This window comes from Rhinatrema bivittatum, chromosome 5, assembly GCF_901001135.1.
Source record: "Rhinatrema bivittatum chromosome 5, aRhiBiv1.1, whole genome shotgun sequence".
Taxonomy (NCBI): domain Eukaryota; kingdom Metazoa; phylum Chordata; class Amphibia; order Gymnophiona; family Rhinatrematidae; genus Rhinatrema; species Rhinatrema bivittatum.
The window spans coordinates 99,520,206-99,808,563 of record NC_042619.1 but is presented as its reverse complement, the minus strand read 5'-3'; the positions used below and the strand labels follow the sequence as shown (position 1 = coordinate 99,808,563).

The 288,358-nt window shown below is 43.0% G+C and overlaps 1 protein-coding gene across 1 annotated transcript; it reads right to left on the bottom strand.

The window, feature by feature from the left end:
- Positions 1-64,761: 64,761 nt before the first annotated feature.
- RXFP2 (relaxin family peptide receptor 2) lies at positions 64,762-277,906 on the bottom strand. The gene is made up of 17 exons (XM_029603167.1): positions 277,813-277,906; positions 235,367-235,513; positions 221,180-221,285; positions 215,741-215,812; positions 206,427-206,498; positions 185,820-185,891; positions 170,622-170,693; positions 166,776-166,847; positions 160,784-160,855; positions 156,776-156,847; positions 156,114-156,185; positions 155,944-156,012; positions 150,216-150,287; positions 144,797-145,026; positions 131,503-131,913; positions 113,668-113,886; positions 64,762-65,018 (listed from the first exon to the last, which is right to left on the bottom strand). Exons 1-17 carry the CDS (start codon positions 277,904-277,906, stop codon positions 64,762-64,764), a joined length of 2,181 nt encoding a protein of 726 aa, XP_029459027.1.
- Positions 277,907-288,358: the final 10,452 nt, after the last annotated feature.

The window sequence follows — 288,358 nt, the reverse complement described above, 5'->3', positions numbered from 1 at the left end:
AGCCGCTGGAGATTTTGAGTGCTTTGTCCTTTTGGTTTCTGTTGGAAACTTTCTGCCACCGTTCCTGCCCAGGAGTTGGATGTTCAGCCTAAAAGATCAATTTAACAGCTGAGAAGAGAGTTGGAGGAGAAAATGATTTCATCTGGAGATCCCACTCAGAGGTTTCTACCCTTGGAGAGAAAAGATTGTGAGAATTGGAGTTTTGGGAGAACATCTGTGACTTCTGGTATTTTTTCTACTTCTGTGATGGAGAACCAGTTTAAGCTAGGGGACCCCATTTCATTCTAGAACCCTTCTTTCCAGTACCTTGGACAGGAGGGCATCTCCTTGTGGCCTTAGGCAAGTCACTTTACCCTTCACTGCCTCAGGTACAAACTTGGAGTATATTTACTAAGCAGCAGTGATAACAAGTGATTAACACAAAAAACAGTGTTTGTCACATGAAAAATGCTATTTATTGTGTGATAATCTGATGCAAATTCAGTAACGCAGCTTGCCAGAAATATTCCTAAATCCCACCCCTTTAAGCCAAAGACAACCCCCTGCTCCAAATACCCCCCGAAGCCATACACCCCCTTATACACAACAGTTTATCTGGTAGTCTAGGGGATCCCCACCCCCATTTTATATTTCAGACTCCCTGGTAGTCTAGTGACTGCCCCACCCCCACCCCCAGACCCCTCTTACCTAAAAGAAGATACCCTGGTGATCCAATGGCAGCCCACTACACTCACAGGCTTTAGATCAATCAACACCATATTTCGAGCAGGGGTGTTGACTTTGGTTTAAAGAGAAGCGGTTTGGGTAGGGAGGTAGAACATTGCCATAAGACACTTTGCTCTACTTTTAAAACTTTTTTCTTCTCGTCTGCCTCTACAAGTGGCGGGAGTGGGGAGAGGGGGTCTATCCAGACCCCCAGAGAGGGATTTAGGCACATTGGTGGGGGCGGGGCAGGGGTTTAGAGGCCCCATGGCCTTTTAAGATGATGGTTGGCCTGGGCAAAGTGTTTTTTGCCTCTTTTTTCCTGTGGTACTTTTCCTGGGGAGGAATCAAATATCGCAGGAACGCCCCCATGATATTTTGCCCTTCCCGCGTTAAAACATTGCTGCATTGTAAATAACCTCCTTAGACTGCAAGCCCTCTGGGAATAGGGAAATTCCTCTAATACCTGAATATAATCTGTTAGTTAGTGTAGCTGGGTTTAAAAAATGTTTGGATTAGTTCTTGAAGGAGAAGTCCATTAACTGCTATTAGTCAAGTTGACTTAGGGAATGGCCTCTGCTATTACTGGCATCAGTAGCATGGGATCTACTTAGTGAATGTATACTTGCCAGGTTCTTGTGGCCTGGTTTGGCCTCTGTTGGAAACAGGATGCTGGGCTTGATGGACCCTTGGTCTGACCCAGCATGACATGTTCTTATATTCTAATCTACTTTGAAGTGTCTGAAAGATGGAATATAAATAAGTAAATAAAAATAAATAAATCTCAGATCCCTTCCACCCTGAAGGCCGCTGATAGAGATTAAAGTGAATTTGGATTTGATTTTGGGACGTGAATGTAACAGTGACAAAATGTGTCTGGTGCCAGTTTGTCACCATTAAAGAAATAACCCAGTAAACTTTCTGTTGGAACACCTAGTCCAATACTTTCATACATCAGATACACCTACAGAGCTGAAACCCCCAGCAAAGGTTTTCACCCTGCTGTTTGGGTTCTGGAGGACTAACCTTCCCCCTGACTCCCATTGGAAAATTCATCCCCAGGGCTGTTGAGGCTTTGTGAGGACTTAACCCTGGGACTGAGTGTGCCTTCTGCCTTCTCAGCACGATTTTAAAAAGGGTTTCACATATATAGAAATATAGCACATGAAATTCCCATTTGTGCACGCAAAAACGTGCACAATAATACATATAGCCTCTTTAAGTGAAAAAAGATTTTCTAAAATGTTATTCCTGAGTCTACCCCTTTTCAGCCTGTTCTCTGTTTTCCAAAAAGATACCTCATATATGAGCATGAATAACCAGTAATAAACAGTGTACAATGCAAGATGTTTAGGATAATTTCTCATGGTCTCTTTATAACAGAATATGATAAAGTAACTACAGTAGTTGTTAAATGCCTATGAACTATGTTTCCAAATCATATTTTATATTTACCCTCATTACTTAAATTACTTCCTCTAATCCTGAATGATTTTTACCTCAAATGCTTTTCTCTCAATAATAAATAGATTGGGAGGAAGTAATGTCACAGGGCTGTAAGACAGGGCCCATGATAGTTTGTATACAACGTTGAATATTATTGTTATAAACATATTGACATTAAATAGAATGTATTTCTCTCAATAAAAATTTCAGATTACCAAAAATTATAAAAATAGCAATTATTCAGGGAGGAAGACTCACATCAGAGATTTCTTGATTTTTTACTTCAAAGCAGCAGCGTACCTAGAGTATTTGGCACCTAAGGCAGCGGATAATTCTTTTGGCACCCCCCCCCCTTCACCCAATATATAATTTTAAAGTTTCCTAAACATCGATAAAATATTTCAAACAGCAGACACATCAAACAACTCCCAATAATTAAAACTAACAAGGATTTTAAAAATCTCCTGCTCTCCAAATCTGTCATCCTAAGATTGATGTAGACTGGGGGTACGCATGCACACACACACACACACATGCATACTTCCTTTGTGTCTCTCTCACAAGCTAACACATACACACCTTCCTCTCTCTCTCTCTCTCTCTCTCTCTCTCTCATACGCACACATGCAGACAAAAACTGAACTGGAAACCTCAAGCCAGATTCTGTATGCAGTGCAACAACGGAAAAGCAGAAAATCACTAGTCCTCAAAACAATACAATCAAGAAATAGTAAAATCATACTAAAAGATATACATTTCAAAACAGCTGATGAATAGAATAATATTCACTAATTAGAAGCTCTTGTACAAATTTTTAAAAATTTGCTAAACATCGATAAAATGTTTCAAAACAGCAGACATCAAATAACACCCAGTAAAACTAATAAGGATTTTAATAATCCCCTACTCTCCATACCTGCCACCCTGAGATTGTCATGAACTGGGGGTATACACACACACAGACACAAACAAAGTGGGGCAGATTTTAAAAAAGTATGCGCGCGCGTACTTTTGTTCGCGCAACTGGCGCACGCAAGGCTGCGCAAAATCGGCAGCCTGCGTGCGCCGTGCCACGCAGCCTGCCTCTGTTCCCTCCGAGGCCGCTCCGAAATCGTAGCGGCCTTGGAGGGAACTTTCTTTACTGCACCCCCCACCTTCTTTCCCTTTCCTTCCCCTAATTAACCCGCCTCCCAGCCCTAACTAATTGCCCTCCCTACCTTTATTTCAAACGTTACGCCTGCCCAAGGTGGAGTGAATGAGTAATAGGCTCATTCACATGCATTTGCCTGCTCCAGGCAGGCATTAATAGCTGAGCGATAAATGTGCGTCTGAGACGCACATTTATCTTTTTGCATTCAGAGTGAATGAGTAATAGGCACGCCTCTGCTTCAAAGATTGATCTGCTCAAAACTGTCTTGATGAAATAACTGCTCTGCCATCAGTTAATATTCAAGAGCTCAATTTACCTTTTTATTCCGTGATTAATGGATCTCTTAATTCCTTATCAATCATCTGGAAACAAATTTGTCACCTGAAATGACCTCTCCCCAATATAGACTTATTGCTTATCCTCCTTTGATGGCCTCTACTTTTTTCTTTGCCTCTATTAATAATTAATTAATCTTCCCATCTCCATTGAATATTTAACCATATCGTCACTTTGCTTCCATTGACTGTTTCAGCCTGCCACTGCTAGTATGATCTCAGTGGGCCTAGAGAAGTGTTGTTGCCTTTTGCTAATAGAATGAGCTCTGCGAGGCAAGGGAAATATAATGATGCTTTCCTGCCAGCAGCATGAGTCCTGCAGACCTCAGGGAAAGGTGCCATCTGATTCCCTGCAATTTATATAAATCCACCTTCGCACAGAGAATGTGCCACTCCTTTGTGTCACCATTATGAGCCCTGAAAGACATCTAGAAAGGTACTATTGATCTTTGCTGTCTATATAACTTGGGTAGCTTCCAGGGAAAATTGAAACTGCTTCTTACTGGAAATATGATCTCCAAGGAGGCCCAGGAAAATAAGCTGTCTCCCAAGGCCATTATCAAACCTTTGATTGGGACAGAAATATCTCACCAGAAAAGTTCCCTCAACGTTGGGATGGAGTCAAACCAACTCATAAGGCTACATCATCAGAAAGAAGTCTCCAAGAAATAGGGATGTGAATTGTTTTTCTGACGGATGAAAATATCGTACGATATTTTCTCATCCGTCAGGTATCGGGGGGTCCTCGAAAGCGATAGGAAAACCCCACGAAATTTTCATGTGGTTTTCTTATCGTTTTTGTGTGGGGGAGGGGGCGGCGGGAAGAAAGGGCACACAAATAACCCCCAAACCCACCCCAACCCTTTAAATCGAATTATTTAGAATTCCCCACCCTCCTGACCCCCCCAAAATTTTCTAAAGTACCTGGTGGTCCAGTGGGGGTGCCGGGAACGATCTCCCGCTCTCAGGCCGTCGGCTGCCACTAATCAAAATGGCGCCAATGGCCCTTTTCCCTTACCATGTGACAGGGGCTATCAGTGCCATTGGCCGGCCCCTATCACATGGTAGGAGCAATGGATGGCCCTTGCCATTTTTTAAGATGGCACCGGCCATCCATTACTCCTTCTACCAAGAAATCAAGCAAAGGAGCTGGATATGAGTAGTCCCAATTGTACTAGAGACAATGGTGTGTTTCTCTCAGCTTGGGTCATGAGAAATGTAGTTCAGCATGCTAAATTTCCAATGAGGCAACTAGTCATTTGAGTCACATTCCTGTCCATGCTTGTCAGTTTAGTCTCTCTCATCTACCAAGTTGTACTTTGATATGAATCACAATTGCATAAAAAAATTCAAACTTCCAAACTTTAAAAAACAGAAAATAATCAGCTAAAAACCTAAAAAAGAATGAAGAGTATATCCAAAAGCAAACAAACCCAACAGGATAAGCTCAGTACAAAATGAAAAATAAAAAGAACCAAATCAAACATCAAAACAAATGTTTTCCTACAGGTTGGTAAAACAAGTAGAGACTCCATTATACAGTGGAAATTATATTGACCTCTCAGAAGGGAAAATGACCAATATAGGCAATACTGTCCTTAATATTTGGATAATACTTTTCCTAAATACTACTGTCGCTTAGGGTTCACATTTGATGTGTGCACATCAAACCCAAACTGTTCATATATGACTTTAAAACTGCACATCTATGATTGGTTAAGACCTTTTTGAAAAGGAATCCAGACTAGATTGACACGGATTCTGGAGCAACCAGTGGAGTTTCCAACTGTACTTGAAGTAGAAGATGACAATTATGGAGAGACATTTTCTATACTTGGTCCTTACATTAGGTAAAAAAGCCATTCTGACACATTGGGCCAGTGGCTCCCCTTCCAATATTCCATTATGGGAACAGTTGATGATTGCTTATTTTTACAATGATTTGTAATACTTTAGGTGCTGAAAATCAGCATAAGCAAGTCGAACTCTACATTTATGGACCAATTTTTGTAAAATCCTGCCAGTGGAAACTCAGTCTTCGATTGCAATGTTTACAATACTACATAGTTAATCAAATATAAGTAGTATGTTTGTGTTGCGCCTAGAGGTGGACCCTTGTCCTGAGGCAGTGAGGAACGGCTCCCTGGTCGGGCCCAGGAAGCACCTGCCACCAGCAGGCAGAGCACAGGAGGAGATAGAGGCTAGCTGGAGCTTCACCACTGGAAGCCTGAGGTCCCCCCGGGTGGAGCCCTTGGGGACCCGGGTCACTTGGGCTTAGGTGGGCCTTGTAGGGTCTCCCGGAAGGAAATAAGGAGGTGTGCGTGGTCGATGTCAAGACTGGCTTGAGGAATCAATGAAGGCCAGAACAGTGTCTGCGATGACAAGGCTAGGAGCAGGGCCAGGCTCAAGGAAGCAAGGTAGGTGATAGCAAGGGTCAAGTTCCAAAGGTCAGTCCGAGAGTAGTCAGCCAAAGCAGGGGTCAGGTTCCAGAGGTCAGACGTGGTCAAGGATGCAGGCAAAGGTCAGGATCCGGGCAGCGATCAACATAGTCAAGAGCAGGCAGAGGTCAGTATCTGGGAAGCGATCAGCGTGATCAGGAACAAGCAGTGGTCAGTACCAGAGAGTCAGTCCAAGAGGTACTACCCGGGAAAATGCAGGAACAGACGGACGCTGGAACAGACAGACGCTGGAACAGACAGACTGCTGGAACAAGACTGGAACAAGACTGGAACAAGTGATGAGACACTGAGGCAAACTAGTACACACATGGTGTCGACCCGATTGCCAAGGCAAGTAAGTGCAGGCAGGAATTTCCTGATATACTGTGCTCAATTAGGGCACGCAGCGGAGCTTGGACCCACCCTTGGCCCTTTAAGGGGCCTGGCGGTCCGCACGTGCACGCCTAGGGGCGGGGCCGACACCACGGAGGACGCCAAGCTCCATCATGAGACTTGGTGCATTGAGGAAGGCCCGGCGACCACTGCTGCGGGATGCAGCGGCCTCGAGGAGCTAGCTGCAGCCGCGGAAGAGGCCGACCTGAGATCTGCTGAGGAGTTGGAAAGGTAAGCAGGCCTGTGTGTGGACCGAGCACGGACAGGGCACGCAACAGTTTGCTTGTGTGCATGGATGTGTGTGTGGGCACTGACCAGCATGCAGGGGTATGGTGCATGGGGGAGGAAGGAATTGCTGTGTGGTTTTATTTTGGGTTCATTTGGGGTTATCTAAAACCAAGATATGTATGGATTCTTTTGTGCCATTTGCTTAAAGACTGGTATTATGCGATGTTCTAGTTGAGCTTTTTTGCAGTTATTACTGTGTGAATATGTCTCTTGAATAAAGATTAAGTTTAAAAAAAAACTGCACTTCTTGCCATATATATACACAGTTCACCAACAGACCTCGTTCCCTCTATCCAGAAATCATCTACAACCCAACGTCAAGAGAACTCCTTAATACGTGGTCAATGTGCGGTGGCTTATACCTAGGATAACCCTTTATGTGGTTATCCTGTTACTCAGCCATCGTAATTTATTCTTCAATTATTTTATTCAAAACTGCTTTTTAATTTTTTTAATTTTTATTTTGGTTTTCTGTGCTTCTTTTTTTCTCTCTCTCTCCCCCCGGCGTTTTGTCTGACCCACTCGATATTTATCACTTCTTTATTAGTATTTATCTAAAAGCTTGAAGGCTATTAATCACTTAATGCCACTCACATGGGTCTGGATCCGCCCGCCCAACATTGGCCATGTTTTGGCAGCGTACTGCCTGCTTCAGGAGCCGTGGGGGCAAATTGTGATGTGTCCGAAATTCAGGTCCACCAATAATGAAGCACATCAATTTTCTTTAAAAGACAACAATAGTCAAAGAAGAATATATAAAACATATTCTCAAGCAAACTTACTTTGAAAGAGTTAGTAAAATTTAATCCCCACCACTATATAGGTTTATATATACTCACTGTTTGTAATATGTAACACAAAATAATTGAAGAATAAATTACGGTGGCTGAGTAACAGGATAACCACATAAAGGGTTATCCTAGGTATAAGCCACCGCACATTGGCCACATATTAAGGAGTTCCCTTGACGTTGGGTTGTAGATGATATATATACACAGGGCAACATATGACAGTTGTAAAATTCAAAATGCATGTCATGAGCATATTGCAAAGCTGAAACATATATATAAAATTTTACTGAACACAGTATAATAAATTGATAATTTATGAATCACATTTAGCACAATTGAAAAACAGTAGTGAAAATCCTACAGCCATGCAATCATTCATTTTGGTAACAAGGCCTATAAAGGTGATTTTAAACTTTCTTTATGTAAAATGAAATGCATTTTCAAAACAAACTCCTGTGCCAGAAATTAGATACCGGTACTTCAAGGGACCAAACCTGAAAATAAAATTCTAAAAAAAATAAAACGTGCAACCAACCAAACCATTGCTGGGCTTTTGGGTAGTGCCCATAGACAGACTGTTGAGGGTTATACACAAGAAAATCCCAGAATACCTTAAAGGGCTGGATCCAGAGATCTGGCCTGGTGCACCTTAATCTTCAGACCACAGGGAATCCTGGTCCGGGAGGAGGCCTCTGGGAAGGTGTATATCTACCAAGGCTTAGGAGGGAAAAGGAAGCCTGGGCAATCAGGAGGAGCCATAAAAAAGCACAGACCGAGAGACTATAAGTTGTGATACTGCTTCTTTGTTTATAAGTTGCAAAGACATGCAGAGTTGTTTTTCTGTTGTGAATTAGTAAAAGTTCATGAATATCCAGCCACAGCCTAGCCTGCGTCTAATCTCTGGACATTCTGTCTGCACACAGTGCCACACAGACCAAGAGGAATATGGGCCAAACAGCCTTGTGGATATTTTTACAAAGGATGTAAGTCCATTAACTGCAATTAATCAAGTTGACTTAGGGAATAGCCACTGCTATTACTGGCATTAGTAGCATGGGAGCTACTTAATGTCTGGGTACTTGCCAGGTACTTGGTAACCTGGATTGGCCACTGTTGAAAACAGGATGCTGGGCTTTATGGACCCTTAGTCTGACCCAGTATGGCAACTTCTTATGTTCTTATGTAAATAGTTCAGATGGGACTATGCCGGAGAAGAATTCCAAGTGGGGATGTCAGTGTTAAATCTCATCTCAAGGGAAGAAGAATGGGAGATCATTTTTTCAGCTATGAAGTTTTTATTGAAGATTTGGAGGAAGAATTTTGTTTTTGATAACCTCAATTTTGTAAGAGCCTGTAAGCCAGTGGGCTTTTACATTGCTCCACTCTGACTGCTGGAAACCACAGAAATAAAAGTTTAGTTCTGTTGAAGATACCTTTTCATGTGAGACCCTCTTTTATCCCAAGGTGCAGGCATCTGTCCTCATGGAAGGAGTAGGGGTGCGGACAGAAGGGTCACAGAGGGGAAGGAAGTGAGTTATGGTGCTTTTCCCTATCCAGCTTGAGAAATCCTACCCTTACGTCTCTGTCAGGCCCACTACACTGTCTGCTCGACCCAAGAGAGACTGGTGCTTAGCTCTCAAATACACATCAGACATTTGCATATTTAACTGCACCTGAAACACCCTTAGCTTTACTTAAATAAATTTATTTCCCCAGCTAGAGAAGTGGAATAACCCAATATATTCCTTTGGAAGTCTATATAATGAATTATACCTGTAGGGGATGCATGAAGAGCCAGAACGTGTGCGACCCCTATTAGCCCCCGCACACTGAAGTCTTTAGAGGCTCAGAATGTCCTTGGAGTTCCTTGCAAGTAGAGAGAATGTCTCCTTGCCACCAGCAAAGCAGCTGTATGAACGTTTACATACAGCTGGTTTACTGGCAGGAAGGATCTACAGCCTGCAGGACAGAAGTAAAGAGAGGAATAGCTCCCCTACATAGCTTTATCATGCTCGAGGATTTGGAATGCATCATGAAAATTCAGTGGGATGCCATACCCATCAATAAGTAAAATATTAAACAAAGTTAAAGTCTTGCTGGTTAGTCCAATACCCATTTAATATTAGCTGTCGGGATACAACTGACGGAGTTAGTCTTGCTTCTCCAATCTGGCTGCACTGCTCTCATGCCCACCCCCATGTTAGGGAAGACTGAGCCACTATTGGCCAGCTTGGGGAGTACATGGGCATATCAGCATATTGGCATGTAGCGGGCCAGAAGAGGAGGAATAAAAGAGGCTTGGGGGGTTTGAGACAGTTAACACTCTTGCCTACAAGTCCCCTGAAGGACTGCAAAATGGGATATGTAAGTAAATTTAAGTTATGGCAGGAGCAGGGCAAATTCTTCTGCCCAAAGGCCACACTGAGAGCCTGCTCCTGGGGGTTGGGGGCCCTCCAGTGACGGGCCAGGTAGCACAAATGGGGAGGGGGGAGAGGGGAGAGGAGGGAGTTCCAGCCGGAGGAGTGGGTTGAGACGGGAAGTTCCTACAAAAGTTCCAGTCTGACGAGCTCAGGCCTGAGGCACACTCAGCAGCATCACTTCTGACCTGCAAATGTCACTTTCAAGTGGTCCTCATGTGCTCTTAACACCTTGGACTTGGTCCAAATCTTTGGCCCATAGGCTGCAGTTTTCCTACCACCGATTTATGGAATGATATTCCTGAAAAATCTATAACTCTACTGATATGGGAAAAATAAAGAGATTGCAGCTCTTAGATCCTCAGTGGTGGCTAGGTAGTGATAAGCTGCTAGATGTAATGAAGCTGGGAATCGTTGAAAATCGTTTGGTTCCATTCAGATGGGTATTTCCTAATGGCTTGGACTTAAGTGTACAAGTGGAAAATTGAGACGGATGTAGATGTAAAGGGAGAGGAATTGAACTGTTATAATTTGATGTTCTGGAAACAGATGATGCTTGTGTGCAGTTATTATTATTGTTCTGTTATTGTGAGGCTAAACCATTTCCCCACCGGAGGCCTGAGCATAATTGACCAGAGCATAATTTGTGTGTGATCATGGCAGGCCCAGGAGCAGTCAAATAAAGTATCAGTTACACACCCTTGGCCACTAATCAATTTTTCAAAACCTTTCTACCTGCTCCAATGAGATACACCAGAAGTAAAAGGTTACGCTTCCACATCTTCAATGTATTCATTTAATTTTTTTTATTTATAGTCTGCCTTTAGGCACTTTAAAGCAAATTATATTCAGGTACTCTATGGGACTGTTCCAGTATCTTTCTAAATATTATTCATCAGATTCTATTTATTTATTTATTTTAAAATGTTAATTCTGTTCATATTCAAGAGTTCAAGGATTACCTCAAATACATACAACCACTGCTTATTATGTCTGTAGCTCTACTCAACATAAGCAATGCTATGCCAAAAAAAATTTAACAGGCAGTCCCTGCTTGGCAGAGCGTACAGTCTAAACAAGATAAATGTACAGTTTTAGCATAATTTAATGATGTTTTCTTGACTAAAATTGTCCTGTCCCCAGAGTGTATTTGTATGTTTCTTTGATTACTGCCACCTGTGTCATGTTGTGAGATTGCTTGGCTTTCATTTCCTACAGAGTATAAGCTTTCTTTATCTTGATTGGTTATTGTTTGAATGCTTCTGAACATCTTATTGGACCTGTTCCTGCTTTCTCTCTCTCCCCCTCTCTTTCTATGTTCCTCTCCTCTTCCCATATTGATCCCCTGGCCAAAAGCAGTCTGGAGCATGACCAAAATCTTACCTCCTAGAGCAGTGGTTCCCAACCCTGTCCTGAGGACCACCAAAGCCAGTCAGGTTTTCAGGATATCCACAATGAATATGCATGAGAAAAGATTTGCATGCACTGCCTCCACAACATGCAAATTTTATCTCATGCATATTCATTGTGGATATCCTGAAAACCCGACTGGTTGGGGGGACCCCAGGACAGGGTTGGGAACCACTGTCATAGAGGGTCTTTCAGTTGGAAGAAGGCTCTTGGCAAACTAGCAGCCCACCCTCATCTACTAACAAACTCTGAGAAGCATCATCTTCTCAACACATCCATTATTAACCGACAGCTAATGTTAGCTTTCAGAGAAAACTTATTGCAACTGTAACAGTCTCTTCAATCTGTGTGGCTACCTTGGATACCTTCTAATCCACAGTGAGTGTTTCTTCATTCAAATAAATACTTTTTGGTAAAGAAGAATGAGTTTATCTGATATATGGAGCCAGGTAAAAAGTTTAACTGTCTCTCTAGGGGCTCATTTTCAGTTCATTTTCAGGAGGATTATTTTCCACAAATTTTGGTTCTTGGATTAATTCGTTTTCATTCATGAGAAAAAAACAAATCAAACAATTAAAAAAAAAACCAAACAAACAATGGCCAAAAACCTAAAATGATGTCTCCCGGGGCCTCCCACCTGCCTGCCTGAAAAAAATGTAAGAGTCGGGATCCCCTGCCAGCCCACATTTTCCCAGTCCAGTGGGGATCCGCCAACTTTGGCTGAAGCCTTGGCCTTGCGTAGGACGAGGGCACAATAGGTCACTGCGACCTTGATCAGAGACTAGGTCCTGAAGCCTGGGTCTCGGCCAGGGCCCAGCACAGGCCCAACACCACAACCTGACCTGCAGGCTGGGTCCTGACGGTGGGGCCTCGGCCTGGAAACAGGCCCGACACCACGACCCGGAGGCCAGGTCCCAACGCCGGGGCCTTGGCCCAGACCCACCACAACCCGACCAGGAGGCCGGGTCCCAATGCTAGGGCCTCAGCCTAGGCTGGGGCCTGCATCTAGGCCCGACACCATGACCCGACCTGCAGGCTGGGTCCCGACAGAGGGGCTTTGGCCCAGACCCAGGTCTGACGCCGCAGCCTGGAATCTGGGTCCTAACATTGTGGCCTCAGCCCAAGCCTTGGAGCCTCTTCTTTGTCCTCTTCATTCTTCAGCACTTGCAAGCCAAATAAAGCCCTCTGCTGGAGTCACGCCAAAGTTAATTCTGGCGCATTCACCCCAGCAAATGGCGCCATTTTGATGTATGGCATTGCTCTGGGTCAGGTTACCAGCATCAGGACCCAGCCTCCAGGCTGGGTCCTGATGTTGGGCGGGTCCGGGAGCTGGCCTCTGGGCTGGGTTGCAGTGTCAGGCCTGGGTCCGGGCCTAGGCCCCAGCATCGGGACCCAGCCTTCGTCAGATACCCGATGGATAAGGTAAGTTTTTGGGGGTTTTAATTTTTGGGGGTTTCGGTTGAGGCTCTGGCATCGGCCCATGTCTTTGCTGAGACCCCAGCATCACACTCAGGCCTAGGCCACGGCCCCTGCTTTGGTTCTCAGCCTATGCCCTAAGCAAGGCCCTAGTTTCGGGCCTAGGCCAAAGCATCAGTGTCGCATTTGGGCATAGGCCACGGCCCCTGCTTTAGGCCTCAGCCTATGCCCTAGATGAGACCCCAGCTTTAGGCCTAGACCTAGACCCGAATCAGTTTAAAACAAAATGAACGAATAAGATTTGTTTCATTTGGAGGGACCCCCAATTTGTTTCGGGGTCCCCCAAATGAAACAAATTAGCCTTATTTGTTGCATTTTGTAGTTTTGTTTTAAACGACTGCACATCCGTATTCGTCGAATAGTATTCTATATGTCTCTGTACCTAGAAATCCATTATTACTAATTTAAAGGGGCCTAGAGTCCCATCACTAGCTCACCAGTGGGAAACATATTGTGGACTAAACCATTTGCTATGGCAATCCACAAATGGCCACAGTGATGCAGTTCTGGGTTGGAACAGAGAATCCCCAAGAACATTCTGGTTAGAAGTTGGAGAAGAGTGAAGTCCAGTCGCCCAACCCACTGAAGAGTTTGGGAACGGTTACAAACCTGTTTTTTATCCCAGTTTTCCAGAATTTCATTCCAGTGAATAGCACCCTTTCTTAGAGTGGAATCAGATATGCCCCCCTCCCCCCCCCTAGTTTAGTGCACATAAGTGACTCACCCACTTTAAGTTACTGCTCCCTTGCATTTCTGCATCCGGAATGTAATTCTCTGCACTTTTTACATTTAATTTTAGTTGCTAACTCTTGACCATATCTTAGATTACGCCTCATTTTTATACTCCATCTGAGTGTCTACCCTGTTACAATTCTTTGTATCATCTGGAAAAAAAAAAAGATAAACCTTTCCTTCAGACCCCTCTGCAATATCACTTATAAAAACACTGAACGGTATTGGATCCCGGACTGGTTATGAAGGCATTTCACTGACAAGAGCATAAGAAATGCCATGCTGGGTCAGACTTAAGGTCCATCGAATCCAGCATCCTGTTTCCAACGGTGGTCAGTTCGGGTCTCAGGTACCCAGGAGATCCCATAAAGTAGATCTATTTCCTTTTACTCATTCCCAGGGACAGTAATAGCTTTCTTTACTTTACCTGCTAATAATTTCATTTCTTACATACTGCCCCACCAAAGTAAAATCTACCCAAAGTGGTATACAACATTTTTTTTAAAACAATGTTTTATGGACTTTTCTCCAGGAATCTGTCCAAACCTTTTTTAAACCCCACTATGCTAGATACCTTGACCACATTCTCTGGCAACAGATTCCACAGCTTGATTGTGCCCTGGGATTCTAAAAATCCCCCAGGCAACACAACGGCAATATTATAGATATATGACTAAATCTGTATCCAGCTCTTCCGTCTGAGCTGATTATCCCATTTGTGCAAATGGGATTGCTATTATCCCTTTCTAACAACTTTTGAGAAACCAATTTAAGTATGGCCACTGATAATCCAACTTTTAACATTTACTCAATTTACCACTGATCTCTTTGCCCATCAGTCAACCACCTTCTAACTTAGTTGACCACCTTAGGATCAACCCCCTAGCCTACTCAGCTTATTACCTTTCTGAAGTTCAAGTACACCATATGCAGCATTTGCCCCGATCCAATTCTTTGATCGCCTTGTCAAAAATATTGATTAGATTTGTTTAACATTATCTTCCTATTGTAATTCCATGCTGTCTTGGATCCTGTGGCTTGCCAAAGAGAAGATATTCCACCAGCCTTCCCTTTAGTAATTATTCATTTACCCAGCTCAGAAATTAGATTGTAGTAACCAGCCTCCAACCAATTACCACTTTTATAAAGAGGGATGATGTCAGCCCATCTTCAGTCTTCTGTGACTATTCCTGTCTCCAAAGAATAATTAAACAGAACTGTCAGAAGAGCTGCCAGAAGCTCTCTAACCTCCTTTAATATTCTAAGATGTATCCTGTCTGGCCCTATTGCGTTCTCCACTTTCAGCTTTGCTAGTTCCATGCAAACTGTCTTCTCTATAAATGGACTTGTCTTTACCTTTTTACCGTGCATACCCCTGCAATCTGTAGGCCTTCTCCAATCCCTTGTTCAGTGAGCACTGAACAAACCTATTTCATATTTCCGTTTTTCCTTGTCACTCTCCACACCTTTCTCTTTTTCACAATCCCACCCCCTCCTTTCATCGACACATCTAAAAATGTCTTGTCCCCAGCTTAAATAGCTGCCTTAGGTATTTGTTCCACTGTTAGCACCTTTGCTACCCTTTCTAGCTGACCTGCTTCCCTCAGCTTTTCCATATATTTTCCCTTTGAATCTCTTGAATGCAGATCTTTTTGCCCTTTTTTTCAGACACTTCTTTTGAAATTCATACTGGTCTCTTTTCCTGCTTTATTGTAATAGTGGAGGAGTAGCCTAGTGGTTAGAGCAGCAAGCTACAAACAAGCCAAACCAATGTTCAAATTCCACTGCTGCTCCTTGTGACCTTGGGCCAGTCACTTTATCCTCCATTGCCTCAGGTACAAACTTTAAATTGTGAGTCTTCTGGGAATTGCCTACAGTGCCTAAATGTAATCTGCTTTAAAGTGCTAAAAAGCAGAATATAAATAATAATAAAAAAGTATGTTGCTCTTTTTAAATTCAGCTCTCTATTCTTCTCTTCACCTAAATATTTCCACCTACAGTCTCTTTAAGTGGCTCTGAATGTGTCTGGTAAGTTATAGAAATAAGTGATAGTGCCATACTCTCATCTTAAAATTGGTATTCGAAGTCCAAGACTGATCTTTATATGACCAATCTCCCCCTTCACCCCCACCCCCCTTGCTTTTGTTCTCATATTAAACCACACTGTCAGATGATCAGGTCATTGCAGCTATGACACTGGAAACAGTTTCTCCATTTGTAAGCAAGTTTGAGATTCAATACAATTATTCCTCATGTGTTCCATTAACAATTAACCAAGGAGCACCCCTAAAAGAGTATCCAGAATTTACCCTTGGTCTGTTTCTGACAGATTCTAAAAATCCCACAAGCAACCCAACACCTCCACTTTTTCATGGCAACCTTATGGATTTCAGACCAAATTTCTATGCAGCCAGACCAGATTTTGGGCTGGCTGAGCTGGGAGCACTACCAGCATCGCTCAGACCATGGCAGGAATGAAGCAAAGCCCATCCCGCTGCAGCCTGAAGAGAGGCCCAGCAGCAGTATGCATGCAGGGCTGGTGCTTCCATTAGGCAAACTAGGCAGTCGCCTAGAGCGCCAAGATTTTCGGGGCAGCAAAATCCTGCCAAACAAAATGTGGAGGTAGCAGAATATAAGAATTGCTAAATAAAATATCTAGATGGGTGCTGTACCACAGCCAATACAGTCAAAGAAGAGAGTGCTCTGCTGGAGCCACTGCCACCAGTAATTAAGTTGGGGGGGGGGGGTTGAATGACCAACGATTCGCCTAAGGTACCAAATATGCTTGCACCAACTCTGTGCGTACGCCGCACCTCAGCCCCCCGCACCACCTGGCCCCAAATCAGATATGCTGCAGAAGTAGGAGCCATAACAGTTTCTCCTTGTTTGTGGCCTACGAGTGTATTTAAAACTCGCGGGGTTGGTTGGTCCTGTATGAGGTCAACATAGAGGAAATGCCATGCCCACAAGTTTTGAATACACTCTTGGATTCAACAAGCAAGAAGGAGCAATTGAAGGGCTCCTGCCTTCCTCCTCCAATACAGAAACATTGAAGATGATGACTCGGTGGAGCCGCCGACAGATCCTATGCAGTCGACAGTTGAAGAAAGAGGAACGAATGGCCTAGTAGCACCACCAATGGATCAAATGCCATCAATGGCTGAAGAAAGAAGTGAGGTCCGGCCTGTGCATGCCTGTGCCTGCTTGCCTAAGTATGAGAGAGCCTGTATGTGTATGTTAGTGAGAGAGAGAGAGGGAGCCTGTCTGCCTGAGTGTGAGAGCCTGTGTGTGTGGGAGATAGAGCCACCGAATGTGAGAGAGCCTGTGTGCATAATGTGTATATGAAAGGAAAAAGAGCCATTGAGTGTGAAAAAGAGGGAGAGAGAGTCACTGAATGTGAGAGGTGCTCTGTATAAATGTGTGTGTGTATGTGAGGGAGGGAGAGAGAGAGCCACTGAGTATGAGAGGTACTGTGTGTGTGAGGGAGAAAGAGAGTCACTGATTGTATAAGTGAGAACTTCTGCATGTGTGTGTGATGGGGAGAGAGCCAGTGAGTGAGCATGTGTTTATGTGAGAAAGTGCACATGAGAATGAACATGTGAGTTTGTATGTGAGAGAGGGAATGAACATGTGTGTTAGTGTGAGCATGAGAGAGAGGATAACCTTTGTGTACCCTCCACCTCTATCACTAATCCAGGACAATCTTAAGATGACTGGAAATCAAAAGTTCCCAGGTATGGAGAGTGGAGGATTTATTTTATCCCTATTACTTTTAATTATTGGATGTTATTTGATGTTTCTGGTGTTTTTAAATATTTTATTGGTGTTTAGTAAAGTGTAAATATTTGAATATGAATTTTTAATTACTGGCTGTTATTTTGTTCTTCAGATATTTTGAAATATTTATTGTCGTTATTGGTATGGTTTTACTATTATGATTGATATTTTATATTTCTTGATTTTGTTGTTTGATGTTTTCAGAGGAACGGTGATGTTTCTGTTTTTCCACTGTTCCACTACATACATAATTTGACTTATTGTGGTTTCAGTTCATTTTTTGTTTGCAAATGTCTGTTTATTCTGTATTGTGAGGGTCTGTCTATATTGTACATGTGTGACTGAAGTGTGAGGTATTCTGCCAGCTTGTAGTTTGTGTGTAGGGATCTATAGCAGTAAGTACAGACCAGGTCCTGGAAGTTAGCATAATTGACTTAATCCACAATTAAAAACAGCAGAAGCTTCTATTTTCCTCTTTTCATGAAATACTGAAGCACAGAATTCTGTAAATCTCCGCCCAGTTTATTCTCTAGTAAATCACCTCTGCCTTGACGTAGTTATGCTGCATTAGGACATTCATTCAGGGAAGGTTTACTTACGGAGATCAGGAGTCACAGTTTTTAACAGCATCAGAGAAACTTCCAGTGGAAGGACATTCACCATGTTTGATGAACAGAACAAGCCTGCTGGAGGCTGGTAGGTATGGGAGGGGAGAGGGGGCTGGGAAACAAGCCAGCTGGGGACTGGGAACAGAGAGTCTGTGTGAGTGTGATAGAGATCTGCAATGTGCTATAATTTTGAAGTTCCCATATGATAATTTTGTGTTTCATTTGGGTGGGGAGGGCGCCCTCAACAATTTTCGCCCAGGGCGCCTTTTGCCCTGAATCCAGCCCGGTATCCGGCATGTCAGCTTGCGCCGACGATCCCATTTCTAACACAATTTTTATGGAACCAGCTTGAATGTGACCACCAGGTCACGTCTCACCTTTTCCCAGTTTTGTAGCTGTGTCTCGCCCTCATTATAAAAGGGGAGGTCCCATATGCAGATGTGGCAGGGGTGAGAAGAGACACTTTGGAATAGAGTAGATAAGAAGACTCTTACAGAAAGCAGCACTGGAGGGCATCCTGCACTCTGACAAGACTCAGATCACTGTCTGCTTGAACCACTTGCTTTCCTTATAGGAAAATGTCTTTTGCATTTTGATTGTTTCTGGTGAAACTGTACTTTCTGAAAGCAGCAAGGGCTCAATGCAAGCACCTGTGGTAACTGAAGTGGAATCAACACAGCAGTTAAAACTGCAGGGTCTCTGGCAGTGTCCGAGCAATCACTCAGGCCAGATACTCTCCCGCCATTTAGGCCCAATGCTACCTCATCTCCCGAGGCCCTGGATTCTTATTTCATGGGGATATTCTGAGGGTGCAGGAACTGACAAAAATAACCGTTTGGCGAATACAAAATTACTTCTTTACCAGAGAAGCTGCATCTAAAACGTCACTGCTGAACTTGGAGGACTTAGACTAAGGATCTGAGCCCAAGATTTGGGAAAAAAAAAATCACTCTGGGGACAATTTGGCAGGCTATCATGGAAGCGAAATGTTTTAATCCTTAAATCTGGATTCCTTGCAGAAATCAGTTTTAGTATAAAAGCTAGAATTTCTTCTCAGCAAGAAGGTCAGCATTTAAAGTTAAAGACTAAATTCATGAAAGCTGCTAAAAACTTATCATAGACAATGCCATGGTTAGAAAACAATTAGAAAACATGGAAACCTCTCTGAAATATAAAAATCACCGGTGACAAATTTTCCCAGGGTTAAAAATACTTATCTGAATATCTCCAAATCCCTTAGGAGTTTTTTCCACCTCATGTTAAGGCATAATTTTTGCCTAGGAAGCCTCACAACAACTTAAATCTAAAATAACTGACCTTAGAATTAACCTTTCTCCAAGAACTGTAAACATATCATCTTTTGACAGTAGGAAAAGCTACCTTACTTTTGATTCACAACCTGACAGAGACTGGATATTGAGATTCTCTCTTACATAGTAGCATACATAGTAGTAATGATAGCAGAAAAAGACCAAATGGTCCATCCAGTCTCACCAGGCAAGCTTCTTATGATAGTAACTGCCATGCCGTGCAGGTTATCCCAAGCCTTATGTTAAGGGCAGCAATATTTACAATCCAAATCAAGCAACTGTCAAACTCATAACAAAATTACTGCTAGCGATATTTTTACAGGGTGAGCAGCCTTTTCTGATAATTCAGACAATGTTGTTGCTTGAACATGCTTTGCTTTTGGTCTTGGCCAAAGAAACAGTCCTGCGCTTTTTACCTAATGTCTGCGTATGAGTACCCTGGACCATAAAAGTCAGGGCCCAGCGTTGGTTGTCATCTGAATCCAATTCCCCTCCCCTCCCCTCCCCTGCCATCAAAGTGGAGAGAGATGCTGCAGTTGCGTCAAAATCATGCCAGCAAAGGCCTTCTGTTAGTAGTGGCTGCTGCTCCATGCTGGTTACTCCCCATGAACCCTTTTTTTTATTTTTCAACTCTAGCCTTTAGGGATCCACAGTGTTTATCCCATGCCTTTTTTAATTTGTTTACTGTTTTTGTCTTCATCACCTCTTCCAAAAGGGCGATCCATCACCCTCTCCATAAAGAAATATTTCCTGACGTTGGTTCTGAGTCATCCCCCCTGAAGTTTCATATTGTGACCCCTAGTTCTACTGTTTGCTTTCCTCCAGAAAAGGTTCAAGGAACAGGCATCATTAAAACCATTCAGGTATCTGAAGGTCTATGTCTTATCTCCTCTGTCTCTTTTCTAGGGTATACATATTCAGATCCTTTAACCTCTCCTCATAAGTCTTCTAATACAGATCCCACACCATTTTAGTTGCCCTTCTCTGGACCGCTTCTGTCCTTTTGGAGATACGGTCTCCAGAACTGAACACAGTTAAGGTGATACCTCAAGGACCTGTACAAGTGCATCACCACCTCCTTTTTCTTACTGGTTATTCCTCTCTTTATGCAGCCCAGCATTCAACTGGCTTGTCACATTGTCACATTGCTTCGCCGCCTTCAGATCGTCAGACACTAGTCTTTCATCCCTCATCACATAGAGCTCTTTTGGATTACTGCACCCCAGATGCATTACTCTGCACTTCTTGATACTGAATTCCAGCTGCCAAATCCTCGACCAGTCTTCAAGCTTTCTTAAATCACGTTTCATTCTCTCTATTCCTTCAGGCGTGTCCACTCTGTAGCAAATCTTAGTATCGTCCGCAATCAGACAAATTTTATCTTCTATCCCTTCCGCAATGTCGCTCACAAAAATAGGGGTAGATTTTAAAAACATAAATGCGCGTGCCGGCACACGCATGTTATAAAATCCATGGCAGCGCGCACAAGGGGGGAGGGGGTTAGAATTTTGCAAATTTCGCACAGCGATGCATCGCGGCCTTCCCCAGTTTTCTCCCAGTCCACTCCAATTAAAAAGCGGACTGGGAGGGAACTTCCCTACCCTACCCCCCTTCCCCTCTCTTCCCCTCCCCCTATCCCATCTACATTTGTTTTTTTTTTATTTTACCTGTTGCTCCTCCATAGGAGCAGTAGCAAGTTGCGCGTGCCGGCACCCTGCGTTTCCCCGGCACAGTGGCAAATGGCCGCTGTACCGGTGTCTCAAGCCCTGCCCCTCCCCGCCCCCCCAGGCTGTCCCTTTTCTTCGGCCCAGCTCTTGTGCGTGTGGCCGGGCGTTTGGCCGGGCCCCTCTAAAATGCACATAGCGCACGCAAGGCCCGGCCACCCGCATAATCCCAGTTTTTTCACTTGCGCCGGTCCCAACACTGATCCCTATGGAACTCCACTTAACATGGTTCTCTCTTCAGAGTAGGTTCCATTTACCATTAATCGCTGTCTCCTGTCAGTCAACCAGTTTGTAGTCCACGCCACTGCCTTGGCACCGAGTCCCAAACTTTTCATTTTATTCACAAGCCTCCTATGTGGGACCATATCAAAAGCTTTGCTGAAATCCAAGTAAACCACATTGAGCGCTCTTCCTTGATCCAATTCTCTAGTTACCCAAAAATAAAGAAAAAAATCAATCAGATTTGTTTGAAGGACCTTCCCTTGGTGAATCCATGCTGTCTCGAGTCCAGCAACCCACCAGATTGTAGATAGTTCACTATCCTTTCCTTCAGCAGCAGCGTCTGTTAAGCTCCCAGTGTCTGGTCTTTAAAAGTAGTGTAAAGGAGCCTATGGAGCTTCATTAAGGTCTGTCTTTCTCACACTGGAGGACATGCTGAGATGGTCAGAGTAGTGAATGGAATGAATCATTTGCTATGGCACAATGAAGGGAGCTGGTCAGAGAAGTCAGAGAATATTCTGGTTTGAAGAAAGAGGTCACAGAGGGAGAAGGAGAAGGTCAGTCTCATGTCTCCCCAAAGGAGAGGCTCCAGGATCCAGTAAGAGGTTAAGTCGCTGGTGGTACCTCTGATCCACTCATGCTCAGTCTTTACAATCATCGAACTCTGGTCTATTAGAAGTTCCTTCCTTCTGCTTAGTGTGTCTAGATGAGGTTCATGAGCAGACGTTTTCAGTGCCAGGTCCTAGGCTATGGAATATTCTTCCTTGCCCTATTAGAAGGCTAACGTGAGTCAACACCTAAAGAGAGCAGCAAAAACTTTTCTTTTTAGTCAGGCACATGGGGGAAGTTAAATGCGTGAATCAGTTGCCAGCTAGGACCAGAGATATCTTGCCATTGTAGCCATACTTCTTCCAGGGGCTGCCAACGTGGAGAAACTTTTGTTGTGAGCCAGGGATTTTTTGTTTGTTTTATTGTTATGCTTATTTTATTTGCTTTTATCTATTTATCATGTTCGCAGTACTCTGTTTTAGCATTTATGTTTTATTATGCTCACTGTATTGTTTTATTTTGTGTTTTAAGTACTATATGTATTTCCTATAGTTCTTATTTTGTTTTTATACTGAATTTTATATTTATATATTTATTATGTATGTAATATTGTGATCTGCCTGGAACACTGGACAAGAGCAAAATAGAAATCTGTTAAATAAACAAATATTCCCACAGTGAGGGAATAAATCTTTTTCTCTGGGTCTGTCTCTTATGGAAAGAGAAGACTTTGATCTGAGTTCTGTGGGAGAATGAAAATCTGCACAGGAGTACTGAGAAATGAATGCATGTGCCTGTCTAGGGTTTCCAAGCAGAGTGGAAAGGAGACGGGAGAGAGATGCCCATCCGGTGCTCTGACAAGAGTCCAGAGAGGGAAGGAGAGAAGCAGAAGAGGAGACAGATTCAATTATTTGGAGAATCAGACAACAAAACGATCCATAGGAAGTCAGGGATCCCAGCATCTGTCCAAAGGATCCTTAAACCCCAGGAAAAAAAAAGAGTGAGGGAATCCCAGGAGAGTTCATAAGAAGTTCATTAGAAGCCCCTTTTGCAATTTCAATACCTGTTGGAGGAATTGCTACTGACAAACTGTACTACAATTTTCAATTATTTGGAACACCAAAACATCGTGTGCAGTGTCTCTCCTTGGTACTACACCAACTACATGCCTTGGGACTGCAAGTTAACCCTTCCCCTCCATTAAAGAACCCAAGCTAGGGTTTGGGAACATGAATCAGGTACTCCGCTGATATCAAGCGGTGCCGCCCCAGCAATGGGAAGATGCACGAAGGTCGCTCAGGTCCCTAAAGAAACCTTCTATCTTGCAGAGATATCTTAAGTCCATCTTTCTCACACACACCTCCCCAGCTCCTTTAACATACCACCTCCTATCACATCCCTGCCATGATGAGCCGGGCTAGCAGGAGGGAAGAAAGCGGCAGCACCTCAGACCATGTGTCTCTCCTCTGCTCTTTAAGTCCAACTGGCAACTGCTGCTTTGAATTGCGCAGCAGAAAACAGCAGTTGGGCCCTGGGTGGCAGAGGACAACACGGCCAAAGGTGCTGCCGCGGCTCTCCTTCCTTCTGCTACCTTATATCAGGAAAGGAGGAATCAGCGAGGAGGGGAGGGGGGAGGAATTGGAAAAACAACAGCAGTGCCTCCACATCCCCTATCCAGATCACCCCTCTCCCCACATTGCTCATGGTGATTCGGCGGCCACTGGCATGGAATGGAAGATGCCAGATTTTGCAGGCCTTCCCACAGCATCGCAGGAGACCAGTAACCCTGACTATAGGAAATGAAGGTAAAATAAGTTTAGAATGGCGTGTCAACCTTAAAAAGCGCATTTTAATTTTAAAAAAATGAATTGTTATCATGTTAAAATTGCTTTGGTTAGCTGTGTCTTGGTGCATGCTACAGGAGCTCTGAATGCATGTGAATGTTAAAGAGTTGCTTAGTTGGAAAGGGGGGGAAGTGCTGCAGTTGCCGTATGTGTGTGTGTGTGTGTGTGTGTGTGTGTGTGCACGCACACTTGTTACAGTAGTGCTGGGGGGGGGGGGGGGGCTGCAGTTCCTCAGAGGTGAGGATTATTGTTCCTTCGTGAGGGCTGCGTGTATGTGCTCGCTTCACAAGGTTTCACACTCTTTCACCCTCTCCTCCCACGCCAAACTCTTTCCCTCTGCCCCTAGCATCCTCTCCACTTCAACTCCATGCTCTCTCCACCTTCCCAACTCACTTCCCTACACTCTCCCCTGCCAATCTCCTGCGTCCTTTCCCCTTCCCCACCCACTCCCTCATGCTCTCCCTCGCCTGCCCCTGGCAGCCCGGCACAGCAGGCAGCACTCAGAAATGGCAATGGAAGGGCCACGTGCACACAGCCACCAGCTCCTCCTTATCTTCAGCTGGCTGGGCCTGGGGAACCTCACCAGCCAAGCTGCTCTGGCTGCTGGCATTCCTAGGTGATTGGTTTGTCCGCCAGCACTGTTGGTCCCCATCTGTGATGTCATTGTCACAGATGGACAAACCACATACATAAGTGGTTTTTTTTATTGCTCAGAAAACAATGATTCTATGTGTAGGGGGAGGGACGAAGGGGGGGGGGGGGGGTCAAGGAGAGGGGACACACAAAAATTGTGAGTCATGATAACTTGGCGCTTTACTACTAAGGCAGAAATCGGAATGAAATTGGATACATGGTTCAAATGTTATTAGAAGAAAAGACTCATAAGAAATAAGAGCATAAGGCTTGCCATGCTGGGTCAGACCAAGGGTCCATCAAGCCCAGTATCCTGTTTCCAACAGTGGCCAATCCAAGCTGCCAAGTACCTGGCAGGATCCCAAGGGGTAGAGTCCAAGCTGCTTATCCCAAGAATAAATGGTGGATTTCTGCAACTCCACCTTAATAATGGTTAATGGACTTTTCCTCCAGGAACTTGTCCAAATCTTTTTTAAATGCAGCTACACTAATATCAGACATGATACTGTTTTATGGTCCGTTTCCCTAAGCCAATAAAGGAAAACTTTAATTTATTTTTTTTTGCGGGGGGGGGGGGGGGGGGAGGGGAGAAAAGATACTTTGACACTTTTTTTGAGCTGGCAGTTTCCTCCTGCTACTTTAGGCTTTGCTTTCCGCTCAGTTGGAGCCAGCCTCTACTAGGCTACAGTGCCCATCAGGATTTGCAACAGCTCAAGTTCCATTCCCCCCTCCCCCTTCACTCCCCAATCTCCATCCTCTTTCCTCCTGTCCGTGGCCAGGGTCCACAGATTAAGGCTCACTCTGGAATCTTTTACACGTGTCCCAAGTCTGGCCACATCAGAACCATAAGTGTTACCACCAGAGTCTGAAGATTCAGGGCTGGTGTCATCATCACTTACTGATGACAAATCTAGTGACCCATTTATTGAGGCAAAGCTCCCTCTACATGTGTGCCCGGGATCCTGGAGCTGGAGTGCTTCTGGATAAACGCTGGAAGTCTGGAGCATTTATAATCTTCTGTGATGCTAATGATGCGTTCATAGTTTCTAGCATTTCATGGCATGCTACGTGCTTCCTGTGTTTGTAGGCATCCCTCGCCTCCCAATGCAAAGTTAAGCTGGTTTCTAGCTCCCTTCTTCCATCCCTGCTCTGGCTTTGAAGACCAGCACTGTACAAGCATGCCTGCCCATTGCTTCACCAGATTCCTGACTAAGCATTGCTTTAGGCTGATGAAAAGTCACTTTCGCTCAGTGGGCTCTACAGGCACCCATCCTTTCCCTTCTGCTGACAGAAGTCAGCTAGGTGGTCACTGTGCCCTGCACGTTGCACATCGGTGTCCGTCAGTCTCTCCCCTGGCCAGAGGAGGTGGTAGTGGAGGCAGAAGAGATGCATTCAGAGGATGAAGAAGGGCCCCACTGCAGATGCAGCATCTCAAAGAACTTGTGTGGGATCCTAACACTTCGGCAAAGAGCTTTCTGGTAGATGTGTGGTGTAGAAATGTCGTTCATAGCCGATGAGATTTTTAGATGTTAAGAATGTGCATATTGTTGACCTCTTTTCCAGGAGCGTCTGTACTGAAGGTGCCATATGGCATTGCATATAGAGGCTAATGGGGCACTTCTTTACCTTGCCTATACTTTTCTGATGCTACTTTGGCCTAGTTTAAGTATGTGTGGGCTGTCAGGCCACTCATCCATTCACAAGTGGAATGGAGCTTTCTCAGAATAAAAGATAGGTGTGTTTGAATCTGAGGAGTTCATGTTATTTTTTTTAAAGCCAGGATAGCTCTTCAACAATTACAATAATGGTAGAGATCAGGTTTACACCTTGTCTTATAAAGACTGCAGCATATAATGCTTTAGAACATAAAACAGTGCCAAGATGGTCATACCAAGATCCATCAAGCCCAGCATTCTGTCTCTGGCAATGGCCAGTCACAAGTACCCATCAGATACCCAATAGACTTTCCTCCACTGTGGCCCCCCCTTCCCCCGACCCTCTGAGATCCCCTCACTTACCCTCCCGGTTCCTGGAAGATCACGGCCTTGCAATGCCTCAGGATGCTTCTTCCTTCTTGGCTGCCAGTGCCTGAATGACATCATCAGGTACCGATAGCCAAGGAGAAGGAAGCAGCCCACATGGCAAGGCTGCGATCCTCCACGAACAGGTCTGGCTGCCGGAGCCCATCCACAGCAGCCAAAGAAGAAATCCAGGCTGCAGGAGAGCCTGACCCTCTGCAGCCAAAGAAGTAGTACAGGCCTTCACATGAGCTGAAAATGAAGCCCTGAGAGTGCTTTCCTGCCTGCGTGCATGTTTGGGTTAGAGAGTATCCTGCCTCTGTGTGGGTGTGTGTGTGTGTGTGAGTGCCTTCCTGCCTGCCAGCCTGTGTATATGTCTACCTGAGTGGATATGTGTGTGTGTAAGAGAGTTCAGTGCCTTCCTGCCTGCCTGCATGTGCATGCATGTGAGGGAGTGCCTGCCTGTGTGTCTACCTGCATGTGTGTATGTATAAGAGAGAGTGCCTTCGTGTCTGCATGCATGTGTGAGAATGCCTGTGTGTGTGTGTGCGCACCATCTTGCCTGCCTATGTGTGTGTGTGTGTGTGTGTGTATGTGAGTACCTTCCTGCCTGCCTGCGTGTGTGTGTGAGTGCCTGCCTGCTTGTATCTGAGAGAGTGCCTTCCTGCCTGCCTGCGTGTGTAACAATGCCTGTGTATGTGTGTGCGTGCACCATCTTGCCTGCCTATGTGTGTGTATGTGAGTACCTTCTTGCCTGCCTGCGTGTTTTTGCCTGCCTATGTGTTTGCATGTGTGTGTGAGAGAGTGCCTTCCTGCCTGCCTGCGTGTGTAACAATGCCTGTATGTGTGTGTGTGCGTGCACCATCTTGCCTGCCTATGTGTGTGTATGTGAGTACCTTCCTGCCTGCCTGCGTGTTTTTGCCTGCCTATATGTTTGTATGTGTGTGTGAGAGAGTGCCTTCCTGCCTGTCTGCGTGTGTTTGTGTGCGTGTGTGAGTGCCTGCCTGCATTTGTGTGTGTGTGTGTGCTCCTGCATGTGTGTGCATGTGTGTGAGAGAGTTGCCTTCCTGTGCATATGTGTGAGAGTGCTTGCCTGATCTGTGTGGGTGAGTGCCTGCCTCTGTGTGTTTGTGTGACTGACTGCCTGCCTGAGTGCATGAGTGTCTGAGTGTGTGTGTGTGTGTGTGAGAGAGAGAACATGTGGGGAATGAATTAGAGAATGAATGAGTAAGTATGTGAGTGTGTGAGAGAGAGAGGATAAAGTTTGTGTGGCCACCTTCCCTGCATTCCACAACATTTTCAGGGTGATCAGCCATCAAAAGATCCTAGAATGGATAGCAGAAGATTTTTTTAATCTTTACTAGTTTTAATTTTTGTATGTTATTTGATGTGTCTGCTGTTTTGAAATATTCTATTGGTTTCTGGGGAAATATTAAAACAGTTATGTGAGATTTAATTATTGGATGTTATATTCATTGGCTGTCCTGAAAAATGTATTCCTTTTATTAATATGGTTTTTCAGTTATGAATGGGCGGAGCTTGGTTGTCCCCTCCCCCCAATCAAACAGGCATTCTGCTGCGCATGCCAATACTTGATCTATTTCTTGTATCTCACACCCAGGGATAAGCACCGGCTTTCCCAACTCCTCCTGGCTAATTAACTGTTTATGGACTTTTCCTTCAGGAATATGTCCAACTCACTTTTGAACCCTGCTGTGTTAGCTGCCTTGACCTCATCCTCTAACAACAGATTCCATACCTTGATTGTGCGCTGAGTGAAAAAATACTTCCTATGATCCGTTTTAAATCTGCTGGTTGCAAGTTTCATGGATTGTCTCCTAGTCCTAGTGTTGTTTGAAAGGGCAAATAACCATTGGCTATTTACCTGTTCCACCCCACTCACGATTTTATACATTTCAATCATATCCCCTCTCAGTCATCTCTCATCCAAGCTAAAAAAAAAAAAAGCCCTAATCTGTTTAGCCTTTTTCCATAAGGGAGCTTTTTCATTCTTTTATTGTTTTTTGTTGGCCTTCTCTATACTTTTTTTTTTATATATATCTGCTGTGTACCTTCAAAAGCCACTAATGGTAATGTTTGACCTGTAATAGTCTGTTCAAGTATGAGTATGCTGCGGTATTTCCCCATTAATTCCTATTATGCCAAGGTAGCAAAGTGTTTTGAAAACATATGCAAATGAGATGGTGTGGCGATTGATGGATGGGCAGGTGTTTTTGGCATCTTGCCCTTAATGCTAACGTCATAGCCCGTGCATCATCAGTGCGATTTCCCCGCCTTTTCAGAGGGACCTGATTGATTCTGCATGTCAGAAAAGGGATGAGGGTCATGCATAGCATAATGAGTCTCATATTAAGTTTGATATGCTCGTTATCACCCCCATTATGCCCCACTCTGCTGCTATTTATCCTGCTATGCCAGGAGTGGCCAATTCCGATCATCAAGTGCCACAAACAGACCTGATTTTCAGAATATCCATAAAGAATATGCATGAGATAGATTTGAATGCAGTGCCTCCACTCAGGGGCGGATTGGCCTATCGGGGGATAGGGCATCCCCTGGTGGGCCGATCGCTCCAGTCACGTGGTCTGCCGTGCGCGGCTGTGACAGAGCCGCGCTGGGCAGACCACGTGATGTGTCCTGGGCCGGCCTGGGCGGCGAATACCCGGGCCGGTCCGACATCGTGAATCCGCCGCTGCCTCCACTGTATGCAAATCTATCTCATGCATATTCATTGTGGGTGTCCTGCCTGTGGCTAGAGTTGACCCTCCCTGTGCTATGCAGTCTCTGCTCTGAGTTTATTCAGGGCTTCTCAAACCTGTCCTTGGGACCCCCCACCCCAAGCCAGTCAGGTTTTCAGGATATCCACAATGAATATGCATGAGATAAATTTGCATACCATGGAGACTCAGTATATGGTTTATGGGCTCATAGAAAGTATCCACTGAGCATGTAAAATCGATGGACTACAAAGTTAAATAGTCCATTCAAAAGAAAACTTTTAATAATTTCTCACTAGTTTACAGTATAGACCATTTTTAGCAACTATTTTGTCAGCTTTTTTTTCATGCCCAGTACTAAACTTCTTTGTTAATAAGGGTGCAAGTAACTATTTTAAAGAAAAGTTAAAGATCATGTAACAATATTATTTCCACCACAGATAAATAAAAAATCAATAAGCAACTGTAAGGGATTGTTTTTTAATCGGCCTCACTGAAAATATTTTCTTTTAGGGGGAAAGAAAATCCATAGCAACTGCCTTACTGCCATTATTCAGCTCAAAGCTATTTGAAGTAGTCACATTAAACAACAAAATCTAATTTGTTGCCATTCTGTGATGCATGGATCTGCCACACAGCGTGTGCATCTGGCCAGAGAAGACAGCAGCACCGGGGTAATGTTTTCTGCAGCCCCTAGCACTTACCGGAAGATTTTTTTTTTCAGTGCACATTTAGGTGAATTGTATTAACCTTTTGTCCTTTTCACACCCTGCGCTTTACAAACATCCATATTCAATGTATGAAAGGCTCTTTCCTTTCTATCAGGCTCGTTTCTCAGCCAGCAGCATCGACAGATAGAAAGGAGAAAGCATCCAGAGCGCAGACAATGAGGAGAAAAGGGGTCAGGATGGAGCATCTGTCAAACTTTCTCGCCTATGAATACAGCCCCAGCCCCGGCTACATGCACTGCCCCGGAAAAAAGAGAATCCATCCACACACGGGCGGAATAAGGCAGACCACACCAGAATAAGATGCAGGGAATTAAAAGGAGACCAAAACAATCTTTGTATGGGCTCGCCCTAATCAAGATACAGCCCCCACGGCTACACCCAAGGAGAAAGAGAAACATGCGCTGCCCCAGCACCCCTTCTCGGGCGGTCCGCCCAAGGGCAGCCACCTGCCGGGGGCGGGAGCGGAGACCGGCGGCGACCTGCGCTCCGACGGAAGGGCGCCATGCCCATCATGGCACAAGCTACTTACCGCTGGGGGTGAGGCCAGGTTGGCGGGGCTGCATCTGCCGCTCTCGCTCCCTCTGCACCCAGCTCTGGCCGCTTCTTCACGGTTTCTGCTGCTGCTGCTGCTGCTGCAGCTCCTCCTCCTCCTGTCCAGTCCGCTCGGCGCGGCTGCTGTTGCTCTGCCTCCCTCCCCCCACTCCCTGCCGCTCGTGGCAGCTGCTCCGCCGTCACTCAGGGCTACACCTGGCGCGCGCTCCGGAGCTGCCGCGAGGGCCTTGTGTCTCCGGGGCTGCGCTTTGATGTCAGCCGCAGGAAGGCTCCGCCCGGTCGCCGGAGCTTCCTCTGCTGGGTGGTAACGTCAGTTTGGTGTGCGGGGCACGCGTGATAGCCGAAGGCGCCGGCATGCTTCCCTTCCGCAGGGCAGACCCTGGCATCTCAGCCGGCGCTTGCTTTAGGGCTGCCGCGGTAAGGAAATGTGTGCCCTTTATTGGGTGACTAGCTAGACTAGAGGATTAGATCGAGGGTGCACTGGATGTGGTTTGCTTAGATTTCAACAAACTTGTTCCTCTGTTGAGATTTAATTTTCTCCCCTACGCTTTTCAAGAGTTTACAGTCTTGTGTGTCCATTGCCTAGCCATTTCTGATCCAGATAGGAGGTAAGCCAGTGTTGCCCAACATTTTCAAACGCAAGGCACATCTACATTAACAAAAATGTTGTGTGGTACACCAGCCTCCACGGAGCAGGCATTGTGAATATAAAGAGGACTCATAGCCAAAAGAACTAGAGAAGCAGTGAAAGACCCACAAGTCTTTCTTCCAAACATTAAAACAAAGAGAAAGAGAGACTGGAGACATAAACCCATCAGGATGGATCAGCTCCCTTGGCCTGGTGCAGACAGCTAGCTCAGTTACATACATTGGCTGCACATGTGGCTGCTGGAGATCCTTCATTGCTGCCAAGGCCAGATTTATGTTGTCTGTGCTTATAGGTACGAGCATTGGGTGGACATTCGTTTCACGCTATGCGCATATCTGTAGTATGTGATACTACAGATACGCAATACAGAACGGTGCGCTCAGCCGAGTGCACTGTTTAGCCCCTGTTTGGCCACGCGTTTTAGACGCGCTATTATTATCCCTTATACTGTATGGGGTAATAATAGCGCATGGAAAACGTGCGGCCAAACACTCCGAAACCAACAGCACTCATCACATGCAAATGCTTGTTGATTAGCCTATTAGTTTTTCCCCCGAAATACTGAAAGTAAAATGTGCTTTCTGTACACCCTCCAACTTTTCTGTACACCCTCTGACTTAATATCATAGCGATATTAAGTCGGAGGCCCCAAAAATAAAAAAAACCCAAAAAGTTCTTTAAAAAAAAAAAATTTGCCCGCCGGTCGCAGGTTCGAAAACTGACGCTCAATTTTGCCGGCGTCCGTTTTCCGAATCTATGTCTGTCAGCAGGTTCGAAAACCGACGCCAGTAAAATTAAGTGTCAGTTGTCGGACCCGCTGACAGCCGCCGCTTCCACTAATAAGGAGGCACTAGGGACACGCTAGTGTCCTTATTAGCATGGGCCCTAATTTAAACACAGAATCACGTGCCCAGGAGAGGTGCCTGGGCATGCGTCAGGTTTTTTTGAATCGGCCTGTGTGTAAGTTGTGCATGTTCTATGGTAAGCTATGTGTATACTAGAGATATGCACATAACGTGAAATGAATGACCAATGAATTGCACATGCCTGTTGAGGGAAGGGTGGTGTTGTCCGCCCCTCCATGGAGAAAAGAGACAATTCCTCCCCCTAACCCCCCCCCCCCCCCAACAAATACTTCCCCCTTATCTCTATATCATGGTGCAGGCCCTGAAACAGAAGCAGCTAGCACAGCCAGAAAATTCAGCATGTGGCCTCCTGCAGACCTCATGCACAGACCATCCTGTAGTGCCCACCCCCTTCTCCCACACAGGTTTCCTTTTACTAAGGAAACCCATGCAAGGGGAGGGGCGCCACAGGGCCAGTCAGTGGGTGAGAGCTGCAGGATGTGTGCTGAATTTCCTGTCTGTGCTTGCTGCTGCTGCTGCTGCTTCGGTTTGGGACCAGTATTGTGACATAAAGGTGAGGGGGAATATCATAAGAGGCAGCAGGCCTGCATTTAGACATGCAGCAACAGCAATCCAGGCTGAATGCTGCTACGCCTAACACTCAGAGTAAGTCACAGGCAATGCTCAGTGCATGCTGTCCCCAACTCACTCAGCCTGGGATAGGACAGAAGTTGGAAGGACTCCGAGATTCCAGCTTGGGACAGGGAAGATGGGGAGCAGCTGTGTGCAGTTTGTGTGCTGCACAAAATGGGGCCCAGCTTTCCATGTCCTGCATGCTACCCATTAATTACCACATCCAGTGCTCATGCTGTAGTTAGGAAGAAGAGGCATGTATGCTTATACATATTCTCAGAAAGGAGCTTCTACACGTTTGAGAGTTACTGCTGATGTTTCTTGTTGCTGTGCGGTAATGAGAGCAGAACCCAGATGCTGGCCTAGCTTCGAGCATCAGACAATGGTGACTTTTCTGTGGCACGCTTGAACGGGTCTGAAGGCACACTAGTGTGCAGCGAGTGGCACACTGGTTGTGAAACGCTGAGGTAAACAAATGTGAGTTATACTCTCCACTTTGGATAGTTTTTTTTTAAGCTGGTTCAATCATGAATGCATGTGAAAAATGCAGGAAAGAATAGTAGCTGGGGCTGAAGCTATTGCTCCAAGTGTTGCGGGCTGGGGCCTCACTACTGCTAAGAGTCATGAGGCCTTCGCAATCTGTTGCGAGTGCAAATGGCGCTCTGGAGTGGATGTGAGTTTGAGCCCAAGCCCCTGGGCCATGGCACAACCCCAGGGCAAGGCTCAAAGGTACATGCCATGGGAGGCGAGCGCATCTGGACATGGGCTGGCCTGGAAACACTTGAAACTTGGGACACTTGGAGACTCGGAACACTCTGAGACTCCGCTGAACCTGCACATACAGGAGTAAGACCCAGTAACACAATGCTGGTCTCTGGGGTAGCCCTCTAGTCTCTCGAAAACTGTTTTGGACCTGCCGCATGGGAACAGCTTGTGCATCAGGATAGGCAGAGGTCGAGGACAGAAGATGACTATGGAGACATGGACTTAGACAAAAGTACTTAGACAAAGGCAGAGCAGACTTGGAACTTAGATGAAGGCACTGTTATTGTTTGTAAGGTTTAGGGTGGACCCTTGGACACTGTGGCTGCTGACCACGCACACGGGGGGGGGGGGGGGGAGGAAGTCCCGTGAGGGGCCACAGGCCAGGCTCAGCTTTAGGACACACAACACATGGGCCGATACAGTAAAATCGCGGGAGAGCGGGCGCTCTCCTGTGCGCGCAATACAGTATTTTAATTTATTTAAATTAGGCTCGGCGGTAAAAAGAGGCGCTAGGGACACTCACGCATCCCTAGCGCCTCTTTTTTGACAGAAGCAGCGACTGTCAGCAGGTTTGACAGCCGACACTCAATTTTTCCGGTGTCGGTTCTCGAGCCCCCTGACAGCCACGGGTTCGGAAACCGGACACCGGCAAAATTGAGCGTCCAGTTTTCGACCAACCAGCCGCGGGCCCATTTTAAATTTTTATTTTTGTTATTTTTTTACTTTTTTAAACTTTCGGGACCTCTGACTTAATATTGCCATGATATTAAGTCGGAGGGTGCACAGAAAAGCAGATGGGCCCAGCTGGGCTTGTAGTCCCTCAGGGCTCTGGAACAGTGATCCCACAATGGCTGTGCTGTAGTGAAGAGAAACTGAGATAGTGAGTACAATGAAGTATATGCAGGGTTCTGGACTAGAGCCTCGTTGGTTGAGTACTCACACAGCGGTTTCTCTTGGTAGGAATCACAGGAGCTGGAGTAGAGGCAGGCCCTCGAGGAGCGAGTACCTGGTTCCAGGGAACAGCTCTGAGAGAGAAGTAGATAGTAACTCACTGATGGTGTAGGCAGCGGTATCTTCCAGGCAGAAGTGAAGAGAATTCACTGAGTATGAGAGGTTTTAAGAGTGAAACGTGAAAAGCATTGTGGATGTTTAGTCCGGGTGGTAACTTCAGATTGTAGGTGATGTTGCCAAGATGTCGGAGGATTGGAAATGGTCCAACGTAGCGAGGAGCGAACCAAGTGGAGGGTAACTTCAGTCTGAGATGTTTGCTAGATAACCAGACTTTGTCACCAGGCTTGAAGACAGGCGCTTGAGAATGGTGAGCCGTCACAGAACTTCTTAGCGCAGTCACTCGCTTTAACTAGCATGTCTTTCGTCTGAGTCCACAGGTTATGGATTTCATCAGCAGTAGATTGAGCTGCTGGGGACGTCACTGAGAGCTTCAGTGGTAGTGGCGGTGTTGAAGAGCGTCCATATACCACTTCAAAAGGTTTTGATCCAGTTGATGTTGCTGGATGAGAGTTGATGACGAATTCAGCCCAAGGTAACAGTTCAGCCCAGTTATTCTGACAACAACTCACATAGGCTCGAATGAACTGCTATAAGGTTCTATTCATCCATTCTGTTTGGCCATTTGATTGCGGATGATAGGCTGAAGTGTAGTCTAGAGAGATGTCGAATAACTTGCACAAGGCCCTCCAGAATCTTGCCGTGAATTGAGATCCTCGGTCTGAGACAGTGTGTCTTGGTAGGCCGTGAAGGCAAAAATGTGCGATATGAAGAGCTTCGCAAGCTCCAAGGCTGAAGGTAAGTCAGGCAGAGCCACGAAATGGACCATCTTGCTGAAGCGATCGACTGTTACCCAGATGGTATTCATTCCTCCAGAAGGGGGTAAATTGACTACAAAATCAGTAGCGATGTGCACCAGGGCTGTTCCAGAACTGGCAGTGGTTGCAGCAATCCCCACGGTTGGCCAGAAGCAGGATTGTGTTTGGCACAGTTGGTACAGGATGCCACATAGGATAGGGTATCCTTTTTGATAGTAGGCCACCAATAAAACTTCTGGATCTTGAGCAGGGTACGGCGTTGACCAGGATGGCCAGCCAGCTTGGAATCGTGCGCCCAAAAGAGCACTTTTTTCCTGAGGTGTTTAGGCACGATGGTCTTACCAACGGGCACAGAATGTGTAGTCGCCAAGATGACTTTCTTCGGGTCAATTATGTGCCGAAGTTCTTCAGTCACATCCTCCGAGAGAAAGGAGCGTGACAAGGCATCAGCTCTGGTATTTCTGTCGCCGGAGCGATATTTAAGCACAAAGTCAAAACGATTGAAAAATAAGGACCATCTAGCTTGTCTGTGGTTAAGACGTTGCGCTTGGCGGAGATATTCTAGATTTTTGTGGTCCGTGAATACGGTTATTTGGTGTTGAGCGCCTTCGAGCCAAGGCCGCCATTCCTCGAATGCAAGCTTTATTGCCAAGAGCTCTTTATCGCTGATCCTATAGTTCTTCTTTGCCAGGGAGAAAAGTCGTGAGAAGAAAGAGCAGGGACATAAGGCTTTAGAGTCTCCAGTCTGGCTCAATACAGCCCCATGCCGACATCAGAAGCATCAACTTCTACGATAAAGGGTTTGTTGGGGTCAGGATGCTGCAAGCATGGTTCCATGGAAAAGGCAGTCTATAGTTTCTCAAACATGGAAATGGCCTCCGCAGACCATTTTGAAGCGTTGGCACCCTTGCGGGTCATTGCGGTCAAGGATACTGTTAAAGAAGAGTAGTTCTTTATAAAGCTTCTTTAATAGTTGGTAAACCCCAGGAATCATCTCAGGGTCTTCAGGCTGGTAGGTTGGGACCAATTTTTGATACTTTCAAGCTTTTGAGGGTCCATCTGGAAGCCAGCTTTAGACACGATATAGCCAAGAAAAGGCCCTGAGTCTTTATGAAATTCACACTTGGAGAGTTTGGCGTAGAGCCGGTGTTCATGGAGTCGTCATAGTACTTGCTTGACATCCTCTAGATGAGTGGGCAAATCCTGGGAAAATATCAGGATATCATCCAGGGATGCCACGACACTCTTGTACAGCAGGTCACACAGGATGTCGTTCATCATGTTCTGACATATAGTGGGTGCGTTGCACAGGCCGAAGGGCATAACTAGGTACTCAAAATGGCCGTCTCGAGTGTTGAAGGCTGTTTTCCATTTGTCACCACTACGAATGCGAACTAAGTTGTAGGCCCCCTTCAGGTCGAGTTTTGAAAATATTTTGGCCCCGTGAAGCCGGTCAAACAGCTCTGAGATTAAAGGCAAGGGGTTGCGGTCTTTAATCGTGATCTTGTTCAGACCTCGGTAATCGATACAAGGACATAGGGTACCATCCTTCTTCCCCACAAAGAAGAAGCCTGTGCCAGCTGGAGACTTCGATGGTCTAATAAACCCCTTCTGTAAATTCTCCTTGATGTATTCGGACATCGCCTTGTTCTCAATCGCTGAGAGTGGATAGACACATCCTTTAGGAGGGTCAGTATTGGGTTTCAGTCTTATGGCACATAGGACCTATGCGGAGGAAGGATGTCAGCAGCATCTTTGGAAAACACATCACTAAAAGACGCGTATTGGGGCGGCAGTCCTGGCATCGCTGGAGTAGTAGGCATGCAGATGACAGGAGCAATCTCCTTAAGGCACTTCCCATGACAACCTGGGCCCCAGCGGGAGAGTTCCAAGGATGCCTAGTCAAATTGGGGTTGGTGCGACTGCAACCAGGGTAACCCCAGGACAATAGGGTGCATGGCCTTCTCTAACACAAAGAAGGGAATTGACTCAATATGGAGAGCTCCGGTGTGGAGAGTTACCGGTACAGTTTGGCAAGTCACGTCACCCGGTAAGGGCTCTCCATGGATGGAGGATAGGAGTAGTGGAACCTTCAAGGTGACAAGGAGAATCCTCAGATGTTCCACTAGGCGTCAAAGAATAAAGTTGCCTCCTGCCTCTGAATCCACCAGGGCAAGAGTTTGAACCTTAGACGGTCCGCAGATCAAGGAGACTGGGAGAGAGAGTGGAGGAGAGGGTGTAGTAAGGCCTAAGAACAGTCCTCCTGCAGGACTTAGGCCCGTCCGTTTCCCAGACAAATTGGGCATGTTGGGATATCGTGACCAGTCTGTCCACAGTACATGCATAGACCACGCCTCTTCCGAAGTCTTCTCTCTTTGGAAGTCAAATGTCCACGACCAAATTGCATCGGTTCATCTCCACTGGCAGCAGGAATTACTGGAACCATCCGCGGTGCAGGTTTAGCACTAGCCTCCTTCTGACCAAGTCCTCTATTAGGCCGGAGCTCTTTCACCTTATCACGAAGCCAGTGATCAATCCTAGTAGTCAAAGCCACTAGTTCATCCAGCGAATCAGGTGTTTCACGAGCGGCCAGCTTGTCTTTCAAGCGAGTATCCAGGTCTCTGAAGAAGAGGGTCTTCAGGCATTTGGGGTCCCAGCAGAGTTCTGTAGCAAGAGTCTTAAACTCTATTGCAAAATCAGTCAGTGGTCGGTTGCCTTGCTTCAGGTCCACCAGAGCAGAACCGGCAACGGTCACTCGAGCAGGATCATCGAAAATGGATCTAAATAAGTCCAAAAATCCATCTATGTCCTGCAAAATAGGATCCTTGCTTTCCCACAGTGTAGAGGCCCAAGACAAGGCCCTTCCATCAAGATAAGATAGAATGTAAGTAGTCTTGGAAAAAGCTGTGGGGAACAAAGAAGGCTGTAATGCAAAATGCATGCAGCACTGGTTTAAAAAGCCCCTGGTCTTCTGAATCTCTCCCGAGAAATGAACTGGAGCAGCCAGCGGTACAGCAGTCTTTAAAGTTACTTCATGTAACTGACCTTCATTGCTGGAATTAGCGCCTTGGGTCTTCTGTGTCTGCAGCTGATGAAACGCTGAAATGAGTTTCTCCAATGCATCTTGCTGTTCAGAAATGTGCCGGGCCAGGCCCGGAATGGCCTGCAGGGCATTGAGCTGTGCCAGATCCATGGAGTTAGCAATTTATTATTTGTAAGGTTTGGAGTGGACCCTTGGACACTGTGGCTGCTGACCATGCCCACGGCGGGGGGGGGGGGGGGTCCCGTGAGGGGCCACAGGTCAGGCTCAGCTTTAGGACACACAACACAGATAGATCTTTTATTAACAGTATTGAGGAGCCACCAGAGGTGGCAGTAGTGAGAAGAGATGACACCTGGCTGGGCTTGTAGTCCCTCAGGGCTCTGGAATAACGATCCCACAATGGCTGTGCTGTAGTGAAGAGAAACTGAGATAGTGAGTACAATGAAGTATATGCAGGGTTCTTGAATAGAGCCTCGTTGATTGAGTACTCACACAGCGGTTTCTCTCGGTAGGAATCACAGGAGCTGGAGTAGAGGCAGGCCCTCGAGGAGCGAGTACCTGGTTCCAGGGAACAGCTCTGAGAGAGAAGTAGATAGTAACTCACTGATGGTGTAGGCAGCGGTATCTTCCAGGCAGAAATAAAGTCCAGGCAGCGAGCCTGGGAACATGGGCCCTCGAGGAGCGAGTACCGGTTCCAGGCAGCGACCTGAGAGAAAAGCGGATACCCCAAATAGAGTAAGTACAATAATGGAGAGGCTGAGTAGCTAGGTACGGAGAGTGAATCCCATCCATAAGATGTTCACCAGTATGAATACCTGTTGCTAACTCGATTAGCTAGCAGTAGTGTAGGCTTTTTGTATCCGGGATGCATGATGTCATCACAGGGGGACGCCCCTGAGGTTCGCGCCAAAGAAAGTATTTGAAGCAGGGTCGAATGGCGCGCGCGCCCTAAGGCAGCTGGACAGCATAGCGGGAGGCAGCGCCCAAGCCAGACCGGGAACGCCAGAGAGGATGGCAGGCAGACGCCGCGGCAGCCAAACATCCGTCAACCGCGGGAGGAGTCGCCAGAGAGGTAAGGAGAGCGGAGTGGAGACGTCGGGCAGCAACAGTCGTAACAGGCACTGAAGATTTGGAACTTAGACTTGAGATGGAGGTCCAGGCTAGACAAGGGATCCACAGAAGCTGAAGACAAGGATCCAAGCGAGGAACAAAGAACTAGGCTAGGAACTAGGAACAAGGAGATCCGTTGACTGGACAAGCTCCACAAGACCGGAACGAGGAAACAAGATTATCAGAATGAGGATGGCCTCCAAGAACTTGAACCAGTGGGAATGCACTTGAAGACTTGGATTCAAGATTTGAGCCGCGACGCACCTTACACAGCCGCCATGGCTGGTCACTTTCCATGTGCTGGCACATGAGGAAACTCAGCGACTTGGCTAGGACAAGGAACAAGAACCTAGGAACATTGGGGACAAGAACTTGAACTCAGGAGCTGAAGACTAGAACTTGGACTGAAGTCAAATACTTGGGTTGGATATCAGGAAACAAGATTCAGATTTGAAAATCTTGCTGTGCTGACCAACCACGAAATAAACTGGTTAACAAGTTGTCTGGCAAGCTTAGGAGTGGAATGGGGCATTCACATCGGTTTTCAGCATTATCTGGCTAACAGCCTGTTGCTACAGAAACCTATGCGAGGGGAGGGGCACAACAGGACTAGTCATCGCGTGAGAGCCGCAGGAGGCTGTGTGCCGAATTTTCTGGCTGTGCTTGCTGCTGCTGCTTTTGTTTTGGGGCCAGTACCGTGACATAAAATTGAGGGTAAAGTTATCTGGCTAACTTTACTGCTGAAGAGCAGTCCTATAGTTAGCCATATAAACTTATAAAGCTAATTTTGTCCTAGCTGGGTATATTCAGTGGCGCCCAACAAAGTTAACCAGGTAACTTTATCCGGCTGACATTAAGAACATAAGAACATTAGAAAATGCCATACTGGGTCAGACCAAGGGTCCATCAAGCCCAGCATCCTGTTTCCAACAGTGGCCAATCCAGGCCATAAGAACCTGGCAAGTACCCAAAAACTAAGTCTATTCCATGTTACCATTGCTAATGGCAGTGGCTATTCTCTAAGTGAACTTAATAGCAGGTAATGGACTTCTCCTCCAAGAACTTATCCAATCCTTTTTTAAACACAGCTATACTAACTGCACTAACCATATCCTCTGGCAACAAATTCCAGAGTTTAATTGTACGTTGAGTAAAAAAGAACTTTCTCCGATTAGTTTTAAATGTGCCCCATGCTAACTTCATGGAGTGCCCCCTAGTCTTTCTACTATCCGAAAGAGTAAATAACCGATTCACATCTACCCGTTCTAGACCTCTCATGATTTTAAACACCTCTATCATATCCCCCCTCAGTCGTCTCTTCTCCAAGTTGAAAAGTCCTAACCTCTTTAGTCTTTCCTCATAGGGGAGTTGTTCCATTCCCCTTATCATTTTGGTAGCCCTTCTCTGTACCTTCTCCATCGCAATTATATCTTTTTGAGATGCGGCGACCAGAATTGTACACAGTATTCAAGGTACGGTCTCACCATGGAGCGATACAGAGGCATTATGACATTTTCCGTTTTATTCACCATTCCCTTTCTAATAATTCCCAACATTCTGTTTGCTTTTTTGACTGCCGCAGCACACTGAACCGACGATTTCAATGTGTTATCCACTATGACACCTAGATCTCTTTCTTGGGTTGTAGCACCTAATATGGAACCCAACATTGTGTAATTATAGCATGGGTTATTTTTCCCTATATGCATCACCTTGCACTTATCCACATTAAATTTCATCTGCCATTTGGATGTCCAATTTTCCAGTCTCACAAGGTCTTCCTGCAATTTATCACAATCTGCTTGTGATTTAACTACTCTGAACAATTTTGTGTCATCTGCAAATTTGATTATCTCACTCGTCGTATTTCTTTCCAGATCATTTATAAATATATTGAAAAGTAAGGGTCCCAATACAGATCCCTGAGGCACTCCACTGTCCACTCCCTTCCACTGAGAAAATTGTCCATTTAATCCTACTCTCTGTTTCCTGTCTTTTAGCCAGTTTGCAATCCATGAAAGGACATCGCCACCTATCCCATGACTTTTTACTTTTCCTAGAAGCCTCTCATGAGGAACTTTGTCAAACGCCTTCTGAAAATCCAAGTATACTATATCTACCGGTTCACCTTTATCCACATGTTTATTAACTCCTTCAAAAAAGTGAAGCAGATTTGTCATCACGGGATCCACATTACCAGCTAGCCAACATCTGAACATGAACCTCTTAAGATTCACTGGCAAAAAGTGAGAAGTCCACTTTACTGAAACTTGCAGGGAGTTTTGTTTCTTTGAGAATTCCAAACCACTTATCCTAAATATTAGTAACAGCTGAGAATGCTGTCTAATTTTTTTTTTACTGAAAGGCACCTTGAAGATTGCTAGCACTTAAATTCTAACTTCAGCCCATGCACTAAGTTCTATTTCTTTGAGTTCCCTTGGTGTTCTGTTAAACAGAAAATTTAAAAACTTTCTTGTACCAAAAAAAAAAATTATATAATTTTATAATAAAGTTAGGGCATGAGCATGCGAAAACAAAAGCAGAGTTATGAATTTGGGATCAGAAATTCAAGGGAGCAGTATGAGGAAAGGAGAGGAGACTTGTAGCTTTTGCAGTTTGCTTTGTGCTTCAGTGGAAAGCTTCATTTGGAGGAAGTGGAACATATTTCAGGCTTGACCGGCTGCAGTAAGGAAAGTGATCCCAGAGTTGAGGATGTGTTCATTGGAAGACTGCAAAGCACCTAATGCACGATCTGGAACAGCAGACAGCCAGTGAGCATAGCATTCCAAGTGCACTGGACAGATTACTATCACTGGGTGAGCCAGTGGCGTAGCTACAGGTGGGCTTGGGTGGGCCATGGCCCACCCACTTTGGGCTCAGGCCCACCCAACCAGAGCAGCAGTGTCATCACGGGATCCTATCCCCATGATGACGAATAAGAGGACTGGAGCTGCAATGCTGTTGTGGTATCCTATCCCCATGACAGCGAAGAGGAGGGCTGGAGCTGCAGTGCCATTGCGGGATCCCATCCCTGCAACAGCGAAGAAGAAGGCCAGAGCAGCAAAGCCGTTGTGGGATCCCATCCCTGAAATGGCAAAGAGGAGAATCAGAGCAGCAAGGCCATCGCGAGACCCCATCCCCGCAACAGCAGAAATAGGAGTTTGGCTATGCATAATAAAAAGGCCATGTGTGTGTGTGGGTGAGAATGGGAGTTTGAATGTGTGAATGTCGGTGAGAATGGGAGTTGGGTATGTGTGGGGGGTGAGAATGGGAGCCTGGGTGTGTTTGTGGATTAGAATGGGAGCCTGGGTGTGTGTGAGGATTAGAATGGGTAAGAATGGAAGCCTCTGTGTGTGTGTATTAGAATGGGAGCCAGAGTGTGTGTGTGGGGGGAGTGAGAATGGGAGTCTGGGCGTGTGTATATGTGAGTGAGATTGGGAACCTGAGTGTGCATCTGTTTGTGGCTAAGAATGGGAACCTGGGGGGTGTGTGTATATAATTATAAGAATTGGAACCTGGATGTGTATCTGTATGTGAGAGTGGGAGCTGGGGAGTGAGAGTAAGAGCTTATGTTTGTGGTAGAGCATGTAAGAGTGAAAGTTTGTGTGTGTGTGTATGGCAGAGCATATTAGAGTGAGAACTTGTGTGTGTGTGGAATGTGAGAGTGAGAGCTTGTGTATGTGTGTGTACAAAATGTGAGAGTGAGAGCTTGGGAGGGAGAGCACATGAGAGTGAGAGCTTGTGTGTGTGAGGGAGTCTCTGAGAGAAAGCATGAGCATGTGTGTGTGTGTGTGTGTGTGTGTGTGTGTGTGTGTATAAGGGAAGAAGGCAGTAGGAGAAGTAACAGAACGAGAAGAGATACTCTGAAAAGGATTTAGGAAATGACTGATAATGGAAAAGTGGGAAAAAAAGAGACTAGGACCAACTGATTAGAAAAATACAAAGATCAGACAACAAAGGTAAAAAAATATATATATTGAGATTTTAGCAATTGGACTATGCTATCTTTAGGAATGTGCATGTCTTCTATTTTTGTATTTTGCTCTTTCTTCAGTAATCCACAGTTTAGAGTCTAGTTTCTCAGGCTTTCTATATTGGTTTTGTCTGTATGTTTTTGTTTCTAATTTGTAGTCTCTTATTTCTATATTAGGTAAAGGTCAGTCTCTGTTTTGCATGTGTGTGTGTGTGTGTGTGTGTGTGTGTGTGTGTGTGTGTGACTGAAGTGCAGTATTTCTGCTAGCATGAGTTTCTCTGTAGTAGTCCAGCTTATTCTGTTATTCCAGTAGGAGATGTATTAAAATTCTAGGGCCTGATGTATTTGCATTGCTGCTTTTTCATAAGGTTACTGTTATTTGAGTCTTGAGAGTCAGTGCTGTGACTGTATGAACATAAGAACATAAGAACACGCTATACTGGGTCAGACCAAGGGTCCATCAAGCCCAGCATCCTGTTTCCAACAGTGGCCAATTCAGGCCATAAGAACCTGGCAAGTACCCAAAAACTAAGTCTATTCCATGTTACTGTTGCTAGTAATAGCAGTGGCTATTTTCTAAGTCAACTTAATTAATAGCAGGTAATGGACTTCTCCTCCAAGAACTTATCCAATCCTTTTTTTAAACACAGCTATACTAACTGCACTAACCACATCCTCTGGCAACAAATTCCAGAGTTTAATTGTGCGTTGAGCGAAAAAGAACTTTCTCTGATTAGTTTTAAATGTGCCACATGCTAAGTTCATGGAGTGCCCCTACACCAATACCTAACCCTCACCTCGAGTTACCAGGTGGGCCTACTATAAGGATATAAATACCTATCTAGGGAGAGGACACTATGGCTAGTCTCTCTCTCTCTCTCCCTCTCTCTCTCCCTCCAGGAAATACATCAGGTCTGGCACTTATCACAAAGTCTGAAAAGGTTAGCACTAACTTAGCTCTTTGCATAGGCTAATTTCAATGAACTGTAAATTAGCATAAACCACACCCCTTTTGCTATCACATGCAATACTTATCGCAAATCCAGGCCTTAGATTGTAAGCCCTCTGGGGATAGGGAAATACCTACAGTACCTGAATGTAAACCGATGTGATATCTCAGATCGAATGTCGGTATATAAAAAATAATAAATAAATAAATGTTATGTTTGGTTATTGCATATATATGTTACCACAAGAGCCAATCAGAGGACTATCTCCAAGCCTCCTTTGGAGCAGTCAAGAGTTCAGTCCAGTATTTACCTAATAACCACCACCTACAAACAGGAATGTCAAGAGATAAGACGGTCTAATCAGAGGTTTCCTTTGTTTGTACAAGGATTTTCAGATAAACTAGCTGATAGCAATGTTTGACAGCCTTGCAAGCAAAGCAGTCTTAGGTCCTAAACATACAGCAGGATATCTAGAGTCCTTTACTCTTATTCAACCATTTTTATATGTTATTAGAACAAAAGTTATTTTCAAAATGGGTTGAGAATTATACCTACAGAATTGAATTCTTTTAGCCAAAAGAGATATAAGCCTTCACCAGATTTGGCCTACAATGGCAATTTCAGTAAGGTGAAACAGGAGAGCTTTGTGATCAACGGTGTTGAATGTCAGGGACAAGTGAAGGAGTATAAGGGCGGAGTCCTGTCCCCTGCCTGCTTGCATGCGAATACCATTGAGAAAGGCCACCAAGACAGTTCTGTCCCATGATCCTTACGAAACCAGGATTATAGCATTCATTGCATTAGCTTAATCTCTAAACTATAAAAGTTGATTATAGACTACTGTCTCGTGTCTCCACTGTCTTCCCCACAAAAGGGATGCTGGAGATCGTCCGAAAATGCTTTAGCACCTTTGGGTCAGACCCGTGTTTCTTCAGTAATGGCTTTACTATTGTCTGTTTCAGGGTCAGTGGTACATAACCACTATTCAGTGAAGAATTAACAACATTTACTAACCAGGGAGACCCCTGTTCTTTTGCCTCTTTAATGAACTCTCATGGAATAGGGTCCAGAGAGCAGGTATTGGTCTTCATGCCCTGAAGGATCTTTCCCATTTCTCTCTTGGGAACAAACTTGAACGCAGTCAGTGACAACAATTCATTAGGCAACCTCCGCTTCTCTGAACAAGAGCAGCACAACTGTAGGGATGTGAATCATGTGATCGATCGTCTTAACGATCGATTTTGGCTGGGGGGGGAGGGAAATCTGATCCTCATGATTTTTTTTGTTAAAAAATCGTCAAATCGTAAATCGGCGGGAAAACCGGCACACCAAAACAACCCTAAAACCCACCCCGACCCTTTAAAACAAATCCTCCACCCTCCCGAACACCCCCCCCCCCCCCGGGAGTGGCGCCGGCGCTACTTTTGCCCTCACTATGTCATACGGGTCATATGACATAGTGAGGGCAAAGGTAGTGCCGGCGCCATTTTGAATATTGGCAATACGGCCCGAGTGCAGGAGGTCGCTCCCGGACAAGTCTTGTGGGGGTCAGGAGGCCCCCCCCAAGCTGGCCAAAAGTCCCTGGGGGTCCAGCGGGGGTCCGGGAGCGATCTCCTGCACTCGTGACGTCGGGGTGACAGGAACCAAAATGGCGCCGGCGCTACCTTTGCCCTGTCATATGGTAAGGGCAAAGGGCCACCGGCGCCATTTCTATTAACGCAGCCGTGGCCCGAGAGCGGGAGATCGCGCCGAGCCCCCCCCCCCCCCCCCCCCCCACTGGACCCCAGGTAATTTAAAACATTTTGGGGGATTTCGGGAGGGTGGGGGATTTGTTTTAAAGGGTCAGGGTGGGTTTTACTGTTTTGGTGTGCCGGTTTTCCCGCCCTCCCCCGATTTACGATTTTTTGACGATAAATCGGGGGAATTGCTATTGTATCGCGGCTCTAACGATTTTTGATGATTTAAAATATATCTGATGATTGTTTTAAATCGTAAAAAAATGATTCACATCCCTAAGCACAAGTACTATTGATTGCTGGTCCATCAATCCTAACTTTCTCAGGCTGAGAGAATCACAGATTCTAAACCAATTTGGTGGTGCAGTGGGGAAAGCACTGCAGCATGAATATCTGTAATTGTTTTCCTTAAAAAAAGAAAGAAACAAACAAAAGAGTAAAGTCATTGGCCCTCAACCAATTTGGTTTCAAATCTGCTAATTAGGTGGGCTATGGCACACATAAAAATAAAACATGAAAACAGCGCCCATCACATCAGCATAGCAGACAGACACAGACAACTTGCAACCATACATCCAAGCTACAATGCAAATAGATGACGACACATGCAAAGGAATGTATTCATGAGGTGATCATAGATCACCTGATGCCATTTGTCTTCTGGAGCATCATATTTTGTAAGCCCCTCTTTCAATCATTGGGGTAACCAGGGAATGATGCACTCTCCTTCCTGGTATTCAGGAAGGAAGTTTCCCTGACATATTTATTTAGTTATAAAACTTAGATACTGCATAATCAGTAAGTATTATAAAAGCAGTTTACAAGTAAACATCCCAAATAGTAAACAAACATAGGGGGTCATTTATCAAAATGCGCTAAGGCTTTTTCGCATGCGTTAAGGGCTTAACGCATGCGAAAAGCCCCGTCAACACATGCGATAGGCCCTTACCGCATGCAAAAACGTGTTTAACGCATGTGATAGCACCATATCGTATGGTGCGATGCAAATATGGAAAATAGGAGGAGTTAGGGGCACGGGAGAGGGTTGGGTTTTCCTGGTTGCAAAGAGCTATCGCACAGACTTAACGCTGATTTTAACAACACCTTTTTGAATTGCGTTAGGCTGTGCGATAGCTGCCGTGACCGGGCGGTAAGGTTTTATCGCCTTGCGCGATGTCTCCAGCAAGGCCTATTTAGAAGAATTAAAGCTCCTTGTATCCCTATGGTAGGCCCACCTAGTAACTCGAAGTGAGGGTTAGGATTCAGTGTAGGGGATTAGGGGCCCCTTTGACATTCAATGTGAGACGTACGAACAGAACAGTGGTCTCTTGTGAACATCTGATGGCCTTTGGAGTGGGGGAAACTCACTCCAAGATGAGATTTGGGTAATGTTCTCTCCACCTAGCTTGATGTTACCCAGGTAGAGAGTCCATCAAGCTAGGTTGAGAGAACATTGCCCAAATCTCATCTTGGAGTGCGTTTCCTCACGCCGAGGGTCATCAAATGTTCACAAGAGACCACTGTTCTATTCATACATCTAACATTGAATGTCAAAGTGGCCCCTAACCCCCTACACTGAATCCTAACCCTCACTTCGAGTTACTAGGTGGGCCTACCATAGGGATACAAATACCTATCTAGGGAGATGACTCCTATCACAAAGTCCAATAAGGTTATCACAATTTGCACTAACGTAGCTGTTCACATAGGTAATTAGCATAAAATGAATATTTGCATAAACCATGCCCCTTTTGCTATCGCATGTGATACCACATTTTGATAAATCCAGGCCAAAGTTAAGTAATAAAAAAAGAATCAAAATATAAAATCATAACATAAAATGCAATAAGATACAAAGAAACATTCTGGCTGGTGCCCCAGAGGAAAATAATGATAGTGTCTGGGCCCTGATCAGTCAGATAGATCCAAACACAGTTTATCACATAACTTTGCAAAGGCCCATTGTCCCTGCTTATTCTCAACCTTCCAGCATGTATCAGACACATCAACAGTATGTAAGAGCCCTAAACTTTACTCATAATTCAAAAACATAAAAGAAATTTTCTTACAGGCAAGGGGAAGTGAACCCTTCAGAGCATGTCCCTGGGGGTCCCTCTAGGGTTCAGAGGAGTGGCCATTTCCTTATTATTCCATCAAAAAGGAACAGCATGTGATCCCTGTATTTGTATAGTGCAAGGGTCTGCAACCTTCTAGAGAAGAAAAGCCAGTTTTAGATTTTGTCTCTGACCAAACTATATTGAGAGATATATCACACAATATTAATACATCCCCCTCACATATGCATGATATGTGCATACATATAGGGTCATTTTCAAAGCCATTTCCACCCATAAAAGACTGATTTATGTGTGTAGATGGCCCTTTAAGCATGGTGAGATGACAATCCGATGAAGTTTGGTGTGAATATTATCATGCATGTACGCCCTGAAGCAGCTGTATCCAGAGTGAAACTTGGCCATGTCTGCGTTGCATGGATAAATACTGCTCGTTGGATTCAAATAATCTGAGGTGTTCTCCTTTTAAAACTGACTGATTGCATTGCTACATGGGGGTTAAGCGGATTATACGAATTACTACATTGCGGGAATTGAAATGGAGAAATTATGAAAAAGAAATTTTGAAAGTGAAATTCATTGAAAATATAAGAGAATGAAATAAAATATTTTGATGCAAATACTGTCTGAGGTTTCCATTTCAAAAATAACAGTAGTTGTGCTAACCCCATGCATTTGATTGTAAGAATCATCAGATTAAAAAAATAAATAAAAGAAATATAACATAAAAAATAAAAATCAATATTAAAAAAAATGTGTGTTAGTAAATGTAGTGACCAGTGCGCTTGATATTATTGTTGCAATGATTAGAAAATGTGCAAGTCTTTGCATGCAAAAAGTATGTGTGACTCAATTTTGTGCATATTTTTTTGTAAACACAAAAAAATAGGCATTTTGGGGAGTATGAAGTTGGGGCAGAGTTTGAATGTACATTCATATTTCTGTTTTAAAAAGTATATGTGGAAAGCCACATGCATAAGATATGCCATGCCAGGAACAAGTGTTGTGTGAGGGAGTCTATGTGCATGCTTTCCAACATTTTTCAAAGTGAAAATATGTGCTTGATTTTGCTTTGAAAATCTGTGGACAAGCTGCAAGTACCCGCAGACTTTCCCAACTTTAAAAATTACCTTCCCTGAGGGCAATTTTCAAAGTCATGTCTGCAGGTGTGACATTGATTTCCCATGCTAGGTTGAGAGAACATTGTACAAATCTCATCTGCTAGGTTGAGAGAACATTGTACAAATCTCATCTTTGTGTGAGTATCCTCACGCCGAAGGACATCATATCTTCCTAAGAGTGCACTGTTCTGTTTGTACGTCTCACTCTGCATGTAAAAATGGCCCCTAACCCCTCCACTACTATCTAAACCTCACCTCGACTTACTAGGTGGGCCTCCTATAGTAGCATAAATAGCTAACTACTAGGCAGGCCATCTAGATACTCTCTCTCTCTCTCTCTCTCTCAAGCCATTACTGTGAGTCCAAACTCCTCCTATTTTTGTCATTTGCATCGCACCATGCATTATGGTGCTTTTTGCATGTGAAAACACCATATAGCACTTTGATAAATGACCCCCTTAGATTGTTAAGCCCTCTGGGGATAGGAAAATACCTACAGTACCTGAATGTAATCCACTTTGAAGTGCCGAAAAGCATAATATAAAAATATAAAATAAATAAATAAATACACAGTATGCTCCAGATGGTCCCACTACAGAGAGTGTTTGCCAGCTGCTGGTGCAGGCCTTCTGGGTTCACTCTTGAGGCTGCATCAACTATGCTGCAGCACAAAGGGCTCACACACCCAGGGCCGGTGCAAGGGGATTAGGCACCCTAGGCACCTTCTGCTTTGTGCCCGCCTACCGTGGTTGCACCTCCCACCCGGTTGTGCAACCCGCCCCGGTCACACTGCCACCCCCTTGGTATCGGCCCTGTCTCAGACTCCTATCCCATTCTTGGTTTTCTGGGCTGTGAACAGGTTGGGCGCTGCTCATGGCCCACCAAATCTCGACTCTTCTTTGACTCCGCCACTTGTGGCCCCACAAGGCTTGTGCCCCCTAATGGTCAATGCCCTAGGCCCAAACCTAGTTCACCTACTACTTCCGCCATCCCTGCACACATCCACTACCCGTCACAGTTTGTTAAAGCCATGAGCTCGGCGGATTTGTTGCAAGCCTCCACCATCTCTGGACTAGCACTCCAGCTGAAACAGCAGCAAGACAAACTACAGGATTTGATGATCATGCAAGGCCTGGCTTCCCAATCCATGGCTTCTATGATCACACCTACTCCAGAGCTTCCTGACTGGACCACTTGCACCATGCTCCATCTGCCTTCCCGAATGATTTTCTGGGTGCCTTTCTTTCCCTCAGACCAGGTGCAAATTACATTCTTTCCCTGTTGGAAGGGTTTGCCCTAGCCTGGGCTTCCCCCCTCTGGTAGCATGACAACCCACCTTTGGGGAACCTGAGCAGTATCTTGAGGGAGTTCCGGCCGATATTTCATGAATCTGGATGGACACCCTCCTTGGCCAGATCCGACAAGGCTCCAGGACTGTAGGTGAATATACCATTCACTTTCAGATGCTCGCAGTTGAACTCCAATGGGGCAACAACAACCTTATCACCATCTTTCGTCAAGGGCTATCAAAGACGATCTAGCAGGACGTGATCTACCCAACACCCTGGAGGGCCTGATCAGCTTGGCCATACGCCTTGACCTCTGTTTCTAGGAGCAAGCCTATGAGAGAGGTGCAACCTGATGTCCAATCTGGTTGGCTCCCAGTTGCAGCATCCTGTAGTTACCATGCCGGTTCCTGAATCCAGTACTCTCCCTGAGGAGCCCATGCAAGTGGATCACTTCACATTGACTCTAGAAGAGAAGCAGAGACTGCTCTCCTTCCAGCAGTTTATAAGCAAACAGTCAGTAGGACTGACAGCTAGCACAGGTACTGAAACAATTATTCTTGAAGATTGTCGACCTTTTTGGAAACTGTCTGGGTCATCTCTGCCTTTTCCTTTAAAGACAAAAGGGACCATTTCTTCAATAGCTAGTTGGATTTTTTTTTTTTGTAAGCAGCATTTTGGAGCTCATTTATTTCCACCCACACAGTCATCCCTCCAAACAAGCTTCCTTTATTATTCCTATAGGCGCTGCATCCTTTTCTAGCATTTTTCATTTTAAAATCTGATTAAATGGCTCCACATGTGTTATTTATTTTACCTCTGAAATCTCTGTCCTCTCCTTGCTTGTTGTGTTTGCAGTTTTCTTCTCTGGTTTGCTAATTGTTGCTGAAAACATCCATCATAAATAAGTGAAGAGTTACACTGGACATTTTCAACACTAATTAGCAAACCAGAGAAGAAAATTGCAAACATGATAAAAAGTAGAGGACAAGAACTGGCAACTGTTAAGTAAAAAAGAAACTTAAGAGTACTCGTCATACATGATCTGAAGGTTGCCAGTTGGTGTAATAAAGGAACAGAGAAATGAACAGTCTGCTTGGGTACAGGAAAAAGAAGGTAATATTATTTTGCTTGAGTATTGAGTTCAGTTCTGAAGGCCATACTTTTATAAAGACATTGAAAGGACAGAAGCAGTTCAGAAAAGGGATACAAAATTGGTAGAAGGCTTGTAAATAATATGTAAGGGGGCGGATAATTATAAAAAAAAGTTACTAATTAATTCCTTGTATTAAGGGATTGCAGTGAACAGGATTGGATTCAATGTGTCTTGGTGACCACTACATAGTAGCAGGAGGTCAAAATTTAAAGGAGCAAGCTTTGTTTAAACCTAAAGTTTATTTACAGAAGTTTATGTTAGATGTTCTATCAGCAATTTACTGTAACAATCACAATAACAATATCATTTATCATAATTTCTATTACAGAGAGGAACACATCACTGCTTAAATATCTGTAAATTTCTCTTGGAATCTTTAGGGAAAACATTCAGAGAGCAATGTTTTGTGTTAAATTATCTGGGTCCAAAACAAAATATGACTTACATATTCCAGAGATTTTGTAGCAGATGCCCAGGCTATATTGTGGAGTCCAGCAGCAGGAATTCTTAGTGCTGTGACTTTGCAGAAATCTAAATTTTCTTTCTTTTCTCCTGGTGCACCTATGTGCAGCTGCTGGCTTCTAGTCTCGTTGCTAAATCTTCTGTGCATGTGTGGATCTGCTGTGCATATGAATCTATTTTCTGTCAATCTGCAAGTCTCTGTGTCTGTGTTCTTTTTATAGTATCTTCTAAGACTGAACAAAGTTAGTCACATGTTTATGTATTTATTTGAAGACATAGCCAACACTAGTCCAACTGTCTTAATAAAAAGATACAACAATAACAGATTGAGTTCAGCATGCTCCCAGGCACCTTTCCTAGGGGCACCATGTAATATTCAAATTAGGGGTCACATTGTCAAGGAGACGCTAGGGGCGCTTGAGCGCTTGACAGCGGGAGCCTGTGAGCGGTCAGGTGTCCACCAGTTTAGGAAACGGATGCCGAATTTATCAGCATCTGTTTTCCTAATCGGTGCACAGCTAGGGGTTCAGGAAATGGATGCTTGTTAACTGAGCGTCCATTTCCTGAACCTAACCACTTTTTAAAACTGTTTTTTAATTTGAAAAGCAGCATTTTCTGCTTTTCTGTACAACTTTTGAGAGTGTTCAGCAATTAACGCCTACTCTAGGTGGGAGTTAATTTTTTAGCATAAAAATGTGCGTTTTAAGGCACACATTTTTTTTTTTTTTTGCATTGTGGGTGAGTCGCCAATAGCCTCATCAACATGCATTTGCATAAGGAGATTAGGTAGCGCCTACACGACCCACGTCCAACTGCGGGTTAAACAGTGCGCTCGGCTGAGCACACTGTATTGCATCGGCCCCTCTATTTTTGATCCTTTGTTGGTAGCCAATGAAGGTTACACAGAATCAGAGTGGTGTGATCACAGAGGTCAATGCCTGTCAGGGTAAGAGCAGCTGCATTTGGGGCTATTTGAAGTGATCAATGGATTGTAGCTGGAACCCCAATATACAGGAAGTTACAGTAGTCCAGCCCAGAAAATAATAGTGCCTGCACTATTGATTAGAAGTCACACCTTTGCGTAGTCTGCAAAGCTTAATAAATGTCACTTTGAGAATAACTTTGACCTGGGCACTCACTAATAGGCTCGAATTGAGGATAATGTAAACCTAGGCAGTAGCATATATGCCCTGACACTTTGCACCCACTGCTGTTGCTGTGCTGTTTCACCCCTCCCTCACTGCTTGTTCCTTCCCATGCTTCAAGCACATAGAGAGACCTCTAGCACCTATAGTTTGCATTTTAGCTCCCTGGCTGTGGGTGCATGCAGATACAGGACAGGGGAGACATCCAATGGGAGAAGAGGAAGGCCTGCTGCAAGGGTATTGGAACTATTCTAGTCTTCATGCTTAAATTATGCTTAAAAAAAAAAACCCAAACCCACCTGGCATCAGTATCTTAAATTTGTGATTTTGCTGAGATGAACATTTTAAATATTTTAAATTTTTTTTGCTTTAGTATTTGTTTCTACCCACTTTGCTAAATTTTATTTTCCAGAAGAGGGATGCTTAAAATTGAGTAATTTCATCTTTCATCCAACTTTTCAAAAGTTGCGCTACCAGCACAAAAGTTGAGGTGTATGTATTATCACATTTCATTTTTTTTTTAAACTGGCAGATTCCAATCCTTTCTCACATACACAATACATACACACACACAGAAGCACCATTCCTTTCTCATACATCACATATACACACACACACACACAAGCACCATTCCATTCCTTTCTCACACACACACACACACACACACACATACACACATACACACACACAGAAGCACCGTTCCTTTCTCACATACACACAGAAGCACCCTTCCGATCTAAGGCCCCCAGCTGAACAGCTGGTCTCCGGCGGCGGTTAGTAGCACCGGTGTTCACTTCTTCGGCCCCCGCCGGCCTCGATTTTAATTTCTTCGGCCCCCCCGGCTTGGTCTCCGGCAGGCGCCGAAGAAATAAGAATCGAGGCCGGTGGGGTCCGAAGAAGTGAACACTGGTGCTGCTATCCGCCGCCGGAGACCAGCTGTTCAGCAGGGGCCTCAATTTTAATTTCTTCGGCCCCCGCCGGCCTCGATTTTAATTTCTTCGGCCCCCCGGCTTGGTCTCCGGTGGGGGCCGAAGAAATTAAAATAGAGGCCGGTGGGGGCCGAAGAAATCGAGGCCTCTGCCGCCGCCGGCCTTGATTTTAATTTATTCGGTCCCCGGCGGGGGCTGACTAGGAGGCTCCCATCTTCATTTCTTTGGCCCCCGCTGGACTCGATTTTTAATTCTCCGGCGGGGGCTGGCTGGGAGGCACTGTAGCTGGGCTGAGGAAGAGCCACACGGTCGAGACCACATGACCAGCTAGACCGGCCCACCGGGGGAAGCCCGATCCCCCGATAGGCCAATCTGCCCCTGATGATCACCCTATGTGAGGATATGGAAAAAAGAGTATCGATATGTAGAAAATAGAATTAAAATAATCTGGGGGAAGTAAAGGACTGTAGTCCTTCATTTTCTCATTAAGGAAAATCACCTAGAACTTTTCTCCCCACCTCCAAGGTGCCAAGGAATGTGGCAAAACCAGCAATAATTTATTGTTTCCAAGTATATCATGGTTTAGTAAATACTGTGAGAATGCTTAATTTTATTAAAATTGTTGATGTATATAGTTTCATGAAATTACAAATAAATTCATTATGGGCCGGATTTTCAAAAGGTTACGCGCGCCGGGCCTATTTTAAAAAGGCCCGGTGGTGCGCGTAAAGCCCCGGGACACATGTAAGCCCCGAGGCTTTACAAAAGCGGTGGGGTAGGGCGTGGGCGGTCTAGGGATGGGGTGGGGCGGGGCCAGAGGCCTGTAACACAGTGGCCTTTGCCACTGTGTCGAGGGATTGCCTGCCGGCGCATGCAACTTGCGCCTGTCCGGAGGCAGGCGCAAAAGGTAGGATAAAACTTTTCGGGGGGGGGGGGGGGGTTAGAGTAGGGCTGGGGGGGGAAGGTTAAGGGAAGGGGTGGGAAGGTCAGGCTAGGGGGAAAGGAACGGAGGAAAGGCAGTGCTGCTCGGCACGCGCAAGGTGCACAATTGCCTGCGTGCGCATGTTATAAAATTGGGCGTACATATGTGCACACCAGGTAGCGAGCGCACATGTAGGCCGCACGCGCATGTTATAAAATCTACCCCATGTGCCTAGAAATGGAATAAGGTGCAAAACAAGATCATAATATATCTTTATTAAACAGATCAATAATCTTTTTGCACATAAACTAGTTTTTAGGCATTAAAAATGTCAACACCCTTTTGTAAATAGCCCCAAAGAGGGTTTTGATATTGCAGGACTAATGGTTCACGTCCCTTCATGGTCATTGTACAGGACTATATTTACTGGAAGAATGGGCATCCAAATAGTAGATGAAATTCAGTATGGACAAGTGCAAAGTGATGCACATAGGGAAAAGTAACCTGCTGTTACGCCCGTCAGTTGCAGACGGCTGTGACCACTTCTGCTCACCTCTTTCTTCGCTCCCCTGACTCCGTGAAGCAGAATGGCAGCCTCCGCTAGCTACCTACGACCTGCCTATCACTTCCAGGCCTCCGGGTCGGCCCAGACGCCGCCGACCGCCTTCTTGCCATCAAGGCTCTCTAGGCGCGCGCCACAGTCCAGTCTGCCATAAAAAATGTTTAAGAACCATATCACTGATGCCTTGCCTGTCCACACAGCCATCAATCTCAGGGCTTCCACGACAATATTCCTCCTTCCAGGATATATTTTTGAAGAAAGCTGCAAACGTCTTACCTCCACATTGCTCCTTTGATTGCACAATCAATCTGCTGCCCAATACTGAGCCTCCTCAAGGAAGAGTCTATCCACTTTCCTTAACCGAAACTCAAACCATGTCTGAATACATAAAGGAGAATCTGGCCAAAGGTTTTATTCGCCCCTCCAAGTCTCCTGCTGGAGCAGGGTTCTTTTTTGAGGAAAGAAAGATGGCTCTCTCCAGCCGTGTATAGATTACCGCAGATTAAACGAAATTACATAGAAGGATCGCTACCCTTTACTACTAATTTCCAAACTGTTTGACAGGCTCCAGGGGGCTAAGATATTCACCAAATTGGACCTTAGGGGCACTTATAATTTGATCAGAATACAACAAGGCTATGAGTGGAAATCCGCTTTTAACACCCACGACCATTTTGAATATCTGGTCATGCCATTCAGCCTATGCAATGCGCCTGTGGTGTTCCAGCATATGATGAACGAAATCTTCAGAGACATGCTCTACAGTTGTGTTGTGGTTTATTTGGACGACATCCTGGTTTTTTCACAAGACCTTCAAAGCCATTGTCGGGACGTCATCAACATCTTACAACATTTAAGGTGAAAACAGTTGTATGCCAAGAAGGAAAAATGCTCTTTTCACAAGGAGTCCATCCCTTTTCTGGGCTATGTGGTCTCTAGCCAAGGATTTCAAATGGATTCACAGAAGACTAAAAGCATCCGAGACTGGCCTCAGCCACTGGGTCTCAAGGCACTCTGAAGATTTCTAGGCTTCACAAATTATTATAGATCCTTCATCAACCACTACTCTACGCTAACCGCCCCACTCATGGTCATGACACAAAAGGGAGCTGATCCACCTCAATGGTCACCCGAAGCTGTATCCGCCTTCCAGAAACTTAAGGATGCTTTCTTGCAAGAGCCTTACCTGCATCATCCGGATCCCCGACGACCCTTCATCGTTGACGTAGATGCTTCTGATGTCAGTGTTGGGACTGTGTTCAGCCAGCATTCTCTTAACCACACATTACATACATGTTCCTTCTTTTCCCGACACTTTACCCCAGCTGAGCGCAATTATGAGATCCGGGACAAAGAATTGCTCGCGATCAAGTTAGCATTTGAGGAGTGGCGTCCCTGGCTTGAGGAAGCACAGCATCAAATAACCATGTACATGGATCACAAAAACCTCGAATATCTCCATTACGCCCAACGCCTGAACCACAGACAAGCCTGTTGGTCGCTTTTTTTCACCCAATTTAATTTCCTGCTTCGGTACCGACCAATGGACAAGAACATGCGAGCAGATGCCCTCTCTTGCTCATTTACTATTGATGATGTCCCCTGATGTTCCTCGGCACATCATCAATCTCATGAAAGTACTCCTCTCCACTACTCACACTGTGCCATCCGGGAAGACGGTGGTCCCCCGGCCTCTTTGCAAGAAGATCCTCAGATGGGCACATGATTCACTGCTCTCTGATCACCCCGGGCAAGCAAGAACACTCTCTACACTTCAGAGGTACTATTGGTGGCCGACCATGAAAAAGGATGCTGAGGCCTATGTGGAATCTTGCCCCACATGTGCTCGCCAGAAGCCACTGACAGGCCATCTATGGGGCCTCCTACAACCTCTCCCGGCACCTAGCGAGCCATGGACACATATATCCACGGACTTTATTATAGACCTACCCTCTTCCAGTGGGAACAATACCATTTGGGTCACCGTAGACCGCTTTTCGAAGATGGCTCACTTCGTGGCATTACACGGCCTGCCCTCAGCTCCAGAGTTGGCCAAATTATTCATCAGACACATTTTCCATCTTCATGGACTTCCAAAGCACATCCTCTCGGATAGGGGCGTCCAGTTCACAGCCAAGTTCTGGAGGTCTCTGTGTAAGAAGTTTGTAATCGCCCTGGACCTTACATCAGCCTATCATCCACAGGCCAATGGACAGACAAAAAGAACCAATCGTACTCTGAAGCAGTTCCTCCAGGTGTATGTGAATTCCCATCAGAACGATTGGTCTGAGTTGTTGCCAAGGGCCGAGTTTGCCTTGAACTCCTATCAATCTTCAGCCACAGGATCATCCCCTTTCCAAGTGGTGTACGGACGTCAGCCTTTACCTCCTCTTCCGATTCCTCTATCTATGCCCTCTCCAGTGGCACAGGCTTTCACTCAAGAACTGCACCAACTCTAGGAGCATACCAAGCAATTGCTACAACAAGCAGCTCTGAAGACAAAAAAAATTCTACGATGCTCATCTCCGGGCAGCTCCTCAGTTAAACCCGGGTGACAAGGTGTGGTTCAACACCTGCTTTATTCATCTAAAGTTGCCTTCAGCCCGCTTTGCTCCCAGATACATCGGGCCTTTTTCTGAACTTTGCTGGCTGGGGCCGGTCACTTACAGCCTTCGCCTACCCACGTCACTCATAATCCACAACGCTTTTCACATCTTGCTGCTAAAACCACTTATCCTATCAGAGTTCTCAAAGAAACCTCCTGAACCGCAACCCTTAACTTCTGAAGACGACATCACCTATCAGGTTGAGGACATCTTAAATGAAGGAAGCGCGGGAAGCATTGGGAATATCTGATCTCGTGGGAAGGATTTGGTCCCGAAGAAAACAGTTGGGAGCCCGCAAAAAATATCCTTGACAAGGAGTTAATTCGACAGTTCCATGCTTCTCATCCTGGAAAGCCAAAACCCCCTGGGATATGCAGATGAAGTCCTCAGAAGAGATGAGAGGGATCCGCAGAGCAAGGAATTAATTCGACAGGAGGGGCCATAACCTACTGTTACGCCCGTCAGTTGCAGACGGCTGTGACCACTTCTGCTCACCTCTTTCTTCACTTCCCTGACTCCGTGGGGTAGATTGGCAGCCTCCGCTAGCTACCTATGACCTGCCCTATCGCTTCCAGGCCTCCCGGGTCGGCACGGACACCGCCGACCGCCATCTTGCCATCAAAGCGCTTGCCATCAAGGCGCTTACACAGCCCGGTCTTATCCACATCATGGCGGGAACCTCGGGGGCGTCCCTTCCAGATGATGTCAGGATCTGTGGATATTTAAACCTGCTAGCCCTTTCCATAGATAATTTGGCAAAGAGTCTCATCCTTGCTATTTCTCCCTTGCTTCCTGAGGATCCTGCGTTCCAGAATCCAGTTCCGACTTGGACATCTGAGGTACCCACTCCTCGGGGGCCTCTCTCTTGTCCTGGCTATCTGCTCCTCGGAGGACCTGACGCCTGGAACTCCATCTGCTCCGTTTCCTGGACTTCTTGGAACCAACTTGCTCTTTTGTGAGTACTCTGCTTTGCGGATCACTTCCTACCTACCAAGTGCCTCTTGGGTTTACCCCGCACTGCGGGACATTACCTTTGCTACAGAGAACTCCGTCAGTAGTGCCTGCTCTACTACACTATCAAGGACCTCATAGATGCTTCCCACTTTGTGGACCGCTACTAGACTGACTGAGGACCCTCACTGGTGTACCTCGTGCTGCGGGCCATTACCACTTCCACCTTGGGCCTATACTGTGCTCCTCGCTCTGAGGATCCCTCTCACCTCTTCTGAGGGCTTCATCTGCATATCCTTCTCTGCGGACCTTACCATCTCTACCATGGACATCATTGGTGTACCCTGCCCCACGGATCACTACCATCTCTATCAATGCCTCTTCGGTGTACCCCGCTTCGTGGGCCACTACGATCACTACAAGAGACCTCTCCAGTGTTCCTGCTTCAAGGACTACTACCAGCGCTATGGAGGTATTCCCTCAGGGCACTACCTATCCCACTGACCCTGTGTCTCTGGGTCTGGGTGACCATCTCTCTCTGGCACCTCCCTCTCCATGGGTAGTGCTTCTATCGCTTTAACAAAAGACTATATTCATTCTATGCCTTTCTTGGCTGAGACCTAGCCTCCCGACAGTGAGGCTCACGGGGCTCCTCCCCATGGGCGGTGACACCTCTCACTTTGGCCCAGGGTTCACACACCATCTGATACCTCAGAATCCTAATACCCGCACTGTAGTTACATGATGTTAGGTTCCACATTAGGAGTTTTCACCAAGTAAAAGGATCTGGGCGTCATCGTGGACAATACTTTGAAATCCTTGGCTCAATGTACAGAGGTGGTTAAAAACAAATAATGTTAGGGATTACTATTAGGAAAAGAATTAAAAATAATGTCATCATACCTCTGTATCGCTCCATGATGAGACCGCACCTAGAATATTATGTGCAATTCTGATTGCCACATCTAAAAAAAAGATAGAGTTGAACTGGAAAAGGTAGAGAGAAGGGCGACCAAAATGATAAAGGGGATGGAAAACTCCCATATGCGTAAATGCTAAAGAGATTAGGGCTGTTTAGCTTGGAGAAGGGATGGCTAAGGAAGGAAATGACAGAGGTCTATAAATCATGATTGGATTAGAATGAGTAAATATGATCAATTATTTACTCTTCCAAAACATTCAAAGACTAGGGCACTCTCCATGAAGTTAGCCAGTTGTACATTTAAAACAAATAGGAGAAAATTATTTTTCACCCAATGCACCATTAAGCTCTAGAATTAATTGCTGGAGGATGTGATTAAGGCAGTTAGTGTAACTAGATTTTAAAAAGGTTTGGACAAGTTTCTGAGAAGTATACTAACTTTATTGACCAGGTGAATTTGGAGAAAGCTAAATTGCCGAGAGTTAGCAAAATGGGATCTATTTACTGTTTGAGGTCTTACTATGTCCTTGTGACCTGGATTGGCCACTGTTGGAGACAGGATACTGGACTTGATGGACCCTTGGCCTGACCCAGTATGTCAATTCTTATGTACAAGCATGATTCATTTATACTGAATTTCCACAGCATTAGCTAGTACTACTACATACATTCATTTCTTTATCACATAGACTACTGAACACATATTTCACTCCCACCAATCTTGTACACTACCACAAATAATGCAATTTGTACCTGTTTGTCATATGCAGCATCCCCCCAAAAAAGATCTGATAATAGCTAAGATCACACAGTACAAATATTCATTTTATTGCACAACACAGAAATGAAAAAGTTAAAAATATGCTAAGCTTCTTGTTTGAGGGCTAAGGGGAAGGTGACTGGGTTCCTTTCTGCTTTCTCTGCTTTCTCTGCTGCTGCTGCTGCTGGGAGGACAGAGGGTAATCTTTTTCTGTTCTTGCTGAGGATACTTTTTCTTCTGTAGCAATAAGAGTTAATAGCCATGCAATGAATTGGAAATGCAGCCCAAACTGCTCTCATTGTCATATACATTTCCTTTCACAACTAACTCCCTAGTTACAACTAACCTCCCACTGCAATTTGGGCATTTTGTTGTCCAGTTGAAGTTTAAGTCAAAATCCTGGGGATTTGGATACCCTGGCTGCTCCCCTACACCAGCAACATAATTCTGGCTTGTCCCACAATGGCTAGAAAAAAACTAACGACAAATGCTGGATTAAAGTGATACAGTCCAAATCTTAATGTAGTTTGTAAATCAATAAATTTCTTTATTTGTAAGCGGCAACTCCACTGTATAACATCGGCATGATTTTTCTACCAAGAAATTTATTGATTTACAAACTACATTAAGATTTGGACTGTATCACTTTAATCCAGCATTTGTCGTGGATTTTACATTTTGCTGAATGCTGGCTTCCGCTTGGTTGCTTGTAGAAAAAAACTAACGCCAGGAAATATATTTCAATCAAGGAATAATAAAACCAGTGTGTGTTAATTAACTATTCAGGATATCAAACACACCTCTGTTCATAGACAGTCGGTATAAGAATGCATAGAGAGATATATCAACCATAGGTAATTTCTCCTATCCTCCTTTTGCATTTACTTCACAATACGATCAAAGATAATACTGCAAATACAGGTAATTATGAAGGTGGGCATGAGGAGTCTTCAGAGTACCTCCTCAGGATCTTGACAGTAGCATTCCAACAGGATGATGGAGATCAGCTAGTCATGCTAGCCCAGTCACTGCCATTTCCATGCTCAGCCAGGTTATGAAGAAAATCATATTTAGGGAGCCAGGACAGCACTGCAGAAGAATGTAAAGGGATCTTGTGTTTTTTTGACAGAGTTGTGCCAGATGGGCTAAAGGATTTTGGTTAAGTGCTGTCAAAATAAAATAACCTTGATGTGTGAACTGACGTCTAACTCACTTGAGAAGTGAATGATGGATGTGCATGTGATGTGTATGTGTTTGGCTAAGTGAGTGGCCCTCCTATTTAATGATCATTTATGTTGAAATGTACTCAATAGCAGAAGAAGAGCTATACAACATTTGGAAGAGTTGAGTATGAAAAGATGTCTTCTTAGTGGCTCTTAACAGAGGCTAAGATGAGACACACGTATCATTAGACATTCTTCTGTATGCAGCTATATCTGCTACTTTCTGGATACCAAGGTTGACTATATTCCCTCAATACATCTAATATAGCTGTACTATACATAACAGAAAACAGGCGCTATATGCCTCTCTGAGATAGGTCATTGCTTCATTGAAATATGTGCCAAGAGATGATTGTGGTATCCTAGTCAAATTCTAATCTTTCCCTACCTCTGGATTCTTTTTCTTGGGGTAATGCAGATTGTAATGAAGCTGATAATGTAATTCACAAGTTGATAGATGAGTAAAAGGGGTTTACTTGGTTTTATCTAACTCTGTGTGTGTGTGTGTGAGTGTGTGTGTGGAGAGAGTCATATAGGATTTGAGTATTTTTATTATAACAACAAATACTGATGTATTGGACATTTTTCTAAGACTCAAACGGAATGAATTGAGCCCTCAGTATTGAACAGATATAAAGCTCAGTAAAAAGAACGGAGATGAGAGTTTAGATAAAAGATCTCTTTGGGGGAAGGTGAGAGAGATGGGGGAGGGAGAAGGGTGTGGGGTTGGTTTAAATATGGAAACTCGGGTGCTCATCTACCCAGTATGATAGAGGACCAAAGAGAGAAGATAATAAAACTAATCTGGCTAAGAAGCAATATTCAGCAGGCAGTAAAACGTGAGCAACTGACAGATGAGATAAATCCTTATCTGGTGCAGTATGGATAGGAACAACCAGGCAATCTGGGTGAGTGAATTGCTCCTTATCTGCTGTCAACTACTATGTTACTATAAATGATCATAAGATGAAATTCTATTCAACCAGAACACATGTAATATTAGGGATGTGAATCGTTTTAGGACGATTAAAATTATCGTCCGATAATTTTAATATCGTCTTAAACCGTTATGGAACACAATACAATACAGATTCTAACGATTTATCGTTATAAATCGTTAGAATCGTGAGCCGGCACACTAAAACCCCCTAAAACCCACCCCCGACCCTTTAAATTAAATCCCCCACCCTCCCGAACCCCCCCCAAATAACTTAAATAACCTGCGGGTCCAGCGGCGGTCCGGAACGGCAGCGGTCCGGAACGGGCTCCTGCTCCTGCATCTTGTCGTCTTCGGCCGGCGCCATTTTCCAAAATGGCGCCGAAAAATGGCGGCGGCCATAGACGAAAAAGATTGGACGGCAGGAGGTCCTTCCGGACCCCCGCTGGACTTTTGGCAAGTCTCGTGGGGGTCAGGAGGCCCCCCACAAGCTGGCCAAAAGTTCCTGGAGGTCCAGCGGGGGTCAGGGAGCGATTTCCCGCCGCGAATTGTTTTCGTACGGAAAATGGCGCCGGCAGGAGATCGACTGCAGGAGGTCGTTCAGCGAGGCGCCGGAACCCTCGCCGGAACCCTCGCTGAACGACCTCCTGCAGTCGATCTCCTGCCGGCGCCATTTTCCGTACGAAAACGATTCGCGGCGGGAAATCGCTCCCTGACCCCCGCTGGACCTCCAGGAACTTTTGGCCAGCTTGTGGGGGGCCTCCTGACCCCCACGAGACTTGCCAAAAGTCCAGCGGGGGTCCGGAAGGACCTCCTGCCGTCCAATCTTTTTCGTCTATGGCCGCCGCCATTTTTCGGCGCCATTTTGGAAAATGGCGCCGGCCGAAGACGACAAGATGCAGGAGCAGGAGCCCGTTCCGGACCGCTGCCGTTCCGGACCGCCGCTGGACCCGCAGGTTATTTAAGTTATTTGGGGGTGGGGGATTTAATTTAAAGGGTCGGGGGTGGGTTTTAGGGGGTTTTAATGTGCCGGTTTTTCGATTTTTCGATTTTTCGATTTTTTAACGATTTTCACGATTTTTCACGATATTTTACCCCCCCAAACGGCAACAATACGATTCCCTCCCCCTCCCAGCCGAAATCGATCGTTAAGACGATCGAGGACACGATTCACATCCCTATGTAATATAATGCAATAACTATTGCCACATAACTGTTATACAGCTTATAATATAAATTCTGTCATATATATAGTTTGTTATATAATGCACTCTTAACAAAGTTGTTACAAGGATCTGTCATCTTCCTCACTAGGTCTCCCTGACCGTTCTTTCTTCTTGCCCCGTTCCTTACGAATTCCCTGTTAGATGTAACTTTATCCTTCCATCCTATCTGTTAAGTTTTTTGTACCCTAGTTGTATGTAAACCGATGTGATATTCATTTGCATGTCGGTATATAAAAGTTCTAAATAAATAAATCATACAGTATTAAAGATGCCTTTGTTTTCTGCCTAGCACCTCATGATGTGTTAACTGTGTGTCACAGGACTGTTATGCATCGACACGCGATACTTTCAGATGAACAACTAGTCTTGATGTTTGAACTGTAAAAGAGACGATATGTAATCTTCCATTAGTTCTTTGCCAGCCAGTCATTTGCAAGGCATAACTGAAAAACTGCATTTTGGTATTCTCATACAAATCATATACAGTATACTTTAAAACATAACATGCTGTTGAAATGGTTACAGCAAGAACTGTATGTTCATCTCCCGAGGAGATACGTAGATAGCAGCACAAATGTCAACAAATATTTTGATGTGGTCACTTCACAAAGAAATGTAGACAAGTACAATATGTATGGATGTGTCCTTAGTCTCTCAAAAAAGTCACTCATGTTGTTGTTATTGTATCATCTTCAAGAGTTATTTTATTAAGACATCCAGGCTTCAGCGAAAGGGGGTCATCTGTCCATGCAACTGATGTAGTTAAGCTTTTCCTTTCATATTTTAAAACATACTTCCTTTGATGCCTGTTCAATACCTGCCTCAACTTCTCCTTAAAAAATCTGGTGGTCAGTGTGTAGAGGATTGGGTTTAAAGCACTGTTAATTGGCAAAATAAATATAACTATCCATGAGGTAACTGTGCCTGGAAAAGAAAAAAAAATGACAATAAGAACTTTTGCAATCTAAGGCTAATGCACTAAAGCTCAGTATGCACACTAAGGCCATTTAGCATGCAAAAACATAGCATATTATGTACTAAGAGGAGCAATAATCTTAAGGTTTTATGTGGGTAAACTGTTTTTTACGTATGTGTAATCCCATCCTGGGAGGCAGACTGCACTCCAGTGGGGCCATAAAAGATTTTATGTCTCTTCGGGGTCGGGACCTTGGGCTAGCTTGAATACCCCATTTCATCCCCAGGGGTGGATCCTTTTTAATGGGGACAAGGAAGCTCTTTCAAGACCCGGAGTGCTAAGGGTGCCTCTCTTGTATACCCTCATCCCTGGGAAGGGGGTATGTGTTAACACCTTGTCAGCCATTTGTCCCCAAAAACCATGCAGGAGTCACTGGGTTAGTGTCCAAAATAAAGTTCCTTACTGATGGGCAAGCAGGTTAAAAAATGGCAGTCATAACAAAATCCTCAGCACCCCAAATGTCTTTTCTCTTTCTCCCCTCGATCGGTGCATGACTTTCCTTATCATGGCAAGGGAAACATCCACCCTCCAGGGCTTGGCTAAGTGGAGTTCCTAGATGGGCAGGGGGTCCTTTGATTGGGCAGGAACAACCCCTTCCAACTGGTAAACTGGTAAAGTAGTCGCTGCAGAGAAAGTCCAATTTTTCTCTCTCTCCCCAGGGAGTGAAGACTCCTGATGGGTTTCCTCAACAGCTTCAATTTTGCTCTTACTCACAGTTAGGCAATCTTCGTTTATTCTCTTGTTTCTCTCTGTTTTGCTCTGGATCCCAGATGGGAGGGATCCCCTGGAAACAGGCAGCTTGCCCTGCTCCAATGCAGGAAGGAAGAAGCAGCCAAAAATCTTCCTCCTCGATCTCAAAACTGAAGTCCTTTCCCCTTCAACAGAATTTAATAATACTAATACTGGAGTTCCTCCCTGCAGCAGGTTGCCACCATACCTCCTTCCTTGCTGAGGGTATGGAGGGGCAGGACTTCCCTAACCTGGACAGCCACCTACATAGGGTTCTCCGTGCCCTGAATCCAGGTGGTACTCAGGGTCTCACAAGGCTCCTACCATGAAAAAGTGTCACAACCCAAAACAAATCACCCTAGACGGGAAATCTCAACAAGCCAGGGAGTGTCCTGGAAGGAATACCCTCCTGGCCCTGAGCAGTATCCTCAGGCAGGGTTTGCCTGACTCCTCTGACTGGGCTTGAAAAACCAACTCAGAAAAAAGTTCCTAACTACCTCGTAACTTCAAGCAAACCATAAGGGACTACTCACAGTCTCTCTGGAGAGAGCTGCTTAAGAAACCTTTCTATGGGGACGGCCATTCCAGCACCCTTAAAGGGAGGGGATACATTTGAAAGGTAACCACCCCCATTCACTAATCTATACTGCTCTAACTAAAGTAAGGGTTTACCCAGATTTTAATGGTAATGACGCAATCTCATTATTGCTCCATCGTCCCATCTATGTGGGTATAATTACATACATGTTCATGCCTCGCTTACTTTTACTACCCTATAAAAGGGGTAGGGACAGGTTAGGGGATGGAAATGGCCCTCACTCTCAACCATAGTAAAACAGAATTTCTCTATATAGGCAACAAATCCTCACCTGAATTTGACCTCCATCTCAATAATTACATAACTATCAAAAAATTATACTAGGAATCAATTTAGACTCCGAACTTTGTTTTAAGAAATACGTCAACAACTTAATAAAAGAAGGATTCTACAAGCTTCAAGTACTAAAGAGGATCAAACCTCTTCTTCACCATCAAGATTATCGTATAGCTTTACAATTCCTCTTGTTTTCCAAATTAGATTATTGTAACGCAATACTCCTTGGCTTACCTGCTTCCACTATTAAACCTCTTCAACTTCTACAAAATGCTGCAGCAAGATCATTCAGCAACAGCAGAAGATCAGATCACATTACTCCAGTTCTCAAAGATCTTCATTGGTTGCCAATCTCTTACAGAATTCAGTATAAAACTTTATCTCTTATCCATAAAGCTCTATATAACACAAGACGATATGAATGGATATAATATTTCATTTCCAAGTCCCAAAGAGAAATCTGTGCTCCACTAACACTGGTCTCCTTGCTACTCTCTCCCCAAAATTATCCCGCCCCAACTCAACAAGAGAACGCAATAGCCGGCCCACTTTTATGGAATACATTCCCCACTGATCTAAGACTTGAGCCATCATCACAAACATAAAAAAAAAAATCTAAAAACATGGCTCTTTAAAAAAGCATTTATAACATAATAAGATGAATCACCGCTCTATTTAACTTATTTGCTCCTTATATTTTCTTTGTTTCCCTTTCTTATTAATTAATTATCCCTCCCTTGTTTTACTATCTCCTCTTCCACTACTTATTTATTTTATTATTTTATTTATTGTTTTTGTTATACCGAGTTTCATGACAGGCATCACATCAACCCGGTTTACAATTAACAGAGTGTGTAAAGCATAACATAAAGTAAAACAATGTTCTCAATAAGAACCTTGAACTTTAAATACAGTGTATCAGATAAAGGATGTGAGAAAGTTACAATAAATCAGGGAAATCAACTTGGAACTGGAAAAGGGGAGAGATTGTACAGAGCAATATTTACATTTTGGCCTATTAATATAATAGAGTAGCATAGTGAGTAAATAAGAATATGTGAGTAACTGTGGCGATACATCACTACTTATTACAATGTAACCTTTTTCTTCTTCAATTTGTTATATGTAAACCGATGTGATGACATTTGTTGAATGTCGGTATATAAAAAGCAAACAAAATAAATAAATAAATAATCAGATCTTCATGTATAATGTCTAGTGCGTACTTTGCAGTGCTTTAATGCATGTTGGTGGGATTTTCAAAATGAAATACCATAGTTTCCCTGAAAATGAGTCTAAATACCCACAGGACAGCATGCTCTTGGGGAGGTTCAGAACTGCCCACCCAGACCCTAGCATACACGTTTAATGGGATCCCAAAGTGGTTAGTGGTTAAATGCTATACTTAGCATTTACTTATTTTAATTAAGGAATGCCATATGCTCATTAGTGTAGCAAGTACATGGAAATAGTGTGATATGCTTTCCTTCACCCACTATTTACCATGCACCCGCAACAGCCTAAAACTTGCCTCAGATCAGATGTTGGTGTGTCCACAGAGCCGGCACACTAAAATTTAATACTGGAGGCCTTTGAGTCCCATTTTCTCCCACCACCAGCACAAAGATGAAAGGTCCTCTCAGGCCTAATATGTCCCTCCACCCCACTCCTCTGGAGCAAAGATGAAGAGACTTTTGATCTCCATTCTCCCCCTTCGCCTCCTGACACCAAAGTAAGAGGCCAGAATGCCCCAATCCCTCCCCACCCTCTTCAGACACAGCATCAAGGGGCCTTTGTGCTCCAAGAATAACCACATGTTGCTTCCCTCCACCCGGAAGGTCCCTCTCACATCCTACCCCTTCCAATGTTGACCACGGAAAGATCTGGACAGGAAAGGGCAGGGCTCACTCGAACATAAGAACATAAGAACAGGCCATACTGGGTCAGACCAAGAGTCCATCAAGCCCAGCATCCTGTTTCCAACAGTGGCCAATCCAGGCCACAAGGACCCTGGCAAGTACCCAAACATTAAATAGATCCCATGCTACTAATGCCGGCAACAAGCAGTGGCTATTCCCTATTGATTAACACCAGTTTAGGGACTTCTCCTCCAGGAACTTATCCTGTCCCCCTGTTTTAAAATGGCACCAGATAGATGCTTTTATGCTATTTTGCCCTTTGATCCTAAATCCAGGAGAGAGTGGTGAGGGACAGGATCAGGGCATTTCAACTCCTTACTGTGGTGTATGGAGGGGTGGGGAGGATCAGAGATTGGAGGCCTCTTCATTTTTATGCCAGGGAGAGTTGTGTGTGTAGTGGGGACAGAGCTTGGAGGTCCCTTTGTCTTTGTGCTGGGGTAGGAGGGGGAGAGATATCACGCTTCAGGGGCCTGTTCATCTTTGTGCTGGGGGAGGGGAGGATGAAATCCCCTGTGCTAACCAGCCCTTTAACTTTGGGATAGTTAGTGTGGAGAATTTCTGATGTGCACATAGGAACATTTTGTTACTTATTGTGCATATTAAAAATTTGCAGGCATTATTGTGGAGGTTTTTAAATGCATACAGGAAAAAGTTTGGTGCATTGCCTGTTAAGTGACATTTACCATGCACTTAACATTTTTACTAAAATGAGTTTTAGTGCATATGCTACTAGTGTTTATTTTATCCCCTGTGGTATATACATTTGGGAGTAATTTTGTAACAGCTTGCATACATTTTAAATCAAATACTCACATACATAAATTAACTCATTTTAGTAAAAATGTTAAGTGCATGGTAAATGTCACTTAACAGGCAATGCACCAAACTTTTTCCTGTATACTTTTAAAAATGCAAAACTATGAAGGTAAGTATAAATCTATCCCCATCTCCACCCCCAGAAATGCCTTCTGCTCACTGCAGGTAAACTCATGCACATATAGCCCACACACATGCACGTTTACCTGCATATTTGTGGGCAATATTATAATTGATCATTTCTGCAGGAAAAGCACAATTTTAGCTATGGAAATACCTTTAAAGATTATCCTCCCAAAGTATACAGAGTTACGTTATCATTAGGATAACATTTTGTAATCCTTGACCCAGTATATTTAATAGTTTCCATTGACTGACAAAGTCCAGAGTTCAGTTATAGGTGGACTAGCAAATAGTAGGGATGTGAATCGTTTTGGACCCCCAGGTAATTTAAGGCATTTGGGGGGGGGGGGTTCGGGAGGGTGGGGGATTTAATTTAAAGGGTCGGGGGTGGGTTTTAGGGGGTTTTAGTGTGCCGGCTCACGATTTTAACGATTTTCACGATACTTTACACACCCAAACGGCAACAATACGATTCCCTCCCCCTCCCAGCCGAAATCGATCGTTAAGACGATCGAGGACACGATTCACATCTCTAGCAAATAGTAGGGATGTGAATCGTATTTCTGACGATTGAAAATATTGTATGATTATTTTCAAAGTCGTCAGAAATCAGGGGCTCACCGAAACTGATAGGAAAACCCCATGAAATTGTTCATGGGGGTTCTCTTATCGTTTTGGGGGAGGGGGGAAAAACGGCACACAAAAATAATCCCTAAACCCACCCCGACCCTTTAAAACATCTCCCTTAGCTTCCCCTACCCTCCCGACCCCTCCCCCCCAAAACATTTTAAATTACCTGGTGGTCCAGTGGTGGTCCTGGGAGCAATCGCCCACTCTCGGGCCATCGGCTGCCACTAATAAAAATGGCGCTGATGGCCTTTTACCCTTACCATGTGACAGGGTATCTGTGCCATTGGCCGGCCCCTGTCACATGGTAGGAGTAATGGACGGCCAGCACCATCTTTAAAAATGGCGCGGGCCATCCAGTACCCCTATGAGAATACCCACTGCTGTTACTGGCATTAGAAACATGAGTGATCTATTTAATGTTTGGGTACTTGCTAGATACTTGTAACCTTGATTGGCTACTGTTGGACATAGGAAGCTGGGCAACTTCTTATGTTCTCAGATCAATAATCAGAAAAGTGGAGAGCAGACAAGTTATTTGGCTAAAATTGGCTAGATAACTTGTTACATATATCCAATGGGACAAGTCTCCCACTGAAAACATTTGCCTAACATTATCTGGCTTACTTTAGATGGATAACTTTAAATATAATCGGATATATTCTGAATATAGTCGGGTAAGTTTATCAGCATCTGGGTGTTTATTTTATTTATTTACTGTGATTTATCAACTGCACACTCCAATGATCATAGTGACTTACAATATTAAAACATACATAAACATAAAACATAGATAGGCTCACTTTAATAACTTATTGATTAATTGTTCCATAAGCATGCTGGAAGAATCATGTTTTTAAGGCTTTAAAAAAAAGGTTTTAGTATCCGACATTACTCTTAAGTGCTCCAGCATTGAGTTCCAGATGAGCGACCCAGCTACTGAAAAACCACACTCTCTAATTTAAGGAAGTCTCTTATTTACCGAGCTCAGAGTACGTGAAGGGTATACGGTAAAAACGTATTTCAGTCCCAGCTATGGTACATCTGAATTATTAATTAGTTTCTGAATCAATATTAATACTTTATACATAATTCTTGACTGTATTGGAAGTCAGTGAAGGGATGACATTACAAGTGTAATACGATCATACGCTCTATGCCCTGTTAACAGTCGAGCAGCAGAATTTTGCAGTAATCATAGTGATCTGAGGGTGCTGTTTGGAAGCCCAAGCATCAGATAGTTGTAGAAATCAATTCCCCAAAACACTAAAGTCTGTTGAAGATGAGCTTTGACGGGAATGATAGGGAGGATATCGGCTGATAACTAGATAAAGCATTGGGGGTCATTAGCCTAGTTTTTTAATATCTGCCAAATTGATGCTTTTTTTAAATTAAATCTAGAAGCAATGCTTCCAATAGTGATACCTGGATAAGTTTAATCCTACTCAGCTATATTCTAAATATAGCCAGGCAACTGATCTAGTTCCCTATCCCCCCAAAATACTTCACTCTTGTGGGTTGCACTCAATGTCTCCTCCCTAAACCCAAGGCCAATTCATCCTCCACAATATTTTAAGTAAAGTCGCTGAACCCCTGTTTGCTTCCCCCACTCTCACCACCAATCCGCAACCTTAATTGCACCCTCCTCATCCTCTTGGATCTTCCAAACCCCAGCTGGGAGAAAGGTACAGTCTTACCTGCTTCTGGCTGCTTCCAGTATTTGCGCTGAGTGGTAGGAAGATGTTTTTTGGAGTGGGTTGGAAGGATTTCTACAGAGGAGTTCATAGCTAGTTTGTGTAATAGTGCATGTGTTGCGCTGGAGGGAGCACTGGATTCTTGCTCCACTGAGACTAAGAGCCAGCTGGAAAGATGAGAACCCCCTTATCCAAAAGGGGAAACCTGCAGCCAGAGTTGTATGTGAAGGTGAAAGGTATTTTCCTGTTTCCACTGAGGCTAGAACTAAAACACAGGCTCTAATGGAAATTGAGAGGAAGATTCCTAATGTGAAAGATCTTAAGCAACATAAGAATTAAGTAACCACTCTTGAAACTCCTGTGAACTATCTAAGAAGCTGATATTTCATTTGTAGATTTGTAGTCTCTGCTGATTTTTCCTGTCCTTCTGATGAACTTTAAAATTGGATCCTTTAATAAATTCTTTTTCTTGTTTGGAACACCAATTTTTGTGTGGACTGTATTTTTTCTCATGATCTCTTAAGCACTGCAGGTAATCTTGCTCCCTACAGCATGCATCTGGGACTTGTTTTCCAGGGGCTTCACAGAGTGGGTCAGTGCTCCACAGTCTCTATGTGACCAGGAGCGGATTGGCCTATCGGGGGATCGGGCTTTCCCCGGTGGGCCGGTCTAGCTGGTCACGTGGTCTCGACCGCATGGCTCTTCCTCAGCCCAGCCTCAGCGCTTCCCAGCCAGCCCCCGCCAGAGAAATAAAAATCGAGGCCGGCGGGGGCCGAAGAAATGAAGATGGGTGTCTCCCAGCCAGCCCCCACCAGGGACCGAATAAATTAAAATCGAGGCCGGCGGAGGCCGAAGAAAAGATAGAAACATAGAAACATAGAAATGACGGCAGAAGAAGACCAAACGGCCCATCCAGTCTGCCCAGCAAGCTTCACACTTCTTTTTTCTCATACTTATCTGTTTCTCTTAGCTCTTAGTAACCTTTGGTTCTATTTCCCTTCCACCCCCACCATTAATGTAGAGAACAGTGATGGAGCTGCATCCAAGTGAAATATCAAGCTTGATTAGTTAGGGGTAGTAACCGCCACAATAAGCAAGCTACACCCATGCTTATTTGTTTTACCCAGACTATGTTATTCAGCCCTTATTGGTTGTTTTTCTTCTCCCCTGCTGTTGAAGCAGAGAGCTATGCTGGATATGCGTGAAGAATTAGTTTTTCTTCTCCCCTGCCGTTGAAGCAGAGAGCTATGCTGGATATGCGTGAAGTATCAGTTTTACTTCTCCCCTGCCGTTGAAGCAGAGAGCTATGCTGGATATACATTGAAAGTGAAGTATCACGCTTATTTGGTTTGGGGTAGTAACTGCCGTAACAAGCCAGCTACTCCCCGCTTTGTGAGTGCAAATCCTTTTTTTCCCCACATTTCCTCTTGCCGTTGAAGCTTAGAGCGATGTTGGAGTCGCAGTAACCGTGTGAATGTTTATTGAATAAGGGTATTATCTCCAGGCAGTAGCCATCATTCTGGCGAGCCACCCACTCTTCATTGACGTCCTCTTGACTTTATGGATCCACAGTGTTTATCCCACGCCCCTTTGAAGTCCTTCACAGTTCTGGTCTTCACCACTTCCTCCGGAAGGGCATTCCAGGCATCCACCACCCTCTCCGTGAAGAAATACTTCCTGACATTGGTTCTGAGTCTTCCTCCCTGGAGCTTCAAATCATGACCTCTGGTTCTGTTGATTTTTTTCCGACTGAAAAGGTTTGTTGTTGTCTTTGGATCATTAAAACCTTTCAAGTATCTGAAAGTCTGTATCAAATCACCTCTGCTCCTCCTTTCCTCCAGGGTTTACATATTTAGATTCTTCAATCTCTCCTCATAAGTTATAAGATGGGCACCTCCCAGCCAGCCTCAAGCGGGGGCTGGCTGGGCAGCGCCCATCTTCTTTTCTTCGGCCCCCGCCAGCCTCGATTTTAATTTCTTCGGCCCCCCCGGCTTGGTCTCCGGCGGGGGCCGAAGAAATTAAAATAGAGGCCGGCGGAGGCCGAAGAAATTAAAATCGAGGCCCCCGCTGAACAGCTGGTCTCCGACGGTGGTTAGCAGCACCGGTGTTCACTTCTTCGGCCCCCGCCGGCCTCGATTTTAATTTCTTCGGGCCCCACCGGAGACCAAGCCAGGGGGGCCGAAGAAATTAAAATTGAGGCCGGCGGGGGCCGAAGAAGTGAACACCGGTGCAGTGCTGCTAACCGCCGCTGGAGACCAGCTGTTCAGCTGGGGACCTTAGATCGGAAGGGTGCTTCTGTGTGTATGTGAGAAAGGAACAGTGCTTGTGTGTATGTGTGTGAGAAAGGAATGGAATGGTGCTTCTGTGTGTGTGTGTTATGTATGTGAGAAAGGATTGGAATCTGCCAGTTTAAAAAAAAATGAAATGTGATAATAGATATACCTCAACTTTTGTGCTGGTAGCGCAACTTTTGAAAAGTTGGATGAAAGATGAAATTACTCAATTTTAAGTATCCCTCTTCTGGAAAATAAAATTTAGCAAAGTGGGTAGAAACAAATACTAAAGCAAAAAAAAAAAATTAAAATATTTAAAATGTTCATCTCAGCAAAATCACAAATTTAAGATATTGATGCCAGGTGGGGTTTGATTTTTTTTGAAGCATAATTTAAGCATGAAGACTAGAATAGTTCCAATCTGAAATGGTTTTGCTATTTTTTTTTTAAGCCTTTAGAAAATGTATATTTTTAAATGATTAAGACTGGAATCTTCCCATTTAAAAGGGAAGTTGACTAAGGATGTCTTTCGGTTCCATATCTCCCACATGAATAATCATATGACTGATAGTTTGAAGAAAGACACTTGCTTTATTGACTGAAAGCATAAAACAAGAGAAGCTGTACAGTGTGGGTGGCTGTCCCTTGGGTGGACAGAACCTGAAGGAAGGGTGTCATTTCGCCTTCTGATAGGAATGTGGTTTTCTTATTTAATGGTTGGGATCATCACTTTCACTTTTAGTAAAAGTGAAAAATGCTGCAAGTCTGAAAGCAAGGTGCTTCTGTGAGAGTGTAATGTGAATGTGAGACAGGGAAGGTGCTTCTGTATGTGTGTGGTGTATATGTGAGTCAGAGAGGGTGCTTGTGTGTGTCAATGTATGTGTGCAAGAGAGATGGAGCATGTTTTTGGCTGGCTTGTGGCTGTGAGAGAGGGCATGTGTGTGATTGAGCCTGTTTGTGAGATAGAACATGTGTGTGATTGAGAGCTTGTGTGTAAGTGAAATAGAGAGAGCAAGTGTGTGATTGAAATCCTGTGTGTTAAGAGAGAGCGAGAGCATTGTGTGATTGAGAGAGACTAGCGAGAGAGGTGACCTGTGTATGTGTGAGACTGATCAGGGAGATGACTGGTGTGTGTGTGTGTGTGTGAGAGAGAGAGAGAGAGAGAGAGACTGGTTGGGGAGATGATTGGTGTATGAGAGACAGAAACTGATCTTGAGGGTATATCTGGTGTGTGTGAGAGAGAGAGAGAAAAAACTGGTTGTGGTCCCTAAGGAAGAGGACTGTGAGGACAGCTTCAGCAGCTACTGCTGCTTCTGGTGTGGCCTGCAAGGGAAAGGAGTAGGAGAACTGGAGAGGGTAAGTAAAGGTGGCTTTTAAGTTCATTTTTCTTGATTGACTACCATTTTAATTATTGGGTAGTATGTGATGTGTCTGCTGTTTGAAATATTTTATTGGTGTTTGGTAAAAGTTTCAAAATTTGCTTGAGTCTTTAATTACTGGATATTCTATTCATCAGCTGTTCTGAAATTCTTTTTTTAGTATGATTTTATAATTGTGATTCATGATTTATATATCTTGATTTTATTGATTGTTTCATGAGGAATGGTGACATTTTTGTTTTTCCATTGTTGCACTGTATAGAGTCTGGCGTGATACGTTTTACAGTTTAGTTTTTGTCTGCACATTTCTATTTATACTTTATGTGGCTTTATTCTATATTTGGTGAGAGTTTGTGTTCTGCATGCAAAGACTGAGATGAAGTATTCTTTTAGCATGTGCTTTCTCTGTAGGGATCTATAGTAGCTTGGCCTGTTCTGTTTTCCTGATAGGAGGTGTTTTGATATTTTAGATTCTGGTGTAATATTTGTGGTGTTCTTTTTCATAGGTGTGGTTGTTATTCTTTGAGTTTTGGCAAATAGTACTGTGTTGATACAGGAGGACCATGCCGAAATATAGGGGTGGGTACATATATATGTACAGACCCGCCGGGGTAAGGCCATTTTTTCCTACACGCCTTCCACACGGCAGGTCCACAACCGACCACGAGACCGCAGCGCCGAGATGCCCGCTCACCTAAAAGACGCTTTGCAGGCCCTTGAGCCGGCCTCCGGGCTCCAGCCAATCGCTGTAGCACCTCCTCCAACCAATCAGCTACAGCACAGAGGGGGTTTTAAATTCCTCCCTCTCCGGCGCCATTCTCCTTCTTCTTCGACGATCGTGGCTGGATTGGCCTGCGCAGTCGGCGCCTCAGGCCCGCCGGGGTAAGGCCATTTTTTCCTACACGCCTTCCCACGGCAGGTCCGCAGCCGACCACGAGACCGCAGCGCCGAGAAGCCCGCTCATCTAAAAGATGCTTTGCAGGCCCTTGAGCCGGCCTCCGGGCTCCAGCCAATCGCTGTTGCGCCTCCTCCAACCAATCAGCTACAGCACAGAGGGGTTTTTTAATTCCTCCATCTCCGGCGTCGCGCGCCGAAGGAGCGCCCCTTTGTCGCGCTCCTTCGTGCAGCCCCGTAGGGCAGACATTATTCTAGCTATCTCTGCCTTTCTTGCTCTCCCTCTGCTTCAGACTTCTCCAGGAATCTGCTCCCTGGCTTTCTTACCACTAAGCTTCTTCCCCATTCTTAAAATGCACTCCTTCAACATCCCCATTATCAACAATCACCTCAGAAATAAAGAGAAACCACCTCCGTTTCACACCTTCCAGCAGAAGAGTCTAATCCCTATCATTATTTCTCCTTTCACACAACTCCTTGGTCTCTCCCTCTTCACCCTGACCCTTTTTAATGCCCAATCACTCTCTAAAAAATCTCACATACTTAATGATTATCTCTCAGAGGCCAATCCTGACATCTGTGCCATCACAGAGACTTAGTTAAAATCCAAGGACTCAGTAATTATTAATCAACTGCCCACACAAACATATGACATATTCTCGATTCCCAGACCTAAAAAAAGAGGAGGCAGACTTCTACTTGCAGCTAAGAAAGGCCTAAAGATAACCCTGCAACAATCAAGCCTAATTTCTAATCTAGAATGTGCGTATTTCAAATCCAAACAGCTCCAAATATGCCTGATCTACGCTCCGCCCAGAATTCTTGAAACCGACCCATCTCCCCTCATTGAATACATTGCCAAACACATCACCCGCATTAATAATGGGAGACTTCAACCTTCACGTAGACTCGGCCATACGCTCCTCCAACTGTGAAACTCTCTTATCATTGCTTCAGCACATGGGCTTCAAACAGATCATTAACAACCCAACTCACAAAGCAGGCCACACTCTGGACCTGATATTCATTAACGAAGGTATCTCTCTCTCATCCTCTCCGACATGTACACCAGTATCCTGGTCGGACCACCAAATTATCACCACAGCCCTCAAGACAGCAGACACCCTTCCCCCTTCCTTCCCTAAAACCACGGTTCTCTTCAGGAAACCATGCTCTTCATAAGTCCTAACTAATCACCTTGCCAAGGACTGCCACAGCTAGACCTCTCAGATGCGAACTCTGCCATCAACTCTTGGCATTCTATCATCAACCAAGTCGCAGACCAAACCTGCCCCCTAACTACTAAGGTGATTCACAAAGCCCAAGACAACAGAAAACCTTGGTTCACTCCTCAACTGAAGGCGATCAAACTACACCTCAGAAATAAAGAACATATTTGGCGTAGAAATCCTTCTCCCATGACTCTAGCAAGCTACAAATCCATCCTCAATATCTACAGGAACACCATCTTCAAAACAAAGAAAGAATTCTTCGCGAAAAAAATTCACCACTTCATCTTCGATTCCAAAGCTCTTTTCTCCTACATCTCTGCCCTCACCAAACCCCTGCCACCATCCATTCCAGATGACCATGCTCTCATCAAAGCCACAGAATTGGCCAACTTCTTCGAAAACAAAATTATCAATCTTACCAAACAGTTTACTACACCCAACACCCCCATCCCCCATTTGATGACACCATCACATCAGCAGACCGCAAGGTTAGACTCCTTTGAGACCACCTCTTCTCTCGAAGTGGAAAATATCCTGAAAAAACTCAAACCCTCATCCCATCCTCTAGACTCCATCCCATCCAACCTCCTCATCTCAATTCCAAACACTATTGCTAAGCCTATCGCAAAAATCATCAATTGCTCGTTAACCCAAGGACTAGTGTCCGATTCTCTAAACAGGCCATCTTGAAACCTCTCCTAAAAAAACCCAACTTGTCCACTTCAGACCCAGCTAATTTCCGCCCCATTGCCAACCTTCCCTTCATCGCCAAGATCATGGAGAAAATAGTTAATAAACAACTCACAGAATTCCTGGAGGAACACAAGATCCTGGTACCCTCACAATATGGTTTTCGTAAATCTCTAAACACCGAATCACTTCTGATCTCGCTCACCAACTCCATCATCGTGAACATGGACAAAAAACAATCGCACCTACTGATTCTACTTGATCTTTTGGTTGCCTTTTCGGTCAACCATTCAATTCTGCTAGACCGGCTCGTGGATATTGGCATCTCGGGTTCTGCCCTGGACTGGTTCCGTTCATTCCTCAGCAATAGATTATTATTGATTTTTACCTTGAATGAACAATCACACCCAATTAGATCCAACTTGGGTGTCCCTCAAGGTTCGGCCCTTTCACCAACCCTCTTCAACATATATCTGCTTCCTCTCTGCCTCCTCCTCACCAAGCTGAAAATCAAGCATTACATATACGCGGATGATATCCAAATTCTCATCCCTATCAAGGAATCTTTACAAAAATCCCTTATTTTTTGGGACAGTTGCTTCCAGGAAATCAGCTCACTCCTCACTAAGCTTAACCTAGTCATCAACAAAGACAAGACCGAATTCCTAATCATCTCCCAAGATGAAAACCTCTTTACTAGGGAGACAGCCTATCACCCAGATGATCAGCCACAGGTCGATAGCCACTCTCTACCTAACTTCCCTTCAACAATGCCTGACAACATCAAAAACACCTCTTACGTAAGAGATCTAGGCACGCTCCTGGACAACCAGCTGAACCTCAAAAGGTTTGTCAACAATACGACGAAAGAGTACTTTTTCAAATTACAAGTTCTTAAAAAGCTCAAACCCCTCCTGCACTCCTATGATTTCCACTTAGTTCTACAATCAATCATACTCACCAAAGTTGATTACTGTAGCTGCTGTTGCTTGGGCTCCCGGCTGTTACCATTAAGCCACTACAGATGTTACAGAACTCAGCCGCCAGGATTTTAACGAATTCAAAAAAGAGGGATCACATCACACCCATCCTTTACAACCTCCACTGTCTCCCTATCAAATATAGAATTCTCTACAAAGTGCTGACCATCATGCACAAAACCCTACACAACCTTGCCCCAATCGATCTCACCTTCCAGGTTCGCCCCAATAACTCCACTAGACCGATTAAAAGAGCATACCAAGGCACTCTCTTCGTCCCTCAAGCTAAAACGTCTCTAAGGAATAGGGCCTTTTCTACCGCAGGTCCCACTCAATGGAACACTCTCCCACCAGACCTCCGACAGGACCCCTGCCCAATCTCCTTCAAGAAAAAACTAAAAACATGCTTATTCAACATTGCATTTCCCGAACCCGCATTTTAGCTAACGCACTCTCTCCATTTTCGCAACACATCTCTGCTCATTTCTCTTCACAAGTATGGTTTGTTATAAGTTCTCTCTCAAATTTTGCTTTTATTTTCTCTAACTCATGTTCCCTTGAAGAGGCCCACAGATACCCTTTGGTCTTATTCTCCTTGTCTTTCCTCTATTCCCAGCCCTCTGCACATCATCTTAATTCCTCCACCCTAATGGATCCAAACACAATTAATTGGATCGCTTATTGTTACCTTTATTACTATGTAATTCAAATTGTTTAACTGGTTAGTTAACTTTCTGAATATGTTATCCAAGTTTTCTTAGACGTTCATGGTTCCATGTATCGCCTTCAGGCAAGTTTTTGTTCATTGTAAACCGGTTTGATTTGTATCTAATGCAAGAAGATCGGTATATAAAAACTAAAAATAAATAAATAAATAAATTTATATACGTATCCACCCAAAGTGAATGAATCTCAACTAGGTAGACTGGATTGGTCATTTTGGTCTTTATTTGCATTCATTTACTAAGTTACTCTGATCACTACCTCTCATCTATTTCCATGAGTGCCTGTGAATATCTTTAGCTGCATGGAACAGAGCCAGAAATGAACTTTTTTTTTCTTTGCCAATTGAGAAGGAGGGAAGACAAAAGTAAAAATTTCATTTTAAAACAAGCCCTTTCTTACAGGTGAATTTTCAAAAGGATTTATATGTGTAAATGTAACTACTATCGTAGCAATTTTCAAAAACCATTTACACGTGTAAAGTGCACTTACACAAGCAAATCCTAGGGGCAATTCAATGGCATATATTAGAGATGTGAATCGGAACCGGAATCGGTTCGGATTCCGGTTCCAATTCACTTGTGGGTTTTTTTTCATTGGGCCCGATCGCGGTTTTGTTTATCGGCTGCGCCCAAGCCGATAAACAAAAACCCACCCCGACCCTTTAAAACTAATCCCTTTGCCCTTACCATGTGACAGGGTATCCGTGCCATTGGCCGGACCCTGTCACATGGTAGGAGCACTGGATGGCCGGCGCCATCTTGTGCTCCTACCATGTGACAGGGGCTGACCAATGGCACCGGTAGCCCCTGTGACATAGTAAGGGCAAAGGCTATCGGCGCCATTTTGATTACTGGCAGCCGATGGCCCAAGTGCAGGAGATCGCTCCCGGACCCCCGCTGGACCACCAGGGGCTTTTGGCAAGTCTTGGGGGACCCTCCTGACCCCCACAAGACTTGCCAAAAGTGCAGCGGGGGTCGGGAGGGTAGGGGAAGCTAAGGGATTAGTTTTAAAGGGTCGGGTGGGTTTAGGGGTTATTTTTGTGTGCCGTTTTTCCCGCCCTCACCCAAAACGATAAGAGAACCCCCATGATCAATATCGTGGGGTTTTCCTATCGTTTTGGGGAGCCCCCGATTTCTGAAGATTTTGAAAATATCGTCCGATATTTTCAATCGTCCGAAGCCCGATTCACATCCCTAGCATATATTGTAGCAATTTTCAAAAGCTCACGTACATGGGTAAAGTGCATTTACTTGAGTAAAATCCAGTTTTACATATGTAACTGCTTTTTTAAATCAGGCCGTCAATGAATTTACCTTATTCATAAATAATTTCACTCTTCTCCGTCACAATACACAGCACTGCTACTTCCCCAGCAATCAACCTAGCCTCAAGCCTTGGAAAAATATTGACTTCTACTTCTCCTCCAGTCCCCATATCTACACCCTTGATGAATCTTGTTGTTTGTTTTCCCTTCATGATATAGTCAGATTCACCTATTCCTCTCTCATTCTACAGTCTAAATCCTAAGCTATACACTAATCATCTCTCATCTGTAACCATGTTCTCTCCAGTCTCCTGGTCTCACACAGTGCCCTTAGGTGATCCATTAAGAGCCAAGCAGCAGGAATTATTTTGCTTCCCCACAAATTTGTGTTTTTTTTACCCCTTCTTTGAGTCACACCATAATCTTTTCAAATTTAGAGGCAGACATATTAACAGTTGAAAAAAAATTGTAAATGTTGCTTTGCATGCAAAAATAGCAAACAGTGAGCATTATTTGACATTTTAGCAAATTGTATTTGCAAACTATTTCTCCATTGCAAAAAATAACATTTTGCACTTAAGTTTATGTGTGCAAAATTTTATTCTAATTAATAGATTTGCTGTGATACAAAATTATGCAAAGCAGTTCATTAATTATTAGTGCGTAGCAAGCCTACATGTGAAGTTTGCTTTGTGAGCCCAATTTTGCATAAAAAAAAAAAAACTAAACTAGTTTTGGGGGTTTGTTTTTTTTTTTCAAAACTTTCCATAGCAAAATTATACTTGCTATTTTTCTACCAGATTTATTTGCTTATAAGTACAGTTGGAAAAATAATGCAATTTCACAAATTTTGCACAACATTTTTCTTCCTTCATCACCCTTTTATTCTTATGCTACAAAGATTCTTCATCTGTTTGTCTGGTATATAAATTGGAATAGCTTGAAAAATAACCCTTTCAGAAATCGATAGACGAGATAGAAGCAGCAGATATACAGAGTGCTAGAACCTCTGCCCAAGCAGGCTATGATTATTTCATTGGTATTCAGCTTCCTCAGGGAACATGAGTGCTGTACAATACAAAGATATAAGGAATGGAGCTCTTAAAGCAATATGTGGCTTTCCAGAGAATGCAGAGTTATTGTTTTTTTAGATCATGGTAATGAAAAATAAATCTACACTACACAAGATGTTTTAAAAAGGCACTGAAAAATACAGAAACAGCCACTGAAAACTAGACATTTCTGTGCCCAATGGAAAGTAAACTCTTTGTGTTTCCCTTGCAAATCACACAGTTGCTCATGAGCGTCTCCTGCCTCCCTTCCCCTCACCACCCATCCTCCCTCCCCTCCCCCTCCCCCTGCTGCTGTTCATGAGTCCTCTGCTATCCACTCAGCATCTCTCTTCCGAAATGGCATCACTGTACCAGGTGACCCTGGGCCCTCTCTCTCTGTAAGTGCACAATTATAAGCAGGGCTCCCGATTTTAGCTTTTCTAAACTGTAAATTTAGGTGCTTATTTTCCTGATATTTAGGGGTTCTTTAGGGGTACCAAACATCAGTCTTTATCCGTATTTTCAACTATACTATTGTCAGATACCTTTTCTGGTCGAATCAAATACCTACATTTGTGCAGCTGAGGAGTCATTAGCATGGAAAAGGCACAGAAACAAAGCGGGGGTAGATAAAAGAAGGGTAAGAGAGTACTAAGTGAACTAGTGTTTTTCTGCTGTTTATCTAATAAATACCTAATTCTTTTTTTTTTGCATCAGGGGTGTTTATTGGGGGTTTATCGGTTAAAACCTAAAATCTGAAGCCCTATTATGAGCTACAGCATACTCACAGTGGCACTCCCTTACTCTGTATATGAGCCTTGTGTCCATATAGGAGAAGCTACTCCTCGGACCTTACTGATTCTATCTCTACAGAGGAGTTCCCACTGAAACTACTGAGGAAAAGTACTGAAACCACTTTGTTCATCCATTGTACCTGAAGACTGGAGGGTGGCCAATGTAACCCCAATATTTAAAAAAGGCTCCAGGGGCGATCCGGGTAACTATAGAGCAGTGAGCCTGACTTCAGTGCCGGGAAAAATAGTGGAAACTATTTTCAAGATCAAAATCGTAAAGCATATAGAAAGACATGATTTAATGGGACACAGTCAACATGGCTTTACCCAAGGGAAGTCTTGCCTAACAAATCTGCTTCATTTTTTTGAAGGGGTTAATAAACATGTGGATAAAGGTGAACCGGTAGATGTAGTGTATTTGGATTTTCAGAAGGCGTTTGACAAAGTCCCTCATGAGAGGCTTCTACGAAAACTAAAAAGTCATGGGATAGGAGGCAAAGTCCTTTCGTGGATTACAAACTGGTTAAAAGACAGGAAACAGAGACTAGGATTAAACGGTTAATTTTCTCAGTGGAAAAGGGTAAACAGTGGAGTGCCTCAGGGATCTGTACTTGGACCAGTGCTTTTCAATATATATATATAAATGATCTGGAAAGGAATAGGACGAGTGAGTTTATCAAATTTACGGATGATACAAAATTATTCAGAGTAGTTAAATCACAAGCAGACTGTGATACATTACAGGAGGACCTTGCAAGACTGGAAGATTGGGCATCCAAATGACAGATGAAATTTAATGTGGACAAGTGCAAGGTGTTGTATATAGGGAAAAATAACCCTTGCTGTAGTTACACAATGTTAGGTTCCATATTAGGAGCTACCACCCAGGAAAAAGATCTAGGCATCATAGTGGATAATACTTTAAAATTGTCGGCTCAGTGTGCTGCAGCAGTCAAAAAAGCAAATAGAATGTTAGGAATTATTAGGAAGGGAATAGTTAATAGAACGGAAAATGTCATAATGCCTCTGTATCGCTCCATGGTGAGACCGCACCTTGAATACTGTGTACAATTCTGGTCGCCGCATCTCAAAAAAGATATAGTTGCGATGGAGAAGGTACAGAGAAGGGCAACCAAAATGATAAAGGGGATGGAACAGCTCCCCTATGAGGAAAGGCTGAAGAATATGTCTGAGTAAGATAACCAAGAATACCCAGACTCCTCTGCTGTACTAGCCTGTCAGAGGTGAATGAACTTTGAGATACTTTCTGACTATCACAGATTCAAAGGATGCAGAAGAGTTGGGAAACTGGTAAATCCTGCAAAGCTTATAATTACAGGCCAGGAAGGCATCAATGACTTGCAGAGAATCTCTGAGACAGATTTGCTGGCAACAAAAGGAGAGAGGCCTATTTTAATGGCCACATTTACTTCACAATGCAGGGATACTCGTTCTGCAGGAAAACAGGATGCAAGCCTTTATCTTGCAGATATTGGTTTCAATGACCTGAAACCACTTTGAATGAATCCTGGTGCCAAGCTCTATTCAAGACCCAGACTGGGAGGTGTTTACAATAAACAAAGAAGAACAACAGAAGACAAGAAGAGAATACTTGCATCAAAGCCAGTATGATACAGGAACTTGTTTACATTGGGAGGAGGAACAGGGTTAGAAGAATTCTTAGTTGAGGGAGGTCCTCACAAGCATTTCCTATACAGGATAGAATGTCATGACAAACAGTATCATGTGTTTGTGGGCGGTTACACTTTTCTGGAAGCTTCGAGAATGTTGGATTTTAATTATATAAGTCAGAGCAGGGCAGAAATTCATTGAGATGCTACTTATTACAGATAGAGGGCAGATTGCATCTCACAAGAACACTTGTCTTTGCATGTCTTTTGAAAAAAGCCAAAATAAACTAAATTTTAAAACCTCTTGCTGAATTGCAGTGTTCTTGTGCCCTAAGCTATGAGTCCCAAAATTAGACATTTTGGCACCCCAGATGGGACTCTAATAACTGTTGTTATTATTAATTATTAATTATTAATAAGCTGTAGTATTGCTTTTGGCGGACGAAGGTAATACTAGGTTCTTGAAGGGTAAAAATTGGCTTGCCGTTCAAAGATTGAGTTACCCAGGTACACTGGAGGCTTATCCCGGAGAATTATGAGTTCAGAGCAGATGTGGAATGAAGTTGGATCTGTGAGTATGTAACAAGAAAAAAAAAAAAAAAAAAGGAAAAATCTGTAAGTAGCAATGTTTTTATTTTATTTGTTGTACAGTGTATATAGCTTGTGTGTTATATCAGGTTTAGAATACTTTTTGCAAATTGTTCTTTAATATATGTTAGGGAGACAGGACATGAGTTGATGATTTGATTAAAATCTAACTTAAGTTCTGGTATTTTCAGATTGAACAGTTGAAAAACAGAGGGGTAGCCAGCACTAGTCAGTCTGGGGTCTTTTGTTCTTAGACCGCATGGCTTGCGCTCAAGCAGTTTTACTTTCACTTTTACTTTACATCGGGGGAGCGGCTGTTGTAAGTGTGTAGATTCAGAAGGAGAAAGAGGGAATAAGATACAATTGGTAAGTTGAAAGTTTTACAATTAGTATGATAAGGTGTTTTTCGTTTAGTGGATTTTTACCAAAGTTTAGTTGTTAAACAAAAACAAATGCGGTGCTTTTAAAACTAGAAACTGCATGGCTGGATATTATAGTTTACAGCTGTCTGTGATCAGAGGTACATAAATGCCTCCAGTTTATTTTAGTCTATGAGATTTATTGTTATCAGTTCATATTTAAGTTTGCTTTGGAGTTAATGCGTGATTGCTGTTAGGGTATCATTAACCAGAGAAATGAAGTTTTTTCAGTTTTTTGGTGTTTTGCTTCTCCCCCCTCCCCCTCAAGGTACAGGGCTGACTGATGTAGCCATGGCTGGCCACAAGGACTCTTATGTGCACTGTAAACGTAGAAAAAGAATAACCAGCCCAGTAAGCTTTTTAGTTTTTGGTTTTATTTCCTACCATTAATGCAGAGATGCTCATATTTGCATCTAAGTTTTTAGAATTGTGTGATTACCGAGAGTTTATTGTGCATTGTGTTTCATTTCATTTGGTAAAGACGAAAACATGAACTTGTGTTTATTTAAAGCCATTCATAATTAGATTTGATTTATCATTGGAGAGGGATGTATGGTTTTGTTCTTTGGTCAGGGGTATAGGCAGAGAGATAGAAAGGAAAACAATCTATAGATATACTACAAGAGAGCAACTTTATTTTAATGAAATGATTTGTTTAAGGGTTTTATCACTTAACAAACCTATGCATTGAGGGTAACAGTTGTTTGGCGGGAAAGGAGGTGAACCCCCCCCCTTAGGAATGTGGTTGAGAAGAAAGGAAAAAAAAAAAAAACACCTGGGAATGAGTCACTTTTAAAATGGATTTTATAGTTCTGCTGAAAGGTTTGAGGTTTAAGTATGTTATAGGACAGAGTGCACAGGTGATAGAAGAGGGACTAATGAATTGATCTGTTTAATGTGAAAACAGAAATTTGTGTTGAAAGTATGGGGAAAGTGAATATTAGGGATGAGAGATGACGTAATGTTAAAGAGGGAAAAGATCTATGCAGATGCAGAAGGCTGTATGCTGAGAAATTTAGACTGTTTTGGGTAAAAGGAGAGAAAAGATATAAGTAGGTTGCATTAAAATTGTGTGAAGATATGATTTATTTTAAATTAAACACAGGTCAGAAATAAACGGACGGCACTAATATGCATGACCTTTCTGCGGCAATATGTGTTAAGTACGTTAGTTCTTAGTTTTGATTATATCTCACTAGCTGCTAACTTTTAGACGTAAGGGAATGAATTAGGTGGTTTATTTTGATGGGAGTTCAGGTATTACATGTTTGTATTGTGGACTGGTTAGATGATATGTAAAGGAGAAAGATTGTGAGACGGTGAACAGCAGAGAAATAAGCAGCAATGTCTATTATTCAGTTATGTGCCAGTAAGAAAAAACTTTTGGTTAATGCATATTAGTCTGTGCCATCCTTTTATTTTGCAGACTTCTGGACTCCTAGCTGATATGTCTGTGCTTTTGGAAATGATTCGTATTTCTATTTAGGGTATTTACAGGATTTGGTAGTAAGAACTTTGGGGAACATATGCATATTGGATGGAAATAAATGACTTCTAATTAAGTGCAAAGTTGTTTGTTTTAAGTTTTTCTTTTAGAAGGCGAGTTAGGAGTTTACAAGCATAGGAAAACAAAAAGAGATTTTAGATTTGTAAAAGGAAGTAGCTCTTATCACAGGGGACAGCGCCTCCTAGGGGTGGACCATCAGAGAAAGGAAAGTAGCTTTATGACTGTTTTTTGCTGAATTAAGGTATAACAGTAGTTTGACTTTTAAAGAACCTGTAATGTCATTTTTAATTTTCATTTTAAACATTATATTAACTGTCATATATTAGATTTCTTTCCAGGGTACCAAAGCACAAAGCGCATCTGTCTCTATGCTATGGGAGATGAAGATCAGTTTTTTTCCAGTTTGATTCCTTTTCAATTTTTTGAATAGATCTATTTTAATTTTCATTCTGAGTTTTTGTTTTCTTTTGTGGATCGATCCAATTCTTTTATATTTTTAAAATACGTTTTTCTTTTTTGAGCTCAAACGTTTGACATGTTGTCTGTTCTATGTTACATGTGTACAAGGATGAATGAATGAATGAATGTATTATGTGGTCAGTGCTGTGACATATATGTTTTAATGTATAGTCTGAGTATTTATGTTTGTGGTTTGGACCATTGCATGATGTTTTGAAATAATGTGGGGATTATTTGGCAACTTAAATATAGGGAGTACGTGACATAAAAGTATTTTCTTACTACTTAATCGGATTTGTTGCACTTTTATTTAGGTTTGAATTCATACACATGCATCTAATCTAAGGAGCTAAGAGATTCTGCCTTGACATCATCACTGAATCCTACTAAAAGAACTATATACGCCCTGAATGCAGAAATTATGGTCACAGACTTTCTTACATATTATATGGACTGCAAGGCTTACAATTTATATCTGATATTTGTTTTTTTTTATGTTTTGTGGGAATGACTTTATGCAGAATTTGGGTTCTTTCATTCTCTGTCAGCACTTAGATGTTCAAGTTAATAATATTATTCGAAGTGATGCTGTTTTTATTAGTTTGTATGTCCCAAGTTAAGTAATATTTTCCAGTCTTAGATTTTATAATACTTATATGCTGAATCAGTTAAATGCATATGTACTAGGTTTTTCTATCTTTATCTATGGAAGCTGCTTTGATCACATAGAGGGTGATGTGTTTCATTATGATTCAAATAGGATAATTCAGGGTTCAAGAGGGAGATCTCTTTATATTTCTCTTTCACACCAGCCTAAGTTATAAGCTATTTCTATTCTTTGGTTTTGCAGCTTGCACTTAGGATAATCACTTTGCTGATCTTTAATATCTGAATATTCTATCTCTTATTCTAATGTCTTTGCTGAACCCTTCTTTGAATATCTTTTCTTATGACACTATGTACTAGATTTTACCTAATGACTGTTTCACTCTCTTTCACAAAGATTTCTGTTCTCCTTGAAACAAATACATACCTTACACATGAGGAGCTCTGCTATAGGGATTTGCAACATTCTATTACTATATCTTTCGGCATATTAATTGCTCATTGTTCTTTTCTTTTTATTTTGGTCCTTTCACTATAAACTCTATCTGTGACTTATAAGTTAGTGGGTTTCTATTTAGGATTCCAAAGGGGAAGATATAATTTTCCTTATTTCTGTCTTTTATTTATATGACATTCCTTCCTTCCCTGTGTAAAATCTTACACTGATGGTTTATCAATTCTGTAAAGTAGTTCACATAATATGTTAAAGACTTTCTCACAGAGTTAGCTTTCATTTATTGTTATGATTATCCCCAATATATTTAGACTTACCATCATTTGAGAAGGGTATGAGCCCCATTTCCCCTAGAAGTATCTGAAGACGAAGCAGTATTACTAGCCATCATCTACCTTAAAAAAAATTAATACTTGCCCTACACAGTTGTATTATCTCTTAGACATATGACTGTCACAAGTGAATGAGGACTGTCCATACAGTGAGTGCTTTCACTGCTACAGGTTGTTGTCCTAATACTGGATAGCACTATAAATACCCTACAGAATTAGTATGATGTTTCAGACTTTTGCTATGCCTTTGCCTATCATGCATATGTTTTGTATTTGATCTTCCATCACTACAGCATATGACTAGAATATGTCTTATGCTTTGCAACACTTTTACATCATGTATGCACAACACAGTATGAGTTTTTCTATAGATTCTTGGTTTTCTTCTATGTTATTGGTTTCTTTACTTTTCTGGTAAGGTGCATTGATTATATCCCTAGTTGCCATTTTAATGAATATTATCCTGGGTAGTTGTTCATAACAACAGTATTCATTGAAAAGATTTGCCCAGAATACCTAGTATTATATGAAAAACACAGTATTTTCATACTGGTCTCTCTGTGTACTTATTTTTACATGTTATACCACTATTATGTACTTACTTGATTCTGAAAGATAACATATGTGATCATGTTATTATGAAGTAGGTCCTTTTTATAATGTAGGTATCTGTATAGCTCCATTATAGAGCTAATAGTTACCTAGTGAAAATTAGTTTTGATGTTATTTTTTGATTAACTAGTGAATGCTTGTGGGAGCATCCTTCATATTAATTAAGAATCTAGAGGGACACACACCTATGCACTACACCTGATAAATACCAAGGTTAGTGGTTAGGCTACATTTTTAAGTTCCTCTGTCATGGCTTTTCATCGAAGACTGATTGATGTGACACCTATCCATTTTAAGGTGTCCCATAGAGGGAAATGAAGAATATGTCTGAGTAAGATAACCAAGAATACCCAGACTCCTCTGCTGTACTAGCCTGTCAGAGGTGAATGAACTTTGAGATACTTTCTGACTATCACAGATTCAAAGGATGCAGAAGAGTTGGGAAACTGGTAAATCCTGCAAAGCTTATAATTACAGGCCAGGAAGGCATCAATGACTTGCAGAGAATCTCTGAGACAGATTTGCTGGCAACAAAAGGAGAGAGGCCTATTTTAATGGCCACATTTACTTCACAATGCAGGGATACTCGTTCTGCAGGAAAACAGGATGCAAGCCTTTATCTTGCAGATATTGGTTTCAATGACCTGAAACCACTTTGAATGAATCCTGGTGCCAAGCTCTATTCAAGACCCAGACTGGGAGGTGTTTACAATAAACAAAGAAGAACAACAGAAGACAAGAAGAGAATACTTGCATCAAAGCCAGTATGATACAGGAACTTGTTTACATTGGGAGGAGGAACAGGGTTAGAAGAATTCTTAGTTGAGGGAGGTCCTCACAAGCATTTCCTATACAGGATAGAATGTCATGACAAACAGTATCATGTGTTTGTGGGCGGTTACACTTTTCTGGAAGCTTCGAGAATGTTGGATTTTAATTATATAAGTCAGAGCAGGGCAGAAATTCATTGAGATGCTACTTATTACAGATAGAGGGCAGATTGCATCTCACAAGAACACTTGTCTTTGCATGTCTTTTGAAAAAAGCCAAAATAAACTAAATTTTAAAACCTCTTGCTGAATTGCAGTGTTCTTGTGCCCTAAGCTATGAGTCCCAAAATTAGACAAGGCTGAAGAGGTTAGGGCTGTTCAGCTTGGAGAAGAGACGGCTGAGGGGGGATATGATAGAGGTCTTTAAGATCATGAGAGGTCTTGAACGAGTAGATGTGACTCGGTTATTTACACTTTCGAATAATAGAAGGACTAGGGGGCATTCCATGAAGTTAGCAAGTAACACAGTTAAGACTAATCAGAGAAAATTCTTTTTCACTCAATGCACAATAAAGCTCTGGAATTTGTTGCCAGAGGAGGTGGTTAGTGCAGTTAGTGTAGCTGGGTTCAAAAAAGGTTTGGATAAGTTCTTGGAGAAGTCTATTAATGGCTATTAATCAATTATACTTAGGGAATAGCCACTGCTATTAATTGCATCAGTAGCATGGGTTCTTCTTAGTGTTTCGGTAATTGCCAGGTTCTTGTAGCCTGGTTTTGGCCTCTGTTGGAAACAGGATGCTGGACTTGATGGACCCTTGGTCTGACCCAGCATGGCAAATTCTTATGTTCTTATGTTCTCCAAAGCTGTTGCTCCTTTACTCCCTGTGAGGAAAGCAGATGTGATGGGACAGAGAGTGCTCACACAATACGCAGGCAGAAAAGAGATAAAAAGCCTGCCTCTGAAATTCTGAATGAACTTAAAAGGAAAATTGCCAGAGCTGCAGGTTGGGGATATTAGTCCAGCTGGACTACAGTAACTGACTGTTGTGAATATGTCTGGGTATCTAGTCAGGGGCATAAAATATTCAGTTTTCTTACCTGTTTGGCAGAACAGAGATTGGGTATTTGGAAACTGGTTGGAATCTAGCATGATGAAATCCTAACAGAAGGAAGTGAATGGTATTTTTGGTCATCCCCTTTTCACTTGGATTGTTTGAGGAAACCTCACAAAGCTGAACTGTTGAGTTGTCATTCTCTGGGAGGAGAGTTACACCAAACTGTGAGTCTCTTGCACAGAGGAATGTTTATAATCTGTTTGTTGCCTGCCAGATATAGCAAGGATTTGCCATTGACTTTCTCTTACTTAAAAGAATTTAAGACTTATTTTGGACTATTTGCTTGCAAGTCTGAAAGTAAAGACTTGCTAAGAACTAAATAGAGTTCTCCGATGTAAATGGTTGAGGGCAGGCCCCTGTCTAAGAACTGTGGAGTTATTTATACCGGTTTGTTGAGGAATTGAGAAATCTTTTGGTGTCAAAAAGGATTGCTATTATAAGACCCTAAAATTCTCAGACACTGGCTCCAGCATTTATTGCCATCCCAGCCGGCAAACACTCCAACCCTGCAATTAATGTGCAATTAATGTGCAATTAATGTGCTTCTTTAGTACAGCTCTGTATGTGCAATTAGCTGATCTGTTTAATTGTCTGTGCATCTGTTATTTCACATTAGTTCCTTAACTACTCATGCATAACTCGGACTTTGCACAGCAACAAGGTCTATGTACCCACATATCACAATTTAGACTACCCCTCTAATTATTCAAGATATATACTCATGCCTTAAACATCCTTTGTATTTATCCACGTCCTGTTGACGAGTTATTATTATTATTATTATAGTCTATGTAATATTTAATTTGTATTATTTATTTATTTTTATATGATATGTTATATGTTACTCATATGTTAAGAAACCCTGTTTAATGTAACGCCTTTATTGCGACAGTTTTGTTCTATGTAAACCGACCTGATTTGATACTTGTATTGAGAATGCCGGTATATAAAAATCCGAAATAAATAAATAAATAAATAACTATAGCATATCCAGTCCGCAAAGATGACACTAATTGCGTCCTTATCTGTAATATTGAAAGGATAGGTAACCCTTTCTTCATCTCTGTTACCCTTCCCATAAAAAGAAAGATGAATTTTCAAAGCTTTTGGGGGTCATTTTCAACAGCCTGCATAGCTGACTTTTAACGATTATTTTCTAAATGATTTTATATGCATCAAGTTTACTTTGAAAATACTCAGGTAATTGGCTGAGAACAGACATTCACTTGCTTAAAGTTACACCTCTTCCTCGGGGGGCATAACTTATGCACATAGGAGTAGATTTTAAAAGGCGCGCGCGGGCGTACATGTGCGTGCGCTACCTGACGCGCACACATGTACACCCGACTATAAAATCGGGGGTCGGCGAGCATAAGGGGGTGCACAATTGTGCACCTTGTGTGCCCCGAGCCACGCTGCCTTCCCTCGTTCCCTTAACCCATAGCCTGACCTTCTCACCCCTTCCCCTAACCTTTCCCCCCCTAGCCCTACTCTAACCCCCCCTGACCTTTGTCTTACCTTTTGCGCCTGCCTCTGGGCAGGCACAAGTTGCATGCGCCGGCAGTCTGCCGGCACACGATCCTCCAACCCAGCGGCCTCTGGCCCCGCCCCTGCCCTGCCCATGCCCCACCCCTGGTCAGCCCCTTTTTGCAAACCCCAGGACTTACACGCATCCCGGGGCTTTATGCGCGTTGCCGGGCCTTTTTAAAATAGATTTCGGCTGGGAGGGGGAGAGAATCGTATTGTTGCCGTTTGGGTTTTAAAAATATCGTGAAAAATCGTTAAAATCGTGAGCCAACCCCCTAAAATCCACCCCAGACCCTTTAAATTAAATCCCCCACCCTCCCGAACCCCCCCCCCCCAAATGCTTTAAATTACCTGGGGATCCAGCGGTGGTCCAGAACGGCGGCAGTCCGGAACGGCCCCCTCAATTGAATCCTTTTGTCTTCAGCCGGCACCATTTTGCAAAATGGCCGCCGCCATTTTGCGGCTGCCATAGACAAAAACGATTCGACGCAGGAGGTCGTTCCGGACCCCCGCTGGACTTTTGGCAAGTCTTGTGGGGGTCAGGAGGCCCCCCCAAGCTGGCCAAAAGTTTCTGGGAGTCCATCGGGGTTCAGGAAGCGATTTCTTGCCGCGAATCGTTTTCCGTACGGAAAATGGCGCCGGCAGGAGATCGACTGCAGGAGGTCGTTCAGCGGGGGTTCCGGACCGCCGCTGAACGACCTCCTGCAGTCGATCTCCTGCCGGCACCATTTTCCGTACGGAAAACGATTCGCGGCAAGAAATCGCTTCCTGAACCCCGCTGGACTCCCAGAAACTTTTGGCCAGCTTGGGGGGGCCTCCTGACCCCCACAAGACTTGCCAAAAGTCCAGCGGGGGTCCGGAACGACCTCCTGCGTCGAATCGTTTTTGTCTATGGCCGCCGCCATTTTGCAAAATGGCGCCGGCTGAAGACAAAAGGATTCAATTGAGGGGGCCGTTCCGGACCGCCGCCGTTCTGGACCACCGCTGGATCCCCAGGTAATTTAAAGCATTTGGGGGGGGGGGTTCGGGAGGGTGGGGGATTTAATTTAAAGGGTCGGGGGTGGGTTTTAGGGGGTTTTAGTGTGCCGGTTTTCCTGCCCTCCCCCTTCCCCCGATTTACGATTTTTTAACGATAAATCGGGGGAATTGGTATTGTATCGTGGCCCTAACGATTTTTGACGATTTAAAATATATCGGACGATATTTTAAATCGTCAAAAAACGATTCACATCCCTACTAAGTACCCACTACCCTCCTTCAGTCATATTTTCAAAGGGAAACCCTGCATGGGGCTCTCCCTTTACTTCTTTGCCCCCTAAAATGTTCATCCGGTGATGGAACTTAGTAATGATTTCATTCCGGGTGACAAAACTTGAGTAATGCTCACTGTACATAAATTTCTTTTATTTTAAACACAGGTATTTTACCATTTGACACAAACATCTATTTTTGCTGCTCTACAACTTTCCTGGTAAGTACCAAATTAAACTTATGAGAGTTGATAAATTACCGTCTGAGGAACTTGCTAGTATTGCGCATTGTGCACGTCCCTTAGAGGTTGGTATTCAAAGGCTTTATCTGAGTAACTTCTGAAGTTACCATGACAGAACTGAGATTTGAAGATTTCCCTCTGCTCCCTGTCTAACTTTTGTTTGGGTTAACTTGTTACCCACACAAAATTTACCCAGCTACAGAGCAAGGACCTGGGGCATATTGGAGGCATGACTTAGATTTGTCTGGGCAGCACTGAACCTGAGCCCTAAACAGATAAAATTAGCTGGGTAAATCTGGTTGGAATGGAAAAGTACCTGCCCTAAATTTTCTCATTCACTTGCCCTGCTAAATATGGACCTCCTGCTGTTTAAAGAACAAGATAGTGAAAAGACGTGGTGGCAAACAAATATTGATTCGCTAAACTAAACACTGCATTCAATACAGTTCTCTGTGAAAAAAGAGACAATAATATACTAAAAACTACCAGCAATGAATAAGAGGATTTCTCTAGTGGCATCATAAACCATGAGAGCAGAGCTTATACTAGAGTTCTATACTAGACAAAAAGCCCATCAAAATTGACAAGATTATAAACAGTTCACTTGGCTCCTTTTTGGCTTCTCTCCGTCCTAACTCCCACCATGGTGCCTTCCAGGTTCATAGAAACAATCAGGCAGATCAAATAAATGTGCGCAGAAAACGGACGCTCAGTGGTGAACGCCCGCTTTCCTAACGTGTGCCCTGCCATCTCTCCTGGACGCACGACCAAATATTTAAATGAGGGGTCATGCTAAAAAGGAGGCACTAGGGACAAATGTGCATCCCTAGCGCCTCCGAGGCATTGGGTGCACAGGAGAGGTGGCTGTCAAGTGGGTTGGGAAAACGGAAGCTCAATCTACGAGCGTCCATTTTCTTCCGCTACCAGCACATACATGCACAAGGTACACGGACTGGATTGTGTATCTTTAGCGTGTGTATTGGACGTCCAGATTTTTTTTTCAAAGACTTTTTTTTTTTTTTTAAATAAATCACTGCTTTATTTGGTTCCTCCTACTTAGTATTGCTACGATACTATTAGGAGGAATCAAAGAAAGCGGGATTTTTCTTTTTTTTAAATGCGCCCTTGCGCATGGCATACCTTAACGCCAGCCCTGGGCCTGATAGAGCAGGACAACATAAAATAAACACAAATAAGATTGGCAGTGTGGTAAACCTCAATCAGTTTTCAGAACAGTGTATTCGTGATGAACTAAATAAACTTAAAGTAGGTAAGGCGATGGAGCTGGATGGGAATCATCTTTAGAGCTGGGAGTAGTTCCGCAGGACTGGAGGGGAGCAGAGGTGGTTCCTATTCATAAAAGTGGAAGTAATGAGGAGGCTGGGAACTACAGGTCAGTTAGTCTGACCTCTGTGGTGAGCAAATTAATGCAATCGTTACTAAAACAGAGGATAGTTCAATTTCTGGAATCCAACTGATTGCATGGTTTTACTAGATGTAAATCTTGTCAGACAAATCAATCAATTTCTTTGATTGGGTAAGCTGGATCAAGGGAGAGTACTAGACGTAGTGTATTTGGATTTCAGTAAGGATTCTTTGACAAAGAATCAAACAGGAGACTTATAAATAAACTAAGTTCCTTTGGTATGGATCCTAGAGTGACTGACTGAGTGGGAGGCGACAAAGGATAGTGGTAAATGGAATTTATTTGGAGGAGGGGGATGTTACTAGTGGTACGCCTCAGGGATCTGTTCTGGGACCAATTCTTTCCAAATTTTCATGAGTGACACAGCAGAAGGATTATCAGGAAAAGTTTATCTTTTTACCAATGATAGCAAAATCTGCAACAGGGTAGATAGCCTGGAAAGTATGGAAAACAAGAAAAGGGATCTAGCGAAGTTCAAGGAATGGTCTAGAGCAGAGCTTTCCAAACTGTATGTCGGGACACGTTAGTGTGTCGCCTGCAGTGTGCAGGTGTGTCGCGCAAGCCCGGTCAACTCTGATGCGAGTTTGGGCTTTTTTTTTTTCTAGAGATTCACTTTTTTTTTTCAGTTTATGGGTTGCTTATTATTGGGTGATTTTTGCTGTCAATCGCGTTTTTTGGGGGGGGGGGGCTTGGTGGGTGGAACGAGCACAGCCATCCTTGCATTGGCTGCTGCTGCCGATGAGGCCTGGCCATGAAGAGTACTGACTGCAAGCAGCAGTGTCTGGTGATCATGGAAGGGAGTGAAGCACTTAACTGGCAACAATCAAAAAGACGAGGTACATGAGTGTGGGGGCCAGACATGTGCTGGGGGGAGAGAGATGAGTGAGTGGTGGGCAAACGTGCTGGGGGGACAGACATGTGCTTGAGGGGGAGAGATATGAGTGTGTGGGGTACAGACATGTGCTGGGGGGAGGAGAGAGATGAGTGTGTGGGGGACAGACAATTTGTTTTATTATTGTTTCTCATAAATTATAACAATAACATGAATCTTGGAATATATATTTTTAATATAAATTTAAGGTTTTCATGAGATAGGTTGTGTCGTGAAACATTTTATTTATGTATATATTTAAGGAAACATACATAAATTGTCGAAATATGTTTCGTTCGTTTAACCTTTAACCTCTGGTTTACTAGTAGACTGAATTACTGTGTCCCGAAATTATGTTTGTCTAAAAAGTGTGTCACCAACATGAAAAGTTTGGAAAGTTCTGGTCTAGAGACTGGTAGCCAAGATTTAATGCTAAAAAATGCAGAGTACACCTGTAATGCATTTAAGGTACTGATGCTAGTAATAGCAGTGGCTATTTTCTAAGTCAACTTAATTAATAGCAGGTAATGGACGTCTCCTCCAAGAACTTTACCAATCCTTTTTTAAATCCAGCTACACTAACTGCACTAACCACATCCCCTGGCAACAAATTCCAAGACAGAAGTGAAATTCTTCAAAGTTCATAAGTAGAGCGTCATCTGGCGATAATTGTATCTGATGAACTTAAGGTGGCCAAATAAGTGGATAAAGCGACAGCAAAAGCCAGAAAGATGCTTGGCTGCATAAGGAGAGGAATGGTCAGAAGAAAAAGGAAGGTGATATTGCCCCTGTATAGGTCTCTGGTGAGATCTCATGTGGAATACTTTGTACATTTCTGGAGACCGCACCTTCAAAAGCATATAAACAGGATGGAGTTGGTCCAGAAGGTGGCCACTAAAATGATCAGTGGTCTTTATTCTAAAGCATATGGGGATATACTTAAAGATCTAAACATGTGAAGGTGGTGGAGACAAAAACAGTATCTTGAATTCAAGAAATCATAAGATAAATACAGTGGATCTCTGATAGAGTGATGGGAATTGTAAGAGCTACATAAACTGGATGGATGGGCAGACTAGATGGGCCATATGTTTTTTTTTCTGCCATAATGTTTCTATGTTTTTATTTTAATTTTTATTTGATGCTACTGGACTTGTATCACATTGTTATCCAAAAAACAACAAGAATCACACATTTATCTATCAAAACCCAGAATATGATGGCGGATAAAGCTAAGTTGCTAACTTGTAACAGATGTTCTCCATAAATAGCAAGACAAATTAGCTGTACAAGTGAGTGATGTATCCATTGGTGCTGAGGTAGTTTTTCTGAGCATACGCAGGTATTCTTATGCAGCCACTGCTACGTAAGAATCCTTAATCTTTATAGAAAGCAAACCTTAAACTCAAAGGAGAGGAGGGTGAGATTGTATGGGTCATTTTTCCTGCTATCTAAGGAGAACACCTGTTACAGGTAAGCAGCTTAACTTTGTGGGCAAGCAGGACAGGAATCCAGGAATCAGCCACACAAACCCCTAACTGGGAGTTGCATGCAAGTATTGTTGTAAGGCCAATATTCAAAAGCATTTAGATGAATAATTTGAGCTATCTGGCTAAATACTGACTTTTCAATATTGTGGATACTTATCTGACTAAATTTAATCAACCTCATCATATTTATTTAAAACCCTCCTTACCTACAATGCTCAAAGTGGTTCACATAATATACATTAAAACAAATAACATTCATAAAATACAATTTCAAAATAACAAATAAACCAATAAAACGTTCCACCTAATACCTCAAACTTCAATAAAAAGCGCTGTACATAATCTAATCCACAAAAGCTTGTCTAAATAGCCATGATTTGAACTGTTGTTTAAAAATAGATAGTGTAGGTATAATGTTTTACAGCATTGCACCTCTAAAAAAGAAGGCCCATTTCCTTGTACAAGATAACCAAGCCTGTTTACAATCCATTGGACCCAGATTCTAAAGGCTGAGAGGTCATATATCTTAATAACTGTGAACTAAAAAAATCAAGACCAAAACGTTAAACTGAATTCTAAAAAGTACAAGTAATGAGTGCTACTCTTTCAGAATCGGAGAAAAGTGGTCTCACTTTCTTACCCTTGAAATCACTCTGACTGTTGAATTTTGAATCAGTGGAAGCTAATAATGCACAGTTACAGGTAGACCCACTAAAATAATATTATAATAGTCAATCTTAGGAGCAATTAATGCTTGGATTACTGATTCCAAAGATAGTCTTATTAAAGACTCAAAGTTCACAAGGAACTCTCAAAATCAAATATGAGCTTCTACAGATTGTACTATTATGTAAAGACCTAGATAAGTCTTCATCAAAAATAATTCCCAAACTATTCACACAAGATTTCAAAAGTAACATTTCTCCATTCGATATTAAAGAAAGCTCCATTTTTCACCCACCATCAGAATTTCAGTTTTTAAGGGATTCAAACTCATCCAAGTAGAGTTCATCTAAACCTTTATTTATCTAGTTCTTCTGATCCTTAACCTTTGAATCTAAGGGGATGAGTAACTGAAATGAAAACCATACTCATTCAGCACATAAGTCACAGGTTTAATATAAATAGTAAATAAAAGAGGGGATAAAATAGAGCCCTGTGGAACTTCACATTCACTCTTCTGCAACATAGAATAAACATCTCCTAAATGATTTACAGCAATTTAAAACAGTATCCATTAATCCTAAATTTCTCAGTCTACACAATAAAATATCATGATCCACTATATCAAAAGCAGCACTGAAATCTAATAGGATCAAGACTATAGAAGAACCACCATCCAACAATATTAACATTTCATTTAACAGAGTCACAGCTACTGTCTCTGTGCTATGTTTACATCTGAACTATGCTTGACATGGATCCAGATAATCAACTGACTCAATACATTCTGACAACTGATTCGCCACAGCCTTCTCAATCAAGTTAGAAGAAAAGGTAAGCTTGAAACTGGAAGATAGTTTGATAACTTTTTCATGCTGATTTCTTAAGAACAGGCCTAACTATTGCTACCTTCAAAGAAACAGATACAGAACCTTCCCCCAATAAGAATCTGAAAAAGTTATTATCTGGCTGGTCATTCATTAAAATGCGATGGATCCTTATCGCGTGCATTAGGGCGTTATCGCATGCAATAATGCCCTAATGCACGCGATAACTACCACATCGTGACGATAAGATTTAAATTAGGGAAACAGGCAGGGTTAGGGTGGGGTTAGAAAAATTGTGATTCCAGGACTGCTGCGGGCGATGATGTTTTAGACATTATCGCCGGCAGTAGTGCCGGAAATAACACCACCTTTCCCATAGGCAATACAGGGGCGACGGTGTGCGCCGCAGCCACAATCGTGGCGGGTGAAAACACACTGCTGTGATGTGGCCGGGTGCACACCATCGCCCCCCCTCGTCCTTTTATTTTCACGACTCATCGATAGCGGAACGATGAATCCCGGGGTCATTTAGAGGCATTTTGAGAACATTTCAGGGCAGAGATGAGTTAGCCCATCAACCAGTACCTTATCAAATCCTTTTCTGCCACTGGGATTATAGCACACTCTGCCATTCCCAGTGGTTTCCAGCATTGTTCTGACAGCAATGCTGTCACCCATCTTTCCTGTCAGGAGTAAAGGGATGGCAAGGAAAAGACCCATCCTGGAGATGAACATATGGCTGTGTGGATGGTGTCAACAACAAGGCTTTTTTCCCTTGGAGAAAATAAATAAATAAATAAATAAATTATGTACCAATATTCAATTAAAAAAAAAAGTCAAAATCTGAAAAGAGTTCTTTTCCTTACAGGCTTGCCAGCCTTGTGAGGAGGGTTTTAAATTAGGTTCTTTGAAGGATGATGACGAAAGCCCATAGGTAAGCAGCATGAATAGTATCTAGAACGAAGTCTTGGGAAAAGGAATGTGGATACAGAGTCTTGTATTTATTTTATTTTATTTATTTAATATATATTTCTATACCGGACTTCACGAATGGACTTCACATCAGGCCGGTTTACATGGAACTTAGGGGATTAACAAGAGTAACCAAACAAGAAGGCTGAAACAAGCAAAGTTACATAAAACAAGGGCATTGAACTTGGGGGCTAAAGGAGCCAGGAAGAAAGGTAGAATGGAATTTGCAACATATAAATAATAATATAAGACGGGTTATGAGATTAGTGATTATCTCATTCCTTGGGCTGAGTCCGAAGTGGCATTTTGACTAGGGGAAGGCTTGGAGGAAAAGCCATGTCTTCAGTTTTCTTCGAAAGGTATTAAGGCAAGGTTCCAGTCTTAGGTCAGTCGGTAGTCTGTTCCAGAGGACAGGGCCTGCTGTGGAGAAGGAACGTTCTTTGGTGGTTTTTAGACGGGTGTATTTTGTAGGTGGGACTTGAAGGGTTCCTTTATAAGCTTCTCTGATGGGTCTTTCGGACGAGTGTTGTTTGAGTGGGATCTGAAGGTCTAGTGTGAGCTGTTTGTGGATAGATTTGTGGATTATAGTGAGAGCTTTATATAGAATTCTATATTTTATTGGCAGCCAATGTAGGTTTCGGAGGATGGGAGTAATGTGAGCACAGTGGTTGGTGTTGGTTAGGATTCTGGCTGCTGCATTCTGGAGCATTTGTATAGGTTTTGTGGCTGAAATGGGGAGCCCCAGGAGTAAGGCATTGCAGTAGTCAGTTTTCGAGAATAACGTGGATTGAAGGATGGTTCTGAAGTCCTGAAAGTGGAAAAGAGGTTTGATTCTTTTTAGAACTTGAAGCTTATAGAAACAGTCCTTCGTGATATTATTAATTGATTTCTTTAAATTCAGATGATTGTCTAGAATAACTCCTAGGTCTCTAGTTTGAGAAATCTGTGGGTCCAGAGCTGTAATGTCGGTGTTGGTCGAGTGTTCAGGGGAGATAAGAAGGATTTCCGTCTTGGATGCGTTTAGAACCAGGTTCAGGCTAGAGAGGAGGCTTTTTATGGACTTCAGGCAGTTTTCCCAGTAGTCAAGCGTTTTTGGCAGAGAATCTTTTATGGGGATCAATATCTGAACATCATCTGCATAGAGGTAGTGTGTTAATTTTAGGTTTGTGAGCAGATGGCAGAGGGGGAGTAAGTAGATATTGAAGAGGGTCGGGGATAAAGAAGAGCCTTGTGGAACGCCTAGCGTTGCTTTATAACTTGGTGATTCTCTGTTGTTGACTCTAACCTTGTAGCTTCTATTTTTGAGGAAAGAGTTGAACCATCTGAGGGCGAGTCCAGCGATTCCAATGTCTGAAAGATGGTTTAGAAGAATGGCATGGTTTACCGTGTCAAATGCCGCTGAGATATCTAGGAGGACCAGTAGGTATGAAAGCCCTTTGTCAAGACCCAGGAGGATGCGGTCTGATAGGGAGATGAGAAGGGTTTCTGTACTGGAGGATTTCCGGAAACCGTACTGTGCGGGGTATAGTATTTTATGTTCCTCAAGGTAGTCAGAGAGTTGTGTGTTCACAATTTTCTCTGTGAGCTTTGCTAGAAACGGAAGGTTGGATATGGGTCTGTAATTGGAGAGTTCTTTTGTATCCAGGTTGGGTTTCTTCAAGAGGGGTTTGAGAGATGCAGTTTTTAGCTCATCTGGGTAGTTTCCTTGGGTTAGGGAACAGTTTATGAAGTTAGTCAGTGCTCTAGAGATGGTGCTGGGGATGAGAAGCAGAAGTTTAGTAGGGATGTGGTCCATCGGATGGCTGGATGGTTTCATTTTTTTAAGGGTTGATTCTATCTCCAGGGTGGTTGTAGGTTCGAAGGAGTCGAGGGTGGCTTTAGGGTGATGGGTGGGATCGGAGTCTAGAGCTGGGGGCATTGGGTTAGTGGGAAGCAGTGCCAGTGTGTTTGTGATTTTATCCTGGAAGAAGCGTGCTAGTTCATTGGCTTTTGATTGAGCCTGTTCATCAGGGATGGTGGGGGCAGAAGGTTTTGTGAGTTGGGATACGAAGGAAAACAGAGCCCTGGCATCATATTGTATATCGTGGATTCTGCTTGCATAGAATTCTTTTTTTGTCTGTAGAAGGGAGATCTTGTAGAGATGGAGGGTCCGTTTGTAATCCAAGAGTGTTGTGGTGTTGGGGTTATTACGCCATAAGCCTTCTTTGTGTCTGAGGTCTAGCTTCATCTGTTTAAGTTCTCGGGAGAACCAGGGTTGTTTCTTTTTTTGTGACCAATTGATGATTTTCGTCATTTTAGGGCAGAGTTTATTGGCTATTGATTCCGTGATATTGCTCCAAGAGCGAAGGGCCGCGTTGGGGTTGGAGACATCCATATTAGGTAGATCTTTGGTTAGATGTTCACTAAGAGTGTCGGAGGGACATGCTTTCCGGAAGTGGATAGATTTACAGGTAGATACACTGAAACAGTAGTAAATTGGATGACATTTAAAATACTGAATAGAAATTGGAAGACTGTGAAATGGGGAGAGAAACGGGAGAACTGAAAAAATCTTTAGGATGAAACAGATAGGAAACAAGAGAGAAGGAGCTTGAAATGGTTGTATCTACTCAATGCATGTTGGATTTTGTCTTCTGCCTTTTTATTGGCGCTCCCATGTTCCCTTTGAATTGGTGTATTATTACTGAAAAAATGCTTTGGGTACATGTGTCAAGATAGGCAAGCCTTTGTTGAACTGAAAAACAGGATATATATGTGTAATCCCCCAGATGGGGTACATAAAATGTTGACAGGTTCTGGCACTCAGTGTAGCTAAGGGCCAGTCTCTTGGAAAGGGTTCAGAAAACAAAAATGGTCAAACAGATGGTGTAGTAGACCCATCCAGAGTCACCACAGGGGCAGGGCCGATGCAAGCATATCTGGCACCCTAGGCGAATCTTTGGTCATTCACCACCCCATCCCCAAACTTACCTTAACCCATGCTATAGTTACACAATGTTAGGTTCCATATTAGGTCGGTTCAGTGTGCTTCGGCAGTCAAAAAAGCAAACAGAATGTTGGGAATTATTAGAAAGGGAATGGTGAATAAAACAGAAAATGTCATAATGCCTCTGTATTGCTCCATGGTGAGACCGCACCTTGAATACTGTGTACAATTCTGGTCACCGCAACTCAAAAAAGATATAATTGCGATGGAGAAGATTCAGAGAAGGGCGACCAAAATAAGGGGAATGGAACAGCTCCCCTATGAGGAAAGATTAAAGAGTTTAGGACTTTTCAGCTTGGAGAAGAGACGGCTGAGGGGGGATATGATAGAGGTGTTTAAAATCATGAGAGGTCTAGAACAGGTAGATGTGAATCGGTTATTTACTCTTTCAGATAATAGAAAGACAAGGGGGCACTCTATGAAGTTAGCATGTGGCACATTTAAATCTAATCGGAGAAAGTTCTTTTTTACTCAACGAACAATTAAACTCTGGAATTTGTTGCCAGAGGATGTGGTTAGTGCAGTTAGTATAGCTGTGTTTAAAAAAGGATTGGATAAGTTCTTGGAGGAGAAGTCCATTACCTGCTATTAATTAAGTTGACTTAGAAAATAGCCACTGCTATTACTAGCAATGGTAACATGGAATAGACTTAGTTTTTGGGTACTTGCCAGGTTCTTATGGTCTGGATTAGCCACTGTTGGAAACAGGATGCCGGGTTTGATGGACCCTTGGTCTGACCCAGTATGGCATGTTCTTATGTTCTTATGTCCTTACTTACAGGCGGCAGTGGCTCCAGCACATTGCTCCCATCTTTGATGGTAGGATTTTGCCACCTCCAAAACCTTGGCACTCTGGATGACCTGTTATGCTCAAAACATCTCAACACAGACAGTCCTTCTCACAAATAGTAAGCCACATTCCCCATTACATCAACATTTCATTCCCATCAAGTACTCACTTCCGGGACCCTGGGTATTCCCCATTCCTGATCCCATATTTTCATATGTCCCATGTAAAGGACATCCCTTACATCATCCACACTCTGGTTAATCAGCTACCTTTGATTCTTATGGTCCTCCACCAACTGTGGGGCCAACTTCTTCTCCAACTCCTCCTGTATCCAACCTGAACTGGGTCGCTAGGCTGATTCCCCATGAAAGAAAACACCTTTTGCGCCTGGACATATCCCTTGGAGGGGGAAAGCCCCTGCAGGGCCCACCATCTAAAAGGAGAGTTCCTAGGGATCCACAGCCCAACAGGCTTCTTCTCTCTACCCCAAATCCATGGTGAAGCACTTGTTTCTCCCCTGCCAAAATGGGGATGACCATTTATAGTCCTAAACCACTCATTGAAAAAGATCTTTCGTCCACCCTCTTAAAGGAAAACTACCGTACAACCCCATTTGTCAAACAGTCATCTGAATTTTTCCCTCAATCGATTTTAGAGACATTACTTATATTATGGCCCTCTTTACAATCCTGCTGCTATCTGGTGGCCATTTACTAAAATTGCAGGCATCCTTAATAAGGACCAAAACAGCGAAACATAAACAAATATTTAAGATTAAGTAAATAGTCAAAAACTTCCCTTAATGTTTCCATGCCATGCACTGGTGACAGGGGCCTGTCACAAATGCTGTCCAGAAGAACATGAGTAAAGAATAACCATAGACTTTGACAGAAAATAAGGAGCATGATATCGATCTAGTCTGCCCAATTTATCTCCTGTTACAAAGGCATAGACCACCATTAATCTCTGACTTTCTTATCACATCTTCTCCCTCCACTCTTAACTTTTGGAGTTAAAAGTGATGGATATCGTTAAGTCACATATTTTTAGATATAGAAATTAGAGTTGGGTAGAAATATTATGCTGTGCAATGCTTTAATCAGTGAAGTCTAGAAGAAGCATCTTTTCTATAGAAAGTCCTTTGCTCTAAACCTCCCCACTCTTTTGAGAACGGATTATTTTTCAAACACTGACATCTTTCAGATCCCTGTTTAATACTTATTGATATACTTTATAAATTGTATTATAATTATTATAATATTACAAATTTAAGCCATTTAAGTGAGTAAATAGTGATTTACACTGATAAATTGGCCTGCTTGATAATTGCTTTCCCTCAATCCCACTAAAAGTGTGCATGGTCTTCCATAGTGACCATACTTTTAGCCGTACTGCAAAGAGGTGTTTCCAGAAGTGTGTTTAGGTCAGGGGAGAAAAAGAATACATATAGATTGGATTTACGAATCTCTGCATGTCATTTTCCACTGAAACTTCACCTGCACAAGAAAGCAGGAGCAAAGCCCATAGGTTCTTTTGTGCCTGTAGATAAGTTTCAAGGGGTAAATGCACATGCAATTTCCCTTTGAAAATTCAGAGCAAGGTAGGTGAGTATAAAGCACCAGCACGTTTTGCACCTAGGTGGGGACAATGAATATTGCCACCTTACTCTATTAACAAGCAGGGCTGAATTAGCTATGACACGTGGGTGACATCAAGGGACAGCACTGGATGGACCCATCTCTTTAGCTCAGTAGAGTTTCCTTGTGTGCACATTGCCTCACAAGCCCCTCAGTCTCTTTTAGACCTCACTGTAGCACGGACATGTGCCCTCTCTCTCTCTCTCTCTTGTGAAATTATGTTGTTTATTGGCTGAAGGGCCTCCATTATTTTACATTTTTATTACTACCTAGGCAGGGCCTCTACACTGTATTCTGTAAAAAATAAATAAATAAAAATAACTATTTTCTTTTCCACAGGTCTTGGATCCATGTCTGACAGACACTCTCCTAACATACTTTTGAGTTGATCAGGAAGACCTCACCCAAGGCTCCCCCTTCCTACTGTACCAGATTCCAAATCAGCTGTTGTCTCGGGGTTATGTGAAGAAGAAATATTACCAACCAGAGCCTTTAAATGTAGGACCTTCCACTGCTGTCGATGCAATAGCATCCAGGACAGTCGACGTGGACAATGCCATAAATGCAGGAGTGTCCAGCATGATTAATCTCACCACACCAACTTGATGCCTCAGCACTATTGGAGCTTCTGCATCATTGGTACACTCAGTGCCACAGCACCATCAGTGACCTCCATGCAGTTGCATCATTGGTGCATCTACCATTTGTATATAGATACATCCTGTCTCCATCAAAAGAGATGGAGACAGGATGGAAGCAGTCCTGAGAAAGCTAACCAAAATGGTGTGGGGTCTGTATCGGAAGATGTATAAGAAGAGGCTGTAGGATCTAAATATGTATACTAGGAAGAGAGAAAGTACAAGAGAGATATGATACAGAACTTCAGATACCTAAAAAGTATTAATGATGTGCAAACTTCAATCCTATTCTGTTGGAAAGGAAACTGTAGAACTAGAGGTCACGAAATGAAACTCCAGGGGGACAAATCAGAACCAGTATCAGGAAATATTTATTCACAGAAAGGGTAGTGGATGCCTGGAATGTTTGCCTCGAGGAAGTGGTAAGGACAAAAATGGTGATTGACTTCAAAAGGACATGGGATAGACATTATGGATCCCTAAATACTAGATGTTGGAAATGAAAAAGGGAGCATGGGGGTAGCCTGTAGGAGTTGCAATTACTAACTTTAACAGAAGGCATGGGGTAACCTGCACAGATGGGCAGTTACTACCATGAGCAACTTGCTGGGCAGACTAGATGGACCATTTGATCTTTATCTGCTGTCTGTTACTATGTATCAACGTGCTGCATGTGCACCATGTTTGACTTTTCAAGCGGAGAATTCACCGTGAACGCGCCCATGAGACCAGATAATGCAGTTGGTCGCATAGTTCTCAATGTGACCTTTCGTATACAGTTATCCCAATTGTGAATTAGAGAGAATATAAGCCCCTGAGGCAGCCGTTTTCAAACGGCGAAACTCGGCCTGAGTCGGGCAAATTTTGTGTCTCCGCTTCAATAAAGGATTTCATAAGACATCAGGCATCTATCTTCTTTGTTCATCCATTAGCGCTTGGTGCATCTATATTATTGGTGCATTAACAATATTGATGCGCTCAATGTTTCTACATCATCTGTGCATCTGCACCATCAATGCACTTGGATGCACGGTGCACTCAAAGGCATTGATGCATCTGCCCCATTGGTGGATTCTAAATATCTGCACCAGTAGGGCATCTGCAACTTCAGTGCATGCCATACATCTGCATCAGTGCTTCTGCATCATTGGTGCCCTTGATGCTCCCGCATCATCAATGCATCTGCGCCATCACAACATCTCTATATTGGCACATTCGATGCAGCTGCTCCATCTGTGCATCTGCACCATTGGTACACTCGATGCCCCTGCTTCATTGATGGTCTCAATGCACTAGGGATGTGCATTCGGTCCCTACGTATTGGCAATCCGCAACGGATGTTGCCATATTCGTTGTATTCGTGGGGAAGCGAAACGTATCACGATTCCCCATGAATACACAAATCTTCGCCGAATTATTCGGCCGCCTAAATAAATCAATTTAAACAAACCCCCCACCCTCTTGACCCTCCCCCCCCCAAGACTTACCAAAACTCCCTGGTGGTCCAGCGGGGGGTCCGGGAGCCATCCCCTGCACTCTCACACTCTCAGTGCTGGTTTCATCATGGCGCCGATCGCCTTTACCCTCACCGACGGTCGGTCCCTGTGACATAGTGAGGGCAAAGGCGATCGGCGCCATTTTGAGTACTGGCATCCGACGGCCGGAGTGCAGGAGGTCGCTCCCGGACCCCCGCTGGACATTTGGCAAGTCTTGTGGGGGTTCAGGAGGCCCCCCAAGCTGGCCAAAAATCCCTGGGGGTCCAACGGGGGTCCCGGAGCGATCTCCTGCCCTCAGGACATCGGCTGCCAGTAATCAAAATGGCGCCGATAGTCTTTGCCCATACTATGTCACAGGAGCTACCGGTGCCATTGGTCAGCCCCTGTCACATGTAGGAGCACAAGATGGCGCCAATGGCCATGTGACAAGGGCTGACCAATGGCACCGGTAGCCCCTGTGACATAGTAGGTCAAAGGCTATCGGCACCATGATGAAACTGGCACCAAGGGTGTGAGAGTGCAGGGGATGGCTCCCGGACCCCCCGCTGGACCACCAGGGAGTTTTGGTAAGTCTTGGGGGGTCAGAAGGGTGGGGGGTTGTAGTTAATTTTAATTTTAGCTGGGACACGAATAGAAATTGCCGTATTAATGCATCGGGGCGCCATACGGCCGAATGCAACGTATCTGCTCCCCGACGAATCCGAATCCCGAATGCAACGTATGGCGTCCCTCTGTACATCCCTACAATGCACTCTGCATCATCCAGCTGTTGGCACATAAGCTGTGGCTCCCAATTCAAGATTTCATCTCTACATCAGAAAATGCCAAAGCCCATTGCCTGACACAAGTAGTCCAGATATATCTCAAGAGGATCATAAGAGGATTTTGTTCAAGTCACAATAAAAGGAAACCCTACCACAGGGGGAAATCTTGTTATGTATATACATAGAAAGCCTTTTCTGTGTTATCTGCTTGACACTTTACATCCTGGACATCCTCATTCAAAAGGCCAGAGGCATTACAAGTTGACAGACTATTTCCAGGAATACCCCTTTTTTCTTCCTCTGACATCAGCAAGGTTCCCACCTAGCTTACCATCTTATTTGGGCCCATGGTCCCCCTAACCTTAAGTTCTTCAGAGACCCATTTTCTCCTGATCAGAGAAATTGTGATCCCTGTCAGTGGATCTCTTCTGCCAAAATTCTGGATGAAAGTAGTTGGAGTCATTCCGAGATTTTTTCAAAATAGCAGTGATCCCAATGCTATAGTGGTTCGCTGACCATCTTGGCCCATTAAAGTATGGTAAACATCCTTCCAAAGTTATTGGGGAATAAAATCCTCCAGAACCATCTGTAAAATGTTCATATGGTTACTCATCAGCCTCAAATGGTCCAATGCTCACATGACAATAATAAGCAGACTGCTATTTCTGTGTAACCTCAATTCAGTGTGTGTGCTGAATCTGGATAGGACCATAAAAACAAATAACCCTGTCCTAATTCCAAATCGTCTACAGTTACCAGTCTTTGCTGCCTTTGGGTGTGGGATCTTTTCTAGAGGGGGAGGATTTCCTTCAAGGCCCAGGCATGTAAGTGGAATCCCACTTCAGAAAATCCACTGGGAAGGTACTGTTGGGAATGATATACCCCTATACATCTGGTTAACCCCAGAGCTAGGAGCTAGGGCCATCTAGTGAAGACCTAAGGGGTCTCTACACCCGTCTCCAATGATATTCTGTTTCGGAGACTAAGAAGCGGCACCCATCCCCAGTTTTTGAAGGGTCTTGGAGCATAACTGTCTCTATCAATGGAGAATAGTTTTCTGCTATTCCTTGAACGTTTGCCGAAAAATCACCAAGGCCCGTTGAGTCCTCAAGGTTACAGAATTTAGTTACCATTAATGGGTCTTTCAATTTCCAGTGAATCATCATTTTTTGATCTCCCATTTGGACCACATCTCGGGGGGAAGTCGTTCCTTCGCCAATAAGAGCTAGAGCTTGCTCCTCCTGAAAAGTATGGCATGTAATTCTACTCCCACTATCCTTCTCATTTTTAATGATATAGAACAATTGAGTTTAATCCCCATTTTACAAAGGCTGTTCATGGCATTCTTCTGGGAGAGGTTTACGATGAATGCCCCTCACTTCAGCACTTCATCATGACATGTTTTTTCAAAGCAGGGAGGTGAATGAATGCTCAGAAGCCAATAGAGTGTTACCATCTGGCTTTTTGGTTGCTTGAAGGTCTTCTTTAATTTCTTGATGTTGCTAAGAGCATGCTTAGACCACTGAAGAATGTGTATCTGCTTATGCCTAGACAAATGGCTAATGTCTAGATTGGTTAAACTCTTTCAACCCTCATGCCTTAAATGTTATTGCTTCAGGACATGGATAGATTTGGTGAAGGAAATTAAGTTCTTCCCATCAGATCGAGTCAATAATACTTCTTTTGAGCCACATGGTGGTAGCAGGGCTTGTAAGCCCTTTACGACCCTAAACCTGAGAGCTCTCCATCAGCTTTCACTGGATTCATTCACATTATACCTATTATACGTTCTTTATATTGGTTCTGGAAGAGGAACATGTCCCTTCTCGCATGGCTAAACCTCTTGGTCTGGAGAATGCTCCCTTTTTTGGGTTTCTCCCATATCCAATGTCATTGATTCCTTCCATTTAGGGACCACAATCTATAATGGAACAAGTTTCTTCCAGATAAACCTCTTGGAACTGTGAACATTCTGGTTGCACTAGAGGTATTCTCCCATCTCATGCAAAGAATGGGATAGTTGATCCAAACTGATAGTCAAATGGTAGTCTATGAAAGCAAGTAAGGAGGTACAGGGTCCATGATCCTCTGCCATAAATCTCAGGAGATTAGGTATATGCTTTTGGTCTCAAGGCCTTTCTTCATGGAACAGACCTTCTCAGTATCCAACTCATTAGTGGATCACCTGCACAGGGCCTTCCAACCTAACAGACAAGCCATCCTTTTGGGCCCTTGTCATTAAGAAAGTTGAATAGTTGATTCCATCCTACAGAGCAAATACAAATCCATTCAAGCCACTTTTGAGCTAACTTTGGATGCATATCTATTGTCTTCATTTTTCTACAACTGCAGTTAGTGGCAAGAATCCTTCAGAAGTTCATAGGTTTGGACTAGCTTTTCTTCATTGTCATAGCATGATCACTCAAGGTGTGTCTTTTTTTTCTCATATCTCTTCTGGTAGTCGATCCTCCTGATTTCTCCACAAGTTGAGTACTCACTCCTATCACAGGGGAAAAGTCATCATACCTGTGAATATTCCCTTGCTCAACCTGCGAGCAAAGGAGTTCAATGCTCAGTAATTCCCTTTCACTGTTCAAAGAGTTCCATAGTATCTTCTATTTAACGAGGAGTCTGTATCCCAAAGAGGAGTATGGATTTAGAGGACAGATATTTTCATCCAGGTACCAGGCGGGTTCTCTGTTTATCTTCACCTGCTGTAGCAAGAATCTGCTTCAGTACTTTCTTTCCCTTTTCACCAGCATGTCTCAATGCTTCATTAATGATGTTGGTGCCTTACTGCCACCACGGCTTCCTTTTTTTTTTCTTTTATTTGTTTAAATTTTAACTATGTATGCAATTTGCTGTAAATTGCTTAGGCCTTTCTGTGTTAAGCGATTAACACATTTTTATTAAATACAAATAAATACAAATCGAAGTACATGAAATCCCGCTCTCACTTCATTACTGTATATCTCAGTTTACGGAGCTTTTACTGGCACTTAAATCCTTCAGTCTCAAAACCTCCTTTGTTATGCAACCTCATGGTCAAGCTGCTAAAGTTGGTCTCTTGAAGTATCTTACCTAGAATGTGGTGTTCCTGGTCATGTCTTTGACTAGATGAGTCAGCAACTGCACTCTTTTCATAAAAGAATGGTGTACCACATCCATCTTGAATTTCTTCTCAAGTGGCCTTTGGTTTTCCCCAGAATCATGTCAGTCACACTGAGGATACAAGGTCTTTCATTCGTTCCTCTGTGAGTGAGCTATGCAATATTACTGGAGCAGACCTCTACCACATTGCCAGGTTTATCAATTGTCTGTGTTCTATGAACTCATTGATCTGTGGGTAGTAGTAGCCATTCATTGAGAGGTCAATATTCAAAGCCATTTAGAAGGATAACTCACAAGGTATCCATCTAACTCCAAGTTATCCATTTAAATGTTTAGTTTTGAATATTGACCTGGATAGTGTGCTATATCACACATTGCTGTGCATTCGCTAGCCTTCCAGTTACATATTTTGTCAAGGCTCATCAAGTCAGAGCCATACATTTTTCTTGCTCTCTTGCGAGCTGTCTCCATAGCAATCATTTGGAAAGCTGTGTCTTGGTCGAAATGTTCTGGACAGCCTATCCAGAAGAGTCAGTATTTTTGGACAAGCAATTTGATGTAGCCTATTTGCTAATAGTCTTCTCTCCATGGTGGGATCCAAGTTGCTTTCCAGTAAGTGCTCCACTGCAACCCTCAGCTTGGGACTCCCCGCGTGTCATAGCTAATTTAGCCCTGTTTGTTGCTGGAGCAAGCAAGTTTGCTTACTGTAAATGGTGCTCTCTGTAGATAGAGGGATGAGATAGCCATGCTAAATAGCCACCCCCTCCCTGGAGAGTTGGTTATCTAGCTAACTCTAATATTGACTGACATGCTTATGAGACAACCTGTGCGGGAGAATTCCCACACATGTTCAGTAGTAAAAGCTTCACTGAGCTAAAGGGATAGGTCCGTCCAATGCCGTTGGATGATGTCACCCATGTATCATGGCTAATTCATCCTCTGTCTACAGAGAACACTGTTTATGATAAGCAATCTTGCTTTACAACTGTGTTTTACTTGAATGCTAGGACTTTGCTTGCCATGCAGTGAATATGCATTTTGATAGCTCAGTTTGGTAGCCTGTGTGATTAAGTTCTTTGTATGAAACTAGGATGTATTTCAGCAGCCCTTTGTGGGAATGCAGTCAACCAATCAACAGATTAAATAGGAAATGTCAGTGCTCTGTTTTTCTTAGAGGTCATTGGAAACACATATCCTTTTAACCTAAGAAAGCTGAAACAACTGTGAGGCCCAAGACTTTATTTTGATAATAACTAAAAATCATTAGTAGAAAGAGGCATCAGAAAAAGCAACTCAGAAAGTACAAGGCCATTATGCATTTCCTTTTTGCATAGTACTTCAAAATTACCTGGAATGTCAATCTGTGAGAGAGAGAGAATCTTTAGTAGAAACACAGGGATCCAGCAGAGGGCATCAGAGAGCACAATGAAAAAAAATCTGTTGGCAACAGCAACATCTCTGTGCCTGACACTTCTCTCTTCTGACATCTGAAGACCAGTTTTTTGAATGGAACAAAACATGCTGACATAGGAGAACACTATTATGATGAAGGCTAGCAGGTTCACACCTATTGGGGAAAAAAATGTTTTAGCATTTTGACAGATACTGTAGAAGCATACTTAGTATTGAGGGAGGCCAATTTATAAACTGGCCCTGGTGCTTGGAAGCCAATTCTTTAAAAAATCTGCTGGTGGCTAGTACTGCTGAAGTTTCTTTACCTCATGCACTTGGCAGGTGCAAATGTACTTGGGAAGAAAGCAGGCACAAGGATTTCAAAATGAAGTCCCCACGCGTACTTTCCTGTCTCCCCACCTCCCACCCTCCTACCTGTTCACTTTCAGCACAGGTAGAAGTGTGTGTGCTGCAGTGGCGTAGCCAGAACTGAATTTTTGGGAAGGCCCAAGGTTAACATGTGTGAGGAGTAGACTTATAGATCTAGTTTCTACTAGTTATATTCTTATCGATAAATATTGCCTTAGCATGTACCCTGAATTGTCTGTAACAGCCGTCATGCATAATGAGTGATATTTTAAAATATTTTAATTCTATTATATTAAGCACTTTCCAACTTTAACAATGCACTATTAAAATAAATTTGTTATATTTATTGTAATTTATAAATACCCACTATCATGTAAAAAGTAAACAAAGAACATTTAACAGAAATATCAGATCCAATCACGTAATAAAACAAATATCAATGTGTTTTTTATAATCCTCATTCCAAAAATGCAGAGAATATCATAACTACAATAAAACAGCAATAACCATAATAATAATAAGATTTTAAGATTTGCAATGGGAGTAGAACAAAACTAGGACATGCAAAAAAATATATATTCAAATTCTGATGTCACCTTAATGATAGCAAAACAAACTCCCTCCACTGCCAAATGCTTTGTGAAGTAGCACAAAACCCTACAAAAAAAACAAAGAGACAGCTAGAACCTTACCATACCATACCATAACAGCAAAAATTTCCAGGACTCAAACAGCAGTAACCTTAGCTACGAAAAGGCAGCATGGTAAACATTACACCTGGCAGTAGAACACTAATACCCTACCTACTGGGCAAACAGAACAAGTCAGAATGCTTCAAATCCCTACAAAGAAACAACCTACTAGTCAAAATACAGCACCTCTGTTACAAATGCATATCCCAGACAGCCCTTACCTAATATGGAATAAGGGACTACAAATTAGAAACAGATACATTCAGACAAATCTGAAATGGAAAGCCAGAGAAACCAGACTTTGTGAATTCTAGAATACTGAAGAAAAAGCAAAATATAAATATATAAGACTTGCACATTCCCAAAGATGCTATATTCAATTGCTGAAAGGCAAAATAATTTCTTTTTTACTTCTGTTGTCTGATCTTATTTTTCTCCTTGGTTGGTTCTATTCTTTATTTCTCCTTGTCAGTCTTTTCCTTATTCCTTTTCCAGGGCCTCTTTTATTCTTTCTGTTTCTTCTCTCTCTTCCTGTTTGCATTCCTTCCTCCTTCATATACACACACAAAGACTCTCTCTCACATGAACTCTCTCACACATAAGCTTTCTCTCGCATAGGATCCCACTCTTGCATGCTCTTTCTCACATACACACAGACTCCTACTCCCGCTAAAAGACTCCCATTCTCATATGCTCTCTCTCACATGCAGGCTCTAACTCTCACATATTCTTACACATAGGCTCCCATTTTCACAAACACATAAGATCTTGTTTTCACATTCTTTATCGCTCGCTGGCTCCCATTTCCACATACACACACACACACACACACAAGCTCTTACTCACACATACATCCACATACAGGCTCTTACTCTCACATGCTCTTACATGCATGCTCCCATTCCCACAAATACACACACACAGGCTCTCACTCTCACATGCTGGCTCTCACACCCATTCAAGACAAACACAGGATCTCACTCTTACATGCTTTCTCACACACAAACAAACAGGCTCTCACATGCAGGTTCCCAGTCCCATACATATGTACACACACATACTTTCACTCTCACATGCAGGTTCCTACTCTCTCTCACACACACAGAGGCTCCCACTGTCACATGCTGTCTCTCACACACATGCAGACTCTTACACCCACATGCTCTCTCTCTGTCACATCCCACCAAGCAGGTTCCCATTCATCCCCTAGGCAGGTTCCCATTCACACACACACACATACACATTCCTGCAGGCAGGCTCCCATTCATATATACTTACCCCCAGTCAGGCTCCCATTCACATACACATACCCCCTAGGCAGGATACTATTTATTCACTTACACACAAAAACACAGGCAGGCTCCCCATTGGGAGCAGAAGGGGAAGTCCAGTCTGCTGCTACTCCTTGTTTACCTTCTTCGTGGTATTCAAAACTCGCAGGGTTAGCGCTTCCTCTATGTTGATCTCATGATGCAAAGATCAGCATAGAGCACTTACTGGTCACACATGTTTTGAATTCCACAGGGCCAGAACACTTGAAAGAGCAGGAGAACAGGCTCTTTCCTGGTGAGGTGGTTATTTTTTTTTCTTTGACCACCAGTGGGATGGGGTGCACTGGTGCCTCCACTTCTTGGTTATTGTTGGCCTCCCGGGCTGCCTCCTCTTCTCAGCCATTGGTGGGATGGGGGCCCACTGGTGGCCTCCGAAGCTGCCTCCTCTTCTCAGCCACCAGTAGGATGGGGGTCCACTGGTGGCATCCTGGACCTGCTCCTCTTCTTGGCCACCAGTGGGATGAGGTCCATAGTTGTATCCCAGGCTGCTTCTTCTTCTCAGCCACCAGTGGATTGGAGTCCACCAGCAGCCTTCCGGGCCTGCTCCACTTCTTGGCTGCCAGTGGATGGGGGAGATTTCATTCAGTCAAGTCCCAACCTAAACTCTATTGAAATGTTGTCACAAGACCTGAAGCGAACTGTTCATGTAAGGAAGTCCTCAAATGCCACAGAGTTAAAACAATTCTGTATGGAAGAATGGGCCAGAATTCTTCAAAGGTAATGTGAGAGACTGATCAAAAGTTACAGGAAATGTTTAGTTGAAGTTACAATTGCTTAAGGAGATGCCACCAGGCATCTGAATGAAGGGTTCACATACTTTTTTACAGATGATATCCTGACATAGGAAAGTTATAGAGTGCCCATGTGAGTTACTATATATTGGGCAGATAAAGCGTTGTATTCGCATATGACTACTTGAGCATATGAGTTGTATTCATACGGGAAAGGAAAGTGCACTCTTAGTGATCCATTGGAGGTCTGCGGTATTTCGGGTTGAGGAACTAAGATTTTTGGTGATAGGTCACATTTGGTTACAGTGTGGTGGTAACATTTCCAAAGCGCTGATTCAGAAGGAATACTTTGGAGCCCAACGGGCTCAACCAAGACATTGAGTTGAGTATTTTTGTATGATCTCCTGTGTAACATCAGTATATCAGGTGGTGGGTTGGCTTATGTGTTCGGGCCAATCCTGGCTCATGTATTTTGAAAAGCAGGCAAAACAGAAGCAAGATAGACCAGTTGCCTTAGCTTCTTAGCTTAGGAATATTTATTCACATGTATTATGAAATAAAAGTTGCTCAACTCTGGCTGAGTTTCGCACAGCAGCTGCATCAGGGGCTAAAAAATAACCAAACAATACATAAATAAGAACAAGAATAAAAACATAACAATTATTTGAAAAATAAATTGAAAAACAGACATTGACCACAGGGTATGCATCTGCAAGATACAACAAACTCACATAAAGAATAATAAATGATAATAAATAATAAGTAACCAATAAAATAATCATACATTCAAAAGCACAAATATTCAAATAAAAAGATTACCTTTATAAAAACATATATCTGGAAAGAGTGAAATGTGAAAAAGAGTAATAGGAGAGGAGGTAAAAATACTGTACCTTTTTTTAAAGAATTTTTTGGTCTGAATTCATTTTGCTAGATGCCAATTCTGATCTATTAAAAGAAGTACTGGACTAATAATAAAAATTAAAATCCAAATTTAAAAACCATTAAATAATAGGGAGACTATCCATATACAAAAAACAAAAATAGAAGAGCAAAAATATATAATAATTTCTAAATAAATTAATCAGGATACCAAACAACAAATATGTATTGTAATTTGAGGCTTGCTAAATTATAATTGTATTATGTGCATATAGAAACCGGCATGAGGTTTTGTGTGAAGCAATGAGTATTAGAAAAACGTAAAAATTATTACTCGCTAGGCTTAAGGCAAAGAAAATACTCCACTGGTGTGCTGTTTCCAAAAGTATTATTCAGGAGCTATCAGATTAAAGATGGGTTAATTATTGCTTCATTGTAATAATACCACAATATAAAAAATGTTGAGAACAAGTCGGGAAACGGAAGTTATCTGGACTTAAATGTAAGCAAAATGACAGCGCAGGTAGAACGATTAGTTATACAAATTAAAAAACCGGCATAAAGATTATATTAACGGATTCAAAAACGGCATAGAGGTTATATTTAGAGGCATTAAAAGAGAGATCATAACTTTAAAGGAACAGACGCATATTCTAAAGCATTATTTTGAGCACGCTCTCATGTAATAATGTATTTACTCACTAAAGCGCCGCTATAGATAAACTTTAACAGTGCGCTATGTTCAATTTAAAAAACTTATTTATCACATCATTTTATCCAACTAAAAAAAACATTACTTACATTATGCGCAAACAGCTAGTATCTCCAGCATAGTTTGTTTTGTATAACGAAGATGAAGCAGGAACCGGAAGTTATTTAAATGTTCCCCTGTCGGGATTAGTGATTGACAACCAAGCGAATTGGCAGCGCAGGTTAACCGACAAAAGGAACTGGCAAAGAGATATATTACAATTCCAGAGTGCATTGAGGGAACAAAATAAATGATGACTTTCAAGAAAAAAAGACTTTTAGGAAAATGTAAATGGTGCACTATGGGGGTCATTTTCAAAACCGATCGCACGTGAAAAGTGACTTTTCGCTTGTGATCACTAAATGGGGGTGGAGTCGGCCCCAGAAGAGGCGAGTCGGGGTGGCACCGGGGCCAACTCTGCGGAGACATCACTGGTGGCGAAAGGTAAGGACCCTTATCGCCGCCAGTTTTGCGCCAAATAACTACACCTTTTATGGTGTAGTTATTCAGTGCGAAAGCCGGCAGCCAGTGCACCGCAGTGGTGCGATGGCTGCCAGATTTTGCAGGCCCACTCCCCGTTTCGCCCCCCCACCCCTCGTTACCGCTGGATTTTCTAAGGTCTGCGACCTTAGAAAATCCAGGCTTATATATCATAAATACAAACTATTTAGGACCTGCTTTAGGTTTCATGAATTTTTATTTAAATTTTAACCTGATGTGTTATATTTTGTATATTTATTGTATATATGCTTAGCAAACCGGGAAATGGAGGGTACCTCGGCCAGAGTTAGGCAACTTTTATTTCATAATAAGTGCGAATAAATACTCCTAGGCTAAGGCGACTGGTCTGTCTTGCTTCTGTTTTGCCTTCCTGCTTTGACAGACCATCTTCCGGTCTGCTTTGTGGGACCCTCCCTTCTGTTAAAGAAGCAGGACATTCCATTCTATTTAAAAAGGTATTGGGTATATTGTGTGCATGCTCAGCGTTCAGGTGTGTGTCGCCATGTTTGATATTACTGGAGTGGTATAATAGATGCTTAATCGCTGTGATAAATTTTGTAAGTAACGGTTTGTTCTTAGGTAATATTAATGGCCTGTTAAATAACATTTATTGAAATTTAGTTATAGTACAGGTTTTAATAGTGATTTATATTTCTAATAGGTTGACGGTCACTTGGGTGTTTGATGGCGTGAAAAATGTGGGTAGACTGTGCAGTCTATATAAAAGGTTTGAGTATTTTTAATGTTTGTTTTTTTTTGAGTTTTTGTTTTTCTTTATTGTGTAGATTTGGTATAGAGTCTAATTTATTATTATATTTTGTTTACAGATACTTTGCCATTCTGTCGTGTTAGAAATAAATAAAGGTTGAACTATGTGATTACACATGCAGCTGTGCTATTAAATATATTTGAACATTTTTAAATAAAATATGGTGTGGTAAGTTATGTTGAATTGTGTGCATTTATATGTGTGTCTTTTATAATGGTGTGTTATTGAGTCCCCTGAAGAAGCTGGCTTTGTCAGTGAATCTAGGGTCCTTAGTTAGAATGTGGGAACTATTTTAACTTTACAATATTGTAATATATATGTGTCAATTTGGAATAAAATATATGTGAAGATGTATTATTAATAAAGTATTTTGTGAAATATTCAGGCATCGGTTATTTGTTTGTGAATTTGTTTTGTTGAACAAATAATCAAAATATATCCTTCTGGTCTGAGTTATTTATTCAATGGGGTTATCTTTCTTATCATGGTTTAAATTAAGATGCAATCATGATTTGAGTATAAATTGTGCTAAAATACAGATCATCCTAGGGGTTTCACAAACTTTTTCTCAGCACTGTATCTTTGGAGAAGAACTATTTTGTACATTTTTGTAATTTTGAACTGTTTTTCTGCATTTTGTACTGCCAGACTTCTTATTTTTGCCTTCAGTAAAATCAGTTTTGTTTTGGATCACAACTCATGTTGTATGGACTTTTTTCAAGAGACTGAGTGTGATCCCCTTGGGCCTTATAAGTTAGCCTGTCCCCCACAGTAGAATCTGGATTCTTGAGCTGCACTGAGTTGAATAGCATAGTGCAGCATCTGAAGATTGCCCCTCGTAAAAATGGAGTTACATAAAAATCAAATCAAATTAATCTTTATTATCGTCATATAACACCATAAGGGTCACAGAGCTTAGTTGGTATCTACTTACTGCCCCTTCCTCTGGAAAACCTAGAGGTCTGCTCACAGAAAACGAGTTCATATTATTGTGGCTCATATGTTTTCTGCACCACTGACCCCTCTCCAGCTGGCCTTCAGCCATTGGTAGTGGTGGTGCTGCTCTCTCCAGCATCCCCCCCCCCCCCCACTCCTTCTCCCTGCTAGACCAGCTGCCTTCTCTCTAACTGCCTTTGCTGTATTGCCAGATATCATCTATATAGAAGCAGCATGCACATCTGGTAATCAAACCTATTTCCTGACACTCATGGGATATATCTGTGATGATTTTTAGAAGGTTCCATCAAGAACCTGCAACAAATTGTGACCTTAAGCATTAATATGGGCTCTAGAAAGGTGCTTTAATTTTTTACGTTAGAGACTGCATTAAAATGTGCAAATTTTAATGCACATTATTTTTTTGCTATGATAATAGGTACTGAGGCACTTTACATAATTTTATATCTCATTAACTTATTATAATAAGTTTGCATTAATGAGACTGCAGGTGCATTAACATAAATGCAAGCGCATTAGCAGGAGCAGATTGACCTATCGGTTTTTCGGGCATGCCCCGGTGGACTGATCAAATTGGCCACAAGAACTCTGTTTTCAGTGTCCCCTGTGGTCCGGTTAACATATAAAGAAGGGTTCAGAGGAGCCACCACCAGAGCTCATCTGAAGAAAGAGGGGAGGCAGCAGGCCACCAATGGCCAAAAAATGAGAAGAGAGGCCATGGGCCACCTCCAGAGCCTAGGCCGGTGGAGGCCACAGAAAGGGTAAAAAGGCTGCTGGTGGTGGCAGAGAAAGGAAAAAGAAGTCTAGGCTGGTGGTGGCTGAGAAAGAAAAAGAAGTCGTGGGCCATCAGTGGTGGCCAACGAAGCAAAAAAGAGACCGCGGGCTACTGCTGGAGCCTAAGCTGGCGGTGGCCAAAGAAAGAGAAAGGAGGCCACTGCCCAGCCTGACAACAGCTAAAAAAAAGGAAAAGAGGCTACAGGCTGCCACCGGAGCCCAGGCTGGAGGTGGCCAAAGAAAGGGAGAGAAGAATGCAGCCCAGGCTAAAGATAGCAAAGAAATAAAAAAAAGCCGGCAGTGGATGAAGAACAAGAAAAGGCACAATTTGTGTATGTGGCAGCTAGCTTGGGAGGTGGGGATGCAGCCAGCTTGTGTTTGTGTATGTGTGTGTGGCGGTAAGCCAGCTTGTGTATGGGGGGGGGGGGGAAGCAGCCTGCTTGTGTATGGGGGGGGGCAGCCAGTTTATGAGTGGGGAGCAGCCAGCTTATGTGTGTGTGGAGGGGGGGCTGCCTGCTTATATGCGTGTGTGTGTGTGTTTGTGAGAGGAGTTTGCATACGTGTGTGAGAATGGGATGAAGGAGAACATTTGTGCACGCCTTCTCTCCAGCTAATCAATGACAATTTTAGGATGACTGGAAATCAAATATTCCCAGGTATGGAGATCAGGTTGTTTTTTTTTTTAAATCCTTACTAGTTTAATTATTGGTTGTTTTAGATGTGTCTCCAATCCCAAAAACAAATTTCAAAAAAATGAGTTATGAGTTTTTACTTATTGAATATTCTATTTGTAAATATTTGTTCTTTTGTTTAGTATTGTTTTACTATTATGTTTGATGTTTCTTGGTTTTATTGTTTGATGTTTTATGAAGAATAGTTATGTTTCTATTTTTCATATATGTGTTTGGCTTGTTGTGGTTGCCAGTTCAGATTTGTGTCTATGTACACTTTTATGGTCTAGATTTTCTGTATTTTTCTGTGGTCTGCCTGTGTCAGACTGAGGTGAGGTATTCAGTTAGCTTATAGTTTCTGTGTAGGGGTATATATATATATAAATCACCAAAGCTAATGATTTCCAAATTATCCCTAACAACTGAAAAGCAGGTCATTAATACAAACTAAAAACACACTTTGAAATGTCTCTATGCCAATACCAGAAGTCTAAGAAGTAAGATGGGAGAGCTAGAGTGTATAGCAGTAAATGATGAGATTGCCTTAATTGGGATCACAGAGACTTGGTAGAAGGAGGATAACCAATGGGACAGTGCTATATCAGGGTACAAATTATATCGCAATAATAGGGAGGATAAACTTGGTGGGGATGTGGCACTTTTTGTCCGGGAGGGTATAGAGACCACAGGATAAAGATCATACAAGAGACTAAGGGGGTCATTTTCTATGCGGATCGCATGCAATAGCTAAATCGGGGTGGGTTCTGGGTGGCGTTCGCACTGGAAGGGGAGGAGTTGGGGCTGCACCGGGGTGGACGCTGCAAAGACACCGCTGATGGCGAAAAGGTAAGTACCCTTTACGCCACCAGTTTCACGCCCAATAGCGCCACCTTTTACGATGGCGCTATTGGGTGTGAAAGCCGGCAACGATCGCACCGCGGAGGTGCAATCGCTACCGGCTTTCACAGGCCCACCCCCCGCTTCGCCACCCCGCCCCCCCCATTACCGCCGGATTTTCTAAGGTCTGCAACTTTAGAAAATCCAGGCCTAAATGCTCAGTAGAATCTATATGGATAGAAATCCCATGTGTGCTGGGAAAGAGTATAGTAATAGCCTGTCATTGTGGTTTTTAAAAGAAATACAACCGGTCTTCTCAATCATTCACCATCATTATCAAAATCTTTATTTCAAAAACTATTTTTGTTATGTGTTTTTCTTTAAAAATTTTTGTAATCAACTCTCATCCGTAAGAAATATATAAACAGCAGTCTCTTTTATCAGAATGGTAAACACAGCCCTACACGGCCGGTGTTTCGCAGTACATTGCTTCCTCAGGGGCATATGAAGATAGTACAAGAGTCTTTGCCGCTTTCAAAATGGACCCGAAGTCTCTGTAATCTTCTTCTCAGAAGAGAGGTTCTGAGAAGAGAGGTTCTGAGAAGAAGATTACAGAGACTTCGGGTCCATTTTGAAAGCGGCAAAGACTCTTGTACTATTATCTTGGATATAAATTTTTAGATTTCAATTACCCCAATATTGACTGGGAAATGTAACATCAGGACTTGCTAGAGACATAAATTTCCTCGATGTAATAAATGACTGCTTCTTGGAGCAATTGGTTCAGGAACCAACAAGAGAGGGAACTATTTTAGGTTTAATTCTTAGTGGAACGCAGGATTTCATGAGAGAAGTAACAGTGGAGGGGCCACTTGGCAATAGTGATCATAATATGATCAAATTTAAACTAATAACTGGAAGGGGGACAATAAGTAAATCTACAGCTCTAACACTAAACTTTCAAAAGGGAAACGTTGAAAAAATGAGGAAAATAGTTAGAAAAAAACTGAAAGTTGCAGCTGCAAAGGTTAAAAGTGTTCAACAAGCATGGACATTGTTTAAAAATACAATCCTAGAGGTGCAGTCCAGATGTATTCCATGCATTAAGAAAGGTGGAAGGAAGGCAAAACGATTTCTGTCACGGTTAAACGGTGAGGTGAAAGAGGCTATTTTAGCCAAAAAAGCATCCTTCAAACATTGGAAGAAGGATCCATCTGAAGAAAATAGGATAAAACATAAGCATTGTCAAGTTAAGTGTAAAACATTGATAAGACAGGCGAAGAGAGAATTTGAAATGATGTTGGCCATAGAGGTAAAAACTCATAATAAAAGCTTTTTAAAATATATCCGAATCATGAAACCTGTGAGGCAGTCGGTTGGACCATTAGATGACCGATGGGTTAAAGGGGCTTTTAGGGAAGATAAGGCCATTGCAGAAAGACTAAATGAATTCTTTGCTTCCATGTTTACTTATAAGGATGTTGGGGAGATACCAGTTCCGGAGATGGTTTTCAAGGGTGATGAGTCAGATGAACTAAACCAAATCACTGTGAACTGGGAAGATGTAGTAGGCCAGATTGACAAACTAAAGAGTAGCAAATCACCTGGACCAGATGGTATGCATCCTAGGGTACTAAAGGAACCCAAAAATGAAATTTCTGATCTATTAGTTAAAATTTGTAACCTATCATTAAAATCATCCATTGTACCTAAAGACTGGAGGGTGGCCACTGGCCAATGTAACCCCAATATTTAAAAAGGGCTCCAGGGGTGATCCGGGTAACTATAGACCAGTGAGCCTGACTTCAGTGCCGGGCAAAATAGTGGAAACTATTCTACAGATCAAAATCGTAGAGCATATAGAAAGACATGGTTTAATGGAACACAGTCAACATAGATTTACCCAAGGGAAGTCTTACATAACAAATCTGCTTCATTTTTTGAAGGGGTTAATAAACATGTGGATAAGGGTGAACCGGTAGATGTAGTGTATTTGGATTTTCAGAAGGCATTTGACAAAGTCCCTCATGAGAGGCTTCTAAGAAAAGTAAAAAGTCATGGGATAGGAGGCGATGTCCTTTCATGGATTACAAACTGGTTAAAAGACAGGAAACAGAGAGTAGGATTAAATGGTCAATTTTCTCAGTGGAAAAGGGTAAACAGTGGAGTGCCTCAGGGATCTGTATTAGGACCGGACCTTTTCAATATATATATAAATGATCTGGAAAGGAATACAACGAGTGAGGTTATCAAATCTGCGGACAATACAAAATTTTTCAGAGTAGTTAAATCACAAGAGAATTGTGATATATTACAGGGGGACCTTGCAAGACTGGAAGATTGGGCATCCAAATGGCAGATGAAATTTAATGTGGACAAGTGCAAGGTGTCGCACATAGGGAAAAATAACCCTTGCTGTAGTTACACGATATTAGATTCCATATTAGGAACTTTCACCCAGGAAAAAGTTCTAGGCATCATAGTGGATAATACTTTAAAATCGTCAGTTCAGTGTGCTGCAGCAGTCAAAAAAGCAAACAGAATGTTAGGAATTATTAGGAAGGGAATGGTTAATAAAATGGAAAATGTCATAATGCCTCTGTATCGCTCCATAGTGAGACCGCACGTTGAATACTGTGCACAATTCTGGTCGCCGCATCTCAAAAAAGATATAGTTGGGATGGAGAAGGTACAGAGAAGGGCAACCAAAATGATAAAGGGGATGAAACAGCTCCCCTATGAGGAAAGGCTGAATAGATTAGGGCTGTTCAGCTTGGAGAAGAGATGGCTGGGCGGGGAATATGATAGAGGTCTTTAAGATCATGAGAGATCTTGAACGAGTAGATGTAAATCGGTTATTTACACTTTCAGATAATAGAAGGACTAGGGGGCATTCCATGAAGTTAGCAAGTAGCAGAATTTAAGACTAATCGGAGAAAATTCTTTTTCACTCAATGCACAATTAAGCTATGGAATTTGTTGCCAGAGGATATGGTTAGTGCAGTTAGTGTAGCTGGGTTCAAAAAGGTTTGGATAAGTTCTTGGATGAGAAGTCCATTAACGGCTATTAATCAAGTTTGCTTAGGGAATAGCCACTGCTATTAATTGCATCAGTAGCATGGGATCTTCTTAGTGTTTGGGTAATTGCCAGGTTCTTGTGGCCTGGTTTTGGCCTCTGTTGGAAACAGGATGATGGGCTTGATGCACCCTTGGTCTGACCCAGCATGGCAATTTCTTATGTTCTTGGCTTGTTGTGCTTTCCTTTTAAGAGGTGTATTTATATTTTGTAGGGCTTGATGTAATATTTGCAGTGTTGCCTTTTCATGAGTAGGACTATTATTGTTAGTGTTGGCAGTTAGTGCTGTTTTAGTATGTAAAGTTTACTATATTGTAATTGTAATTTACTTTACTTATGGCTTTCTGAGGGTGAAGGCCATACCTGATGTATATTACAATATCCCTAATACTATATGAGTTCTGATTCAGGGTTTTCTGGTTGGCACCACAGCAGTGCATGGAAAGATAGTATATATGTTGATATATTTACTTCATAAAACTGTACTTTGAATATCCTGGTTTCATACAAAATCTTATTACAAATGCATAATTTTTAATTGAGTGGGAGGGTGCAAGGCTGTAAGGTTTGCTTAGGATGATTAATACCCCTGCACTCGCCCTGGCTGCACAGGCTCCTTGTAGGAAAGCAGATTTCCATATGGAGCTACGCTATTAATGGCCAGGCTCTCCCCAGTCATGGCTGCAGCAGTGATGCATATAGTCTTGACCATGGCTTAATTTTCTTTTTCTTAAACCCTGGAGGAAGTAGGCAGTAGGGATCCCTTTTGGTCACCCCTCCCCAGGAGTAGGTAGGCAGAGCAGAGTCCAGGGAACCATAACAGCAGTAGACTGCGTAGCACACAGTCAATGAGCATGTGTTGTAGTGGGGGAGGCCCTGGGAAGTGAAGGCAAGCTACTGTCTTAGAAAGGGAGGGGGTGAGGCTTCTGTCTGTGGTGGCTGGGCTGAGCTCTGAGAGGGGCATACTGAGTGGTCGTTTTCCTAAGGTGCATGCATCCACATCCCCTATGTATTCGATGCAATATTTAAATGAGAGCGAAAGTTGAGCGGTGTACAAAAAAGGTGCACTAAGGAGAAATGCATGTTTCTGGTGCTCAAAAGTTTATTGCATCGGGTGCACAGATGTCTAAATTGTGTGGTCCTAGAAAAGTGCATCACTTACATAAAATTACAGCAATCTGCAATGCCTGTTTCTCAAAAGGAAAGCAATCACCCACATTTTTTTAAAGATGTCCTTTAGTTAATCATCATGCTCTGCTCCACTACTCTCTATATACATTTTTTAATTTTTGTTTTAACTCCAAAGAACTAATTCTTATCCTAATCTCTCTAAACAACCTTACCCTACAAGGAGCACATTTATCACAACACAGAGGATCACATTTTTTATGTTTCTCATGAGTTCTTACTCCATCTCCAGAGCTGGAGTTAATTTTCCATTGTAAAAAATTATATGTTGGGCGCCCAGCCTTTGGACGAACTTTCCTGCATCGGATAGAAATAGCTAATGTCTTCATTGGCAGGGTCAGGGTTAGGGTTTTACATGGAATTTAAATGCCATGGGTGCTATCCGATATGCTTTGGATGGGGCATGCATTTTAGATGCACTAATCTCCTTGTTGCAATGGATGCTGTTATTGCACACCCGAAATGCGCTCCCAACAGTGAATAAACCCATGTGCTAGGCTGGGTGCACCTTATTGTATTGGCCTGTCAATTTGTTAGAAAAAATGTGAAATTTATGTTGGAGATTTTTTTTCTCAATTCTACCAGATCACATGATATACTACTTTTCAATGATTAGCTCGGTGTGTTTTTGGGAGCTGTTAAAGTACGTGCCACACAGTGCACAAGTGAGTCATAGATACCTCATAGGCCAGTTTTGGAAAAAATCCCTCAGGCTGATATTTGTCTGCAATCCGCCCCTGCACATTAGCATGCAAAGCATCTACGTTAAATACCACAGGCGGTGAATGCATATTAATACATTCATGCATGCCAACAAATTAGTATATTAGATTCCTAAGACTCATGCTGGATGAGTTTACCTTAATCATTAGTCGGACATGGATTTTAGTGAAGATTTTGGTTATTGACTCAAATGGAATATAAGAGACTGCACCTTTGTCTGAAGATTATTATCCTTTGTTTTAAGTTTTCAAAAGTAAAAACACAATCTGGGAATTGCAAACCTTGTGTGTGGACTGTTTTTTTTCTAGAAGAGGATTACTAATGCTCTGTTCTCATCAGAAGGACTCAGAAACATTGTTCCTCACTATGGAAAGGAACCCTAGAGAGCCCAACTCATAATAAGAGAGCAAAGCGACTACACCATTAATGCAGATTTCTAGCCTGCCACATTAATGCAGCTGTCAACTTGTGAATTAACTGACAATTTTAATGCCAATTAGTACATAGAAACCTTAATGGGTCACTAAAGAAGAGAAGCCTGTTAATTTATAGCTTTAAACAAGCTCATATAATTATGTACAGTCTGTGATAGGGTGAGGCAATATGATGAACAAATAAAAAACCAGGTTAAAAGATTATTGGAATCAGGAGTCCCTGTCATTCATTCTGTTTGTGAGGGGTCAGCATGGATTAGGTAGGCCATAGACGTGACATGCTGGAGCCTAGGGAGACAGGAGACAAAAATTTCCATAGCTGGTGAATATATCAAAACTGCCAGAAGGTCACGTTGATTATGGCTGAGATTTGGCCTTCCAGTATTAGGGGAGAGTTGATTATGACACCAAAATTCTTCACTTTGGGGCTTATTTGCAAGGATATGTCACTGAGGAAAACTGAAGGACGATGTGCTCATATATAGAAACTTAGAAATGACAGCAGAAAAGGACCAAACGGTCCACCCAGTCTGCCAAGCAAGCTTATGGTAGTATCTGCCGTACTTATCAGTTTCTCAGACTGTAAAAGTCAGTGCACTTGTTTATTGCTATCTGAGTCAAATTTCCCAATATCTCTTGCCGTTGAAGCACAGAGCAATGTTGGAGATACAGTAAAAGTATCAAGCTTATTGGTTAAGGATAGGAACAGCCACATCAACAAGTTACTCCCATGTTTATTTGTTTCCCCAGACCTTAAAAGTCAGGGTCCTTGTTGATGCTGCAGAATCCAATTCATCTTTCCACCCCCCCCCCCCCCCCCCCCCCCCCCCCCGCATTTGAAACAGAGAGCAATGATGGAGTTGCATCAACAGTATGAAGGCTTATTGGTTAAGGGTAGTAACCACCACTACACCTGCAAGTTATCCCTATGCACTTTTCTCTTCATTTCCATCCTCTAGTCTTTAGGGATCCACAGTGTTTATCCCATGTTCCTTTGAATTCTTTCACTGTTTTTGTCTTCACCACCTCCTCTGGAAGGGCATTCCAGGCATCCACCACCCTCTGCATGAAGAAATATTTCCTGACATTGGTTCTGTTCTACTGATTTCTTTCCACTGGAAAAGGTTCGTTGATTAAAGCCTTTCTGGTATCTGAAGGTCTACATCATATCATCCCTGCACCTCTTCTCCTCCAGGGTATACATATTCAGGTCCTTCAGCCTCTCCTCATAAATCATTTGATGGAGACCCCCACCCCCACCATTTTGGTTGCCTTTCTCTGGACCTCCTAATGATCTTATAACCATGTGACTTATCTTGCACTGCATGACGATGTCACTGCTAGCAGATGAAGAGCTGGCAAAGCACCTTGGTGATACACCTTGGGGTATATCACCCCTTTAGTGTCTCTTCAGGGATCACATTAGAGCCATGAGGGTTTATGTTTAAAAGGGAGGTTTTTAATTTGTTTTAGCTGTGTGATGTGGCTTGATGTTCTCTCTGATGAGAGTAGGAAGGGAGGCGGGTTTGCATTGTATTTTATGTATGTTATTGCTTTGCTATGCAAGCCATTTTGGTATTTTATGATACAAACTGCTCTGGATCCCTTCTTGGGCAAAGATCATTAAATAAGTGTTAATGTAATGTAAAAACTGCCACTACTATGGCAGTCCCTGCCAGACCCAGAGCAGGATAGTCTCAAAAGAAGCTTTCTCCCAGCCCTTGAGGACAGAAAGATTTCTCTGTGCCAACCGAATGTGACATATCAAGATCTCAATGTACTACATGCAACCTAACAAACATTACACCCACTATTATTAATGTTATTTTGATGTTGAACCTCAACTCAATATCTTCTGTTTCCATTGCTATGTCTGTTATTTTAGTGCCTGTGTTATTAATGGTATACTGTTTACTTGCTTACTCTATTATGACTGTTATGTTATTAACATTATACTGTTTATTTGCCTTCACTATTATGACTGTTATTCTGGTATCTCTGCTATTAACGTTATACTGTAAACGTTGTTACAAATGTAAACTGGAGTGAAGGCTTGTACCAAACCTTGGTATAGAAAACTCACAAATAAATAAGGTATTAAGGGCCTCATTTTCCAATATCGCATTGGTAACGCATTAGGGGGCGTTTCCAATGCAAATGAGGCTTCTTTTGTGCAGCGGGGAAACATCGTGTGCGGTGATGTTTTCCCAGGGCGCGAGAAAACACCCAAAGAATCATTGCAGCACATGATATTTGTCAGTCAGTATCCAAGAGAGGGTTATCGCACAAGATATTTGTCAGTATCTGAGGACACACGATATATGAGAGAGAGAGAGAGAGAACCTTACTATAGTGCCTATGCCCTAGACAGGTATTTGTATCCCTATGGGAGGGCCACCTACTAACTCGGGGTGGGGATTAGGTATGAGCATCGGGGGTTGGGGGCCACTTTCGCATTCCACATGAGACGTATGGAAAGAACAGTGGTCCCTAGTGAAGATTTGCTGGCCGTCGGAGTGAGGACGCTCACTCCAAGAAGAGGTTTGGGCAATGAGGTTTGGGCAATGAGAATTGCCCAAACCTCTTCTTGGAGTGAGCGTCCTCACCCGACGGCCAGCAAATCTTCACTAGGGACCACTGTTCTTTCCATACGTCTCATGTGGAATGCGAAAGTGGCCCCCAACCCCCGATGCTCATACCTAATCCCCACCCCGAGTTAGTAGGTGGCCCTCCCATAGGGATACAAATACCTGTCTAGGGCATAGGTACTATAGTAAGTCTCTCTCTCCCTCTCTCTCTCTCTCTGAAATAGGCTGTCCAGAAATGTCATGCTTCACTGCACATGATAACTGTTTATTTATCGCGTGCGGTAACTCCCTTTGAAAATGAGGGACAAAAGAGGAGATAAAAACAAAAATATATATATAGCTTTTGGTTTCCCCATTAGCTCAATGAGAGTACTTAAACTGGTGTTTAAGAATTTGAAATTCAGATTACTAAGAGAATCAAAACTAGCAAAATAGACTGGAGCATTGTATTGATTGTAGAACATTCAAATGTGGATGTACACAAAGAGGCTCACACAAACAAGAAGAAAATACTTACCAAGAAAAATCCCAAGAGAATATCCTTTACCTCCAATTTCTTCTGTTTGATCAGAATACATGGGGAAACACACTCCATTTTTTCCATAATAATTTCCAAAAAAGTCTTCATTCCAGAATGGAATTATAGCTAGAATAAATCCAGCAATCCATATGCCTATCAGGTTTATCAATGTCTGATGTTTTCCCATTTGTCTATTACTGAAGGGAAAGACAATCACAAGGTACTTTTCCAAAGTCAAGTAGGTCAACAAAAGGACAGAGACCTCTGTAGATAGCATAGCTAAGAACCCAATGATTCGACACTGTAAGCTTTCCATCCACAGCAAGGCGAATTTTTTGTATTGCCCTCGGTATTTAATATCAAAAACTCCAATGAAGAACAAGTAAATTCCCATCAGGCAATCAGAACCTGTTAAAAAATAAATGTAAAAACATGTTAAAATAAAAAAGTAAATATATGTTAATTATAGTGTTGTTGCTAGTGTTGACCAAATGATCCACAGCAGCAACACAGGTTCATTGCAAATTTATCATGATAGTTTGGATATGGTTACTGATTATAGCCTAGCTAAACTAAATTCAGTTGATTCATACCCCTACTCAAGGAATATTACAGCACATCAGTAACATACAATGCATAACAAAACAAAATGTCATAGAAACATAGAAATGATGGCAAGCTTAAGTAGTATCTGCAGCACTGTGTAGGTTACCCCTATGCCTATCAGTTTCCAAGACTGTAAAAGTCAGGCCCCTCATTGGTTGCGGTTTGAATCCAATTCCCCGTTATAACTTGCTGTTGAAGCGGAGAGCAATGTTGAAGTTGCATCAAAGTATCAGGCTTATTGGTTAACGGGCGGATTTTCAAAGCCCTGCTCGCGTAAATCCGCCTGGATTTACGCGAGCAGAGCCTTGCGCGCCGGCGCGCCTATTTTCCATAGGCCGCCGGCGCGCGCAGAACCCCGGAACGCGCGTAGGTCCCGGGGTTTTCGGAAGGGGGCGTGTCAGGGGCGTGTCGGGGGCGGGACCCGATGATGCGGCATTTTGGGGGCGGGGCACGGCATTTCGGGGGCGGGACCGGGGGCGTGGCGCTGGCCCGGGGGCGTGGTCCAGGCCTTCGGACTAGCCCCCGGGTCGGAGCATGGCGCGCCAGCACTCCGCTGGCGCGCGTAGATTTACATCTGCTTCTCGCAGGCGTAAATCTACGGACAAAGGTAAGGGGGGGGGTTTAGATAGGGCCGGGGGGGTGGGTTAGGTAGAGGAAGGGAAGGGAAGGTGAGGGGAGGGCAAAAGAGAGTTCCCTCCGAGGCCGCTCCGATTTCGGAGCGGCCTCAGAGGGAACGGAGACAGGCTGCGCGGCTTGGCGCGCGCCAGCTGCCCAAAATCGGCAGCCTTGCGCGCGCCGATCCAGGATTTTATAAGATACGCGCAGCTACGTGCGTATCTTATAAAATCCAGCGTACTTTTGTTTGCGCCTGGTGCGCAAACAAAAGTACGCGTACACGCTTTTTAAAAAAATCTACCCCTAAGGGTATTAACTGCTCCATTAGCAAGTTACCCTCATACTTATTTTTTTCCCTAATCTGTAAAAGTCAGGGCCCTTGTTGGTGGCTGTTCAAATCCAATTCCACTTTTCCCCGTGACATTGAAGCAGAGAGCCATGATGAAGTTGTATCAAGAGTATGAAAGCTTATTGGTTAAGGATAGTAACCGCCACACCAGAAATTTACCCCATGCACCCTTTTCTTAATTTCCATCTTCTAGCTTTTAGGATATCTACATAGGGATATCTGAAGGTCTGTATCATATCTCCCCTGCACCTCCTGTCTTCCAGAGTCTACATATTCAGATCCTTCAGCCTCTCCTCATAGGTCTTCTAATACAGACCCCACATCATTTTGGTTGCTCTTCTCTGGAATACCTCCATCCTTTCTTTGTCCCTTTTGAGATATGGATTCCAGAAATGAACACAGTACTCTAAGTGAGGCCTCACCAAGGACTTGTACAAGGGCATCATCATCTCCTTTTACTTACTGGTTATTCTTCTTTATATGCAGCCCAGCATTCTTCTGGCTTTAGCTATCACCTTATCACATTGCTTCGCCATCTTCAGATCTCCAGATACTATTACCCAAGATCCCTCTCTTGGTCCATGCACATCAATTTTTCAGCCTCCATCATATACAGCTCTTTTGGATTACCATACCCCAGATGCATGACTCTACACTTCTTAGCACTGAATCCCAGTTGCTAGATCTTCAACCACTCCTCCAGCTTTTTTAAATCCCTTATCATTCTCTCTACTCCTTCAGGCATGTCCACTCTATTGCAGATCTTAGTATCATCCGCAAATAGACAAATTTTACCTTCTATCCCTTCTGCAATATCACTCACAAATTTATTGAACAGAACCGGTTCCAAAACTGAACCCTGTGGCACTCCACTTAATATGGTTTTCTCTCCTATCAGTCAACCAGTTTTCAATCCATGCCACCACCTTGACACTCACTCCCAAGCTTCTCATTTTATTCACAAGCCTCCTGTGTGGGACCATATCAAAAGATTTTCTGAAATTCAAGTAGATCGCATCAAGCGCTCTTCCTCAATCCAATTCTCTAGTCACCCAATCAAAAAAATCAATCAGATTTTTCTGATAGGACCTTCCTCTGGTGAATCCATGCTGCTTTGGGTCCAGCAACCCACCAGAATGCAGATAGTTCACTATCCTTTCCTTCAGGAGAGTCTCCATTTATTTTCCCACCACCGAGTTGAAACTAACAAGTCTTTAGTTTCCAGCCTCTTCTCTACTACCACTCTTGTGAAGCGGAACCACCACCGCTCTTCTCCAATCCTGTGGCACCACTCCTGTTTCCAGGGATCTATTGAACAGATCCTTCAGTGGACCTGCCAGCACATCTCTGAGCACTCTCAGTATCCTGGGGTGTATCTCATCCAGCCCCATAGCCTTGTCCACTTTCAGTTTACCTAGCTCCTCCCATACATTCTCTTCTGTAAATGGAGTTTTGTCTACTCCATGCTCATCTACAGTCTTATTAATCAGCAACGATCCTTCTCCAGGGTCTTCTTTAGTGAATACCGAACTGAAATATTTGTTTAATATTTCTGACATTTCTTTGTCATTCTGACATTTCCTTGTCACCTTTCAGTTTCACTATACTGGTTCTGACCTCCCTTCTTTCACTGATATATCTGAAAAATGTTTTGTCTCCTGGCTTTACCTCTTTGGCCACCCTTTCTTCCGCTTGACCTTTTGCTTTCCTTATTTCTTTCTTCATCTCCCTCAGTTTTGACAGATATTCTTCCCTGTGTTCTTTTTTTGGGGATTCTTTATACTTCTTGAACGCTGTTCTTTTTGCCTTTATTTTTTCAGTCACTTCCTTAGAGAACCAGATTGGTTATTTTTCCTTTTACACTTGTTTACTTTTCTAACATATAGATTTGTTGCGTTTGCAATAGTTCCCTTTAACTTGGCCCACTGTTGTTTTACGTCACCCATTTTTTTCCCAATCTTCAGTTCTTCCTCCAGGTATGTCCCTATTTTGACAAAGTCAGAATATTTTAATTCAAAACTCAGGAATTTGTGTGATTTTTCCTTGCCTATTCACAAAATTGAACCACAGTGTCTGATGATCACTGGTGGTCAGGTGAGCCCCTACCCAAACATTAGAGACATTGTCACCATTAGTGAGCACCAGATCAAGTATTACACACTCCCTCATGGGTTCCATTATTTATTTATTTATTTTATTTAGCACTTTTATATACCGATTTTCCAGTAACAGAATTACTAATCAAGTCGGTTTACAATTTCAACAGTAACCATGACAAGATGATGTCTTACAATTAACAGGTAGATAGAACTAGGATACAATTAACTGGGTAAATCATTACCATTTGTTTGAGCAGAGCCCATTGAAGGGCATTGACTATCTCTCTACTTCTCACAGATTCTGTAGAAGGGATACTCCAATCCCCATCATGCAGATTAAAATCTCCAATGAGCATCACTTCACCCTTCTATCCCACCTTTTAGATATCTTCAATGAATTCACTGACTGGTTCTTCTGTTTGAATTGTTGTCCTGTAGATCACACTAGTAAAAATGGAAGCACCATCTTCTTTTTTTAGGACTGTCCACAATGCTTCTTCTCTACCCCACGTCTCTTGCAATTCAGTTGCTTGTATATCGTTTCTGACATAAAGAGCTACTCCTCCCCCTTTTTTGTCCTATCTCTCCTTTCTTAGCAAGTTATAGCCCAGAATGGCCATATTCCAATCATGACAATCAGTAAACCAGATCTTCATAACAGCAACAATGTCCAAGTCCACCTTCACCATTAGGGCCTGCAGGTCTGGGATTTTGTTGCTCAGACTTCGAGCATTTATAGTCATAGCTTTCCAGCTGCACTTCACATTCACCTTTTCTGCTTTTTTTAACAGATTGATTTTGTTATTTCCTCTTCCCTCTTCCTGTTTTGCTTGGGGGTGACATGCCAAGTTCACTGGCCAACTCCTGCCACCCCCGCTCCCTAGTTTAAATAAAACACAATGCATAACAAAACAATATATCATCAAAAATGAAGTAAAATAGCAAAGTAACAAACACATCATAATAACGCATCTTAACATGAGCAGAAGTCATATCATATTGCCACTATACTGAACCATGGCGCGACTGCACTTTGTTTTGGTCGCCCTTCCAAAGAAAGAATTAGCAAAACTAGAAAAGATGAAAAGGAGGGCAAGAATTTTGACATAGGGGATGGAATATCTCTCTTATGATGAGAGGCTACATAGGCTAGGGCTCTTCAGCTTGGAAAAGAGATGGCTGAGAGGGGACATGATAGAAGTTTATAAAATAAGTAGTGGGGTGGAATGGAGAAAGAACATTTATTTACCCTTTCAAATAATACTAAAATAAGGGGACATTCCATGAAACTAACAACCAGCAGGTTTAAAACAAATCATAGAAAGTACTTTTTCACTCAGCACATTTTTAAGCTGTGGAATCTGTTGCCAGAAGTTTGATCAAGGCAACTAGCATAGTGGGATTTAAGAGAGGTTTGGACAAGTTTCTACAGAAAAGTCCATAACACATTATTAACCAGGAAGACTAAAGAAAGCTATTGTTATCCCTGGGAGTGAGTAACAAGAATTAGATCTGCTTTATGAATCTGAACCAGATTGGCTACTGTCAGAGACAGAATGCAGGGCTTGGGGAATATTGGTCTGACCCAGCATGACATTTCTTATGTTCTTATGTCCATTATTCCTGATGAGTACAATGGCATCTATTTGACTCAGTTAAAAGTGGGATCACGCATGTTGTCTCTGTGGCCTGCCTGACCTTGCTCCCAGCCATTCTGACTGACTAGCGCTATGGCCTGAGCTATGGGGCTAACCCCTTAAACAGTAGATACTTTTTGCTACAGTTTTTTGCTTTTACAATTTTTTTTCTGTCTGAAATGCAGATAATCAAATTCATGTGCAAAAGATGGAGTGATTCAATACTGGGCAGGCAAACTCTCTTGCAGGCTTTTTATGTTTTTTTTGCTTGAAATATCTATTTTGGCTCTTAGTCTGAAAACCTCTCATTTCCACAATCCTAACGTAACAAAACTCTTACAGGCAGGCTTACATTCTCCTGGCTAGAATCCTGGCAGGGTTATTCACAGGGATGGGGGTGTTGAGGTTATTTGAGATTGAGGTGGAGCCTGAGAAAAATAGCTAGGCCTAAAATATATCAGTGATTATTTATCTTACTCACTTCAAATAAACTGTTTGCATGTTTCTGTAGAGACTCTTTGGTAGTAAGTTTAGAGGGACATACCATTCTTAACAGCACCTCCCCAGAGGATTGTTGCAATAGTTAGCTCCCAGTTAGCAAGGAGGTGTAGGAGATAGGAGAGTGTATCAGTGTAGAGTTGTTTTTGTGAGAGTAAGCTGTGTCGCAGTGTGCTCTCCAAGTTTTGGTCCCTGCCTAGCTAAGGAAGCGAGAGGCACTGCCCTGCCAGTTCCCTTGTAAGGACTGGAGGGATTAGAGAGAGAGAGCGAGAGAGTGAGAAAGATCTTTGCCCTTTTTCTGAATTATTTTTCTGGTGAAGACCTATGCCTTGCTGGCAGACTGTTTTCCTCTGTCCAGGAGGTCAGAAGGGAGCTGTATAACCCTTCGCCCAAGCTAAGAGGAAGTTGCAGTGACTATTCAAAGTAAAAAAAAAAAAAAAAAAGGTTTTTCTGTTTTATCTGTCTTATCTTAGGAAGGAAGCTTTTTTTCTGCCCCCTTCCTTACCCCAGAGCTGGAGGCTTTAAAACTGTTTCCAGTAAGATGCCTTTCCTTCAGGAAGGTCTGCAGCCATCTGATTTGAAGAGGTCTTCAAGGGAGAGAAGAGGAGAAGGACATCTGGATATTCCTAAAGGAGTTTCCACCCCAGAGACACAGGACACAGCCAGGTTGGAGATTGGGAGTATCCGTGGACCTCGGATATTGTGGGGAGGGATCTATCCATTGTCAGGACACCCCAAATGGGACAATTGTTATTCCACCCCATGGAGAATATGCACATTCCAAGACCCTGTATTGAAGGACACCTCCACAAAGGTAGAGACACTTTAAATCTGTACTTCCATATGGATGAAGAACCTGGATGTAACTGGACATTTCATTTTTTATTCATCTTGATTATTTGGCAATCCATCACAGTCAACTTTCAATTTTGAATACGCATCCAATGAGTCCAGCCTATTTTGTTAGTGTACCTCCACCAAATAATCATAGTAACACACATGGAAGTAATTTCACCTATCTCCTGGGCCTTGAAGAATATTTTCCCCCAAGAGACAAAAACCTACACCTCAGGACAGCAAGGACCAGTGACTTTGACATTAAGACTCTGCCCTGGGTTTTTTTTATGGTCCTGAATGGGTTCAGCCCATACAATGAATTGGGGTTACATTTCTCTTTGGGTCTGCAAGTAAAATGCTATTTTACTACTCATGGTTACAGTACATAGTGAGGGGCAACAAAGGTGTTGCTAGATACCTAAAAGATCTGGGAACAGGCCCATAAGCTATTCTTTTCTCAGTCCCTGAGATTTTGATAATTAACTCAATTAGTATCAGTAGATTCTCCTTCGCCCAAGAACACTCCTATAAAAACACATAACTGGACATCACACAAATGACCTCCATTCCACATTCCCAAATAGCTGTCTCTAGAGAGAAGTACCTTCTAAGTAGCAAAGAAACCCTAGGCCAGTTTCAACCATCTAATAAAACTATCACTAAAATTAGTCGAGAGAATCACAAGAATATAAGAACATAAGAAATTGCTATACTGGGTCAGACCAAGGATCCATCAAGCCCAGCATCCTGTTTCCAGCGCTGGCCAATCCAGGCTACAAGTACCTGGCAAGTACCCAAACACTAAGTAAATCCCATACTACTGATGCCAGTAATAGCAATGGCTATTCTCTAAGACAACTTGATTAATAGCAGTTAATGGACTTCTCCTCCATTAACTATCCAAACCTTTTTTAAACCCATCTACACTAACTGCATTATCCACATCCTCTGGCAACAAATTCCAGAGCTTAATTGTGTGATGAATGAAAAATAATTTTCTCAAATTAGTTTTCAATGAGCTACTTGCTAACTTCATGGAGTGCCCCCTAGTCCTTCTATTGTCCAAAAGAGTAAATAACCAATTCACATTTACCTGTTCTAGACCTCTCATGATTTTAAAGACCTCTATCATATCCCCCCTCAGCCGTCTCTTCTCCAAGCTGAACAGCCCTAACCTCTTTAGCCTTTCCTCATAGGGGAACTGTTCCAGCTCCTTTATCATTTTGGTCGCCCTTCTCATCAATCAATAAAAATTCTTCTATATGGGCATAAAGTCTGGAATCTATACAGGATAGGACAGAATCCCAATATAAACCCTGCACCTCAAAATCTACAATAACCTAGATTCACAGAAACTTTCCAAAGAGTTCAGAGCAGAACAAGGAAATTTCCCTTACTATTCACCATAGAAAAATAATATTCAGTTCTGATGTCACCTCAGTAACAGCAACACAAATTTCATCCACTGCCAAGTAGAGATGTGAATCATTTTTTGACGATTTAAAATATCGTCCGATATATTTTAAATCGTTAAACAATCATTAGAGGCGCGATACAATAGGAATTCCCCCGATTTATCGTCAAAAATCGAAAATCGGGGGAGGGGGAGGGGAAGGGGGAGTGCAGGAAAACCGGCACACTAAAACAACCCTAAAACCCACCCCGACCCTTTAAAATAAATCCCCCACCCTCCCGAACCCCCCCAAAATGTTTTAAATTACCTGGGGTCCAGTGAGGGGGGGGGGGGGGTTCCCGGTGTGATCTTCCACTCTCGGGCCACGGCTGCGTTAATAGAAATGGCGTTAATAGAAATGGCACCGGCCGTATGAGCGTATGGCCGGCGCCATGTTGCAATACGGCCCCAGTGCAGTAGGTTGCTCCCGGACTCCCGCTGGACTTTTGGCAAGTCTTGTGGGGGTCAGGAGGCCCCCCCAAGATGGCCAAAAGTCCCTGGGGGTCCAGTGGGGGTCCGGGAGCGCTGCGCTCGTGACATCGGGGGACAGGAACCAAAATGGCGCCGGCGCTACCTTTGCCCTGTCATATGACAGGGCAAAGGTAGCGCCGGCGCCATTTCTATTAACGCAGCCGTGGCCCGAGAGTGGAAGATCACACCGGGACCCCCCCACTGGACCCCAGGTAATTTAAAACATTTTGGGGGGGTTCGGGAGGGTGGGGGATTTATTTTGAAGGGTCGGGGTGGATTTTAGGGTTGTTTTAGTGTGCCGGTTTTCCCGCCCTCCCCCGATTTACGATTTAAACGATTTAAAACAAAACAAAACCGCGACGATCAGATTCCCTCCCCCCCCCAGCCAAAATCGATCGTTAAGACGATCAATGACACGATTCACATCTCTACTGCCAGGAACATTATATAATAATACAAAATCCTGCAAAAAATGTACTCAGAACCTAAAGGAAACCTGCCATCCTAACTGTCACACTCAAACAGTAACAACTTTATCTATGAAAAGGCAATACTGCAAATATTACACATGCCCTAATACACCATTATACCTTCTAATAGGAAAACAGAGCAAATCAAGCTGCTATAAATCCCTATACAGATATTATAAACTAGCAGAATACTTCACTTCGGTCACACAGACAGACCCATACCAAATACAGAATAAAGAGAGCATAAAGCAGAAATACAAACATGTAGAGAAAAACTGAACTGGAAACCACAAAAAGCCAGACTCTGTAAGCAGTGCAACAATGAAAAAACAGAAACATCACCATTCCTCATAAAATATCATACAATAAATCAAGAAATATAAAACATCAATCATAATGGTAAAACCATACTAATAAAAAATATTTCAAAACATTGATGAATAGAATAACATCCAATAATTAAACATTCATAAAAAATTTGTAAAATGTATGAAAAACCAATAAAATATTTCAAAATAGCACACACATCAGATAACATCCAATACTCATATAGATAAAAATTCCTCACTGTCCATACCTGGGAACTTTTGATTTCCATTCACTGAGATTTCTTGGATTAGTGGAGTGGGCTCACAAACTTTATCCTCTCTCTGCCATATATACACATTCTGTAACACACTAATGTTCATTCTCTCACACACACGTTCTCTCACACAATCCCTGCTTCTCTCTCTCTTACCATCACACACATTTCACTCACATTCCTTCTCATGCACATGCTTGTACACATACCCTCTCTCTCACACATACACAGACACTCTTTCACATATACCTTCTCTCTGTTACATACATACACACACATGCTGTCATACATACTTCCTCTCTGTCACATACATACACACTTCCTTTCTCCCTTTCTCACACACACACACAATATACATTCTTACAGATTTCCTCTCACACACACACTCTCATGCACACTTCCTCTTTCTCTTGCACACACATACTTATACATTTCCTTTCTGTCTCACACATACCTACACACACTCTCATACATACTTCCTTCCTCTCTCACACATATTCTCATACACACTTCCTCTCACTCTCTCTCACAAATACACACACTCATACACACTTCCTTGCTCTCTCACACATACACACACATGCTCTCATACACACCTCTATTTCACACACACGCACACACTCTTATATACACTTCCTTTCACATGTTCTCATACACAATTCCTCTCTCTCAAACACACACACTCATACACCCTCCTTGCTCTCTCATACACACACACACACACATATACACACACTTTCATACACCCCCCAAATGCTTTCAACCCCACAGGCTCCCTCACACACACCCACACATCAGGCTCTTAACTCTATAGGCTCCCTCTCATACACACACACACCAGCTCTCACAGGCTTCCACTCTCATATAAACATTCTCTCTCACACATACTCTCTATCACACACAAATATATGCTGTCAACCCCACAGGTTTCCTCTCACATACCCAAATGATGACACACATACACTCCCACAGGCTCCCTCACACACACAGACATACTCACTCCCATATGCTCTCTCTTATTCACACACACACACACACACACACACACACACACACATACACATCTTTCTCACAAACTCTCACTCTGGGCCTTCCCATCTCATGTGGGCCTCTTCTTCGGCCACCGCAGGATGGGGTCCGCAGTGGCGTGTTGGGCCTCTTTCTTTGGCCACTGCAGGGTCAACAGTGGCCTGTTGGGCCTCCTCTTCGACTGCTGCGGGATGGGATCTGTGACAGCCCTGCTGAGCCTCTCTTTTTCTTCACGGCCCGACAGTTACTAAAGGGGTCTTGGGGCACAGAGGAAGAGTCTCAGGAACAGGCCTCTTTGCCCAGGGCTAACGACGGTCCTGAGGGGCAATAAGAACTGTCTTTCACTAAATAAGTAGTACATTATGATTAACTCCTTCTAGCCTGCAGAGTCAGAGCTCCTACCATTAGTTTTAATGTTCAGGCCAATGCAGGAAGGTGTGTTAAGCAGAACGCACAGCTTTGCCTGTACTTGAATGCACATTTTATGCATGTAAACCTCACTGCCGATGAAGACAAAGGGGAAGCTGAAAGGGATATTTTATTTTTTTTCATACATAACACAGAAACATAGAAATGATGGCAGAAAAGGACCAAACAGTCCATCCAGTCTACCCAGCAAGCTTAGGGTAGCATCAGCCGCGCCATACAGATCTCCCCTATAATGGTAGCATCAGGGGATGGTGCCTTGGCATACAAGTTTACCCCCATACTTAGTTTCCCAAACCATTAAACTCACAGCCCTTGTTGGTTACTGTCTGAGTCCAGTTCCCCATTATCTCTTATCTCTTGCCGTTGAAGCAGAGAGCAGTGTTGAAGTTACATCACAAATTTAAGGCTTATTGGTTAAGGGTAGTATCAGTCACATCAGCAAGTTACTTTCATGCTTATTAGTTTTCCCAAACCGTAAAATTCAATGTCCTTGTTGGTTGCTGTCTGAAACTAATTCCCCTTTTCCTCTTTCCCCCCTGTCGTTAAAGCAGAGAGCAATGATGGAGTTGCATCAACAGTATGAAGGCTTATTGGTTAAGGGTGGTAACCACCACACCAGCAAGTTACTCCATGCACTTTTTTCCTCATTTCCATCCTTTATTCTTTAGGGATCCACAGGGGTAGATTTTTAAAAACTGCGCGATCGCGTACTTTTGTTTGCGCAGCAGGCGCAAACAAAAGTACGCTGGATTTTATAAGATACACGCATAGCCGCGCGTATCTTCTAAAATCCTGGATCGGCGCACGCAAGGCTGCCGATTTTGGGCAGCCGGCGCGCGCCAAGCCGTGCAGCCTGTCTCCGTTCCCTCCGAGGCCGCTCCGAAATCGGAGCGGCCTCGGAGGGAACTCTCTTTCGCCCTCCCCTCACCTTCCCCTCCCTTCCTCTACCTAACCCACCCCCCCGGCCCTATCAAAATCCCCCCCTTACCTTTGTCCGTAGATTTACGCCTGCGAGAAGCAGACGTAAATCTACGCGCGCCAGCGGACTGCTGGTGCGCCGTGCTCCGACCCGGGGGCTGGTCCGAAGGCCTGGACCACGCCCCCGGGCCGGCACCATGCCCCCGAAACGCTGCGCCCCGCCCCCGAAACGCCGCGTCATCGGGCCCCGCCCACGACACGCCCCCGACACACCCCCTTCCGAAACCCCGGGACCTACGTGCGTCCCGGGGTTCTGCGCGCGCCGGCGGCCTATGGAAAATAGGCGCGCAAGGCCCTGCTCGCGTAAATCCGGGCGGATTTACACGAGCAGGGCTTTGAAAATCCGCCCGTTAGTGTTTTATCCCATGCCCCTTTGAAATCTTTTACCATTTTTGTTTTCACCACCTCCACTGGACGGGCATTCCAGGCATCCACCACCCTCTCCATGAAGAAATATTTTCTGACATTAGTTCTGAGTCATCTTCCCTGGAGTTTCATTTCGTGATTTCTTTCCAGCATTAAGAAGATTTATTTCTGCTTTGATGAGTTTCCTAAGTCACATTATTTTCATTGGGAAACACTTAGGAGATGTCAGAAATTGGGCTAAAATAAATTAAAGACAAAACAAAACCCAGAGTTCCTCCCAGGCAGGGAATCTGGAATTGCAAGTAGACAAGCCAAGCTGTTTTATGGCAAATTACAAATGATCAGTGGAGATTAATGGGTTATCTACCACTCCCCGCCCCCACCACCACCTGATCCCCCTCAGTCATGCCGTCATCACCTCATACTCCGCCATCCCCGAGTTATAATGTGTGTTCAATATTCAAACATTTAACTCTGGATGCATTAGAATAACATTAGCTTACTGAAGTGGGAATTTCAAAAATAAAGAAGATTGTGCTTTAGAAAATTGTGCGCTGGAATTCAGCTCACAGTTTGAACAGATGGCTTCCTGCATTGGTCTGATTGTTTGCAAAATCTCACTGTAGGCACCAAAGAAATTAAAGAAACACATTGATTCATCTTTAGCATGTGAAAGATATTTTTCTCTATAATTTGGCATATTATAACTTATAAAACGTTTATGTGAAAACACTGTGCATATTTTCTTCAAACCTTTATTGGCGCAGTTAATACTGATGAATTTTCCCTTGCTATGTAACCGATCATATTTGCATTTAAATCATACTTCCAGACAATACCACATACTAATACCCATATAAAATACACTTACAACACAAACTTTTTATTGACAGAGTATGTGTCCTATTTTCAAATTGGATAAATGACCTCATTCCTATGACAAAAAGATTTCCAAAACAGGTAATGCAGGCTATCACCCAGACAAAGACTCTTAGGATATTGTTAGCCAAGAGGTCCTCAAATGAAGAAATCCCATCTGTTAAAGGTGTGCAGATTCGCACGTAGGGTGCGTAGGAGCAATAGCGAAACTTTTTGAAAAATCTAATAACAAAACAAAATAAAAAGATGAAAAAAAGATAAGAGGAAGACAGGAAAAAAAGAACATGAATTAGTCATTGAAAAACAAGCCTAAAACTAATTTAGTATTAAATATGTTGCCATATGAACCATATATTAAAAAAAAATTAACAACTTTATTAATATCTTGTGCAAACTCCTGAAACCACTGCACTCATGAATAGCATTTGAACTGATTACATAATTGATTCCCCTTTTAGCACCGTTCACTGTTTTCCGTTTATCACCCCACTGTTTATTGTAAACCGGCATGATGTGATACCCTCACAAATGCCGGTATAGAAAAAATTAAAATAAATAAAATAAAAATAAATTTAAGGTTTACACAACCTTACAGTATTCCTGCTCTTTATGTGTTTGTCTATCACTTATGTACTAGGTTTTTGCAGTGCAAAATTAGACTGTGCTTTTAAATCTTTTCCAGTGTATCAAGCTCCAAATACAGGAATAACATATTACTCAATAGAAAGCTTAAACTGGCCCTGTGTTTAGCCCTTTTCCATCTGTACACTGCAAACACTCTGATGGGTGGACCTCCCACAACCTGGTCCAAATGTGTGACTATTTGACTTGTATTTCTTCAGTCAGCTGGTCAGTTTTGTCCTGGTTCTAAAGTGACCCTGAATATCTTAATCACAGTTTTTTTTAAAGAGCAAAACTGATTGCATGTACATTTAAGGACTCTGGAAATGAGCAAGTTACCATACTTATGGATTCCCGTATTTTTACTGTTTTCCTAGCATTGAATTTGGGCGCAATATCGGGCTTATTTTTATGGAACTATTTATTGGTGGAGAGAGGCTCAATTTTCCTCTTGTAGTATGCAGATTTTCGAACCAGGTGACAATGGGGCCTTTTTTGTTCTGGTCGCTCCCCTTTTGTTTGCAATTTATTCAGGTCATTATTTAAACATGTGCCACCTTGCTCTCTCTCTTGCTGACTGTTTTCCATGCATGTCACAGTATAACTCATGGCGACCCCTATTTATGCAGCCACTCCCTGTCCCAATTATAGGGGTTCAGGTGGCACGAGCGCCATTCAAAAAGTGACATAGATGTTGAAACAGACCCTTAATGGCAGAGAGCACAGAGTTGCTGTAAAAAGGCAGGTCACATATGGGGTTCCCTTTGGTTTGCTTTTATTGTTGAGATAGAGCAGTTGCAGGTAATTACAACAGAAAGAAAAGGTTCAATTCATATTCAGACTAAGGCCTGGATTTTCTAAGGTCGCAGGCCCGTCCCCCACTATCGGCAGTAACGGGGGGCGGGCCTGCGAAAGCCAGCAGCCATCGCACCACTGCTGTGCTGGCTGCCGGCTTTTGTACCGAATAACTACACTATAAAAGGTGTAGTTATTCGGCGTGAAACTGGCGGCGATAAGGGTCCTTACCTTTCACTGCCAGCGCTGTCTCCGCAGAGTCGGTCCCGGTGCCGCCCAGACTCCTCCTCTCCCAGGGCCAACTCCGCCCCCATTTAGTGATCGCACGTGAAAAGGGAATTTTCGCATGCGATTGCTTTTGAAAATGACCCCTTAAGTAAGTCACTGTTTCTATACTTCCTGAAATGATGTCTCCTCTCTCTCCACTCCTCAGAACTGATGAGTACATTTTCAAAGAGGCATTGTGCGAAAAATTTGCATATATGTGCATAAGTAGCCTGTATTTGCTTGCATGCTATTTTATAGACATTGAAACTATGCATGTATTTTCTGTTTCATTTGCACATTTACCACACAAAAAAGAGGTTATCAAGAAGTACGTGCGGAAGTTTAGCAAATTCCGGGTATTCTCGTATAAATTATCTAACTTATTCGCACACGTTTACAACTGCTAATTGACTGGTGCAAGTGAAATTAGACTTGTCTGTTGTCTGCAATTTTTGGGTGTGACGTCTAAGTGAACTGGTAGGGGTTCAGGATGAAGCACTAGAGGGTCTAGTTGAACTGGAGATGGTAAACTGGCAAAGGTATCTGCAAACTGGTGATTTCAAGTATACATGCAAGAAAGTACTTATATGCGCATACATTATAAAATACCTGTTTCTACACATACATGTTATATATTTTATGCACCTAAAATGTACATATATATGTTTATAAAATTGGTAGAAAAAGTAAGCACTTTCATTGCATTGGAATTATATGCACATTCTGAAGCATAGATGCGTCCTGTCACAGCATAAATATTTGGTATCTTCTAAACTGTGCAGCTCCTGCAGTTTATAAAATACTAGGATAAATCTCTGCGCATCCAGTTACGCGTGCACATGAAATAACGTGAATAGGTTTGGAACTTAGGCTCTAAAGTGCTTAATGAGAAATCTGAATTGAACCTTTAAGGCCTCAGGAGAAATCCTTTTGTTTAGGGCAGTCCACCAGTTATGAAAACCAACGCAGAGTTTATCGGTGTTCGTAACTGCAACCCCCTAATTATAATATAGCATGGCGGGCGCCATGCGCACGTTGACTTTTCAGCACCCGCTTTCTGCGCTTTTTTGGCATCGGCCCCTGAGTGAGTGAGAGAGAGAGAGACTGTGAAGAAAAATCAGAGGTCATATCGTCATTGGTCTTCTTAATGCAGCCGGCTGAGGGGTTTTTTTTGTTTTTTAACTTTTAAAAGAAGTACAGAAAAGTAGTTTTTCCTGCTTTTCTGTACTTCTTTTCAATGCACTCAGCTATTAACGCCTGCTCCAGGCAGGCTTTAATAGCAGAGCGATAAATGTACATCTGAGACGCATATTTATTTTTTTGCATGCGGAGTGAATGAGTAATAGCCTCATTCACATGCATTTGCATGTGATGAGCGCTATCCCATTCACTCCATGTCGGACGCACTTTAAATAGGCGCTAATCCCCTTATTGCATTAGGGGGTGGATTAGCACCTATTTAACCTGTGTCCGACTGCGGGTTATTGCATATGTCCGACTGTATTGCATGGGCCCTTCAGTTGGAAATTAGCCTAATCAATTTCCCTTTTTTATTTTCTGAAGTCCCAGAGGAAAAGGAAAGGTCTACTGGTCTTAATAACTTTTCTTTAACTCCAGGTAGCCTGAAAGAAAAGTGCAACTAGAACCTTATATCATATGTTGTCCATCTGCATCATTCAACAAATTTGCACAGGAATGAATAAAATAATGAGACAATCACTTTGTGCTCTCATTTTGCCACTGATCTATGATTAATAGCAAAGATATTCAGACCCCGATGAGGGAAACATGTTATTCCATCACCAGGGATAGGATATCATATCAAGGTAGATTTAAAAGGCATTGCTAGCGCAAAAATTGCCGCATAGGCAAGCAACGCAAATTTTAATAAGCCAGGAAGGGTGCGTGTCCATGCATATACATGCATCCAGAATAAGAAGGCAGAAAAGGGGCAGGGCATGGGGGTTCCAGGCGCAGGGCCAAGACTAATGCACAGAACCACAAATTTTGCAAAGGATGAAAAGGAGCAGATTTGTACACTGCAGCTAGCACTGCAGTGTACAAATCAACTCCTCTTGTTAGACTTTTTATTACTTATAAGGACTATAATTCTTTACTGATGTCAATTTTACTATGAACACTTCTGAATGTGTCTGTAACAACACTCCCCTTAACCCCAGCCCAACTCCTGAAAACCTTCCCCAATTCAAAATGCCTCTATACAGAGTTTCTGTCTCTCTCTCTCTCCATCTCCCTACAAATGGCATGTGTGATAAAAACCTTTTTCCTGCTAACTGGGCATATTTGCATAATAATCTGTGTGTGTTAGGGCCCTGATGCTAGCATTAAGGCCTTAATGATAAATGACCCTGTAAGTTTGGTGGTGTTTTGAGACAAATGATTTTATATGGGAGGGTGGGAACAGTGTCCTTTAGGAACTAATTCTCTAAGACATTGGCTCTGTAATTTGTTCTTGGGGCTCCGCAGCCACTTGGGTTTTCAGGATATTCACAATGCATATGCATGAGATAAATTTGCAAGCAACAGAGATCTAATATCTGCACATTTATCTCATACATATTTATTGTGGATATCCTGAAAACCTGACTGGCTACAGAGTGCTGAGAACAGATTTGGAAAGCACTGCTGTAAGAGATGGCATTGTAGGAAAGCAGGACAAACGGTAGTGATCGGTGTGGCAAGGGATTCTTTATTGGAATATGCCCGACGCTGGCCGAGTTTCGCTCGTGAAATTCAATGAACATTGGATTTTTCATCAGTGTTACTGACTGAACTGTAAACATCAAGAATTCTAATCAACAATTTGTGTTGCTCTTACATCGAAGTGTGACATATGAGAAATAACCATTGGAACAGTAGCCCCCTGAGGCAGCTCCTACGCGAGTGAAACTCGGCCAGAGTCGGGCATATTCCAATAAAGAATCCCTTGCCACACCGATCACTACCGTTTGTCCTGCTTTCCTGCAATATTGATCAGCTTCCGCTTTGAGAGATGGCATTGTTACAGACATCACTTGTTGCTTGATTTCAATTTTATTTGTACCTTTTTAAAGGCGCACTAGCAAATAAGTTTTAGCTTGCAGCAGGTTGTGAGTCCTAAATTATGCTTTCTGAACCAGTCGTATTGTCTGATTAAATGGCTGCATACAGGAAGGTCATTTTCAAAGAGCCCACACATAACAGTAAAGTCTGCGTTTACATTGTGCATGCAGACTTTGCATTTGTTCACTTTGAAAGTTCACAGGTATTTGGCCAGATATGTGCAGAAATTCCCGCATGTAAAATTATGCTTCCTCTTCAGAGGGCGTAGCTTATGCATGTGCACTGATGCGCACACTTTTAAAAATAAAAACGTGTGCACCTAAGGACCAACTCTGCCCAAACTCCTCTGCTCCATTCACATAAAAGTACCCGTGAAACCGGGTTTATGTACATACCTGCTATATGCACAGGGCCTCGGCCGATTTTATAACAGCCGCTTACACGCATACAGCCAGGTTTTATGTGCACACCCCCCCAAAATCTTCAATTAAAATGATTTAAAAAAATATACTTGCAAATGTTTCAACCTACCCTTACATAAATATAGTAGGACCAGAAACAATTACTTTTACTTTGTTAAACTCATAATAAATCAGAAGGCAGAAGTTGCATTCTGGCATGTGAATTCTGGCATTTTCTCGTGGTCGGCCTACATAAATACATACATATGAGACAGGTTCCTCATGGGTTGAAACATTCTTCTGTTTATATTTGAAATCTCAATTCCCTCCAGGTTTCTGAAAAACATAAATTTCAATCTTTTTCTCTCTTCAATTTAATGTCAATTGCACATTTGGCTTAAAATTTAAATACATTTTTTCTGATTAGATCCACAGTACATCCCCTTTTACTGTACATAAGTAATACATTTGGGATTAATATCTGTATTGAGTTAATATATAGTAAAATCACATAATGATATAACCATAAACATATTCATTTGTCCTTACCCATTAATGTATTTTCTTTATTAATATTATTACTATTATTATATTTTGGCCTGGCAATTTCCGTCTGCTTCTTTGGGCTTCCAGCTCATTCGGAGCTGGCCTCCACTGAGGGTGGTAGAAATGTATAATATATCAGTGTGCAGAAATACTGTGAATGTTTGTCAGTGACTTGGACTCTCCAATTCTGCCTTTTCCAATATTTAGAAAGGAAATGATTTTCCCATACATCGTAGACAAAATAATAATTCGCCGAACTTGTTTTTTGTTATTTTTGCAGAGAGCTTATAAATAATGTTCTAACTGGTTATGTCCAAATTTATTTCATATAACAGTCATCAAAATGATGCCTGAAGAACAAGGTCTTTCAAGTTATCGAAAACATTGCCCTTTGGAAATTATAGCTTTTCTAAATTACGCCCTCCCTCTCTTGTCCCAGCCCTGATTGGTAGACAAAATATTCCCTGCCTTCTACAGTCCTTTTTTTTTTTTTATAGACGAGGAGCTTTTCCTGTGATGCTTAACAGTAAAATCTGGTTGTCTTCAGCATAATTGTGCCAATTAAAGTTATTAATTATTTATGTGGCCATTAGTTGATGAAGAACTTACAGCAGTGGCTCAATATAGTGGATAAAAAAATGTGGAACTGCCCAGCTGCAGGTCTACTTTCTAATATATACCACTGTATATTCTTTGGAGGAAAAAAAAATACTCTTCAGCATAAAAATTCATATTGTCTTGATTTTTCATCTCGCACATACCACAACCTGTTTTCTTTTCTTGCCACTATCTCAACCCTATTAGAGGTGGCACATTGTAGGCTAACAGGATTCAGCAAGGTGCTGAGTCTGACAGTAGAAACTAGAACACTATGTGGCATCATATCTTTATGTGAGTGTACACAGCGCTGTATTTTATACATATTAAAAAATGTTCAGGGGCTACTAGTCTAGTTTATTGTAACAGCTGTTGTAACTAATGATCCAAATCAACGAGCCATTCTTTTTATCGTAAAGAAATTGCAGGTATACTGTTCATTGATCTGAGCACACAAGAACTCTACAGGTGTTTGGATGGGCTTTGCTGAGTGTGCGGTAATTATAGACATTTGCAAATAAACACAGCTAGCAGCATATAATCACTCGAGACTGGAAGCCTTCAAAGAAAGGGCTTAACTACCTTTTTCTTTTATAAGATTTCAAGAAGATGAATAAGCAAATCCATGTTTTAGAAAATGTAATCATGCTGAAAAATTAAATCTAGACACTGCTTTATAGATTAATCCTTCCACTTGTGCACCATGTGTGGGTGGCCTGCGACTCACACACGCAAGGGGGGGGAAGGATTTTATAACTTCCGCGCTGCAATGCGATTGACCGGACCCCGATTCCTTCCCAGTCCGCTCCAATTAAAAGACAGGAAACAGAAAGTAGGATTAAATGAACAATTTTCTCAGTGGAAAAGGGTTTACAGTGGAGTGCCTCAAGGATCTGTACTAGGATCCGTGCTTTTCAATATATTTATAAATGATCTGGAAAGGAATACAATGTGTGAGGTAATCAAATTTGCAGATAATACAAAATTATTCAGAGTAGTTAAATCACAAGTGGATTGTGATAAATTGCAGGAGGACCTTGTGAGACTGGAAAATTGGGCATTCAAATGGCAGATGAAATTTAATGTGGATAAGTGCAAGGTGATGCATATAGGAAAAAATAATCCATACTGTTGTTACACGATGTTAGGTTCCATATTAGGAGCTCCCGCCCAGGAAAGAGATCTAGGTGTCACAGTGGAGAATAGAGATGTGAATTGGAACCGGATTCGGTTATGATTCCGGTTCCGATTCACATCGTGATTTTTTATTTTGTCCGGCCCGATTGGGTTTTTTTTTATCGGCTGCGCCCGAGCCGATAAACAAAAAGCCCACCCGACCTTTTAAAACTAATCCCTTAGTTTCCCCCACCCCCCCAAAACCTTTTACAGGTACCCGGTGGTCCATTGGGGGTCCCGGGAGCGATCTCCCGCTCTCGGGCCGTCGGCTGCCACTAATCAAAATGGCGCAATGGCCCTTTGCCCTTACCATGTGACAGGGTATCCGTGCCATTGGCCGGCCCCTGTCACATGGTAGGAGCACTGGATGGCCCGCGCCATTTTTAAAGATGGCGCTGGCCAACCAGTGCTCCCTCCATGTGACAGGGGCCGGCCAATGGCACGGATACCCTGTCACATGGTAAGGGCAAAGGGCCATCGGCGCCATTTTGATTAGTGGCAGCCGACAGCCTGAGAGCGAGAGATCGCTCTCGGGACCCCCAGTGGATCACCAGGTACCTGTGAAAAGTTTTTGGGGGGGTTGGGACGGTGGGGGAAGCTAAGGGATTAGTTTTGAAGGGTCAGGGTGGGTTTAGGGATTATTTTTGTGTGCCGTTTTTCCCGCCCTCCCCCAAAACAATAAGAGAACCCCACGAACAATATCGTGGGGTTTTCCTATCGGTTTTGGGGAGTCCCCGATTTCTGACGATATTTTCAATCTTCCAAAATACGATTCACATCCCTAGTGGATAATACTTTGAAATCGTCACCTCTATGTGCTGTGGCAGTCAAAAAAGCAAACAGAATGTTAGGAATTATTAGGAAGGGAATGGTGAATAAAATGGAGGATGTCATAATGCCTGTGTATCACTCCTTGGTGAGACCGCACCTTGAATACTGTTTACAATTCTGGTCACCGCATCTCAAGAAAGATATAGTTGTGATGGAGAAGATACAGAGAAGGGCGACCAAAATGATAAAGGGATGGAACTACTCCCCTAAGAAGAAAGGCGGCTGAGGGGGGATATGATAGAGGTCTTTAAAATCATGAGAGGTCTAGAAAGGGTAAATGTGAATCAGTTATTTACTCTTTTGAATAATAGAAGGATTATGGGCACTGTTATGATCCTGCTCACGGAGCCCATCCCGCGAGCAGGCCCTTCACCTCACCACAAGCCGTGACTGGGATGCTTGGCTTGCACCCCGGCCTTGATGCTGCCACCACCGCCCTCCGTGGCAAGAAGTGCCGCCAGGATCTTCAGCATCGTGGCAGGAGGTTGCGGCTGCACTTTTCAACCCGCGGCGGCAGGAGCCGCCACTGGTGCACATTTTTGTGGCCTAGTGCCACCCCAGGATGCCCTCACCTTGCAGTCTGGGCCTCTGCCACAGCCTTCACCTCCGCGGCGCGGTTGCTGCCACCAGGGATCCTTTTCATGGCCTATGCCGCCACCAGGAAGCCGCCGCCGGGATCTGCTGCTGCTATCCATGCAGCAGGGACGCCACTGTCCGTGGTGTTTTCTTACTTCCTGGGCCCTCCTCTAGGTGCCAGTATGCACCTCTTCACTGTATTTAAAGGGCCAGTGGAGGGAAAAGCCCGCAGCCCCACCGGAAGTCCTCTTTACTTCATTTCCTGCTTCAGCCCTATTTAAGGGCTCACTTCCAGTTCCTCAAGGCCTTCAGATCAGACTCCATGGTTGTCCATGGTCTTCCTTGCTGGTGCAGGTCCTCCGTGATCTTCATGTGTCCGAGATGGTTCTTTGTTCCATGTCTTGATGTTCCTGGTCTTGTTTCTCGTTGAAGCTCCTTCATTGCCTTGACTTGATGTTCCAGATGTCCTTCGTTACCTTGTCCTGATGTTCCAGATGTCCTTCATTGCCTTATCCTGATGTTCCTGATGTTCTGAAGTCCTGATGATCCTGTGTTTCGAGTGCTCCAAGTTCCGAGTCTTCCAAGTTCTGAGTCTTTCAGCTCTTCGAGTCCTCCAGATGGCCATCCCAAGGGTAAATCCGTATAGATCTGGTTCCTGTTTCCGGTCATTGGAGCCTTGTTTGGTTAGATCCCCTTCTGGCACTTGTCATGCTCTCGCGTGGTCCGCGACCAGCCTTCCTAGGTTATGTAGGGCATGCAAGCGGACAGGGTGGTCTATGACCAGCCCATGGCGGGCTGTGTAGGGCGCCCTGAGGGACAATGCCCACCTGCACCTTCCAAGTCCTTGTCTGAGTCCTTCCAAGTTCCAAGTCCTCATCTGAGTCCTTCCAAGTTCCAAGTTTTTGTCTTGTTCCTGCCCTCAGCCTCCGTCTGGCCTCACTCACTCGTCATTCCCAAGTGGCAGGTCCGGAAGGGCTTTCGAGTGGCCAGAGGGCTACTCCTGAGACCAGTATTGCGTTGCTGGGTCTCACTGGTGTGTGTAGGTCCAGCGGAGGGCTGATCCTGTTTGGTTCCTGTTCCGAGTTCCTTGCCTCAGTTTCAGTCCAGCTTGTTCCTGCTCCGCCCGTGCTTGCATGCTCTTACCACCCACGGTGTGCCTTGGGGCTCCTCCTTGAGTCGTGCTGTGGCTCAGGGGTTCATGCTCTCCAATGAGCTAGCGGCCACGCCTGCATCAGGATCCGAAGTCCGCAGTCACAACAGGCACTCCATGAAGTTAGCATGTAGCATGTAGGACATTTAAAACTAATCAGAGAAAATTAGTATTGTCTGATGCTTTGTCTTTGCGTAAATTCCTTTTCCCATTATCTTTTGTAACGCTCCTTTACACCTTGTCTCTCATATTATCTTTAAGTTTGAAAGCACTGGCATTGTTTATTATTTGCAATGAAACACGTAGATGGATCGGTGTAAAAAAGATTTTTATTGAAGCAACATCAGCGCTCAACAGCGAGAACCCGCTGTTGAGCGCTGATGTTGCGAGCTTTTTTCCTCTGTATGTCTTCATTAATTGGTATGCAATACTGATATCTTTAAAGCTCTGCTTTGAAACCTAAGGAACATCCTCTTGATTTCACTCCGCATTGTTTTAAGCCAATTCATGTGGCTTATAAGCCCCTGAGGCAGCTCTTTGAGTGAAACTTGGCCAGAGTCGGGCAAGCTTCAATAAAAATCTTTTTTACACCAATCCATCTATGTGTTTCATTGCTGACAGCCATCTTGGATCGGCTACCGGTTTGTTTTCTTGGACCATTGTTTATTATTTTCCTTGTAAATTTATGCTTGGGATCTGTAAGTCTAGTTGCTCCATAATTTCCGAGTTATGCATATCTTGTATCAACAATAAAAATTTGCAATAAAGAAAATGAAACAAAAAAACAGTGCTGCATATGTCTAGTAGCACTATAGAAATGATAAGCTGTAGCAGAAGTAGTAGAAAATTGTATAGGATGTGGTACTCTTTGTATGACCATAGTTCAGCTTTATTTGCCAGAAAATATCAAATCAGTCCGTCTGACTGCCTATGTGCTTTTTACAATAAACATGACAGGATAAGTAACCTATCGGACAAACAGTTTAAATTGGCCCCTCTAGCCTTGCTGACTGCCATCAGTATTTCTGAATAAATGAGCTTGTTCGTTTAGCATTGAATAAGAATACTGCAGTATGTTGAGTTCCACAACATAAGAATTGCCAGTTCTTTACTTACAGGGACTGTAGTTGTCGAAGACTATCAAACTGGTTCACATGGAGATATAGTGGATTGAAGTTCAGATTACTAAAAAAGAAAAAGAAAAAACCCCATAAAATCTTTTGCTATGACAATAGAAGGAAAAGAGAGAAATAATGAACTTGCTCTTATTATAGATTGTGGCTTACAGTCTTTCTAGATTTGTAAGCTCTTTGAAAGCAGAGTGTTGCAGCTCTGGAATAAGGTTGTGAGACAGGTCTCTAAAGACAAAAACAATGAAATAGGTTAAGGCATCACACATTACTGAATATACTTTAAATCTAGAAATACAGAAATGTCAAAATTGGTCAGTAGAGAAAGGACATGCTGCATGAGTCAGGAGGTGTTTCTGTGGGTGTGTCTTGCTGTTTAAGACTTACCACTGGCTGGCCTGGTGGTGCAGCTGAGTTTTTGGGCGCTATCACTCTTTTCCTCCAAAAAAACAAACCATTTTTATCTTTCATTTCTCAACCCTGTCAAAGGTTTCTGCCACTTTCACCCTTCCTTTGCAATAGAAAGCCTGCCTGGAAGATGCAGGCGATCCTTGCCAAACCTAGGAGTGGAGGGGCACCTCCTTCGAGGTAGCACCACTAATGGGGGCCAGAACTGCCTTCCTTCATCACCTGGGCCTAGACACAATGCTCTGTGCTATACCCAGACCCAGGAAGCCCCATCAGATGGGGGATCCACAGCACCGAATGCTGCAGCCTGAGCCACAGGGCAATCCAAGTGCAACTGGATGATTAATATGCTAAGATTAGGAGGATGCATATTACAGTAAAATAAGAACATATAATAATAAATTCCTTACAAGTCCATTAGACTTCTCAGTGGAGAAAAGGTTTTCTCTGGCACTAAACCAATCTGATTCTCAGCAATGAACCTGGAAAATATATCAAAATATATTTAAAATTCCAGTGTTTGGCACTAACTATAAATATGCACTGCAATAAAGTTCAGCATATTCCAAATGTTTTGCTTATACTGTGCCATAGCTTTCCGTAGTCAGTAGATAAGAAGAGTTGCACCAGTCTAATATTTATGTTGACAAAACCCAAAATGGTTGACTCCTTTTTTTTTTTTTTTGCTGTTTGTGAGATAGATAAAAATTATTGATTGTAATTGGTAAAAAAAAAAAAAATAGTTGTACAATATTAGGTGAACTTTAAAAGCCCTGTGCGTGCCAAAACCAGGAGATACGCACACAAGTTGTATTAGAGGGGTGGGCAGTTCTGAGGGACCCAAAGTAGTGGGATTTTCAGGATATCCCTAATGAATATGCATGAGATAGATCTGCATGTACACTGCCTTAATTATATGCAAATTTATTTCATGCATTTTTATTTATTTATTTATTTATTTGGAGATTTTTATATACCAAATTGCATAGTCATTGGAGTATCCTGAAGACCTGACCTAAGTATTTGGGTCACTAGAGGACTGGCATTGCCCACTCCTGTTTTAGCACGAATATCCACTCAGTCCTCTGTCCATGATGTTAATGAACTTACAACTCTCTTGATTAGTGGGGTGCCAGAAGAATCCACTTTGATGTCTTTATGAGGGCATGGACTTGGCTAAGGATAGATTTACACCAGTAAAAGAGCTGTCCGAAAACTGCCCACTCTTAGTACAACTAAACGTGCACAAGGAGTTGCACAAATGAAATACTTTATTCACATTAGGAAGAGGGGCGCTGTTTAGATCAGGGGAGTTAAACAGGGTAGGTAGATTGTGGTTTCTAATCTTTCACACCTTTTGTTCCATTGAAAAAGTACCCACAGATAAAGCAAGCAATTCTTTATATCCACAGCAGTTTTAAAAGTGAAAGTCTCCGTGTTCTTTCCCTATGAAAAATGGTGCAAAACAGTGGGTGCAACTTATCTATGCAGCTATGTGGGAAGTTTGAAAATGACCTGCTATGTAATTTGCACTGAAGAGAAAGTATACCTGTATGCAGACAATATGAAAATCTGCAACAGAGTGGGTGAAAGATACTTTTAAAAAACTGGAAGAATGGTCAAGGAATTGGCAACTTTGCTTTAATTCCCTCTCCATCCGAAACCCCCCCCCCCCCCAACATTGTGTATTTCTGACTGGAAATCCAAGGGTTAACTATTGCTTTGGAGGTAAAGAACTAGGAATTAATGGACAAGAAAGAGAATCAAGGGTCATGATCTTTGATGTCCTTAAAGTAACCAATCAGTACAACAAAGCAGATGGGAAAGCTAATAGTATATTTGGGTGCATAAAGCGAGGTATCGCTAATAGAATGAGGGAAGAAATATTCTCTCTGTACCAATATAATACAGTACTGTGCGCAGTTCTGGAGACCACATTTCCAAAAGGACATAAGTTTGGCGCTTTCAAGGCTGAGCCACCAGAAAGCCCGATAAGCCACATGGAGAGAGACTGAAGGCATTAAAGACACACGCTCTAAAAGAAAGAAGGGGAAAGGGGCGATATGATGCAAACATTAGGGAGAGTAATTTTCAAAGGGACTTCTGTGGGTAAAATAGTGCATTACCAGCAGAAATGGCCCTTTAGAAAATTATGCAACCAATATGTGCGTAAAATTATGCACATGTACACGGGGAGAGGCATTCCAGAGGGTGGAGCCTGAGTAGGGTTTGGGACTTATGTGCATACTTTTTTATTTTAAAAAGTATGTGCATTCTCTTAGCAAAACTGTGCTAGTTGCCTTGATCATGTCCTCTGGTAACAGATTCTATGGCTTAATAGTGCGCTGAGTGAATAGTACTATGATTTGTTTTAAATCTGCTGGTTGTTAGTTTCATGGGGTGTTTTGGTATTTTTTGAAAGGGTAAATAACTTTATTTACTCATTCTACCCTACTCATGATTTTATAAACTTCTATCATGTACCCTCTCAGCCGTCTCTCTTCCAAGCTGAAGAGTCCTAGCCTGTGTAGCTTCTCATCATAGGAGAGATATTCCATCCTCTTTATCATTTTTGTTGGCCTTCTCTGCACCTTTTTTAGTTCCACTATGTCTTTCTTGAGATGGGGTGAGCAGAACTGCATGCAATTCTTTCACATAATGGGTCAATAAAGAGGCAATATGGTATTTTCTGTTTTATTTTCCACTCTTTTCTCCTCCTGTCCCCACAGCAGCACATGAAAGAGTCAGGAAGGGGAGGAGGAGCTGCGGATAGGGAGCAGCTGTTATGTGTTCTGCAGCCTCTGCTGTATCAATGTTACCACAGGTGGAGAACTGGCAGCACTGTGTAACACACTTTCTCCTGACTCCCATCTATTTGCTGCATGTTAGGATTCGTGGGTTTTTAGTGGACCCTTGGCCCGAGGTGAGTGTTGTTACAGCCTGAGGGGAGAAGCCCCACAGGTCCTCACCGTCGGGAGCCGTGGTCAGCAGTAGTAGGAGACACAACTGTAGTATAGTGTAGTAACAGCGTCTCTGGTATGATGACGGAGGGGCTGCCCAGGGAGCGGGGAAGCGCAAGTCAGATTCAGCAGTAGCAATGGAGACTGCCCCAAGAAGCGGGGAAGCAGGAGCACAGTCACTCGAGTAGAGATGTAGACCTGACCCCGAGGAGCGGGGAGGCGTGGAGCAAGTTGCTGATGTAGCGAATTAGACCCTACCCCAAGGAATGAGGAAGAGTGGAGCAAGTTGCTAATGTGGAGACGTAGGCACTGCCCCGAGGAGCGGGAAGTGCAAAGCAAGTAGCTGGTGTAGAGACGTAGGCATAGACATAGACACAGCCCCAAGGAGCGGGGAAGTGTGGAGCAAGAGTCTCTGTAAGGTAGTTCCAGGCCAAAAGGCAGGAGCTCTGGAGAGGCGCAGGGACCACCCCAAGGAGTGGGGAGGTCTGGAGACAAGTCTCCTGGGAAGTGCACTCAGGCCCCCGAGGAGCAAGTACCCGAGCCAGAGTCCAGGAACAGACGCCCGGCAGACAGGCACAAGCACCAATAGCGAAGGTCGATTAGAGTAGGCCCAGGGCGGTGCTTTTGAATCCCGGCTGGTGATGTCATCAATAGGAGACGCCCCTGAAGTTCCCACCATAGCGTCTTTAAAGGTAGACTCAGTGGTGCTTGCACGCTCGCCTAGAAGGCTCGGAGGAGGCATGGAGGTCGGTGACGTCCCAGCCGCCTTGAGAAGTCCCGGGAGATAGACGGCTTGCGTCGGGAGCGGCTAGCCACAGCTGCGAGTTCGCCCGGAGAGGAGAGCAGGGCAGCATATGACGTGAGTTGGGTCGGCTGCGGGCGGCTGCGGCCAACAGTCATAACACTGCAGTCCTGCTGCTTGCAGGCTATCAGCCACCAGCTCCCCCATCCTTCTTCAGCAGTGGTCAAAGTGCCAGTCCCCAGATTTTCCACTGTGTGCTAATGTCACGTCGACCTTGAGGTCAGGAGTAGAGGACAGCCCAGGAGAAATGATGAGCTCCAAACGAGGCAGAAGAAGAAGGCACCCAGGAATTAGAGACATAGGGAAAAGTAGGATGGCAAACTCAAGCACTGATGTTCAGATCAGCTACTGCTACAGACATGGAGAGCTGGAGAGCTGATGGGGATGGATAAAGATGCTTTGTGGTTTGGCACTTATGTATCCAAATTAATTATTGAATAAAGCCTAACAAATTTTCCCAAAGGTATAGAATGGGCAAAATTTTTCCTATACAGGGTTCCTTTCTGTTCATATTATGAGCCTTGATACAGTATGATGTACAGTGTTGAATAGGCAAGAGATGTGTGGACTATTTCTCTTTCTATTTATATCGAATTATGGATGGTGTAGTTTAAATGTTTTCTCTAGATTTACAAGTGCTACACAAACATACTTACAATATTTGGAGTTCATCACATGCCGTGAAAGTAGAATTGGTTAAGGACGTAATGTGATTTCCTGTAAAATCCCTAAAACGATAACAAAAGACTTATTTTACTTTTTAAGAAAACTTTTAATAACTTCATTTTATTTTTTAGCAAAGGGTTTAGAAGCATCAATGTTTCTTTCACATTGAGGATAACTTTCACACAACTATGCATGGAGGCATGTACACACGTATAGGCCACCAATAGATCTACGCTAGTATTTTATAATTTGCACATATCATATGTGCGCATATTATAAAATATACACATATACATCCACAAATATACATGCGAATGTATGCATATGCAAGAATCATGCAATACACTGAAAGTAAGTATTGCAATGCATTGTACACAAATATTTTTCCTATCAATTTTAAAAACATCTGCATGTATAATTACACATGTAAGAAGAGAGTGAGAGTGAGAGTGTATGTGAGAGAGAAAGAGAGAGAGAGACTAATTTAAAAAGACAATCTGACACTCTATATAGCTACCACTATAAGAAGGGCACTTTCAACTCAGGGTGGTTCTTTTTTTTTTTTGTTGGGGGGGGGGGGGTAGGTGTTACATTGGTCTGCCTAGGGTGCAAGGGTCTGTAGACCCTTGTAACACTGCCCCCCCCCCCCCAAACCTACCCTGAGTTGAAGGTGCCCCTCTTAGAGTGAGATATATAGTAAATGTTGGCAGAAAAAGATTCACGTGGTCCATGCAATCTGCCCAGCAATCGTTTTGTAAAAATTATTTTATTAGGGTATGTGTTGCCCTTTGCAGGTTGTCCCATTCAAGTTAGGTTATCCCTTTTTTCGTCTCTCTCGTTTAACCACTAGGAATCCTCTGTGTGTATCCCCTGCCCTTTTGAATTCCATTACTGACTTTATCCTCGCTACCACTTTCAGGAAGGCATTCTATGCATCCATCACCCTTTCTGTGAAGAAATACCGCCTGACATTGTTCATGACATATGATCCCTGTGCATTATTAATTTTATCTTTTTTTTTATTTATCTGATTTTTTATATTCTGCTTTTCAGCATTTCAAAGCAGATTACATTCAGGAACTGTAGTTATTTCCTTGTCCCCAGAAGGTTCACAATCTAAGGGCCAGATTCATTAAGGCTTTTCTCGCATTTTGTGTCTGTGGGAAAAATCCTTAGTGAATCAGGTACTAAGTTTGTATCATATCACTCCTAGAACAGATGTTGGCCACTATCACCATGAGGTCTCTTTCCCAGCTATGCAATACATTTTATTGACGACATGCTATAAATCACCCTCAGCAGTATGGCATTAGAGTGGGCATTAACACAAAAAAGCTATAACACCCATGCTACCTACTGTGAAATCTCCCTAAAAGAAGCAGTTAAAGAGGATTTCATTCCCCTAATCCTCTACCCCTTAAATATAGGTACAATATCTCCTCCTGCTGCAAACCCCAATGTCCCCCTATTTAAAGTGCCAATCACTCCTCCTACTGTCGACCCTGAGTCTCCTCCATTTAAAATACCAAACCCCTTCCCTGCTGCATGATTGAAGAAGCCCCTGCTGGGGCTACCTCCCTTCCCCCCTACTCCCAATCCCCCCCAGCAAAAATGAAGAAGCCCTCTCTGGGCCTGCCCCTCTTTCCGCTCCTCCCCCAGCAAGAATGAGCAAGCCCCCTCCCGGAGCCACTCGAGACTCCCTCACCTCCACCCAACTCTCTGGAATGGCTACCTGGCCTGCCATTACGGCGGTCCTTCTTTTCTTCACTGGCTGGAGGAACTGTGGAGCCCTCCTGTCAGTGGGTCCTTGAACTCAGATTGATGCCACCTGGCTGCACTTCACCATGAATCAAGTAGTGTAAAGCGCTACCAGGCCATGCCAGCGGAGGGTTCTGCAATCCCTCCTGTTGATGAAGTCAAAAGGAACTTCAGGAATCATAGGTGACCATCCCAGAGGGGTGGGCGAGGGGTCTTGGATAACCCCTGGGGGGAGGGGGCCTTCTCATTCTTGTGAGGTGGGGGTATTGCTGGAGAAGGCCTCCTTGATTTTTTTTTTTTTGGGGGGGGGGGGGGGGGGGGGGGGGGGGATTAGCCCTGGAGGGCGCTTCCACATTTTTGAAGGGAGGATAGACAATGGGGGAATGGATAACCCTCAGAGAGGACTTCATTTGTGCAGTTGAAGGGTAGATCAGTTCTTTAAACGGAAGGGCCTCAGGGTCTGCAGTGGAAGGGAGAGATGTCAGGCCAATCGCTATTGGGCATTGGGGGAATAAAAGTCCCCCTGCTACTCACCCCTCTCAGTTTGACTCGGCTAACATGGGGGATTTGATGAGGCAGTATGCAAGGTGAAAATGTAACACCTGGTCCAAGGTAGGTGCTACATTTTCGGTGGTTAATGAGCTTATGGTAAATAACAGGTGGAGGAGAACATGTCGCACTATTTACCATGAGCTTACTGAAGCCTTCTATGCTTTTAGTGCACCCCCTCTAATATTCGGGCCGATACAGTAAAAAACACGCACGCGCACAGGACACTCTCCTGTGCATACGATACAGTAAAAAAAATTATTTAAATTAGGCCGGCGGTAAAAAGAGGCGCTAGGGACACCAGCGCATCCCTAGCGCCTCTTTTCAGACAGGAGCGGCAGCTGTCAGTGGGTTTGACAGCCGATGCTCAATTTTGCCAGCGTCGGTTCTTGAGCCCGCTGACAGCCACGGGTTCGGAAACCAGTCGCCGGCAAAATTGAGCGTCCGGTTTTCAACCTGCAAGCCGCAGGCCTATTTCAATTTTTTTTTTTTTTACTTTTTTAAACTTTCGGGACCTCTGACTTAATATCGCCATAATATTAAGTCAGAGGGTGCACAGAAAAGCAGATTGGGTAGGCGCTAATTTCTGAAGTAAAATGTGCGGCTTGGCTGCACATTTTACTTACTGAATCGCGCGGGAATACCTAATTGCGCCCGCAACATGCATTTGCATGTTGCGGGCGCTATTAGGTTCGGGGGGGTTGGACGCGCGTTTTGGATAAGGGGTAAAGCTAGCACGTCCAAAACGTGCGTCGAAATGCCGGCTAACAGTGCGCGCCGACGGCCCGATTGTGTTTATTTATTTAAAAGATTTATTGCCCGCTCTGATGCTAGTTCTAGGAGGGTAACAATAAAATATAAATAATGATATATAAAGACATAAACTATTAATAACCTCAGATTGCACTGAAACCATGGGTACTTTTTACCTGCAATCCCTTGAACTAATTTTCAAAGGGGAAACTTTCCATTTGAAAATGAACTAAGAAAAAGTACCTGCATAGCTATGTACTTGTTTTTCCATGGGTATTTTTTTCCAGGTAAATTTAAACATATATGTTTGAAAATCCAACCCTACAATTATAAGTGCAAACCTCCAGCCTTGCCCCCGGGAATGGCCTCATTGTGTGTAAAGTTATGTGCGCCAGGCCATTACGCACGCAACTTTTCCCACCCGTAGGGAGGGTCATTTTATAACAGCCTACATAGGGCTAAAGTTTGCGGGTACATTTTACCTGCAAATTTTATCCCAAATTTGCAAAGTGGACTTTGAAAATTTGCAATTTTGCCAGATGTGCACCTGAGCATAGACATGTATACAGCAAATTACACCTGCTCCAAGGAGGTGTAACTTTGTGCAACATAGTTTTTTTGTGCACACATTTGAAAATTGACAGTATACATTTAAATCCTTTCCTCACCCTGAACTCTGCCCCTCGGAATGCCTCCTTTGACTGGGAGTAAAAGTATTTATTTATTTATTTATTTAAAGTCTCTTCTATACCGATAGCCTTTCGCACATCGCATCAGTTTACAAAAAACAAGAACTTTTGGGCGGAGCCCTTACATATAACCGATAGAAATACAATTACATGTGAAACTGGGTTTCTCGCATGCTGTTACCCACAAAACCCACTGAGCTGATTTTCAAAGTCTGATTTACATGCACAAAACAAGTTTTTATGCAGGTAAAGCACTCTGAAGATCAGGTCCAGGATCGGCAATATTCAAAAAGCCCATTTACACAGGTAAATAAGAATTTATCTGCAGAAGGTTTTTAAATTTACCCTTCCTATGCATAACACTCTGTTCTTAGTGTGCTGAAAAGGACCTTAGAGGTGAATTTTAAAAACCCGATGCGTGTATTGATTAGGGGATATGCAAAGAAGTTGGGCTCGCGCCTGCTGAGTGGACCTTAAAAGCCGCCTGCAGCGCGCACATCTCAAAAGTTTTCATAAAGGGGTGGGGCATGGGCGTTTCGGGGCGTAAGCAGAGACGTGCGCGTAAATACTGACGTGAGCCGGCGCGAATCGAGGCCCCCTGCTGCATAACTTTACTTCTGCTATGGGTGAGGCGTGAGTTAAAATTTAAAGAAAACTATGCAGCTCTGCAGCGTTTTAAGTGTAGGCACTAACTGGGGCAGGGGAGTGAAGGCTATCGAACCAGGGGGGGATGGAGCACCAATCTCTTAACTGGGTGAACTGGAGATGAACAGGTAAAATTGGAAATGGTAGCGGCACGCGGCTCTTTTAAAATCCACTGATTTACATGGTAGAAATGGGATTTGCGCCCACATTCATGTTCCCACTTAAAACTTGGTGCACATGGGCTATTTTATAACGTGCACATATAGCGTGCGTATGTTGTAAAATGGCCATGTACCTGGGCGCAAGGCCATGTAGGCGTGCAAATATGCGCTCGTGCGCTGGTTTGAAAGTTACCGTCCCTATGTGCACACTAACATTTATTTCATAAGCCCCTGTAAAGGAGGGTACGTTAGACCCTCCTTAAAATCCAGGACCAGGCATTTAGCCTGGTCCACCTTAAGAGAGCTATAAGGGAATCCTGATGGCAGGGTGTCTCCCCTGGGAAGAGGGATAAGAGGCCAGGACTCAGAAGGAAAGGAAAGCCCCAGAGAAAGAAGACTAGCACAGTCTTGCTGTGAATCGCATTTCTGACTTTTGCAAATTCCTAAGGTAAGCAGAACTGTTTCTGTTTTTTTTTTCTATAAATAATAAAAATGTTTATGACAGAACAGCCAGAATCCAGGCTAAATCTGTCCTCTGGCTAGCCAGAGCCACTCAGTGTCAATAGGGTTGCCAACAGGCTCCAGATTTTCAGGAAAGGTTTTACCCCATTGCATGTTGGGACTTATTCTGATTTCTCCATTGCATTCCCTAAGAAAAGCAAGACTATAAATACCTGCATGCAGGTAAGTAAAACCAGGACTGGATCAATCTGTCCAGACAATCTGGAGCTAGTTGGCAACCCTAAGTGTCACAGCCCCTTATTCAAGTGTCTTACTTTTCAGATGTAACTAATTAAACTTATAGTCAAAGCTGGAATAGCTCAAACAGTTATGCATTGGGAGTCTAAAATATTCCCTGATAGGTAGGTGCATTAGTATGTTGTATTGACATCTTATCATCTGTCCTCTTCTATACTATATTCTTACTGAAGTAAACATGCTGGATATGTTATTGCTGGGAAGATAAAGTCTCTCCAGAAATGGAAACACTATAGCCAGTGATCATTTGGCAATGTAGAGCCTTGTGAGACAGTCTTGAGGTTGTCCATGTATGTCTTTACTAAAAATGGATTGAAAATATTTGAAGTGTAATATGTTTACTCAGACCATGGAAAAGTGGGCTGGAATGATGGATAATTGCCTCACTATTCATTACGAGAGTTTAGGTAGAAATGGTTAAAGCCTTACCAGTGGGATGGGTTGAATGCGGATGTGATCTTTTATTGTTATGAATAAAGCTATGGTCATTTCATTCATCTAAAATTAGCATCACAGTGTCTTGACTTGCATTGTTATCTAATCTTACTGAGTTAAAACAGGGGAGAGTAAAGGGGATAGGGTAAGGAACACGAAGGGCAATGTCCATGTTAAATGACAGTTTTAAGCTTGTATAGAATTATAAAAAAAAACACTAAAAATCTGCTTACATCCAGCTAATATGAGGTAAGTGGGCACACATGTTTCTGGGAAGGGCTTCTAATGAGTTATTCACCATGGACCTATAAAATATTGGACACCAGAGAAGAAAACTCAGTGAGTTGCATTAGATCATTTTGAAAGCCAAAAACATGCATTACTTAACATTTCTAGTTACAAATTAGTCATAGTGCTTACAGTAAGAGGAACGGCAAAGGATATTTCTGAATAAAAAGGGTGGATGCTTTATTGATAATTAAAAATAAATACACTAAAAACTAATAAATTGGCATGGAAGAGGCATGCATATATGTTGCTGGATCTGCATTTTGTAGGTTCAGAAGCAAAGGATTCTTGATGTATGTTAGCGCTATTACTTTTGATTTTGGAAAAATACAATTTAAAAACTGTCACAGGCCAAATGCATCCAGATACTTGGCTCCAGAATTTTGCAGAATAAAGGCAGCATTGCATTTTTTTAAATTGGTCTTGCCTTGGCCTTATATTGTGTGCACTGTTACACATATGTAATGCAGTGGCACATACTGATTCTTGAAATATTATAAGCAAGATCTAAAGTGAATGATAACATAGTGAATGAAAAAAGTCCCAACTGGCCTATCCAATCTGCCACTTGCAATTTTTCCACTTTGGGTAAATGAGCCTATAAATTCCCATACTCAATCCAACACAGCTCATCATCCCCATGCGAACGTTCACCCCTTTTCCTACCTCTACACAGAATCAATTATTCCACTATTAGGCCATTTCCGACCTTGTCATCTTTCACTATGATTCATACTCTAAATCCAACAATCAAAACCCAGAAGTTTTGAAAATTCTTTAATAGGCTATCAAGCCCAGAAGTTTTGAAAATGCACTCATAACTCAAATTTTAGGGTGAATTCCAATATCAAATAGCTAATCAAAAATATTTGAAAGATTTTCACTCCAAAATTAGAATATTCAAACTTCCAGGTTTAGTAACTAACTATAGATTGGGCTAGATTTTAAAAGCCCTGCGCATAAATCCTGCCGGATTTACGCGCGCAGGGCCCTCACGCGCCGGTGCGCCTATTTTGCATAGGCCGCCAGCGCACGCAAAGCCCCGGGACGCACGTAAGTCCTGGGGCTTCGTAAAAGGGGTGGGAGGGGGCGTGTCTGGGGGCATGTCCGGGGGTGGTCTGGGGCGGGTCCGGGGGCATGGCAATGGTTTGTGGGCGGGCAGGGGGCGGTCCCGAGTGCCCCGGCACTGCGGCCTGTGCTGGGGAATGCCAAGGTGGCACGGGCAAGTTACGCCTGCTTCAAGCAGGCGTAACTTGCACAACAAAAGGTAGGGGGGGATTTAGGTAGGGCTGGGGGGGGTGGGGTAGATAGGGGAAGGGAGGGGAAGGTGGGGGGACGCGGAAGGAAAGTTCCCTCTGAGGCCATTCCGATTTCGGAGCGGCCTCGGAGGGAATGGAGGCAGGCTATGCGGCTCGGTGCACGCAGGCTGCCAATTTTGCGCAGCCTTGCACGCCCGACCCTAGATTTTATAAGATACACGCGGCTACGCGTGTATCTTATAAAATCTGGCGTACTTTTGTTGGTGCAGGTTGCACCAACAAAAGTACGCGTGCGCGTACTGTTTTAAGATCTACCTCATAGTGTTTTAGGACCTCATTTACTAAGCATTTTTCCCATAGACACATAATGGGAGAAAAGCCTTCATAAATTATGCCCTTTTGTGTAATATTAGTTACAATGTCACAGATGCATATTAATCACTAACCAGAAGCAAACTCCTCTCAAATAATCACTCACAACAAAAGTGATAACTCTAGAGAGGGAAATAGTATTTTTAACTATTTACCATAAACACATTAACCCAGACTAGAGACAATATCATCAACATGTGCTCAAAGTAAGGTTTAATCCGCTGTCTCTCGCCCTCAATGGGCCGCAGGCAGTAGTCAGCCTATGAGCAAAGAATTTTTTTAATCTTTTTAATCATTTATTGTCTCCCGTCTAATATAACATAATTTTGTACTTTATCTTTTTTAACTTTTTTTTAAATTATCAACTGTTCAAGTTTAATTAAATTTAAATATGAAGCATCTATAGGAAAAATCTGAAACCGGCTTGTTACCCAAAAATTTTTGTTATATATTGGGAAAACTAAGAGGAGTCTGAAGACACGGATGATTGAGCACCGCAGTGCTATAACTAGGGGCAGGTTGGAGGCGCCCTTGGTTCAACACTGCATAGATAAAAATCATACTTTCGCTGTGCTGAAATTTGCAGTAATTGAGAAGCCGGTACCGAGCAATCGGGGTGGCAATTTTGACATTTATTTAATGCAAAGAGAACAAAAATGGATATATTTTTTTGACACAGTTATTCCTAACGGTCTTAACAAAGAAATTGAATGGTCCGTTTTTCACTAGCAACATAAAGTTTTTTTTGGTGGTCCCCAGTGGTATAAATTACTGCATTCAATTCTCTAATCACTTTGTGATGTGTGAGCTTGAATAGATGCAAATTATTTCTTTCAGCGCATGTCGGGATTGGTAGTCTTTAGCTGATGTTTGAGAGATGTGAACCACTTAACTTCCGGTGACGTTGTTTCCCTTAGACCATTTAAATTTGACAAGGAATCTGTGGCTAAATGACAAAGGTGTTTACCGCCATGTTGAGAATCGGAGAAATGTGACTTTGGCGTTTTGGTGAGTCTCTATAAGATTATAATACCTCCATTTCATTGTAGGTGGAAATTTTCCTCTGAAATTTTCCTTTAAAGTTTTTCAATTTAGTGGAGTAAGCCGTGTGAAACCTTGAACCTGAGTGGTTCGCTAATATTTTTTATGTGGAACATGTCTTTTGAGAGTGTGTGTTTTTTAATGTTTTTTAGGTACTCTAATAACTTTTGACCGGCAACAAAGAGAGCCGAGACAACTATTCCCCTTGAAAAAGACTCTTTTTGAGTCGAAACATGGCCCATGTCGGGTTGAATATTTGAATGACCTTCTATTGGCTAAGTATTTTTTCAAAATATTTTTGGGTAACAAGCCGGTTTCAGATTTTTCCTATAGATGCTTCGTATTTAAATTTAATTAAACTTGAACAGTTAAAAAAGTTAAAAAAGATAAAAAAGTACAAAATTATGTTATATTAGACGGGAGACAATAAATGATTAAAAAAATTCTTTGCTCATAGGCTGACTACTGCCTGCGGCCCATTGAGGGCGAGAGACAGCGGATTAAACCTTACTTTGAGCACATGTTGATGATATTGTCTCTAGTCTGGGTTAATGTGTTTATGGTAAATAGTTAAATATCACTTTTGTTGTGACAGATGCATATTATTCATATTTTTACTTCATTTTATTTTGCCATAAGGTGGCATTTACATTTCCTAGTAATTCACCTAAAGGATCCGGTACCGGAAAACAGATGAGCAAAACTGAAAGACAATACAGTGTTATCTCAACAAAAGTAAAAGTAATTAAAAGGAAACCAATAATGTGGTTGGCGAGAGATGACAAAATTTTATAAGGTTAATGTATATTTAAAGATGCCAGCTTTGAAATAACCCGAGCAAGGCATCATAGTAGTCCAGAAAAGCTTGTCGTCTTTAAACATTCATTAGCCTTACAGATGTATCATCTTTAGTCAATGAACTTACTTTTAAAAGCAAAACAGTAATATAATATCAGTCAAAATACATAACCACTAGTATATTTTAATTTGAAAAGACTGTTTCAAAAGTCTACTCCATTAGTCAAAACTATTCACTTATTCTGCCACACAGAGCCGACATCCATCTCAAATAAAATAGAATGTAAAACTGATATAAAAAGCTGCAAGAGCAGTACTTACAAGATAAGCAAGGACTCTAGCCCGGTAAACAGCTGCTGTGGAAGTTTTGCTATGGGATTTTCATCAAGGATTCTAGCAAGACATAACACATATGTTATTATGTTGTTGAGAGCTGCAAAAGCTTGGACAGCTTGTCGTAGATATTCTACGATGATCAGTGTGTTTAATGCCCACTCTAGGGTAAGTTTTCAGTATTGTGCTTAATCGCGAAATTACCTGCATACTTTTAAGGAGGCTCAAAACAACCTATTACAAGGTACCCACATAAATTGTGTTTGAATATCAGGTTGTTCTGTGCTTAAAAAGTATATGTATAACTTTTAGGGTTATGCATTTGTTTGAAACAAATGTGCAATCTGAAAAAAAAAAGGCTATTTTTGGTTTGATTGATTTCAAATAAAATTAATCCCTAGTGCAGAGAAAAAAAGCCTTTTGTGGTCTTCCACTCTGATCCCTTCTCAAGCACTTTATCCTTCACATGACTTCTCAAGGGTGAAAGGAAAAGGAGAGATCATCAGTGTTGGGCTGGGAGTGGACCCTTGGCCTGGTGCAGGATTGGTACGGCCCTCTGGTCGGACCCAGAGAGTGCCTGCCACCAGGAGGCGGAGCACACGAGGAGACAGAGGCTAGCTGGAGCTTCACCAATAACAATCCGGGGTTTCTGCAGGTTGAGCCCTTGGGTACCCGGACCGCCTGACTTAGGTGGGCCTCAGATGGTCTCCCGGAGATGTAGCGGAGGGTTGTGCCCACCACAAGCAAGGGTGCGTGGCTGATGCTGAGAGAATGGACTAGACCCAGACTGGAGGCTCTGGAGACCTCAGGGAGGTAACAGTTCAGGTCTAGCCGGACGAAGGCCACGGATGGAATCCAAGCAGGTCGGTCTAGAAGTCACGGAAGGCCAGAAGAGAGTGTCCGAGTGAAGCGCAAGGGTCAAAGCCAGAGTATCCATCCAGAAGTGGTCAGCCAAAGCAGGGGTCAATACCAAGGTCAGTCCGAGCATATTCAAGGCAAGCGAGGGTCAGTTCCAGGCAGCAGACGAAGAGAGTAGTCAGGCAGGCAATGGTCAGTTCCGGGCAGCAGATGAAGAGAGTAGTCAGGCAGGCCGAGGTCAGTACCAAGAGATCAGTCCGAGAAGGTACTACCTGAGTAAGGTCACAGGAAGGAACACAGGGCGCAGGAACACTTGAACACTAGAACAGACTGGAACACAGGAACAAGCAGGAACACGAAGACAAGCAAAAACACAGGAACGCAGCAAACTAGAGACACCGAGGTGTAGACACGTTTGCCAAGGCAAAGTCCTGGGGGACAGGGCCTCGCTTATATACCAAGGTTAGGTGACGTCATCGGGCTGCGCCACAGAGCTGGTTCCCGCCCTTGGCCCTTTAAAGGGCCAGGCGGTCTGTGCGCAAGCGCCTAGGGGCGGGGCTGGCAACGGAGAGGACGCTGCGCCCCGGCCGGGAGCTAGGCCCGATGTGGAGGGCCTAGGAGACGCTGCCGCGGGACGCCGCGGACAGGGGGTGCTGGCAGCAGCAGCGGGAGAGGGCGGCCTGGTACCTGCTAGTGCAGGAGCAAGGTGAGCAGGCCCGGGCATGGGCCAAGCATGCGCAACAATCAGCTGCTTCTGACCTACAAGTTCCCTTGTAAAAATGGCATTGATCTCAGGGCTGGTGGTGCCAAGTTACTTTATGGCCATAAAATAATTCAGCCATGAAACAATGAGGCTTAGTTTACAGCTATATCTCTTACTGCCAGCCAGCTCTGAGGCCAGCGCCATCTTTTAAGTGGAACAGATGGGACAGGAGCGAATGGGGATCACTTCTGCCTCTTTCTCCCTTGGAGAGTCATGAAAGAAGAAGGGGATAGGGGAGCTGCATGGGGTGGGGAGGTAGGGATTTATTTTTTTGTTTTTTAAATTGAATGTTTATTTTTGTTCGGCAAACAAACCAAACTGAACACTAACCGAACCGAATCAAAAAACAAACAAACAGCAAAACAAAAAAAAAAGTGAAACTAAACAAAATTTTTCCCCTGCACATCCCTAATAATTGTAACTATCTTAAAATGAGAGTGTAAATTATGAGCATTATTAGTATGCTGGTTACATGCATATTTTTTGAAAATTTAAGTTATGCTTCTGCATTTGTAGGATGCTGTCAAAATGCCTTCTCTCCCAAAATGCTTCTTTTTATGTGGGTAAATTAATGTTATGTGCATAGCTTTAAGCGGGTGAAAATCCACTTAGGTACCCTTTGTCAATCTACCTATATAAAGCCATATTTTACATTCATGTGTTTTGACTAGGCTTTTGAACATTTATTCCATATGCTGTAACATAAAAATAATTTATAATGAAGAACATGAAGCAGGTAATTTTGTAACTGCCCATATTGATGCAAAGCATAGGGATATCTTTTTCCTACAGATTTTACACAAATTTTCAAAGTGAAATTATGCATGCTGTTTCACTTTGTGTTATGCTCCGCGGCCGCAGATGGCTGCGACCTCTGTTGGTCACCTCTTTTTTTTTCTGCTTTGGCTCCGTTGGGCGAACTCGCAGCCTCTGCCAGCTACCGCCGGCCTTCCTGCCTCTGTTTCCAGGCCCACCTGAGCGGCATGGACACCGCTGACGGCCATCTTACCCTCGGGGTTCCCTCGGTGTGCGCGCACGCGCTCCCGGGCCTGCTTTAACCATGTCATGGTGGGAACCTCGGGGGCATCCCCCTCAGATGACATCACTCATCTTGGATACTTAAGCTCGCCGGCTCAGACAGCCGACAACTTGGCAACGAGTTCATCTTGCTGAATCCACCTACTCTCGCTTCAATGCTTGTTCCGGTTCCTGCTTCTGTGGTGAGAGACTACCGGGTTCCCGCTCCTCAGGGGCCCTTCCTCATCTCCCGGCTATCCGCTCCTCGGATGGCCTTTCACCTGGACTCCTGCCTGCCTCGCTTCCCAAGGTTTCCTACGGAACTACTCCTTTGTCTTCAGTCACTGTGAGTAACCACGCTGTGGACCACTGCTGTGATATCAACGATTGGATTCCTCTCCGGTGTACCCTGCTCTGCAGACCACTACCGTGACCTCCCACCGTATACCATCTCCCACCTTGTATACCATCTCTACGGACTCAGTGTAACTTCAGTGACTGTACTTTCGCTCGGCACCCCCACTCCTCGGGTAGTACCGCACCTATTGCCTGACTCCAGTTAACCGAGCTGAGTCTGACGTCAGCTCCTGCACTGTCGCTCCATGGCCCGCCTCCTGGGGTAACCCTCTCCTTCTCCTCTACTTCTGCTGTATACCATCCCTCAATCGAGACATCGTCTCCTGATGGTGAGGCTCAGTAGGGCTCCTCCCCTGGGTGATACCACCTCTCACCTCTGCCATTAGCAATGGTAACATGGAATAGACTTAGTTTTTGGGTACTTGCCAGGTTCTTATGGCCTGGATTGGCTACTGTTGGAAACAGGATGCTGGGCTTGATGGACCCTTGGTCTGACCCAGTATGGCATATTCTTTTGTTCTTATGTTCTTAAGGGGCCCACGTACCCATAAATCCTAACAGATTGCCAAGTCCATGGACCCAGCACAGATCTCGGCCCTCCAGGCCATCCCTGGCCTGGCCCAGCGGATTTCAGATCAGCAGAAAGTTTTGGAGAGTTTGGCTAACGCCATAAATCTTTTAAATAACCAGCTGGACATTGCCTCAACGTCTGCCAAGCTGAGCCCAGCTCCGTAGATGCCTCCGTTTCGGCCAACAGTGCCCTTGCCGGCACCTCCTCGTTTTTCAGGTGACCCCCTTGTCCTGTAGGGGCTTCTTGAATCAGTGCAACATGCACTTTTGCTTACAACCTACATACTTTCCTGATGTAGTTACCAAAACGACATACATACTATCCCTTCTGGATGGACAGGCATTGGCCTGGGCTTCATCCCTGTGGGAGCGAGCGGACCCGATCTTCCACAATCTGCCAGGCTTCCTTGCTCTCTTCCGCTCCGTCTTTGACGACCCCGCTCATAAGGCTTTTGCCGGTCCCCCACTGCTGCACTTGCATCAAGGTTCCAGATCCCTTACCAACTACGTCATCGAGTTTCGGACTCTTGCATCTGAGCTGCACTGGGACCTGGGCTGCCTGCGTGCAATCTTCCTCGAAGGACTCAGTCCACGCATCAAGGCTGAGCTAGCATTCGAGAACTTCCTGACACCTTGGATGCTCTCGTGAACCTCGCAGGCTGCATTGACCGCCATCTTCGTAAATGCTCACACGAGACCAGAGGCCCAAGAGGTTGGCTACTGGTAATCCCCGCATCCACCCAGCACCTCCCACGAAGACCTCTGCTCTGCAAGATACAGATGAAGAAGAACAGATGTAGATGGGCCACAGCCACCTATCCTCAAAGAAGAAATGTCACCACCTATGTTCAGGTCTATGTATGTATTGTGGCCAGCCCGGACACGTGGTACCCACCTGCCCACTCTGTCCGGGAAACTCCCATACCTATGTTCTGCCAGAGGACTTCTCCTAGGCCTGACATCACCCTCTCCTCCATTAACATTACCTATTTCCATCAACTCAGGTACCCTGGAATTTCACACCTTGGCCTTAGTGGATTCCGGGGCTGGTGGTAACTTTATCCTCAGACAGCTGGGTGGAGCATCTCTGGATCCCCACAGTCCGCACACCCATGCCATTACTGCTCTCCTCCTTCCACGGTGAACCGTTACCTGGCGAAGTTACTTGCTCCACAGTCCCCATCCGACTTCATACCGGATCCATGCACACAGAGACCATCTCTTTTCTGGTACTGAACAAGCCATCCACCCAGTGGTTCTTGGGCTATCATGGTTGAAACTTCACACTGCACAATTCGACTGGAGCACCTTTCAACTATCCCAATGGGGCAACTCCTGCCATAAGAATTGCTTGGAGGTCGTGTTACCCATGCCTTGCCTAACTACCACGACATCTCTCCCGGGTCTCCTGCTGCAGTACTCCACTTACGCCGATGTATTTTAGAAGAAGGCTGCGGACACCTTATCGCTCATTTGATTGTGCGATAAATTTGCTCCCAAACTCAGAGCCTCCTCGCGGAAAGGTGTACCCACTTTCGCTAACAGAGACTAAAGCTGTGTTAGACTACATACAAGAGAATTTGGCAAAAGGCTTCATTCGGCCTTCCAAGTCTCCCACCAGAGCGGGATTCTTTTTCATGGGGAAAAAGGACCGTTCCCTCCAGCCATGTATAGATTACCACAGTTTAAATGAAATTACCCAGAAGGACCGATACCCCTTGCCTCTAATCTCTGAACTGTTTGACAGGCTCCAGGGGGCCAAAATATTCTCCAAATTGGACCTGAGGGGGGCTTACAATTTGGTCCGGATACGCCAGGGCAACGAATGGAAAACCGCTTTTAACACCGTGACGGCCATTTCAAATACCTGGTAATGCCCTTCGGCCTTTGTAACGCTCCAGCGGTGTTCCAGAATATGATGAATGAGGTATTCAGAGACATGCTCTACCAGTGCATTGTAGTCTATCTGGATGACATCCTGGTATTCTCACGAGACGTCCAGAATCATCGCTGAGACGTCTGCAACATTCTTCAGCGACTAAGGGACAATCGCTTCTATGCCAAGCTGGATAAATGTTCCTTCGAACAAGAGACTGTCCCTTTTCTCGGTTACGTAATTTTGAGTCTGGGCTTTCAGATGGACCCCCAAAAGACCAAGAGCATCCAGGATTGGCCTCAACCAACGGGCCTCAAGGCGCTCCGTAGATTCCTGGGATTTATTAACTACTACTGGTTGTTCATCCCACATTATTCCAAACTGACCGCCCCTCTTATGACCATGACCCGCAAGGGAGCCAACTCCTTGCAGTGGTCATCTGATGCCATGTCAGCTTTTCAGAAACTTAAGAATGCATTCCTTAGAGAACCATGCTTACACCACCTGGATCCCCGACGACCCTTCATCGTCGAAGTTGACGCATCCGACGTTGGAGTTGGTGCGGTCCTCAGCCAGCATTCTTCTAATCATACCTTGCACCCTTGCTCGTTCTTTTCTCGCTGCTTCTCACCTGTGGAGCGCATTTATGGAATCGGGGACAAAGAATTATTGGCAATTAAGCTCGCCTTTGAAGAGTGGCGCCCCTGGCTCGAGAGGGCTCAGCACCAGATCACGGTATATACAAACCACAAGAATCTTGAGTACCTGCATCATGTACAACCCCTTAATCACCGGCAGGCCTGCTGGTCTCTCTTTTTTACTCGGTTCAATTTTGTCCTACGATACCAGTGAGCCAACAAGTACACTCGAGTCGATGCCCTCTCCCGGTCCTTCACCACTGAGGATGTCCCAGATGTTCCGCATCACATCATCGATCCAGACAAGGTTCTTCTCTCTGCCACATTCACCATACCTCCTGGGAAGATGGTGGTTCCCCGTCCACTTCGTACAAAAATCCTCCAATGGGCACATGATTCCCTGCTGGCGGACCATCCAGGTTAAGCTAGAACTCTTTCCTCACTCCAGAGGTTCTACTGGTGGCCGACCATGAAGAAGAATGCTCAAGCATATGTGGAGTCGTGCTCCACCAGTGCCTGCCAGAAGCCGCTGATGGGTCGACCTTGGGGTCTCTTGCAACCACTTCCTGCGCTCAGTGATCTGTGGACACACATTGCCACTGATTTCATAGTGGATCTTCCTCCTTCCAGTGGCAATAACACCATTTGGGTTACAGTAGACCGGTTTTCAAAATTGGCTGACTTTGTAGTTATATCCGGCCTTCCTTCAGCCCCAGAACTAGCGAGACTGTTCATCCGCCATATATTCTGCCTCCACGGACTCCCGAGGCATATACTTTCTGACCAGGGAGTGCAATTTATGGCCAGGTTCTGGAAAATTTGACATTGCCTTGGACCTCGTGTCGGCCTATCACCTGCAGGCCAATGGTCAGATGGAAAGGACAAATCGGACCCTGAAGCAGTTTCTCCAGGCATACGTAAACTCACGACAAAATGACTGGTCCGAGTTACTACCTTGGGCTGAGTTTGCCCTCAATTCTCATCTCTCTGCATCCATTGGGTCTTCACCCTTCCAAGTGGTATACGGACGTCAGCCCCTGCATCCACTTCTGCTACCTCTGTCAGTGGCCTCTCCTGCGGAGCAGGCCACCACCCAAGAGTTGCATCAACTCTGGGATGACACTAAACGACTTCTACAGCAAGCTGCCCAGAAGTCCAAGAAATGCTATGATACCCATCATCGGGCAGCTTCTCAATTCAGTCCTGGTGATAAAGTATGGCTTAGTACTCGATTTATTCGCCTAAAACTACCTTCAGTCCACTTCGCTCTCAGATACATCGGGCCATTTCCTGTACTTCGCCGCCTGGGCCCAGTTACATACAGCCTTCGTCTGCCCACATCACTCAAGATTCATAACGCCTTCCACGTCTCATTACTTAAGCCTCTCATCCTGTCTGAATTTTCCAAAAGGCGCCTGAACCTCAACCTCTGGCATCGGAGGAGAACCTCACATATCAAGTACAGGACGTCCTGGACGTACGGAAGTGAGGAAGACGATGGGAATATCTAATATCGTGGGAGGGCTTTGGGCCTGAAGAGAATAGTGGGAACCTGTAGCCAATATTCTCAATAAAGAACTGATCAAGCAGTTTCATACTTCTCACCAAAGAAAACCCAACCCCCCCCCCCCGGGGGGGCCCTAAGAAGAGGGGTACTGTTACGCTCCTTGGCCGCAGATGGCTGTGACCTCTATTGCTCACCTCCTTTTTCTCTGCTTTGGCTCCGTTGGGTGAACTCGTGGCCTCTGCCAGCTACCGCTGGTCTTCCTGCCTCTGTTACCAGGCCCATCTGAGCGGCATGGATGCCACCGACCGCCATCTTACCTCGGTGTTTATAAGGCGCGCGTGCGCTCCCGGGCCTACTTTAACCACGTCATGGTGGGAACCTCGGGGGCGTCCCCCTCAGATGACGTTACTCATCTTGGATAATTAGCCCAGGGAACTCTCCTCTCCTCGTAGCAATATGAGGTCCTCTTCCAGATCTGCCCTCAACCAAAAAAGGAACTCTCCATCCTCCTAGACCCTCCCATCCCACCATTTCTGGGCTGGTTAGCATTTTACCTCCTAACCAATTCAGTCTCCAGTGTTGTTCATACATCAGTTAACGGTGCCACAAACATGGAATAATCAAAATTAATGCATTTTTAGTGCATAGACTTCATTATGTATTTTCAGGAGATGAATGCTGGATCTTGTGTAGAGATGTGCACAGGACTCAACTAGGTTTTAAACTGTCACAAATAGGTTTTCCCATGCTGGATCCCATAGCTATTCTAATTATACATTCTAATTGATTGTAAGCTTCTCGATGCTTCTGTTCAGTTAAATTTTATTGTAACCAATGCTGGGAAAGGGCAGAATATCAAATGTCTAAAAATAAATAAAATAAATAAATATCACGCAGATATCAACCTGGTCCAAGTTCAACAGAAAATATGGATTTTCCTGAAATCTGCTGGGCAAATTCATCTCTTTTTTCCTGGTCAGTCTGGAGAAATATAAGGATGATGACGCGAATCTGCTGAGGAATTTCTCAAATATGCATGCACAGAAAAATATGTACGCATTAGGGATGTGCATTCCTTGTTCCTTTTGTTTCATTCATTTCGGCAGTACATGTGTATCTCACAAATGGATAGTAGGCGTGCAAAATGGATGGTGTGCGCATACATCTATTGCCGACTACATATGTGCACATTATCCATTTTGTGCATCTACTATATATTCGTGAGATACGCATTTACCGCCAAAATTAATGAAATGAATGGACCAATGAATACACATCTCTAGTACACATAAACTGGACACAAACAATTGTTGAAGTAGCAAAATTTTGGAGCTATGGAAGTTGGTTTTGTTGAAGCCTTGTCAATTGACACTACTGCTCACAAGTTTCAAATCTGTGCTACTTTACCCATTTTTTCTATCTCAAATATGCTTCATATTTTTCTATACATGAAGCTTTTCCTGTAAAAGTGGTTTTGCCAATTTTCATCAAACCAGGTAACAAACCTTTATTAAAGATGATCACAGAGATCACATGATGTGGTGAACGGGACCAGATGGGTCTGGTTACGCTCTGTGAATAAGACCCCCCAATCCCTCACCATCTGTGCACAATAGATGATTTACACATCTATAATCCACTGTGAGTTATTGCCTATGTCGATTACAAACTATATGCAAAAATCGCCGATGGGTATGCCGCCAAAAGCAGCAGAAAGGGATAAAGAAAAACCACGCGGTCAGGAAACAAAGATGGCGACGGTGGCGGGGAAAACTAGTAGTGGCGATGAACCCAGCAGTCACCAATCTACTCACCTCACAACGCAGGAACTGCAAGAGGCCGTAGTAGCGGCATTAGAAAGTAAGTTTACCGGGCTCTCCAAGCAGCTAAATTCCATCCAAGCCACCTTAACGGACTTGGCTCCCAGACTAGACCAAGTGGAAGGCTGGACAGGAGTGCTAGAAGATGATGTGCTGACGCTAACTAATCGCATACATGCGCTCGAAAAAGCACTAACCGAGCAGAAAGACAAAACTGATGATCTTGAAAATAGATCACGTTGATCTAATCTACGTTTAATGGGAGTACCGGAGACGATCGAGGATCAGAATTTAAGATCACTATTAAGAACTTGGATCCCCGAGGCCTTAGGCCTGACTGAAATTCAGCCGAACTTTGAAATTGAATGGGCGCATAGACTGGGGGCACGCCAAGCTACAACCGGAATGGATCCGAGACCCCACATTGTCTGATTAAAATATTGAATTTTCATCACAAAGAGTGTGTGCTGCAAGTAGCGAGAAAAACGACTGATTTACAGCTTCAAGGACACCGTATCCGCATGGCGCCTGATTATTCAGCGTGGATATTGGCACAGCGAAAAGCTCTCTCCTTTGTGTGCAGTCTCCTAATTGAAAAGCAGGTTCGCTTCACGCTCCAATTTCCAGCGAAATTACGGGTATACAGAGATGGGACTTGGGCAATGTATAATACTCCTGAATCGACAAAGGCATTGCAAGAGGCTCTGAACAAGTGATGTATTTACCAGTGCTTTAATGTTCTCTTTATGTGATATCACCAGATAGGGGTGAGGGGGGGGGGGGTCCTATACCCCTAACATATCTGTACGTGCTCTCCATTCCAGGCTTTAGCCTATGCGGGAACTATAGTAACAGAGGGGGAGAGGGAAGGGGGGGGGAGGGAGGGGAGGGTTTGGGCACTCTATATTTCAATGGTGTTTTTTAGGGGATACTTGTATGTATGGGGATTGGTGCAGTGTGAATGTGGCAGAAAGCTGTGTATTGGTGCGGACCCAATGGGTACATAACGACGGAGGGGGCCAGGCTGGGGGCCTCCTCCTGTCCCCCACTCAGATGAGAAACGGATCTTTGAATGTCTATTGGAAACCCAGTGATGGGATCTACTTATAGAATTGTATCCTGGAACGTGGATGGACTGGGTAGCCCCATTAAATGGAAAAAGATTTATCAGCATTTAACACGTCTCAAAACTAATATCGCCTGTCTTCAGAAAACCCATTTAAATTTGTTGGAAAGCAAAAAACTTTGTAGAGAAAGGGTAACAACGTGTCATTTTGCACCGGCTGTGGGAAGGAAAAGAGGAGTAGTGATCCTGATTAATAAAAACACACTGTTTATAGTCTCTAAAGAAATAGCAGACCCAGAGGACAGACATATTATTATTACTGGCAACCTAGAGGGGCAGCCCTTAACGCTATGCAATGTGTATGCACCTAACAACCCAGATAAGCGTTTCTTTGGGCATCTAATTAATCAGCTCATGGAACACACTCAGTGCCGCTTACTTTTAGCAGGAGATCTAAATTGCGTTTCTGACGCCCATCAGGATAAATCCGGAGTCCCCATCAGTTTTAAAATCCCAGTGGAATCCGAGATAGCGTTTACTTGCAAAAAACTTGATCTGCTGGATGTTTGGAGAGTATTGAACCCAACTACCCGAGAATACACTCACGTCTCCCGGGCACATAATACAATGTCCCATATTGATTATATTCTCGTGGAATCTGCTCTGTTTGCTAACATTGAAGAAGCGGATTTTGGGTCAATTGTTGTGACAGATCATGTGCCTGTATGGGTGGGTCTCAGGATTTCTCAGGACGGCCCAACGCCAAGGACATGGTGATTTCCGGCACAGTTACTTGACGATAAGCTATTCTATTCATACCTCCTCCAAAAATGGGAAGATTTCGAGAGAAATAATAATCAACATCTAGAGCAGCCAATGCTCTTTTGGGCTACTGGGAAGGCCGTTCTCAGGGGGGAGATTATTGCCTATACAATTAAACGGCATAAGCAACTGCTGAGTTCCATTTTACAATTGAAACGGGAACTGCAAAGTAAGAAGAGTGCTTTAGCGCTAAACCCCTCCTTGGCCACTAAAGAAGCTTATTGGGCCTGCTTGAATCAATTGAATGTACTTCTTCATCTCAGGGTTCAGAAGGCGTTACAATCCACAGAGCTCAGTTACCACAGATTTGGGAACAAAGCTGGGAAATTATTGGCTAGATTAGTTGCTACTAAATGGAGGAAAAATTTTATCAGTAGTCTCCATACAAAGTCTGGGCATTTAGTGACAAAATCCTCCGAGATCTGCAAGGTTTTACGGGATTTTTACGCAGACCTTTATACCGAGGGACACCCCAAGATAAGGCCGATTTTTTTTCACAATCTCTCCATTCCTCAGTTATCTGATTCACAGCTTGCTGCCTTGAGCAAGCCAATATTGGAACAAGAATTCTTCAAGTTATCAAAAATAGTAAAGCTCACAAAGCCCCGGGCCCAGACGGGTTCTCCTCAGATTTTTACAAAATTTTACATAGCAAAATAGCTGGACCCCTATGCCAGTTTTATTGTGCAGCAGAGAATGCAGAATGCTTCCCACCTGACTTTAATCAGGCTTTTATTACTGTCCTCCCCAAGCCAGGGAAAAATCTACTGCAAGCAGCTTCTTACCATCCAATATCGCTTTTAAATTGCGATTTAAAAATTTACGCCCGCATACTAGCCCAGCGCATAAGTATGGTTCTACCAAATCTCATATCACAACACCAAACCGGTTTTGTTCAAAACTGCAACCCAAGCGCCACTGTTATCAAATTAATATCGGCTATTGAGGCTACTAGGGCCCAAGGTCGCCCCTCACTGGCGATCGGTTTTGATTCCAAGAAAGCCTTCGAAAGGGTGGCCTGGGACTATATGTTCTCTGTTTTACGCAGGTTTGGGTTTATAGAGAACATATATCAACAGATTAATATGCTTTATCAAGACCCGGAGTCTCGCCTTGTTGCCAATGATGCGATCTCTGAGGCAATTAAAATACAACGAGGAGTAAGACAAGGGTGTCCACATTCCCCTATTTTATATGTTCTGTCACTGGACCCCTTATTGAGAAAACTGGGTAGCTCAGATGTAATACAAGGGTTCCAGGGGATATCACAACAATTCACTGTGGCCGCCTTTGCAGATGATATGCTAATTTTCCTTAGTAATCTGATAACGGCATTATCAGAGGTACTAAAAATTCAGAGAGACTTTGGGAGATTTGCAGGGTTAAAAGTCAACACTGAAAAATCTGAGGCTCTCAATATTACTGGGACACTGAGAGTTATGTGGAGTGGTGAGTTCCCTTTAAAATGGGTTTCTACAGATTTGAAATACCTAGGGGTGAAAATTCCAGCAAATCCGAACCAGCTTTATGCTCTGAATGTAGGGCTATTGAAGCAAAAGCTGATTCATAATCTTGGGTTATGGCGGGACCTTCCTTTATCATTATCAGGAAAAATTCAATTGGTAAAAATGATGGAGATTTCCCGATGGATATATTTATTCCAAATGCTACCTATATGGTTAACTCACAGAGATGTACAGGAGATAAGTAAGGAGCTATGTAATTTTCTCTGGGGGGGCAAACGTTCACGTATATCTCTGAATGTGTTAATGCACTCTAAGCAGAATGGGGGTTTAAATTGTCCTGATATAGCCTTATATAACTGTGCTTGTTTGGCCCATCATATAAGGGATTGTCTATTTGATACAGAATTTTTTACTCCCTTACAATACTATAAGCTGTGGGGAGCCCCGTGGTCTCTTAGCTCTATTTTGCATATGATGACAGAGCTTATACCTACGCATATTATTAATAGTAAAATGGTACTCCCAATGAGGCAAGCATGGAAATTTATTTGTAAACGGCTAGGGATTTCACCAGGTAGCACAGCATGTTTGCAGATCACAGGTTGCCCTCTTTTCCATCCTGGTTTACATCAATCACTTTTTTTCAACTGGAGAGAGAAAGGACTAATTTGTATTTCCCAACTATTCAACTCTGGAGATGGATCAGGACATTTATTAAGCTTTCAAGAGCTGAAGACCCAATACTCCCTCTCTAACAAAGATCATTATGGATTTTTACAAGTACACCATTTCATACAAGAATTACTAGGGGCAAACCCACCGCTTTCATCTTACTCTTCCTTACATAATTTGCTGTTGGGTCCGAATAATAAGCGTTTGAAATGTGCTCAATACTAAGCTCTGTTGGCTCTGAGCCCAAATCCACATACTCAGTCTTTGCTCGGATTCTGGAACAAGGCCCTGTGTACATCAATGTCGAGCGAAACCTTTCTCTGCTGCTTTGCGAAAATACCTGCTATGGTAGATATTGATAATGTCACTTTAAGAGATAAATATAAACTGCTACATCATGCCTATTATACGCAACAACATGCTTATTACATGGGCTTAGTTCCTATCCTTAACTGCTTGAGATGTACATACTCTAAACCAGACTTGCTGCACTGTATCTGGTATTGCCCTATGGTACAAAACCTTTGGGAATCCCTACAATAGAAGATTACCAGCCTTTGGAAACAAGAAGTACCTTTGGATCCAGAAATTTGGCTGCTCGGGATATATGACTCTCGTGTATCATGGAGCTCCTCACTGCAACAGCTGTTCTTAGATAAAGTGGCCTTGATTGCAAAGCCTGCAATCCTTTCCACAAGGACAGTGTAAAACCCAGATCTGTGGTCTGTATGGACTCAACAGCTTCATCATCTTCTACAAATGGAAAATCTAACTGCTTCCTCACTTACTTCTAAGCGGCTGTCCCAGTTCCAGGAGGTCTGGGGACCCTATTTATCATCGTTGTCCGATGACCTGCAAGCCCAACTGACGCCCAAGCTGAAAAGTTGCATTAAACCAAACTGATTGGAAGTATCATAAAGTATTAAAGTATTAGGGTAAGCCTGTGATTGACGGATGGGCTGTTCTTCTTGTCCAATACATGCCATGCTACCTGTAGTTGGAACGGTCGAGACTAGGTATTGGCACGAATATACACTTTGTATGAGGCTCGCACCCATATCCGTGCAGATAGGTGCAGTCCTTAGGCATCCGCTGACCCAATTTGTTCTTCATTTTCGCGGTGCACAAACTGTCTACCCATTGAAAAATGTAGTACTGCACAATGTTTCCAAAAACACCGGCGTACTGTACCCCATTAAGCCTAATTAGAGAGTGCCTAAAAAGGGAAAGGGAAGTGGGAAGGGGGGGGGGGGGGGGGGACAGGAGAGACAAAGGGGAACTTTATAATCACACAAAAAAGAATTTAATGGGTTCTTACGTCTGCTTTAAGGTAAACAATTGCTATTGTTCTTGCTATTGGTCTTGAAGTCATTAAGATGTTTCATCGGTTGTATTATGTTGGTAATTATATATTATGTTGTATTACATCCAAACATGTTAAACGTTATGATTGTACCACTTGTGGAAATTGAGATCCCAATAAAAATTACTATACAAAAAAAAAAAAGATGATCATATATCTCTAGTTTGGTGTTCCTGGTTGTCTTCTAATCTTTTGCTAGGCCTTTTATAGAGCAACTTAAGACTTGGAAGAAATCATTTATTTCTTTTAATGGAAAATTAATTTTATTTGCATAGGTTTTTCTGAAATCTATGGTTGGTTTTTCAGTTAACCCTTTGGTGAAACTATTCTAAAATGCTGTTTAAGGTACTTTTGCCCATCCTTACTGTAGAAAGTTAAATCTGATACTTACAGCCATTTTAACTTTTGCAGATCTCTGAATATTCCGGATGTAAGGCTGGTGATGCAGTTGCAATCAAGATATCTGTAAATGAGAAAAGCATGTAGAACCATTTGGATCTAGGAAATATAAAGCAAAATACTGTTTATAGAATACAATATTTAGTTATCTCTGAGTTTAGCTTTAGGGTACATCAAGTCATAAATTCATTAATAGTTGGAGCATATTTTAAATTTGCAGCAGTTATTAAGTAATTACTACAAAAGATATAATATTGTTAGTAAGAGCTGTTGTTACGAGCGCACGCGGAGCGCGGTCGTCTCAAGCGGGTGGTGAACCCTTGGGCCACGGCAGGACTCAAGGAGGAGCCCCAAGCCACACCGTGGGAGGTGAGCTGGGCAGGCATGGAGAGCCAGGCGGGTACAAAAGCAGGGAAGCAGGCACGGAGTCTGACCCTCAGCCGGACCTGCACGCCCATGGCAACCAACACTGGGAAGTTGATAGATGAACGGTCCTCCGACTGTTCCCGGCTCTTTCGGACCTGCCGCTGGGTACGGCAATGGGCGGCAGGCCGGACAGATGTGAGGGCAGACAGAGTCCTTACACTGAAGACATCGTAGACAAGGCAGGTGCAGACATCGTAGACAAGGCTAGTGCAGACATCGAAGACAAAGGATAGTGCAGACATCGAAGATGAGGGCTGGAAGGAGACATGGGCACCGTCCCTGAGGGCGCCCTACTCAGCCCACCCACGGGACTGAGTCGCGGACCACCCCGTCCCATACGCACCCTACTCAGCCCAGGAAGGCTGGTCGCGGACCACGCTGGGAGCGGGAGAGCACCAGGAAGACAAGGCGGAAGAATACTGCACTCCAGGCAGTCAAGGCAGGTACGCTGCACACCAGGCAGCTCAAGGCAGGACATCAAGGAAAAGCAGGAACTGGATCAGACATCAGGTAACACAGCAAGGCGCGGACTAGAACAGACATCAAAACAGGGCAAGGCACCATCAACACAGGCAAGACCACGGATGACCTGGATCGAGGAGAAGGTTACAGGCAACTGTAGAGCCCGATCCGAAGGCCAGTTGCAAGTGACAATGTAACCGTCTCTTTTTCTGTCAGTAAGAAGGCCCAGACAACTGATCCGTGAAGATAGACTTTTATTGCCAGCAAGATGCAGCTAAGACAACGGCTTAGTACAACTGCATGCCACGCCCCCTCTGGAGCAAACCTTTATACACTTTACAGTTCTTATCTTTCACACATGCGTTCTGGTTTTGCTGAACAAACATTTTACAAACTGCTGAACAAGCAATAGCTAGCGTGGTCTCTAGTAGGTGTAGCTTATGATCAGACTATTGTTTCGTCATTTAATTGACAGGTTAGATATTCGCGACAGCGTTCGTATTAATACAATACAAAATATGAATCCAAAATGGAGTCACGTTCACTAAACGTTAGTGCGTAAGTACGTCATTACGTGTTATTTGCGTTGCAAATGTTAGTAAATCAAGATGGCTGTGCGTTTCACTGCAGCATGATGAGACGAGAGGCATCACAGCTGTGCAGTCTTCAGGGGTTCATGGAATCGAACTCCTTCATTCCCCCCTTTGATACTTCAACGCCGATGGATAGTGGAAGTATCATTTGCAGCTGTTAAGTAACTGAAAAGAGAAGCAAAAATCAATACTAATAACTGTTAAGGTGGACCCTAAAATGTTACTAGGTCGTTGGTTACTTCACGGGTTTGAGACGGATGGGCCCTACTGGCGTCAACCCCCTTTGTAGCCCGGCTTTCCCTAGTAACAAAAGTGGTCCTGTCGGTGAATTAGGTGGGTTTAGAGTTTAGTTATCAAAATAATCATTATCAGAATCAAAAGAGATATCATCAGAGTCAGATGCTTCAGAATCAGGGAAAGTAGAAATCGACACATACTTATTGATCATCATAATATGAGCTGCAGCCCTGCGATCAGCAATGGTTTCAATCATAGATCGTAGATTTCTGAAAATAAGAGGTAAACAAAGAGGGAACAGAATGCAAGTTAGAATAAAAAACAAAAGAGGAATGAAGATGTCCTTCAATCCGGGGATTGAAGTAAGCCAATTTGGTAGTGAGGAAGTCCAATCAAGGATACCGGTCCATGTTTGCACAGGGACATGAGCTAATCGGATCATGCGATCAGTAATCTCCTCGATAACTTTGCTCTTATCATCGATCTGCAAACAACAATTTGAGAGATTAAATTTGCCACAGACACCACCTTCTTGTGCTAGGAGGTAGTCCAAGGCTAAACGATTTTGGTAGACAGCTGTTATTATTCTGGTGTTTTGTTTGGCCAAGATATTGAGTGCCATAGCAGAGTCGTTGGTCAGGAGTTCTAGTACTGCTTGTAAGCGAATGATGCGATTCAACATGTATATTGGAGTTCTATATCCATAGGATCCATCTTCAGCCCATGTGGCAGGGCCGTAGTATTGTACAATTCGCTCAGGGGGCCACTCCTGATCTTTCCAATCACCAATAGAAACTTTAGGGCTTCTGCGACGTTTGTTTGGCTTCATAGGGCTATAGACAGGTACACCCAATGTTTCACCCGCTGTGATTGGTAAGAGAAAGAAACTTGGTCGTATGGTGGCTAGGAAACAGGTGCCATACCAGTTGAGCGGCAGTAATTCATATGCCCGGCGGCCACAAACGAAGTAATAGCCGTCTGGTGCAGCGAAGAGGGTGGTTGGCACTCCAGCATTAGTCCACGTTTTGTTGAGGACCGCTTCAGTCCACATGGTGGTGGGCATTGTCAAATTCTCAGTTTGCCACCAGGTTTGTTTAGTTAGGTTAGCAGTAAGCACCCCCGTACATGGGGAATTACCTACAGAGGTAGTATATACTCGGGAATGTTGTCGAGATATGCAATGTCTGCCAATGACATCTGTTTGGAGAGCCCATTCATATGGGTGAGGTTTCCGTTTGTAAGTTATAGTCGTGTTCAATTGATTGAGATCGGTTTGGAAGACCTCTTTGGCCTCCCATGGCCATTGTTCTCCAGTGTGCGTTCCTCCGCAGACAAAACAATTTTTAACTTCAAGAGAGAGAGCTATATTCTCAGCCAGATTGACAAACATATTCTTTGCTTGATTGGAGAAAGCATGTTTTTTGAATTCTTCTGATGCGTGGGATATTTCATCAAAGAAGGACTGATAGCCCACTACAGTAGTCTGATGAATGATTGGTCGAGGTTTGTCTCGACGTTGGGTAATTGTTATATAGGTCATGGGGTCTTTCCCTGTTCCATCGATTCCAAAGCCCCAAGTATCTTGCCAGGGATATCCTTCACCCCGTATGGGCCATTGTATGGACATGGTATTACCAGCTACTGCAGTTAACCGGCCAATTCCATGGCAACCATGATATCCTCCTCCTGTATAGTCACATACCAGAGCCCATCCTGATAAAATTAAGTCTCCTTGACAGGGTAGCCATTGAGATGGATTGGCCACCCGATTGTAAGGACAAAGGTACTTATGGTTGTGAGCATAGGCCTGTTTCCAGGCTTTGGATCCGCAGTGGAGGGCGTTCGGGTGCTTTCCAATGGCTTCACAGGCGTCGAAGGTAATGGTGGCAGTAGATTCTCCTCCAATAAGGACTTTGGTCGAGTTGATGTAGTACAGGATGCCTTTTCCTTCCGGAACGATGGTTGAGGTATAGCTCTTTGGTAATCCGGCGGTCAGGGTGATGTTATAGTACTTGGGAGTTGTAGGTGTATGACAAATGACCTTGTCATTTTGTAGGCACCGGTGAAAAGATTGGTATCCTTGAGTAGTATTTAATGAGCACGCAGGCTGAGTTGCACATGAGTCAGGTGGCTGAGATTGGTGTATAATGGTAGAGACAATCTGGAATCCATCTAGAGTAGTGGTACGGATTAACTTGACACATTCAGTGCAGTTTTTGCTTAGAGGTAGAACAAGAGATGTAGCTGTAGAACAGGAAATCAGTAGAATAACTAGTAGTAGTCTGGTTGTCATAGCCGAAAGTTGAGGGTGAACACGTTGGACTTGAATTGTAAGTAGTTCAGTAGATTAATTCTGAAAGGAAGAAAAAATGTATATGTTAGTACTCTTTAGCAAAGTACTATAATCATCTAATCTGGACTATCTTGTTGCCTGTTTTGAGTGAATCTTAATTTGTGGTCTCCAATCCTGGAGACTTGCCAATTGGAGGCAGCAGGTTTTAGGCGAGTCCAGTGAATCCAGGAAGGACATCCAGAGACCTTTACAGCAGTAGGAGTGGTGAGTAGTACTGTGTATGGACCCTTCCAACGTGGTTTGAGGAAATCGGATTCATCCCAGTCCTTCATCCATACAGAATTTCCAACTTGGAATGGATGAATTGGGGTTAACAAAACTAACGGTTCAACGTCACATGTATAGTCCTGAATTGCAATGACTGTGTTATATAGTCCTTTGAGCTGATTACTTAGTGACAACTCCCCTTGTATCTGCAATGATTCGGGAAAAGAAGGGAGAGGTGGAGGTCTTGCATACATCATCTCATACGGTGTTAGCCCTGATCGTTTTGGACTGCATCTGAGATGTAGCAAGGCTAAGGGTAGGATGTCTGGCCATTTGGTCTTTGTTTCTTGACATAGTTTAGCTATCTGATTCTTCAGCGTTCTGTTAGCCCGTTCAACAGATCCACTGCTCTGCGGTCGCCATGCGCAGTGCAGATGCCATGTGATACCGAGGATTTTACTTAGTCTTTGGATAACATCGCTGGTGAATGCTGGTCCATTGTCTGAATTGATTTGTCTTGGTAATCCGTAGCGTGGTAAGATTTGGTGAAGGAGCAAGGACGCAACTTCTTTGGAGGTTTCAGTTCGTGTTGGTGTGGCTTCGATCCATCCGGTATAGGTGCAGACAGCCACCAGCATTGCTTTGTAGCCTTTGGACGGAGTCATGTGAGTAAAGTCAATTTGGCAAACTTGGAAAGGTGTAGTTCCTCTTAAAATATGTCCAGGTGATGGACCAGGTCCACTTCTAGGATTATTTTTGGCACATGTGACACATTGGCTGATTGCGTGTTTTGTTAGTTGGATTATTTTATTGATGTAATACGTCTTTCCCAGCAACTTTACCAGTGCATCTCGTCCGAGATGGGTTTTGTTATGTGCTTCCTTGACAATAGTCCAAGCTAATGTTTCTGGAATCCATATTCTGTTATCTTGCAGAATCCACCAGCCATTGTGATGGTGGATCTGTTCAGCCTGTGCCCAGTCATTCTCCTCTGTCGAATAGGTAGGAGTTTCTGTTGGGAATTGTAGAAGTGGATATGTTGTAGTTGGGATTGATAATAAATGTGCACGGGCTGCTTCTTTTGCTGTTTTATCTGCCCATTGGTTTCCTTTTGCAACGGGATCTGACTTTCCGGAATGGGCTTTACAATGCATGACAGCTACCTTTTGTGGTGCCCACACAGCATCTAGTAATTGATGTATTTCAGATGCATTGGCCAATTGCTTTCCTTCGGCTGTTAGGAACCCTCACTCCTTATATAGGGCTCCATGTACCTGGATTGTGAGGAAAGCATATTTGGAATCTGTATAAATATTCACAGTCTGTCCTTCTGCCAATTGTAAAGCTCGAGTGAGAGCGATTAGTTCAGCTTTTTGGGCTGATGTCCCAGGTGGTAGGGGCTCAGCTTCAATAATGTCGTCTTCAGAAACTACAGCATATCCAGCAACTCGAATTCCATCAATAACTTGGCTGCTTCCATCAGTAAATAATGTCCATGCTCCCTGCCATGGTTGATCTCTCAAGTCTGGTCTGCTGGAATGTATTGTAGTCATGACCTCCTCACAGTCATGTGCGACGGGTTCAGGTGCCGGCATAAGAGTGGCCGGGTTCAAGTTTTTGCTGTCCTGTATTTGGATTTCAGGAGTTTCACATAGCAGAGCTTGATATTTTACAAGACGTGAATTAGTCATCCATTTTGGTCCATGGGTTTCTAGCAGTCCTTGAATGGTGTGGAGGGTTGTTACATTTAAGAGTTGTCCAAAAGTTAATTTGACTGCTTCTGGAATTAGTAAGCATGCAGCAGCAATGCTTCTTAGACAACCTGGCCATCCTTTTGCAACATTGTCCATTCCTTTTGACAGATATGCAACAGGTCTTTCCCATGAGCCTAGAGTTTGAGTCAATACCCCAATGGCCATGCCTTTCTTTTCATCGACGAATAGATGGAATGGTTTCATTACATCTGGCAATCCTAGTGCAGGTGGTTCAATCAAGGCATCTTTCAGTTGTTGTAAGCTTGTCAGTTCATGGGTTTCCCACTGAAAAGGCTGAGATTCTGCCTCCTTTCCCCGCAGCTTGTCGTACAGGGACTGGGCGATAACAGCGTAGTTAGCAATCCACAGCCTACAGTATCCTGCAGCTCCAAGGAACGCTCGGAGCTCTTTCTTGCAAGTGGGTACAGGTTGACCTCGTATTGAACTGGTACGGGATATTCCAAGGCAACGGGTACCTTCCCGGATTTGGAATCCCAGGTATTCTACTTCCAATTCACAAATTTGCACCTTCTTTTTACTTGCACGGTATCCTTTTGAGTACAACGTCTTTAGTAAGTGGAGTGTGGCTATAGCACATTCGTGATACGTTTCACGAAACAACAGAAGGTCATCCACATACTGTATGACTGGCCCATACGTGACTTGGTACATCTTCAAGTCTTTTGCCAGTTGCTCCCCGAACATCGTGGGTGAGTGCTTAAATCCTTGCGGTAAGCGAGTCCATGAGTACTGCTGCTTGATTCCAGTTTGTGCATTTTCCCATGTGAAGGCAAAGATCTTCTGGCATTCTTCTGCTACTGGAACGGAGAAGAAAGCATCTTTGAGGTCAATGACACTGTACCACTTGGAGGTAGGAGAAACTTGAGCCAAGATTGAGTATGGATTTGGTACAAGGGCTACTAGATCTGCTACTTGATTATTCACTTTCCGTAAATCTTGTACAGGTCGGTAGTCAGAAGAACCGGGTTTCTTTACGGGCAGTAGAGGGGTGTTCCAAGCAGATCGGATTCGCCTGAGAATTCCCAAATCATACAGTCTCTGCAGGTGTACTTCAATTCCTTCTCTGGCCATGTATGGAATGGGGTATTGAGGTTGATTGATCACCTGTGCATTCTGCTTCATTTCTATCCATATGGGGGTAGCGTCGATAGCTATTCCTCCCGGGTTCTGTTCGGACCATACTTGGGGCACACTATCCATCAGTTGTCTGCGCTGTTCGTTAAGAGGGGTGTCCCCTTCGTATCGATGCAGAGTGATTTGTTCAAGAACGGGGAGATGCAGTCTCCATTCTTCTTGTAGTGGACATATCAGGGAAACTGGGCTATCGGCAAAGGATGCCTTGATTTCACCGGTAGGTTCGAATTGCAAGGTAGCCCTTAATTTACATAGGAGGTCTCTTCCTATGAGAGGTACTGGGCACCCTGGCACGTAGAGGAATTGATGGGACACTAACTGTCCTCCTATTGTAACTTGCCGTTTTTGAAGGAAGGGAGCAGTTAGTGGTTTTCCGGAAGCCCCAACTATAGAGATGTTTCTTGAAGTAGGCGTGGTGATGGCTGTGGTCATCACAGATCGTTGAGCACCCGTATCCAACAGTCCTTTGAACGTTTCAGCCCCCACTTTTATCTCCACAAGGGGGTCTAGAGGAAGAGTTCCCCTTTCTAGTCATGCTTCGCTATCCTCGCCGGAAGTTTCGCCTACAGTCATCTGCCATTCTGCTTCTTTAGATTTGGGCGGTGCGTATTCGCCCGGCTTTGCTTGCTGGCGCACCGGACACTCAGACTTCCAATGCCCTTCTTGTTTACAATATGCGCATTGGTTGGTTCCCAATGGCATTCTTCCACCTCTAACCAATCCTCCTCTATTCGCTCGTCCTCTTGGCAGCCCTCTTGATGGTGGGTTGCCCCTTCCTCGGAATCCGGGATACCCATTATACTGCCTAGACGGGTTCCCGAAATTAGTTTCTTCCAACGCTGCGGCTAACAGACTAACACGTTCTCTTAACTTTCTAGTTTCTTTCTTTTCCTTGCTGTCTCCATCCGGTTCTCGGTTTACATACACTTTATCAGCCATTACCTTTAATTGGCTGATATTCATGCCCTCGAACCCTTCCTGCTTTTGCAACTTCCGGCGGATGTCTGGGCAGGACTGACTAACGAAGCTCATCAGTATGATAGATTGATATTTGGGATCCTCAGGATCAAATGGGCTGTATTGACGATATGCGTCCATTAATCGCTCCAAAAAGTTTCCGGGGGATTCATCTCTCTGCTGCACCACGTCTTTGATTTTTCCCATATTTACAACCTTCTGCTTCCCTTTCTTTAAAGCCTCAAGAAACGCGGTCTGATAGGCGGTTATGCGCTCCCGCCCTGCCGCAGTCTGGAAATCCCAGTTAGGATCCGCAGTCGGGGCTAAGTCCCTTACTGCGTCTTCGGGACGTCCGTCTGATCCGGCTCCTAATCGAGCTGCCTCTTCCATGTTTAGTTGTAGTTGCCGGCGTTCTTCAGTGGTGAAAAGAATAGAGGCTAGGTGCCGGATGTCAGCCCAGTTAGGGTTGTGGGCAGCGAAAATGCCCCGTAAAAAGTCTACCATCTGTTCTGGCTTTTCAGCGTATGATGGCCCCAGCTGTTTCCAATTAAAAAGATCGCTGGATGTAAAAGGTATGTAAGTAAATAATCTTATTATTTGCGTAGTACGATGCTCGTTTTCTTCAGTTGGGACTACGGGAACAACAGTTGATGTTTCCCTGATTGGTAATTGCAAACTAGCTGCGGCTTGGGTCTTACTGCGAGTTCCATCTGATACGGATGCCTCGCCGCCGCCTTCTTCCTTCGCGGTCGCCGTTCCAGGTCGTTCTTCATGAGCTAGTGCCATTCTTGGATCAGCTTGCGCATTGGAGGGGACTGGGGGGCTTGGTGGCATGGGATATGTGGGGGGATAGGAAGGGGCATATGGCGGCGGCAAAATATTTTCAGCGTCGGGCAATGCTGGAGGCGGCAGGGGTTTAATTTTTTTTTTTCTGGAGTCCGTGGATTCCCTTGTACTACAAATATGGCCGCCTCAGCTGACGCATGCTCTGTAGAGTCCAATATGGCCGCTTTGCCCTTTCTCTTCCGGTTTGGGGATTTCTGGTCTCCCATCTTACATGCTTGAGCCACCATTACGAGGGCGGCTCCCTCCACTAATTTCTTCGCCCAGGATGGAGGATTTTCAATAACTGCGATCCACGCGGTTATGTATGGTATATCCTCAGGGCAACCCGGATTCCCTTCTCGTATAACTATTTTCTGGACCCGTGTGGCCGTTTGGAAATTAAAGGTTCCTGTAGGAGGCCAATTTACACAGAAACCGGGCCATTTATGGGTGCATCGTTGAATCATTCCGGGTTTTGTACATTTATGTTCATCGAACACTTCGCTATAGTGTTCCGTCATGACTTTTAACGGAGTCGACCCGCTCCCTCCCATTAGGATAGAGTTCACAGACAAAGGAGGGAAGGGAAGACGGATAGGTAAGGGGTCCGTATCCGTCAGACACAAAGGGTCACAATTGCCCCGACTAGAACGCGGTCGCCCGGTCTAGAACTGCGAGGCCATTCACTCTCTTTCACACAACAAGAAACCTATTCCCACTATCGTATACGTTACTTATTATTTCCATACAGATTATCCGCGTGGTCTTCGGAGCATAATTCCTACTAACACACTGCGTGGGGTGTGATCAAGGCCCCCTCGGTCAGCCAGAAAAGACCGGGCTATTTCCTGAGCTAGCTAGTCTTTACTTATTTCCAGATTCCCATAATACTCGCCTGCAGGGGTCTTCCGATCGTCATGAAAGCCTTCTTCCCGGATCATCAATCCAGAGGTCCCGGCAGAATTTCTGTGGAACGATCCCCTTAGAAACCTGATCGCTGAACTCAGCGGTGGCCACTCACCAGGTGTATCAGGGGGACCGCTCCGCCACCAAACTACCGGACCTTCTGGAGAGCTAAAATAGCGTCTCCGGTACCTCCTGGCTGGCTCGCCAATGTAACCGTCTCTTTTTCTGTCAGTAAGAAGGCCCAGACAACTGATCCGTGAAGATAGACTTTTATTGCCAGCAAGATGCAGCTAAGACAACGGCTTAGTACAACTGCATGCCACGCCCCCTCTGGAGCAAACCTTTATACACTTTACAGTTCTTATCTTTCACACATGCGTTCTGGTTTTGCTGAACAAACATTTTACAAACTGCTGAACAAGCAATAGCTAGCGTGGTCTCTAGTAGGTGTAGCTTATGATCAGACTATTGTTTCGTCATTTAATTGACAGGTTAGATATTCGCGACAGCGTTCGTATTAATACAATACAAAATATGAATCCAAAATGGAGTCACGTTCACTAAACGTTAGTGCGTAAGTACGTCATTACGTGTTATTTGCGTTGCAAATGTTAGTAAATCAAGATGGCTGTGCGTTTCACTGCAGCATGATGAGACGAGAGGCATCACAGCTGTGCAGTCTTCAGGGGTTCATGGAATCGAACTCCTTCAACAAGAAAGTCCTTATATACTGGAGGTTGTAGGCAACTCCCTGGGAGGAGTTTGCCAGGACCGCCCCTCGCTGGTCCTATAAGTGAGGTAGAGAGCTGCGGGCCGGCCCCTAGGAGAAGGGCGTCACCAAACAGGAAGTCCAAACGCATGCATGCCACAGGCAGGCCACAGGAACCGCTAGGCCTCCCAGGCCCTGGAGCAAGTCCCGGATGGTGCACAGGAGAGGCCCTGGCTTAGAAGCGGCCTCCGGGAGGAAGGTAAGATACCTCCTGTAGCGCAGCAACAGGAGGGATCGCAACAGCTGTATTTTCTAATTAAACTTTTAAATTGAAAATTATTTTGGTTCAGGTTTACCAGGCTTATAGTGATAGCAATACATTACATTTGGGCCTATGATAGTGATAGCAATACATTACATTTGGGCCTATGCAATAAAGTTGAACATGCATATTAAGAACCTTTTGTGCATGCTAAAAAAAAAAGCAAGCTATGCGGTAGGGATGTGCATTCATTTTAAATGAATGGCATATCTGAACTGAAAAAGACATCACTTTGGCACCAGTTTCAGGGTTGCTGGTGTCTTTTTTAAAAAGACAGCACATTGATGCAGGAGCGAGTGGGCATCACTCTTGCCCCTCTCATCTTAGGGACTACCACAGAAGGGTTAAGTGGGGGCCAGGGAGGTTCCCGGCTCAGAAAGGTTTTCAGGAGGTGGTTGGAGGAGCCCAGGAGGCCCCAGCTGGGCTCAGCTCTGCCGGCTGGATAGGCCCTAGTCCTGTGGTTTTCATTGCAGATTAGGATGGAGTTGAAGGGCTCTGAGGCCCTGTTTTTTATATATGTTACTTTTTTGATATTTTTAATGCTTATTTTGGTTTGGGAAGAAAACTGAACCAAAATAAACATTAAAGGGTGAATTTTAAAAGTTGCTCGAACAAAGCAGCCCATATATGTGAGTATATGGGCCCAATGCGAGCAATTCTTATTTTAAACCCCAAAAATTATTTTAAACCCAGAAAATGTGTGCAGAACAGAATGCACCAAAAAAGGGGTGGGTTTGGGGGTGGGTCAGGGGTGTTTCGGGGCAGGGCTAACATTTACGCCCATAAATCCCATTTTTAAATCCTGCAAATGCAGCATATGCAGGGTTGTTGACTGTGCATATTTGTTTCTGCTCTCATTATAGCCAAAAACTGACCAGATGTCAAGTTTGAGTAAACTAGGGGTAGCGCAGGCTGAAGAACCAGAAGGGTCTTGATGACCTAGAGATAAACTGGGCAAACTGGTGGACTAAGTGGACAAACTGGTTAGCCATACTGGGTCAGACCAAGGGTCCATCAAGCCCAGCATCCTGTTTCCAACAGTGGCCAATCCAGGCCATAAGAACCTGGCAAGTACCCAAAAATTAAGTCTATTCCATGTTACTGTTGCTAGTAATAGCGGTGGTTATTATCTAAGTCAACTTAATTAATAGCAGGTCATGGACTCACTTGCGCATGTAAAAGCTGACAAGTCCTAAGGAAAGATACACACATAACATTTCATTGCATAACTGCTTAAAATTTATTTATTTATTTATTTAAATTTCTTATATACCGGCATTCGCGATGGGAGTCGCATCATGCCGGTTTACAAATAACAAGGTGTGACAACAGAATAAATACTTAATAACTTAAAAACATTAACATGTGATAGAAGAATAAGGTAGCAGTTACAATAAAACAGGGATAAAATGCAACTTGGAATGAAGAGAAGGCAAAAGAGAGATTAACACTGAGATAACAAAAGAATGACCAAGGTAAATAAAACCAAGGTAAATAAACCTGCCTCATTAAAAAAAAAAAAAAGAGAGAACATTATTGAGTTAGAGGCTCACATATGCATACTAGGCATATTTTATGCTATACATGCACACTTGCGCAGACAATTTAAAACTCCAGTGTATGTGTGCTCACACCCGCTCATTTCAAAGCTACAGTCCCTAAAAACAGAAAAAATGAAAGAAAACAAATCCCTGAAGTGAAAAAATGAACAAAAACAAAATATTTTGACCTGCACATCCCTACTATGCAGTAAGGCCTTCAGTCTCTTCAGCTACACACTCCAAGGATGGTTGAGAAGCATCTTGCGCCTTCTGCTCAAGCTGAGTCTAGGGCTCCAAATTTATGTATTGAGGATGGTTTTAGGATGATTGGCCTTAGCATAATTTTATTACATATGGCATAATTGTTCCATGTTTTAATCTGTTTTATGTTTCTTCAGGTTGTGCCTCACTTTTATTGTGTTATGAACTGGAAAGATAAGCTATACATTTGATGAATACTTAATAAAGATATTGAACATAAATTTGATGAATAAAGGATCAACATTCTTGCTGTACTCAAATGTTATTAGATTTGATCCTGTACTTGACAGTCAAAATGATAACTGGAAAATAATGACTTGTTGAATGTACAATTTTAGGAGAAAACCATAAATATGACATGGGGGCAGTTTGGAAACATAACAGAGTTGGAAAATAAGGATGAACAAAGGAAAAATATTCAGTTCGGTTGTTCATTTGTTTCAAAGTGCACAGCCATTTGTCACGTGTGAATTTGTTGGTACGCTTCATTCATTCTTTTTGGTTTTTTTACATTGAAGTCCATGAGGGAAGCAAGTCATAGGCCCCAATGACTTCACTGTAAAAGAAGAAATGAACCTGGGCCTGAAGCCAGGGCCTGGCCCAAAGACAAGTGCCTTTGCCGAGGCCTGCCCCAAGGCTGGGTCCCATCACTAAGGCTTGGGCCTAGACCCAGGTCTGATGCCAGGACCTGACCCCCAGCTAATTCCCCTTGTCAAGGCCCAAGCCTGGGCCCGATGTCAGGGCCCAAATTGAGGCAAGATCCCGTTACAAAGGCCTAAGCCTAGGCCCAGGCCTGATGCCGGGGCCCAGCTAAGGCCTGGTCCTGCTGCTGAGACCTAAACCTAGCTTATACCTGGGCCCAAGGGCTATGCTCAGCCCAGGCCCAACACTAGGTCCTGGCCTCAGTCAGGGCCTCGGACATGGATCTTGGTTTCAGGACCCAGCCTCAGCCAGACCCTGGCATCAGGCCTGGGCTTGGGCTTAGGCCTCAAGTCTGGGCCTAAGCCTAAGCCCAGATCTTGACAACAGGACCCAGCCTTGGTTGGGCCCTGGCATTGGGCCTGGGCCTAGGCCTCAGTGATGGGACCCTCCCTTAGCTGGGTCTCATCTGTCAGGCCTGAACCTAGGCCACAGTGACAGTACCTGGCTTCAGGCATGCCTTGGAGTTGGGAGCCTGAGCCTCATTGATGGGACTCAATCCAGACCCCAGTGACAGGACTAGGTCAAAGCTGGGTCCAACCAGAGGTCCTTTTCAGTAATAGTGCACTGTAATGTACTATTTCCCCAAAATGAAAAATTCACAATTTTTTTTTCGGGAAAATATCGCATTTTTCATTTTCATTTCAAATGAATGCACATCCTTATTGTAAAAGTGTTAGACATTGATATGCCAATATTCAGCAGCATGGCAAGAAGTTAATTTATCATGCTCAAGTTAGCTAAATAAATTGTCATGGATATTCAGTGGAGCATTGCCGATAAGGTGCTCTGCTGACTATAGCCATATAATTCAAATTAGTTTCTTTTTATTAGTTTTGATATATTGCTTTACAAAACAATTAAAATAGTTCATATAAAAATATATAAGCTACATCAGAAATACATGACATAGTAATACTATAACTAATTCAAAAAAACAAACTAAAAGTAACTTCTAACTTAGCGGCATAAGCTGATCCATGAAGGTGAACCACAGTACAATAAGCTAGGAAAATATAAAACAGAGATGATTTTGCTGCTGAAATCTAACTTTAGGACTACTCTCAAGCAGGACTAGGCTTAGCTGGATACATTATCCAGCTAACTTAGGGGGTTATTTATCAAAGGCTTATCGCATGCGAAAAGGGCCTTTTTGCATGCAATAGAATGCAAATTCGAGTCGGGGCGGAGTCGGAGCAGTGAGGGGAGGAGTCGGGGTGGCGAGGAGGCTGACTCGGCGGTGTCTTCGCTGCCAGCGATAAAGGTTAATAACGTTATCATCAGCAGTAGCGCGTCGAATAGCACCACCTTTCATGGTAGCGATATTTGGTGCGAAAGCCGGCGCACCGCCATGGTGTGAAGGCTGCGGGCTTTCGCAGGCCCGCTCCCCATTCACCCCCCACCCCCATTTTCGCAGGATTCATCATTCTGCAAAAGAATGATGAATCCAGGCTTTAATTCTGCTCCAGGACACCCCCAGAATGCCTCCAATGTATCTGGCTAACTTTTATCTAACTAAATATTTAGCTGATTAATTGGAGCCATTCAGAGCAGCAAGAAATTTAAAACCTGCTGTGTTTCTGGCAGAGGCGTAGCCAGAAATGAAATTTTTTTTTGGGGGGGGGGGGCTAAGGTTAACATGGGTGGCAATTAACGTATAGGCTGAGCCCTACTAATTGTACTCTTATTGATAAATATTTCCTTAGAGTACACCTGACAATGGGTTTCTAACTAGTTCAATCATGAATGATGCTTTAAAATATTTAAATTCTATTATTTCAAGCACTTACCAGCATTAAAAATACCTCATTAATCTATATTAATTTATTTTATATTTATGGCACTTTATAAATACACATTATATAAAAAGTAAACAAAGAACACTTAACAGAAACATCAGATCGAATCACGTAATAAAACAAATATCAATGTATTCTTTTTTTAATCCTCTTTCCAAAAATGCAGAGAATATAATAATTACAATAAAACAGCAACAATCATAATAATCATCATAAGAACTTGAGATTTGCAACAGGTGTAGAACTGAGCTAGGACATGCAAAATAAATATGTTTGAATTCTGGGTCCACCTCAGTGACAACAAAACAAACTCCCTCCAATGTCAAACGCTTTGTGAAGTAAGACAAATCCCTACAAAAAAAAAAACAAAAAAACAATGCCCAGAACCTTTCCATATCATACCATACCATACCATAACAGCAGTAGATCTTAGGACTCAAATAGCAGCATCCTTATCTACAAAAAGACAGCAAAGGCAAGCATTTTACCAAGCTTAGAAGACTAATACACCACCTAGTGGGAAAACAAAACAAGGCAAATTGCTACAAATCCCTACAGAGATACTACACAATAGCCAAAATTCTGTACCTCTGTTACACTTGCGCAACACAGCCAGACCTTTACCCTATACAGAATAAGGGACTACAAATTAGAAATTAAACTTGCAGACAAAACTGAAATGGAAAGCCTGAGAATCCAGATTTTGTGAACACTGGAATACTAAACAAAAAGCTAAATACAAATATATAAGAAATTCACATTCCCAAAGATGGCATATTTCAGTCACTGAAAGTCAAAATTATATATTTTTTTTTTACCTTTGTTGTCTGATCTGTTTTATTTTTCTAATCGGTTGGGCCCAGGCTCTTTGTTCCCTTTGTCTTTTCCTAATTCCTTTTTCTGGGTATCTTTTATTCTTTGTGTTTCTTCTCTCTCCTCTTGTCTTCTTTCCTTTTCCTTCATACAAACACAGGCGCTCTCTCACATACATGCTTTCTCTCACACAGGCTCCCACTCTTGCATGCTTTCTCTTACTCAAGCTCCCATTCTCATATGCTCTCTCCCACATGCAGGCTCTCACTCCCCCCCCCCCCACACACACATATAGGCTGTCTCTCACACACAGGCTCACAGACACACACAAGCTCTCACGCTTACATTCTCATTCATGCACAGGTTCACATTCTCACACACACACTCGGGCTCTCACTCTCACATGCAGGCTGCGATTCCTATATACTCACAGAGGCTCACACTCTCATGCTCCCTCTCACACGCAGGCTCCCACTTTCACACACATACGCTACTTCACACACACACAGGCTCACTCACCCCTAGGCAGGCTCCCATTCACACCTCCCCTCCCCCAGGCAGGCTCCCATTCACAACTCTTCCCCCCCAGGCAGCTTCCCATTCACACCCCCACCCAACAGTAGGCTCCCATTCACACACACACCCAGGGCCACTCCTATTCACACTTCCACCTCACCCAACAGTAAACTCCCATTCACATCTCTCCCCCAGGCAGCCTCCCATTCACACCTCCCCCCCCCCCCCCCCCAGACAGCCTTCCATGCATACACACCCCCAGGCAGGCTTTCATTCACACCAACACCTCTCCCCAGGAAGGTTCCCATTAACTCATAAACACAAAACCCAGGCAGTCTCCCCATCAGGAACAGAATGGGGAGCTGATTCTGCTGCCTCTTCTTGAGTGCTGGCTTCTCTGTGCTATACTAAATTCTTGCAGCTAGCACTTCCTCTATGCTGATCTTGTGCATCGCAAGATCAGCATAGAGCACATGCTAGCTGCAAGAGTTTGGAATTCTGTAGGGCCTGAATACAAGGAGGAGCAGTTGAATGGGGTCTCTCCTGGCGGGGTTCTCTTCTCGGCCACCGATGGGATGGGGGTCCACCGGCAGCCTCTCAGGCCTCTTCTTTCTTTGACCGCCAGTGGGACAGGGTTCACTGGCAGCCTCCTGGGCCTCATTCTTTTCCTAGCCGCCGGTGGGATGGGAGCCACTAGCAGCCTCGTAGGTCTCCTGCCTTTGGTGGGACAGGTGCACACCTGGAAGTGCCTGGCCTGTGCACGAGGGCCCTATGACAGGGTCTCTCTTCTCCAGCCACTGGGCAATGATAAGTGCCTGAGACTGATCTCAAAGTGGATGGGCCAGGTTCCACCCAGGCCCACCCATAGCTACGCCACTGGTTTCTGTTTAAGTTCAAAACTTAGCCAAACAAGCCATCTGAATATTGCCTCCTTGGATCGGGATGATGAATTGTGTTGCCATATTTGAATACTTTAAATGTTATATTATTTGTACATTTTCCTTGGTGTTTCTAGTTACTGTTAATTTTTATGTTGTTTTTAAATCTAACAAAGAAACTTGGACTGTAGATAATCCAGTGGATTCCTACTAAGGGGATCAGTTCATTTTATGGGGGAACAGTATAGCAAAGATATGGTGGGTTGGAGCTCCTCCAAGTGGGAGACTAAGATGGTCTATTGCTAGTCTACATAAATCCCTGCCATCATCATACGCTATGGAGTTTTAAATTGACCATCCTAAGGAAATCATGTCCCTTTGCTGCTCCCCTTTGTTTTGTTTTTCCTAGGGAAGGACCTTGGAGTCTCTGGAGTTGAGGCATGGTTAAGTGAAGAAGGAATGGTACCCTTTAAGAACATAAGAACATAAGAAATTGCCATGCTGGGTCAGATCAAGGGTACATCAAGTCCAGCATCCTGTTTCCAACAGAGGCCAAACCAGGCCACAAGAACTTGGCAAGTACCCAAACACCCAAAAGATCTTATGTTACTGATGCCAGTAATAGCAGAGGCCATGTCCTAAGTCAATTTGATTAATAGCAGTTAATGGACTTCTCCTCCAAGAATTTATCCAAAGCTTTTTTGAACCCAGCTACACTAACTGCACTAACCACATCCTCTGGCAACAAATTCCAGAGCTTAATTGTGCGTTGAGTGAAAAAGACTGTTTTCCAATTAGTCTTAAATGTGCTACTTGCTTACTTCATGGCGTGCCCCCTAGTCCTTTTCCTATTTTGCCATGGTTTTTAGAAACTTTTCTTTTGTGAGGAGACATTTTTTCCATCCTTCCTGCCTCTTGTTTCTGGTTTTCTCATTTTCCTTAAAGAACTTTCTTTTATTCTTCATCTTAGTACCCTAGGGTTCAGGAACTCAGTTCTGTAACATCAGAGAGAGAACTATAGGGTCTGAAGGAACTAAAAAATGAAATTTCAGACCTATTAGTAAAAATGTGTAACCTATCATTAAAATCATCCATTGAACCTGAAGACTGGAGGGTGGCTAATGTAACTCCGATATTTAAAAAGGGCTCCAGAGGTCATCTGGGAAACTACAGACCAGTTAGCCTGACTTCAGTGCCAGGAAAAATAGTGGAACGGGTTCTAAATATCAAAATCACAGAACATATAGAAAGATATGGTTTAATGGAAGAAAGTCAGCATGGCTTTAGCCAAGGCAAGTCTCGCCTCACAAATCTGCTTCACTTTTTTGAAGGAGTTAATAAACATGTAGATAAAGGTGAATCGGTAGATGTAGTGTATTTGGATTTTCAGAAGGCGTTTGACAAAGATCCTCATGAGAGTCAGGCTTCTAGGAAAAGTAAAAAGTCATGGAATAGGTGGCGATGTCCTTTCGTGGCTTACAAACTGGCTAAAAGACAGGAAACAAAGAATAGGATTAAATGGGCAATTTTCTCAGTGGAAGGGAGTGGGCAGTGGAGTGTCTCAGGGATCTGTTTTGGGACCTGTACTTTTCAATATATTTATAAATGATCTGGAAAGAAATACAACAAGTGAGGTAATCAAATTTGCAGATGATACAAAATTGTTCAGAGTAGTTAAATCATAACCAGAGACTGGAAAATTGGGCATCCAAATGGCAGATGAAGTTTAATGTGGATAAGTGCAAGGTGATGTATATAGGGAAAAATAACCATGCTACAGTTACTCAATGTTAGGTTCCATATTAGGAGCTACCACGCAAGAAAGAGATCATGAGAGGTCTAGAACAGGTAGATGTGAATCGGTTATTTAGTCTTTCAGATAACAGAAAGACTAGGGGGCACTCCATGAAGTTAGCGTGTGGCACATTTAAAACTAATTGGAGAAAATTCTTTTTCACTCAACGCACAATTAAACTCTGGAATTTGTTGCCAGAAGATGAGGTTAGTGCAGTTAGTATAGCTGTGTTTAAAAAAGGCTTGGATAAGTTCTTGGAGGAGAAGTCCATTACCTGCTATTAATTAAGTTGATTTAGAGAATAGCCACTGCTATTATTAGCAACAGTAACATGGGATAGACTTAGTTTTTGGGTACTTGCCAGGTTCTTATGGCCTGGATTGGCCACCTTTGGAAACAGGATGCTGGGCTTGATGGACCCTTGGTCTGACCCAGTATGGCATGTTCTTATGTTCCAGCCTAGACTCTTGCTTCCTCACGGGTTGACTTCTCCTGTTTGACCTTGGCCTTTTACCTGACTTTACCCACATGCCACCTGCCCTGACTTTGGTCTGGTAACCAACTTTGCCTCTACTTTGCCTGCCCTGACCATTGGCCTGTTCCCGGACATCCTTTTGGGATCTTGCCTAAGTCTTGCCTGCACCCAAATCCAAGGGCTCAACCTGCTGGGAAAGGGGCTGGTAAAGGTGAAACCCAGACGCAGTCCCTGAGTGTGTCCACCTATTGATGGCGTGGGCCTAGTGGGTTCGCCTGCCTGGCTGCATCAATCATGCCTCAGTCCCAAGAGCTCACCAACCATGACAACTTTACTTTTGTTTCCTCAATTTGGGGCCAGCTACAGATAAACCTCAACTACACCTCTGTATCTCTCTCCTTCTGTCTCCGTCCTCTCTCTAACAAATGATCATTACCTTTTATAGTCAATTTAAAAAGCTCATTAGTATTCAATCCCTTGCCCCTCATTGGTTCCAGGCAGTTATTACCAAGCCAAGCTCTGATGCAAGAATATCTTATTTGTCAGTTCAAATATAATTTAGCATTTCATGAAAAGTTAATTGTAATAAATTCTAGTATCCTGCTTTTCCAGTCATATCCTCTAAGTGTCATTGCAGTCTAGCAAATAATACAGCATTTGCTTCCAGTCAAAGCCACCTCCTTGTTACATCAAAAGGAATGTAATATAACCCTTATAATTAGGGGTTCTTCTTTGAGCTTCAAAGGAAACATTTGTCATTTGCATTCGTTTGTATACCAACAAAAGAAAGAAGACAGGAGCTATCTCCTTTGAAATATAATTTGCCCTACTCAGCAGGGAAAGGAATAATTTAATGAACCACTGGCTTACACACATATAATCAAAAGAACAATTTCATAATAGAAAAATCACTCACAGTTTTTCAAGTTTAAATAATCCAAAAAATGCTTTCTTTGATATAGTTTTAAGGCAGTTTTCTTGCAGAAATCTAGGAGAAATATCAAAGGTAAGTATATTCTATTTCACATATTGCTACTGCATTAAGGATGCTCCATAATACTGAAGAAACAAAATGTTAATATACCAATAACTAGATGCAGTGATATCAGTTTCTCAATCAATTGTTGCTGCATTAAGTATTTGATCATCTGATATTAATAGCTGCAATGCACTCATTTGTTTATATCCTTTCTAATGTCATTGTAAAACTCTTTAAAATATTAACTTGAAATCAATAGTGGAAAATTATGGAATATTTTAAGTAATATGGTAAATAGTAATATATTATGACCAGAATGAATTTAGGATGACCGCATTAATTGTCTAGAGCTGCACTTAGCCAAACACCAAGAATTAAAAATCCCACTAGTCTGACCACCCTGGACTTAGCGGACAAACTTTATATCCAGTTGTAATGTTGGCCCAATAAGTCAGGGGTATGGCGGAGGCATTTTGGGGCAGGGCCGGTTATCCTGCTCAGCTAGCTGGATAAACGCTGATTTTCAATAGTATCTGTCCACCATAGCTGAATAACTTTAGGACAGCTCAAGAGTAGTCCCAAAGTTAGCGGGATACATTTATCTGGCTAATCTGAAGATAGCTGGGTATGTTCAGGGGCCTGTCTGCACCACTAAAAATCTCAGCTAATTTTCCTAGCCAGCCAGCAGCTGAAGATGGACCTCAAATTAATCGAAGTGACTTGAATCAACTGCTAATAATACGTGGGTTGCGAAAAGCAATAAAACGGGACTATAAAAATGAGCAGAAGAGGTGGACGGACAAAATGAATGGGTTGTCGCTTTGGACACGATGTCACGTGGGACCCGGGCAGGAGAAAGTGGGCATTGCTCCTGTTCTTTTTTTGTATCAGGATCTGGGCAGGGGATAAGTGGGAGGCTGGTGGGGTAGGAGCTCCCGGCTCTGGCACATCGAAATGGAGGGAAGGGCCTGGGCAGGCCTTGGGTCAGCTGGGTCAGATTAGTTTGGTTTAGTTATTTATTACTCGGCTTTCTGCGCTGGGAGTGGGGGTTGAAGTGGCCCGGAGAGGCCCTGGCTGGCCTTGGGGAAACCCATCTAAGCAGGCCCAGGCCCAGATTCACGTTTTGCTGAGCAGCAAGGGGTTTCCAGGGCCACAGAAAGCCCATTTTTTTTTCTATTTTAATCAGTTCATTTTTGTTTTTCACCTTTAATTTTTTCTTTTTTCAGTTTAGCAAATGAACCAAAATTAAAGGAACAGAAAAACAACCTCCCCAAAATAAAAAAAAGTGAAGCAAAGCAAAAAATGTAGGGGTTACACATCTGTACTCCAGGGATCTTTTCTGGGACTGGTTCAGTTTAATATTTATATAAAGGTGAAATAAGTGTGGTGGTCAAATTTGCAGATAACACAAAAGTTATTCAAAGCTGTTAAAACATGAACGGATTAGCAAGAGAACCTTGCAAAACTTGGGACTGGGCATCTAAATGGCAGATTAAATTTAATTTGGACAAGTGTAAAGTGATGAGATAGGGAAAAAGAATCCTATCTTAGGATAGGACGCTCTAGGAGATTTGCGCGAATCTTGGCAGCTTTTTAAATCCGCTCGGCGTGCCCAAGCCCATCATATTTGCGCATCCCCTAATTAATGCACGTGTTGGGCTTTTAAAATTCACCTTTTAATGCAAGTAAAACCTAATGACAATTCAATAGCATACATTGTAACAAATATGTGCTATCGAATTTTCATTAGGTTTTTCCTGCATTACATGCACTTAACATGGGTAAATGGGTTCTTGAAATTTGCTACGATAGTATGTTACATTTACATTTTCCTTTGAAAATTACCTCCAGGTGCACAATGCTAGGTTCATCAATATTAAGAGTTATCACTCAGACAGAAGATCTTAGAGTCCTGGTAGAAAGCACATTGAAATCCTCAGTTCAGTATGTGACAGCAGCCAAAAAATGCAAAAATGTTAGGAATTATTGAGAAAGGAATAGAAAACAATACAGAGAATATAAGAATACCTCAGTATTGATCTCTGGTGTGACCGCACTTAATGATGCTCTGGCTGCCAAATCTCAAGATAGATATGGCAGTAATGGAAAATGTTCAGAGGAAGGCAACAAAAATGATGAAGGGGATGGAATGGCTGTCTTATGAGCAAAGGCTAATGGGTTAGGGCTTTTCAGCTTAAAGAAGAAACGTCTGAGAAGGAACACGATAGAGGTTTACAAAATCCTGAGTGGTGTACAGCACGTTAATTGGGAACATTTTTACTCTGTCAAGCAATTCTAGGACTAGCAAACATTCCATGAAACTACCAAGTAGCAGAATGAAATCAAATTTTAAAAAGTATTTTTGCAGTCGCTGAACATTTGGGCTGTGGAATTTGTTGCCAGAGAATGTGGTCAAAGCTAGCAGCACAGCTGAGTTTAAAAAAGGCCTGGACAGCTTTCTGAAGGACAGGACTGGGGTTGCCAACTGCTCTGATGTCTTCCGGACTGTACAGATTTTTGGGATACAGTAAGGAAAAAAGAGGAACAGCTAAAATATTCAGAAATGTTCTGATTTTAGCCTTCCACCTGCAGGTTAGCATCCAATTCTCCCCTGTGATTAATTATACAGTACAGCCTGTGCTTTGGTAATTATTCTGTATTCAATATGTGTTGGATGCATTTATTTTGTGTCACTTACACAGACTTCAGTTCATGATTTAATCAGAGGCCTAAAATCTATTACAACACAGCAGTTCAGCCCATGGGCTGGTAAAAGCACACATTTTCCGATAAGAGGCTCCAAAGGGGTAGCCTTGGGAATGGCATCAGAAAATATTTCAAGTGCATAAGGACCATTAATTGCAGAGAAGTTAGGGAAAAGTCAGAGATTAACTGGGGTCTATGGCACTGTAGTAGGAAGTGGATTGGGCAGACTGGATAAATCCTTATCCGTCGTTATATTCTGTATTTCTATGTTTTTCTAATGGTGAATAATAAAGACAACTAAAGTCATACGTGCATAAACACCATCAGCATCTCTTAGTGTTTGGAAATTTGACAATTAAAAGCTGGCAACCATAAACAAGGCCATAAAACATTCCTTGGCAGATAGACTTGGGTGTCTCCCCTTTATATTTCTGGGAGTGAGCAATAGGGAAAGGAATTTCCTTTTAGGTTCTGCTGGGTTCTTTCAAGTGATACCGACTGGATTCAGTGGCCCACTGGTCTGTCCCAGCTGTTACGTATGTGGACCCTTGGGCCGGTTGGGACAGGGGATGGAGCGCTGTGGAGGACCACAGCAAGCGTCCCAACCGGGAGGCAGCTCGGCGGACTTGGAGAAGGCTTTGGCACTGGAACAAGGCGGAGTCCTATGCGACCAAGGACTCGGCGGCAGGAGGAAGGACGGATGACGTTGGGCCCTGGTGACTGAAGAGTCTTCACCCTGGAGACCTGTACTCCCCCGAGAGGAGCCCGTAGGAGTCTGGCTGCTGGGACTTTTGGAGATTCACCCTGGAAGCCGGAACCCCCCCAGGAGGAGCCCGTAGGGGCCCGGCCGCTGGGACTTAGGCCAATCTTCTGGGCCGGCAAACACCAGGAACCAGAGGAGCAACGAAGGTCAAAGACGGGGTCCAGGAACGAAGCCGAGTCAGAAGCCGGGAGTCAGAGGAGCAGCCAAGCCAGGGGGTGAGACAGGAGACGGAGTCGTGGATGGAGCCGGGTCAGAACCAGAGGTCAGAGGAAGACAAGCCAGGGACAGAAGCTGAAGACGAGGTCGTGGACGAAGCTGGGTCGGAGCCAGAGATCAGAAGCAGATACCAGAACCAAGGGACAAGACGAAGGACGAGTCAGGAGTCAAGCCAGGTCGAAGACGAAGAGCAAGCCAAGGAACGCAGCAACTAGCAGTCAGGAAACCTGAGGAACCTCGTTGCAAGGCAAGGGAAGGCTCCAGCTGCAGAGCTTAAATAGCCCTGCAGCGTTTGATGTCATCTGAAGGCAGGTCCGAGTTTTCCCGCGCTGGTCCCTTTAAATCTGGAGCCCTAGCGCGCGTGCACGGCTAGGGGGCGGGGCCAGCCGCGGGAGGACGCCGACGTCTCCTCCAGAGTGGGAGCGCCGCATCTGAGGCCTGTGCAGACCCGACAGCGTTGGAAGCGGCCCGATCCCGGATGGGGGGTGAGTGGCGGTCCCAGGGCCGACCCGGGATCGCAACACCAGCATGGCATTTGTTAAGTTTTTAATTCATTTTTTCAGTACATCTTTTTTTTGCTTTCCTTTCCTTTTTGGCACACTTTTTTCTCTAGCACACATTTTTATCTATTGTGCACTATGCACATCATTAGCTTGCTACATTGGTAATAAAGCTAATATTTTATGTTGTAGTTTTATAAAATTGCACTCATTTTTAGTGCAGATTTTTGAATACTAGTCTTAATAGGTCAGCCCATTATCAGAAAAGTGAGTGTGTTTTGTTTCAAATTAATAAATTAAAATAAAAAGTTATGGACATTGTAATATCACATTGTCTGGCAAATGCCTGTGTTAAGGACATAAGAACATGCCATACTTGATCAGACCAAAAGTCCATCAAGCCCAGCATCCTCTTTCCAACAGTGGCCAATCCAGGCCACAAAAACTTGGGAAGTACCCAAAAACTAAGTCTATTCCATGCTACTGATGCTAGTAATAGCAGTGGCTATTTTCTAAGTCAACTTAATTAGTAGCAGGTAATGGACTTCTCCTCCAAGAACTTATCCAATCCTTTTTTAAACCCAGCTACACTAACTGCACTAACCACATCCCATGGCAACAAATTCCAGAGTTTAATTGTGCGTTGAGTGAAAAAGAATTTTCTCCGATTATTAGTTTTAAATGTGCCACATGCTAACTTCATGGAGTGCCTCCTAGTCCTTCTATTATCCGAAAGAGTAAATAACCAATTCACATTTACCCATTCTAGACATCTCATGATTTTAAACACCTCTATCATATCCCCCCTCAGCCATCTCTTCTCCAAGCTGAGTGCTATTTTATTAAAATATGTGATTAATTGGTTCAAAAAGACAATTACACATTAGATTCATAGTTTTGCAAGTATCTGTTGTTAAAATTCCAATGGCAGAAAATTACACAGATATTTATAAAACAATAATTACACTTTTGAATCAGAAGTTATATATAGGGTAGTAACCTCTAAATTGCCTGTTTCAACAAACTATGTACATCATTTTCAAATCTAATTTTCAAACATTTTTTTATTGACTTTTTAAATATAACAACTTAAGACATCTCTCAATCAGGAAAAGAACAGATTCTGAGCAAGAAGGAAAATAGGAACATGAAAACAATCTTTTTTCTACTCAAGCTTGAATTCTGGAACAGTAAGAACCCCTATATAAAGAGGGAGCAAGTTGTAAAGTGAAAGAAATGTAAGTTATAGAAAAAACAAAGGCCTAACTGCAGAAGGAGAGATACAGCCTATATCTTGACAATCACGCTAATAGCTAAACCCAGGTAAAGTTGGAGGAAGCAGAGTCATACATAGGCTTATCTCATTGAAAAGCTTCTAGTTGTTCTGGCCTAAAGAAATTGTAATGGTTTCCTTGATATGTCAGGAGACCTCGGTATGGAAATCTTAAAAGAAAACTGAGCTCAGAGGCTTTGGGCTTCAATTCCAAAAAATCACTTCCTCCTTTTTTGTGTTGCCCTCAGAATATCATGAAAAACTGATATATTATAAATATAAGTTATCCAGATCAGGATAGTTGGCAACCCTTGACCTGTCCTTCAGAAACTGATATATTTAAAAATAAGTTATCCAGATGACAAAAGAATATCTTTAAAACACACTCTGTTATGCTCTAAAATAAAGTTAACTATCAAACTAGGTCATTTATCATTTTGCGTTAGGGCCTTAACACATGAAATAATGCCATAACACATTTGGTAAATAGCACAATGCATGTTAGCTGTGCATTACCGGCCTAAAAGGCTTTTATCACAAGTGCCAGCTTGATCCACTCTCTACCTGGCTGCAATCAACATAGATAGAGAGAGTACATTGTACAAATCAACTACTCTTTTACCTTTCATCACTCCAAATGACAGAAAATCTTCACTGATGTCGACTTTGCTGTTCGTACCTCTTAATGTGTATGTAAAATGTGATGACTGTCGGTCGCAGACAGCTGCGACCAATGCAACTCACTTCATGTACTGCTCTGCTCTCTTCTCTTCTCCAGGCCTACTTGTGGCTAAGGCTAACTGCTACTGCCACATTCCTCCGGGTTCCCAGGTCTCCTCATGGCGTCTGGGACGCTGCCACCACCCACGCCGATTCCAGGCCTTCCTAGGCGCGCTCGCTACCAGCTTCTCCTTTGAAGACCCAATGGCGGGGACCTCAGGGCATCCCTGGCTGATGATGTCACCAGGCTGGGATTCTTAAGCACCGCCTTCACCCCTTGCTAGCTGACTTGGCAACAAGTTCCTTCGCTCCTGCTCCTCGGATCTGTGGTTCCTGTATCGGTTCTACCTGCCTCTGGACTCTGCTCAGGTACCCGCTCCTCGGGGACCCTGCTGCGCTCTTGTGTGAAACTTGTCTCCTGGCTTCCCCTGCTCCTCGAGCTAGCCCTGCACCTCACAGAGTTCCTACCTACCGGCCTCCATGCTCTGCAGGGTCGCCCCTTGGAATCACCTTCTGCTTGGAGTCTGGACCCGCGCTTCTCCGCTCCTCGGGGCAGTGCCTCCGTTCCTCATAGAGACTGTGCATGCGCTTCCCCGCTCCTCGAGGCAGCACTTTAGTTCTGTTTCAGTGACTCTACTCAGCACCCCTGCTCCTCGGAGTAGTGCCTCGTTTATCTGCAAGAGATTCCATCGTGCACAGCCCCGCTCCCCGGGGTTGCTTTCGTCACTACTGCAGAGATTCACCCGGGCTTCCCCGCTCTGCGGGTTAGTCTACGTCACCTTGCCAGAGCCTCTCTTGCTGCGCAGGCCCGCCCCTTGAAGCACTCTCCACTGCAGACCTCCAGAAGTTCCTGTCTCGCACTCCCCGCTCCTCGAGGCCTGCCCAGTGCTTCTCTCTCTCTCGGAGTTTCCTGCTCTGGTACGTGCCTCTCCAGTTCAGCGAGTATACTGTGGGTCTCTCACCCTGCTCCTCGGGAACCCCCACAGTACTCCCTTTACTGCACCTACAATCACGTGGCTGTGACGCAGGATGCTCCATTCCTCTACACTACTGAATCTCCTACCACAGCTGACCTCGCCTCTCGACGATGGGGACTTGTGGGGCTCCTCCCCACAGGTGGTACCAACCCTCACCTCGGGCCAAGGGCCCATGAACCCATGAATCCTAACATAAAATTGCTCCCCAAAACCTACCCCACCCCCCAAACCTCACCTTGAGTTAAAAGTAACCCCTCTTACAGTGGTATAAATAGTAAACTTACATGTTGGCCTCTATAGAGGCTCTCCCCCATCTCTCTCTTTCTCTTTCTCTCCCTCCCCTATTTAAACTAGCATTTGCAATAAAAACCTTTCCAGTCAGTAATGTGCCTGTAGTGGATAAATCCGATCTGGGCCATTACAGAAAACCTCGCAGGAGAGCCGGCGAGCACCCGCTCTCCTGGCACGCGATTTAGGAAGCCTAAGTATGCAAATTAGGGCTCGTGGTAAAAAGGAGGCACTAGAGACACTAGCGCGTCCCTAGAGCCTCCTTTTTGAGAGAAGCGGCAGCTGTCAGCGGGTTTGACAGCTGACGCTTAATTTTACTGGCGTCGGTTGTCAAAGCCCGCTGACAGCTACGGGTTCGGAAAACGGACACCGGCAAAATTGAGCGTCCATTTTCCATCCCACGTGCTGCGGGCAGATTTTTTTTTTTAGATTTTTTATTTTTTTTTTTATCTTTGGGGCCTCAACTTAATATCGCTATGATATTAAGTCAGAGGGTGTACAGCAAAGCAGTTTTTTCTGCTTTTCTGTACACTTTCCTGGTGCTGGCTGAAATTAACGCCTCCCTTTGGCAGGCGTTAATTTCTGAAAGTAAAATGTGTGGCTTGGCTGCACATTTTACTTTCTGTATCGTGTGGGACTAACAGGCTCATCAACATGCATTTGCATGTTGCGAGCACTATTAGATTCGGGAGGGTTGGAAGCGCGTTTTCCACGCGCTAGTACTCCTTACTGTATAAGACGTAAAAATAGCGCGTGGAAAACGCATGTCTAAGTGGGGGCTAACAGTGCTCTCAGCCTGAGGACACTTTACTGCAACGGCCCGCATGTGATGTAAAAAATAGAGCAGGTGTAATAACCATCCTCTCTTTTTTCTTTTTTTTTTTTTTATCACAGGCGCTATTTCCACTACATTTATAGCATTTTGATGAATCTAGGTCTTAGTAATTTAAATACTAGATCACTGTTAGATTTCAGATAAGTTAAGGATATCTAACACATTGATTCATCAAGGCATTTTCCCTTAGACACAGAATGGGAGAAATGCCTTAATGAATCAGGTCCGATAATAGTAACATAGTAAATGACAGCAGATGAAGACGCAAATGGTCCATCCAGTCTGCCCAACAAGTAGCTTAGAATAGTAACTGTCACTTCATGCAGGTTACCCCCATGCCTTATGGTGATGTTTGAGGTGCTTGGCTCTTCTCTTTTATTTTCTTTCTGCCTCACCAAAGACAAATATTTAAACCCGTTTTTTATAATACCTACCTACAAGCAAAGGAGTTATGTTACACATGTGTTGTTTATAATGCATAAATTTCCATTTTAAAAATTGCATGCATTGGATGTATATAAAAAAGCAATTCTTACCTGCAAGAAAATATATTTCTACATGCATCTCTTCATTATACACAAACTTTTCTATTTCTAAAGCTTTATTTGCGTAGTTGACATTTTCATTTAAAATGTAATATTTTTCATGTGAATTACTAAATACTTGCCCAGTCCAGTGTATGAAGGGCTCCCGTGGGCAGAGTGGTGAGACCCTGCCCAGCCCTCACACAACAAGGGTACATTGACAAGAAGCCTGCAGGGGGCTCTGGCCGGAACAGAGACTTCCTTAGAGAGAGGCACAGGTATAGTAATACGTGCCCAGTACCGACAGTGTCATATAATTAAAAGCTGTGTGCGACATAAGATCATAGGTGACCATATTCACTATGTTCAATATACTACAATATTTAATCCCACTATCTCTAGGCTAATTTTTCAGGTACTTCTTATTTTAGTATTAACAGAATACTTACAGAGATTTCATTTCTGTATGCATGACGAAAACTTCATCTGAAAGATTGAAGATTTTATTTCCTTTTAGAGACCTAGAAGAATTAATAGAAACTTAGAAAGGGTGTTTATAAATGTATTATTATTTTATAAGATTTGTGGTTTTATTTCCTATTTGACACCTAGAAGAATTAATAGAAACTTAGAAAGGGTTTATATAAATGTATTATTATTTTATAAGATTTATGGTTTCTTTAGGGACACAAAATGTTCCACTGTAACTGATGTATAAAATATGAAGGATGCTTTCATATTTAAATTAGAACTGCCAACTTTTTGTATACCATAGAACCACTGCTGGCAAGTTTTTATGTTGCTACATTTTAGGCTTCATAATTGAAAGGCAACAAATGTTTTTGGTACTCAAATTGATGCTCTGTATTAAACACAGACGATAATTCTGCATTTTGTCTATTTATTTCAAAGTTTTGGTAGTATAATCTGAGACAATAGCAGTTTCTTTACCATTAGTATCATATGACTTAAAATAAAGGAAATTATTGTAGATTTTTGGTTTGTTGATAGTAAATGTTTTAAAGTTAACAAAATTAGATGAAATAACCAACAAAATCTTTAAAAACAAAAATGAAAACACTTACTGTGCATGCACAGTAAAATCTAAAGGAAATGTACTAAAAACCTGCACCCTAGAACCTCTGCTGGCTCATTTTTATGCCACTATATTTTAGACTCTTATCAGTGAAAGAAAACACATTTTTTTGGGTGAACAAATTGATGCTTTGATAGAGACAAGTTTCAGAGTGCAGATAAAAGTCAAAGTACTTCAAAAGATGAATCAGAATTAGCAGAAATTGAGAAAATTCACCAGCAGGAAAATGTGCCAACAGCGGTTCCAGGATGTATGACATGTGGAGCAAAAACTGAAGAGGGTAGGGGGCTAAACATTTCAGGAATCAAACGTCATAAAAAATGATAAAAAGTCACAAAATTTTAACCTATTGCGATCATGTACACAGATTGTGTAAGCCTTTAAATTCTTCACTGGCACAAAAACGTTCTGGCATAAATTCTAGTTTAAGGTATAAAACCATTTATGACAGACAGAGACATATAGACCTTCAGCAATATAGTACTCTCCTGGATGGGATCCAGGAAGGAGAGGGGGAAGAAGGTAAATGAGACAGTACCCCTATTGTTCCCCTATTTACCTGTGCAGGACCAGGCTAGGTGCCTGGTCCACCTTAAATTCCTTATTTATTATTTATTTAAAGATTTTTTATATACCGGGGCACGTTAAAAACATCACCCCGGTTCACATTGTAACGTAATATAGCAACAAGCTTTACAATAGTTTAATGTCAAGCAAACATTAAGTAAACTAAGTCAACTCAAGAAGGGCGAATAAATAATTAAGTCTTAGAGTGAGTAGAGGAAAGAGGTTTTTTAACTATCAGCAAGATAGAAGGATATCTTGCTGATAGTTAAAAAATAGAAGGATATCCCGCCCATAGAGCATATTCTCCTTAAGGAGAATATGCTCTATGGGCGGGATCCTGTGGGGTAGATGGGGACATAAGGCATAACCAGAGACTAGAGAATAAGAGCTGGGATCCATACCAAACCCAGGTCTCCAGGAGGAAGGCAGATCTTGTAATATAACACTGTCCAAACATTGAGCTGAGACAGAGCAGTACAAACAGTAGAGTACACTGTCTGAGGGTAAAGGCAGTCCATTGTGGTGTATATGACTGAAGTTGTGAATAAAGATTATGTTTTAAGAAAGGCTGGAGTCAGACTAGTTTTGTCTCCAGGCCTGTGGGAATTCTATTTATAGGGATGTGCTGGGAAAAATATTAATTTTATTTTTTAGTTTTGTTATTCAGGTGATTTTTCACAAATTTCATTTCATTTAGGGGTACATTTTAAAACAAAGCGCGTGTGCGTACTTTTGTTCGCACACCAGGCGTGAACAAAAGTACACCGGATTTTATAAGATACGCATGCGGGCAAGGGGGTGCACATTTGTGCAACTTGTGCGCGCCGAGCCCTGCACGCGCTGCCCGTTCCCTCCAAGGCCGCTCTGAAATCGGAGCGGCCTCGGAGGGAACTTTCTTTCCACCTCCCCCCACCTTCCCCTCCCTTCCCCTACCTAACCCACCCCCCCGGCCCTATCTAAAACCCCCCCCCACCTTTGTCGCACAAGTTACGCCTGCTCGAAGCAGGCGTAACTTTGCGCGCGCCGGGCCAGCTCCCGCGCACCAAGTTCGGGTCCGGGGGCTGGTCCGGAGGCCACGACCACACCCCCGGAATGCCCCCGGGCCGGAACCACTCCCGGGGCACCGCCCCCCGGATGACGTGCCGACCGCGTCACGCCCCCGACATGCCCCCGAATGACACGCCGATTGCACCACGCCCCCGACACGCCCACCCTAAGAAAGCCCCAGGACTTACGCGCGTCCCGGGGCTTTGCGCTCACTGGAAGCCTATGCAATATAGGCTCGGCATGCGCAGGGCCATTTTAGAAGGGTTACGCGCGTACCTTATGCGCATAACCCTTTTAAAATCCGGCCCTTAATGTTTATTTCATTTTCTTTATTTTACAAAAACGAAATAAACATTAGAAATGAAAATCACCCCAAAAACAAATGAAAAAAGAAACGGGGCCTTCCAATGCCTTCCCAACCCCACCACACATCTCTAGCATCCAGAGAATTGCCAGGGCCAGGATCCTCCCCAGCCCTCACTTACCCAATCTGTATGGATCTGCTGAAGAGGCCTAAGCCCAGTCTGAAACATCAGCCTTGTGTAGGCCTAGGCTACAGTAGGTCTCTGCGACCTTGGCGTAGGCCGTATGCAATGGCCAGACTTTGAGGCCTTGTCCCGAAGCCTTGGCTTAGGCCTGACATTGGGGTCATGGCCTAGGCTAGGCCAAGGCCTGACACCAGAGTCCTGACACCAGGGACTCAGCCTAGGCTGGGGCCCAGCCCGGAGGCCGGGTCTTGACACTTGCACCTCAGCCTCGGCTAAGGCCCAGGCCCAGGCTGACGCTAAGGCCCAGACTGACACCTGGGCCAAACCCGGAGGCTGGATCCCTACACCTAGGCCAAGGCCCAGGCCCAGACTCGATGTCGAGGCCTTGCCTGAAGGCTGGGTCCTGACATTTGGGCCTAGACATCGAACCAGCACCTGGACCATAGCATCAGATCCCAAATAGAGAAGGTAAATGGGGGCCTGGAAATTTCCTGGCCCTGGCAAACCTTTTGGGGTCTGGACCTTTGCTCATGCTTAGGTCAAAACCCCACCATTGTGTTCAGGCACAGGCCATGGCCCCTGTGTCAGGCGCAACCTAAGCCGAGGCCCGAGGTCCTGGCCTCGGGCCTATGCCTAGGCTGAGGTGCCGGCATTGTGTGTAAGCTGTGGCCCCTGCTTGAGCTTTGACTTATATCCTAGGTGAGACTTGGCCTTAGGCCTCGGCCTAGGCCCAACAGGTGACTTTTTATTTTTTGGTTTTCAAAACAAAATATGAAAACCAACAAAATTTAGTCAGATTTTCAATCTTTTCATTTTGAGAATGAAATGAAACGATTGAGGGAATTTTATTGTCATTTCCTATTTTGTTTCTGATGAATGTATATATAGATATATAGATATATATATATATATATATATATATAGATAGATAGATAGATATATATATATATTTATTTATTTATTTATTTATTCTATTATACCTTTGTTAGATTACTGTCATTTGTAGACCTTCCAAATAAAAGTGTCCAATGCTTAAAAGTATTAGAGAATATGGTGGCAAGGAACATCATTGGCTGTCCTCATAGATTTAGTGCTGCTCCGCTATTGCATCAGCTTTTGTGGTCTGCTTAGAATGGAAGTCCAGTAATAAGTGGAATATAAATTGTGAAATAAATAAAATAAATACAAATACATTGGTTGTCTATGAGAGAGCAAATGAAGTTTAAGCTGATGATTTTGATTTTCCAGGCCATCAAGGGTGTAGAGCCTGGATATTTACAGAAAATGTTGAAACGTTATATCACTGGGCATAATTTACATTCAGCCCAAGATGCATTATTACAGGTTTCTTCCAAACAGGAAATGCACAATAAGTGAAAATGAAGGGTTGTGGAATAGAGATGTGAATCGGAACCAGAATCGGTTCGGTTCCAGTTCCGGTTCCGATTCAAATCTTATAATTTTTATCGTCCAGCCCAATTGGTTTTTTGTTTATCGGCTGCACCCGATCCGATAAACAAAAAACCTACCCTGACCCTTTAAAACGGCGCGGGCATGGCCGTCACCATCTTTAAAGATGGCGCCGGCCATCCAGTGTTCCTACCATGTGACAGGGGCCGGCCAATGGCACGGATACCCTGTCACATGGTAAGGGCAAAGGGCAATCGGCGCCATTTTTATTAGTGGCAGCCGATGGCCTGAGAGCGGGAGATCGCTCCCGTCACCCCCACTGGACCACCAGGTAATTTTAAAACGTTTTTTGGGGGGTCAGGAGGGTGGGGGAGGCTAAGGGGTCAGTTTTAAAGGGTCAGGGTGGGTTTTTTTTTATCGGGCCATCGGCGCCATTTTTATTAGTGGCAGCCGACGGCCTGAGAGCGGGCGATCGGTCCCGGGGCTTCCACTGGACCACCAGGTGATTTTAAAACATTTTGGGGGGGGGGGGGGTTGGGAGGGTGGGGGAAGGTAAGAGATTAGTTTTAAAGGGTCGGGGTGGGTTTAGGGGTTGTTTTGGTGTGCCGGTTTCCCCGCCCTCCCCCCAAATAACTCCCGTTAGTGGACACAAACCCGATTAACGATTTTTCACAATAAATCAGGGGAATTTCTATTGTATGGCACTCTTTAAAGATTTTTGACGATTTAAAAAATATTGGACGATATTTTAAATCGTCAAAAAACGATTCACATCCCTATTGTGGAACTCAGCCCAGTTGGAGATTAGAAACAAAATGAAAACTCGGTTATTCCCAGGAGGATCGAGGCATGTTGAAAATGGCGGTAGAAGGAAGTTGGTATTTTTTGGTGGTGAATGATGTTAAAATGGGATGGTATGAGTGGGGCAATAACATCTTTTCTTGGTGCTTGGTTATGTAGTGGAGAATGAAAGATGTAGAAATATTTTTTCTGTGGTGGGCTATGGGAGTTGGGATGTTAAAGAGGGAGGGTATTGATGAGTTTAAATTTAAATTTCAATTGTTTTTTAATTAGTTTTTTTATATATATATATATGGATATTATTATACAATGGCATGGGCAAGTCTTGTACCTGGGATAGCAGCATATAAGAAAGAAATGAAATTTACAATAAAATATATATATTTATATATATACACATATATGTATTGTGTATACTCACACATACATACACACACACACATACCCTGAATACATGGATACATTGAAAGTTTACTTACAACTTTGTTACACTAACTGACACCCACGGCACAGAATGTAAATCAACAGCATCACATTCTAGGTCCGTTCCTTTGCATGTGCAGCTGTGTGGATATTGGTGGAGACCTAGGAGAAAATGCCAGTTGTTTCTACCATGAACTATGCCATTTTTTAAATAGAAAATATAGTTTTGTACATATTATATGCAATTAAAATTGTATATACATTAAAATAAAATATATTATAGTGCAAGCTTATACTACAGGTGGCAGTAATTAAGACCTCAATTTTCTTTTTTGTTGTTGCAATTTGAATTATTTTTTAAATATTGTTTGCTCTGTTTCTTGTGATATAGTTCTTTAGCCAGACTATAGGTCTCAGTGTAAGAATGTTATTACACTCTATCCTCTTCAGAGGCTACTACTGTTACTTTATGAAGAAACAAGAGCCTCTATCATAGCTTCCATCCTGTTTATAGTTAAGCCTAAACATTAAACACATTCATTCTGCAGCTTATTTTTTAGAATTCATGTTAAAGATTCAAATGGCTTTTTGCATTAAAACACATTCCAAAAGGCATACATCTAGCGGCGCTTTTACTACCAAAGTCGATCAAGTCTCCTAATGAGAAGTTTTAATTTTTAGCAACTTTGAAATTATTCTGATATCCATGATATCAAAGAAGACCACTTCAAATTTTTAAAACAATATTACCATAAATTGAACATTTACCATAGGATGCTGACATTTTGGAAACATACTCTAAACAAGGACCCAAATGTATAGCAAGTGTTAGAAACACAGAATATATAATACTTGCTAGGCAGGATATCTCTATTGAGGAATTAGTCAACCTTCATACGATACCAAATAAATTGAATATCGTACTGATAACCAATCGCGATGTCGGATGGCGATATCAATCAATGAAAGTGGATTTAAAGATAAGTGCAAGGATAACCTTACTTAAGGATAACTTTCCTGGAACAATCACACAATATTAAGTCACCTAATGATTCCAAGGCCTTTTAATCTAAGGGCTTATCAGCACGATAACCAATTTATTTGGTATCGTATGAAGGTTGACTAATTCCTCAATAGAGATATCCTGCCTAGCAAGTATTCGACATTTTGGAAACAGCATTTTTTTAAAAGCATTTTTCAATATATGCCAATGTAATACTTCAACAGGGGGAGCTTGGCTTCTAATGTTATTGGAGGAATGAAATATCATAGTTCTTATTTACAGTAATATTAAAAAACAAGCTTACGGCCTAATTTACTAAGGCAGGAGTGGCCAATTCCAGTCCTCGAGAGCCACAAAGAGGCCAGGTTTTCAGGATATCCACAATGAATATACATGAGATATATTTGCATACAGTGGAGGCAGTGCATGCAAATCTACCTCATGCATTTTCATTATGATTTCTAAAAACTGGGCCTGTTTGTTGCTCATGAGGACTAGAATTGGCCAACCATGCACTAATACTCTTCTTCGATTCTGTGTCTTTGGTGAAAAAAGCTTAGGAAATCAGGCCTTTAAGTCAGGGATGGCCAACTTCAGTCTTTGAGAGCTGCAAACAGCCAGGTTTTCAGGATATCCACAACGAATATGCATGAGATAGATTTGCATACAATGGAGGCAGTGCATGCAAATCTGTCTCATACATATTTGTTGTGGATATTCTGAAAAACTGGCTTATGTAGTTCTCAAGACTGGAGTTGACCAACTGTGCATTAGGTAGTTCTCTTTATGGCCCCATATTTCATTACCTACACAAAGTCCAACTCCAGCCTAAGATGACTGTATTCTCTAAACAATCTGAAGAGCTCCTCTAAGATACTTAAACTCACGAAAGCCAGATCCTCACAGTAGTAGTAGCCAGATAGCGCGCGCACATGTAGGCCGCGCACACTTCTTTTAAAATCTACCCCTATGTGCATAAAAACAAACAAAACTCCAAAACTTTGCAGTTTAGTGCATAGACCTCAAAGTCAAGCTCTAAGCAAGTAACATCATTAAATATATAAAAAAAAACTTACTGCAGTTTTGTGCAACATTTTGTAGATATTGAAGGGGATTATTAATAACATTTGTCCAGCCACTATCATCATCTAGAAAAGAGTTATAACAAATATCAGATACTGTATTCATAGGTATAACACAGAAAAGAACTTATAGAACAACTAATATTAATGCACATAGAATTCATTTACCAAAACCCTTTTATTATATATATACACCTATAGTAGGTCCTAGGTGACTTTAATGTTCAGGAGGCGGAAGGATTGAGAGGGGCTAGTGGTCAATTTATGAGGCATGGTGGGCATGAGTTTTACTCAAGTTGTAGACTCCCCTACACATAAGGTGTGTGTGTATGTGGGGATACTGAATTTACTTTTTTATGTATGGGAGGGGGTAAGTTGTTTGTTTCTAGTCCAACAATAACACCAGTTCCTTGATCAGACCATCATTCGATGTCTGAATTACCAAAGGCTAGGAAGAAAGGGAGGGAATTTAAAGAGGTGTGAGTGATGAAAGATTTGGTTTCAGAAGTATTTGAGGAAAGTTTAGGCCATATAACTGAGATTTTTTTCAGGAAGGCTATGATAGAGAAGTGGGATGTAGAGTTGGGAGTTGTGTTTGAAGTACTTGCTCCACTAAAACGATTAGAGAAAGTTTGAGGAAATCAGCTCCCTGGTTTTCTGAGGAAATGAGGAGGCAGAAACAGTTGATGAGGAAATTAAAAAAGAAATGTCAGGTGAAGAGTGTTGCGATCCCGGGTCAGCCCCGGGACCGCCACTCACCCCCGACTCGGCTCCGGTCCCCCCCCCCCCCCCGGCTCCGTTGAGGCCGGGCAGGCCTCGCACGCGACGCTCCCACGCCGAAGTAGCAGCCGGCGTCCTCCCGCGGCTGGCCCCGCCCCCTAGCCGCGCACGCGCGCTAGGGCTTCAAATTTAAAGGGGCCAGCGCGGGGAGAATCCTTCCACCCGGCTGCTGACGTCAGACGCTGCAGGGCTATTTAAGCCCTGCAGTTAGAGCACTCCCTGCCTTGCAACGAGGTTCCCAGGGTTCCTGCTTCAGTTGCCGCGTTCCTGATTACAGCCTCGCTCCGACCCGGTTTGCCTGCTGACCATTCTCCGTCTTGACCCGGCTCCGTCCCTGACTTCGCTTCTGGAATTCCTCTTCGGCTTCGGTACGACTTCTGACCTCTGACTTGACCCGGCTCCGTCCTCGACTCCGACTTGTTTCCTTCCTGGACTCCGTCTCGGATCTTCTTCGCTCCACTGGCCGAAGATTCTCCTAAGTCCCAGCGGCTGGGCCCCTACAGGCTCCTCCTGGGGGGGCTCTGGCTTCCAGGGCGAATCTCCAAAAGTCCCAGCGGCCGGGCTCCTACGAGCTCCTCTCGGGGGAGCGCCGGTCTCCAGGGTGAAGAGATCACGACTCCAGGGCCCAACGCTGTCCAGCCTCCTTGTCATCCTCGAGTCCTTGGCCGCATAGGACTCCATCCAGTTTCGGCATTCAAATCCATCCTGTCCATCGAGCCGCCTCCCGGTTGGGACCTGTAGCTGAGGTCCTCCGCAGCCTCCTTCTCTCGTCCCGACCGGCCCAAGGGTCCACAACCCCTAACAAAGAGGATGTGGAGGATCAGATGAGTTGGAAGGCACCTGCTAGTAGTTATCAGGTGGCTGTTAGATTTGTTAGACATAAGTATATTGAAAGTATGATCCAGACCTCTGCCAAAGGAATTGTTTTCGATCGTTAAAAGACTGACTGCGAATCCTGAGAAGGAGGTGGTACTTGGTAGTGTAGAGGAATGGTGGGAGGATTTTAAAAAATACTTTTGATTGAAAATAGTGAAAGTGGGGGTAGAAATGCAGGAGAGTAAACCAGGAGAAATGGATTATGGAGCTCAGGTAGCTATGGATGTGTTTGTTGGGTTGGACCATTGAATGGGTAACTGTGGAAGAAGTGATGATTGTGAAATAAGTGAGGGATATTTGCAGGAATATAATATTTTTATTGTGATGGGTGGCTCCCTGAATTAGAAGAGGTGGAAAATGGGAAGTAGGAGAACTCATTGGGGAGCTCCTAATATTTAGTAGATATCCTGAAGATGATGAAGTTATTTGGTTGTCTTGGATCCTTCTCTGCTAGCATTGGTCAAGTCTGCCAAATCTTCTCTGATGGAGAAATTAATTTTGTTGGTTAATGCCTCACTGGGGGAAGGGTTATTCCCTGATTCATTTAAAAGAGCATTTATTAAACCACTTTTTAATAGACCATCGCTTGATGTGGCAGTTAAAGATAATTTTAGACCAGTTTCCAACCTATCCTTTTTGGGTAAGGTGTAGGAAAAAGTGGTGACATTACTGCTATTAGACTTTTTGGATGATCACTTGGTGTTGGATGCCTGCCAGTCAAGCTTCCATAAGTACTGAGTACTAAGACAATTTTAATAGTATAGCAGGACCTCTGGTTGGCTGCACTCGGGGTGCTACGTTGCCAGGCTTCATCTGGCGGGGGGGGGGGGGGGGGGTAGCTGGACTTCCTGTGCCCTTGGAGTAGCTAGACATGGTCCATGGTCTATACCAATCAGTCAAATCTCACTGCTCTTCTGCATTTTTTTCAAAGGGTGATGCTAGAGGGGGCCACAAGACACAGAAAAGAAAAAGAAAAAACACACCGCAACACTCGCTCTCTTTCTCATTGATCCTAAATCCAAGAAAAGAACAAGTCTTTTGGGTCCAGCTTGGTGTTCAAACAAAATTGTACTTTAGTTTGTAAATTAAAATCCAAGCCAGGATGGTGAATATCAAAAATAACATAAGGAAAATAAGTGTCAGAAATTCCATAGTCCCTGTATCCATGCCTCTCCCCTTCTAGCTCTTTGCTTTCTTGCACCATCATCCATATCAAGTAAACCTCCCCTTCTCAGGATAAGATACCCCTGTTGCAACTCCAGCATTTAAAAAGGAAGGGAAAAGGTGGAAAAATCCCCTCAGTCCAAAACTAGCCTTTCAAAGTCAAAACCAATCCAGCTATTGCCACTGGAATGCACAAAACTCTCACATCTCTTAACTTCTTGCTCTATGTCTTCAGCAAAGGCAAAAAAAAAATGATCACATCTAGTACATCCAGGGGGAATCCCCTCTGTAGGAACTGGCTCCAGTAGGAGCCCAAAATATAGTAAAAGTCCTCAAACTCCAAATCTTCTCCCCTGATCTCCTTCACTACACAGAGAAACACTCTCTCCTCTGGGTCAGTCTGTTTGGAGGATTGCAAAGACCCAATTCACTTGTTTGGGGGATTTTTTTTTATTTTTAGTCCCCTAAAGCCTATCTTCAAAAAGGTGGGGATAAGTCCAAAGGTGACTCCCCAAAACTTGATCACTCCCTACTGTACTAGAAAAATAGGGCAAAAACTTAGTGACAGGCAAAGCAGGGTCACAATGGTTTTGTTGGATAACACGTATAGGGAGTTAGGTCAGGGTCATAATGTAGTGAGGATCTTTTTTGATTTAAAAGCGTGTTATCGTTGGCTTAATTATATATCTGGGTGAAGTCCCAGAAAGGTTTGCAGGAACCACTCACAACCTGGGCTCAAGTGTTAAAGATTAAAAGTTCAATAAAAGAGATGTAAACATAAAAAAATAAATAATGTTCCAGCAATTATGTAAATAAATAAACGCTAAATCATGTTACAAGTTATCATGAGGATGGCTCCTTGCCTCCCTCACATACTCTCTTGTATATTGTACTCTATCTTTGTTCCCCCTTTCTTATTTCCTACTCCCAGTTAAGGCATCCTTGTTATAATGTAACTTTATACTCCTTCAAATTGTCTCTTGTTGATTATAGTTGATTATAGTTACTGCCTAGTTCGATGTAAACCGAGTTGATTTGATTTGTATCAAGAAAGTCGGTATATAAAAGCTTTTAATAAAATAAATAATAAAAGCTGCCTTTGATACAGTTAATCTTCACAATTAAGAGTAGTTGAGATTGCTGGGAAGGTTTTACAATGGTTTACTTCTTTTCTTTGTATTTGCTCCCAGCAATTAATGTCGGGACATGTTCAATCTTTGTCATGGATTTTGGAGTGTCAAGTCCCTCAGGAACCTTTATATAGAATGGTTCCTTTGTGTGATGTTTTAAGATAGGTGGGGTCTGAGAGTTCACATTTTGCAGATATTCAGACCTTCTGCCCTGTTACCCATAACTGGATAGAGGAGCTGAAGAAATTGAACAGGACCTGGAGGCAGTAGCATGGAGCAAGTTGAAACTGAATGTAGGTAAATCTGCAATCCTTTAGGTTAGACAAAGCCTAACCAGCTGGCTTTCAGCTGGTAATTATAGAGGAACAAACCATTCAGTACCGCATCTCCTCCAAAGTTTATCTGGACTTGGACGTCACTTAGGCACAAGGGGAAGGGGGAGCTAGATTAGGTAAGAGCAAGGCAGATATATTTTGCTTTTGAAGGAGAAGGTTGTGTTTCATGTGTGGTCTCTGAGTTAGGCCAACAGTCTGACAAAGGAGCAGAGAGGCACATTCATTGCCAGTTCCTGTAATAGGGGTTTTTAAGAAAGCATTGACCTGTTCCATTCCTGGCAGGTTGAATTCCCTGCTCAGGGTGATCAGGAGGGACTGAGTACCTTTTCAACCAGCATAAGAGGAGGTTGCAGCACCTTGTGAGAGAAGAGATCCTGATTCAAGTTCTTGCAAGCCTGTATTTTCCATTTGAGGAAAGGGAGATTTTTTCTGCCCCCTTCTTTTCCCCTGAACTGGAGACTTTTGGTAACTGTTTCTAGTACAGACCTTTCCTCCTGGGAGGCCAGCTTCTATCTTTTGAAGAAAAATCAACAAGGGAGAGACATCAGGAGACCCTCAACCAGAGTTTCCACCCCGGGACAGAGGACACTGCAAGGTGAAGTTCTGGATTCAATGTAAACTTCAGATATTGTGGGAAGGGATCCGGTGATTGTTAGGATTCCCCAGCCAGAGGAAGTGACGTCACGCCCAAGGCAGCAGCTTGAAATTGTGTTCCTTGATCAAGCGGGCTAATCTGGCTAATATCTAAGGCATCCGAGCTTAATTCATTGCCTTTAAGATCGATTTGGATCCCAGCAGCGTGCTGATGTCAGTCAAAAAGAAGTCTGTGGATTTTCGCAAATTTTCTTATGCGAAATTAGACGAGGGTCCTGAGGCCGACGCAGAGAAGATGGCAGCAGATGACTCCCATAAACGTCCAACAAATTTAGACAATGGGATCCTGAATGCGAGAGCTGAGATGCTCACCTGGTTCGGTGATCTTCGGTAGGACATAAAGTCCTATAAACAAGAAATAATGAACTTAATGTCGGAGATCCAAGAATAGATAATGGAACTAGGGTGAAGGACCAACTAAACAGAACTGCGGGTAGACTCACAAGTGGAAGACTGGAAGCACCTGTAGAAAGAACACGCTGCTACTCAATCTGAATGTGTCTTATTGTCAAAAAAATTTATGGACCTTGAGAATAGAAATTGCAGGTGTAACTTACGCTTCCGTTCAATACCTGAGTCCCCTGAATTCTCAGACTGTGGTGCAGTGGTTGAAAAGATCTTCCAGAGCCTGCTATCAGAGGGGGAAAATTCTATGGCTTCCTCTTCGCTGATTATAAAACTGGAGAGAGTGCACAGATCATTGGGGCCCAGGATTGCAAATAGACCTCGGAACATCATAGTGTATTTTCATTCTTACACACTCAAGGAGCAAATTTTCAACATTGCAAGGATACAGTGGTCTTGGAAATGGGAGGGGGTCGATATTGCTATTTTTGCCAATATCTCTTCCACTGCACTTTGGAAAAGGCAGGAGTTCCGAGAGGTTACTAGTGTAATACGTGCTGAAAATGTGAGCTGCAGATGGCTATACCCATTTGGACTTTGTTTTTCAGTCAGCAGTACGTTGCATCGAGTTAAATCAGTGGATGAGGCAGCAGGGATTCTACGAGAGGCTAGCTACAGTATTCCAATGCTCAGGCCCAAGTCTAAGGCCCCGTCGCAGTCCCGGGAGGAACCCCCTGCTGTCAGAGGGTTGCGAAGGGAGGCCGCAGACTACGTCGCAACTCTGAAGGCTCGACTCAATCCACAGATGCTATTTGAGTCCCGATACTTTTCTTATTTGGGTCTTGTGACTTATTTTGCCCACTGATAGCCATTGCTAAAATATTTCTTTTTTTCTTTTTCTTACAGATTGTTCATGTGTATGTGTTTACTATAGATGGCACTAAATAATTATGTTGCTTTGATGGATACCAGGTAACACAATATTTTTATGATTGTGCACTTATATTTGTTAGTTTTCTCAATTTTGGCCCGCCTGTAGGGGAGGTTTTATCCCGGTTTCTATGCTACTTCCTCCTATGGTGGTTTTGGAATTGGAGTTGGTTTTCCACTGTTCCTGGGGGGGGGGGGGGGTTGATGTTCTAAGTAGATGCTTTTCGAGGGGGGTATTTTTGTCATAAGGAAAGCTTGGCAGGATTTCTGTGAATGGGGTTACTTATCCAGCAAATACCGTTCTCTGGCACCTGATTACATGGTTGTGGGATACTGATATGGGGTTAAAACAATGTTTGGGGAGATTTTTTGCTAAACTCTTTCTTGGAGGTTATTGCCTTAATTACATATCTTGGCGGAATTTAAGTTTATTTCTTTAAATGTGAAGGGTCACAACTCCTTCAGGAAGTGGTGACTGATTTATAAACAATTAGAGAGATTTCAAGCAGATATTGTGTTCTTTTAGGAAACACACTTAAAGAGAAGGTATGAAACTCTAATGCATTCTGATAAATTTCCCCATCAGTACTGGGCTGCGTATTCTCGATTAACGAAATATGCTGGGGTAGGTATTGTTTTACAAAAAGATTTTCACTATGAGTTCAAATCATGTTATTCATATCCGGGAGGTCATTATCTAATGCTTGTTATTAGAGTGGGGGGAGACATACCTTTCTTAATTTATATTCTCTGAATTTTCAGAAGTGACATTTTTTTTAACTCTTTGGAGGGCTTCTTACAGGGTAAAGTGGAAGGGAACCTAATCATAGGGGGTGACTTCAATATGACCATAAATCCATTCTTGGTGTTAAGCTTGGGTTTGTGGACCCTTGGGCTGATGGGAGGATGGAATACCTTGGGGAAGACCCGAAGGTTCTCCCATGGGGTGGCGAGGCAGGAACCGAAGATGTGACCGTGGACCCTTGGCACTGGAGACTCTGGCGACAGTGGAAGCGGAGGAAGACTCAAGAAGAGGAGTGGTATCTTCACCCCTGGAAGTCTGCTGTACCCCCAGGAGGAGCCAGTAGGAGCCCAGACCACTGGGACTTAGGTGGACCTTTGAGAGGTCAGGTGACGGTGCACGGGCTGACTGGAGCTTCACCCTGGAAGCCCGTGGTCCCCCTGGGAGGAGCCCATAGGGACCCGGGCCGCTGGGACTTAGGCGGGCCCTTGGAGATGGTAGTCTTGAAGAAGTCCTAGGTCGAGTGCCAGAGGGTCATCGCTCACCAGTCCGAAGTCGTACGCCGGAGAATCACCACTTGCTAATCCGAAGTCAGGAACCAGAGAATCACCGTAAGCCAATCCGAAGTCAGGAACCAGAGAATCACCGTAAGCCAATCCGAAGTCAGGAACCAGGAACCAGAAGCCAAGCTCGAGGAACTCACCGAAGCAAGCAGACTAGACAAAGCTCACAGGAGACATTGCCAAGTCAAGGAATGGTCAGAGGAAGTCTCCCTTTATACTTCCTCTGACTCTGGAGATAGGAATCAGCTGAATCCACTTAAAGGGACGAGGTCCCTTTAAATCAAATGAAGAGGCGCGGCCTCGTGCCTAAGGATGGCGGCGGCCATCTTGGATCCAGGCTACGGAGGAGAGCAGTGGCGGCTGCGAGGGAGGAGCAGGAGCGGCTCCGATCCCGGCGGTCAGCCCGGGGACTCACGCTGCCGCGCGGAGGTGCCGGGCCCGGCGCGGGGCAGTCGGCCCCGCCGTGGTTGGAGGACGAGGTAGGGGACCACGCCCATGAACGGCCACGGGCGCGGAACACAACACTTGGATAACTCCTTGGAGTGAAGTTCAGATTCTAAATCATCTAGGGAGGCACTTAAGTGGCTGATGTCTCAGGAGAATGTGCTAGATATATGGAGGTCGAGAATTCCCAAGTTGCAAAATTTCACCTTTTTCTCAAGCCCTCATCAAACTTATTCTCCTATTGATTTGTTTTTGGTCAATAAGGAGATTGTAAATTGGGTATCCAGAACTGATATTGAACCCATGTTGTGGTCAGATCACGCTCTGGTTTGCTTTGCAATGTCCTTTCACAATTATGATAAAAGTCAAAGATTCTGGAGACTGAATGACTCCCTTCTAGATAATACAACTTTTGTTGATCAGATAGGTGGGGCTATTCAGGAATATTTAATTCAGAATGATGATGGATCTGGTACTCCAGCAGTACTATGGGACTGCCTGAAAGCTGTGATATGTGGAAAATTTATGTGTAGAGCGGCTTATATTAAAAAAGTGAAGGAACATGAACGAAGCCTCCTGTTGACCCAAATGGGTCACTTAAAATCTAAACATAAACTTACAGGGTCCCCTCAAGTTTATAATCTGTTGACTGAGCTACATAATAAGCTGGTTGCTCTTGAGGCTGCATCAATAGCACACCAGATGGAATTAGCTCAACATTCATTTTTTGAGGGGGGCAATAAAGTCATGAAATTATTGGCCAATAAATTGAAAAATGGTGGTTCAGATCCAGGACCAATTGGGGAATATTCTGACTAATAATAAGTCTGTTCAAGAGTACGTTTTGCAATTTTATTCAAATTTATATAGTTTTGCTACTGATGTTTCTTCTGGGGACATCGTTAATTATCTGGATAATGTTTCCCTTCCCACTATTTCTGATTTACATCAGCTTCAATTGGATAAGGAAATTACAGAACTAGAAATATCCGCAGGAATAAAGTCGTTCAAACCAGAAAAGTCACCATGACTTGATGGCTTCACTTCTCTGTTCTATCAGGTTTTTGCTAAATATTTAACTCCAATCCTGGCTAAACTTTTTAACTTTCTATGGTCTGATAGCACTTTACTTTCTTCCTCCAATCTAGCAGGTATTACAGTTTTGGCTAAGCCGGGCTGCGATCCAACTCTTTGCGGCTCTATTCGCCTGATATCCTTGCTTAACATAGATTTGAAGCTATTAGCCAAAATTTTAGCTACAAGATTGAATGGCTTCATAGCCTAAATTGTTCCCTCAGATCAGGCCAGCTTTATTCCAGGGCATATGGCAGCAGATAACGTATGCAAGAGAACAGATATTATCTGGTGGGTTAAACAGCAGAGTGCCCCCCATTGGTCCTTTCCATTGATGCAGAGAAAGCATTTGACTTGGTCCACTGGCCCTTTTTGTTTAAAACCCTAGAAAAAATGAAATTTGGTGTATTTTTTCTTCAGTGGCTTGAATTATCTTCCATTATGGTCTAGAATTTGTAAAGACCTGGAAGAATGGAGCTGCTATCACATTTCTTGGGTCGGTAGGATAGCAGCCATCAAAATGAATATCTTACCGAAACTTACCTATCTTTTTCAGACTCTACCTGTGAATGTGCCAGACTATCTATTGAAAGCTTGACAAAGAAGGCTAATGAATTTTATTTGGGGCCTCATTTTCTAAGCATTTTTTCCATGGACACAGAATGGAAGAAAAACGTTAGTAAATCAGACCCTTGGTTAGGTAAACCCCCCAGGGTGACAAAGAGAGCTTTATTTCAGCCAAGGCAAGAACTGTTGTGAAAGGGCCATTTCTACCATTTAAGAACTCTGACAGTAAAGATTTAATTTTGGACACTGAATCTGAGCCCCCAGAGTCTTTTGGGACACTCACATCTTTCAAAGCTGATAAAGACCTGTTACCCCCCCCAGGACAACAAACTGAAAGTCACCCCAGCCATCTTCGGCCCTGGAGGATTATGTTCTCCATCCCTTTCGAAAAGAACCCTGTCCAGAGATCTCTGTACTGTGTCTGAATGGGAGAAAATTAAAGGATTGGCCCCAGAACCCTTGTGTGCCTCTGCCCTCCTGGTCCCTAAACCAGAGAGGGGGGTTATATAAAGTGGCACCCAAATAAGGACCCTATTTTTACCAGAGCCCTAAAGTGAAAGAACTGTGTTTTGTGATATTTGTGATAGTTTTTGCTGCGTTTTGGAGTGAAACTGCTGAGTTTTGGCAAACTGCAACATTTGCTAAAGATGGCCAATGTTCCCACCATTGGGGCATCTTGCAGGAGCTAAATGCGCAAAGTCTACATGAGGATATTGGTATTGCGCATGTCAGAGAAGCTGGCCGTGGCGCCAGAGTCACCAAACTAATTGTGCGCAGCTGCAAAGGAGTACTACATCATCATGTTATCCACGTTGGGGATGCAGTGCCATGAATGCCTGAAAAGCATGAGGAGCCAATTGCCGTGCAGACGCAGGAGAAGAGAGAGTCATGCATTCTCACTGTGCTGAGCACTAGTTTGCTACAACAAAACGTTTTCTTCAAATTGGATTTTGACTTCACCAACCAAGAGACTACCGGATCATGCGAGATTGCCAAAGGGCCGTTTCACAATTCCTTACAGAGGACCATGATTTTGCTGGAAACTATTGCTCCATCCATGATTCAAGTATGGTGGCCATGCCTCCAGTGACCATCTGTGCTTGCAGCCAAAAATTGTCTGGAGCACCAGTACCAGTGGGTGCCACCTCTGAGTGGTTTTCATCACCATATTGCTGCTGCAACCATTCTGTCATCAACCATGGTCCGTAAGTACCATCCTGAACAGTGCATTGAATATCCTGCTGCTTGTCAGGTGACCAGTAGAGTATGGTTGGTGTTACAGTGAGCGATTTCTCCATATGGGCCTGGAATGCGCATGTTGCCACATGCAGCAGCACTGGAGACCAATCATGCTGACCTGTGAGGGGTGGCAAGCCCTCTTGTTCATCAAGAGAATGACCCACACCTACCTGCCATGTCATTGTTCCTTATTATGGGTGGGAGTTACTCCTTGGTGAGAGAGCCAGAACATTTGGAGCTCACCCGAAAACCGCAGCTGTCCATTTCCTTCAGCAGTGAAAGCAGGCCAAGTAAGTCTGACCTGGGGCCGCCTAGCACTCGAGAACTGGGAGTGCCTTGCATTAAGGATGCAACCTCTATTTTTTTCACATCTAGTCAACGTGGACAAATCTCAACTGGGCAGACAGGATAGATCATTTTGATCTTTGTATGCTGTCATTTAGTATGTTACTATGTAAGAACACTGAGGTCAATATTCAAAGCGCGTTCAGTGCTATTTATCTGGATAAGTGTAACTTATGCGGCTAAGTAGCAACTGCTGAATATGTGCCTATGTTCAGCAGCCACTGCTGCTTAGTCATATAAGTCATTTATGTGGCTAAAAAGTTAGCCATATAACTTGTGGGCATGTAGTGGGCGGATCAGGGTGCAGAAAGTTAGCTATATAAGTTATGCGGCTAACTACCAATGCTCAGTATAGATGTGCCATACAGCAGGTCTAAACTTAGCTGGTTATAACTTATCCAGCTAAGAGCAGATATATATGCATATATTCAGATGTACCGTTGAATAAACCTTGTAACTTAGCCGGATAAGTTATAGCCTGCTAAGTAACTTCAAAAGCCAGCTTTAAATAAAGACCTACTAATTTTAGTCTCTTCTCCCATTTCATGCTTTTTCATGCAGCATCCTGTTACTAGAAAGAATGGACATTACATCTTTTCCTGTCCAGGCTGGCTGTATGTTTCTGAAGCAATATGATTGTAAAGCATTTTGAGGGCAGTTTTCATTGTGGCAATGTCTGTAGATACTTTTTACATAGTTTTGAAAGTGAAACTGTGCACATATTTTCACTTTGAAAATTGCCTAAAGAAAAAAGTACCCACACACACTTGCACTTAATTGTGCCTTGGGTACCTTTTCCAATTAAAAACAATTCACATAGTTTAGAAATACAAAATGAACTGTTATTGCGCTCCTCACACCCAGGAATGCCTTCATTCAATTTTCAAATAGCCCAATGGTTATAGGAAATTATCTTTACCATGATCCACTCATCTGGATGTAAAGTATTAAGTTGAATTATTATACTCACTACAATTTTCTTCATCTGCTCCATTTTCACAGTTTTTCACACCATCACAATGAAAGGCACGCGGTAAGCATGTTGTCTGATTTCCACATGGAAAATAGCCTGCTTGGCAAACTGGAATGTTGGGGTTGACAATAACATTTGCATATGCTGAAGATATAGAGAAAATATTTAAATTACATTACATATTTTAGTAATATTGAGTGGGCTCTGAAAATCAATGGTATTTCTTTACAGAAAGTGGTATCCAATTAACTCCTAATTCAGCTTGAGCCTAACATGAAAAATATCTTCTCCCTAGGCAATAATATACTTTATTCTTCACACTGATGGATCTTGTAGCAATAATGTATTTCTCTTTAGCTGTGCTCTGTAAAGGAAAGCTGTGCTATTGCTATGATTGTGACCTGTCCTGTCTATTTTTTGTAAGGCTGTCACATATCGGCACAAGAACTCAGAATGCATCCTTCCACACCCTTTACTGTTCCACTTTGTATGACAAAATTAAAGTATTATCCAAAACTCACCACAACTATACTTAAGTGATACTATATATAAAAACACCTGGATCTAATCATTTAGGACCCCAAAAGATTTATATATATATATATATGCTAGAATCACTCAATAACTCTAAAAACAAGAGAACTATGAAGAGGAGGTGTGTTGATAGTTTCATATAAAATAGCAACCCCTCACCACCTCGGGATACAGGTGCTATGATGTACATATAATCATAAACTGTCAACCACCATCTTCCTACTAATGTTCTTCTGTTTTCTTTTACATATATCAAAATGTAGTCAATTATTGTAATTATGATATCCTTTGCATCTATGTACAGTCCTTAAACAACACTCCGTATGTGTTATAAACTGAAATTAAATCATTCATATTCCTCGGCCTCAATGTCTTACTGTATTCCCATCTTTCAGCAATACTTTGTGTATAAAAGCTCCAAGCAAATTAATATCCTCATGTTCCATCCTACCCTCTGATTAATTACTGGTAGGGAGGTTGGTTGGGAGGTTGGTTGAGTGCTGCTATTCTTAGAGGTCGATATTCAGTAAGCCGGCAAGTGGACAAGATATCTGGCTAAAGCTAGCTGGATAACGTGTCTCGAATATTCAGAAGGACATTTATCCTGCTGAATATACTCGCTTAAAGTTATCCAGTTAACTTTAACCAAATTATTTTAAACTTAACTGGCCAACTTTTGAATATGGCCAGTAAGGTCTAAAGTTATCTAGCCTTGTGTGGCCGGATAACCATCCACTTAACAAGATATCTTCAAAAGATATCTTGTTAAGTGGCACTCCTGTAGAAAAAAAACCTTAACTGTGGGCCTCCTAACCTGAGTCCTCCCCTCCCCTCAAATTTTATCCAACCCTTGCTGGCTGTGATCCTACCTCCCTTCTAAACTCCTTCTAAACCAACATTTCAGTGCCAGCCTTCTAGGCCTCTTCCCTCCTTCCCCGCTAAATATTAAAAAAAAAAATATTGCTTCCTTGTCACCCCCCATTCTGTTACCCTTCCCCCGAAGTTCTCCCACTTATCCAGTGCTAGGCTAGGCTGAACAATTGTGCTCTTGGGGGTGAATTTTTATAGAACGGTGTGCGTCAAAACTGGGAGATAACTGAGTATAACTGGCTGGCACTCGTTCAGCAGATTTTAAAAGCCGTCCTTGTACATGCATATCTCCCAGTATGCACACATATAGGACCTTCCAAAAAAGGGGCGGGGCATGGGCTTTCCGGGACTTTAACATGAAATGTGAGCATAAGTATTTATACACGCAAGCGCATGCCGGGGTCTCCTACCCCGTAACTTTACTACTGCTATGGATAGTGTGTAAGTTGTAAAAAGAAATGTTGTAAAAATCTAGACTTAGTCAGTGGGGTTTTAGGGCTCGGTGCTAAGGAGGCTCTTTAACTAGGGGGGGGGCGGTTTCCTTACCTGGGTGAATTATGAAAAAACTGTGGAAACTGGTAATTACGTTGCGCACGTTTCTAATGAAAGCCCTCCACCTGCACAGGAGAGGTGGCATTTGCACATTCACGCATGCATCCATATAAAATTGTGCGAACATGCACGCGCGTGTAGCCTATTTTATATCATGTGGCATATACACGCATTTGTTATAAAACGGCCTTGTCCTTTGACGTGAACTGGCCAAAGGCTTACGCGTGTGTATGTGCGCCCGCGTGCCGGTGTCAAAGTTATCGTAATTTGGGATCAAAGTATACTGCAATCCCAGGTGTCAAAACGGGGACACGATTCAGGACCTGGGTGGATGGGAGGGCTTCGGGGAAAAGGTAGTGGCTTCAAGTGGAATGTGCGGGGTGGTGAGTAGGCAATATTTTGTTTTAGTATTTAGCAGGGAGGGAGAGGAGACAGGCTAGATGGCTGTAGCCGAGATTTTGGTTTCGAAGTGCTTTGAGAGGGATCATGGCGATCAGGGGTTTATTATATTTGGGAATTGGGTCGGGAGGCCCATGGTGACGTTTTGTTTTGTTTTTGCACTATAATTGAGGCCCAAAAGAGTGAATAAAAAACCAAACTAAATCCAAAAACAGAAAATTCACTCATCCAGTTAAAGCGAACAGAAACAAAACATTTCTATTTACGGTATGACCACAATATGTGATATGTCAAATCGAATGTCGGTATAGAAAAATAAATAAATAAATAAATATCTCTGGCCACTGACACAGATTACATGTTTCGTGTCTGTCAGAGCACTAATAATTATAATCATAGGTCATATCCAATCACTGTGAAAATCATTTTTTTAGAAATAATTTTGATAATGCAAATAAAATGCACTTATCTGGAAGAGTTGAATACAGAAATCAGGAATGCAGCTGACAACAGATGGTAAAGTTCTGACACTAATTCAGTGTTTCAGAAACTGAATTTCTGCATCAGGGGTCACAAATGATGTCTCAGTCGTTATCACTAGCAGAGCACTTCCTGAATAATAAAATCCTTATGTTGTTCCAGAAAAAAAAATCTCTTTTTTCACTTCCAGCACTTGATATCTTTCACGTTCCTATAGATAAAAATGTTGTGAATGAAAGTAATTGCACTCTTAGCCATTCTTCAGGAGATGTGTAATCGGGCCTTTTCAATTATCAATCCCAAGTGATGGAATTCATTATCAGACGTAAAGATCTTCGGAAAAAAACTAAAAGCTCTGATTGTTGAAGCTTTGGGTGTAGGTGAGGAATAATTATTATAACTGGTTTTATCTCTATTTTTTTAGAAACTCAGCTACAACATTGTTAATATAAAAGCAAGACATATTGTTTATGACAGTGTTTAGTATATTGAGGGCTGATCTTATTATGATTTTACTATGTTTTATGTTATTTTATTATGATATAATCTGTCCTATATTTTTTACTTGCTTATCTGTAATCCGCCTAGCATGAGCTCATTTTAAGAGAATATACATTTTTTAAATACATTAATTAAAAAATGCACAGTATCACAATAGATTCAGATGTGCACACAGATTGTCAAAAGGTATATCCTGTAAAACATAATCTAATATATTGTTATCATAAAGCGTCTGTAGGTTGGAACTAGCTTTACATAGTTAAAAAAGAGCATAAGGCATTCTCTGGTGTATTGTTGTTATCTTGAAATACAGTATCTGCAGGTTACTGAAGCTGACTGGGATCCCTGAGATCAGTAAATGCATGACAAAAATTACAATTGTGCTGAAAATTAAAGTGAAACCACATAGAACACATGAAGTAAAGCAAAAAATTCAGCAAAAGCAAGTATATCCTCATCTAGGGTTCAAATAGTTGTGGAGGATGGCCTGGATTATAATTTTATTTATTTATTTATTTATTTGTTGAGTTTTATATACCGTCATTCGGTAGAGCCATCATAACAGTTTACAAAAATATACATTTTTCTTAGCAGTTGTGATTTTGTGCCTTTTTGAATGATTTAGCACTCACCTACTTTCATTTACAACAATTTTTTAGCTATAGGAATGTGAAGGATATCTAGTGCTGGAAGTGAGAGAAGAGATTTTTTTCTGGAATGGATGTGCTGGACAACATAAGGATTTTATTATTCAGAAAGTGCTCTGCTAGTGGTAATGACTATTTGTGACCCCTGATGCAGAAATTCTGTTTTCAGAGCACTGAATTAGTGTTGGGATTTTACCATCTGTTGTCAGTTGCGTTCCTGAATTCTATATTCAACTCTTCTAGATTTTGTAAGTACCTTTTATTTCTGTTATCAATAGTTTTTTCTAAAATAATGATGCTCACAGTGACTGGATATCATCTGTGATTATAATTGTTAGTGCCTTGAACAGACAAGATACATAATTTGTGTAGAGTCAGCAGCCAGAGATACTATGGTCATGCCATAATTAGACAAGTTACTCCTATGAGAGAATTTGGATGTTTTTGTTTTTTTTCTACAGTAGTGCCACTGAACTGGATATCTTTTGAAGATATACGTTTAAGTGGCTGCTTATCTGGACACACAAGGCCGGATAACTTAGGCTTGGATTTATCAAAATGCACTAAATATTGCATGTGATAGAAAAAGGAGTGTGTTTTATAGTAATAGGCAGTTTATTGCAATTTGTGCTAATACCTATGTGAAGGTATAGGTTAGCACAGATAAGTACCAGAATTGTGGTATTTCTTACATACAACCACTGGGGGGACCATGTTGAGAGAGAGAGAGGGAGAGGGAGAGAAGGAGAGGGAGAGAGAACCTAGCCGTAATGTGCTTACACTAGATAGGTATTTATATCTCTATGGGAGGCCCCCCTAGTAACTTGAGGTGAGGTTTAGGTATTAGTGTAGAGGTTCATTCAAGGTGAGACATACGAACAGAACAGTGCTCTCTTGTGAAGATTTAATGACCCTCGGAGTGAGGAAACTCACTCAAAGATGATATTTGTGCAATGTTCTCTCAACCTTGCTTGATGGACTCTCTAGACTACCTGGGTAACATCAAGCTAGGTTATCTTAATTTTTTTTTTTTTTGTTATGTATTCAAGCAGACTTACACAGCAACTCTATACTACTTTATTCAAATGTTGTATGCTTGATACTGTAATTTCAGAATGAATATATTTGTATAAAAGTATACAGGGCATTCTTAATTTGTTTTAGAAGTTTACCACAGGTTACATATTTAATACATTTTACCTACCGGACTCCTACAAACATCTTCCCCGAAAACCACACACAGATCATCTACAAGAGAACGAGCGCTATCACTTGCCGGCCCCACCCTATGGAACAAACTCCTCATCGGATTAAGGACAGAACCATCAACTCAATCATTCAAGAAAAATCTTAAAACCTGGTTATTTCACAAAGCCTTTGCAGCAATAACATGACCTCAATCCCAAACCGGATATCCTCCTCAACAATCTATAATCAATTACCGTCAATTCACTCTAACTCCTACCCCCTTCCCCCCCCTAAAAAAAAAACAAACTCTGACTCTTCTGCAACTTCCACCCCATTGACTTTTTGCCCGCTGCCAATCTACCATAGCTATTCCGCTGCAACAAACATGAGAATTTCCCCAAACTTCCCCCCTCCACCCAATGTACACCGAACTGTCTCATATTATTCATACCCAGCCTTGTTCAACCATCAAGTAATCATCGTATTAACTTGTAATATATAACAATTACACCTTGACCATTTGCTTAACCATCGATCTTTCAGCCTTAAGTAGTTACAACGCTCACTATTATAAACCAAAGGATGTACTGGACCATCAGCCAATGATACATGTTCACTTGTAACAGATAAGAACTGCACCCTGACCATTGGTTTAACTTGTTTCTTTTAACTTTTATAATGCTTGATGTATTTGACAAAAGGGATCACCTGGCTCCCTACCCTACTTAGCTATTCGTTAATCGTTGTGACAAGTGGCACTTAGTTTAACTTAGTTTACTTTAACTTTATGATTTAACTGTTTTATACATTCCATGTATTTGACATAAGGAAACGTCTTGTTTCCTGCTCCCCTCAGTTGTCTGTAAACCGTTGTGATATGTAAAATCGAACATTGGTATATAAAAACAAACAAATAAATAAATAAACAAGAAATACTTGGCCTCAGCAGATATCAGCATTGGTACACTTGAACTTATTTTAACAGGACAGTTATAAAATTGACAAATAGCGGCAATTTCCTTTCAAAAACATTCTGTTTTCTTCATTTCAGAAAGTCTGATTCACATTAAACATGCTTATCACAGCTATGTACTGCTGGGGGAAATAATTTGTAGCTTGCATTTTAGTTTGCCTAATGTCATAATGACAGATACGATATGAATTAATTCTATTACTTGTATGACCATCAGGGGGCAGTACAATATTATCTCTCCTGAAATTTCCACTTTAGAAATTAAATTGAGATGCAAGGGGAACGAGTTCAGATATGCCTGATATGATGGAGAAAAAAAAACATTTGTTTACATTTCCACTTTGACTATTATGAACAGGAGGCTGAGCCTGCTCACACTTTCACGGGTTCAGTGTTCAGCTCTCAGAACTTTGTTAAAGGTTCCACAGTTATAGAAATCACAGTTCATACTATTAGTATGTTAACGTAAAATGTGTTTGATTTTAAACTGAAACTGCTAGTGCATGCTTTTCTAGAATCTAATTAACAAGCTCTAAAAACAGCAGCATGGTATTACCCTAATGTGTAAATGCTGTTTTGGAAGTCTGGAGCAACTTGAAATCACGATTTTTAGAAAAGAGTAAAATGTTATATTTATGTTAGCTATACTGATCTAGTACAAGTGTTTGTTTTTTTAATATCATACTCAGTACATTAAAGTTTATAATGCACACTAAGGGCTAGATTTTAAAAGCCCTGCGCGCGTAAATCCTACCTGGACAAAAATAATTTCCTATCTGGAGTTCATTTCTGTGACTGTTGTTAGTTTTGAAGGGAGAGGGAGGTGATGGGGGGCTAACTTTTTCTGCATTTTTCTTTTTTGATTGGGGAGTGGGGCCGTAGCTTATAATGTACAGGTGCCTCCCTGTTGCTCATGGTTCAGAGGGTTTATATTCAATGGGGGGTTGGTCAGAGAGGGGGGGAGTTGGGGCGGGTGGGGAGTGTAGGGGGAAGGGGGGAGGGGGGAGGAGTAGTGGGGTGGGAGAAAGGAGAGGTGTTCTGCAGATGGTTTTGGCTGTCCCACTGTTATGGCACTCTCCAGTGTATTTGGTAATTACTCTGCTAGGGCAGAATGCCTGGTTGGGGCCTAGGCTGGGAAGCCTCGACTAGCTTTTTCATATGTTACGCAAACAGTTTCACTTTCTCTTGTGCTTGAGTGGAGACGTGTGAATGGCTACAGCCACATGATGCGTGGGAATGTGTGTGGTATAGGATCCATGGTTAAGCATTTTAAAATACTGCAAGCCATACAGAGATGGAGGGTACATATTAGAGATGTGAATCGTGTGATCGATCGTCTTAACGATCGATTTCGGCTGGGGGGGGAGGGAATCGGATCGTCGTGGTTTTGTTTTTGTAAATATCGTGTAAATTGTAAATCGGGGGAGGGCGGGAAAACCGGCACACTAAAACAACCCTAAAACCCACCCCGACCCTTTAAAATAAATCCCCCACCCTCCCGAACCCCCCCAAAATGCCTTAAATTACCTGGGGTCCAGAGCGGGGGTCCCGGTGTGATCTTTTACTCTCGGGCCTGCAGTGCGTTGTAGAAATGGCGCCGGCGCTACCTTTGCCCTGTCAAAGGTAGCGCCGGCGCCATTTTGTTTTTTGTCCCCTGACGTCAGGAGCGTAGGAGATCACTCCCGGACCTCCGCTGGACCCCCAGGGACTTTTGGCCAGCTTGGGGGGGCCTCCTGACCCCCACAAGACTTGCCAAAAGTCCAGCGGGGGTCCGGGAGCGACCTCCTGCACTTGAATCATTGGCCAAAAGTCCCTGGGGGTCCAGCGGGGGTCCGGGAGCGATCTCCTACGCTCCTGACGTTGTTTTGCCGTACAAAATGGCGCCAGCCATAGCATATGGCCGGTGCCATTTTGTACGGCAAAACAACGTCAGGAGCGTAGGAGATCGCTCCCGGACCCCCACTGGACTTTTGGCAAGTCTTGTGGGGGTCAGGAGGCCCCCCAAGCTGGCCAAAAGTCCCTGGGGGTCCAGCGGGGGTCCGGGAGCGATCTCCTACGCTCCTGACGTCGGGGGACAAAAAACAAAATGGCGCCGGCGCTACCTTAGGGCAAAGGTAGCGCCGGCGCCATTTCTACAACGCACCGCAGGCCCGAGAGTAAAAGATCACACCGGGACCCCCACTCTGGACCCCAGGTAATTTAAGGCATTTTGGGGGGGTTCAGGAGGGTGGGGGATTTATTTTAAAGGGTCGGGGTGGGTTTTAGGGTTGTTTTAGTGTGCCGGTTTTTCCGCCCTCCCCCTTCCCCTCCCCCTTCCCCCGATTTACGATTTTTGACGATAAATCGGGGGAATTCCTATTGTATCACGCTTCTAACGATTTTTGACGATTTAAAATATATCGGACGATATTTTAAATCGTCAAAAAACGATTCACATCCCTAGTACATATAGCAATATTGCAGGAAACGCATCTCAGTGCCACTGAGCATAGTAAATTATGCAGACAATGGCTGGGTAAGGTGTACTCGGCCTAATCAAGTTCTAAGAAAGCAGAGGTAGCAATTTTAATTGGGAAGACGATTCCTTTTCAAGAGACCCAGATCACCGCCAATGTTGATGGTCATTATGTCATTGTGGAAGGCACTCTGTATGGGAAGCCAGTTGTGCTTTGCAATATGTACGCCCCAAATAATTATGATCATGTGTTTTTCCAGAGCCTTGTAAAGCTTTTGGTGCCACTCATGAATATCCCGATGGTGGTTGGGGAGGGGACTTCATTTGTGTGATGGATAACAGCTTAGACAAGTTGCAACCTGCGCCGGCACCGTCTCAGAGTTTAAATAAGGGGATCCCATATCTTTGTTCTGCATTAGATTTGGTGGACACTTGGCGGATGCTTCACCCTTTTCACAGAGAATTTATACACGTTTCTACGGCACATGGTACCCAATCTAGGATAGATTACCTGTGAACTGGCTGTTAGGAACTAATTTTAGACTTCCACTGAGAATGAACTGGAACATTTTCCTTCTTGTAAGAATTTGGGGTACCTTTTGCACTCCTCTTTGAAGGAGATACCGAAATATCTAAAAGATGGTTTGCTAGACACCCCTTTGCTGTTATCCTGGCACTATTTTTGTGCTTCTCTACAGTTAAGAAGTAACGTTTCCCAGGTTTTGCCTTTGGTGGGCAATGCTAAGTTTCAGCCGGGGCTTTCCAATGGGACTTTCAGGCTTTGGGCATCTAAAGGGTTGCTTGAGATTGCTCAATTTCTGGATGATGGGGAGGGGTTCAAACTATTTCCGACTTTAGTGGAGGAATTCAGGTTGAATAATAAACAATTTTTTGCTCACCTGCAAGTTAAAAGTTATATTAGGTCTCTCCTGGTGAAAGATTGGGATGAGGATAAGAGAGCATTATTGCCAGATATATTTGACGTGGAAGATCCTTCTCGCCATTCTATTTCCTTTTTTTTATAAGCTTCTCTTAGATTTAAAGCCGCCCCTCAATTTTGGGCCCACACTATCCAGTTGGCAGAGAGAGCTTCCCTTGGCTATGACTGAATTCCAGTATGCGTTGTTCTTTAAGCTCATAGCATCCCTTACCAGTAATTTAGATCTAAGGGAGGTTCAGTATAAATTTCTCATTAGATATTATTATCTGCAAGTGAAGATTGTAAATTCTGCAATATGTGAAAAATGTAATCAAGTACCTGGCACTTTGGGACATCAGTTTTGGGGGTGTTCCAAAATTGCTTTTTTCAGGAGGGTGGTAATTCAGTATATATGTCAGGTTGCAGGTATTCGGCTACCTCTGCACACTAATGTACTCCTTTTTGTTCAACTGCGAGATAAGACCCTGGAGCAGAGGTTTAGAAGACTCTGGATAAGGAAGGATCTGCTGCTTGCACAAAATCTATTCTTTATGTTTGGGTGGGTAACGACCCTCCGAATCTCACGTATTGGCAGAATCAAATACATCTTATGTGTATACATGAAAAGTATGTTGAAAAGATGGATATGACTAGGAAACACAAAATGTCTTTGCGTATCTGGGATGCGTATATTTGGTCATTGCTGCGTTGAGCACGGAGTCTGGTTCTTAATGATTATTAACTTGGGTTATTTCATTTGCCTGCTTTTGGTGTTTGCTGGGACACTTAAGATGGGTGGGGGGGGGGTAAGGGAGTGGGTTACAGGGGGTGGAATGTCATGGTACATGTACACGCAAATGGAGACACTGAGAATGATCAACCAGCGTATCTCCGCCTATGCTTTGTTAATTTTGTCGAATACTTACATGTGTTTTTGTACCTGGCTGTTGAAATTTAATAAACATATTCAAACATAAAATTAGCATATACTCGCATTTAAAAGAGGGAATGTTATATGCAAATTGAGGTTTAGCACGTGCATAATAAATAGTGGGTAAAGCAGAGCATACCATGCTGATATACCCACTAAAGCGAAAACGTAACAGGGCTGGTGCTAGCTATTTTGCTGCCCTGTGCGAACAATTATTGTGCTAACCCCTTCTCATTCAGTTTTGTTTTTTTTTAATGTTTAATTTGTTTTCTTTTATCAATTGGGGCCAGTGCAAGGGTATTAGGCACCTTAAGTGAACTTTCCCCCATCATGGCCAGAGAAAATTCTTTTTCACTCAACGCACAATAAAGCTCTGGAATTTGTTGCCAGAGGATGTGGTTAGTGCAGTTAGTGTAGCTGGGTTCAAAAAAGGTTTGGATAAGTTCTTGGAGGAGAAGTCCATTAATGGCTATTAATCAATTTTACTTAGGGAATAGCCACTGCTATTAATTGCATCAGTAGCATGGGATCTTCTTAGTGTTTGGGTAATTGCCAGGTTCTTGTGGCCTGGTTTTGGCCTCTGTTGGAAACAGGATGCTGGGCTTGATGGACCCTTGGTCTGACCCAGCATGGCAATTTCTTATGTTCTTATGGCCCTCTCCACACATAATTTAAAATTGTGCATTTAACATGTGTTTCCCTTTTTTTGAGGAATGCTGCTCCTAAGGGCACACAACTAATTTATTGCCTCGGGGCTGCTCTGGCTAACCATCCCATCCCATGCTGACTCTTAATCCCTGGGGGAAGGACTCTTTTTATGGGGGAAAGCTCTCGCTTATGGCCCAGACAATGAGAAATGTTTGCCAGGGTATGTATACTATAGTGGTGCTTCCCATGAGGTGAGAGGCTGTAATAAACAGACAGGACCAGGTCTGGATGATAAAATAAAGTTTATTGATCAATACTCATAAATTAAAGTCCATTATCCAGAAGTGTGAATTTACATCTGACTGATGGTACAGCTTTGATTCTGGATAGGTAGGTGTCCTTTTATCAGACCTCTGAGTAGACCCCATGGTGATCTTAATCGTACAAACTCTCCCAGCGGCTGTGCGGGAATCATAGTGGAGGGGTCTCCAACTTTACTGAAAAATCCTACCTTTGGTCATCTTCTCCTCGGACACCCAGCCTGTCCTGGTTCTTTGATGGTATTGATCCAGATGGAGTCTCCTGCTCTTATTCTTCCTTCTTTAAAGACTTTCATCCTTATACTCTGATCTTTCTGGAGAACTTCTCTTGGGGAAAAGTTAGTGGGATCAGGCAAATTCTCCACTCTGAAATCCCAGTGGGGAAGGAGGATCCAAAAACCTCCCCACTCTTCTTAAGTCCAAAAAATTCCTTAAAGCTTAAACTGGATCTTTCTTCTGCCTTTACTGTCTCTCGCAGCAGATCCATCACTGGTGTTTGCCTACCTAAAGTTCATAGTAGGCTCATAGGTTTTTGGTCCCCTAGTGAGAGCCCTTTTGCCCCTAAAGGGTATCAGGCTTAAAAGTCTATCTCTTTAAATTATAAGAAGGACCCTCGAGCAGGGAGTGCACTGGGAGGTGTCACTTCTAATTTAAATTCCTTTGGTTGATGCTGGGAAGCCCCACCAGAGTGTGGAAAAAATACATCTTTACTCCTTGACTGCTTCCTCAAACTGAACCGCACAGTGTATTAACATGGCTGGGCTAAATAGTCTTCAGGCATCCAATCCAGGTGGGAGGGACTGAGGGGTTTGGATGGCTTCTTACAAAATGTGCTCTAAGACAGGGACAATGACATCTGGTGGCCAGACCGGGAGGGTCTGCCACACATGAAAAAGGACACAAAGACTTTTGAAGTAAAAATATCAGAACAGAATGTATATAATATTCATATGCCCTGCTGTGGTGCCAACAGGGTCGGATTTCCCATTAGGCCAACCTAGGCCAAGGCCTAGGGCGCAGCAGTCAGGGGGGCGTATATACAGCAGAAATAACAATCAAACATTTACAAATTTTTCAGTATTATTTTGAAAAGGCCATATAAAATGCTGTTTTTTAAATAAATAAATTGAGCGGTACATTTATGTTGCCCATCTCTACAGTTTGCGCTGTCTTGCTCACTCACAGGCAAAAAGCATTTGCTAAATCTCTCTCACACACTCAGCGTAAACCACGTGTTAAAGGAAAATTCCAGATTTGGCGTTACAATAGTGATTCATTACACTCATATCGCTTGTCTTCTACATATCTACTGAGTGATAATAGGTACGTAATATATATCGTTACTACTTTTATATACTGTTTTGTTAACTCGGAGCTGAAAGCCGTAAGCAGAAAAAGTTGATGGGGGTGTTCGCCAAATTATAAGGGGGCTGCGATTTTTATTACAAAACATGAAAGATACACAACTTATGGCTTGTTTATGCAGCATTATTTAATGTGGTGTAATGTAAGTTTGACACAAAATGCAAAACATTTCAATAAAATTCTATAATGTCAGATGAGAATCAATGTAAATCTTCTGCATTTTATGTCAATTTTATTCGCTGTTTTATGTATTGAATACGCCATCTGGGTGAATCATTTGAACTAACCAAAGAAGTAATCATCGTACCTCATATGGGTTATATAGGCAGTCATCTGCATTTTGCGGGCTGGGTTCAAAATATTTTGGGTCGGATCGGACAAAAGAACTTCCGCGGGGCAATGTGGGTCCCGCGGGCTGAAAAAATGTTTACTGGTTTTGGTCTGTTTTATTTTGCTTCTGGGTTCACTCGTCACAAGTTTAAATACATTTCAAATAACTGGCAGGGATTACATATTAAATTGAAAATTATAAATCAACTTTTGAGGGGGAGGGGTCGCAGAATTGTGCGTTGGCCTAGGGCGTAGAAATGTGTAAATCCGGCCCTGGGTGCCAACCAGAAAACCTTTTCACTTGGAACACATAGGGCCAGATTTTAAGATTTACGCGCGGACGTAGATTTGTGCGTGCAACCCGGCACGCACAAATCTACGCCCGATTTTATAACATGAGCGCGCAGCCGCGCCCATGTTATAAAATCCGGGGTCGGCGCGCACAAGGGGGTGCACACTTATACACCTTGCGTGCGCCGAGCCGCGCAGCCTTCCTCTGTTCCCTCTGAAGTTGCTCCGAAATCGGAGCGGCCTCGGAGGAAACTTTCCTTCCGCCCCCCCCCCACCTTCCCCTCCCTTCCCCTACCTAACCCGCCCCCCCAGCCCCACCTAACCCCCCCCCCCCCTTACTTTTATCTAATAAGTTGCGCCTGCCTCTGGGCAGGTGTAGGTTATGTGTGCCGGCCAACGGCCGGCCCGCGATCCCGGGCACAGCGGTAAATGGCCGCTGTGCCTGGAGGCTCCGGCCCCGCCCCTGGACTGCCCCGCCCCCCCCACTCCCCGCTCCCTTTTTCAAGCCCCGGGACATATGTGTGTCCCGGGGCTTGCGCTCGTCGCCGGGCCTATGCAAAATAGGCTCGGCGCACGCAGGAGCGGATTCTCAGGGTTATGCATGTAACTTACGCACGTAACCCTTTGAAAATCCACTCTATATGGTATTAGGCCTATTGGAGCACTTGTTGGGTGTGGGCTTGGACCCTAGAAAGCCTGAGTAGACTGAATTACAATTACAATATAGTAAATCTCCCATACCAAAACAACACTAACTACCACTACTCAAACTGTTACAACCCTACCTATAAAAAGGGGACCCTTCAAATATTACACTAAGCCCTAAAACGCCAATATGCCTCCTATTAGGAAAACAAAAGAAGCCAAGCTGCTATAGATCCCTACATAGAAATGACATGTTGTCAGAATACTTCACCTCAATCACACATGCAGAACACAGGCAGATCCTCACTAAATACAGAATAAAATGACCGTAAAGTATAAATGGAAAAGTACAGACATAAACTGAATTGGAAACTGCAACAAGTCAGACTCTGCAGCAATAGAAAACCAGAAATATCACAATTCCTCAGAAAACAAACAATAAAATCAAGAAATCTAAAGCATCAATCATAATAGTAAAACCATACTAATAAAAAGAATAAATATTTCAAAACATTTGATGAACAGAATTACACCCAATAATTAAAAACGCATATAATTTTTTTTAAATTTCCCAAATACCAATAAAATATTTCAAAACAGCATACACATCAAATAATACCCAAAAAAATCAATAAGGATAAAAAAAAATTGTTCACTCTCCATATCTGTGAACTTTTACTTGTGGTCACCCTGAGATTGACGTGGCTTAATGGGATGGGAAGAGATATGCACAACTTTCTCTTCTCTCATATACACACAGAAGCTCCCTCTCTCAAACTCACATCTGCTTACACACAAACACACACACACACGCTCACACTCCCTCTCTCAGACATATATGCTTAAACATATACACATAAACACACATACATGCTCTTTTCTCAGGCATACATGCTCCCTCATTCACAGACATGCTCCCTCTCTCTCAGGCACAGTGTTTAAACATACACACATACTTAAGCACACACACACATGCTCCCTCTCAGGTACACATGCTTACACACACACATACACATGCTTCCTCTCTCTCAGGCCCACATGCTTATACACACTCGCATACACATGCTTCCTATCTCTCTCAGACACACATGCTTACATACACACACAGACACACACATATACACTTACATACACACATAGTAGCAGTTCCTCTCTAGCAGGTGGGCAGGTTGTGATCTCCCTGCGATCATGGGGCTTCCTTTAGTTGGGCTGTCGGCCAGGATGGGATACCCCGGCAAAGCTATAGGTCCCGTGTGGATCAAATCACAAGATGGCTGGAGCAGTGCCAGGTGAGTAGAAGGGAGTTAAGGTCCTCAGTGCAAATAAGAAGGAACTTAATTCTTTCCTTTTCTATTTCTTAGGGAAATAAATAAATTTTTAACAAGAGACATTTCTTAATGAAAAAATTATCTTTTTTAACATATTATATAACATAGCCGGCAAAATAGGGTGGGCTACCTGGGTCATGGCCCATTCAGCTTTTGGAAGATCAACATACCTAGGATTTGGACACTTTTTTTTATAATGTCTAGGCAGGACACTATAATCTCCAGTCCAGTGATGGGGCAGGTGGCCATTCAACCACGTTCAATCACGTTCTGCACAGTTCCCACGTTCTTATTCATGTGCCTGTAATGTTGGCAGCACAGAAGAAGAACACAAGGTCAGGAGCAAGCTGCACAAAGGAGCTGCTCTACCTGTTGCCTTCACGGAGCTGCTCCTTTTCACTGCCTTCCAATCTGGCAGGCATGTCACTATCCCCTGCTGCTGCCACTGCCGCATACTCTTCTGCTGTTTTCCTGAGTGAGTCCCACAGTGGCTGCAGCAGCAGATTCCGGTGATGTTCCCCTGCCCCATTACAGTCACTTCTATCTTCTGCTGCCTGCCCTGTGGTCTGCCTCCTGCCACGGAGCTGCAGCACCCACAGTGTTACTGGAGAGAGATGCTTAGGGTGGGGGGAAATAATAAGAAGGAGGGGGTAACATGGAGATCCAGACAGTGATAGGAGATGGGGCAGAGGGAAGGGGGCTGAGGGATACTGATGCTGAGAAGATGGTGGGGACAGGGGGAAAAAGAGAGGGAGTCAGGGGATACTGATGCTGGACAGAGGATAGAGAGCTAGAGGGAGACAAAGTGACAGAAGGGGTGGGGTGTGAGATGTTATTTTGGGTCTGCTGAACTCCCATCATTGCTCTTGGGTGTATGAGGGAGGAGGGGGGTGTGTACTTTTGGGACCTCTGATTCCCTGTCATCATTCTTGTGGGTGGTGGAGGATATTATGTAGTATATCAGCCCCATACTTCTGACCAGAATAACAAAGGGGTTTGCCTTTGTGTAGAAAGAAATGCATTTATTTATTTAATAAATCTTATATTCCGCAGCTTCCTATAATGTTCAGTTCAGAGTACAAATCATATAACTCATAAATATTACATATAACAGTACAAACATTATACAACATACATAACAATAAAACAGAAAATTTATAAAATAATCAACTTAAAACTCCCATATCATTTAGAAGCATCAGTAGAAATGTCTTTCACCTTTTTCCTAAATATTTTTATCTCCTTTTCTTTTCCTAACACAGTAGAAACAATATTCCATAGCTCAAGTCCAGCATGAGAAAATGCACAAGAACACATTTTTTTGTGCTTACATTCATATATTAGTGGGACAATCAACAAATGATCACCTCTCGATCTGAATGATCTAATAGGCTCATAGAAATCCTTTTTTATTACGGTTTCTAGTTTTTCAGTTTTGTACTGCACACAGAATATCTTCTTAGTTTTTCATTTCAGTTTTTGATTGCACATTTGTAATTTGTAGTCAGGCATTCTGTATTTGGTGAGGGTCTTTCTGTGTTTTGCATATGTGACCAAGGTGAGGGACTCTGCTAGCATGTAGTTTCTGGTAAGGAATCTATAGCAATCCAGTTTGTTTTGTTTTTCCAGTAGGAAGTATATTGGTGCACTAGGACCCAAAGTAATATTTAGAGTGTTGCCTTTTCATAGGTAAGGTTGTTCCTGTTTGAGTGTTCAGTAACCTAATAATTTTGTGATTAATTAATAATAATCATAATCAATTTGTATTACACAAAGAATGTAAAAATGATATTAAGAGTAAAAATAAAGTAAGAAACCAGAAGACACACACACACTGACAGAATGAGAGAAGAGCCTTAGTGAATCAAGCCCTAATTAGTTTAAATATAATGTTTTTCACAATTACTCCCCCACATTCACCTACAGATTTCCCAAAGGAAATAATTACCGTACATTCTTGATTCAATTTGTCAGTTTGTATGAGAGTGTGAATTTATAGTGCTTCTATTTATGAAGCTTATATTTGTTGCCAAGTTATTTTCCTAAAATATTCTTCTATCCTTAATCTGTAAATGTGTGCTAACATAGCAAATCAGAAACATTTAGCCAGTAATTAAATGTTTTCACAGGGTGTCTTGCTACCAGGAAAAGAAGGCAGTTTAAAAAGAACTGAGATAGTTCACTCTTCAAGTCTTGTTTGAAATACACAGTCCCAAAATTATTTTGAAATTACACTAGAGCGATCAGTGGAATTTTGTAAATAATGCACATATAGCTTTGTTTTATACTTCCAGTACAATAAGCCATTGTATGCTATAGACTGCCATTCATAGAAGCTAATATCTGTTCTGCTAGCATACTGACATTTAAAATTAAAGGAATAATTATAGACAAGCAGTCTTACCTTTGGTTTCTAAAAGAGTAATAAGCTGAAGTAAAAGCATCATTGCTGTCAGTTCAGAGCAGCTGCAGAATGAGTTTTCACAGTTGATAACAGTCCTGCTCCTGAACACTTCAGAAACCGCTCTGAGATAATAAACCAGCCCCTATGCTGTCTGTGATCAGAATGCCGAGCATGCTCACAGCCTCCCAGCTCCAGGGAGAAGACTGTGTGTGTCTCTTGGCCTTGTTAACTGTACCACAGTTATAGAAATCACAGTAACACAATACTTTGCTTAGCGGCAGTGGAGTGAATGAGATCTTGATGGTTATTAGAAGTAAAAAAATATATATATGTTAACACAAGTTCATATCTATTTTAAAAAGCGTTTGTTTGAAATTATGGTACTGCATGCAGGGCTAAATGTATTAAAGAGGGTTTCTTCCATACTTGAGTTTGTAGGGATAAATGCTTAGCCCCTCTGACCCCATGGTGAAGATTTTACAGACTTCTTTCAACTAAGGCAGAAAGACATTTATTGTCTCAAACATACAACAACATGTGTATCCATCCTTGAAAAATAGTGCAGAGGGGTGCATATCTCAGACTTTTGCATAAATATACCCATTATTTTAGGGTAGCCTGTGCTGGGAGCCCTGCAAAACACTATCAGTTTAATTTCAGTCTCTTCCTAACACTATTGTGTTTTGATGTGTGATCTTCCTGAATGACACCACATACACCTAAAATAGAGGTGAAGGAGCAACTATGGCAATGAAGATGTTTCCCTGGATGGAATCAAATCATTGTTTCTGCAATTAAATAACCATTTACTTAAAAAAAAATTATTTGATATATGTATTTGACTATTTTGGTTGTCAAATTTTATTGAGAGTAGTTTGGGTCATAACTTTTAATAGCCAAATCATAAATTTCTTTATCAGTGGAGGCTCTTTGTTTTGGAATTTAATTCTAAGTGCATAATTTTCAAAAGTGCTACATTACTACTACTACTACTACTTAATATTGCTATAGTGCTACAAGACATATGCAGTGCTGTACAAATATACAAAAAGACAGTCCCTTCTCAATAGAACTTACAACCTAATAAGACAAACATACATGACAAAATACTTGGGGTATTTCATAAAACAAGACAATGGTTAAAAAGAAAAGGAAAGAAAGTTAACACGACTAAAAGCAGACAATCAGAAATAAGATTTAAAGAGGTTTCAAAAAGGTGGGTCTTTAGAGGGGATTTAAAAATGGCAAGAGAGGGAGCATGAAATGCCAGTTCAGGAAGATTATTCCAAGCACACGGTGCAGCCAGGTGAAAGCATAGAGTCAGGAATTGGTGGAAGAGGAAAAGAGCTCAGATAGGAGTAAATTGTCCATTGAGTGGAGTACATGAGGAGGGGTGCAGAGAGAGATAAGAGAAGAGTGGTAATGAGGTGCATTTGTAGATGAGAAAGAGGAGCTTAATCTGTAGGTGGGAGCAGATAGTAAGCCAAAGCAATGACTTCAGAAGAAGATTATGTGAGCATAGTGACTTTGGCGAAAAATAAGTTGTGCAGTTGATATAAAATCTTCAGGTACTTTTACTACCAGTTCCCATCTGAAAATTGCCCCAGGGAAAAGTACCCATTAACATTTGCTACTGATTTTTTGCTTTTTCGCTGGTTACCTTTCCATTGGAAAACATGTGCATAGACTGAAAAAAAAACATTATTTCCTACTGCCAACCTATACATACCTGTATTAGAGTGCAGGGACAGAGGATGTGAAGAAATTCATTGTTAATTGAGAGAGACAGTTTCACCCCATAATGGGGGAAGTATAGGGAGACCTGATCGGATCAGAATTAACAGCTCTGCCACCATTATAGACTTAGAAGCAGACATGCAGGCAGTTACAGAAAGAAATGATGTGCCTTCAGAGAAGTTGACAGTTCCAGCTGTTGTAAGAAACTAACAGTTTCAGATAAGCACCTTTGTTGCAAGTGCGAGTATGAGGAACTGCCTTGCCTAAGGAACAGTATAGTTACAATCAAGCCCAGAAAGGCAGGAAGATGTTGCGTTTGGCCAGTTGCGGGTCTGACCTGCAATCTGCTGCTCTTACCTTCTTCCCCAAGTTGTAGGGGGGTTGCCGATGCCATGGTAGGCCCCCATATAAAAACATGTCAGGCCGCCGCACAGACCACATATGTTGCACTAGGTATGCACTCAGCTGAGCGGGTTGTCCCTAGGCACGCGGGACTCAGCCCTATTTAAAGGGCCTGCAGCAGGAAAACCACCGTGGTGCCCACCAATGACATCATACGCTCTCCACTATTTAAGGGCTGCTCAAACCAGCCTCAGACACTTCGGCAATAGGTCGAACTCTTCAGAGTAGCTGATTGCCTCGCTGTTCCTGGTTCCTGATCCTGATTCTATTCCAGTACCTTGTCTTCATGTTCCTGGTTCCTTCCTGTGTCCTCGGAGTTCCTGCATTCCTGTGTTTTGGGTCTTCATCCTTCCTTAGTGTCTTCCTGCTGATTCACCTTGCCTCCTTCCCTTTGGATTGACTTCTCAGCTTGACCTCAGTTTGGATCCCCAGTTTGTCTTGTTTTGGATTCCTGGCTTAACCTTGGACTGCTTCTTGACTACATTGCCTTCTTCATGCCTTGTGACTTCTGCTTGTTCCTCATCTTTCCATACTCTACCTGCCCTTGATCTCGATCTGCTCATGTCTCTGCTGTCTGCTGCCTGCCCCTGACTTCTGCTTGGACTGACTTCGCTTTCTACCTGCTGGCCACTACTTCTTCTATGATGGATTCTTCTCTTCACAGAGGCCCGCGCTTAAGTCCAGCCGGCCTTGGCACCCGAGGACTCAACCTAAGGGGAACAAGGGCTGGTATTGGTGAAGTTCCTGTTGGGCCTCTGCTCCAGCCAGCTTCACCTGCTGATGGTGAGGAACTGAATGGTCCTTCCTGATAATAACCTGGATTAAATAATTAAATAATGAAAATTAATGGAACAGTTTTGCACAAGAGAAAGAAATGTGTTTTTGTTTTTAACAGGCAAAACAGGCCTTGCATGAGAAATGCAAGCAGTTTGTGTAGAGCCAGCTCAAGGCCTAATATACCAGATAACGATACTTTTTACATCATTAGTTTACGTAAAGGTTGAGTAATTATCTGCACTCCAAAAAATGGTGCTATTCCAAAACAAGAGAGAAAAAAACGTTGTAACAGTATTAGTATATAAGAATGTAACATATAGCTTAGAAACTGAGAAGGCTTTGGCAATATGTCACGATTAGACGCTCCAAGCCACTCCCAGGAAACCTGTATCTTTCCTGTATTCTTCTTCTGGCTTTCCTTTGCTTACTATAATAAAGAGTACTATTGAGAAATATAAAGATTTTGAGTGTTTTTCGATAACAAACCAGCCTGCATAGCAAAACCTCTGAGTGCCACGAGCCTCAGATAGTAAATTGGGAACTTCTTGTGAGGTAAGAAAGGTAAAATCCCTGTCCTGCTGGTAAGGCAGGTAGGAAAGTAGATAGTTGCCAAGACAGCCGCCCTTGGGACATGAACATTCCCTGGGGGTACCATCAACCTCACCTCGGTCCAAGGGTCCACTTCTGCAATAGAAGAAACTCTGTGACTCAGTGATAAGAAAATGTCTTGAAATATTATATCTAAAATAATAGAACACAGCTCTGAAACACTGCTCTTTTATTTCTACTTTGATATATTTTAGAAGAAAATACTTTGCTTAAGTTGCAAGAGGCACTATAATTCAGAAAAGTGTAAGTAGTACTATAGCTCTCTGTAGCTCAGATTGAAGATCCATTTTTTCTGTCTTAGCAAGGAAAATTGTTAGAATCTGTATATGACTGTAATTGCTGGACCCATGTCTTTTTACACACACACACACACACACACACACACACACACACACGCATCCCTGAGTAGCAAGAGATCAAAGAGAATAAGACTGTGCCTGCATCAAGCCAGATCCAATCTAAGAAGCATAAAAGAAGATCATACCATTGGCACAAATCAAGCAACCAATTGTGAGACCACTTGAAATGAACCCTGTGTCCAGCATGCTGACCATCCCCCCCCCCCCAACCTCTGAGACCACTTTTTCCAGTTCCAGGGGGATAACTATTCAGAGAAGTGTCTTGGGTATATATCCTTTCTCTTGGGCCATTCTCACAAGTGGTCTTGTATATATTTCTTGGGTGCTACCATATACATATTTAGCTATTGGCTGGGATAAGATATTATCTGATGCTTTACTATTACAATATTGGTTATATTGCTTAGGATTTTGTGATGTGTTTGTTTGGGTTTATATTACTGCTGTTAGTTTATGTAGGGATAAAGTTTACATATATCTGTGAGCAAACACTAGCGAGCCTATATAATCACAATGATGCTTCTTATCAGTATATTGTTGTATATATTGTATGCTTATAATCATTTCCTAAAAATCTACCTAAAAATATTGTACAAAAGCTCTTATGTAGTTTTAAGTCCCTTCCTCAGAAGTCAGATCAGAGACATTCATATGTAAAGACGGGTCCTATATTGTCTCAATAATTCATGTATTTTTGGATAATACTACATAGCTCCAATAAAAACTATAAGAACATAGGAAATTGCCATGCTGGGTCAGACCAAGGGTCCATCAAGCCCAGCATCCTGTTTCCAACAGAGGCCAAAACCAGGCCACAAGAACCTGGCAATTACCCAAACACTAAGAAGATCCCATGCAACTGATGCAATTAATAGCATTGGCTATTCCCTAAGTAAAATTGATTAATAGCCAATATTGACTTCTCCTCCAAGAACTTATCCAAACCTTTTTTGAACCCAGCTACACTAACTACACTAACCACATCCTCTGGCAACAAATTCCAGAGCTTTATTGTGTGTTGAGTGAAAAAGAATTTTCTCATATTAGTCTTAAATGTGTTACTTGCTAACTTCATGGAATGCCCCCTAGTCCTTCTATTATTCGAAAGTGTAAATAACCGAGTCACATCTACTCGTTCAAGACCTCTCATGATCTTAAAGACCTCTATCATATCCCCCCTCAGCCGTCTCTTCTCCAAGCTGAACAGCCCTAACCTCTTCAGCCTTTCCTCATAGGGGAGCTGTTCCATCCCCTTTATCATTTTGGTTGCCCTTCTCTGTACGTTCTCCATCGCAACTATATCTTTTTTGAGATGCGGCGACCAGAATTGTACACAGTATTCAAGTTGCGGTCTCACCATGGAGCGATACAGAGGCATTATGACATTTTCTGTTCTATTAACCATTCCCTTCCTAATAATTCCTAACATTCTATTTGTTTTTTTGACTGCTGCAGCACACTGAGCCGACGATTTTAAAGTATTATCCACTATGATGCCTAGATCTTTTTCCTGGATAGTAACAGCCTACCAATAACACAGTCTACCCCAAGAGGCAACCATATCAACACAACACTAACTCCCAGGATTCAAACAGCAACAATCCTACCCAAGAAAGAGAAGTACTGCAAATATTACATCAGGCCCTAGAAGACCACTACACCTCCTATTGAATACAGAAACAGACGGACTGCTATAGACCCCTGCTAGTGTACACACTCATCTCGATCACACATACAAAGGCAAAATAAAAGACCAACAAACAACAAAATAAAGAAATATAAAACATCCATCATAAAGGTAAAATCATACTAACAAAAAGAATAAATAAAAACAATTGATGAATAGAACATCCAATAACTAAAACCTCATAAAAATGTTTTTAAAATTTCTCAAAATACCAATTTAATATTTTCAAAGCAGCAGACATATCAAATAACATCCAATAATGAGGCTAATAAGAATTTTAAAAATCTCCTGTTCTTCATACCTGGGATGTTTCAATTTCTAGCCACTCTGAGATTGTTGTGGATTAGAGGAGGTGGAGCTGTACAAACTTTATCCTCTCTCTCTCTCACACACACACACACACAGGCTCTCACCCACCCACACTGGCTCTCATCCACAGACACACACCAGCTCTCACACACAGGCATTCACCCATCTACCCAGTCACACACATATAGACAGTTAAACATCCACATCCACACACTGCAGTCACACATACAAACACATTCACAAATACAACCTCTCACCCAGGCACACACACTCAGGCCCACCACTGCCACCCCCTACACAGGCTCTCAGATCCCCCCCACACACACACACACACACAGTCTTTCTCACACACACACGCAGCCTCTCACCCACACATACAAGAGATCTCACCCACCCACAAAAATACACCCAGACTCTCATTTACCCGCAAGTTCTTACCCTCCCCCGTCACACACCAGCACCCTCATACAGGATCTCACCCAAATACACACACACAGTCTCTCACCCACCCATAGCCCCACATGGAGTTTCTTAACTCCAACATACTCACAGCCTCTCTCAGCCACATAGCTTCTTACCCACACTTACACAGGATCTCACCCACCCACACACACAAGCAGTCACCCCCAACACAAGTAGTCACCCACATACAAACAGTAATCCCCTGAAACACACAAATACACGCATCGAAAAAGAAAGAAGAGGGCAGCCGGTAGACCCCCATCTCACCTGCGGCAAAGATGAGAAGAGGCCCGTGCATGATCCAGCCGAGAGCAGGAGGGAGCCCGTTCAGCTGCTGCTCCTTCTCCTGTGCCGGCCCTGTGGGATTAAATAATTGTGGGGCTAGTACTCCCTTTATGCTGAGCTCGTGATGCATTCCCATCAGGGAGCAGCAGTAATGCTAACAAGCATGCAAATCATGTATGTTGAAGCAAATTGTACGTGAGCATTAGCTAATGCCTGCATTAATGTGTGTTTAACATAGTCATTAACACTTATGCCCATTAGTACACAAGCCCTGGCCTGTAATGTGCTGTCTGTGCAATTATATTATAGTCAATATGCCAGGAACAGTTTTGTTTAACTAGCAATGATTTAATTTTTTTTAACTTGTGTAGTGCAGCTACTTGGCATAGGGTGAGTATAGGGGCAGAAGAGTGAGACAGCTACAGCAACTAGTCAGTCACTGTGATAATGTGCTATCAGTACCTACCTGCCATTGAACGAACACATATCTACAGTAAGGCAAGAGGTTGGTCAATGTACTTGTGATGACAGCAGAGAGGGATGGTAACTTTTAAACAGGCACATGGGCACACATGTGGGTGAGTTTGCAAGCTCACGCCCAGGGACGCAGCTATTTTATTACATATGTGCATATATGCGCACATGTTATAAAATAGGCTGAGCGTGTGCATATGTGTACGCAATTTTAAACGAGCACGCGGATATGCAGGCAAATCCCGCTTCCACTACGAAAGTGGGGGGAATTTAAAAGGGGCACATGTCCACGCCATTGCCAGTTTTACCAGTTCATTCCCAGGTTGCCCAGGCAAGGAATAGGACTTCCAAACCCTCCCAGTTTAATAAGCTCCCTTTTCCCCTGTGAGCCCCTTAAAACCCCACATCCATGCATATATTTTTTGTTTTATGACTTACACGCCATCCATAGCGGACGTAAGGTTCTGCAGCAGGGGACCCTGGCGCATGCTTGTGTGCATATTTTTGCTCTGATTTCATTGAGAAATCCAGGAACGTCCACAGCCCACCCAGACCACGTCCACAGCCCACCCCTTTTTTAGAAAAAGATTTTTGTGCACGCAGCAGGAGATATGCGCGTATCCAGGCAGCTTTTAAAATCCGCCCGCCAGCCCAATATATGGTTTTGGCGCACGCTGGACTTTTTTAAAATTCACCTTTAAATGTCTAGAGTGACTACAGGTTTTTTTTTTTAGGACTTATATCCTAAAAGGCAACAGTTTCCTGTCATCAGAACAACAGCAGAAGAGGGGAGAGCTGCAGCAAATAGTAACTCAGTAAGGCCTATGTACTAAGTGGGCACTTTTCAATGTGTTCAATTCATATAGGGGTAGATTTTCAAAGGGGTACGCGCGTAGGATACGCGAGTACCCCCGAAAACCTACCCCAAACCCCCCCCTGCGCGTGCCGAGCCTATTTTGCATAGGCTCGGCGGCACACGCAAGCCCCGGGACATGCGTAAGTCCCGGGGCTTGCATGGAGAGGCGTGCCGGGGGGCATGGCGGTTGTGACGCGGCGTTTCGGGGGCATGGCGCGGGTGACGCAACGTTTCGGGGGCGGCGCCGCAAGTGTGGTTTCGGCATGGGGGCGTTCCGGGGGTGTGGCCACGCCCTCTGGAACAGCCCTCGGGTCAGGTGATGGTGTGCCAGCAGCCCGCTGGCGCACGCAGATTTACATCTGCCTCCGGCAGGCGTAAATCCGGCGATAAAGGTAGGGGGGGGGTTTAGATAGGGCCGGGGGGTGGGTTAGGTAGGGGAAGGAAGGGGAAGGTGAGGGGAGGGCGAAAGAAAGAGGGAATGGAGGCAGGCTGCGCGGCTCAGCGCATGCAGGCTGCCCAAAATTGGCAGCCTTGCGCGCACCGATCCCGGATTTTCATGGATACGCGCGGCTACGTGCCTGGTGCGCGAACCAAAGTACGCATTCGCGCTAAATTATAAAATCTACCCCATACTTTATGCACATTTTCAAAGGGAAACACACGACAGGAGGAAAATTTTCAGCTCAGCTATTTTGCCGGAGTAAATCCCTTTGAAAATTGCCGTCTATAGGTTTCCTCCCATTTTGTGTCTATGGGGAAACTGCTTAGTAAATAGCGCCTTAGTATCTTACTGATTGCTACCACCCAGTATACAAAATCCTATAACACTGAGATAAGATGCCCGTGTGCCTGCAGTATTACGGTGTCATAAATCACACAGGACAATCATTTTTTTTGCCTTCTGATCTGTTGTGGGTAATGAAGAAATACTTAGTTCTAGGCTGCCAGCAGACACATTGACAGAGCACTCTGACAATAGCATTAAGTACCTCTAATAATCTGAAACTGGAAACATAAGTACTGACAACGATGGTAGCACAGCAAGAAAACAAAGTTCATATGAAAAGGTTTAGCTCTCAAACAAGCAAATTAATACAAAACAGCCTTCCTGTGAATCTCTGAGAATGCTAAGCCTTCCACCCTACCTTCTTCCAGCCTGAGTAGCAGAATGGTAGCAGGTGTCTCCCCATCACATACCATCCCATTTCCAAAGCCATCATCCTCATAATCTGCATCCTCACTATCAGGCCACAGGTAATAAATCTGTCCTGTCTGCCAAGATAAATAAACCCTGAGCAACAACAGGAAAATAAGTTTCAATGGAACTGGCAATACTGCCCATAAGTTTTTTGTTCTTTGTGAACCGATACGATGTGCAAATGGCTATCGGTATATAAGAGACGTTAAATAAATAAATAAATAAATACTATTGCAGCCCCTGAACTGGGGTCCTTTCTAGGAGTCCATGGGGCACAGACTCAGTACTGGGGCTAGATGTCCTTTACAAATTACTCATTCTGTGTCAGTCCCAGAACTATATGATTCTCTAACAAGAGAGGGGGGGGGGGGGCAGCAGGGAGAGAGAAGATAACTTCCTGAGTGTAGGGTATTACTGTAATGTCCTTTACTGAGTGCCAATAAACCGAGCTGCACACAAAGCAGGTGTCATAGGATAAAAGAGGTGATGTTTTATTGTGGATTGACAAATGGTGAAATGATAGAAAACAGAGAGTAGGGCTAAATGGTCAATTTTCTCAACAGAGAAAGGTGAATAGTGGAATGCCCCAGAGATCTGTACTAGGACTGTTGCTTTTTATCATATTCATAAATGACCTAGAGATGGGAACGACGAGTGAGGTGATCAAATTTGCTGATGATACAAAATTATTCAGAGTTGTTAAATCACAAGAGGATTGTGAGAAACTAAAAAAGGACCTTGTGAAACTGGGAGACTGGGCATCCAAATGGCAGATGACATTTAATGTGGACAAGTGCAAAGTGATGCATGTAAGGAACAGCAACCCAAATTAATGCTACACAATGCAAGGCTCCACATTGGGAGTCACCATCCAGGAAAAGGATCTAGGCATCACTGTGGATAATATGTGGAAATCCTCTATTTAGTGTACAATGGCAGCCAATAAAGCAAATAGAATGCTAGGAATTATTAGAAAAGGAATGGAGAATGAAATAGAATATAGAAAACAATGAAGCTACACCCATAGAATTACTGACCTTCTATGTGGCCATCATAATAGGCACTCCTGGTGTGAAACACCTTCTTTGCCTTCCATTTAATCATCAGCCAGGAATCAAAATTATCAAAATTTTGTTTTTTAGTGTTTTTCAATGTATATGCAAGTAAAACGTATCTTAGTGATGTATGTAATCAATCAGATGTCTCAAAATCCCCGACATTGTTCCGTGTTTCAGAATGCTTCCTCAGGGGGATGACATTCAAGTGTATATGTTTTCCTTTTAAAGATGCATCAAGTGTCAAATGGTTGCTAAAAGAAAAAATAAAAGAATATATGATACAGAAATGCCTATCTTTGTTAACTTATTTTTCAAGATGGCACAAATTCTACTTCTGAGAATATATTTAAATATAGCAACGACAACCAGTCACCATTCTCTCCTTGGCACCAAATTCAAACGGAAGTAAGGACTCAAAATTCCGGTGTTGATATTTTTACAGACTGGAAAATCCAGATTACAGAATATCACTTGGCTTCTAGATTTAACTCCTGTGGGAAAACAGTATCCAGATAAAAGATCCAGAATTGCTCCCTCCGTTTAAGAAGTATGGTGCGATCATCTTTTGTGGCGAATTCCACGATATGTTCCAAAATGTCCCTTTTCAACTTAGTAAAATCATGTTTATTTTCTAAGCAATGAGATACTACTGGGGCTTGTACTTTAGCAATGTTAACATAACTCTTATGTTCTGATAATCGTGTTTTCACACTGCATGACATGCAGCCGACATAGATCATATTACATTGTAAAAACATACACAACATTTGCAGTGAGACAGTTAAGAGATTTTATGTAATTTGATGGTACGTCCTGAGATAGGATCAGTCCATTGTGCTCCCAAAATAGCTTGGGTGCAGAACATGCAATTACCACACTATTTCCATATACTGGGGAGACATCAGGAATTGCATTAGAAGGAAAAGACGAATGATACAATAATGAGTGGAGTGGAATGGGTAAATGTGAATTGGTTGTTTACTCTTTCAAAAAGTGCAAAGACTAGGGGACAGTCTTATTTATTTATTTAAACAAATTTATATACCGTTTTCCAGTAAAATTTACCGATCAAAATGGTTTACAATGATACAATATGTACCAATAAGACTCTCTTCAAATTTATACAGTGTGGAGACAGCAGAATGTAAGTCTCTCAAAAAAATTACTGTACCACCACAATTTGAATGCAACAATAATTAATCACCTCAAGTGAGAAAAAATAAATTTTTCAAATACCAGACCTCATAAACGGCATGGTTAGTAATGCTAGTTTAGCATATATTAAATCTGCCAACGTTTATAATCATAGGTCTTTGATGTATAAATTTTTTTCTTTTTGCTTTTGTGAGGAACAATACCCAAAATCATGTGAATAAAATAGTCTCTTGTGTAAACATAACTGTTATCTTTTCATTTAGTCGTATTTAACCAGCACTTAGCTTGATTTATAAAGGTGAAGAAACGCCATATTTCTTCATGAGAGGCTAGTGTGGAAAAAGCCCGACACTGGATCCGTGTTTCGGCGCGTGCCTTCGTCGGGGGCCGAAATAGATGATACTGGAGCGGCTGGAGATAGCGGCGTCTGCCGATGTTACGTTTCTTCCACATCGGCAGACGCCGCTATCTCCAGCCGCTCCAGTATCATCTATTTCGGCCCCCGACGAAGGCACGCGCCGAAACACGGATCCAGTGTCGGGCTTTTTCCACACTAGCCTCTCATGAAGAAATATGGCGTTTCTTCACCTTTATAAATCAAGCTAAGTGCTGGTTAAATACGACTAAATGAAAAGATAACAGTTATGTTTACACAAGAGACTATTTTATTCACATGATTTTGGGTATTGTTCCTCACGAAAGCAAAAAGAAAAAAATTTATATATCAAAGACCTATGATTATAAACGTTGGCAGATTTAATATATGCTAAACTAGCATTACTAACCATGCCGTTTATGAGGTCTGGTATTTGAAAAATTTATTTTTTCTCACTTGAGGTGATTAATTATTGTTGCATTCAAATTGTGGTGGTACAGTAATTTTTTTGAGAGACTTACAATGATACAAACCTTGAAATTAAAAGGTTAAAATAATTTGTAACAAAATAAAACTTAAAAATAAATAGGTATGAATAAAAATACATCATGATTACATTATCAATAAAAATAAAAATGACTAAGACAGAGAGTGGCCAATTTCCGTTAAAAAGTTAAAAGCAGGAAAAAGTAGAGAGAACTATGTAAACAAATGTAATTAGTTTTGTACATTCAACTAAGTAGTCTATGAAGTTACTAGGTGACACATTTAAGACAAATAGGAGACTTTTTTTTATACTCAACACATAGTTACAGGTTTTGCGTTATCAAACAGCCGGTTAAGAATTGGAGGGGAGGAGATTTTGATAATTATCTCTTAGGCTGGAACAACAGTTCATATTTGAATTTATGTCTTCAGTTCTGTACAGCGTTTACTAAGCGAATGCGGGAGTGCCGTATCTACAAATGGTAAATATACTTAAGAATCCACTGTGTTTTAATCATTTACTGTAAACTAGGTTCGCTGATTTTTAGTGATTTTATTTTTGGATATTACACATTGCTTTTAGCGGTAGAATTTTTATAAGATCGGGTTTTCTTTAAACAACGAGGTGGCACTATAATTCCACTGATTTTTAGTGTTTTTATTTTCGGATATTGCACATTGCTTTTAGCGGCAGAAGTTTTATAAGATTTGGTTTTCTTTAAAGAACGAGGTGGTACTATAAGAAATGCTGTACAGCGTCTATAAAGCGAACGCGGGTGTGCCGTATCTATGAATGGTATAAATAAATCACTTACTGTAGGCTAACTCCATTTAGTTTTAGAGATTTCTTTTTTGTACATCACATATTGCTTTTAGCGGTATTATTTCTATAAGATCTTGTTTTTAAACAATTTATTTATTTATTTATTTATTTATTTATGTTTTTTTATATACTGGTCTTCTTACATTGTATGCAAATCAAATCGGTTTACAGAGAACTGTTGAAACTTGCTTGGGGGCAATTACATATAACGAAGAACTTTTTAAACAAATGACGTTTAGCGGTTTCTGTTCTTAGATTAGTCTATATAGGCTGTTAATCAGCCTGGTGCAGCTCTGCACAGCAACTGAATAATAAGCGCATAAGTGCCGAAAAATATAAAAATGTAATATATGGAAGCCATATGTAAACTCAACGTGGTTTATATCATTTATTAAAACGGTGCTCATTTAATATTTGGCTTCTAAGTTTAATTAACCGGTTACAACACATGTTTAGCGTTATGGGTACCGTATCTTAAATAGAATATTTTTAGCACCACCACTTTCCCGCGGTATCAGCTTTTAAAGTTTGAATGTTCATTTAAGATATGGATAATATGGATCCTTTGATCAATTGGATATATAAGAAATTATTTGGTTTTCTTAAATAAACGTGATACTAATTCGCCTATAACGATCCGCTGAAAGGAATAATATTCTGAAAAAGTACAAAAGAATGCATTCCGGTGCGATATTCATTGTTAAGATTTATTTTTTATTCCAGTCAGTTCGCTGTCTAATTTTTTGAGATCACAGTGCATGTGACGTCTATGCTCATTTGAACCTACCCGAGTGACTCAAAAGGTACTATTGAATATTTTAAACATTTCCTTCTTCATACGGTTATATGTAAAGAAAAGAATTGTCACACATACCCTTTATTTTTTGAAGTACATTATTATATTTATTTATTTTTTCATATTTTTTTAGTTTCCCCCCCCCCCCCCCTTTTTTTATTATATTATATTTTATTTTCATTCTTTTTTGTCTCTTTGTATTATTCAATTTCATTTTTTCCTTCTTTTTTCCATTTTGTGGGTCATATTTAATATTCAATGTATGATCGCTCAAAAGGTAGTTTCATAAGATATACACAAACACTCCCTTTACTTATGTATTATATTTATGAGTGTGTTGCAATGGTATTTGTACACTCAATTGTACATGTGGTTTACAGAATTGATATATAGTGGTTAATATATACATACAAACATTTGAGATATATGTCCATTTTTTCATTCTATAATGCAATATGTTTATTATTGATTTTGATTTTATTTATTTCATATTATTTAATATTTTTATGTTTTTGGTATTACAATTTATTTGTTGATACACATTTACATGTTTGTATGTCTCTTTTACATGTTTTTATCTGTTTGAAATAGCCCCTGAAGCAGCTTGTATAGCGAAACTCGGCCAGAGTCGGGCAGGCAAGAGTCAATAAAGTCCATTTTACCGATTCCACCTAGTTGTGTGTTTGCTGTCAGCCATCTTGGATCAGTTACCGGTTTGTTTCCTTGGACCAGTTTTAAAAAATACCGCATATTTTAGATTTCCAATGAAAGAAAGGGCTTACTTTCTCTATCCATTTTATAAACGTATGCAAGCATATTTTACACAGGAAATAATTGTGATACTGTGAAAATAAACATTCAGGATTAAACGTGGAGTTAGGTATTTTATAAAGTGTGCGCGTACAGGGCTGGATTTTCAAAAGGTTACGCACGCCAGGCCTATTTTCAAAAGACCCAGCGACACGCATAAGCCCTGGGATGCGTGTAAGTCACGGGGCTTGCAAAAAGGGGCGGTCCGGGGGCGGGGCCAGAGGCTTCCGACACAGCAGATATTTGCTTGCAACCTGCGCCTGCCTGCAGGTTTGACATCAATTTTGGGGGGGGAAGGGGTGGGAAGGTTAGGTTAGGGGGGAGGGAACAGGGGAAGCCCGCAGGTGTCGGCGCGTGCAAGGTGCACTAGTGTGCACCCCCTTGCGCACTGACCCCCGATTTTATAACTTGCGTGCCCCTGCGCACGCAAGTTATAAAATTGGGCATACATGTGCGCGCACTTGGGTAGATTTTATAAATTTACGCGAGCGCGTACTTTTGTTCTCGCACCAGGCGTGAACAAAAGTACGCTGGATTTTATAAGATACGCACGTAGCCACGCGTATCTTATAAAATCCGGGGTCGGCGTGTGCAAGGGGGTGCACATTTGTGCAACTTGCGCGCGCCGAGCCCGGCACGCGCTGCCTGTTCCCTCCAAGGCCGTTCCGAAATCAGAGTGGCCTCAGAGGGAACTTTCTTTCCACCCCGCCCCCCGAACCTTCCCCTCCCTTCCCCTACCTAACCCACCCCCCCCGGCCCTATCTAAACCCCCCCTACCTTTGTTGGCAGATTTACGCCTGCTGAAAGCAGGCGTAAACCTGCGCGCGCCAGCGGGCTGCTGGCGCACCATCACCCAACCCAGGGGCTGGTCCGGAGGCCTCGACCACGCCCCCGGGCCGGCACCATGCCCCCGGTCCCACCCCGAACCGCCCCTGACCCTGGACATGCCCCCGGACATGCCCCCTCCCCGCCCCTTTTACAAAGCCCCAGGAGTTACGCGCGTCCCAGGGCTGGGCGCACGCCGGTGGCCTATGCAAAATAGGCCTGCCGGCTCGCGAGTGCCCAGCACTAAATCCGGCCGGATTTACGCGCACAGGGCTTTTAAAATCCGGCCCACTGGGTAGTGCACACACATGTATGCCTGCGCGCTGGTTTGAAAATCTATCCCATACCGTTTTGAAAATGTATGCGTGTGTACTTGAAATCACCAGTTTGTCAATGCCGCTGTAAGTTCACCCAGTCCTTCTCCAGGTCACCTAGACCCTCTAGCACTTTACCCTGAACCCCAGTTTTTACCCAGACCTGCCACCCCAAAACTGCAGATAACAGAAAATCCAATTTCACTTGTACAAGTCAATTAACAAGTGTATAACTGTACAAATGGGGATAGAGAAATACCTACAGTACCTGAATGTAAACCGATGTGATATCTCGATTGAGATCGAATGTCAGTATATACAAATAATTAATAAATAAAATAAATAAATAATCTATATGTATATATCTTGTACAAAATAGCAACTACCGCAAGTACTTCTGAACTCCTCTCCAGATTGCACTTAGTCCCCCCTTTTTTCCTCAGTAAAATGTACATACGAAACTCAAAATATGTATGGACTCTCGATGTTTATAAAATAGCATAATCACGTGTATATGCAATTTTAACTCGCTGAATCCCCTTGAAAAGTCACTCCATAGCATTTACAGTTATTTATTTACTTATATTTAGATCATGCATTTTCACTCTTAGCTCAAGACAAGTTGCATTTAGGTACAGTAGGTATTTTGCAGTCCCCAGAGGACTTAACAGCCTAAGGGCCCTATTAAGTAAACATTTTTTATGGGCACAAAATGGGAGAAAACATTTAGTGAATAGACCCTTAAGTTTGTACCTGTGGCAATAGAGGGTGAAGTTACTTACTCAAGGTCAATCAGTAGGATTTAAACCTGGGTTTCAATGGCTCTCAACCTGCTACACTAACCATTAGTCACTAGTCTACTTCTCCATGCATAGGTTACAATTTTCCTGGACATGGTATAGAGGTCATCATTTGATTATAACATAAATCATATTTTTGGGAGATCATCATCTTGGCTTGCATTAATCAAAGTTTTAAAGGAATCTGTTTCATATTTAAACATCCAGTGTTTCTTCATCAATTGCTATAGCTAGGCAGCAGGGGGCAGTAAAGTTTTCTTTCACCAACAAAATTCCTACCCATTTGTTCAAAATGAAGGAAAAGTTATTCTGCATTCAACCACCTAATACAATGGCCATAATGTTATAGGTGCTATGTTAAGCCACAGAATCCAAGGTGGACTCCCTGCACCATTTATTTTTTTATGGCATTCCATACCAATAAAGAACATAGTATACAACTTGGGGTAGTGTTAAGAGTTATGTCCATCTATGTGTGATCATTTCAAGAATGTTGTAAAAGCTGCATTTTCAAACTATGTCTCCTGCCTAGGGTCAAACCATTTTTTGATCCTAACACGTTTTCTGCCACACTTCAGACATTAATATTTCTCTCATTTGATTATGGCAATGCTCTCTTTATTGGAATTCCTAATAATGCCCTAAGATCCTTACAGATAATACAGAACTCCACTGCTCGTATTTTGATCAGAGTTAGTCTGTATAGTCATATCACTCCTGTCCTTCAATCTCTCCATTGCCTGCCTATATAATGGCATTTGAAATCTTGTTTGATTCATTCACTTCTAAACAATCCAGAACATTTCTGGTTGAGTTTGCTTCTCCGCATTTGCCAACCTTCCCATAGTCTAAGGTCTGCCAACAAGGGTCTGCTTGAGATTCCCTCAATAAAACTCGCTCATCTTGTTAAGACCAGAGACTATACCTTTTCCATGGCATGGAATGTGCTTCCTGAGGAAATCAGGCAAGCATTTGAAAAAGTTAAATTAAAAAAACTATTGAAACCTTTTTGTTTAAAGAGACGTTTAACAGTAATCAATGACTCTTTAATGGATTATTTCTACTGAGATAGTGACTTTAAGCTGTATTATTATGTTATGATCAATCCGTGTTCATCTTGTTTTTTTATTCTGTTTAGTTGTAAATCTTATGAATGTATAATATGTGACCCGCCTCGAACTTTGTAGATGTAGGCTATAAATCATTTAAATAAATAAGGTGTCTCTGAGAGAGAAAGAATGGTAGTAAAACATATTTCTGAATGAAGGCCACAAGAATACATACTTAGCAGTGGATGGGCAAGAGAAAATCCACGAGCATAACAAAGAACCAAATTTATATTGTCAATAAAGATAACTGTTACGAAAAATTCAGCAAAGAATATAGCAACTAAAACAAGTCTCATATTCCAAAGACAAGATACAATCAATAGTAAATGATAGTATTACGGAGGACTGACTTCTTCCCCAAAAACTGTCCTCCTTAGGAAGAAGACTACTTTCCTGGTTTGGTCTCCAGCATCCTTTTTTAGAGTTAAGAAGTTAGGCTATGATAATGCTGGGTTCTTCTGTAATTGCTTGTTTGTCCTAGTGGGAGTCGCTGTATCTCCTCTGAGGTAATCCCTATAGGCCTTTGTTTTAAATTGGTAGGTATAAGTTGGTAGTCATGCTAATACTGAGAAACTAAAACTAATAATAGGCTGTAAAAAGATTTGCAGGCAATTTCAATAGCCCGCCTAGTGCAAGGTAGACAATCATATTTAGACATGTGTACCGTGTGTTTGATCTTCAAAAGGAAACTACCTGGGTAGTTTTCCTTTGAAAGTTAGGTGCAAGTTTGCGCATAGGAGTTAATTTTCAAAAGGATTCAGGCACTCAAAACTATGTTATACAAGTGTAAATGCACTTGAGCACGTAAATGGGCTTTTGAAAATTGCTGTGCTATAAGCTACACTTATAAGCGTAAATCCTTTGAAAATAACCTCCATACTTAGCACCTGCTATTCTGTGGATGGCCAGTCAGGGGTAAAACAGTGTGCATACATTTTTCTTCCAGGAGAAGAAAAAAGATACAGTAACCGTGGATTGGCCACAGGGGGAGGGGGAAAAGGGAGCAGGAGAGAACCAAGCCCAGGACCTTTTACAAATCTGGGCCAGTGTGTCCCCTAATACATCACCAGCTGAGGCTCTATGACATAACTCAGCTTCTCTGCAGGGCCCCCTTGCAACGTTGGCACCCAAGAAAATTGAATGGTTGCCCTCCCTCCCCTCATTCAATACCAGCCCTCGTTGTCTGAAAGATATCATTTGGAACTCAATTGGTATATCCTGTGAGATCTGGGTGAGAGGCCTGCAAGCAAACTGTGTATTTTATAAAAAGGGATATTGGCCATCTGAAAATTTCCTTTCCTCAATGCAGCTAAAAGTCTGAGCCTTGTTCTTTCTATACATTGTCTGGCTGTCCTCAGCAAGTTTCAACATGAAAGTATGCGTGCACTTTCTCTCTGAGCTTTGAAGCAAGGTCTGTGGTTAAAAGTTCTAGAGACGTTATGTCCAGTGTGAATGATGTAAGTTCTATAGAAGGTTTTCATTGTTTGATATGTTTTAATATTTGTGTGTTGCTTTGTTTTGTGTTTATTGTGGCTATACGTTCTGTTCGACCCATGACGAAGGTGGTGAGTGATGTAACATTGCAAGGTCAGGTTTTGGGTTTGGCCATGAGTTTTGAAGCTGTCAGTGTTTTCTGAGAAGTACAAGTTTTCTATTCAAAAGCCTCTGTGCAATGTGCATTATTGTTGTATGTGGCATGCGTGGGCATTTATTTTTAAATGTTTTTGGGTAGTAAATGATTTAAACTCTGGTATCTTTGTTTTACCTCTTATGTTTGACCTATTTAAATATGCAATACTGTGGTAATTAGCTTATTACCTATTGCTGTGGTATGTATGAAGGTGCACTTCTAAGGTAGATTTAGCTATACCTCCAGAGATATAGTTAACTGCTAGCATGATGATTGGGTTGGTGTATTAGGATTTAACCAACAGGAGACTGATTCTGGGACTTCTTTGCAGACACTCAGCACCTCCATTGACCTGAAGCCTCTTGTTGCGCCTCAAAGTCACTGACCCCCCTATCTTGATATTGCACACACCTGTGGGTCAAAATGCAATGTAATAAAGCTGCTGTTCTGGTGAGGACCAGTGAAGCAGCAGAAGCAAGGTAAATAACTCTTCTTTTCCTGCCATTTTCCCAGTCCTGAGGAGGGGATGAGTGGATCAAAGCTTTTCGATGGACTGGGAGTCAGTGGATCAGTGGCTTCCAAAAGGGTGGGGAGCTGAGTGGGGGGAGGGAAAGATGACTATGGGAGAGAAGTAGAGGGTCAGAAACTTGGGGGACAGAGAGCCCCTATGTTGGTACTCCCTCCAAACCAGGTCCCTTGTAGCCCACATCTCTGGTCCAGTTAGGGAAGGCTTTAGGGCACCACACAGAGCATTGCCACATTAAATTTAAAAGGTTGTATTCATTTAACATAGAAATATAGAACATGACAGCAGACCAAGACTATATAGCTCATCCAATCTGCCCATTCACATATCCTGTTTAGATGTATAATCCCTTTTTCCTCCCACTCTCATAGGTCCTCTATGCTTGTATCATGCTCTCATGAATTACAGTGTTGTCTTATCTCCACCATGTCCACAGAAAGGCTGTTCTATGTGTCCACCACCCTTTCTTTAAAGAAATATTTCCTTGGATTACTCCTGAGTCCACCCTCTTCACACTCATCCCATGACCCCTCATTACAGAGTCTCCTTTCCACTGAAAGATATCTGCCTCCTATACATTTATTCCATAGAGGTATTTAAAAGTCTCTATCATATCTCCCCATCCCTCCTTTCCTTCAGGGTAAATTGTTTAAATCTTTACGTCTGTTCCCATATACTTTATGATGAAGAGTGTTGATCATTTTAGCAGCCGTTACTGCTCCTGTTATTGTTCCTGTTATTTTCTTGGGAAAGAAGACCCTTGGGCCTTATGGATAAAGGTCTTGGCTAGAAAGGTAGAAAGGGTGGCTTCTTCCCATATTTGAGAATATTATTTCCTCACTTTTGGAATTAGTTTGAAGAAAGCTCTTGTCTACTCTTCCTTCTTTTTGTTGGATTTCTGGAATCTAATTTTATTTTGGTTGCTACCTAAATTCCCCTTTTCAGAGGAATTTAGCTACCATCATTGGCAGAAGAGATTTTCAAGAGGAGTCTCTCATCCAGAGAGTTCAGGTGACCATTCAGAGGTCATGCATGGAATGGATCTTCATTCATTCCTGGGGGAAGGGGAAGACTGGAAAGAAAGGAGAACAGTGGCACGCATCCAGGGTTAACCAGTACTATGTCATCAGGATATTAAGGAGAGGAGCTGGGAGGTACTCTCCAGGTACCATCAAGGGACCTGAGGAGATTAAAGAGGAAGTAAGGATTGTATTCTTGACATCTGATTCAAGGTATTAAACTTTGAATTATGCCAACCAGACTAATTAAGATATCATGTCCACAATTTGGGAGGAATCTCCAAAACTGCCCCTGACACTGGGATGGGAAGTAGAATCAAATAGATCAGATTAAACCATCAGTACCGAGTCACAGATTTATTAGAAAAGAAGAGTGTAACGAACTTCATTGAACAAAGATTTGTAAATTAACAGTAAAGTTATGTTGGAACCACATTTATCATCCAGTGTGATTATTACTGTACATGTTAAAGACTGTTAAATAATACTTATGGGCAGGGCCTTGGAGAATAATCTCCCTCCCCCTAACACGAAATCCTGCAGAGTAGTGAGCTTATGAAGGAAAAAGGAAGTTTGGACATCTTAAGCCCTTGGAATAGAAGTTGGCCCTGGACTCCTCAGTAATGACTTCAGCTCAGGGGTTACATATTTTTTATTACATTTTATTTGTATGTAAAACATACATTTTACATTTTATTTGTATGTAAAACATTATATTAATTTATGGTTTACTATCTGTACTGCCGGTTATCGTATATACCAGTTATCTGTAAAGCCTGTTGCTAATTTTTGTTAATTGTAAACCGCGGTGATGTATCTTTTTACGTACTGCGGTATATAAAAACCTCTAAATAAATAAATAAATAAATAAATAAATAAATATTGTCTGCTTAGCAGAAGTGATTTCAAACTGGGCAGACTTTATTTGTGTTATATATGCAGCAGGGTGTGTGTCAGTTGTAGGAATTGCTCAGGTTCTGTGCTAAACCCCCTCTTGGTTTTCGTTCTTGTCTTTTACCATTTCTGGCTGTGAAGCTCCCATGTAAGAGCGAGGGGGTGTACATGATACAAGTTGGTTAGTGTCTGCCGACTCCATCAAATGTCCTATATCCATTTTCTGGCAATGAGGGCGGGATCCTGCTACTGCTGATGTACACAGGCAGCAGAAATGTGTGCTTCTTGATCAGTGAGTCCAGCACCATCAGCCAGCACTCAAAGAAGGCAGGGCTGTTCCTAGAAATCAAAGTAACACATTCATCTGCTGCAATGGCCACTGTTAGTCACATTCGGGAATTTGGTGTGAGACAAATCAATGCCTGGCGACTCTTATGCAGAGAGACTGCCATTCTATTTGGAAGGAAATACAGTAAGTCTGAAATTCCTAAAAAAAAGAAAACGGGCTGTTCTATGTACTGTGTATATGTGGAAAAAAAAATGCCATCATACATTCGCTGGTCTCGTCAGCCTTGACAACCACTAAAGGCCCATTTCCCACCTATGCCATCCATCATGCTCTGCAAAGGCTTCAATTCCACCAGCGGAATCATGGTTGTTATGAGAGCATTGCCACCTCTATGGCTGAGCTGTGCAGAGCCACGAAGCACTGCAAATCCTTAAACCTCATGCTTATGACTGTCTACTCTGCAGGGTCCAGGATGAAGTGCTTCAGTGCCGCCTCCTGCTGAGCTCTTGTGATGGCACAAGAAAAGGTTTTGGCAAGTTAGATGAGTCTTACCTGTTAAAAATAAGAGTCCTGATTGTTTTAGTGAACATTCTTTGCTATAGGGGTAAATTTACAAAGGAGTTAACTCCCTATGTTACACGGGTAGACCTGGCTATTTGAAAATTGACACACACACACACACACACACACACACACACTTAGTGGGTGAAGAGTACACAGGTATGTCCCAAGATGCATACTTTCAATCAGATAAACAAGAAGCATTAGATGAGGGGAGTAAACTATGCATGTACAGTTCTCATGCCTAAGCCACCCATAGAAATAGCAGCTATAAAGTGCACAGGTACTTTAGTGCTTGTGTAAGTTTTAAGGAATTTACAAATTCACTAAAATTTATGTTGGCAGAAAAGTACCAGCATGCATCGCCAGTTGGCAGTTTACTGACAATTGCCTTGATAATGGACAAATAGGGAGTACAAACAGATTCAAAGGCAACTGAGAGACATTCCATTTCCAGAACTATACTTAAAAAAAGTAAAAATAGTTTCTAGCTGATGTACTCAAGTACATGGACCCTGCCTCAGGTCCAAAGACAATATGCCAATCTGTTACATCAATAACCACAAATAGCAGCATTCCAGCTGAGATTTTATTATATGTGAACTATAGGGAACAGATATAAAACATCAGACATCAAATACAGCATGTCTAATAACACAGTGTTCTTTCCTGTGTAAAATAATCCCTACATTCTTTGCAGACCTGGAAGCTGATTGGAGACACACTTGAAACTCTGAAAGGAGCTGCCAGGAACTAGGAGTGACATACTGCAGCACTTCAGTAGAAGGCCTAATCTTAGTGAGCCCTTAATTTGCATATGATACCGTGTATGTATGCACTTGAAATTCTGCTAGCTGCTAATCACTCAAATACACAGAAGGCCTTATTTAGTATTTACTAGAGATTTTTTTCTATAGGCACAGATTGGGCAAATAACCTTTTTACATAAGGCCCACAGTTGTGTCCTTCATACTAAAGAAAGGATATTGAGAAAATCCCTAGACACAAATTACCATCAGTAAAGGCCCAGAGAGATGTTGAATTTTTGTCCAGTGTGACACGTATCTTTCTTCTACTGCCTAAATTAAAATAGGAAAAGGCAAGATTTGAATTTTAAGGAACCCAAAGCCTTAAGAAAATCTTACTGTCTATTATGTTAGATCAGTTGACTTTACAAAGAAACCAGAAACATGTACAATTGCCATTGTGACATGGCCAGTAGTTCTTGCACAAAGATGAGTTGGCAACAAGCCAACATGGTTATAGCAAGAAACAGTCCTTAGGGGTAGATATGCATTAGTCATATTTTACTGATTCATACTGCAGTTCTATGTTGGGTTCCTAGGGGTGAGGCTCTAGGGATGAGGTCAGGAGCAGAGTCCTTATTGGCTACAGCTAGATGAAAAACTTTAGCAAATAGAGAACTCAGGGAATAGGAAAATATAAAAAGGCAAAGAAACATTACTTGCATTATTAACATTCTCTCAAGATGACGATCTCCATCTAATCACACACCTACTAAACCTAGGACGTTATTCCCAATTGCCCCATCTGTGGGATTAATCACTATTCCTACAGCCCATTCTTGTAGTTTTTCATTTGAGTGGCCACTTTTCTTGTAGTGATACCACCAGTGGAGCTTTAAATTAACTTGTGAACCACAATTTTCATATTTCAATGCATATGTTTGTAGCAGGGGAGTAGTTTAAACCATAAGAAATGCCATTTTGGTTCACACCAATAGTCAATCAAGCCCATCAGTATCTCGACAGTGGCCAGTTCAGGTCACTTAGAACTGCCCACCAGATCGCCAATAGGAAACCTATTCCATTTGGAAAAATACTTTCTCAAATTCATTTTATATCTACTACTAATTAGCTTCATGGAGTTTCCTATCTTTTCATCTTTTAACCAGTCACCACACTACAATAAGACATCACCTCCTATCCCATGATTTTTTAGTTTTCTGAGGCGTTTCTCATGAGGGACTTTATCAAATGCCTTCTGAAAATGCAAATACACTATCAATTAACTAACCTTTATCCACATACTTATTCAAACCTGTAAGGAATTCTAATAGGTTAGTCAAGTACAACTTCTCTTTGCTAAATCCATGTTGGCTCTTCCCCATTAAGCCATGTTTAGCCATATGGCCAATAATTTTGTTCTTACAAATAGTATATAGTTTATTGTTTATTATTTTTTATATACCAACGCATCAGAAAATCCATCACATCGGTTTACAATGAGTAAACATAAAACAGTGAATATAAGACACTCAATAAATTTTATTAAACAGTTAAGAGACCAATGCATAATTCTAAAACGGTACTAAAATTATCAAAGCAATATAAAATAAGTGCTAATGTCAATAGCTTCCACCCGTTTACCTGGCTCCAATATCTGTAGTTAATTGGCTCACCCCTGAAGCCTTTTTTGAAAACTGGTATTATATTTGCTGCTTTCCAGTCCTCAGGTATAGGGGCATAAATGTACTTTGAAAATTTGCAGGTGTCTCCAGTACATGCGTACATGTACATGCAGGAAATCATACCACCTCCTGAGCATGTTCAAATTTCTGCTTGTACATTGATGTGCATACTTTCAGAAATCAAAAGTATATGTGTAAATGCATTTCTCGCCCCAACTCTATTCCCTAAAATGCCTACCATGAATGCATGAGACTAAATGTACAATTGAATCTTTATGGGTAGAAATCCCATGTGTGTTGGGGAAGAGAATAGTGATAGGAGTATACTACCATCCACTTGGTCAAAATGGTGAGATGGACAGTGAAATGCTAAGAGAAATTAGGGAAGCTAACCAAACTGGTAGAGCAGTAATAATGGGAGATTTCAATTACCAACCAAAAATGGTGCAAGAACACGCTTAGACAATCCACCTTATTTTGAAGTACTCTTTAATGAATGTCTCTCATTCAATATAATCGGCAACTCCACAAGACTTGCGGGATATTTTTAAATGGGTCCCCCATTTAAAAATATCCCGCAAGTCTTTTAAATGGGTCCCGCAAGGGGGACCCATTTAAAAATATCCCGCAAGTCTTGTGGAGTTGCCGATTATATTGAATAAGAGACAATCATTAAAGAGTACTTCAAAATAAGGTGGATTGTCTAACCATGTTCTTGCACCATTTTTGGTTGATACTTGCTTATGTGCAAGGTTTGCTTCTGTTTTGGATGGTTAGATTTCAATTACCCCAATACTGATTGGGTAAATGAAATATCAGGGCATGCTAGAGAGATAAAGTTTCTGGATGGAATAAAATACAGTTTTATGGAGGTCATGTGATGTCGAGTGAGTGAGCAGACGCGGGTCTGATCGCTCCGGGGACCCCCTCTGGGAAAAACGCGGCGAATCTATATAAAATCTCTCATATTTATTTCAAAATTACTTGTTTGAAAAGGAAAACTACCAAATATTGCTTCAAGTTAAAAAAATTTGAGATTTTTGTGGATGAGCAGTAGCAGATCTGATCTCTCCGAGGACACCCTCTGGGGGAGGGGAAACGCAGCAAATTGTTATAAAATTACTCACAATACTTTTGAATTTACTTACTTCATTAAGCACAAGCTTCAAATACAGCTTCAAGTGATTGATCTTTGAATTTTTTTGTGGAAATGACAACAAAATTGGGTAGGAAAGAAAGAGAAAAGATGAAGTGTGCTGATCATAAGATGGCTGACACCACAGACACTACACAGTTAACTGACTCGGTAGAGGGGGTGGGGCCTGACATGGCAGCATTGGTAATAGCTGCATTAGAGGGGAGATTTCAGCAACTTTCCACACAAATTGCTGGTGTAAGCTCTCAAATTACAGGAATTCATACTCAATTAAAGGAAGCTGAATCCAGAATCTCAGAAGTAGAGAATAAGATGGAAGAACAAGCTAAGGATTTGAGAGAACTTCAGAAATCCCAGGAAACACTGCAAAGTAAGGTTGATGATTTAGAAAACAGATCACGCAGGAACAATCTGCGTATTATAGGCATACCTGAAAGCATAACAGATGTTGATTTGGGGTCTAAACTTACTTCATGGCTAATTCTAACACTGAACCTAAATAATCAGCATGGGCCGCTATATATAGAGAGGGCACATCGGTTGGGACCCTATCAGGTAGACAGGTCCTCAAAAACTAGACCGAGAGCAGTCATTCTTAAATTGCTTAATTTTGCACATAAGGTGCAGATACTGCGAGCCTATAGAAAAAAAACAGATTTAAATTTTGAAGGGAGCAAAGTGCTCATCTTTCAAGATTATTCAGCCTCTGTGGCAGCTCAAAGAAAAGCATTTGTTCCAGCATGCTCTCAATTAGCCAAATTAAAAATTAGAGCCACCCTGATGTTTCCTGCAAAACTGCGTATTCATTATAATGATCAAACTCATGTCTTCACAAAAGCTGCTGAAGCTCAAGCTTTTATTCAAGGACTTCCATTGGTGTAATATCAGAAGATGTGACTTGATATAATTTTTCATTGGAGCTGTTTGTTTTCACATTGGGTGATCTTTCAGGTGTTTGTTTTCACATTGGGAGAACTTTCAGGAATTCTGTACAAGAAAATTTTATTAATAGATTGATTTTTCAATTTTGGATCACTCATTAGATTTGGTTGTTTTCACATGAAGAGAATTTCACTAAAAGAAAGGTTACTCGCTAAATAAACTGTTTTTCATGACAAATTTTTCTTTTTTTTCCTTAAGAGGGGGTTCTTAAGTGATCCTCATTAATATGTCAGGTGTGGGGGAGCATGGGATGATCCAATTTTGGTTCATCTTGTGTGGTCTATTACACCTTTTGGGGAGATATATAAAGGGTAAAGCATCGAGGGGGCACATGGTTATAGTATATGAAGTACTTTTAATATATGTGGATAATTTATACAGTGCTATTGTGGGTGAGAGTCTAGGCTGGGGGACAATCACTCACTATAAACCAAATCATAAAGAGGTATGCATTTATTAATATAGATGGCTGAGGTACGGATATGTACTTGGAATGTCTGTGCTTTAGGCTCAGTAATAAAACGCTATAAAATTTTACATTCACTTAAGCATTACAAAACACATATTGCTTTATTGCAAGAGACAAGACTCACTGACTTGGAACATGAGAAATTAAATAAACAATGGGTGGGGAAATCCTTTTATGCCTCATCCTCTTCAAGTAAGGCAGGAGTAGCTATACTTCTACATAAAAAGATTCCTTTTCACTTACATCATTTAAAAGCAGATCCAGAGGGAAGGTATATTTTTTTAGACATTGAGATATATGGGAAAAGGATACTCTTGGGAAATATATATGCACCTAACAAATATTCTTCATTATTTTATGAAAATATCTTCCAAATTCTGCAAGTGTTAGTGCAGTTAGTATAGCTGTGTTTAAAAAAGGATTGGATAAGTTCTTGGAGGAGAAGTCCATTACCTGCTATTAAGTTCACTTAGAGAATAGCCACTGCCATTAGCAATGGTAACATGGAATAGACTTAGTTTTTGGGTAATTGCCAGGTTCTTATGGCCTGGATTGGCCACTGTTGGAAACAGGATGCTGGGCTTGATGGACCCTTGGTCTGACCCAGTATGGCATTTTCTTATGTTCTTAAGAACATTCACATCTTCCACTTATTCTGGGAGGTGATTTTAATACTGTATTAGAACCAACAATGGATAGACAACCGCCACACCAAACTTCCAAGATAGATGCAGGACGAGGTCTTCCATTTATATGTAAATTATTAGATCTTGCAGATGTTTGGAGATTGTTACACCCTAATGATCTTAACTTTACTCATATTTCACGAGCTCATGGATCACAATCTAGAATGGACTATTTATTGGTTAGCTCCACTTATTTTTCTAAAGTGACAAGTTCAGATATAGGGCCTTTAGTTATTTCGGATCATGCCCCTGTTTGGGTGGATTTTGCGGGATTTAATAGCACAGGAGGGGGTAAACATTGGAGATTTCCAGCAAAATTATATTATGATGAAGGATTCAAATCATATATAAGAGATAAATGGAAAGAATATGACTATTTCAATAACCAGCATCAAGGTGATCCAATTTTATATTGGGACACGGCAAAGGCAGTCCTGAGGGGAGAGATTATATCATATACAGCTAAAAAACATAAGGAATTGTCAGCGACAATAGTTCGATTAGAAAAACAATTAAGGAAAGCTAAAGCCCATTTTACCTCTTTTCCTACAAGGGAAAACCGCATAAAATTTTATTCTCTCCAAAGTACTCTTCATGATTTTATACAACAAAAAACACAAAAAAATCTTCTCTACTATAGAGTCGAGGCTACAATCAGGGGCGAGGCAGGAGGGGTTGTGCAAGGCAGAAGGTGCCTGGTGTTCCTAATCGCCTTGCACCACTCCTATTAGTGGGAAAATTGTTCTTAACAGAGAGAGAGAGAGACTCTGTATAGAGTCAATGTGACATGTCCTACAGTGGGCCAAATTAAAAGGATCTATTACAAAGACCACAAATCTATATGTTAGGAAAGTAAAGAAGAATAAGAGGAAAAAGAAACCAATCTGGTTCTCTAAGGAGGTGGCTTAAAAAAATTAAGGTAAAAAGAATAGCATTCAAGAAGTATAAAGGATCTCAAAAAAAGGAACACAAGGAAGAATATCTGTTAAAACAGATGGAGATGGAGAAAGAAATCAGGAAAGCAAAAAGTCAAGCAGAAGAAAGGATTGCCAAAGAGGTAAAGAGAGGAGACAAAACATTTTTCAGATATATCAGAGAAAGAAGGGAGGCCCGAAGTGGAATAATGAAATTGAAAGGTGATAAGGAGCATTGTATGGAGAGAGATGAAGAAATGGTGGAAGTATTAAAAATATCTTCAGTTTAGTGTTTACTAAAGAAGACCCTGGAGAAGGATCATTGCTGGTTGGCAAGACCGTAGATGGAGATAGGGTAGATGAAACTCTGTTTATAGAAGAGAATGTATGGGAAGAGCTAGGAAAACTGGGATGAACCTCATTCAGCCTGAATGAGGTTCATCCCAGGATACTGAGGGAGCTCAGTGATGTGCTGGCGGGTCCACTGCATGACCTGTTCAATAGATCGCTGGAAACGAGAGTGGTGCCGAATGATTGGAGAAGAACACTGATGGTCCCACTTCACAAGTGTAGTAGCAGAGAGGAGGCTGGAAACTACAGGCCTTTTAGCCTCACCTTGGAAGGGCATTCCAAGAGTAGTGGTGGGAAAATTAATGAAGCCTCCACTGAAGGAAAGGATAGTGAACTATCTACAGTCAGGAGGATTGGTGGTCCCGAGGCAGCATGGATTCACCAGGGGAAGGTCCTGTCAGACAAATCTGATTAATGTTTTGATTGGGTAACTTAAGAATTGGATCGAGGAAAAACGCTCGATGTGATTTACTTGGATTTTGGTACAGTCCCGTATAGGAGGCTTGTGATTAAAATGAGAAGCTTGGGAGTGAGCACCAAAGTGGTGGTGTGGATTACAAATTGGATGACAGTCAGAAGACAGTGTGTAATGATAAATGGAACCTACTCTAAAGAGAGAACAGTGTTAAGCAGTGTGCCACAAGGATCGGTGTTGGGACCGGTTCTGTTCAGTATCTTTGTGAGTGACATTGGGGAAGGGATAAAATGTAAAGTTTGTCTATTTGCAGATGATACAAAGATCTGCAATAGAGTGGACACACTGGAAAAAGTAGCGAGGATGAGATGTGATTTAAGAAAGCTCGAACAGTGATCGAAGACATGGCAGCTGGGATTCAGTGCCAAGAAATGCAGAGTCATGCATCTAGGGTGCGGTAATCCACAAGAGCTGTATGTGATGAGGGGTGAAAGGCTGTTGTGCATGGACTAAGAGAGGGACCTTGGGGTGATAGTGTCTAGTGATCTGAAGACAGTGAAGCAATGTGACAAGGCAATAGCTAAAGCCAGAAGAATGCTGGGCTGCAGAGAGAGAGGAATAACCAGTAAGAAAAAGGAAGTGATAATCCCCTTGTACAGGTTCTTGATGAGGCCTCACAGGGAGTACTGTGTTCAGTTCTGGAAACCATTTCTCAAAAAGGACAGAGACAGAATGGAGTTGGTCCAGAGAAGTGCACCCAAAATGGTGGGGGGGTCTCCATCAAATGACTTATGAGGAGAGGTTGAAGGACCTAAATATGTATACCCTGGAAGAGAGGAAGTGCAGGAGAGATATGATACCGACCTTCAGTTACCTGAAAGGTTTTAATGATGCACAATTGACAAACATTTTCCGTTGGAAAGAAATCAGTAGAAATAGGGTCATGAAATGAAACTCCAGGGAAGACTACTCAGAACAAATGTCAGGAAATATTTCTTCATGGAGATGGTGGGGGATGCCTGGAATGCCCTTCCAGAGGAGCTGGTGACGATGAAAACTAATTGGAGAAAATTAAAACTAATCAGAGAAAATTCTTTTTCACTCAATGCACAATTAAGCTCTGAATTTGCTGCCAGAGGATGTGGTATTCAGTTGGTATAGCTGGTGTAGCTGGGTTTTAAAAAGTTTGGATACATTCTTGGAAAAGTCCATTAATTGCTATTAATCAAGTTGACTTAGAAAATAGCCACTGCTATTACTGGCATCAGTAACAATGGATCTATTTAGTGTTTGGGTACTTGCCAGGTTCTTATGGCCTGGATTGGCCACTGTTGGAAACAGGATGCTGGGCTTGTTGGACCCTTGGTCTGACCCAAAATGGCAATTTCTTATGTTCTTAAAAACCGAATTAAAAGGGGAATGGGATAAACACTGTCGATCCCTAAAGGTTAGAGGATGGCAATGAAGAAAAAAATGCATGGGGTGTCTTGCTGGTGCAGCGGTTACTACTTTTAACCAATAAGCCTTCATACTGTTCATGCAACTCCATCATTGTTCTCTGCTTCAACAGCAGGGGGAAAAGAGGAAAAGGGGAATTGGATTCAGACAGCAACCAACAAGACTTTTAAGGTCTGGGGAAACAAATAAGCATGGGAGTAACTTGCTGATGTGGCTGTTACTACCCTTAACCAATAAGCCTGATACTTTTGATGCAACTCCAACATTGCTCTCTGCTTCAATGGCAAGGGATAATGGGGAATTGGACTCAGACATCAATAAACAAGGGCCCTGACTTTTACATTCTGAGAAACTAAGTATGGGGGTGACCTGTACGGCACAGCGGGTGCTACTGTGGGCTTGTTGGGCAAACTGGATGTACCGTTTGGTCTTTTTCTGCCATAATTTATATGTTTCTATATACCACTGGAAGAAGGGATACTTTCAACTTGGGGAGGATTTGGGGGAGGGGGTTAAATACACGGTCAGAGGAATTAACTGCAAATTTGATATGACTGATGAATTTTTATCATGTGAAACAATGAAAGGTTCCAACAAGAGGAGTTGATTGTTGCGCTGGAGGTGGACCCTTGGCCTGGTGCAGGATTGGTATGGCCCTCTGGTCGGACCCAGAGAGCATCTGCCACCAGGAGGTGGAACACACAAGGAGACAGAGGCTAGCTGGAGCTTCGTCAATAGCAACCCGGGATTTCCGCAGGTTGAGCCTTTGGGTACCCGGCCCACCTGGACTTAGGTGAGCCTCAGAGGGTCTCCCGGAGAAGTAGCAGAGAGGTGTGCCCACCATGAGCAAAGGTGCGTGGCTGGTGAAGAATGGAAGGACTAGACCTGAACCAGGATCACCAGAGACTTCTGGAATGTAGCAGGAGATGAAGGTCCTCCGGGCGAGATAGGCAGCACCTACTGGTCTAGTCTGATGTAGGCCACGGGCAGTGTCTGAGCAGGCTGGTCTGATGGTCACAGGTGCAAACAGAGTATCGAGTGTAGCGCAATGGTCAATGCCAGAGCATCCGTCCGAGGGTGGTCAGCCAAAGCAAGGGTCAGTTCCAAGATCAGTCCGTACATAGACAAGATGAGCAAAGGTCAGTTCCAGGTGGCGGTCAAGCGTGGTCAGAAGGCAGGCAGTGGTCGGTTCCAGGCAGTGGTCAAAAGTGGTCAGAAGGCAGGCAGTGCTCGGTTCCAGGCAGTGGTCAAATGTGGTCAGACAAGCAGAGGTCAGTACTGTAAATCAGTCTGAGGAGGTACGACAAGAGGAGGAACGAAGAGCAGGAATCAGCAGAGACACTGGAACACAGAGAGCACCACGGGATAGGGATGTGAATCGTTTTTTGATGATTTAAAATATCGTCCGATATATTTTAAATCGTCAAAAAATCGTTAGGGCCACGATACAATACCAATTCCCCCGATTTATCGTTAAAAAATCGTAAATCGGGGGAAGGGGGAGGGCAGGAAACCGGCACACTAAAACCCCCTAAAACCCACCCCCGACCCTTTAAATTAAATCCCCCCCCCTCCCGAACCCCCCCCCCCCCCAATGCTTTAAATTACCTGGGGATCCGGCGGTGGTCCAGAACGGCGGCGGTCCGGAACGGCCCCCTCAATAGAATCGTGTTGTCTTCAGCCGGCGCCATTTTTCAAAATGGCCGCCGCAAAATGGCGGCGGCCATAGACAAAAACGATTCGACGGAGGAGGTCGTTCCGGACCCCCGCTGGACTTTTGGCAAGTCTTGTGGGGGTCAGGAGGCCCCCCCAAGCTGGCCAAAAGTTTCCTGGGAGTCCAGCGGGGTTCCGGGAGCGATTTCTTGCCGCGAATCGTTTTCGTACGGAAAATGGCGCCGGCAGGAGATCGACTGCAGGAGGTCATTCAGCGGGGGTTCTGGACCACCGCTGAACGACCTCCTGCAGTCGATCTCCTGCCGGCGCCATTTTCCGTACGAAAATGATTCGCGGCAAGAAATCGCTCCCGGAACCCCGCTGGACTCCCAGGAAACTTTTGGCCAGCTTGGGGGGGCCTCCTGACCCCCACAAGACTTGCCAAAAGTCCAGCGGGGGTCCGGAACGACCTCCTCCGTCGAATCGTTTTTGTCTATGGCCGCCGCCATTTTGCGGCGGCCATTTTGAAAAATGGTGCCGGCTGAAGACAACACGATTCTATTGAGGGGACCGTTCCGGACCGCCGCCGTTCTGGACCACCGCCGGATCCCCAGGTAATTTAAAGCATTTGGGGGGGGGTTCGGGAGGGTGGGGGATTTAATTTAAAGGGTCGGGGTGGGTTTTAGGGGGGTTTAGTGTGCCGGCTCACGATTTTAACGATTTTTCACGATAGTTTACACACCCAAACGGCAACAATACGATTCCCTCCCCCTCCCAGCCGAAATCGATCGTTAAGACGATCGAGGACACGATTCACATCTCTACCACGGGAACACAGGAGCACTGGAACAAGACAGGAACACAGGAACGCAGGAACACTGGAACAAGACTGGATCAAGGAAGCAGGTAAACGCAGGAACAAAGAACAGTAACACCGAGGAGTCGACCCGATTGCCAAGGCAAGGCTCTGGGGACTGGGCCTCATCTTGTATACACAGACTAGGTGATGTCATCATCAGGCGCCGCGGACCAGTTTCCTGCACTGGGCCCTTTAAAGGGCCGAGCAGTTCGCGCCGGCGCACCTAGGGATGGGGCCAACGTCGAGGAGGATGCTGAGCCCTGGCTGAGGAGCGCTGAGAGTCAGAAGTCCCCTATGGGCCCGGAGACGCCGCGGGTGAGAGGTGCTGGCTGCGGCTGCGAGGGATGAGGAGCTGGAGCTGGTCGAAGGAAGCGCGAGGTGAGCAGGCCCAGTCACGGCACCAACGCGGCCGGGTCGCACAACACTGATTACTAGAAAGCAGTCTCTACTGCATTGAACAAATTAACTCCTCTTCTTGATCTGTACAATTATTCTGCTGAATATACCTGGAAAAAGTTTTATGTTTAACTTTACCCAAAAAAACTAAATAGAAGCTATTTGGAAAATTCAGAAATAATTTAGCCAGTTGGCCTCCAGAGGCCAAAATGAATTTGGGTGACTTGAGTTCATTAAAAAAAATTTTTTCAGTGGTCCAGAATAACTGAACTTCTCATGTTTCTAACACTTAAGGAAGAACTGCACGCTGTCTGTCCCATTCTCTCCATCTTATAAGGAAAGATACATTTCATATCTGGTTACTTTAAACACCATGTATTGGTAGACATATTTATCTGGTGTACAAGACATTTGAATAAAATAGACAATATTACAAGCAGATTGCATGTGGGGGGTGTATGTGTGTTTTCAGAAAACTAGACAAACTAATTACCCTGTTTATCCCGGTCTAAAAATAAAAGGCTACTTGATATGTACAATATGGCCTTTTTAATGTGGCCATGATTTGTATCTTATTACCTTTATGGATATAGTGTTAATCTTCAATTTTATGGGGTGTTAAAATAGGCAGGAAACGTGCATTACCTGATGATTTTAATGCGCTTTATCTCTTTTTCAATTCCAGAGAGCCATGGCATCACAGAATCTTTAATTTAGAACTCAAGAAGCACTCCTAAAGCTTTGAAAAGGCAGATCTATTCACCCAGTGACTTAAAGCTTATGTCAAGGGATTCTGCAACTAATCAGACTTTCCTGACATTGATTGCTTATTTTCCCTTTCATTGCCTTTAAT

What these genes read in the sequence shown, in the direction of transcription:
- RXFP2 (XM_029603167.1), bottom strand. Translation starts at nt 277,906, where the DNA reads ATGGGGAAGAGCCAACATGGATTTAGCAAAGAGAAGTTGTACTTGACT. An exon ending in CTGCAAAAGTTAAAATGGCT is followed by an intron (nt 170,694 to 185,819) that starts GTAAGTATCAGA and finishes ATGTCTTGCTAG; the next exon opens with AATCCTTGATGAAAATCCCA. An exon ending in TGTGATGAACTCCAAATATT is followed by an intron (nt 156,848 to 160,783) that starts GTAAGTATGTTT and finishes TATATTTTCCAG; the next exon opens with GTTCATTGCTGAGAATCAGA.